A 288,358-nucleotide genomic window follows, 5' to 3' on the forward strand; every position below is an offset into this window, starting at 1 on the left:
TGTATCTCTAGAATAATATAAAGGAGAGAGGTATAACGCTGGTTTCAGTTTTTTTTTTTTCATTTATTATATAAAAGAAAAAAATTAATGCAGTTGGTTTGTACACATTTAAATTCCATAAAACAAATCCATAGAAATTAGGATACTATATGCATGCACTCTGCATTTTCTTTGTTAAATGTTTTGGTTCACAAAAATAACAACACATTTTTTTTTCTTTAAAGCCACTAAAGCAGAGGGAGAACAAAACATGCAGCACTGTACACATTTGCATAGTGTATTTTACCCAGCATGCCTTGTAGAATGCTACACATTTACCTAGATAAGAAAAATAAAAGGGGGTAAATTATCAAAATAAATAACTAAAATTTAAAGAAAGGAAAAAATACTGGACAAAGGCATTGTTTTGTTTTGTTTTTCCCACTTTGTAGCTGGAGATATAGCAATAGCTTGGAATATCAACAGCACTCAGAATAGTAGGGAAATCTTTTTACATCAATTTGCCATATTTATTTTTAGTATTAATAAGTTTATCTGTTTTTCCCTCCCACCACCCTTTCAAAAAAAAAAAAAAAGCTAATGGCTTTAACTTATGTTTCAAAATAGTATTCAGTACGAAACAAATTGAAGAATCCCTCAATACTTTTGTTGTTGTTGTTGGGACATCTTTATCATTCTGACTGTAGGCTGTGAAAAATATACAACATTTCAAACATGTCCAAAATTCAGAGAAGCCCTATGAGGTCACTGGCTGTTACTTTTTGTAGTTACTACTGAAGGAGAAGAAATAAGAACAGTAAATATAGTATGAGTCTTATCACAAAATAAAATTTAATAAGTTTTACGGAAGGGAATTAAATAAAATAAGTTACATCCACAGATTGCAAGGCTATGAAGCAAATTGCTGGAAAAATATCAAGCAGCAAGTTAAAAAGATGGTAGATGAAATAAATCTGATAAAACTTAGAACTAAGTCTATAGATTTTTAAAAAATACAACTGCCAAATTTAACAGTGGATTTTGTTGTAAGTTTGTGCTATAACAAATGTGCTTCTTTCTCCTCAATCTATTTTTTCTATTATTGGCAAAATATATATCTTTTATAATTTTTGTACTGTACAATATATGTTTCTGCTACATTATTTTTCTACTGCTAATGCAGATTAGAAATAACAACATAGATTTATTTTGGCAATAAAATGCTTTCATTTTAATAATGTCCCAGAAAATATTGTAAGGCATATGAAAAATAGTATGCAACAATATAGCGTTAATGATCCTGCATCTTTAAATACATCCCTTATGCACACAGAGTTCACACTGGGTTCAGTTAAAGATGTGTGAAGGTGGCAAGAAGAGCAAGAGTGGCCCGTACGTAAATACAGACATAGCCATTTGTTGAGAAATTTAAGTGTTCAAAACATAACCAAGAACACTTATACAAAGTATTGAAAAGCAAGAGGTCAGCCACTTTTAGTTCCTAGATAGTTCTCACTTTAACGCTGTATGATTTTCAAAGAGGAAGCATCAGTGTATTCTCCAAACACTCTAAATTCATCAGTAACATTTTCTGCCGTCTTTCCGCAAACATTTTATACACATCAAAAGAAACAAAGGAAAATTTCATGTGTAACTATTACTCCCCCAAACTCATTGCTATTCACTGTTATTTATACATGTTTCATGGCAACTGGTTACAGCCCTTAGTCAAGATTATCTGATGAAATATTTTCTAGTCCTCTCATAATGTCCCTTAATTGCATGAAGCATTAGGTATGAAATCATCCACAAGTAGAGAGAGAGAGTTGGTATATGAGGATGAAATTCATTTGAGAAAGTTCATTTTAACAAAAGAAGAAACCTTTGAAAAGCAAATTTTTTAATGCTGTAGCTCTGTCTGCCCATATAAAACGGTTTTACTATTTGACTAACTTGACTGCCTAAGTCAACAACTGAAAAGTTACCCTTGTTGTCTGACAACTATGGTATTGAGTGGTTTGATCATTATTATCATTTAAAAGAGGAGGACTGTCCTCTGCCATTACAGACACAGCTGGAGTAAGTAACTTAATAACAGTTACAGCATTAACAATATTTAAAAGTATGAGGAACTAATGAAAAAAATTTTATTCCATAATTTCCTATAACATTTTCATTCATAAAGTTATTCAAAGATGAGTTTTATATAATTAATAAAAGAACATGCAACACTGTCATAAAAGACAGAAATATAGGCAGAAATATAAAAGAAATAAGGGGTACATTCTCATTTATTTGAAACATTGATATGAAGTTTGTTCCAATGACATGGGTGTCCAAGATAATCTTACTTAGTAAATGGCTGTGTCTATAGGAGAAGTCAAGGATCAACAAAATTTGAATTTGCAAACCAGCTGCACTTAAACATCAAGTCTCTGAGTCTAGTCTCTATTAGACTTAGAGTTGGATGTTATAACAAGTTGCACACAAAAGCAATTTCCTGGCAGTCTGTTTGTTCCCTATGATTGCTAATTTATTAAATGTTTCCCTTGCCTCCTCATACATTGTGAACCAATTCAAAGAAAACCTCACTAACATGGAAGAAATGAAAGGGTGACGAGTGCATTTGGCAACAGTTTAAAATCTAAAGGGAAAGTGTATTTTAGTAATTTATGTATTTAGTTAGCTCTGCAGTAAGGTTAGCAGTAAGAGTAATAAATTTACTATTTATTGAAAAGTGTTTTTCTCTTTAAAGACATATTGTCTTCTCTAGAGAAGAGGTAGTATAAATATCAATATACTGGGCAATTTCTAGAGTGGGATTATGTTGTTTTTATTTTTTAGCAAATACCAAAATAAAATTGTATAACTAAGAAAACACACTAGCATGCAAATTAAGGTTGCCTAGAAACATTCTTAACTGACATCCTGGGTCTCAACATTTTATGATATGGTCATTCAAGGAGTGAACCTTGAATTTGCAAACCATCTTTTGGCATGATTTCCTTCTCTCCCTCCCTTTCACCGCACTAGCTTCCTATTATGAATTTTAAGGCCCCCACACAAAAGACAAGTTCAAGTATGCAGGTATGAAAAGAGGTTAACATTCCAAAAATACATTTTGCAAACGACAACAATAATAATTAAAGTAATTAACAAATTATTCAAAGGGAACATATAGTTTTCTCAGAATTTGTTTTATATTTAAAAAATTCATTTCGTTAAGAACTAAGTGCAATGACATATTGCCACATAATTAAGACTCTCTTATTAGGAAAAACTGTCAGTCTAAATTGTTAATTTCAATTTTCTTTCCAATAGAACCATATAAAGATAAGAGAGAATCATCAGTCATTTATAAACATTTCTAAGTGTTGCTTTAAATACTGGAGTAAACAAGATAACATTGTTGATTATAATACTGGAGTCACATTTTAGCCTTGAGAATTAACACCAGGATTGACAAATTGCATTCCTTTTTTTTCCAAGACTACATTTCCACAATGTCACATGAGTCTACACTGTTACATATTCACTGAATGAAATTACAGAATATGTAATTTATATATTCTGAAATTACATATTACTTAAATGACAGAATATGTGGTTTATACTACAAGTTAAAACAGCCTCAAAACAGTATTACTTGTTTCTCCTGCTTATCATTGCTATTTTTAAATGAAATCAGTTAAAAACAAAGTATTTGTGGAATCTGTATCTTCCAAAGGTGCTTGATGTGCTTGGCAAAAATAAAACTTTTCATTTAGTATATATCTGTATTTTAGTATCATTTACACAATAAACTCTAAGGCTTAAGAAAAAAAAGGAAAATGCATAAAATCCTTTATTCATTTGGAGAAGATAACTTAGTACAAAAGGAAGGGGAAAGAATATGCCCAATCAAAGTAAAAATTTAAATATATCCATCAAGAAAATATACATTATACCCTTTCCGAGATTGTTAGCTTTTGAATAAGAATGCAAAGCAAAACAAGTATGGACACTTGATGGTAAAGGAAAGACTGGTTTTTGTGCACAGATTGAATGGACCTCTCTTTTTATCAGCATGACATGGAAGACATAGAAACTAGGCTTTGAGAGGCCTTGAAAAACAAGATTTTTTTTAAAAGTTGGAAGAATATGGTAATCTAGGAAATATATGTAAATGCTGTTACAGTTACCTGCCATAAAATGTAAATATCTTAAAGTAGTTAAATGACCAGATTGCTAATGCTACTACAGAAAAAGCTGAACAGCTGTCTAGTCTAAGTTTATACACCTTGGTGCACTCTGCAATTAAATACTTTAATGCACACAAACAAGAAACCAGTAAAGCATATAGAAAAATGTTTTGGCTAATGTCTTCTTTCTCATGCAGATATGTGCTGTACATGTAATAAATATATCTGTTTGCTGGAAAATGCTCTTCTGTGCTCTAACAAAGTATTCAATAATGGCAGGTTATATGTGTATTAAAGTGCCTAATGGATAGAGCTCTTTTAAATGTCTTAACTGAAAGTTTTATAAGCTTCACTAGATGACAAAAGAACCTCACAAGCCAGTATCACATGTTAACTTTTAGAATTCACTGAGCCCACATTTTTTAATTGTATCAAATATTTGCGATAACTTACATAATTATAGGCATCCTCATTACTAGCTAAACATGTTCATAATGGGGTACACACAGTGAACAACAGGAGAGGGGGATGTGGGAGGTCATAATGAGGTTCAAGATGTATGTAACTAATCAGGAGTATGGAACTTATTTTCATGGTCAGGAAAATTGTTTAACTGATGCATGCTTTGAGAGTCTAAATATTGAAAGGCTTGGGTGGGGAGAAATAAGAAAACAGAAAACGAATTATTATTGTTTTCCAAAAAGTAGGCTTCATGACAATGTACTAGTAGAAAAGAATGTTTATGCCTGACCCTATGGAGGCTTTAGAAAAATGCACGCATTGTGGACTTTTAGAAACGAGAGTCTTTTCCCACAGACATTTGTGCATTGTATAAAAGGGTCAATTTCAATAATTTCTTGGATCATAGGGAATCTAAGGCTTCCTTGATCATATAAGACATAAGGTCACCGATTCTATAATTATAGCCTCTGGAGAGACTGTGAGACGTCTAGGGAAAGAGGAGTGTTCATTAGAAATAAGGCAGTTCAATCTTCAAATTCTTTATAATCCTCTGCAATAAAAATGTTAGAATTTTAGTGAACAAATCGATTCCGAATCTATGAGTTTACTTTTTTACTGCAAGCTTTTAAATTCATCATCTGTTGTCACAACTTTTCGATGAATCATTGTGTAGAAATACAGCTTTCAATATCAAAATTCAGTGTGTCTGTGTAAAACAAAAAATCCTTGATAATCATAGCATGATTACAGAGAATTTGGTGAAGGGCTAGAACATTCAGATATTCAAAGACAGAGACTGAGGGAAGCAATGGAAAGAGATTCAGTTGTGCTGGTGGGTAACACTGACCCCGTGTTTGTGGTAAGTGGGGTGGATGCAATCCCACCTGGAGATGTTCAGCCTCACACTCAGGAGGACCTGTGCCCATCCTCACCGCCTGACTGCAGATTCCTGGATGTATGTAGTTGTGCTCAGATTGATTAAAGGGGAAACAACACCCCATTTTCCATCTCACATAACCAGCTGTGATTGGGCTTCTCTTTAATATTCTCTCTCACTGCTAAAGAAATTGAGTTGTTTTTTGGTGTTTTTTTTTGCCAACTTCAAACAAGCTAACAGTTATGACTAAACAAAAAGCAAAACACTTTGAATACAACAGCTGTGCCAGGAAAGAAAGAAAAATATTAAAATCTGAGGAGACGGTATAATTTCTGCATTAATTTGAGATTTTTTGGCACTATCAATACATTTGGTAAGTTTGAAAAGCCATTGTGGCAACGTTAACATATATTAAAATGTTTATACATTCCAACTTTAAGTGTAAATTTAACTTCCAGCAAATAAATATCATAGCTGGTTTTGGCTTCTGTTGGTATTTTGATTTTTTTATTAATTGGTTTCTTTTTTTTTCTGATTTTTTAGTTGATTGCAACATGCTCAAGTAGACTTTCTAGTCGATTGCCCAAATTCCAACAGGAATTGGTTTATAAATTGGTTCCAACTGGAACTGGTCATTTGGAATTTCCAGCACGGGAAATTATTTTATATGTGCCTTGATAAGTACCCTAAATTACAAATTGATGTGTCTAAATCTAATGAAGAAAACAAAAGGTACTGTTATGTAAATGTTGCACTTAAAAATATCTATATGATTGGGCATCTAATATCCATCTAGACTTAAGGGCATAATGTACATTTTTTTTTTTGCCCCTTTTTGGCATCAATAACAGCAGCCCATAAACACAGTGAATACTGTGCTGTACTTGCCAAGTTAAGATGACTGGTTGTATCCTAGCAGTGCTATGGCAAATTATCAACAGATGAATTTTTTGTTTGTTTCTGTAGACTCAAAGCCTATGTCGAGAGTCATGGCTATATCCCCCAGGCGATCCTCGGTTCCTGTGAGGTTTGTAAGTGTCCTGGTAGGAGTCAGGATAATCTTCTTCCACAAGAGGGTAATGATCTCGGCTATGCTGGGAACTGGAAGACAAGCGGTTCCTACTCTTCCGAGCCCTTTCATTGTGGTAATTTTCATCAGAGGTCATTAGACTTCGTCTTTCAATTGGAGAGTTCTCTGTGGAGTGGTTGCTGTGCCTCATACGCTGACTCTAAAAATATCAGATGGTTCACTGGTTAAATCACATCAGCTTCCTTCAACTAGAACATGTACATGTATGCACAACATGTAGACTCTGTACCATAAGATGCTTTACATCCGACTTAATAAACAGTTTGATACACAAACAGTCTGCTCGAAATATCTGGTCTTATGTATTTGGGATACAACATGCAAAGATGCCAAAGTGCTGATAGTTTATGAATTTAATTACATAATGCTGCATAATTATGCTTCTTATTAAACATATAGAATTAAGAGTTAACTGCTGAATGGAACTTAGTGTATTTAGGAAGGCTTAATAATTCCACTTCTATTGCAAAAATGAGGATTATTTTACCACTGGGAAACAAGTTAAAGTTCAGAATAGCATCTGTTATTTTATTCCTCTCTTGAACTGATAAAATCTTTCTCCTCCTAAAGTCACACACTTCATCTTTATCTAGCTGAACGTTCCTTGTATCTTTTAAAAATATTATAATGAAATGATGATTTGTGCTGCCCATAAAATAATGTGTTTCTGCATCCTACATAAATGTAAGACTCAGCAAAGTTCTCTCCAAAGAAGTACACAGTAATTATGGAGCCAGCCAATTGATACATTTCCAATTCTTGCCTCCTCAACTGAAATGTGCTGCAAAAATAATCCTCAGATAGAAACTAAATTCCCCTATAACCATTAATTGAAATTAGTATCTTCAGACACTTAGCTGAGCACTCAGGAAACGCTATCAACATTTTTCTTCAAATGATGGGAAAACACGTGTCACAGCTGTGTCTGCTTAGGTAGGTCTCCGCAGTTCAGAAACAGGATCCTGATGACACCACAGACCCAGATACATTTCCTGTCAAGGACACTCCCCTTCACGCAGCAGGAAATTCAGTCAACAGCCATAGCTTGAGTCTTTAACTCCCACCAGGAGTCTAACAACTAAATGCCCATGGTTACCAAGAGAATTAGGCCGCAGGATAAAGGGTACCACATTAACTCAAGTGACACGGGGAGAACAACTCGAGGTGGATGTCTTAGAGGCGATAAGTCAAGAGTGTTATTTTCATAAACAGATTGGAACATTTCATTCCCACCTACATTACAGAAGCGTATTGCTAAATCCATTTCTCATTCCACAGTGTACAATTTGGAGCCAACCCGAACTAGTCAGTGGAAAAGCCACACTCAGATCAGCATGCAGCCAGTGAAGCCAGATGAGTCCTGGTGACCACACATGTATTGCGTATTACAATAGCAAGTTCAATTCCAGACTCAAAAGCCATTCACTTATATGGCAGTTTTTTACTCACCAAGATGCAATTTTGTAAAAGAGTAATATAATTGTAATCACATTTCACAGTGCTATTTATTGCAGAGCGAACGCGACATGATCTACAATCATGACTATCATTATCACTCATTAATACAAAACTAGGCGCGATGCAAGAGGGCTCGACTGACTACGCGTTACTCAGTCAGCTGGGGGTTTGGCCACATTCCAGCAGCTGCTTGGTAAATGGTAATTATAATTGATGGAGGAAGGCGAGATTCACGTGGTATCGTAGTGCCTCTGGCTCCCCACATCCAGCTCTGAGGGCAGCACTAGCACAGCAGGAGAGAGGGCCTCAGCCTCCTGCACTCACCTCAGCTTCCCTAGAGCACACCTGAAGTAGCCGCTGACCAAGGTGGGCCCCCACCCAGCCCTGAAAACTCAGGGATCTGAACACAGTTTCCAAACAGGGTGACTCAACTCGTGTGCACATTCTGTTTGGGAAAGCTAGGGGGCCGGCCCAGCGGCCTGTGGGGCAGGATGAGGTAAGGCAGCCAGTGGGTCATCTGTCCCACCTGTCTTACGTAGCTGGCCATGCGCCTGACAGTGCCACCGTTGTGTAATCCTTAAGAAGTGATGTGAGCGGTAACAGATAATTGCATAGTAGGTAGTAAATTTCTTAGCAGGGTTTAAACATAGGAGGGATTGATTTATCTAAGTAAAAGCCATTATAAATTAACAGAGAGCAAAGTTCTAAGGAAAAGGCCACTCTCTGGGTCACCTCGTCTAGGGTAGATCACAATTAGGTAATACTTCAGATTTTTAGTAATGCACATGTTTCTGTCTTCAGATTAAGGACAATCCCAGTCTCCATCTCAGTCAAGTCTCCTATACAATCATACATGTAACGTTGTAAAAGCATGAGTGAAAAGTGACGCTACCTGTAACCCAGAAATCGCTGTGGGGTACGGTGAGAGTGCTGTGGAGCCCAGGTTCCTTCCAAGCAGCGGGGTCATGGGGGTGCTGCTGGTCGTGTGGGTGGCACGCCAGTACGCCTCCAGGTACTCCCCCAGATGCTCACACGCATCCTCCAGCTGATTTTCATCCAAGATAACATCAAACATTTCCTGCAGATGACAAGAAAAACCCATGTCATTCATACATTACGTTTTAGGCAATGAAACCTAAAATTCCACTTCATGCAGATAATATCGTTTCTAATTTCTAGTAGCAAATATTAAATTTGAGGGGCTGTAATGGCAGTTCCTAAAGTTAAAGTCAAGTGAAGAGCTGCACAGTTAACCATGTACAAATCTGGACATTGACATAAAAATGGGAAAGCTCATTAAATATTTGGATTTTTAGAAAAGAAAGATGAGGTACATGTGAAAGTGTCCTAAGCAGAATATAGTGAAAATATACATGTATTCATATCTTTACCCATATATTCCTATGGAATAACACTTACTGAATACACCCTTTTATATATTATATAAAAGTTCTGAATTATACTTACTTCAGAATATGAGAGAAGCAAGTTAATGGCACTGAAAGAGGAGTTACAAAAATGTTTTGGGCAATGACTGTATCATTGGAATAAATATTTCATTTCCCAAAGTAACTGTGTTAGAAGAAATAACATTTACTTAGATAATTTTTAGAATGTTTGTGAAAATGATGTTATCTGTCTCATGATAAAACAATACAGAAAGTTTAGGATTAGTAGTAGAAAACCAAATTACAGAGATTTCTGCTACCAGAAGATCACCGTGTGAAATGGTTAAAAAAGAACAAGGACTAGGAGTATTTGATAGCACTTGTGGTGGGAGGTGGGGGTGGAGGGTTCACACAAGAAGTATCTGGTGTCCATGTTTCTGTCAGTAAGAACTTTCTCCAACACCTATCCTATAATCAGGAGTTGTTCTTTTGCCCCAAAGGAGCAGAGTGGCCCCTCTGTCAATGCAGTGTGGTCGGGAACACAGACAGAATAATATACCTGGGACACAGATTCCCTGGAGGGACAGTCAGAAGATTGTGGCACCTCATAAAGAGAAAAGCCATTTCACAGGTAAATGAAAGCACACCCCCGACTTCCAGCAGCTGAATCCACATCTTCCCTCTTGCACCACTTCTGCTGTCACCCACCTGCTCTTACAAGCTCACTTTACCAAAATAAGGAGCTTCCACTAATGAATCAAATACAGGGTTACCGCCATCAGCACTGATGCTGCAGGTGGATTGTAGGTTTATAGCAACTAGATGACTCCGAGTCGGTGGAGGGTCAGCTGACTCACTCTCATCAGTGTGAGGGCTCCCTGAAGCAGGAGTCACCATGGAAACCATCTCTCTCCCAGCGTTTAGTTTTTGAATGTTTTCATTACATTGATCTTTACTGAACATTTTGACCCTAATTTGCGAAGCAGTTTGCAAGTCCCTGAAGCAGTGAGAAATGTTTAGGAACTAGGAAAAGAATAAGGTGGTTTCAGTCTAAACCGACTGGTGCTTGAGAAGACTCAGCCAGTTCCACTCACGGGGAAACCTTTCCCCAACAGGAACATTTATTCATAGATTTCAGATGGGTTTTTGCATATTTTATTCATTCATAAAATATTTACTTGGTATCTATTCTGTGCTAGGCGTTGCAGGTATACTGTGGCAAAGAAAACGGACATGATCCCTATGCTCAAGAAGCATGCAGTCCGGTGGGAGAGACGAGTATTACAATCCATAACACTCTATGTCACACCGGCACTTGAATTCAGAACAACAGAGACTGAGCCAGTTAACATTCAGAGCTGCAGCTTAAAGTTCTGGATTTAGAAGGAGGCCCAGAGAGACATGTGAAAGTTGAACTTAGGAGTGAGGGGAAATTATGAGTAAGTCAAACAATTCTATCTGTAGAGGGAAGAGAATGAAACAGAAAAAGAGAAGCACAGAGACCACATGGCCCAGGAGAGAATGGGAAAACAGCTAGTTCCTACATATATCCTTACAATAAAATCCTCTTTTCCACTAACGCAAATCAAGGGAGTGTCTGTCTCTGGCAATCAAAAGCCCCTGCCCCCATCAATGTAAACCACTGATGGTTATAAATATAGAATCTGAGAAATGTCCCTAGTGCTCTGATATAAACATTGTATTCTCTGATTTCTCAAGTTAACATTGCAGTACTAACATGAGCAGAACAAGAACAGCCCCATCCCAAAGTGCGCACACAACTCAGACAGAGGACACTGAAAGAAGAAAGAGGAAACTGGGTAACAAAGGACCACTCTGTGTCACTCCAGGCTAAACTCGTTCATAAACCCTAGGCTCTATTTGATCTGGAGTCTGCTGTTTACATAATGCTATTTATGTTAACTATGTTATTCAGTCACATGGGTCTCATTCTATAATGTGGGATCTCAACAATGTATAGTCTCAACAAGTCATTTTCTTGCTTTCGTGAAGCCTCAAGTTAATGAACCCTCCGGGGGAACTTGCAGTGAGAGTTCTGGCTATCACAGCCAGGACTGTAAAGCCCAGAGAGGGCAAAACCAGGTAAGCAGCCCCCATTGCAAAATGTTATTTGAATGAGATTTCTATCTATGTGGCTGTTCCAAATGTCACATTGTCATGGCTGCAGGCACAAACATATACTTGATTACAAGTAAGGTTAATAAAGTACTTCTTTTTGTCAATGAATAGAATTTGTATATATCGGTACATGGCTGTTTGCTAAAGCCCCAATCATTTCTAGAAAACTATGCTTCTGTGTTGCAAAAAAGACAGCTATATGATGGAAGATGATTTGAAATTGCTTTTAGGCTTTCAAAAGCACAGAGCAAAGCAAATTTCAGCTTCTGAATGAATACTGACATATGCGGCTTATTTCCAAGTAAGAAGAATCTAACAGCCTAGATATCTGTGACAATTTTTCTTTTCAACTGTTCAGGAAATAACACCGCTGATTAGACCAGAGTGTTAGAAAGTGAGGATAGGGAGGAAAAATAATTTTTTTTAATTATACAAAAAGAAATTAAAAGAAAAGCAGGCCGATGAATTATGCAAGCCGGATTTGCCAATTTTTCATAAATTTAAAGGTTCAAGCACAGTTAGCTGCTTACTGTGCAATACATGAGGTCTACAGCGTGGGATATGAGATTCAAAGAGCTATCTAATCAGCAGAAGAGGGTGTGGGTAATGGGACAGTCACAGGCGGTGAGCAGTTACCCACTCAAAGATACCATGCCCTTGGGACAGCCGGAGGTAAGGGTAACACTGAGCTGTTTCCAAAGCACCAACACAGCACACGCCTCTGACATTCTGCAGTGCGATATTTTCTTCAGCCGAGGTGGGCAGAAATAATGTGGCTGCCAAAGTAAATAAGTAGTGAACAGAGGAGTCAAAACAAACCACCAGAAAGCCAGGCACTGTAGGTCCCCTTTCTGGATAAGCTCTTGCAGGAGAATGTAAAACTAAAGTGTTAGAAATAACAAGAGTGAAAAACATGCGTCTAGCTTATCCCGTGGTGCAGAGAATGAAAATGACAGAGAAGAAAGGAAAAGATTGAAGCTGAATAAAATGGTAATGAAGAAAATCTGCAATAGCTTTTTAAAAAATTTTAACTGTTTAAAGAACTCTCTGTTTCTTAATTTGTAGAATATCACAAACTTTCCAAAGGAAGGCACTTGAATCAGAGCAACCAACCATTCTGGTCCACCCGGGACTGAGTGGTTCTGGGTACTTGGGACTATGCGTGCCGAAATCTGGGTAACTGGGGAGAATGGGAGCGTTTGGTCACGCTGGTTTTTAGAAAGATGGAGCACTTTTCAGTTCCTACATTGACAATTGGAATGGGTCCCATTTACTTCTTTTACAGTCTTTTGGAAGGGAAGATAGAGAGAGGAAGTGGGTAAGTCTTTTTTCTTTATGACTGTGAAATACATACTTTCTAGCATAGAAGGAGAATCTCATTAAACAAACATGATTTCTAATATGTTTTATCTAGAATTGGCTATTGAACATTCAGAAAAAACTTTTTGATTAGTTTTTTTGGGGGGTAATTAAGTTTGTTTGTTTGGTTAAATGGAGGTACTGGGGACTGAACCCAGGACCTCATGCATGCTAAGCATGTACTCTGCCACTGAGCTTTACCCTCCCCTCCTTTTTTCAATTAGTTTTTTTTTTGCTATTGAAAATTTTTAACAAAAAGTTGATAAAACTTAGAAATTAATTTAGCAGTTTAATCTTAACTTTTTTTTTTAAGTTGGTGCATTACTGAGTATTAGCTAGCCAGGAGATTAAATATATACAAACTCTCCCATGGTATATGCATTATTTTACATTTATTCATTGTGCAGAGATAAAACCTTATGTAGTTCATCTTTCTTATTTCTAAGTGGAAAAAAGAGAATCGGGTTGGGCATACTTTTACTTCTTTGTTAACAGAATAAAGAGATCCTAAATCTGCCACCATCAAAAAAAATGACTGGCAAGTACCGTTCAGTAAAATAAAATGGCTGAATGGCAAATACACAATGCTAATTATACAATGACCAGCCAATGTTTCTTTCATATCAGAATTGCATTCTTTATATTATTAAAGCTTTTGAATTCCTGAGTACTCAACTTACTGGTCAACTAGTGATAGGAAAGTCTAAGTTAAAGGGATTCTGAAAGATGTATGAGGTCTTACGAGGCTAAAGGAAAGCCTACCAATAACACGGGGCTCTAGCAGTTAGTCTCAGGCACAGTTTCCACTTTAATGAGCCCAAAGGGGAAGACAATCAGAATTCCTGCCACTGATCGGTGGGGAAAACATGAAGGCAAAGAATACAGTGATTGTGATCCCTTCTAGTTCCTCTTCTTTAATGATCTGTGACTCTCATCATGAACCCAACCACATTTTCCTCCCCACACTCATCCAACAGGTCCATTCTTATTCTTCAAAGAGTATAAAAACATCTACCAGTGTTACTGTCTGTAGAAAAGGCATCCAGTGTTTTCGTTAAGTCCAAATTAATCCAATGCTTTACACCATAGTATTGGAGAGAGAACTATCCCTGACTCCGTATATCCAAGTTGGGTGGCTGAAATTCCTGCAACAAGAGTAGTCTCCTTGGGACTGAGAGAAACTAGATCCCATATGGCCTCGTTTCATGAAGGAATCATCTGAAATTGATCAGTATCTTTTTCAAAAGTAATGTTATGAATTAAACCACAAACATCCAGAGTCTCTGTAATAATGAATGCACCAGTAGGGATGGCACTTCAGAAAGGTGGGTGAATCCACATGATTCTAAATAATTTAAATAAAATTACTGGAAAGGGGCAGTGGAAAATTACTACTGTGACAGCAGTACTACTGTGATAGGACATTGGGCACGATCTTTCACTTCAGAGTTCCTGTGTTTAATAGAATAAATCTGAGCCCATTCAGCAACAGAAAATGAAGACAAATCATAGAAGAGATAGAAGAGAAGGATTACGGTTACTGTAATGTTAGAGGTTTGCAAGACTCTGGAGGAGATGTGTTCCCCTCTTGCCGAGAGAGTGATCAATGTCGTTTTACATGCACAGAAAAATTACAAAGAGCCAGGGTTAGCTTTTGGTAACACAAGTCAGCTTGTAACTAAGTAGGATTAAAGGATTACATTTCATTTATACATTCAATTGTCTGCCTATCTGCTCTTCTCGCCATGCATTATGTAGCTCTCATTGCTTTAGAACTGGGGCAATTTGAACTTTGTGCTTCTTAAAATGTACTATTTTCAACTTCTCTGAAAAGGAAAAGGGTACCAATACCTGGTAGAAGCAAAATGAAATCCAATTCTATAGTGTACAGATGTATATTCCAAATGCAAATTCAGGCAATTCATATAAAAATACATATATGAAATGAGCTTGTGGGTCCTAGTCTCACAGGCCCCTTTTCTGTCTGCATCCCACCTTTTCTTCTGTGAATCCAGAGCAGGCCCAATGCCCAATGAAGGAAAGCCCTCCCTCTTCCAGAGTAGAACTGTTCCATAGCCCATCCTCCCAGCTCATCCTTCTGTCTGTAGCTGATTAAAAATGGCCACAGGTTCTTTACCACTCCCTGCATCCATACAGATGGAGGGTTTATGTCCCCTCTCCTTGAATCTGAGGCTCTGTGACTCCTCTGACTAGCAGAATGCTATGGAAGTGCTGTTGTGCCAATATCTAAGCCCAGTTTAAGGGATTGAAATACTTGCTCTTGGAGCTCTGGGTGCTACCATGTAGGAAACCTGTATTCCTGTTGGAGAGATCATGTGGAAAGGCCCTGAGACCACGAGGAGAGGGAGAGAAATTGGCTGAGCCAAGGTTTCTGGCCATCCCTGCTAAGGAACCAGTTCAGCCACCAGCTGAATACCACCAAGTGCTGGTTGCTTAAAGTCACTAGTTTGGGGTAGTCTGTTGCGCAGGAATAGATAACCGGAAATTTGTCCTAGAACAAAGATGACAACTTCGGTGAGCTGGCTACATTGGGACTGCCCCCTGCTTCTATAAACAAAGTCTGGCTGGAACACTTGCATTCATTTACATACTGTGTACGGCTGCTTTCCTGCTACCAAGGCAGAGTTGAGTAGTTTTGTGAGTAAGAACACATGGCCCACAAAGCCTAAAATATTTACTGTCTCGCCCTTCACTGAAAAAGTTTGCCGACCCCATTCTTAGAAGAAGCCTTACCCATGAACCCATGATTCTCTCTACAGGAGGAAACAGAATAACCTGTCTGTTGCCATTCACTCTCTAAAGTCTTGCTAGACAAGAAGACAGAGATCTTTGTCTGACTCTGGCGAAGGCGTATGACTGTTGGAAAGCCAGTTCACCTCTCTTGGTCTCAGTTCCCTCATTTGTAAAATGATCAGTCTTTCCTTAGAATTGTTCCATGGAACACTAGATCCATAGGATGCTCTGTGGAAAATGGTTCTATAGTCAAAATACAGGGGAAGCACTGTACACTACCCATCCTAATGGAGATATAAAATGCTCATTAGCATACTAAGGCCTTTGTGGTCAAGAAACCAGTCTACATATGTTTACTTAGGTGTTTTCTCAAACATTTGTGGTATCAGAGTGCATTCCCCATAACACTTGCTGATGTCACATACTGGGAAGAATACATAGGGTGGTATCTGAGGTCCCTTTTTGCTTCAACAGTCCCTGAGTTCATTTTTTCGCCTACAGAGAGTTTACTTTTTTCAATACTCTTTTAGACTTCCCTTTCTAAAGACTGCTGCCTTTAATTTCTTAGCAACGTGAGACTCCGCCAGTGTAATTTGCTGACTTTTCAGATTGGAGATGCGGTGGCTAATTAAGCAGGTTGCCAACTCTCCTAGAGGAGCTAGGAGTGATCACCTATCTTTGGATGACAAAGATAATTATGGTCTTGAAGTAAAAGTAGGGACAAATGCAGATACATTTGGAGATTACTACTAGTTTGTATAATTCGAAGATTTTTTCATGTATGCCAAAATAGAGTGCACAATTCCTCCTTAGCATTACAAATGATATTCAAGTAATATCAGATGAACATGTTGAATAATGTAAAGACCGTCTACAAAATACTAAATACAAGGTAACCTTACTTATCCAGACAGCTTGTTTAGAATTCCAAGTTTTCGGACCAATTACACAAAACCAGGGAGTGTTTATCCTGCTGAAATAATGACAGGGCAAGGCTGCCTTCCCCGTATATGAGGCTGTTGGAGATTCCTGACCTGAGTACACATCCTAAGGCAGCTCATAGTATTATCTGTATTTAAGTAGGCACATATTTTTCTTGGCTCCAGCTATTTCAGATGTAACATGTTGTACTATACATATAACTACTCAATTATCAACCATCTCAGCAGCTAAAATATATCCATTTTAGTAAGACACAAGTCATTTTCTCTAGTAATTATTAGGAATAAATGTTAATAAACTCATTCTTATAAAAAGATCAAATTAAAAAGAAACAAATTCAACTCACCTGAAACACATCTCAAGGAATTACTTACTGAGACTCCTTATAACATTATTAACCAAAACTTGTGAAGATATTAATCTAAACCAGTGGTTCTCAACCGGGAGTAATGTCTTTCCCTAAGGGACATCTGGCAATGTCTGGAGACATTTTTGATTGCTACAACTTGGGGGTTGTTACTGGCAAGGGAAACTGCTAAACATCCCACAATGCACAGGGCTGGTGCCTAAAACAAAAAATTTACCAACCTGCAATGTCAATTGTGGAGAATCCCTGACCTAAAACACTCTTACCTAAACAAGATTTACCAAGTAGTATCTGTAAGGACATTTATAATCTAACAAATTGTTTGCCAAGAGTTGACTTAAGCAACTAGAATCTTATTAGACTAAGCACTCCTTGAAGACAGGACAGTGCCTTTGTCTCCCCAGCACCTAGCAAGATAACAGGCCTAATGTTTAAATATTTGCTGAATGTATTTTAGTTCTCACCAAGAGATCTGATTGCAAATGAGCTACACAGAATTGAGATAACTAAATATTTGAGTTTGTCTGATTTAACCATGCATATCACATCCTCAGACATGCCCACATGTCATTCTGTAGAAGTATTTGATTTTAATGATGTCTTGAAACCATAAGGCTATTAGGTGACTTGATATATCTTCTGCTAATTTGGGGGGAAGTAATTAGGTTTGTTTATTTATTTATTTATTTTTGGATAGACTATTTTTTAGAGCAGTTTCAGGTTTACAGCAGAATTAAGCAGAAAATACAGAGTTCCCACATAGCCCTCCCCACCCACACATATATACTCCCCTATCCTCAACATCCCTTATCAGTGTGGCATATTTGGTACAATCGATGAAACAATAGGGGCACATTATTATCAACCAAAGTCCATAGTTTACATTAGAGTTCACCCTTGATGTTGTACATTCTATGGGTTTTGACAAATACATAATGACATGTAGCCATCTCTATAGTATATAGTACAGAATAATTTCATTGCCCTAAAAATGCCTTGTGCTCCATCTGTTCATTCCTCCCTCCCACCCTCTCCCCAAACCCCTGGAAATCACAATATTTTTATTGTTTCTGTAGCTGTGCCTTTTCCAGAAAGTCATTTGGTTGGAATCGTACAGTTTGTAGCCTTTTCAGACTGGCTTCTTTCACTTAGTAATATGTCTTTTTAAGTTTCTTCTATGTCTTTCATGGCTTGATAGATCATTTTTTTTTTACTGCACATATATTTTTTAATTTACATATATGTACTGTTCATTGTTTCTAAGAATGTTTAGAGCTTTAGCTTTTTAAACTTACATAGTTATCAAAGAAATAAAGCCAAACACAAAATAAGAGCTCAAAAAGATACATACACTCTGCTATTTACAGCAGCATTATTTATAATTGCCAAGATATGGAAGCATCCTAAGTGCACATCAATAGTTGAATAGACAATGGAGATGCAGCATATATATATATACACACACACACATATATATATTAGACATAATATATATATGTAGTAGAATACAACTCACCCATTAAAAAGAAGGCTATTTTGCCCTTTGTGGCCCTTCATTCACTTTTTTTTTTCACTTCAAAAACCAGAATTTTATAACTGGCAGAGACATTTCCATTACATCAAAAACAACAAAATACCTAGAAATAAACTTAACCAAGGAGGTTACCTATACTCTGAAAACTGAAATGACACAAAGAAACGGAAAGATTTCTTCTGCTCTTGGATTGGAAGAATCAAAACTATCAAAATGGCCACACTACCCAAAGCAATCCACAGATCCAATGCAACCCCTGTCAAAATACTCGAGACATTCCTCACAGAACTAGAACAATTCCAAAATTTATAAGGAACCACAAAAGACCCCGAACAGCCAAAGCAATCTTTTGTAGGTCTCTTTTTTTTTCTCTCTCTCTCTCTTCTTTTTGTTCTCTTTTCTTTTGCTTTGATGACTAGAGACGGTCCTTTAACATTTGTTGTAAGCTGGTTTGGTGATGCTGAGATCTTTTAGCTTTTGTTTATCTGTGAAGCTTTTGATTTCTCCATCAAGTCTGAATGAGAGTCTTGCTGGATAGAGTATTCTTGGTTGTAAGTTTCCCCCTTGCATCACTTTAAATATATCGCGCCACTCCCTTCTGGCCTGTAGAGTTTCTGCTAAAAAATCAGCTGATAACCTGATGGGAGTTCCCTTGTATGTTATTTGTTGCTTTTCTCTTGCTAATTTTAATATTTTCTCCTTATCCTTAATTGTTGTTAATTTGATGACTGTGTGCCTTGGTGTGTTCCTCTTTGGGTTGATTCTGTGCGGAACTCTCTGCGCTTCGAGGACTTGGGTGACTGTTTCCTTTCCCAAGTTGGGGACGTTTTCAGTTATTATCTCTCCAAAAATTTTCTCAGGTCCTTTCTCTCTCTCTTCTCTTTCTGGGACCCCTATAATGTGAATATTAGAGTGCTTCATGTTGTCCCAGAGTTCTCTTAAACTATCCTCATTCCTTTTTATTCTTTTTTTTTTTTCTGTTCTGAAGTAGTGATTTCCACTAATTTGTCTTTTAGCTCACTGATCTGTTCTTCTGCCTCATTTAGTCTATTCTTGGTTCCTTCTAGTGTATTGTTCATTTCAGTGATTTTATTCTTCAACTCTGTTTGGGTATTCTTTATATTTTCCAACTCTTTGCTAAAAACTTCACTCTGTGCATCTGTACTCCTCTTGAGTTCTCTGAACATCTTGGCCATCATTACTTTAAACTCTTTTTCAGATAAATTACCTATCTCCTCATCACTTATTTCTTCTTCTGGGATTTTATCTTGTGCCTTGGCCTGGGAGATATTCCTTTGCCACCTCATATTGTCTATCTTTCTATGTGTTTGTGGATTCCTTCCACAGGCTTTGGGATCATTGTTCTCTTATTTCTAGTTATCTGCTCCTGGTGGATGAGACTGGACTAGAGGCTTATGCAGGTTTCCTGGCAGGAGGAGCCAATGCCTGCCCACTGCTGGGTGAAGCTAGGTCCTGGACCTCTGGTGGGTAGGGCTGTGTCTAGAGGCCTTTGTGGCTTAGGAAGTCTGCTAATGGGTGGGGCTGTGTTCCCACCCTGTACGATGTTAGGCCTGAGGCTTCCCTACAGGCTGCTGGGTGGGGCTAGGTCTTGGTGCTATGATCCAATCAAGTTGTCAGCCTCCAGGAAAGCTCATGTAGATGAACACTCCCAGAATGTCCTCCACCAGCTTTTATGTCCCCTGGGTGAGCCACAGCCACCCCCCACATCCCCAGGAGACCCTCGAAATCCAGCAGGCAGGTCTGGCCCAGGTTCCTATGAAATCACTGCCTCTGCCCTTGGACCTGGTGCACATGAATTTCTGTGTATGCTTCCCAAGCAAATGGAGTCTCCATTTCCCCCAGTCCCGTGGGGCTCCCAGACCCAAGCCCCCCTGCCCTTCAAAACCAGATGTTCTGGGGTCTCCTTCTCTTCCCAATACCAGGACCCGAGCTGGGGAGCCTGACATGGGGCTTAGAGCTCTCACTCCTGTGGGAGGGCCCCTGCAACTTAACAAGTCTTCAGCTTGTGGGTCGCCCACCTGGGGGGTATGGGTCCCAATTATATCATGAACACGCCCCTCCTACCATCCTGCTGTGGATCCCTCTTCATGTTTCCAGTTGCAGAAGATCTTTTTGCTAGGTTCCAGTCTTTTTTTGATGGTTATTTAGCATTCAGTTATGGTTTCGTTGTAGTCACAAGGAGAGGTAAGCTCCGCCATCTTGACCAGAACTCCTCTATTTTTATTTTTTAATGGAGGTACTGGGGATTGAACCCAAGACCTTGTGCATGCTGGGCATGCACTCTACCACTGAGTTACACCCTCCCTGTCTTCTGCTTATTTTTATACTCTCCTCTTCCCTGGGCTCTACCACACTCATGATTTCAATAACATCTCTAAGCTGATCACTTCCAAAATCTACATAGAATCAGAGTGTTGGAGCTGAGAAGGGATGTTAGATACCACATCCTTTAACCTTCACCAGAGGAGATTCCTTCCACAACACTGCGGACATTGGCTCATGGAGCCCACTCCACCCCCGCCGCTGCCTCCAGCTGAAGGCAGTCAGAGACAAGCTCTTTACTTGGAAAGCCCTCCCATTCTTGTCAACATGTGCCTTTGAGCAGACTTGTGAAACGCCTTAACCCTGGTGGGTGAGTCTGATCACTGTGTCAAATGAAATTAGATGGGCCTAACTGCTCTCAAATCCACCCAGATCTGCTCCCAGAACTCCCGCAGATCTTAGTGCCATGCCTGGGACCTCACAGTGCCGGTGCTGCCCTCCCAGTGCATGTCTCTACATTGAACTCAGACCTGGCCAGTGAAACCTGAGATAATAATCCGTGCCTTTTCTTTTTGTCTTTTCCCTCTTTATTTTTCCACCACTCAAGCAGGTGGCAGCGTCCGTGCTTCCTTGTCTGGTTGGGGAGGGAGGTGTCTGTGGCAGGAAATTGCCAGCTCTCCATTTCCCCTTCTGAATTTTGTGTTCCCAAAGCCTAAATTGGTTGGAAACATTTTGTGCTAATTGCTTCTGGAAACAAAAGAAGGTGGGGATGCTTTTAGGTACAACAAAAGCAGAGAGGAAGTCCCTTTAATAGCAACAAGAGGGGATAAAAGGGAGATACCTCCCTTCCCTCAGACAGAGAAGAGAAGGGAGCTCTCTTGCCAAAGCCCCAGAGAGCAGGGGCTATGTGTCTCCCTGCCTTGCCAAAGACCTCTGTTGCGGATGAGGTCTGACGCAGCCGAGCATCCATCCTTAGGGACTACGTGGATTTGGTCAATGGTTGTCTGAATTGGAACTCTTCCCCTCACTCCCTCAACTTCCTCGACAACACCACCCTTACCACTTGGAGTCTTTGTTCTGTCCTGGGTTAGAGTAAAGGCAGCTGCAAGCATGGCTAAACCTCCTGCCTGCCCCCTGGGCTAGGGGTCAAAGTAGAAAATGAGCTATTTCTTGTACAGCAAAGCTGGGGACCAGAGATCCATCTACACTACATGGCGACGTGGAGACGTGGAGACTGGGAGCGGTACAGTGGACAGAGCTTTGTTGGAGTCAAAGCTCTAGGGCTGACTCTTGGGGCTCACTTATTCAGTCACCTCCAACACATTTCTTAGCAGGGACTTAGATTTCTCCTGGAGAAAGTAAGGATAGGGTTATCTACTCTGGGGGTCACAGAGGTGCGTGCAGATTTCCCCTGGACTGAGAGCTGGCTGTGACCAGTGCAATCAGCAGCCTCGCGCCGCTGCGCCCTCAGGATCCACTGTGGCATTCAAGCAAAGCCATGCTCTCTCCGGGCTGCTCCCTGCCACCGCCTGAACACAGCACAGGACTAGAGCCCGAACATTTCTGCCTGACACGAGGCTCTCTATGGGGCAACCTTTGCTTTGGGGATCCCCAGCTCCATGTTGGAGATTTTCTCCAGGCTGCATCGCAGTCTGAAGCTCCTCCCACCCATTTCTCCTCCTGTCCCCCTTTCCTTTCACAGGGTCAGAAGTGCATCAGGTCTGAAGGCTCTCCCTGTGGTTCTGTCCCTTTTCCCTTTCCCTCTCATAGGCATTTCCTCTCATAAGTCTGCACCTCGAATTCCAGGTGTCTGCTTCCCAGAAGATCCAAACTGATATAACTACCCTTGTAAGACTGCTCTAAAAAATGGGAAACAATAGCATAGTTCCTGGCTTTTGGGAGCTACTCAATAAAGGTTAGCCTCCTTCAACTGGGACATGTTACAGAGTCAGGGAGTGGGAAATAAATTCTTCTACATTTGCTCAGTGCTTTAATCATACATTCCATCGTGTAAGTGGGCTTCATTAGTCGGCAATGTGCAGTTAGACTTCTTAACATAGCACTCCAGACTCTGAGCTATCCAAATCATCTGCAGGTAGGCAACCACTAGGGGTGTGTGTGTGAATAGGTGAGTTGGATTGTGAGGGGAGGAAATTGGCTTTGCAACCAGATAGATCTAAATCTAATCATAATTTGCTGTGTGACCTTACAAAAATCCTTTAACATCTTGGTCTTCAGTTACCTCAACTATATGATGGGGATAATACTACCCAGCTTACTAAATGACTGTGAGGATTAGAGAGAATCTATGTAAAGGATCTAGCACAGTGTCTGGCCCATTGTAAGCATCTAATGAGAGGATGCACTGCCTGTACATCCTTATTCTTACCTTGTCCTCTTCCTGCCTGTACATCCTTTCATTCATTCAATATTTCTCATGGACCTGATATGACAGGAACCTGAGATACAACAGTGAACCAGACCAGCTCAGATCTTTACAGAACCTGACAGATAGGCATGGCATAGTGCAAAGTACATCCAGTAATTACAACAGAAACACTTAGGTGCTTATTGTGTGCTGGGCACTGTTCCAAGAGCTTTACCACACAGTCACTCATCCAGTCTTTACACCAATCCAGTGAGGGAGGTATTTGCTCAAGACTACATAACTCGGGATGTAATCCCTAGTGTGGATGCGTGGAGGATGTGAACCCAGGCAGTCTGGCTCCAGAGTCTACACGTTTAACAGCTGTGCTATGTTGCCTCTCTAAATATCTGGATTGGATTTTATGCTTCCACAGAGCATTAATGATCCTTACACACACATATGATAAAACCTAGTGAATCGAATCAGTTGGAAAAGCAGTTATTTCCTTTAGAGAAACACAGGCACAGAAATAGTAAGTCAGCCGAGCAGGTGTAGACAGTGATCAGCCTCTGCGGACCCACATGACAGCAGTCACCTCCCTGCCCCCACCTCCTCGCCATTTCCTTGGCTTCCTGCTCAGCAGCTGTTTGCTGGCAACGGCACTAGAAGAAAAGTTGCTATAATATGGTTTGTCACCTGACTTAACCCTGACCTTTTTACCTGCTATAACCACAGTGCTCTTCTAGTGCTAAGAAGTTCTTAACTTTCAGTGTCATAATCTTCTACACCTAGCGGAACTTTCTGGCAGAAAAGTTAAAGGAAAATCAAATCAGTATGTTTTATTGGTTCTTTCCTTTTCATAAAAGTGTCCACAGGACTGGGTTAAGTAGTTTGCTGAGTGTTTGCAGGGCAATCAAGGTAGCAGTAAGGACATTGGACCCTGGACACTAAGTTCATGTCTTGTGACGTGGCAGACGCCACCCAGTCCTGGATGCCTGAGCAGCCAACACGAGAGCAGCAGTTTGCTCCAAGAAACCCTCTAGGTTTATGACAACATACCATCACCACGACATACCATCTATAATAAGAATGACAATGTTAATATATGTTCAGACAAAACAAAACCACCAACCTCTCCTAACCAGTCAAGAATGAGCATGACAAAAAAATGATTGTACTTACTGGGGGGCATTGTGCAAGTTTATCAGCTGCCACCAGTTGAACATTTAAGTGTTTACTTTGGGACTTTCCTCTAGATTTAATCAACCGCTGTAAAACCTGATAGAAGAAGACATGAATCTGTGATACTTTCAACGAGTTGAAAGAAAATCAAATAAACTAAGACCTTTTTTCATAGTCTGTGTAGCCCTGAGTATTAAAAGAAAGAAAACATAATGTGACAAGTCATATATATATTTATATATAAATATATATATATATATATAAATTCTGTAATGACATCATCCATTTATACTGGCTTTCAGTTATAGTGGATTTGATATGTTCATCCTATTCTCACTCCATGGGAGGTCTTGGGATCTTGTGTTCTCGCCCTACATTTTACCCAGAGATTTCAAAGAAAGCCAGCTCGTAAAAGTGGAGGAACTGATCTGTACCAGGTCGTTTATGTCCAAATTCAGTTGAGTTCTATTTTGGTTCACTATCTCAATGTCAGATAAATATCAGAGTCATTTATATATTTGACCCTTTTTGTCATTGATAATTATTAAGGCATTCCAGTCTAATCTTACATGAACAGAACAACATCATAATAGAAATCTAAGCAAAACATTTGCACTGGCGTACTGCTACATATAAACCAGTGATACACCTATGCCTTTTGGGCACTGCTGTAACTGCATTTTTCCATATACTCCCTTTGCTCTTTTTTTTTTTAGCTGAAATAGGACCCTTCCCCCAAAACAGTACTAATCTATGAGGCTTTATGCTACCTTAGCACATATGTCCCCAGGAGTCCCAATTCCTGTACTTATGGACCCCATGGTGACAGGGACAGGGGTGAGAGGGGTTGAAATCTATTCCACTGCAGGGAAGGGAGCCTGAATCCCCTTCAGTTCTGGGTGAAAGAGACTCCAAGTGATTAAGACAACTTCAATCCATTCTAATGATTCCCAAAAGCCCTGGTTTGGTCAGGATTCCCAAGCTCATCCTGCACAGAACCAGTGTGTGGAGAGATGGAAGGCTAAGGAGGTCAGAAGGGTTGGGAGGGGCACATTCTCCACCTGGGAGAGGAAACCACTGTTCTGGATGGAAGTCGAATTGGCATTGAAGCATGAAAATGCACTCTTGGAGGCATTGGAAAGAAACTGATTGTTAAGGTAGTACCTCCCAGGGGTATCCATTTCATATTAACTTTTTAGGACATCATCATATTTTAAAGTTAAATAACAACCAAGTCTAAAGAGACCAATATGAGGCTGTCCACTTTTATTTTTATCTCCCCTGTTAGCAGAAAGATACACGGCAGATATCCCATTGTGCTCAATCACAGAATACCTCTATTCCTTGAAGAACCCAACCTAAGCGCAAATGTAAGGATCTATAATGTTTCCATAAGAGATTTTATATGGTGATATTTGACTTTATATATGATAAATATAGCTCTTTCTTGAACTATGTACCCTCTCAACTGAGGAGAGAATATAGGTGATAAAAGAATCAATACTACCCAAGAAATTTACCAAGATAGACCCTAAAGTCTCTGAAAAGCCAGGCTTGACTTTTCCTCACCTTTCTTAGTTTTTTGTTTCTACTATACTCTTGCATAACCACCTGGTTTGGGAACTGCAATAGACAGTGAGCTTCTTGATGGAATAGGCTACTATTTATTTGCTGTCTCAAAATTTCTAGAACCTGTACAGAATAGGTGAATTAAAAACTGTGCTCATCAAAAAGGGTCTCAACATGACATCCTCCTTGCCCACTAACAAAAATGCACAGAGCAAAGAAAATTTCAAAAGAAGCAAGCTTCTCATTCTTAAGACAGAAATGAACTCATTACCTTTGGAGATGAGACTTTCACATGAACAATAATTGGTGCTAAAGAAGTCTTTATAAGTTGTGCTGGGTGATTGATGGTGTCTGCATCAAGAACAACCAGTTGCAAAGATCTTGCCAACTCAAAGATTCTTTCAATTTCACTTTGCACTTCCGCTAAAAGGAGAAACAATAAATAATAGGTCATGGTTATTTTTTTATTAAATAGTTCCTATATTTAAAAAGCAGTACCCCCTTTCAGATGTTTGTCTATGTTGCAAAACAAAACACATTGAATTTTCATAGTCCTATCTAACTTAAGGTCTTTTCTAAAGAGAGATGGGCTGAGCGTGGCATAAAACCAAACGGTGGGAAAAATTGAGATGGCTCTCTTGATTTGCATCTTACACTCATTCTAGTATTTAGCTATTTATATAGCTATGTTGTTTTGGACTCTGGTTTTGTTCTAAAGAACTTTTATTTTAGCTATAGAAGTTGAAACCACATTTTAGGAAACAACCGAAATACATGTGCAGAGCAACATCACATGAGAAGAAAGTTACACTGAAATATGTCTTCTGATCAACAACTTATATATTCATATTTCATGAATATGTTTTTAAAAGCCTCACAACTCATCGGTTTGGACCAATATGCACATTTCTGTATCCCTGTTAAATGTTCTGGATCTTCTCTTATAACTAGCATATTGCTAAGTCTTCATTCAGCTGTTAGAGCCAGTGGACTTGTTCTAAGGCATAATTATTTTCAATATTAAAAAAAAAAACTATAGGCAATTATATTAAAGTGCCACAGTGCACTTAGATGCAAATCTTTTTAGCCAGCTGTAATAGTCAACTGACCTGAATCTGTGTGTGAACCTGGTCAAACGAAAAATCTAGTTATATTCACCGTCCAAAGCAATTCAGATTTTTTAAAGCAAATATTTAAGCTAATTATCTACAAAAACATAATATGGCTTTCTGAAATATAAAAAGCTTTTAATATATACTTTATAAATCACCTGATTTATTGGTCAAGTCCAAAGACTGAGTTAGAATATTTAATTTTCAGAGGGATGATCTTGTTTTGTTTTTTCACTTATTTTTATTTTTATACAAAGCTACCTAATTTAAATGATTTCAAAGATGACCTAGGAAAAAAGCTGATGTTGCTCTAAATGTCCTCATTGAAAAGAGTTTGTACCAGAATCCCATGATTTGTTTTGCTTATCCAGGATAAATTCAAGTTAATGTCACCCACCAAAACGTTCTCCTTCCATAACCAAACAGATTGACAGGGTGTGTGGGATCACAAATACTCAAGACTATCCTGTAACTCCACTTTCTAGGGCTTTGCATAATAGCATAAAATTCTTCCCACAAAATCACTGATGTTTAATGCATGATCTATACTAGAAGTATGAATTTAAAGAGTCAACATATTGCTCAGCAGAACCCAGTAGAGGCTGCTCAATTCAACTTCTGACTCACAACATGTTCTATGATTTCCCTCCTGTTATAGGTTGAATTGTATTTCCCCAAATTCATATGTTGAAGTCTTAACCCCTAGTCCTCAGAATGTAACCTTATTTTTGAGATAGGGTCTTTACAGAGATAATCAGGTCAAAATGAGGTCATTAGGGTGGGTGTTAATCCAATACGACTGGTGTCTTTATAAAAAGGGGAAATGTGGAGACAGGCACGCACACAGGAGAATGCCATGTGAAGATGGAGGCAGAGCCTGGGGTGACACTTCTACAAGACAGGAAAGCCAAAGATGGCCAGCAAACCACCAGAAGCTAGGGGAGAGGTGTGAAACAGATTCTCCCTCACATCCTTTAGAAGGAAGCGACCCTGCAGATCCCTTGATCTTGGACTTTTAGCCTCCAGAAATGCAAGACAATAGATTTCTGTTGTTCAAGCCAACAACAACAACAACAAAAAGGCAACATATCTATCATTTTGCATCATATCCAATACCAATGGCTGAAAGATTTCCTGGTGCTCTGAAAGATGACTAGATTTCAGAATATCACTGTAAAGGATCTGGACAATTTGGCTTATTTGCAAAATTCTGAAATTATAGTCTACATTTGTTAGTAATAACAACATACTTGTCCCTTTTCTCTCGAATGTCAGAGCAGTTAAAAAAGAATTTTTTTATGAGAGAAGTTTGGAAAATAAAGTTTATTTTTATTCTAGCTTCAGTCTCAGGATGTTGGGGTACGTTTTTCTTTCTTTTTTTTTCCATTAAACTGCTGTGGTTTAATATAACTCCTGCCTAGGACTGCACTAGAATAAGTTTATATTGCTTTAAGCTTCAAATCTGAATATAGTATTTTCTGAAGTAGCAAAAAGGCAGTGAAGGAAAGAGACTGCCCTGGTACAAAGAACCCTTGAGGCACTTTGAGTCTCTGTGTCAGTAATACAGAAATACCTGGGCCTTATTTACTTTGCACCAGCAATGAGGTGAGTGTGGTGTTTGACCAGCACAGAGGGCAGGCACACCTACTGCTTAACCAACACAAAACTTAGGCAGTGGGCATAAGAAAAGAAGTGCTCAGGCAGAGCAGGCCAGGAGGCTGCAGAGGGCTACACTATATACTGGAGTCATACCAGTATTTGGACTATGTATATGGACTGCAATAAATAAATTACATGTGTGAGGAAGAGATAGACATATTTATCTACACAGCTCATTTTCTTAAACCCAGCAATCTTGATGATCCTGGCTGATTCATCATGATCTTATTCCAGGCAAACAGAGCTCTGAGAAATCATAGACTGTGGTCCTGCAGGGACCTCAATGACCACTGCTATAACCTGACCACAACTGGTCTGGACCAACCTCGCTCCGGTATCTCTGTCACCTGTGATCTTTCTTATATCCAAATGCTTAAACTATTTCAGTGGCTCTCTATAGCCCAAAGTAATATTTCCCAACATGAGTAGCCTGGAACACTAATCCCATAAGGTATCCTATGGGAAGAAGGGAGTTTTCTGCAAGAGAAATATCACATACCATAATGGTTTGTCTTAGAATTTCAAATGTGCATTACCCTTTGTATCTTAATGCCTCCAACATGTCTTGCAGTGAAGAAACCTGAAACTAATCCATAATTTCCAAATTTATTCAAAAATGGAAAACATACTATCAGTATTTTTTTAAATTAACATTTCATGAAATCTATTTTGGAGGTCTCTTTAGCAAGGCACACTAGAGCCCTAACATACTGGCCTCAGTCTACTTTTTCAGTCTTTCCCGTTGCTCTCAAATCATGCCCCCCACTTCCTTTTTTCTAAGCATGCTCTTCACAAAACTACTGGCTTCTCAACCACACAATGTTTCTCTCTCAATGCCTGTGTACATTCTTGACTTCCCTGAAGAATCAGCTCAGAGACAGCTTCTGTGACATCTTCTGAGATACCTCCTACTCCCTACCTTTCTTTACACCTTTAGTACTTTGCTCATAATTCCATTATCACAGAATATTTTAACCCACTCTCCCTTCTTTCTGTTTGCCGATGGGTAAGATACTTTGTCCTGGTTATGCTTATACTTCCTAAGTGACAAGTGTTTGACAAACATTTGACAAACATTTGATGAAAGAATCTACAAACGTGCACTAACAAACAGACAAATGGGTGTAAGGGGCTCACACAGTGGTGATCATAATAGGTTACCATTCAATTAACTCCAGTGATGGGTATATGACTTCACTGAGTAAAAAAGAAAACCTGTGAACGGATTATCTTGTTTCTTCCTCAATATTTAAACTAACCCTACCCCAACCACTCCACTGACTCTGGAAACATAGATTATATGGAATGACTTCAAAGGAAAATCCATGAAACCTTAGGCTGGTGCAAGATGTTGAAAAAGTTGGGCAACCTCGCTTATTCTTTGAAGTGTCCTCTAACCCCTCATTATACATCAGAGGAAGGACTGGTTAAAAGTCAAAGGCACCGAGAGGAATGGAAAGGAGGGTGGAAAACAGGAGAGCAGAGAACAGATGCTTATTTGAGAAGTCTTCGATCTGATTTGGCATCCTTGTCACCTGTGATATATTACTTTAGTCAGTTACCTAATTTGATTCATCATCATCAACTCTGCCATGATTACTCCTGAAATTCAAAATACTGTGCCTTTAAGATGGTTTCACTCTGTACATGGAAGGCTCTAAATACAGGACTAAAGAAGGAACCACCGGTGCCTGGGATCTTGCCCTCACAAACGCTAGCAACTGCCCCACTTGGTATGTTTAGCATTCTTTCACAAAGCAACCATCTAACGAACATTTATTGAGCAATAACCGTGTGCCAATCCCGGGCCAGGAATAGAGACAACACTAGTCTCTTTCCATCTGCACAATTCTTGGCTCAGGGTCAAGGCAGAACCTTCAGTGGACTCTTGATGTGGTATTTGGCGTGCAATCTATCTTGGAAATCCTAACTGAAAAAAAAAAAAAGTTTTCTATCATCTATAGAACTCCTTTCAGCAGTTTTAAAAAAATACAGTGGCATAGATGAACCCTGTCTTTCCTACTCTGCCCATGAGGAAAAGGGCAGTAAAACAAGTTGCTCTCAGAATGTGAATGCAAAAGAAAGTTATGAGTGGACTATACCACTCTGGGCAATCACAGAAGCCACCAACAGGCTTCTGAGATGAGTGTTGTGATTCTCTGCAGCATGGACTCACTTTTGTGGACGGTGAATCCATCTGCCACAGCCCTGCTCATACATGTTTGTTGGGGCTAATCAGAGTGTTCTTTTCTTCTCCATCATGGTGAATTTCAGGATGCCTTCTGACTGGGGTTCCAGGAAAGATACGCTTAAACTCCCTGAATGGCATGAATGGTGGCTGCTACTTCCACTTACAGATGTGACTACATACTGGGTACTACCAGCTAGCAGCAGAATCAACACTAAAAACACCATCATCCGACTTTCTTCTAAGAATCTGAGAAAGCCGAACATCTCATTTCCTTTCATGTCAGCTGTGACTCAGGTATGACAGATACGACAGAGAAGCTTGGGTGAGTGGAGATGAGTGGTTTCACGGGATTAGGCAGTAACAGACCAGGAGAGCCTATGAGGATTCTCCCTACCTGACTACTAATTAGCTAATTAATCAGAGCTGAGAGAAAGGAGGCCCAGGCTCCTGCAGGACTCTGCTCCCTAACTGTGGCTGGCCTTCTTGTCAGTTAACCAGTCCTTCCCCATTCAGAATGGGGAGCAAGCTGGAAAAGACATTCACAAGTGCAATGTGTGTCATCCCTGTCTGAAAGCACAGCTTGAAGAAGTACCACATTTGAGCATCTTACCTAAGCTGGACCGAGTGTTCGAACGTTCAATTATTGCTCTCTTGCTGGGATTATTTAGGACAGACCTCTTAGCAAGAGAAATGTCAGCCGTCACTCTTGTTATTGATATCCTATGATAGGAACACAGAACAGAACAAGCCAGTGAAAATGTTATGGGGTTCTCCAAGTGATTTATAACCGCAGTACTTAATAGCCCCTTTACACACTACGGTGCAACCACAGTATAATAAACATTGGCCACAAGTATTTTAAACAGGCTTTGGCTAGTATTAAATTACAAGCAAAGCAGAATGGAGGAAAGTTTTTGGCTGTTTAACAACAACAAAAAAAGACTCCAGGAAAAACGCATTCTTTCTCCAGCACTGTCTGCCTTGCCGTTCTCTTTATAATGAGCACCATGCCAGGAGGGAATCGAAACATACGAATAAACCACTCTCTTTCCAGGAAGCAGCAATACAATTTCCCCACAATTCACAGTTGATTTGCTCTTGAACAAGACCTTCAGGAACTACAAACGCTCTGCCCTGTTGTGTCCGTGCTGCTGGTCAAAGGGGGAAATACTCTTCATTTTGATCATCAAAGACAATCAACCAGTTGATAGCTATGTTGCATTCCTAGTGCTCAACAGTTAACTCACGACACATGAAAGTGTTCTGCCACAGGCCCAAAGGAATGTTTCATTTCTAATAATATGAAAAATATGACTTCTTTTCTGCAGGCACAAGTTTTTTCAGCATATTTGCATATTGCTTTGAATGCATATGGTGGGCAGTAATGACGCTAATTGCTGAGGGCAATGTAAGGATTGTGCCAGGATTTCCACGAGTTACAAAGTACCCTGCAGTCACGCAAGACAAGAATAAATCAGAGACAATGCAAATGAATGGAGAGAGGAGTCTATTTGTATATGATTTAGCAAACGAGAATCTCTGGGACTTAATAGCTTTTAAATTCTTTATCTTAAGCTGGGATTGCTCCACCTCAGATAATGATCTACCTGCAGAATGCAAAGAATGCCTTTTTAAGCCAACTATTACCATCGTGGGCCTTTCTCTGTTCCTCAGAGCTTGGCAGAGTTCCAGGAGTAGACAAGGAGGATACTGCCCCTTCCCTTTTACACTCCCGGCACTCAATCCCCACACTTTCAAACTCCTTTCGAGGCTGGAGCAGGGAAGAGGGCAGAGTCATTAACAATTACTGAGTCATATGTTGTCTCACACCTATTTGGGGACAACACTGTCAGCATGCTCTGGAGACTCTTCACTTGACTTCAGTGACCTGAATCCTTGGGGAGAATTTAAAATAGTCCTTTTCATAAGTGGTTGTAAATCATTTCTTTAAAGCAAAAGGCTGTGCAAAAGTTCTGGTGCCATTTTAAAGCAAAACACTCCTTTTTTGTGTCGTATTTATTACTAAGCTATAGATGGTCCAGAAGTTTAAAATTTTTTAATTCTTTAGAATTTTTTAGGCCCTAATCAATTATTTGAGGCATCTTCAAATTGTCTTCGGCAGAAACCAAGAATTTTGCAAAATACCCCTGGGGCCAGTGAGAACATCAAATGGAGGCTGAGCCAGCCGGCAGGGCTCCAGCTTTCCCACCCTCCATGCCAGGCAAAGCTCAGCATCTCTGTTTTCTACATTGGGGCCTTATCTGATTTCTTTGTAAGAACTTGTTCAACTGCTTATAGACATTGGGAAACACTGGTCTAGTACAACTTCTTCATTTTATCAGGAAGAAAAGTGAGATGCAGAGAGGAAGTTCCACATGGTTAGTTTGAGTCGTTAAAAGCACAGGCCCCCAAGCATCAGGCCAGTGCTTCATGAACTGACTCAAAATTCTCTTCAGTTTTCTTCTCCATCAGTCTTGAATCTCCAGATACAAGCCAAATCATCAAGCGCAGATCTTGACCACACACTGATTTGGTCAGGACTTAAATCAGGTTAAAGTCAGCGAGCCCCACATCTGAGTCTCCATCACTCAGATGGCTGCCGCACTTGAGGCATGAAATCTCATAGGTGGTCTGTGTGGTCATAGCTCCTATCACCTACAGAATAGGATGTGCTTGTTTATTTTTGTGTTTCTGGTTTTATTGTTTGTTGTTTAAAGAATGGAGTTGCTGGTTAGAAACAGTCAAGTGCCAGAGCAATTCAAATATATGACTGGAAACAAGTGACTTGGTTGACGGACAGAATTCCACCTTCTAGAACAATGATTTTGGGAGAGTTCAGAGATTCTATTCTGCTTACATGAAAATCAAATTTTCTAGTTCTATACTAGCCAAATAGTAACTCTTGGTTCTTAAAACTTGAAAGGATTATCAACAGATGTGTACTCTTATTTTTTCCGGGTTATAAACATGCTTTTATCAAGTCATTTTCAAACACATCCAAAGTTTTACCAGAAAACAAAACATACATACACAAAAAAAGAAAAAAAAACCTGCTTCATATATTCCAAAAATAGAAAAAGGTATGGACAATAAAGAGTTCTTTTTCTTCTATTTGTCAGTAAAATACCAGCTAATTTGGTAATACAAGTTGTTTCTTAATAAAAATACACATGTATGAAAGAGCTCAGGGGAAGACAGAAAGCTCCAGAAACACAGCTTCAGTAGACAAAACAGGAGTTTTTATCTTCTATGCAAAAATGCTTACTATCATCAAAATCAGACACCAATTCCAAACTTCTTTTTTTGGTTTAAAAGGCTCCCGAGCAATGTAATTACATTCATCATCGATGCTATCTAGTTTCTATACTTTTTTTTTTTACTTAAAGTGATATCCTTTCTATGTCTGTTCTTGCTATATTCAGATCTTCTACTGTCTTTCAGCACTTCTGTGTATCTTGTTTGATATTCGTCTCTGAGAAGTTCCCTTGGAAACTTTTATGTGACATAGTGTCAGTAATTACTAGCCAGGGGATAAAAGACTAACAGAAATTCAGTTTCCCTGCAGACTGAGTATGTATCTCTAGATCTAGTAAATCTGAACCCTCATTGTTGCTTATTTTTGGTTTGGAATGCATCATAATTTCTGCAATCCATCATGTGCTATGAGTATTAGTTTTCTGTGATTTTTCTAGTACTCTCAGTTGAGATGCATTCATTAAAAAATAATTAGTATTTCCATGATGGTAATGGAACAGCTAAAGATCCTTCTACACTCCATCCTTACTACATCTAATATGCAACCCTGGTAGTATATTGTTTGTTTGTTTGTTTGTTTGTTTCAACTCAGTATTCACAAAGGAAAAACATTCCAAAGAACAGAACAGCACACTGTCAGGAGAAAAGGAATGAAAGGTATATGTAGATCTGAGTACTCTTCCTGGATCTTCCTCTTGCTGTCTGAGTGACCATGGACAGGTCATGCCATCTTCTGAGCATCCGTATCATAATCAACTATCTCACAGGATTGTCATTAGGAGCAAACCAGGTAATATATAAAAGTGCTTTCTTAAATAATCATTCATAGAATCCTATGTTGATAGGCACATATATAATGTATACAAGGCAATTATTGGAGATTTGAGACTTGAAGGAGACAGCTTCTTTATACCCTATTCTCAAAAGTTAGCAGTCTACCATGAACTCTCCCATTCCCAGAGTCCATGAAATGTATATGTATTTCGGGGCTGGGAGAATAAGGTCAGATAAGTTGTAATCAAAACCTGTTAATATAAATATTCATGTTTGGCATTAACATGCTCAGTTAATCATCTCTAGTGTTTGAGTGTCCCCAGTGAGATTGCATTTAAATAGAGAGCAGCAGGAAGAGATGATAAGAGGATGATACTGGTTACGAAACAGAAGGCATGTCTTGTTCTTGTCCATTTGTTGACTGCAATTACAAGTTGTTTACATTCTTCCACTTCTTGGCTGCTTTGTGACAGCATCAACTGTTGCTATTTCCTTTTATAGATAAATACTACTTCTTTGAGTCTCCTGAAATTATATTCTTAGTCTTCTTTCTTCAAATTCTTTCTCAAACCCTTTTTCTTTTTCTTTTTCTTTTCTTTTTTAAAGTGTTCCTTGGCTAATAGCTCAGATCCCATTTGTATGTTCATTGAGGATCTGGGGCCATGATCACATCACTTACAAAGTGTCCTATAAGTGCCAGAGAGCTGATCTGATCCAGTTGTCAAAAAGCCTAAAATTACAACTTTATCAGGATTTGAAATGATTAGCATAGGTCAACAAACTGCAATTGGTTTGACTGCTTGCTGTTCAGCCTATGAATGGTAGATTCAACCAGCTGAACAAACCTCATCTGAAAGGATGATCCCCGATGAATGTTTGTGGCGTGAAATGAAGAGAGAAAAGCTCCACGTCATTGTGCATCCACTGTGTCTCCGCCCGGCTGGTACCACTGTGGCAGCTTGTGAGGCTCACTAAGCTTATGATCTGTGCACGGGACCTGTCACTACGTGTGGCTATCCACGTGTACAGGGGTTCCCTTGGGAAGCATTTGGTATTCTGCTTTTCATTTTTCTTACACAGATTCTTGTTAGGCCTTACAATTAATAATAATAAAATTGTAAAAGTAAGTAGCTTTAAACTGACTCAAATCATTTCTTTTTCTTTTTCTTTTTTTTAATGGAGGTACTGGGGATTGAACCCAGGACCTCGTGCATGCTAAGCATGTGCTCTACCACTGAGCTATATCCCTCCCCCCTGACTCAAATTATTTCCAAAGTATCATTAAAAGGTATGCATATGATTCTGTAATAGTCAATGCTGGAGTTTTAATCCAATTTGTTAAATTATTTTTTAATCAAGATCTGAAAAACAGTATTGAAGAAGAAAGCATTTTAGCCAATTTTTTTCTGGCATCTTTTGCTCTTTCTGAAAAAGAGGAGACTTTATCCTGACTATTTTGTCTAACCTACTGCATTCATAGCCAATGAAACATTGAGTAGGTTTCCTTTAGAACATATTGTTTATGCTGTTTTGCTGTGCAAAAGCCTGCTGTGTAATTGTTCTCTTGGCTGGTTTCAATTAAAGACTATGTGTTGTTTTCTCTCCTTTTATTAATTGTTAAAACACAGCACAGCAGACAGTCATGGCTCAAAATGTAAGAATATTCCCCACACCACAGACATGTCAGAGTCAATGTAAAGCTACAAGTAAATTTCTTCTTCCTTATCAAAGTCTCCATTTATGCTCAACCAATGAATTCATTATTGTTTTTCTGCTGCACTGGCCTCTTATAATTTGAAAGCAGGTCCACTCTCCTTCCACCTTTAATGTCTAGCTTTCTCCAACTCTGCCACACGTCAGATCTCTCTGGGGCTGAGTCTCTTTCTCCAGCTATTTCTTTGGCAGCTGCTGTATTCTTCCACACATCTCCAGCCCCTCTGCTGTGCCATCAGACCCCAAGGGACACTTGGCACTGAAATTTTAATTCTACTTCTATTAAAACCATCTTCTATAGTGTATATAAGTGCTTGGTGAATCACGTAATTGTACCTGATTCAAGAAAATCTCTGCTGTTACAATGAAAAGCATTTCCCCTTTCTGGGTCTAAGATTGAGGAAGAATCTCAGATTCCTCATACTTGAAGGCACTAATTAAGTTACTCACTTTCTCTTTGCTAAATTATAATAATTCCTTTCTTCTTTTCCATAGGTCCTACCTTCCAAACCTTAAATAACACTGTGGCTTTATAAGGAAGTTATGTTACAATCTAACACAAACTTAAGACGTGTATGGAGTGGCATCTGTTTGGCTCAAGGGCTGTTAAGGAGCCACAGAATAAGGCACTGCTCAGAACTTCCTCAAATAAAGGCACCACAGGTTAAAACCATGTGACTCCAAGCATAACTGAAGGAAGTGTGCGTGACTGAGCCAGGCACATTAGCTGCCGCCAACCCAGGGAGAGCGGCATGAGGGTAGGGGTTATAGCCCATGTCATCAGGAGGAAGGACCAAGACCAATATTATCAAGTTAGAGTCAGAGTTCAGCTGTTTCTTTGTAATGTTTTTTTTTAAGAACTGAATTCCCAAGAGCCAAAATTTTTCAAAGAGTAGTAGTAGTAGTAAGAGATTAGAATAAAAGGACTTTTATATTTCCTGCCAACTCCAACATTCTAGTCTTCAGTGCTTTTCACTTGTTTTCTTTGAAATCACTTCATTCTCTGACTAGCTTTTTTTTTTTTTAAAGAATAGGATACAGGTATGGCTTTCTTATTAAGCCCTTTGTGTCTACTAGATCAATGGAGTAGACTGTTATTTGTTCAACAAAAATCTGTTTCCTCTTTCTCCTGGGCACATAGCTAGACTGTGCTTCCCAGCCTCTTCTGCAATTAGGTATGGCCACGGGACCACGTTCTAACCAATGAAATGTGAGGATCACTGTGAGTCACTTCCTGGCTCCCCTACCTACCAGTTCATTGGAGAGACCACCCCCAGGCCAAGGGTCCCAAGTGATGGCAGAACAAACTCTGCCCAGTCCTTCCTTCCCCTGCACTACCCACTCCCAGCTGAGGAACGTCTGCCTTACACTGTCATGTGAGCAATAATAAGCATCCATCACATTTGATTCATTACACATTTTGGGCTCTATTTATGAAGGCAGCCTGGCCTGTATTAAGCTATGTAGCAATTCACATAATGGCAGGGAAGCATTCTGATTTCTTAAACTAACATCTCAATTACTGGAGCTAAAAAATCTCAGTTTATTTTCTTTGTATACAGTTCCAGAAACTAACAAATATTTTTAACATAATTATCCAGACAGTTTTCCTTTTTTTTTTTTTTTTTGGTGGGGGGAGGAGGTAGTTAGGTTTATTTATTTATTTTTAGAGGAGGTACTGGGGATTGAACCCAGGACCTTGTGCTTGCCAGGCATGCACTCTACCACTTGAGCTGTACCCTTCCCCCCAGACAGCTTTCCTTTTGACACGTATATACAACTTGTACTTAAAGCATTATCATGTTTGCTTTTTTCTTAAAATACCATATTTAAAAAAATCTATTTGTGGATGCTTTTAAAATATCTTCAAATACTTAAATATTTGGTAAGCTGGATGCATTTATCCATACTTCTCAGCACACACTATTTAAGTTTTCTTCATTTCTCATGCATCTTCAGGTATCTGCATGTGGCTATTTTTACATGGAGTGCTGAGCTTAGTACTTAGTATTGACTCAACATGGACTTTTTACCACTTCTCTGCAAAATACAGAAACTCTTTCTAGATATCTTTAAATGTCTTAAAACAATGTCTTAACAAAACTTAAATGACAAAATTATCTGATAGTTAAAGACTGAGCCATGTTGATAAAGACTGAACCATGTTGATAATGGTTAAAGATTGAGCCATAGTAGGATACATACAAAATAAACCAATAAAATAACAAGGTAATTTCTAATAAAACAAGCCCCAAACTAATCATCCAAAGAATTCTGAATTCCCTACAAAATAGCCATTTTGGGAGGTTTATGGTGAAAACAGTCCCTGCACTCCTCTTTCAAGGACATTCCGCACTTCACACCTTCACACGATACACATGCGCACGCACGCGCACGCACGAGTCCCAAGTGACACTCCCCAGCTTGACCAGCGAGCCACCATGTTTGTCAGAAATGCTCTATATGTTCATTTTTTTTCATAAAAATAAGTTTGATATGAATTCACTAAGAAGTGAGAAAATAAAGACTAGCACATATATGTAAATAAAACAAATGGATTAATTTCCTTCTCAAGGTCCTTTTTCTTTAAGGGGTTGAATGCTATTCATCATAACTTCACATTTTTCAGAATGCTTTCATTGAATTCTCCTCTGAATACTGACTTAACTTGTAATTAGAAAACATCTGCAATCACTGGAAACATAGATCCACAAACCATCACACATGTTTGGTTAAAGGCAAATAAAAAGTACAAAAACATCTGTATGTCTCACCTCCCATCAAACCTGTGCTTCAGGAAATCAAACAGGGCTTTCTGCATCATGTCTGTTACCTTTGCAGAGGTGAGGGAAAAAAAAGAATGAGGCAAACACAGAGAGAGAGAGAGATAAGCCAAAAGTGAGAGAGCCGGAAGGGAAGGACACCCTGACTGAGCAAAGACCTTATCACAGCCTGTCCTCTGGTGGGGGCAGGACATGGCAGGTGACCATGGGAGGGGTTTGTCAAATTTAACCATTTGCACTTCCTAAATTCCCCTCTCCTCGGTTCTTCTCCAGGGTGTTGAGGAATGAACCAGCAGTGTCCACTAGACCCAAGGCAACTAGACCCTCATCTCTTTTTATGGCATAGAGCTGCCATCAGGAGACCATGGTGGGCTGGTTTTGTGTGCAGGTGCAAGCTGTCCTTGGCCTGCCTGAGTGGTGCCTGCCTCCAGTGGGGAGTAGCTAGAGCTCCTCAGGCCAGCCCTGGGCTCTGCCTCCTGCTGGTCTGTGCACGCTGGTGGAAATTCTCCATGTTCAGGGCTGGATTTCTATGGCCCACTCTCCTGTTCTTCCTCTGACAGTCCCCACTGAGAGGGGGAGGGGAGGAGAGGTGGAGAAAGGAGGGGGGAGGAGATGGATTCTTAAATCAGCCCCGAAGACATTCATTAATTCACCCAACAAATGTGCACTGAATGCCTCCTATGTGCCAGCCATCTTGCTCACCCAGTGGGAATGGGGCCTTGGAGGCTGCCCACCTTCAGATTTTAATGTCCAACCCCACTCACTCTTATCCATGCTGGCATCAAGTCAAAATGGCAACATCTGAAATGCAGTACATCTAAGCCTTTACTCTTTTCCTTCTTACCTGGTATTGCTCTATTAATCTCTGAAGGAGTTCATTAATGTCTTTAGTGGAGTGTTTTTTTTCCTTTAAAATAAATAAGCAGAGAAATGTTTGGTGGAACACACCATCGTCCTGAGCACCTAGTAAGGTGAGATATGTTGCTGCTTTGAGGGTTTAGGTTTGCTGGCATGTTCCCTTGTACTGTTCATACTCTTGTTTTTAATAGCAATGGGAACATTAAGACAAAGTCTTTTTCTTTTAATTTAATGCAGAGCAAACCTTTGACCAGAGCCTCCCACTATAAATATTTTGAGGGAGCTTTTTTTTATTTTATTTATTTTTAGGGGGTTACTTATTTATTTTAATGGAGGTACTGGGGATTGAACCCAAGACCTCGTACATGCTAAGCACACACTCTGCCACTGAGCTATATCCTCCCCCTTGAGGGAGCTATTTTTAAACAATGTAATAAGTGAAAGAAGTGTGCAGAGAGGGAAGAAAGAGCAAAGGGCCACGTAAGCCCCGCACTGCACCCCCGTCCTCACATGCTGAGGGCTGCCTTCCATTGGGACCCATGTGTAAGCAGACCCCGGGGAAGCACATGCCAACCGGCTGTCCCCTACGTTCTTGATCAAGACCTGAAGTGGAACAGACTCGTCTTTGTACCTCATAACCCTTCAGTGACGGCCCCACTAACACCACCGGACGCATGGATGGCACCACGTCGTAGGGAGGAATATGCTCCGTCTGAAAAAAACGATCGGACGCGCGTGACACGGTGACGAGAAACACACCTCCTCCACAGCCACAACACTCACAATCCTCAGGTCAAACAAGACATGATGACCGTAGGTCCCGCTAGGGAGACTCCTCCCTTATTTTATAGCCATATGGGTCACTGAAATGGAGCATCGCAGGCATGTGTGGATAGAAACCTTAGCAGTAGACTTAGAAAGGAAACGCCACTTACCACTTTTTGCTTCTGTTTTGCTAAAAGACAACAACGAGAACCGCATCAACATATGCAATCTGTCAATGGTAGCACACGAATTTAAAAGATGGGAGAATGTACTGATTTGTCCCCAGAATTCTCGTCATCTCACTATCACCCACTCTGCAGAGCACTCCTTTCCTATTTCATTCTGGACAGGCCAATTTTGAAGACAAATGCAAAAACAGACAACTTCCTCCCCATACGAATGACCTTAGATCCTGATTTCATGTTGGGTGGGGAGGGTGGACTTCATAACAACACTGGCTGGGTCATTGGTTGTTCCCCTGCTGGACACAGCATGCAGTGTGGCTGAGAGCAACTTGGACAAATGAAGTCTGACAAAAAGAAACTTGGAATAACAATTTGGGTGATCATGATCATTGCCTCATTCACCAGTTATTTTTAGATTTGTAATTTTGGTGAGGCAAAAGGAAACTTTGCAGTTCTTTATGTGTTCTTAAGTATTTCTGCCCACTTTCCGGAATACTGACACATTTTTTTCCTACCATGTTGCTCTTAACTTTAAGTTTATAATCAGTTATTCCTTTTCTTTCTTGTTTGTAATAGTGAAAAGCAGCAATGATCTAGATGTCCAACAAATGGGGATGAGTCAAAATATACTCAATATCTGATTAAGGGTGGTTTGTGGTCATCCATGCAGGTCCAGTCCAGCTGGGGGCAACCCAGAGACCTAGTCTGGTTCAGAACCTTGGAAATCAGGATTCACATGAACAAAAACCTGGATACTCAGATCTGTTCTGGCACCAATCCAGTTTCTTGCAGTTACAGTAGGCCAGGATAGATCTCGGACTTATCATTCTGAATGGGTAATCCTAGATGCCCTAATGTGGCATCAACTCTGGCCAGAATAAAATTATCCTATAGGAGTCAGGGAATGTGGTGGAAGAAAAAAAATCCTGCTTGAATACTTCCACACTTTCTAAATGCACAACAACTCCTGACTGGGCCCCCACTGTCCCTTCATTACCATTAATTCCATGGCTCAGTTGTCTGCTGTCCAAACAGAAATGAGATCAACTGGCCCCACCCTCATTCTCTGCTTCAACCCTCCCAATCTCCACAGCCCAGGCTGTACCAATATATCATAAAGTTTCACATGGAGACTGGAACAGAGCACTTTCTTAAGCGTTTACAACTGTTTTTTTTTTTTTAACTTTTTAATTGGCCTTTGCCATCTTAAAGTCTGCTGGGTTCTTGGGTGGCATAATGAACCTGCTGCGGAATGATTTATACAATAGAGGGCAAGAAGATTTTACAGAATTATATTACAATGATCTGAATTTTTAGCATCACAAGTACCCTTAAAATCCAGTCAAATTACTATGGAAAGCAATTGTGCCGTGAAATGTTAAGTAGAAGAATCCTTAAATCAAGCCTTAGATTGTTCCCAAATTAGTAAAAATACCTGTATGTATGTTCAAATATTAAGAAAAGAATACATTCCATTAAAAAAAAAGTCCAACTAAAACCCTCACCTGTTGATGTGGGGGTTGCTCGAAATGTCCCTGATACCATTTCTCCAAGACTTGAGGAAGAATTTCCACTGGATTTCCTAAGATACAGAAAAGGAACTTAAGACTCATTCCCCAGATTCCTTGAAAATAGAACTTGTGAGTACAAAGCTTTCTTTGGCCTTAATCCTGCTAAATAATTCAAAACACACCAAGTCCTGCTATAGAGAAGAACTTCACGGATCTGTCCAAATGTTTTCTTTGACCTCATTTCTCAGAGAAAGTGGGAAACTAACTAGGACCTGGAAATATTTTGCAAAAGTATCTCTCCTAATTATTCAAGGCATAAATTCGGCAAAGGAATCACTAACAGGAATGTTCTTGTGAACTGCTTGCTTAACCAACACTGGTCACCAATGCACTAGCTGGATGTCGGACACAGCTCAGTATGAGCCACAAGAGCTGGAAGAAGCACTTCTTAAAAGTAATTATAAGGGCATCAGAATTAAGAAGTGGCAAAGATTTAGTCACAAAGAATATTACGGATCAGAAGGGAAATTCATTGGCAGCGGTTTCCTTACATGGCTTTGGAAGCTTCCCTGGAGCCCACCCCGGCCGTTGGGAGCCCCCCCTCTACTTCTCCAGTGTCCCTCCCTTTTGATGCTTAAGTAGGTCCCCAGAGTCAAGACCATCAGATTTCTCATCTGGGCTTTGCCAATTACTAGTTGTGGGACCTTGGGCTTTCTGTGGCCTCTGCCATCTCCTGGGTGGAGATGGTACTCCTAGTCCCGGGATGGTATCGCATGTACCATGCTGTTCCACGCCCACTTGAAAGAGAGTCTCTGAAAGTTAACCAAGAAGAGCCCTAATGCCGGGGCAGGCCAGGCTCCCACTAATGTACTGAGAAAGGATATCCTCCGTGACTCTCATGGAAGGAAACCTGGGTTCCCAGGAGGGTTTGTTGAGGCCACAGAACAGTCTCCACTGCGGAATTCGTGTTGATTCCCAGGGTGTCAGGCTTCTGTACACACTGGGGAGAGTGAACCATCTGAAACCCCTTTGTGTCAATTTCAGAAATACTCTGCACACAGAAAAGTATCTTCTACTTTAAAAGCATACATTTTTAACCTAATAGGCAAACTTGAAAAAAATCACCTAATTTTCTTACTCTTCATCCCCCAAAAAATTTAGATTAGGGAAGGAACCTTACCCTCCGTGAAAACGTCCTCTTTTTTGCTCTTGCTGAATCCGTATGTTCTCCAATCTAAGTGGACTTGGGATGAAGCCAATCTCACAGCCTTCCTTCACGAGCCTTCCTATCCACCAATCATTGTTATATTTCTGGAATGCAGAAATAAAACTGCTATCAACAGTGATTCACTTACCTTCACATTTATTAATTAATTTCAGGGGACCAGAAGAATGAAACCCTATTTATATTGTATAATATTACATTCTATTGTATACACAAGCACTGTTTATAGCCTATTAAACTATAGTAGATACATCTGGGGGGTCCACAGAACAAAATGTACTTTTTATCTAAAGTCCCAGGTAGCAAATAATTTAGGGTTTGCAGGTCATATGGCTTCTGTTGTAGCTATTACAATCTGCTATCGTAGCATGGAAGGCACCACTGACAATAAGTAAACAAGTAAGCATGGCTGTACTTCAATAAACCTTTTTTTTTTTTTTAAATGCAGCAGACTGGATTCGGCCTGTGGGCCACAGTTTGCCAATCCCTGGGCTAAAGTCAGGTCCTAACCTTTGGATTCCTTTGGTCCTTGTCAAGACACCCTAGTCAATTCTTATGAAATACATTTTACAAGGATAAATATGCATCCATGTACTTAGAACTCTGGAAGACAAGATAGACAAGTCTGAGATGAAATACACTGAATAGTCTGATATTTGTCAAAAGCTTTGAGGTAAAAATTCCACCAGACTATCTGTAGTCTACTGTCTCTGGGGAAGAATTATAATCTTCCAATTAAAAATTTGCAAATCAAGGTCCATCTTACTACCTGAGGAAACAAAGCCTACTCTTAAAAAGGCTATTATACATATCTGGAATTTTGGAAATAATCTCCAAATGGCCTGAAGTCCAACAGGAATGTGTGGATTTCCACTTAAATAAAATTCCATGACATGTAATCGTTGGAAACAAACCCACGCAAAGGCTTCAGCCAATATGGGGTGAACATGGTCCTATTTGATGGGCCAGCAAAACTGCATTTGCAATTTTGGATTTCCTGAATCCTAAGGCAAAAGGCATATTTAATCCAAGCTGCCTGCCTCAAGGGAAGTTTTCAGGTAGGTAATTGCTAGAAAGCAGATATTCATCCTACTGTTTACATCCTCCAGAGTTAATTCCAAAAATTTCCTTTATTGTCTTGATCAGTGTTGGGCAAGGTAACTCCCTCTCTTTGATCCAGAAAGTATCTATTGTTTTCAAAATGTAACTATACATGTATACTGTGCTTAGCTCAGAGAAAAGTAGAATTTATATGTATATGACATTGACACATTGTGAAGGAGGAATGGGTGATTTCGTTGAATCATTGCAGCATGAAATTCCACGTAACCTTGAGTAATTCTGAGTAACAGCCTCATACTCAAAAGCAAAAAGATGAGATTTAGGGATTTGGCCTTTGTTACGCACACAGCTCCTACACAAGGCACATACGGCAAGCAGTCTGAGCTTGCACTGAAGAAACATGAGTTGACTTAATATAAAATCATCACCTATCTAGGTCTTTGTTTCTCTCATCGTCCCACCTTTTATTTCAGGATACCAAATCTGTGTATTTTGGAATTAACAAAAGGCAACGGGACCCTTTTAGAATCTTTGGTGCATAGATCTGGAATTTAAATTTTACTGCAGTGGGGACAAAGCAGACAATGAGTCATAGTTTCCTATGGCTTAAGTTATTCCTGAAATCAAGTCAGCCCACTGGAACACTAATTTACTAAGTGGTACCCAGAAGACCTTAAAGGGGTTCCTGAAATAGTTAATGCAACTTCCCAAGATGTTTTACCTTACTTCTAGGAAACGGCCAAAGCACAGTGAGAATGTGACTCATCGCGAATGAAAGTTCTTTGAGCTACTTGAGGGAAAGCTGCGATGTCCCTCCAAGAGCTTAAACGGTCCGTCATTTAGTGTACGTTATAAGGAGAACTGCAGCTTTTCTCTGCGGTTAAGCTTTTCATTACTGAGAAAAAGGCTTAAAACAGAGCACACGAGATGGCCTTCTAGGTGATGGATGAGAGGAAAGACTGCAACTCGATTACAGAAATATGTTCATTTGTGTTGCTGTTCTGGGAGCATGTGCCAGCTTTCTGGCAAGGTCACCTTATGTTGTTTCAATCCTTCTCATTCTGAGTTCCCCCAAATGATTAGCATTTTCTCTTTCTAAGATGTTTCCTTATCTGATATTTCAAGATCTGACAACAAGTGACTCTAATCCACATGGGATTATCGGCTCAATACCATAACTCAAACTGCCAGACAGGAGAAAGTCACTGATCAAGGAGCACATAGATCAAAAAGCAACCAACAGGACAAATGGAGAACACTGATGGAATGGAGGAAAGCGATACAACACAGCAAGCTGGGGATGCTGGTGTGAGTAGTGCACACGGAATACATGAGAACTTCTTGTACCTTTTAAGTGCTGTTTCTCCTTGGAAACAATGGGTATGAACAACTAATGAATATGGTTTGGTCATTTTTTTTCTTTTTTCTTTTTTGTATTTAGGTACTGGGGATTGAACCCAGGACCTCATGCATGCTAAGCACATACTAAGTTATACTCTCACCCCCTGTTTGTTCATTTTTGATGGGAATGGTGAGACCAAGTCAACTTAACCAATCAGATGCCAGGGCACATGTCTGAGGTTGAGTCCTTGTCTTCTAGGCAAATATGGGTATCCCCACTTCACACAAAGTGGACAAAGCAGAAGCCATCAATTCGATGCTGCCTCAGCTTCTAGTAACCAAGGCTCTGAGCTGTCTGTGCCTGCACTCACCTTTTTCCTGCATAAATGAATAAATGTTCCGCTTCCTATCAAAGGTCTGTCCCCTCCACTTGGGGTCTAGATCCCACGCTTCCTAACTATCAAAAGCTTCACTCCTGTGCCTCTCTGTCCTTTCATATCAATCTCTCTCTCTCTCTCTCTCCCTGTCCCTGACTTCCAGAAAGAGAGATTCTGGGTTAATATCAGCATGAACAGATAGGTGCTCTGATAGCTCCCATCTTGAAAGAAAACCTCTTTTGACTTCATATCCTCCTTGGTCTACTGCCTGGTCAGTGTCAACTCCCTTGAAAGCATGGTCTATGCTTGCTAAATATACTTCCTAACGCCCCTTCTCTCCTCATCACACTTCATTTGGCTTCCACTGCCACAATTCCAGACAATGATCCCAGTGACTTCCATGCTGCTGACCACCATGTTTCCAACTCAACGTCCACTGCTTACTCCTCATCTTAGGTGACATGTCACAACATTGGCCACAGCTGGCTGCTTCCTCCTTTTGGGCACTCTTCCCTGTTGATGTCCATGCACTGCTCTGTCCTAGCTTTCTCCTATATCTTGGGCTTCTCCTTTTCCTTGTCTGTTGAATCTTTTCACGTACCCCACTTTAGCAGGATAGAATCCTTTGGGTTTAATCCAGAACTGTCTTCTCTCCTTCCTCTACTCTTTCTTTAGGTGACTTCATTCATTACCACAGCTTTAAATGCCACCTGGATAAACTAATGATCCAAATTTATGTCTTTGGCCCAACCCCTTCCTTTGAGCTCCAAATTCTTATATCTAACTTCCTACCTCCTATCTCCTTTGAGATGTCCACTTCCCAACCTCCTTTCCCACCTGTCCTCACCCAGTCCTAGTCATCTCTCTCCTAGTTGCTCAATTCATAAACCTTGATTTCCTTGATCATCTTTGATTTCTTCTTCAATCTTAGCTCCTACAAGTGGTCCATCTAGCACCCTTCACTGAATTTCCACAACATACCTCAAATCTGTCTGCTTCTCTCCATTTCACTGACACCAGGCTGGCTCAATTCCATTAGCTCACCTAGAATGGTTCTAATGGTCTCCTTGATTTCATACGTATCCCACTCCAATCCACTGTCTCTACAACAATCAGAGTAGCCTTAAAAAAAAATTCAGTCCACTCCTCTACTTTTAAAGCCTTTAGTGGCTTCTCATTACATTTATAATAAAGGCTGAAGTCTCACCATCATCTTAAGGTCCTGCTTGACCTGTGCCCTGCTTACTTCCACAACTCTGTTTCCTGTTACTAGATCCGTGGCTCACTGCATTCCAGCCATGACATTCTTTCAGTTAATTGATTGTGCCAAGCAATTCTCCTACCTCAAGGCCTTTGCACATGCTGTTTCCTCTCTCTAGAAGTCTTCTTGCTCATTTTAAAGTTAGCTCTTCTTCATCCTGCAGGTCTCTGCTTAAAGCTCACATTCTCAGAAGGGCCTTTTCTGATCACCCCTATATTTAAAAGTATATAGCCCCCGCCATCCCTATCTTTTAAGATTCCCAGCACCTGGTTCATTTTTTGCCCACAAAGCATTCACAATTTGAAATGATTTATTTATTCATTATCCCACTGGAATTTAAGCCCATGAGGGAAGGGATTCTGTCTGCTTTGTTTATAGCTGTCAGACAACATCAGTCAGCCAGTATCTGCCAACATTAGCACATACTAAACGCTCAAGAACTATATCTTGAATGAGTGACTAAATAAAGGAACAAATTGTAGGACTCATCTGGGTCACACAGGCACAGTGCAAAGACACTGAGATATCTGTAGGCATCCCAATATTTGACCTACTTGCTATCAAAGAGGTAAAATGTTAAAAATGTATATGTCTTGGTGTCACTAATGCAATTGTAGAATGCAGAGGTTTAAAAGTCAATGATTTTCAAATTGTTCTATATTTCTGTGCACATCTCGTTTGGGACCAGAGGGTACGTGCAGGTATCTTAGTGACATTAAGTGAGATGTTTCTATTGCTCACATTCCTCAGGCTCCTCCATTCTCTCTTTTCATTTTATTGTTCCACCTTTGCACTCTCCTTTTTCTAAGATCCAATTTCCAACAGCTCCTTCATAGCAGAGCTAATGGAGACTACCAAGTAGGAATGTTCTCCAATATATGCCTCCAATCCCCTTGGAAAATCCTGTGCAGAACAGGGAAGTTCAAGGAAGGCAAGACTTTCCTCCTGCCTCAGCTAAATTCTTGGGCACATCTTCCCGATGCCATCTCCTCCCCTCTACTCCAGACCCTCACTATCAGCTATGTCTTTTCCTTTCAATATATTTCACTAGCTCCAGCATCTCAGCATGAGGAACATGCTTAAATTTTTCCCATCCTAAGAAAACAAAAAAAGCAAAAACAAAGGTAAAAATGCTCCCACAATTCTATGCTACCTTCTCCTGGCTAAAACCTGTTCTCCTTTTCACCTCAAAGCATTTTGGAAGAGCAAATTGCAATTCCTCTCATCTGGCCTCCAGATTGTGTGGAGAAAGGCCTACTGAGTATCTTCATGGGAAGTTCACAGCGCCCCAGACACCATGTACCTAAAAGCAAATTTGTAACCACATCACCCCTGTCACAAATCTTCCCCACTCTCTGACTTTTTAATTTTGATAGCTAACACCACCCTCTGCCCTTTCAAGTAAGCTAGAAAAACTGTCCTCCAGCCTTCATTTCTCTTTCTCTCATTTTCTCCACTATCTCCCTCCCCCATGTGAAATTTCCCAATCTGGTCTATTTACCTCTTAACTCTCCCTCCAAGCTGCACCCCCTCTTTTTATCCTCTCTGCTTCAGCCACTGTCCAGCCTTATCATGTCTCCCAACCTCTGCAATACTGCCTCAACCATCAGATTTTTCATGCTAAGATATAAAGCTGGTCACAGCTGTCCTTTGTTTAAAATTCCTCTCCAGCCCACTCACTGGTGATAAAGTTCAGCCTCCTTGCCACACCCTGAGAGGTCCTTTCTCATGCGGCCCCTGCCTGTCTGACATGGTCCATCCCCGGTCCCACTCCCCACTTCCCGCCCTCCAGCCATGCTGCATTCCTTTCTCCTTGCTATCCTTCCACCTGATGCCACCGCCACCCCTCACCCCAGCCTGAACTCACTCGGGCTTCACCACTTTCGAAGAGCTTTCCAGCCCCAGGTCCTACTCCTCCCCAGCTGGATGGTCCCTCCTGCTCTTTCTCTGGGCTCCTACAACACCCATTCAATGAGACTGTAACAGAACTTCTCAACCTGTGCAGAAATTATGCATTTGTCTGTCTCCTCCACACTCAGAGCTCCCTGGATGCGTGGACAATGGGCCTTCATCTCTGGTCCCCGAATGTCCAGCACAATGTCTGACATGAAGCAGGGTTTCAATATACCTAGGCTGAGTAAGTGAAAGTTTTTGATGTCATGGCTCCAGATCTTTCAAGGTGCAAGGCCTCAAGTCCTTAATCCCTCATGCTTTCTGTTTCCCAAAGTCCCCCTCCCTTCTCTTAGCTTTAACACTAATTATCATACTCTCTAGTGTTGGTTCCAAGGTCAAGGTCCACAGGACTACAACCCAGATGTTTACAATCACAACATCCCTTGTAAATGGTCCCTCCTGGGTAGGAGTCAGACCACCAAACTCATGTTTCCCTAAGTTGGATCCACTGACCTCTGCTCTGCGGTCATGGGAGGTAGTTAAAAGGTGACTAGAGAGAGGACCACAGGTCTATCCTAAATCCATCCTATGATGACTGTGATTCAATGTTTTCAGTGTGTGAGAATGCAAGTGATGATCTCAGGCTTCAAAATCTTGGTGAGAAGGCATGGATTTGGGAGGCCCAGCAAATTAAATGAGGTAAGACATTGGCAGTTCCTCAGGGCTCCTCTCCATTAGTTTGGCTCAGAGCGGATTCCGGGCCTTGGCTTTGTAGCAAGTTAAGGGAGGCAGAATGTCCTACATTTACCTCTTTAATGTGTAGAAAGTCCTTGGCGTCGAAGGAGATGGCTGTGCTTGGAACTGGCACATCCTCATCCAAGGCACCACAGTAGCTCACATTTGTCTTCACAGCAAATGCTACAGGTTTGGACTGGGAACAGAACCATGGAGTAAGGATGGAGGAGGAAGACAGAGGAAGATTTTTCACATTGAAGTGAAGACTAAGATAATGGATAGGACCAGGCAGTAAGGGAAATCACTTTCCAAAGAGGGATCTCAACTGGGTTTCACATTCCTGGCAGCAATGAAAAATCAGCAGAAACAACTCTGAAAGCATCAGTCCTACCAGACCCACCATGCACACCCTCCTGCTGTACTTTTCAACATCCCAAATGAAGAATCGTGCCCTAATGTCTCGGAGAGGGATGGAAAAGCAGGCAACCTTCTTTGTCCTCTAGTCGTAACTCTGCTACTTTAAATGATAAGAGCCTCCCCCACCTTGGGATATAGGAAATGTATGCTTGGTCTTAAATAAAAAGGTGGTGGAGGGGTAAAATAAATATTATTGAAATAGCCTTGGATCTGAAAACCTGTGGGATCCCACTGGGTGGAATACCTTGTGCTGCCAGGGAAGAGAAAGGCTGGACAGGGAAGGGTGGAGCTGCTCAGACATCATCTCTCCCTCGCCAACAAAAGCTGGGTCCGAAACCCTCTTCAGACGAATTCCTCCACAGCAACGTGCTCCTGGGCTAGCACAGCCTGGCAGAGGCTAAGCACAGCGCCAGCCTAAGTCAGCAGTGCTGCTGCTGACTTCTGGGTGACCACGAAGGCCACAAAACAAACTGTGAGAAAAAAACTAAAACAAAAATTCGCCACAAATGAGAGCACGAGGCTCCGGTAGTCCCAGACTGCTCTGTTACTGGCTCGGTTATTTGTGCTGGGAACACAACTGGGGAGCAGGAGCTGAGTTAGAGTCTCCCCGTAGTCCTTGCCTAGTCACTGTCCCAAAACCCCTTCCACCAACTGAGCACAGACATCATAGGCATCGAAGCGAAGGAACCTGAATCATTCTCCTCTCCCACTCTTTAAAATATTTTAGTGTAAAAACAGAAAAGGAAAGCAGCTCACTTTATTTGAGCTTCCATTTTTTTTTCCTCCTAAAAATTAGAATATGCCTTAGGAGTCTGTTGTGAAAGTGAAGGAGGAGAGGCTGACCATGAACCTGTTGTACCCGCTACTGTGCATAAAACTTCATTTGACAAAAGGGATCTGTGCTAAAAAAAAAAAAAAAAAAAAAAAAGTTTGAAAGACACAGCATGGGAGATCTCTAGTAACTCATCCGGTTCTAACATTCAAAAATGCAATTTGTTCTTTTTTGCCTCCTGTCAGGGCAGGGATTCCTACGGGGGCCCTCCCTGGAGAATATCTGAAGGTCTTTTTCAGCCAAGCTTTTTATTGCTCATCTTTGCTGAAATGCTAATAGTTGTTCAAAGTTCTGAACTTCATGGTGAACTGGAGATGGGAGGCTGAAGCCAAGAGGGAGGAACAGAGACACCAACAGGGAGACCTAGACTAGTTGTGCACGTGTGGCCTGTGATGCAGGCTGGTGTCATGGAGAGCAGGTCGGCATGCTGGTTCCTTGGGTAAGGCTCTCTGCCAACACTGGGAGTGGCAAGCTGGATACTGGCTATAATCGCTAACTGGGGATTATAATTATAATCCAATTATAATCGCTAATTGGAAGATGACCAACAATTTTCACCACCAAATCAAACACAAAAAGAAGTTGAAAAGGTCTGTGTCTACGGATAGGTTACTATCAGAGGTGAACGAATCAGGGAGCCTTGCCATTTGGTGCCTGATCAGGACAATCACAAAATAATTATTGTGGAGAAATCTGAGGCAGGGGAAAAGCAGCTGATACCTGCTGAACAACATGCCACTTTGGAAACCAAGAGGGGCAAGAATGTCACCTTTGCTCTCTCAAGCTGGATGGCCGCCTGCTGCTCTCTCTCCTGCCGAATTGCTTCCCGATCCTCTTCCAAAGAGACATCGGAGTCAGACGGCCTGCTCGTGTAGGAATCCGCTGAACCCTGGAAAGGAAAACCCGGAGTAGCTTGAATGAGGTGATGTGGAGCTTCTTAAGAGAGTCACATCCACAACAACATCCTGGGGTGAGTTCTCCTCCTCTGCACAGAATCTGATGCATTACATTCTGTGCCTTATCGCGGGCATAAATTTAGACGGCATAATATAGTTAAGCATCTGAGTAATTTGGGAGTAGCAATGTTGCAGAGGGAAATATTTTGACTCGATTAAGTGCTGGAAGGTAAGCTGCAATGAAAGTCATGTGATATTCAGCCCCAGTTGTTCTTGTTTTGCGCTATCTTAAAATTAAGCCCATACTGACTAATGCAACTGAAGTTTCATTCCATTGTCTCTCTTAGATATACACTTAAAGGAGAAAGAGACTCAGCCAAATCCTTCCCATATCCTGGGTTATAGATTACAGATGATCAATTTGTCTAAGATTTCAAAACAACAAAGCAGGAACCTGCATTAGTAAAATGACTTTCCAGTTCCAAAGTCAACGCCATTGAACAAGAATGCCCTCAACTGAAGCCCATGCCCAGACAGGCTATTTGAACAGCACTGAGATCCAGCCTGACTGATGTGGCCAAGGAACTGGGGGGACCAGACATCACTTGGTGCTCGTGCCATAAGAAGAGACAAAAACCACAGCAGCTAAAACTTAGAAATAAACAAACAAAACACCCCAGAAGTTTGCCTTCTCTTTGCTAAAAGAACATCATTCTTACAATTTCCTTAGGCTGGCATTAGAAGCTGATACTTGCATAGATGACAACATTTACACAGCGGAGGTATTGATAGGACTGGCGTATTTGGCATGTTACATGATTTTGAAAAGTGTATGCTTATCCACCTAGCTGAGAATTTGCTACCCACTGCAAAAAAAAAAAAAAAGAACCCTAGGAATAGCTGAATGCTGAAATGGGCCATTTGAAAGTTTTTTCTAAACTTAGAAATGTTAAGGCTTGTTTGTTTATACATTGTGAATTTGCTGCTTTGTAAGGGCAGCTTTGTCTCAGTAGAGGGTGTCATTTTAGCTGGGGTTGTCTTTCCCACCACACAGAATCCCAGCACAGATTTTCCTGGCAGCCTAGAACAGTAACTCCTGGTTAGAGGTTTTCTCATAGTGCCCAGTAGAACCCTGGCTCTAAAATCTAACTCTGCAACCCACTTCCGAAAACTTTATGCAACTTACTAGACCACTCCAAGACTCAGTCTCCTCGTCTGTCAAATGCGGATGTTGCCTGCTTCGCAGGAAAAAATGGAATAAGATACAACAAACACCTGACCATTGAGCCCTAGCTCTCACACCAGTGTGAGCTGGTGGGGGGCTAGATGCTTTGCACACCTTATCTCCCTGAATCCCTACAGCAGTGGGGAAGCTGGGACTCAAACTTGGGTAGTCTCACCATAGAGCCAGAAGTTTCTAACCCTACACTGATCTGGAATTGATATTAAAATACTTACTCCAGGACCTGACACATAGTAGGCACACAATAAATAGACATTCTCATTCCTTTTTCCTAGTGCTGATATTTCTACTTGATTTAAAAAAAAATTATGAGATTCTAATTATTTTTCAACTGACTTATAATACATATACACAATAGACCATCTTGAAATGCATCCATTTTTAGTGTATTTACTGCATAGAAACACTGCAGGGTTTTTTTTTTTTTTTCCGGCTTTACTGAAATAAAATTGACATGTAACATTGTGTAAGTTTTGAGGTGTACAGTGTTGATTTGATACATTTATATATTGCAAAATGATTACACTGTAAGTTTGATAACTTCAGTGTGTCCAAATCCATGCACTTTATGCAGTGTTTTTGAAAGTGCCCTTTACAGAGGAAATGTATTTGCTAACCAATTCCAACCAAATTCCCCTGTGCAAATCTACTGGGGGAAAATTTGGATTTACAAAATAAATAAATACAGGGTGACTATTTCATAGATACATTCATTGCTTAAAAAAGAGCTACCTTGAAATCCTTTAAAACAAGAGAGTTCCCTCAGAACAAATCTTTCGTCCAAATTTAGGTACACCAGCATAAAATCCAGAGTAAGAGAGAAAGGAAACCATATTTCTAAAAAAACATATGAAAACAGTTTGTGTTAGTTCCAGGCAAGGCTTTGCTGAAGTGTGATGTGTGCAGTTGATCATTTTAACGTGCTAGGTGTCTGTGAAGGTGTCTGGCCTATAAAGTGATTACGACGCAGGAAGTCAGGAAGGAAGCACTTGCCTTGTTTTGAAAACATGTGCTGGGGAAGGCAAATGACGACAGTTCACAAGAAAGCAGGCTGCCCACTGAAGCAGGGAGTCAAACAGCTAAAATACACAGTCTACTGTCGACACTAGGAGATGGCTAATTTCCTGAAACCACTTCAACGACTTTTCAAATCCCGGCATTTAATCATCTCTGCACACACAAGAAGTGACTCAAGGACTCCTGCAAATGAACTCTATTTGGAAATGTGACCAAGAGTGTTAAGAACTTCAAAATTACTTAACAAGTTCTACCATTGCCAAATATGTAAAAGCACACAATACTCTAAGAATATTGGTAGAGGGAAAAATAAAGCACTATGGTATATATTTTCATAATTACAGTATTATATCATCACAGTATTTATTCTGCTTTTTTAAAAAATGACATCTGCATTTCTTTGAATATGAAAATCATTGCTGCTGTCTCTCAAGGTCCTAGGGATAGCAGAGGTCCAATATCAGGAGCCTGTATTTGGTCCATGGATATGTTCTGCTGGTGAGGCACAGAACTGGTTTCTTGTTTTTACCTACTTTTATTTTGTTTTGTTTCACCTGGTTGATAGAGAGTATAGACAGTAGGAAGAAAGGAAAAGAAAAAGGACCAAGGTTGTTTACAAAGGCACAGAGAGAAGAAGAGAGCCACCAAGAGGCAAGGGAGACGGCCTGGGACAGACTAGAGGAGGGATGGGGAGAGAAGGGGGCTCCGGCAGGCTCTCAGGACTGGTGGGTTAGAGGCAGACTGCCCAGGGGGCTGGTTAAACCTTTATGATTAGGAGCAGGGAAACTGCAAAAAGGAAATAATGCTACATGCTAAGTGGACAGAACTAAAGTTACAAAGGTTACTAGCTCTGGCCAAAGCTAGAAATCGCAGTCCCATCAGGTTTTCATTTTTCAGAACTCCACTTCACAAAATGGATGAAGAGCAAGCTACCCAACTTATCAAGTGACGCCATTGTAGGTCACATCTTGATCTCCAAGTCTCCAAAGAACCAATTAAATTGGTGGGGAAGAATGGAAACAACTGTTGCAAGTCTCTTCATGTATGTAACATTTCATATATATATGTATACATATATATATACACACACATATATATATAATAGTAATACATGTATACTTCGATATCGAAAACAGATCCCAGTCTCATATCTTTCATAAATCTTGAGTACAAAATACAAACATTCATAAAAACATTGAAAAATCAGTTTACTGTTGTCTTGGAAGAAAGAAAGTGATCTCAAGTCAAACAATGGAAGGGCTCCTTTTCCTGCCCGGAGACAATGGACTTTGGGTCCAGGCAGATATCGGGTTTGACACCATTGCCAGTTCTTATTGGCTGTGGGTCTCAGGCAACTTATTTTAACTTTCTGAATCTCAATTTCCTCTCCTGTGAAATGAGGATAATAACACATACCTTGTAGAGTTTCTGGTATTTGATTTGCACTGGAACATCATTTCTTTTACCATAATGAGGAAAATTCAGGAAATGCTAGCAAATAATATCTGACTCACTAATTAAAGTTTTTGGCAGCTTTTCAACATTCAATTTTTGGCTGCCCTAGAGTTTCAGCATTCATAGCTTGTTCTTTTTTTTTTTTTTTAAACAGCTTTACTGAAGTATAATTTACATATCATAAAACTGACATGGTTTAAATGTATGATTCAATACATTTTTAATAAATTCACAGGACACATTTCACATGACAATCTAATATTAGAATATTTCTGGGGGGAGGGAACTAGCTCAGTGGTAGAGTGCATGCTTACCATACTGGGCTGTGCACTCGTAGATACTCCAGATGTCAGTTTCCCTTCCAGATCAGACACGGGGATGTTAAACTTGATATAAATTTGACATTTTAATAGTTGCATTAAGTGGACTAAGTGACAGTGGAATATCCAGACAAACATATCACTTCCAGTGGATTTGAGCTTGTTTCTTTCCACTGAGTTTGCAATGACACAGTGATGCACTTTTCCACACTGCAGAAGGAACAAAGCTCTTCCTTGATTACTTTCTCAGATGTCCCACAGTGGATATGTAAGGAACCCCCTTACAAGGCTGCTGCCCTAAGCAAAAAGGTCATTTAGGCAATCTTTATCTTTACAGGCCAGTCTCTCACTTTCTTGCTTTCATACGGAAAGCTGGACAGCCGCATGTCAATCAATGAAGTTAAAACACAACCTCACACCATACAAAAAATAAATCCAAAATGGCTTGAAGACTTAAATAAAAGACATGAGACCATAAAACTCCTAGAAGAGAACAGAGGCAAAACATTCTCTGACATAAACAGTACCAATGTTTTCTTAGATGGGTCTCCCAAGGCAATAGAAATAAAAGCAACAATAAACAAATTAGACTTAATCAAACTTACATACTTTTGCACACCAAAGGAAACCATAAACAAAACAAAAAGACAACCTACTGAATGCGAGAAAATACTTAAAAACCATGCAGCTGACAAGGGCTTGATTCCCAAAATATATAAACAGGTGACACAACTCAGTAACAAAAGAACAAACAACCCCATCCAAAAAATGGACAGAAGACCTAAATAGTTATTTTTCCAAAGAAGATATACAGATAGCCAATAGGCACATGAAAAAATGCTCAATACCACTAATTATTAGAGGAACGCAAATCAAAATTACAATGAGGTATCATTTCACTCCAATCAGAATGGCCATCATTTAAAAAAAATCTACAAATAAAATGTTGGAGAGGGTTTGGAAAAAAGGGAATCTTCCTACACTGTTGGTGGGAATGTAAATTGATGCAGTCACTGTGGAAAACAGTATGGAGGTCCCTCAAAAAACTAAAAATAGAGTTATCATATGATTCAGCAATCCCACTCCAGGGCATATATCTGGAGGAAACTAATTCAAAAAGATACATGCAACCCAACATTCATAGCAGCACTATTTACAATAGCCAAGATAAGGAAGCAACCTAAATGTCCATCAACAGATGACTGGAGATACACACACACACACACACACACACACACACACACACACACACTGGAATACTACTCGGCCATAAAAAAGAATAAAATAATGAGGTTTGCCAGCAACATGGATGCAGATTATCATACTGAGTGAAGTAAAGTGAAAGACAAATATGATACCACTTATACATGGAATATAAAATATGACACAAATGAACTCATTTTCAAAACAGAAACAGACTCACAGACATAGAAAACAAACTATGGTTAGCAAAGGGGAAGGAGGAGAGGGATAAATTAGGAGTTTGGGATTAACAGATACAAACTAATATATATAGAATAGATAAACAACAAGGTCCTACTGTACAGCACAGGGAACTATATTTAATTTCTTGTAATAACATATAATGGACAGGAATCTGAAAATAAATGTATGTATGTATATGTATAACTGAATCACTTTGCTGTACTCCTGAAACTAACATTGTAAATCAACTATATCTCAATTTAAAAAAAATAAATAAATAAAAAAAAAACACTATTTACTGAATGAAAAAGTGAATGAGGAGGTTTCAGGGAGAGGGAGAGAAATGTAAATGGAGCACCCAGTAATGCCCAGACTTCACCCAAAGGGAGCACACACGTCCTGCCTCCAGATGTTGCTGGAAACCACGTTGGAAAGAAGAGTGGAAAACACTAACGTTAACTTGACAAAACAATATGAAAGTTGATTTGGAAAAACTGATATTCAAAAATCTCTCAGAAAAAAATGTTTAAAAAAATAAATGAGAATTAACCTTTTTGATAGATATTAAACATTATAAAGCTGCGGAAATTAAAAGTGTTTGGCACTGGCACAGATTAAATAAATAACAGAGTCCACAGATCAATCTCTATATATTGATAATTAATATATGATACAGAAAGCATTTCAAATCAGCGGGAAAAGTGATTATTCAAAAAACAATGTCGGAAATCTTAGCTGGCTAAGTGGGAAAAAAATGTAGATCTCTTTTGATTTCCTTTACAAAAATAAATTGCAGATGAAGAGATTTAAAGTCAAAATTATATATATAATTATATATTTGTTACATATATACATATATGTATACTAGCACTAGCAGAAACCATGGCTAAAGTTTTAACATAGCATGCCAAAAGGTTCAGAAGCCATTAGGAAAAAAGATTGATTAATTTGACAACATAAAAAGTTTAGATATTTATCTGGGAAAAAAATACATAAATCAGTCAAAACACAAACAACAAAAAAAGGAAAAACTGTCACATCAATGTCCTGGGCTTTTTTTGCTTGTTTGTTTTTTAACTTTTGTTGAGATATAAAGGATGGGTTGTGAAATATCTATGCAAGTTCTGCCCCACCATGGAAACGTCTGGGTGTAATGTCTTAATGTTCAAAGAGCTCTAACAAAGTAATAAGAAACAGATGAACATCCTACCTCTTCATCCACCAACATGGCAAAGTAATAAAAATAGTTAGGAAACAGAAAAAGGAACAAGAATGTACACTGAATATATGAAAAGGGGGTCAGCCTCTTTCCTATGTGAAGAAATAAAAACTAAAACATGATCCTACTTGTGATCCTAAACAGGATTAGATCAAAACATTTGATAATACCCAGCATTAGTGAGGGTGCAGTAAAACTAACACATATGTTGGTAAGAATGTAAATTGGTATAATACATTTGGAGGTAACTAGGCAAAACAATCAAAATTAAAATAGATACAAATTTTAGCTAAACCATTCTACCTGAATAAATATACCACATATCAGAGATGTATGTATAAAAGTATATACAAGAGTATTCACTGCAATATTGCATATGATGGCAAAAAAATTAGGAAGAACCTAAATGTTAGCCATAGAAGACATGTTTTTTTTTAAAGTATGGTGCAGTCACAAAATAGAATAGTATGTGGACATTTAAAAGCATGATACAGACCTCTAAGTAATTATACGTAAAATTGTTAAGTCACAAGATCAAATTGTAAAACAATATAGCACACTGTTTTAAAACTGTGTTAAAATAAATACACTGGGAGTCTATTATGTGTTCCTATATGCATATATACTGGAGGAGGAAAAGAAATTTACATTTATTTGACTTTATACCTTTCTGTATAGTTCGAACTTTTACCTTGAGAAATTTTTCTAAAAACTAGTATTTTCTATATAGATATTCCCATTTGTATATTTAATATAAATAAATACATACTTTTTTTTACGAAGAGTTCTGTAGCTTGAAATTATCCGATGATATTAACCTCAAATGATGATTTTGATAGGCAACATTAAATACTAATAATCATTATAATATCAAAACCAATAATAACCATTATTTATTGAGCACTTAGTATGTCCTATGGTTAGTGTTAAGTGCTTTTACTAATTGTGATCTTTAGAAAAGAATATCTCTGGTGAAAGGGCTGGGGGCCCCAACAAAGGCTAGGTTAGTGTGAGTTTCTCTTTGGTCACCAGTCTTCTAAACTTGTGAGCCTGTGGCTCTTAAGTTAAAAACAAGATGGTGTAACTTAGAGTGGTAGTTTAAATTTAGGTACAAATGCTATTTTTGAATTATGAGACATGACTGATTTGAGAGTATCTGAGGTGTGCTGGGTCCATTATGCACATGGAGAAGACTTGCTGCTCCACATAAGAGCCACGCCTACCCCTAGTGACCTCCACAGAAGAAGGTATCCTTGGCATCTTAACGTCACAGGACCTGTACGTACTCCAGGCTGCTGTATTCCCTTACACACTTGCTACCTACTCTTTGCTCTTTGGGGCCTTGACAGAGACTGCACAGTGTCCAGCCTTCCCCATCAGCATCCATCAACTTCATTTGGAGTCTGGAGTGGTGAGAGCCATAACCTTCCCTTGGGTCGTGCCCTTCCTCTCCAGTGGGTTCAGAAGTGGGGTGGTGAAAGCAAGGCTTGTTTTTTGACTCTCATCTGATAATTCTGTATTAGGGCTCATTAGGTTGGAGGAAATTCTTAGTTCAACCTTTGGAACTTGGAAATGAGGCTTTCATCAGAATAAAACAGCACTTTACAGACGTTATCTAATTAGTCACCATAAAAACTTTAAGATATGGAGCTCATTATCCACATTCAAGTAATCAAGATTTAGGAGAAACTAGTAATATAGCCAAGATCGTGCAGCTGGCGAGCTGTAGTGAACTCTGACCTGACTGACTCAAAAGCCCTTGCTAATATTTAAGCCCAGTAGCAGGCAGTGCTGGATGAGCAAATCACCAAGGCTGGAGGTTTAAAAAAAAAAAAAAGTAGAATCTCTCTCTCTCTCCCTCTCTGCTTATAGAATAACTAACAATTACTAAGTATGCTATGTTCTCTCCTGCACATGATTTTGATTTCTCTCCAAAGCTCTTTGAGCCCTCACACACAGACAGGTCAAGCTGCATGCCCTATTGTCACCCAACCATCAGCCTGTGAAGCCAAGAATTGCATTTCAGGTCAGAGCAGCTCTTGAGTGACCTCTGAGATTCCTCTGAGATCTGTTCTTAAAGATGTCTTCAGAGAGCCAGGAATTAGGTCTTCAAGTACTTGGTGCTAGAGCATTCACTTGAATTGATGTCAAATTACATGCAATCAACTATTTCTAAGGACGGGACTATCAAATTTTCAGGTTTTCTCTCCCCTTCCTTCAGGCTTTTCCATTAGCTCATTATTATATCCAAAGTAGTCTGAGAGGAAATCCAGACCTGCTCATTTGTTGTTGTTGTTAGAAACCTTTGGACCAAACCAAAAAAAAAAAAAAATTGAGATAAAATTATTGATTGCAATGAGTCTGGAAGAGATACTATGATTTAGTTTACTCAGATCACCTTTATTTTTCTTAGGAAATATAAGGAGAGGAGTGATTATTTGGAGGGGAGCGGGAATAGACTACACAGTTGAGAGCTGGGCTTTGAAAGAGGACTTAGGTTGGAATCCTAAGACTGCCATTTACTAGGTATTTGCTTTTGCACAAGATACTTAATCTTTCTATGCCCAGTCTCTTTTCTGAAGAGGAGCATATTAACATAACTCATGGAACTGCAGTGAAGATTATGCAGTCAGAACAGGGTGACAGGCACTCAGCAGAGGAATCCCTCGGTACTAGCTAGCAAGTACACTTCCGTTGATGGGTTTTTCCAGGCCCTTTGTTTCTTGGAGTTCAAATTTGCTATTTTTAACCCCCCTCTAAAAAAATGGTAAAGATGTAAAGTTCAAATTAATCAAGGTGAGGAAGAATTAAATGCTCTAATAAGAACTTTGGGACAATTAAAGGTATTGGCTAAAATGAAATTTAGGCCTCAGGTTGGCTTTATCCCTCCATATTTTTTCTGCCTGCAAAAACTGTGTTCACTCAGGAGGCATCCCCTCTTCAAGAATAACTGGAGGACGATCAGTTTTGGTTTTTGGTCAGAGAACAGCATGAGTAAGACTGCTGTCCTTTGCATGTGGGGATAATGGCCATGACCCACTCTCCACTCTGAACTTCCTGGCATGCCCATTAGCCAAGACTCATGTGGTACCCTCCTCTTTAAGATTCCAGCACCTCCAGCAAGACGACCAAGGCTAGGGACAGTCACAGAGCACAGGCACATCCTCTACTAAGCCACCCACACACCCAGGGTTTCACAGCCAGCCCTGTCAACAAAACGAGCCAACCCATCAGAAACTTTTAGAATCCTAAACAGGTTCCAAGAGACAAGACACTCTTTTCCCTTCCAAAAGCAGAATATGGGCTCTCTGGTCAGAGTGTGCCCTTCTGTCATTTCAGTGAGGAAAATAAGGCAGCAGTTGCTTTATTTAGCTATATTTGGGTTTTCCCCCCTATTTTCTCACTTTTTTTGCTTCTTCGAAATACATTGCTTAAAAATCAAAATATTCCCATTTTAAAGCTCAGGTGAATTTATTAAAAATAGGTCTTTTGTTTTCACTTTCACTCTGCATCTTGACAGAGGAATAAAAAAATTCATGAACCGTATACATATATAATTCAAATGGCTGGGTTTGAAATAAACAAATATTTGAGTACCATAAGTCCCAGAGTCTCTGTTGGAAGGTGTGATGATGGTGACAAAGCAAAACCCCAGTCCACGTGAAGGTGAGAGCCTGCAAAGCGGGGGGTTCACATCAGAACACAAGAGACACGATGTCCACGCAGAGGGAAAGCTTTTTCCTCATCGGGTGCATCCTGAAAGCTCTTTCTCCCCTAATATTTCAGGGCATATAGAACTCCTTCCATTCTGCCACAGCAAAGCTCAGAGAGACCCACAGCACAGAAGAGGCCCACCCTGAGAACCACAGGCACACCGGGCAGGCTGACGAGGAGGAGAGAGGAGCTCCCGTCTTCCCGGGGCTGTGTGACCCTGTGCACTAGGCAAGAAATTCAGTTCAGGGAGACTCGGTGCTTCAACAGAGAACCTAGGACAAGTGCAGGCACAACACTAAGAATGCGCTGCCTAAAAACAGGAAGGGAACAAAAAGGCTTTGGATGAGGAAGGAACATTCCAGTGGAGATGGCCTGAGAAACAGAACAGTACCAGGCCAATGAACAGAGCTGCACGAAGGCCCTGGAAAGAAGGGGGTCAGAGACATTTTACTGATGCTCCCCAGGGGGAGGGCACTACCAGCACCCGTGACAAGGGACCAGAGTCAGTACTCAACAGCCTTGCAGAGTCTGTGTGGCTTGCTGCATGCACAGTAGTGAAATTATGCCCAACCACTTGGTTCTAACCCCACAGTTTAGTTTTAGTCATTCACACTAAGCATTTTACTGTCTTTACTAAATTCCAAATAAAAGAATCCCTTCAAGTGTTCAAATATATATATATGTAATTTTATTTAAGTATATATTTATATATACTTTTAATTTAAATACATATTTATATATACTTTTTATTTAAATATATGTATATATAATTTTTATTTAAATATATACATTTGAACACTTGAAAAGATAGAGATGTATTTATTTGAACCAGGTGACTCTAACTGATAACTGTTCTCAGGGTCCAGGTATCCCAAGCAGACGGAGCAGGTCAGTGGCTCTCCACACGCAAACCACACTTGTCAGTGCCTAACAACAAACACTAGTTCATGTTTGGTTGTCTACCATTCAGTATGGGATTCAAACATTTGTTGAAAAATTAGCATGTATGAGACTGTGCTAAGTGCAATGGTAACACGAAGATGAATGAGAAGTGGTCCTTGCATAACAGGGGCTCACACTCTGATAGGGCAGACAGCCCTGCAAACAACCACATTACGACGGAGAGCATGAGAAGTGCCGTCACAGAAATACACGAACAGGACAGAACAGATGAATTCTGTCTGGGGCAACAGAAGACCTTTGGGAGGAGGTGAGGGGTGTTAGATTAGCAGGGCTGTCGGGAACAGGCTGTACGGCAAGTCATCAGGACAGGGCATTCCAGACAGGGAGGAGAGCAAAGCCAAAGGGCAGGAAAACAAAGGGAATGCTTGGAGAATGATAAATTTTGACAAGTCTGTGGTCAGTATGGGGGTGGGAGTTGTGGTGGATACTAAAGATGTAAAAGGCATGTTTCATGTTTTTAAACAGTTTACAATCAAGTTGAGGAGATGTGTCCGTGAAACAAAGCAATTCAGTGCTAGAACGACATCATTTTAAAAAAGCAGTGAAAAGGCTACTGGCTTTGGGGTTGCAAGGAGGCAGAGGTCAGTCTGAGGTGGCCCAGCCAGGTAAGCTGAGTGGAGAAAGCAGCGCTTCAGCTGCATCTTAAGGACCAGTGCAGCTTTGAAAAACGTAGCCGTGGCATTTCAAAGAAAGGCAAAGGCAGTGTAAATAAAGGCACAGAAGCAGTGCCTTGAGGAGGTCATGTTGAGGAGTGGCTGGAAATAAAACTGTAGAGTGGAGTAAATGCAGAGTGTGGCAAACCAGGAAGCCAGGAGGCGGGGCTGGCAGGGGGGTCAATGGCTGACGCTGCACCTGAGTAGGAGAGTTTCTGATGGAGAGGATGCCCAGGGAGGCTGGGTCTGGAAGAGGGAGAGTGTCTGAGAGAGATGGATAGGGAGAGTGATAGGAAAACAGCAGCAGGAAGGGGGAGGAGGCAAAGGTAAACCCCAAACACATTTCAAGGAACATATGCTAAAAATGGTTGACAGAATATAGGGGATATATACACTTCACCGACTGTTTAGTGTCTGCTCAGCACTGAATGGGATGTGTTGGCTAGAGGTGATCAGAGGTGGGGAAAAAAAACCCACATCTTTTAATTTAGTCATTTCAGTTTGAAGGCCAGTAGTTTTCATGGTTGGTTTGGTTTCTTAAAAAGCTGTGCTAAATCCATCAACAAACTATCAGCATTTACTCTGTCTTCTGTTTAGCAGAGACAAGGAGAAACAAAAATCAGAACTGATAAGAGAGAAAATGGTGGGAATGTTTTAAAATATGTCCTTTATCTCACAAATCCAATAAATCCTCATTATTTACTTTGTATTTTGTGAAAACACTCTTCACCCACTTAAGCTACAGGTTCAAGGCAATACTGTCTACAATACTACAAAATTAAAATTAGTATATAATCCTTCCTCCAAGAAAAGATCACAGAGGATTTAAAAAGGAATGTGGATTGAGTTTTGAACATTGTTATTGAAATGTAGTCTGGTACTTGTTCCAGAAGTTATTTATAACCAAAGAGAGCATAAAAACTGGCAACGAAGGACAAGCAAAATGGGTGGAGGCTGAGGTTTATACTGATTTTGAGAATAAGAATTTGAGAAACAAGCCTTTCTCATTTTAAGCTATCACTGCTTTACTGACCGAATTCCAGGGCAACTTGGGTTTACTGCAGATTCTATGACCCCCTTACACAACGGGAACTGCAACAGAACCTATCAGCATGTAGCATGAAACGCTGTAGACATGCTGAATATGAAGGAAAAGTGAAGCTCACACTGGCAGAGCACCCCAACTTTACCAGAAGATACATCACTATGCATATTGTCAAAGGCAGTCCTCGTGCAGCTGAAGTTGGCAACGTTCTTCTGAGTGGATAACACTACCCTCTGTCTGTTAACGAAATGCCATTTTACATTCACATGAAAACTCTGTTGGAAGCTGGCTGGCATTCTCTGGAGTCCTAAACCCCCCAGCCCTGGGTGTTCCATGTGCCTGGAGATTACTGACACCTTACTCCCACTCCTCACTGCAGGACCCTTCACATAACAGCATTTCTGTAGAATAAAAACATCTCCTGTTGTGTGTTTACCTTAACAAAGTTAAACCACCCTAAGAAATAGCCCATCTCAACAATACCCTAGGGGACCTTATCAAAGTCATGAAACCTACTGCTCAGAGAGTCCATGGCAGATCTTACAACCAATCAGGTACCTGTGCACAAACTGATTATGCAGCCCCTACTCCTTGTGTGCACAGCCCCCTCCCCACAATAAAAGACCCTGCATGCTGCTCGCGCAGGCACCTCTTGCCTGTATGGCCCACTGTTGCCCGTAGCAGTGTAGCTATTAAACCCTCCTAAACTATTTTCAGTTTCTGGTAATTCTTTACCAGGCTGCGCGTCACCGTGACCGTGCTGTGAGCCCACAAAACTGCAGCAAAAATGCCCCCTGAGTGCCCTGGCAGAGTCCCCCCATGAAAACACTCCTCAAAACAGGGAAGGCTGCCTACAGTCGCCTCCGACCTGAGATGACTAAATGAAGAAGGGCTCTTCACAAATATTAGAACCTTGTGCTCTAGATAATAAAAAAAGAAGTCCTCATCTGCCTCAAGATATGCTCTCCACAGGCAATGAGAAGCCAATAATTGAGTGTATTTTGGGTTTTGCTTCTGCCACCAGGAAGCTCAACACAAAAATTCTAACTTTCCTTTTGGGGTACGTCTCCTGTCTTAATTTATATTTTCCGTGACCCTAATCGTTTGCTTGTTAATAATTTGGGGGGCTTTATAAAGCCTTTTAAGTCACCTCAAAATCTCTGCTAGATGAGGTGCAACTAGAAATTTTTTAAAAACAACAACAATTTTTACTGAATTTTAAACTTCTGCGGTGACTGAAACTTTCTTCCCTTTATAGAAGTATACAGACGGTGCTTTTGAGCTCTTGTTACTGCTATCCACTGACGACGACTAAAGTTAAGTGTTAATAGTCTCTCTTTCCAGGCAGGGTTTTCAGTCCCTCTCTTGCAGTCTCTCCAGGTTCCTGCTCACCATTTAAAAGTTTCCAAATAAGAAATGTTTACTGTGCCATGGGGCTTGGCTCTGCTCTTGGATGCTGAGTTTGTGCTTCATTCATTATGTTTCTGTGTATATTTACTAAGATTGGATATACCCATGTACTGAGCGAACTCAAAATCTTTGTCCCACTATTATTTCATCATCAACAAGCTACAACAAAAATAAGAAAATGTCTGTCCATTTACTTTGAAGAGAAGAACAAAATTAGGAGCATCATTATTAAAATGACATATTAAATCAACCCTGCCAATATCCAGGCTCACCTCTCGTCTTTCTCCTCCGACACCCTGGCCATCATATGCTTCTTGTGTTTCTACCAAACCTGCTTCCTTCACAGCATGTGGCCCACAGAAGGCATTCAAAAAGTACTTGTTGAATAAGGAGGGGGCATGCTCTGATGCCTTCCCGTCCTTGTACAGGCTGTTAACTCTTATTTGAAAAGCTCCTTTTCCCCTTGTCCATCTGGCAAACTCCATTTCATCCATCCACTGAGTTATAACTGTTCGTATGTGTAGCTGTTTTTCTCTCTGACAGTAACTACTCAAGGCAGGTACTGCATTTTTCTCACGTCTGTGCCTCCACCATGGGCTTGGCACGTAGTAGGTACATAATATTTGTAGGAAGGAAGGGAGGGAGGGAGAAACATTTCTTTGCACTGCTCTTAAAAAAAACAGAATACATGGCATACTACTAGCCACTCAGAGTTGCACTGAATGGAAAAAAAACGCTTGCCTCCAATTTTTCAAAACCACCCCTGCAAAAGCAGATTGAATTTTGTGTTTCACTGAATCCATCCATTCATGATTAATTGGGTCATTAAGCACTTCCAGTTACATGTGCAGCTGGGAATTCCTACAGCTGTCATTAATTTTACTAAAGCTTCAAATCCTCAGTATTTATCTGCTGAAATGGAGCCACTGTTGCTTCTCAGCCAATCAAAATCGAGTAACAAACTATCTGTTATTGACAAACAACTGAGTCATTTACAAAAGCGGTTAAGTATGCAAACTCCCGTTGCTCCTTTGGTTATTGTCATAATAAATGTGATCCCATTCAATCTCCCATTTTCTTCTGCTAACCAGGTAAAAAAAAATCCAAATATAGCCCATCCATCAGTGAACCCTGAGACATTCCACATAAAGACAGTAACAATGAGCAACAGCTTAATGACTAAAATTGAAGTAAATATCTCTCTTTGGTTTCCAGGTTTACTAGCTGGGTGGAAGAGAGGAACTACACTTGAAATCTGTGCAGTATCTGGCCATGGAACATTCTGAAAGGTAGTGCAGACTTTTAGAAAAAGAAGAACTAGAATGCTCTCATTTCCCCTCAGAGCCTGCAATCAAATAATGAAGTACGAACATGATCTGGCTCATCTTGGCTGTCAGCCTCTCAGCCTCTCAGCATGGTTCGAGCGCGTGCAGGATACTATGCAATTAAATGTAACAGAGGCTTGCAGATGAACCTAAAATATCCGACCCATCCTCCAAAGGAAGACACGAAATGCTCAGCCTCCATGCCTCGTCTGTCCTTCTCCCAAACAGGAGTTCTTGCCAGCCAGTGGTTTGTCACCCATTGTCACTCCATTTGCTAAAATAGTGTGTTATCAATTTACAGTTTCTCACATGCTGCAGATAATTCAAAACGCATCTGACTCCCACCTAAAACACACCTTCCACATGTGCACTTGTCTTTCAACCTAATTGGGAGTTCAAGATTTGCAGATACTGACTGGTATATATAAAACAGATAAACAAGTTTATACCGTATAGGACAGGAAACTATAGTCAATATCTTGTAGTAGCTTACAGCAAAAAAGAATATGAAAACAAATATATGTATATTCATGTATGACTGAAGCATTGTGTCATACACCAGAAATTGCAAACTGACTATACTTCAATTAAAAAAAAAAGATTAAAAAAAAAAGTCCAACTTTAAGAAGTGAGTAATTTGATTGTGAAGGCCAAGTGTCTTGGGTAGATCTTGGGTAGATGACCTGCTCTCTTGAATTCAGGGCCCTAAAGAAAGTGATAATCTGACAGATCGGCCACAAATATGTATGCTATACCTTGTAATATAGAGTGGGGATCAGACTCAGCTCACTCCTTCAAGTATCAGTTGCCTTACATCAGGGCAGGATCTTTAGCTGAAGAATGATTGTTCTTCACATCTCAGGGGAACATCACTGACAGAAGTCTCGCCAAGGGAAAGAGGACCAGGGGGACTGGGATCTGAAGAAGCTAACCAGAAACGCCGGTGCAGCCGGGGCTAGGCATCAAGCATTCACTGATCAGAAATGGGAATAGATCACTTACTGTCTGAAGTAATTTCCTAATGAAACTGTTCACAAATGAAAGAATACTCAACTTCTTACACCAAGTTCATATTGAGCGCAATGGGAGTAAACCCTGATATCCCACATCCCCTTTAAGTGAAAAGGGTGTTTAGTCAAAACCCTACCTTGGTTTCTTTCTGGCTTTGCATAAGCACCTACCTCATTCTGTCATTCTGTCACACACCTACACCACACACCATGCTATCATCTACCTCCCTACTCAATAGCCTTCTAGGAATTGCAGCAGATCCAGAATATAAAAACTGGCTTTTTTTTCTTAGCAGATAGTTTAGGGACATTGTATTTAAAAAGAGGTACTCAGCTGCCTTAAGCAACTTATCTGCCTCTTTAAGAACTTCTATTTCATCACATGAGTTTTTTTTATATAAGTTTTTAAAACTTTTTTGGGGGGGAGGTAATTAGGTTTACTTATTTGTTTATTTTTAGAGGAGGTGCTGGGGATTGAACCCACGACCTTGTGTGTGCTAAGCATACACTCTACACTCGAACTATATCCTCTGCCACATGAGTTCTTTTAATTCACCCTTTTATTTTATCTTTTATAACCATTTTTTATTGAAGCATAGTTAATTTACAATGCTGTGTTAGTTTCAGGTGTACAGCAAAGTGATTTAGTATACATAAATATTCTCTTTCAAATTCTTTTCCATTATAGATTATTATAAGATATTAAATATAGTTCCCTGTGCTATACAGTAGGTTCTTGCTTTTTATCTATTTTATATATAGTAGTATGTATCTGTTAATTCCAAACTCCTAATTTATCCCTCCCTCTCCACTGCTTTCCCTTTGGCAACCGTTAAGTTTGTTTTCTATATCTGCATCACATGTGTTCTTAAAATGAGAAGTAACTGAAGACACTGAGTGAAATATGAATCAAACCATGAATAAAAGCAAAAGATTTACTTTCACTCTTTTGCAGGGGTAAAAATAATCGATACATTATTGTTTGTTTAAGTAGCAATCATTATTGAACATTAGTGTCTATATAAACATTACAAATAAACCACTGTTTCTAGCTACTAGGGCAGAGGGTAAGAGTCCAAGAGTAATCACTGCACCTATAAAACCACCAACTGCTTTCACAGAAAGAACTGCTCCTTCAGGTAAGCCTTACTTTCAGGAAATACCTGAGCCATTGTCATGGATGGGGAATAAAGAGAAGAAGAAATTCTCTGGTCTCTATCTTTTGCTGTCTTACGATTTTCATCTGATTATTATTTAAAGGGTCAAAACTGCAGTCTCGTCCAGCAACAGAAGGACCACTCAGTGCTGACAGCCCTAAGACAGGTTCCAGTGTACTTCCCCAGATTCATCTCTCACTATTCCCTGTGATCTTCCTCGTGCTATGCTGAAACCTTGAAGCTCCCTAGTTCCCTGAATGCATCATGTAGACTCCTACCTTGATGTGTCTCTTCAACACTTTCATCCTCATTGTGCTCATCCTGGAAGAAGAGGTGTGTGCCCTTCAGGATGCTTTTGGGGATAACCTTGTTTAGTTCCCATTAAAACTGCTGTATACGTTTGTTATTACTGCACTTACATTAATCCTTATCCCTCTGCATGTTTCTTTCCCACCAGCTTGTGCATTCCTTATAGGTGGGAACCATGCCTCATTCATCTCTCTTTTTCCCCCCCATCAGGGTTAAATTCAGTATCTGGTTTTACAAATGTTTATTGAATGAGGGAACATGGAAATAAGTAAATAATTTATAAATAAGCACAGAACAGAAGGTAGGAAAAACAGCACAAGCAAGGGCATTAATATGTGATCAGGTATTTTCATTACAAATACGGATGCACTATAGGTTTAACAATTCTTTACTGCATGCTAAATCTGCACTGTATGTTAATATTTTTTCCTTAAATCGGGTCCTTAATATACTGACCATCAAAGACACACAGGTAAGCAACCCAAATTATCCTAGAGAAAAATATGCTATCTTTTAAAGTAAACTTTTTATACTCATCCTCCATTTCTTTATTTTCAATTTATGGGGAGCCTCAAAAAATAGAAGTGGCCTTGGCAAGGAAGGACTGCCCAGAGGCCCAGGGAAACTTGAGATTCCAAGCACAGTGTGCAGATTCTCCTGCCTGGTTTACCCAACTCCATCCAGTGAGTATGAAACTGTGTATGTGGCTGTGAAGGGATCTTGGGTTGAGCTGTGGCCCTCTAAAATGAATTTTTTATTTTGGAATAATTCTAGGTTCACAGAAAAGTTACAAAGATGGTACAGAGAGTTCCCACAAAACCTTCAAGTTTCCCCTAATGTTAACATCTTACACAGCACTGGTCATTTGTCAAAACTAAGAAACTAGCATTGGTACATTACCATTTATGAAACTCCAGATATGATCAGATTTTACCAGTTTCCCATGAATGTCCTTTTTTTTTTTCCTGTTTCAGCATTCAAGTCAGGTTATCATATTGCATGCAGTATATGCTTTCCTAAGTCAAATATTGACTTGATTTCGAATAAGAAAAACTGAAACATGGATTAAATGTCTCAACCACTCTTGCCATCTCCTCTCTCTCATGTGTGATGGACAGGCCAGCAGCCTCCTTTCCTGGTCTCAGCCAGGATGGGCACAGCAGGTGCTGTCCTGCTTCAATTGCCAGGCCCAGCTGTTTGCTCATCTGGGCTAAGGATGTTTCAATTAGGTCAGCACACGGTTTCTATATAAAAGAAACTGAGGTAGAGTAGAGACGACAGCAAGGAAGACAGCCGGTAATACAGAGCATCCTGAGTTGGTTTTTCAAAGGGATCACATGTGGATCAAAAGTTCCCAAATATTCTTCAAGAGGCTTTTGTCCGGAAGCTTAGCTTGGCACGGTGGGTTAGAAAAAAGAGCTGTGGGAGGAGAATATGTGGATGGGATGGGCCTTTGCTGCTGCCAGAACCCAGGCAGGGAGGCTGGAGAGGAAGGGCACAGTGGGAGAAGGAACAAAGGCACGAGAGAGAGGCTGTTTCAGCAAAGGGGCCTTTCAAGATGCATAGAGCATTAACAGCAGACAATCAGGAGCTCATTTGCTGCTAATTTCCATGTTCCCAGGCCTTATAAGCTAGAGAGCAGTATATTTAGATAGAGGTGGTGAACCTGAGCACTTTGGAAAGTTTGAAAGCAGACACCATGCAGGGACTATTTTTAAGGTAAAAGGAAGCTGAACTTTTGCTTGATGACAAAGAATTGAGGATTCTATTCTAGTTAGAACAGTAGCATGAGGCCAGTCAGGATACCTGAACAGGCCCTCCATGGTACCCTCCTGACATTCTCAGTCCTGTCTGATTTCAGAGATCTGCAGGCAAAGGAAAGTGAAGATCCTGAAAAAAAGCAGGTAGAGGGTCGCAGGTGATGATGACAGATCATGGCAAAGAAATCTGGATCAACCAATCTGGAGTCGGAAAGCCAAGGGAAGATTTTAAGTTAACATGCTTTGAGAATCTGAATGGTTCAACTCAAGGGCTGCAGGAAGAAAGTGTTTTTTGCAGGGATGGCAGAGTAAAAGTAACATGCCTCCTTGCAGCATGAGAGATGTAAGTCAGGCATAATACACTTTTTTGACAAAGACAGGAAGAATTATTAGGTACAACAGGACTAGGTTTCTGATACAGATTATGAAATCTCATGCCCTATTTTCTCAAGTTCCCTTATAATTCTGAGAGATTACTTAAATAAGTTGGTGTTTTACCTAAAAGAGTACAAATTAGTTAGTAAACCTACAAGTTCATACTAAGTTGGTTAGTGTAAGTCAGTGTTAAGATATTTTCCCATTTTCAGTAAAAAGCAAAAATGCCACCATAAATAAATTATGAATTTTGTTAAGTATAATTTTTTAAGAAGGGAACACGTACCATCCCTGAAAAATGATAACTGGATAAATTTGTGAAGAAAGAAAACTTTAGGTAAGTTTCCACCCTTGACTTATTTATTCCTGGGTCCTTTTTTAAGGTTTTTCAGTCTCTTACTATGATTATGTTTTCTTATCTACTTTTTAAAGCAGAGAAAGCCCCCTTCTAAATGATTTCCTGATATAACCCCTATCTATTTGTTACAGAGAAAAACAAATAGTTAGAAAAACATAAGAGATCAAGATAGGTATAAATTGAACCATTTTATTCTATATTTATATGAACACTTGGAAGAACAAAAGCACTTTAAGCATAAAATTATTCACACCTATTTTAAAAGCTTTCCACTTATTAAAAAAAAAGACGTATTGTGGAATAAAACATTCAACATGAGAATCAATCATTGGTTTAAAATAGTCAATTAAGACATCTTAAATTTTACCTTGATTATACATTGTCAAAGGGAAGGAATTATTTAAGGACTATAAAGTACTTAATGGTTGTTCATACCTAAGAAAGCCAAAATATTGAAACTGCACACAACTTGCCTGCAGAGCCACAAGATGAAACAGCAGATTTCTATTCTGGTGCAAAGTCAAGCTTTTTAAACTATGGGCTTAGAATAATGGTTCCCAACTGGGTAATTTTGCCACCCCAGAGGACGAATAGCAATGTCCAGAGATAACCTTGATTGTCACATTGATGGGGGAAGGGAACGCTACTGACATCTAGTGGGTGGAGGCCAAGGATGCTGGAAAACATCTTAGGATGCATAGGACAAGCTCCCACAAAAAGAATTATCTGGCCCCAAATGTCGATAGTGCTGAGGTTCAGAAACTCTATGGAAACCAGTATGACTCTTCCTCAAAAAATTAAAACTAGAACTCCTATATCATTTAACAATCCCATGTATGAGTATACATCCAAAAGAATTAAAATTGGGATCTCAAACAGATAGCCCATGTTCATTAAAGCACTATTCATAATAGTCAAATATGGAAACAACTCCAAAAGCAGCAGAACACATTCTTTTCAAGTGCACATGGAACATTATCCTAGATCACACACTAGGCCACAAAACAAGCTTCAAATCATATCAAGCATCTTTTTCAGTCTCAATACTATGAGGCTAAAAATCAACTAGATGAAAAATAAAAATAAAACAAACTAACAAACATGCAGAGAATATACAATATATTACTGAACAACCAATCCTGAAGGAATCAAAGAGGAAATCAAAAATTACCTGGAGATAAAAATGAAAACACAATGATCCAAAATCTATGGGATGCAGCAAAAGCAGTATTAAGGAGGAAGTTTACAGCAATATAGCTTACTTCAGGAAACAAGAAAAATCTCAAACAAACAAGCTAAACTTACACCTAAAGGAGCTAGAAAAAGAAGAACAACAAAATCCAAAGTTGGTAGAAGGAAAGAAATCATAAAGATCAGAGCAGAAATAAATGAAATAGAGACTCAAAAAACAATGGAAAAGACCAATGAAACTAAGAGCTGGTTCTTTGAAAAGACGAACAAAATTTATAAACCTTTAGCCAAACTCATCAAGAAAAAAAAGAGAAAGGACCCAAATCAATAAAATTAGAAATGAAAAAAAAGGACTTATAATTGACACCACAGAAATACAAAGAATCATAAGAGACTAGTATGAATAACTATATGACAATAAAATGGACAACCTAGAAGAAAGGGACAAATTACTAGAAATGTACTATCTCTCAAGATTGAACCAGGAAGAAATAGAAAATATGAACACACCAATTATCAGTAATGAATTGAATCAGTAATTTAAAAAAGTTCCCAACAAATAAAAGTCCAGATGGCTTCATAGGTAATTTCTACCAAACATTTATAGAAGAGTTAACACCTATCCTTCTCAAACTTCTCCAAAAAACTGCAGAGGAGGGAATGCTTCCAAACTCATTACATAAGGCCAGCATCATCCTGATACCAAAACCACAAAAAGAAAATTATTGGCCAGTATCATTGATGAACATAGATACCAAAATCCTCAATGAAATACTAGCAAACCAAATCCAACAAAACATCAGAAAGATCATACACTGTGATCAAGTGGGATTTATCCTAAGGATGCAAGGATTTTTCAATATCCTCAAATCAATCAATGTGATACATCACATGAACAAAAGAAAGGACAAAAATCACATGATCATCTCAATAGATGCAGAAAAAGCATTTGATAAAATTCAACACCCATTTATGATAAAAACTCTTACCAAAATGGGTATAGAGGGAACATATCCTTACATAATAAAGTTATTTATGACAAATCCACAGCCAACATAATACTCAACAGTGGAAAGTTGAAAGCTTTCCCACTAAAATCTGGAACATGAAAAGGATGCTCACTCTTACCACTTCTATTCAACATAGTATTGGAAGTCCTAGCCATAGCAATCAGGCAAGAAAAAATAAGAGGAATCCAAAATGAAAGAGAAGAGGTAAAACAGTCATTATATGCAGGTGACATGATATGATATATAGAAAACTTTAAAGACTCCACATAAAAACTGCTAGAGCTAATAACAAATTCAGCAAGGTAGCAGGATACAAGATTAATATATAGAAATCAGTTGCATTTCTTTGCACTAACAATGAAATATCAGAAAAGGAAAGTAAAAAAAAAAAATTCCTTTTAAAATCACATCAAAAAAAAAAAAAACAAAACAAAAACTTAGGAATAAACTTGACCAAGGAGGTGAAAGATTTATATGTGGAGAATTATAAAACATTGATTAAGGAAATTAAAGATGATTTAAAGAAACAGAAAGATATCCCATGCTCTTGAATTGGAAGAATATTGTTAAAATGGCCATACTACTCAAAGCAATCTACAGATTTAATGTGATCTCTATCAAATTAACCAGAACACTTTTCACAGAACTAGAATAAATAATCCTAAAACTTATACGGAATCACAGAAGACCCAGAATTGCTAAAACAATACTGAATAAAAAGAACAAAGCTGGAGGAATAACCCTCCCAGACTTCAGACAATACTACAGACCTACAATAATCAAAACAGTGTGGTATTAGCATAAAAACAGACATGGATCAATGGAACAGAATAGAGGGCCCAGAAATAAACCCACAGACTTACAGTCAGTTAATCTTTGACAAAAGAGGCAAGAATATACAATGGAGAAAAGACAGTCTCTTCAGTAAATGGTGTTGGGAAAACTGGGCAGCCACATGTAAACCAGAGAAATTAGAACACTCTCTCACACTACACACAAAAATAAATTCAAATTTCAAAAATGGCTTAAAGACTTAAACATAAGACAAGACACTATAAACCTCCTAAGAGAAAACATAGGCAAAACATTCTCTAACATAGATCTCAGCAATGTTCTCCTAGGGTAGTCTATCAAGGCAATAGAAATAAAAGCAAAAAAACCCAAATGGGACCTAATTAAACTTACAAGCTTTTGCACAGCAAATGAAATCATCAAAAAAAAACAAAAACAAAAACAAAACACAAAAAGACAACCTACTGAACATAGGAGAAGATATCTGTGGATGATATGACTGATAAGGAGTTAATATCCAAAGTATATAAAAAGCTCATACAACTCAACATCAAAAAAGCAAACTCAATTGAAAAATGGGTAGAAGACCTGAACAGACATTTTTCCAAAGAAGACATATGGCAAACAGCATATGAAAAGATACTCAACATAGCTAATCACCAGATATATGCAAATTAAAACCACAATGAGATACCACCTCACACCTGTCAGAATGGATATCATCAAAAAGACCACAAATAACAAATGTTGGTGAGGAAGTGGAGAAAAGAGAACCTTCATACATTGTTGATGAGAATGTAAATTGGTGCAGCCACTGGGGAAAACATTATGAGCTTCTCAAAAAACTAAAAACAGAACTACCATATAACCTGGCAATGACACTCCTGAGTGTATAGCTGAAAGAAAATGCTAATTTGAAAAAATACATGTACCTCAATGTTCATAGAAGCATTCTTTATAATTTCTAAGATATGTAAGCAACCTAAGTGTCCATCAACAGATGATGAATAAAGAAGATACACACAATAGAATGAAATACTACTCAGCCATAAAACAGAAATTTTGGATTTCATTCTGGATGGACAACATGGATGGACTTGGAGGGTATTATGCTTAGTGAAATAGGTCAAACAGAAAGACAGATACCGTATGATATCACTTATATGTGGAATCCAAAAAAATAAAATGAACTAATGAATATAACAAAAAGAAACAGACTCACAGACATAGAAAACAAACTAGTGGTTACCAGTTGGGAGAGGGGAGAAGGGAGGGTCAAGGTAGGGGTAGGGGATTAATAGGTACAAATTACTATGTATAAAACAAATAAGCTACAAGGATATATTGTACAACACAGAAATTTAGCCAATATTTTATAATAAATATAAATGGAATATAACCTTTAAAAACTGAATTACTATGTTGGACACCTGAAACATATAATATTGTACATCAACTATACCTCAATTGAAAAAAAAAAGATATAAAACAACCCCAAGTGTCTACCAACAGATTAACGGATAAAGAAAATGTGGTGTATGCATATAGTGCAATATTATTCCTTTAAAAAGAAGGAAATTCTGCTATTTGCAACAACATGGATAAACCCAGAGGACATTTGCTAAGTGACATAAGCTAGTCACAGAAGGGCAAATGCTACATGATTCCACTTATATGTGGTATCTAAAATAAGCTCACAGAAGTAGGGTGTTGGGGCTCGTGAGGAGGGGTTAATGGGAGTTGTTCAGTTATGTGAGAAGAATAAGTTATAAAGATCTGCTGAATTACACAGTGCCTATAATTAAAAATAATACTTTACTGTGCACTTAAAAATTTGTTAGCAAGGTAGATCTTGTGTTGAGTGTTTTTACCACGGGGCGGGGAGGGGAACTACGAAGGGACACAGGAAACTTTTGGAGGTGATGGACATGTCTATTGCCTTGATTGTGGAAATTGTTTCATGGGTATATGCTGATGTCCAAACTCCACAAACTGCATACATTAGGGGAGAAAAAGAAAGAAAAAAGAAACTCTGACTTAGAATCATCAGCTTTTTTAAATGACCAGTATATATTTTTTAATTAAGTGATATATTTAGAAATATGTTTGGTTATTTTCCATGATTAACAGGAAAACTACCAGTCAAGCATAGCTTCACTTTAAATATTTCAGTAAGAAGATAGCTAGGATGTAGGGGCACTAATACAATGTCACCAATATTTATTAAGCTGGAGTTTTGATCACACATCCCTTAAATAACCAGAATAGGTTGTAGCTCTCTGCTGGAAAACCATCAGGGATGAAAAGACAACTGCCAACTTGGAAGGCTTTGGGAAGACCCAGCAAAACCTGCTTGCCTGGATCTCAGTGGGCTCCCCATCTATGACAGCTGCTGGTGTATGAGGAATGTAGCTGTAAAACAAACACCTGGAAGGACTCCCAGGTGAACTCAGGTCTGGGAACGGGCTGGTAACGTGTTTAATAAAGCGTGACTGCCACACAGGGTTGAGGACTATGTGGCTTAATGAGCTCAGTGCACTGCAGGGCACAGAGCAAATGTTCAAAATGACATAAGCTAGAAACAGGAGAATGAGGATGACTGTCATTCTTATTATGAACACCAAGTCTACACAAATAAGCACTATTGTTTACCCAAACTTCTCCCCTCCATATAATTTGTCTGTGCACGACTTGAAAGGCATTAAAGAGAAAGCTGGCTAGAAACCTCCGTGCACGGACAACTAAAGGACGTCTTTTGTCGTAACTCTTCCTCTCAATAGGACAGAGACAGATGTTTTGAAACAGAAGTGAAAAGCGCTGGGGGAGAAAGGGCACTACCAATTTCCACAGTGAGAACATACAACAGCCACCCTCAACCACATGCACCAGTCTGTTTCCTGCCAAAATGTGTGGTTTGCCATTACAGAGGCATAGCCCCTGTTTTCAAGTTGCCACAAAAAGTATATACTTATTTTGTTTAATACAGCATTCATTCAGCATCAATTGAAGGCTATGATTTCATTCATTCAATCAACAAGTCTGTATTAAGCACTCAACCACAGGCAGGGCACCACAGGAGGTGCAAAGATCCATGTGATTTTGTCTTTCTTCTCCCACAGCTCCCAATCAGACAAAAAGAACAGTAAACCGGTGGTTAGCAAGACACACTATGGGCGGCTCCGGATACTCATCTCCTTCCCTCTTTTGCCAGCTGAGTAGAAAGCTGGCTCAGCTCAACGGAAAATAAGCTCATACCAACCACTGGGCTCTGGAGGCTTTCCCTTTCTAATAAGGCCACTTCCCCGACCAGGGAGCTTCCACAATCACATAGACATGCCCTGGCCACTGACCCTACAAATGCATCAAGCATTCTCTACCGGAGCTGTGGCTATAGTGCACGCAGAACTCTAAGGCTGGCCTAAGTTGTGGGAGGAGAGTTCAAAGGATTGTTGCATGCTGCTACGTGCCTGCTTACTAATTGTTCTCCTAACAAAACCCATTTTATAACTGCACTGTGTAGCACTGGCATTCCATGCAAGTGATCCCTTGCATAAAAGGCAGATTTGGCAATGAGAGCATGTCCAGAGATGGAAATATTCTGTTAACTACATCCATTGTTTACCATTCCAACTTTGTACAGATGTTATAAAATTTTTAATGTTTCTATTTGTACAAAATAGATTCAAATAATCATTGACTAAAAGGAGTTTCATGAGATCAAAAGGCATATAGGAGTTGCATGAATCCGTTCCCTGAAGTTGGGTAACACATGGAAGGTGTGTTCTAGACCAGAGCCACCTGTGGGGTCAAGTTCTCTCGAGGGGTGAGTGTTGAACCTTGACAAGGGTAGCCTCAGGAGGTATGGTTCAAAGGAGGGATTGTGCTCAATTCTGGACTGATCTGGGCCCGTACTAAGATAGGTCTTCTGTGAATTCTCCTTATTGGTACAGGGTTTGCCAAAGAGGGTGGTCTGGAAAGCATGAGGATTCCCAGGACAAAATCTGACTTCTAAGCTAGAGACAGGCTTAATATCTATCATTACAGCCATCATCAACCATGCCCTCACCATTAGAGCAAGACTACTGAGCAAGTTAGGTGCCTTGGGTGCAAAATGCAAGAAGATACCAGTCAGGATGGTGGTAAGGATCTCCACACCTGCATGACCCTGAGAGTGAGTGCCTCCTTATGTCGGTACCCGGGCACCTCTCTCTTAAGGAGGCACCACCCTCAGGGTCATGCAAGTGCAGACTGGCATGTGCATATTCCAGAGACTGAGCGCCTCCTTAAATTTTGTGCTCTAGGCTCCTCACTCGCTCACCTGTCCCAATCTTCCTTCCTCTCATTTAGTGCCCGTTACTCTGTACGTCAGTCCTCTACACACACTTTGAAGAACCAGGATCTAGCAATGCCTAAAGAAAACATTAAGACCAGAGCCACCATCAAAGAGGCACACCTTAAGTGAAAGTTTAAAAAACAGAACAAACACCCAAGTTGAATTTTTTTCCTCATACAACTAAAAACCAGGATATACATTGGGAAGTTCAGACAAGACAGGACTGAATTACTAACTGACTCATTTTTCCTCCTGCCATGACAAACACCCAAAAAATCAAGCTAGAAAGCCATTTTGCAATGGTTGTGATTTCCAAATTAATTGCCTCAAAATTAGCCCCTCCCAAATGTTTGGTAATCCTATTATGCAACCCACTAAGCATCATACCAATTTAGAAATTATTAGGTGTCAGAATGTATCTTTCCTTTGAGAATATTAATTAATAGAAATAGAACAATTGTAAAGAGACTTTGTTTTATATTCCTTTTTGACTTTATCAGTCTAGAGTTTCCGTAGTAACCTCATTTATTGGTCTAATGTGATTTATAATTTGGTTCTCAACTTACCAAAAAAGAATTTCCATCTAAACATGCAACTATATTTTATGATCACAACTGAACAAGTGAAACAGCGCTAAGTGGCTAGTTATAATGGGTCTTCAAGATTTTTGAGAGCTGGGCTTAGAATCCTTAGCTTTTGCCATTTAAAACTCACTTGATTGGTTTAGGAAGTTCAAAGAGCTTCACAAATACCCTTTGGGAACAAGTCACAGTTTCATCATAAAAAAATGATTGTTGTTTCAAATGCCGAATTATAAATATCAGATGGTGAATCTTGGTTTAAAACAACATGAATGATAGTAGAGGAGCCACACTGATCTAGCCATGCCTCAGTCACACTTTCCTCATCTCGGAGTGTACTAGTTTCATAATCCTGCTGTAACAAATGACTACAGACGCAGTGGCTGAAGCCAACACAAACTGATTGTCTTACAGATGTAGAGGTCAGAATTACAAAATGGATCTTACTGGTCTAAAACCAAGGTACTGGCAGGGGTGCATTCTTTCTGGAGGCGCTAGGGGAGAATCTATTTCCTCCCCTTTTCCAGCTTCTATAGACCACCTGTATTCCTTGGCTCACAGACTCCCTCCATATTCAAAGCAAGCAATGTCTGGTTGAGTCCTTACACTGTCAACTCTGGTTTTCTTTCTTCTGCCTCCCTCTTCCACTTATAAGGACCTTAGTGATTACACTGAGCCTGCATGGATAATCCAGGATAATCTCATCTCCAAGTTAGCTGATAAGCACCCTTAATTCTTCTTTGCTATGTACCCTAACATATTCACGTTTTCTGGGGATTAGACTGTGGGCATCTTTGGGAGGCCATTATTCTGCCTACCATAAGGAGTTTATATAAAACTGTGTGAGGCAGGGGTTTATAAGATTCATGACATTTCAAGTGTTAGATCTTTGGCATGTACAATCTGGAGTTTCCTGATAACCAAAACTTTCAAAGAAAGATATTTTACAAGGAAGTTGTAAATCACAAATGCTATTTTCATGCCATTGTTGTAAAACTTTTAAACTTCATAAGTGAGTTTCACAAAATATTAAGTTGATTCTTAAGGACCAGGTCTAGTCAATACCTAAGATTTGTTGAGTTTGCCTACTGTGAAATAAGTCCCGGTGGGAATTCATCCACATTCATATTTGTGAGCCTCTGAGGGTTGTCAGATTGTTAAGGAATGGGGCTTGCCTCCCAATCAGCTGTGCAACACCTGGAACCCTAAAGGAACAGCTGGAGCTCATTAAGTACCTGTCTGAGTGGGTGTGAGACAACAGATGAGACTGGTGAAATGGAGAGCATGTGACCTGCCTAAAGTATTTAAAGTCAATTTAAAAATTGACAACTGTTCTCAATCAAACACAACTGCAGGTCAGTTTGGCCCTCAGGCTGTAAGTCGGCTACCCCTGCCAGATAGAGGCTGTTTCCATTCCGAACCTTGATCCAACTCTTCGAGCTCCGGAGGACCCGCTATTCCTACCCTGTCGTTAGAGCTTCACCTCACGTTGCCCTCTCCATTCCTTTCTGGCCTTACAGACTCTGACATCCGCATCTTGCTCTTCTGTTTAGATACCAGATCTCTCACCCACTATCCTGGTTTTCAACGCGTTGCTGCCCAGACCCTGAACCTCTCCTGTGCTTTGCTCCCACACTGGCATCAGGCCCATGAATCAGGGTAGCCCCTTGCTTGTGGGCGGCTACAGCTAGTCAGGCGGCTTTCTGTTGCAGCCACTAGGTGAGAGGGAGCCTGGTCAGAGGCCAATGGATGGCATCTAGCTAATATTCCATTCTTAGAGTAGAATTTATTTATTCTTGCCTAAATAAGCTCAGCTTGGCCTACAGAATCCTGATGGGGAAAGTTTCTGTGTGCCAGCCAGTGAAATCACAGAAAGAAAGTGGAAGGAGCAGCACAGGACAGAGGCAGGAAACTTGGGTTCTGTTCCCAATGCTCTTACAGATCAGAGGAAATTTTGTCATCCCCAAATCGGTTTCAGCTTTCTCTTAAATATTATGAAAAGAACTGGGAGATTACTTCCTGGCTCCATGCACCCTATTATGAGGAAAGTAAGATGGGAACATTGATACTTTAACATACTCAAGCAGTCTCTCATAATCCTGAAATTTCTAATAATTTTCCATGGGTTTCCATCTCATCTCCCCACAAGAGGGCTGGCTTTTAAATATGATTCTCTGATATACTTATATATATTTATATGAATATATTTAAAATATATTACATAGAGATCTCTTTATATACGTGTGTATATTTTATATGTATATATTTATATGAACATATATATATAAATATATATATATATAAAAATCTTTTCTAAAGCCTTCTAAAGTATGTGTATTCTGGAAAATGTTTTAGAAGGTTTCAGAACAGATCCCACTTTCTCAAACATTTCAGACTGGCATTTTTCCAACTTAAGAGTGTTTACAATACCTACAATATTTGTTTTCCATCCTTCAGAATTCCAAGCCCTGGAACAGAGTTGAGATATGGTAGGGACAGGGACGCTTTATACATGATGACCGAGACCATATCATTTTTCAAGGAATCCCAGACATTGCCTCAGGGTTGAAACGTCCAAATTAATTTAGACAGAGCTGAGAATTCCATCCTTTGTGCTACTGTTGTATTTCATACGTACCACCTCTAGTACATGCCAGACTGCACTGTATGTAACTGTTTACTCCTCTGCTTCCCCCATTTGTCTGTGATCTCTTTGAGGATATTCACTGGATTGTATTCATCTTTGTATCCCCAGCACCTAGTCGAGTGCCTGGCACATAAAAGCCTTTCAAAGTGTTTACTGAATGAATGACTTAATTAATTGCTAAGAAAGGTTAACAGCCCTCTAAGCTACTTGAGGTATTTCTGTTCTTTTCTGATTCCATAGCAGAGAATGAACAGTAGCAGAATGCGGCTATTAGCTTTTTTTTAAATTTGTCAGTCGCACAACAGTAATAACAATATTTTAGGTACCTAGGTCATAATTTCACTTGAACATTTGAAACAATTTCTGAGCATCCTTTAAAAATAAGCTCTTAAAGTCGAGGTACCAAGCTTTTCAAACTGTCTTAATATGGGTATCAAACCTGCAGAGCTACATTTAAAATCCTATCAGGTTAATGATGTTGCTGCTGAATGAATTCACTCGTGGGAAAATATCCATCGTTTTGGAACTGTGTAGAGTAGCAATAAATATCGGCACTTAGAAGAATTTGAATGTAGTTAGGCAACTGCTTATATTTCTTCTGAATTCAGAGGAGCAGAGTGGATGGGTTGCTTATAAGATTTATGAACTTCCAAATTTAAGGACAGAAAGAAGGAGTGGGGGAGTGAGGAGGAGGCTACAGTATTCCAAGGGAAAGACCTGGGAGGCTTGTGTCAGGGTGACAACAGTAAGGTGGTGGAAAATGGTAACACCAGGATACTTTGAAGCTAGACCTAACAGGATTGGCTGATGGACTGGATGCTGGATGTGGGAGAAAGAAGTTAAACCTGGCTGCAAGGTGTTTGACTGAAGCAACAGGAATATTTATACAATGTAATACTACTCAGCCATAAAAAAGAATAAAATAATGCCATTTGCAGCAACATGGATAGCCCTAGAGATCATCATTCTAAGTGAAGTAAGCCCGAAAGAGAAAGAAAAATACCATATGATACCACTCGTATGTGGAATTTAAATAAGAAAAAAGAAGACACTAATGAACTCGTCTACAAAACAGAAACAGACTCACAGACGTAGTAAACAATCTTATGGTTTACTGGGGAAAGGAGGTGGGAAAGGATAAATTTGGGAGTTCAAGATTTGTAAATATAAACTACTATATATAAAAATAGATAAAAACAAATGTCTTCCGTAGAGCACAGGAAACTATAGTCAATATCTTGTAATAACCTTTAATGAAAAAGAATATGAAAACGAATATATGTATGTATATGCATGACTGGTAAACTGTGCTGTACAACAGAAATTGACACATTGTAACCGACTGTACTTAAAAAAAAAAAGAATAGAACTGCCACTTGCTGAGATGAGAAAGACAGCAAGAAAAGCAGGTTTGGGGAGAACATCAGGACCTTGGATTTGGACACAATGAATTTGTTTGCCTATTAGGCAACCAGGTGGAGATACTAAGTTGGCAGCTGGATACAGTAGGGTGGAATTCAGCCAATACGTCACAACTGGAGTTCTAATTATCAGGTGGGAACATCAGACTACAATGAGCATTTAAGTCCTCAAGGCTGGACAAGATGAATAAGAGAATGCACAGACAGAAATAAAAGATGCCTAAGGATGAATGTCCTGGGTCACTGCAAGATTTAGCCCACAGGAGAAGAGGTTTAGGAACTAGTGGCCAGAAAGGCAGGAGGAAAACCAAGAGAGTATATTTACTTGAAGCCAAGGGAAGAAAAGTACATCAAGAAGAAAGAATAATCAAATATCAAATACTGCTGATAAGGCAAGCAAAGTCATCAGCTATAACAATATGGAAGTCATTGGTGACCTTAATCAAAACAATCTCAGTAGATTATGGGGGCAAAACCTTGACTGGAGTGGACTCTAACAGAGAAAGGGAAAGAGAAGTAGAAAGCAAAGGCTGTAACAACTCCCAAAAGGAATTTTGCTATCAAAACCACAGCCTCTTAAATTAGGGTCCCCAGAGAATCTGTGGATAGAATTCAGAGAGCTCATGAGTTTAGATGGGAAAAGGATTACAAAACTCTAACTTATCTAGCATTTTCTTCAATTATTAATGTAAAATCAGCAGTGTCTGTTTCTGTTGCCAAATTAAGAAATTGTGGATATTTTCACATCACATTATAGTTGTTAGAGGTATCTCATAACATCATGACCATCGCTATTCAAATGTAGAGTAACTACTGGATCCATCACTAGATCTCATGGGGCTGGGATCTGCTGTACAAGTCCTGGTACAAACATGGCGGCCAACTCTCGGCAAATGTGCCCAGAAGTCATTCAGCTCCTTGGCAGTGACAGTACATGTTCTCATGTTGGTAACCCAGACATCTTTGTTGCTCTTCAGTATTCCCTTTCAATCCACAATTGCTTGTTGGTCAATATGTGAAAGGAGATAAGTGATTTTCATTGCTTTCATTGCTTCACTGGTTAAATTTTACAAAACTTGACAGATCAAATGAGAATTCTTAACTCTCATAGGACAGCACAACCTTTTGTAACACAGGTACAAGACAAAAGAGCTATGACTGGAGGGAAACTTTGCAGGACTACATATTTAAACAATAAAATCTAACTTTAGCTTGCCTATATATAAATGAATTATCTAACATGTTAATGATGAATAACATGTTACCACATCACAGCAGTTGAAAGTGATTTTGATAACTATATTCCAATATAATTTGTTTCTTTTGCAATCCTTTATTTTATTTTCAGTACTTGAAAATATTCTGAGGAATCCATAGACTTCACCAGACCATTAAAGGTATCCATTATACAAAGAAGTTATTAAGAGTGCCTGCTGAAAATGGAATGCAGAAACGGATCCTAGGAGGAGGAGGAAGCATCAACAGAGGATGCTCTAATGTGGGAGAAATAAAAAGATATTTGTACTGCAGGTGAAAATGATTTACTACAGAGGGAGGAAATGATGATGTAGGAGTAGGGAGAATTGCTAAAGCAATGCTCTTGAGCAAGCGAGAGGTGAGGAAGCCTTAGATCCTTCTAATGGATGGACAAGTGGAGGGGTTGGCCTAAGATCAGAACATGGGTCATTTGTGCACTTACATAAGAAAAGGCAGAGAGTATGGACAGAGTAGCAGGTGGCGGGGAAGAGATGCTGATGAGACCCTATGGGAGGTCTCTTCTGATTGCTCCTATCTTCTCATAAAATTTAGAAGCAAAGTCATCAGTGGAGAGGGAGGATTAGGGGGCAGGTGCTAGAGGTCTAAGGAGAGAGCAGAAGGTATGAATGAAAAGGTTGTCCAGAAGAGCAGGAGAGTGAAGGGAATAGTGAAATGCAGAGTGACTGGAGAACAGTACTGGGGGACTCACTTGAGGTTCATAATCACAAATTTCAAGTGAGTCAGTATGACTGTGTATTTTACTCTAGTCTCATCCAGCTGCAGTTCTGAGTAGGTGGAGAGTTGGATGCAACCAGGGTTGTGCAAGTGAAAACAAAGCAAGAGAATGGCAAGATTGCTGAGAGTGGCCAGCAGCTGGAAAATAAAGAGCATAGAGACCGAAGAGGTGAGTGTGACCAATCAGATTCATTTTCTCTGTTTGTCTTTCCCTGTCTCTTGCTTTCCTGGGAGTCAAACACAAGAATATAGGAAAACCATTAGGCAGGTAGCAGCAGGAAAAGGCTGTAATGTGGAGAGGCACAGGCGGGCTGTGAGTAAGCATCAGTCCTAAGTAAGCAGAAACTGGAGCTGAGTATGAGGTAGCAGAAGACTTGGTCAGGTGAATGGTTGACCATCGAAGTAAAGATCTATCAGCTTCTGCTGCTCAAGGCATTACCTGCTCAGAACTGGTCTCTGGAGCTGCTCTGGACTTTGAGTACATACAGCTATCTGAATCAAAGGGTATAAAAGCAAATGAGAGCCATTTATTGCCTAATTAAAAAAAATCTTTCTATTATTGAATGACTTTCAATTTACAAATGACCAGCTTAATGCCCCCTTTTACAGTGCTTTCTACATTTTGTGTTGAATTGCAGGTATACAAATGTCAGTATTTGAGTAACTATATAATGTAACAGAACCACAAGCAGCCTTGTGAAGACTAGGACCACAAGTGGTCCATTCCTGTGTCTCTTAGGACATCCCGTTGCACTTGGGAGGCAGTCCACAAATATGTAGGCGTGATGACTCTTAAGGGATTATGCCCTGATTATATCTCTCCAATTTCTGCCTCCTTGAGAAATTGAGTTGCCTATTGAGAAAGGTAGCTGAAAAATCAAGTGTCTATTTGCAATCCCTATCTTTATTTGGCAAATAATTCAAAATTAAGCAAAAAAGATAACACAGATGGATTCACTATTCTACCTAAATTCAACAAATAGTGCCTTCACGTTTTGCCTTTTTAAAAGAAAAAAAAAAGCAACCTGGCACATCTCCATTTCCTGGATATTCTGCTGAAGGTATCACCTTCCAACCCAGAGCTTCTGAACCCACTATCATTCCACCGAGAGGCTGTCAAGTCACCCTAGTGCTCATGTAATTCCACTCAGTGCTCCTGATGGGTAGGCAAGGGGAGGTGGAGTCAAGGGAATCCTCTAAGTGCCAGAGGAAAAGGAATAGTATTTGTAAGTTCCAGAAATGAGATCACTTATGTGAGCATATGTAAAGATTTTCTTTACCACAGCCTACAGGAAGACACTAATTTTACCTTGTGACCCAGTAAACACTCACACACACACACACACAACTGAAACCTCAGATTCATACCTTTTACTATATGAAATGCTTTCTGATAGTTTTCTATTCTATTTATATTCTAATTTTTTTCAGGTTTTTAAATGCTGGTCATAATTTACTAAATGGATTTAATAACTCACAAATGGGTTGTGACCTACAGTTTGAAAATATTAACCTATGTGAATTAGAAAACAAAAGATACAACTTTTGATACAACTGAGAAGAATGGGGTGGATCTAGAATTCCTGACAAGGAAACACGTTGAAGGTATATTATTTAGTGAAAGGGAAAGTTCCAGAACATTCTATACATATATACATATACCATAAACACACATATACACACTTGTGTCTTTACATATAGTATATGTTATTATTTACATTACAGTTTACTGTGTAACATGTGTAGAAAAATATTATATACAATATTCTGTAATTTGCCTTTTTCACTTACTAATACATCTTATAAACATACATATTATATAAGAAAATATTAGCAGCTACTTCAAGAGATTAGAACTTTGGGACCCAAGATTTTTTTTTAATGGAGGTACTGGGGATTGAACCCAGGACCTCGTGCATGCTAAGCATGCATTCTACCACGGAGCTATTTCCCACCCCTCCAGGACCCCAGAATTTTTACTTGGCATTTTATACCCCTCTGTACTATTTGAAGTTTGTTTTATCATGAGCTTTTAAAAAGTAGAAAATGAAAACATGCCAGTACGACATCCAAATGTGCCACGCACCTCCCCACCCCACCCCCATTTTATCCATGCTCTGCTCCTCTTCTGTTGAAATATATAAACCTATAAACTCAGTTCCTGCAGTGAACTCTCAGGTTATCCCAGGTCACCGCAGTATGCTAGTTGGCTACTGACCAGAAATTGCTAAGGAACCTGTATACCGTGCTTGGTTTGAAAACAGAACCAGTTTATGACTGATGCTAGCTACTCACTATAACTTCATGCCTGGGAGCCTGTTACTGATATTTTTATGAACAAACTAAGCCTTGAAATGGCCCTAAAGTGAAGGATGATATCAGCTTAAGCTCACCTATAAAATCCTGGTTATGTTTAGTGTGTTCTCATTTTTTCCGCTGAAGAGCCTGCTGGTCCAGTCTAGCTGGCAATGACATACATAGTACATATGAAGGCTTATGATGGCTTATTTTCAGGCTCACAAAAGCAATATGGCAACAGCAAATTAGAGAAACAGGCATCATTAAATGATGAAGCTTAAAGATGCTTCCAAACCACACTTCACACTCCCCCTTGGCCCCAGGCACTCCCTTTGTCATTTTCCCAAATGAAGGCATAGGGTAACAAAGCGGCAAGGGCTTCATCCCTCTGTGAAACACTTCTGGACATTCCTACATTGATTAGATCTGAGATTTGGAGGGTTTTCTTTTAAAATAATCAATTCAAGTTGCACAGTAGGAAGACAAATGGATGATTTCCACCCCTCCTCAACACTTCCTACAGCTCAAATGGGAAAATGGAAATCTAAAGGTCCATCTGTTAAGTTTTAATAATGAATAGAAAAAAATTGTAGTACACCCACATATCATGCGACTATTAAAAAGTGATAGCTCTCTACCTATGGCATAGATGCAAGCAAAATAATGAGTATGGCACAATCCCATTTTCTGTAAAAATAAGTAAACCAGAAAAATGACAAGGTTCACTTGCACATGATTGAACATCAATAAATAATGGAAAGACAAACAATAGGCTTACTAATACTGACTTTCCTATTGGAGAATATGAAAATGAAAGACAGCTAGTGAGAGATGGCTAACTGTTGCTTTTATATGTCATTGAGTTGTTACAATAAGTGTATTTGCTTTCATTTATTTATTTTTAAACTTTAGATCTTTTTAAAATTGAAGTATAGTCAGTTTACAATGTTGTGTCAATTTCTTGAGTACAGCATAATATTTCAGTCATACAGATACAAACATATATTTGTTTTCATATTCTCTTTCATTATAGGTTGCTACCAGATATTGAATATAGTTCCCTGTGCTATACAGAAGAAACCTGTTCAGTAGTTGGCATTTGCAAATCTCGAATTCCCAATTTATCCCTTTCCACCCTTCTTTCCCCGTTAACTATAGTTTATTTTCTATGTCTGTGAGTCTGTTTCTGTTTTGTAAATAAGTTCATTTGTGTCTTTTTTAAGACACATATATTGCTTTTATAATTTTAAAATTATAAAGGGGAAAAACATTTTAAAACAAAGTACAATAGGTCACTGACCAAGTATACCTCCTGAAAAAATCTATGCAAGAATGACAGATTTCTACCATACCTAAGGCTGCAGATGAGATGAAACAGCCACTGCATGGCAGTCGATAAACACAAGTGAGGGACCGTTGCCAGTGGAGTTCAGGGTTATGGACAACACTAGAGAATACATATCTGATCTGGGTTGAATTGTGCCCTTCCAAAGAGAAATGTCAAGCTCCCTTACTCCCTGCAGATCAGAATGTGATCTTTTTCAGCAATATGGTCTTTACAGAGGTAATCAAGTTAAACTGAGGTCATTTTGTAAAAGAAAAAATATACACCTTGTCTTTTTCTGGTGGCTACTAGGACCTAGATATTACAAATCTCGCAAATGTTGGCACAAAAGTTCCACCGATTTCAGACTACAAATATAATAGAATTCTGTTGTTCTAAGCCATCCAGGTTGTGGTACTTTGCTATGGCGGCCCCAGGAAACTAATATCGTATCCAACAAGGTTAAGTGAAAGTGTCAGTATCTCAGTGCTAGCCCTGGCATGTAGTTCACACAATTCAGTAAGCTGTCAACAGGATTATGTTCTCTAGTGGCTCCGTGGACACATGCCGTCTCTTGAACAAGACAGGAAAGTACCTTGACCATATCTTACAGTGATCCTAGTACTCTTAGTTACTTTTTAAATATTAAGTGTCATGCTTTGCATACATTATTTTATATAAACCCCACCACAACCCTTGAGGTTGTTAGTTGTATTGTTACTACCATTCCCTTTTTTACAGATAAGGAAACCAGCCCAAAAAGGCTGTGTAAGCAAGATCACAAAGTCAGAAGCCGGGCCTCACATCTGGGTCTGAGCACCTCCAAATCCATTCTTTGAACTGCTAAACCTCTCTGCCTCCACTCAGACTCCCCAACAGTGCATGGTACTGTGCTGAGTAAAGGACAGGCTTGTAACATCTGGGCTCTTTAATTAAGTTGCAGTGACACCTAAAATCCAATTCTACGTATTTTGAATTTTTTTTTTAAAAAAACTATAGGGTTACCATTAAAATAACTATACTGAGGATTTTTTTTTTAATTTATGGAGAAGATCACTTAAGATAGTTAACCCTAATAGGAATATGTACCAAAATATGAAATTTCAGTTATTAGGCTTGATAAAGTAGGAACTGATTTGGAATATGAGACCCACAGGCTCAGGGCTACAGAATGCGATGCCAGGCCCTGTACCTGAGGAGGGCAATATTCTGTGCAGATTTTCCCAGCCCCACTCTAAATAGGGGTATAAGGTGACTGAGAAGGAAGGGACAGCTAAACTATGTGAATTCTGTAAGATGCAGAGAGAGAAAAAAGTGTTCTCCCCTTTAGGGAAAGAGAAAGAGCAGCTGTTCTGTGGGTTGAACAACTGGAACTTGTGGTCATTGTCCCCAGCCAGTGCATTCATAGGGACACAAGGACAAATAATGTTTTCCACGTGGAACCAGCATCCATCTGCTCTCTTCCTCTGTCATGTCAACTTTGTAAATTTGAGAAACGTAAAAGTGGCCAAGAAAGTGAGTGTGGCCACTTGGTTAGATTTGGAGGCCAGACAGAGTTCAGGAGAGGCCGTGTGTAAGCCCAGATACACACGCACTTGGATGCACAGGTTTTTGGAAGGGTGACGTGAGAAAAGTGTGGCAGAGTGCTTTATTTTTCAGTCAACCACGTACCAGATACTGTGCTAGGTGCTTAACAGCCATTGGCTCAATTCACATGATATGCAGGGATTACCACTCCCACTTTACAAAGGTTCAAAGACATAAGTAACTTAGAATGGTAGATCTCTCAATCGAAACCTATTTACTCTTTCTAAGATACTACATTACATATAGCTATTTGATAATATTCCCCGATTGAGTGTTGAATAAAATATGCTACAACTAAACATACACATCCACTATGAATATACCAAACATACCCATATTTGCTCCGTGTTTTCAAAGTAAAGATACTAGTGATCCTCTCCTTTGTGTAGTTAATAGCCATCTCTGTACCTTCCCAGAACTCACCTGGAACATCGTAGGTGGGTGAAAAATAAATATTTGTTGGTTGGCTGATTAATTAAGATAGAACTCTCAGAACCACTATTCGAACTTCAAAATATTGTCTTCATTTGCAGAGTATTGTACAGTTTGAAACAAGACTTTCTTGTGGAAGGAAAGCTCTTAAACCACAGGTTGAGAGTTTTTAGAATCAGAGATCCTGATTTAAATCTTGGGCTCTGCTACTTACGCTGTGCCTTTGGAGGGGTGACTAATTTTCTAAGCCTCCATTTCTTCATTTGCAATGGGGCAACTACTATTACATATACCACAAAGGGGTTCTGGAGTAAAAGTGAGACAAGGTACCAAAGCACTTAGCCTGGGGCTGAATCAGTGGAAACTATCACATGGTCGAAAGCAACAACTCTGAACATCTGAAACTTATGCTTTGGTTTTAGTTTGTGCAGACTTTCCTATTTTAACATCAGAATGCCTTAAGAAAGAGCTGGTTATCAGAACCTAGTGAAGCAAGCTGTGCTTGTATTAATAAACTTTTGGAAACAACCATGATAGTAGTTGTAGCACATCCCCACAGACGAATCCATCTGTGGATATACATCCACTTTAATTGAATGCCGATGCTGAACTCAAGAAAATTCAAATTATTTTGCATTCATTGCATTTCATTACAAATTACAAAAATATGTGATGTCAATATGGACATGAAAATTGTTACAAGAGTTGAAGTAGTATTAGGCTATTAGACAGGTTTTTATTCAACTAAAATAACAACTTTTCAGAAAGGTTTCCCTTAAAAGAATATGAAGTGTCTAGAAAAGGGAGATCTGGATTGCTTTCTGAAAGATGACTAGCCTTCATTATAGTTTTTTGTATAAGTGAATCTACTCATTTTTCAAATTCCCAAACTTTTATTGGGTCAACTTTACAGGTATAAATGCATGGAGGAACTCAAGCCAACTCTGAAAAGAAAAACAAACAAAACTATATTAATCTTATTTTAAGATTCCCAAGACTTGGTCAATTAAATAATCTGGTCCCTAACAAACTGAAGTTGTGGAGAAAAGTGCAGTTCATGAATCTGTGCTATTTGAAACAGAAACGTAAACAGCTTTTGCTGAGTGCCAGAAAGCCCACATGAATTTTCAAAGGAGTAGAAGTTCAGACAGCATGTGGTTAGTAATCCTTGACTAAAGCATTCTGGGGAGTAGCCAACTCTATTACACAGAGGACTGTGGCTTTCTTACAATGAAAAGCCACATTTTGGTTCTAATGGACAGTTATTGACCATAATGTGCTTTGGTCCTGCCCACTTCTTCCAGGAATCTTAGCCAAAGACCTCAGCCAAAGAAGCATGAAATGGTAGTCAGAACTCCAAAGAAATGCCGTGCAAATAACTTTGCCTAAGTGGTTCCCATTCTACAAAGAATAGTAAAAGGCTCTGGGTCCTGTTGTGAAAATGAATCACGTTGTTTCAGATCTGTGAATTCAAGTGTTTCATGCCTGCTGTGTCCTATGGTATTTGATCCCTTGGTCATTCGTGTATTGACTGCCTCCTTCAGGGATGAAGAGCAGCCTTCCTGGGAGCAGATCTGACACTTGAAAGTGGAAGCCTCCACCCCTTTTCATCTTTCTCTCCCAGTTATACATAGTTGGGAAAACCCTGGAGCCTGGACCACCTCTCATGAGGGAAACAAGGTGTCTATTACATCATTAGGTATAAACTCAATTCTCTTCCTGCAGACTAATATGCCTTCGTCTAATATGCACCAGAAGAACTCCCACTAAAAACCTCTAAAGCCTTTCTATGTTCAAGATTATAAATGTTCTCTGGCCTCTCAAAGCATAAATCACGGGAGATGCTTCAGTTGATTTATGGAGGTCATTTCATGAGAGTGCATTTGGTGTCTTTATATGTCTCATTGAATAAGGTTTTCTTTTGGGGGATCAGAGAAGGCCTTGTCAGAGGAGACATGTGGCAATCATGGAAAAGGCACAAATTACCTTTCAACCCAGTTTCAGCAAGGAATAAATTCTATTCTACTTCATAGAGTTTCCTATTTGGAAACCACGAAGACTAACACTTCACAGTGAGTTCCTATCAGAGCAGGCCTTGTAAGTGAGCAGGTTGGATAAGGATCCAAATGCCAGGAAGGCCCTTCTTCCTTCCAGTCCTCCAACCCAGAAATCTCTTTCTTCCAGTCCCAGAATCAATTTCTACCGTTAGTGAGTTATTCTTTTAAGGGCTAGAGTTTTGCTTCATTTTGCCTTTATCATCCAGAACTCCCTGTGAAAAGGAACAGACCTCTTGAGGGGGCTACATTAAGTCTTTTTCTGCTCTCAACTCACTTTCCAGCTACCCAAGAGTTAGTTAAGAGCCTAGAGGTGAAAGAGGAGAATAAAGAGAACCATCTGAGATGCCAGGGCCCCTCAAAAGGAAGGAAAACTTTCTTAGCTGATTTCTATTTGCGATGTGCTTTTGTATACTATGGAGAAGATAAACAGAATATTCTGGAATGGTACTAGCTTAGAAATCAGAGAAAAAGCTTGAAGGTCTTTGAAGGACCAAGGGAGCGTTATGCCTGGGGTCATTCATGGTCCCCTTTGCTGTAGACAATGGATATATGGTGACTCGCAGAATTTGCAATGAACAATGGAATCTTATGTCATGGTGCCCTATTTGATGGCTGCAAAATGGTCACTGATGCAATGGTCAAAGCCGGCGTCTAACTTCTGACTGACACACAGGATCACCTCATTTCAAAGCTGGAGGACATCTTTCAAGAGCATCTAGTTCATTTCCCCATTTAAGGGTCAAATTCCATCTAAACCACGACGAAAGGAAAATGGGTGGGCCCGGACAAGGGTAAAACTCACCCTGCTATGATGAGAAGTTTTTTTAGAAAAGCAAAAATATACTACACAAATGTAAGGACTTACGAAGCGAAGAAGGAAAAAAATCATTTCATTCATATCATTTCTTAAAGTAAAAAAGCCTAGCCTCTTAGATAAGATTGGCTGTGAATTTTATATCAAATAATCTGTCCTACTCCTAAATTATACTCTTGTTAGTTCGAAAATCAATCCAGAAAAAAATTGTTCCAGCCTAATAAAATTTGCCCAAATAACAATTCCTAGCTTATCTACATGATTAGCAGTGTTAACATGTATATATATGCCCAAGAAAAAGGCAAATCAGTAAGCAGTGGAATCCAGTTTTTTTTTCCCTAAGAGAATGTCTCTCTCTAGTTAACATGATATTTATAAACAGTGTTCTGAGTCCTTACTGTACACACTGGAGAAGCGATGCACACAGTGCTGACCTAGAACCACACAGCACAACACAAGGCCTTCTAGAACCTCAACAATGTTCCTACAGAGAACCCTCTGAATTTGAGGAGGATTTAGACAGAAAATGTATAAGTGGTACCAGAAGAGAGAAAAGGAAAGAACCATGGTAAAAAAGCAGGAAACGGATAAATGTTGAGGGAATGGAAATCTTCAGCTAAACTGCTTCTCCAAGACAGGATTCTAGAGTGGAAGGCCAGGTTTCCGACCACTGACTCCTTGTAACCTGGGGCAAATCCGAGTGCTGCATGTGTCCTGGGGGCCTCCAAAGGCTTGGGAGGTACAGGCTGGAATTTAAGTCTCAGGTTCAGCATTTACTAACTGTTGGGCTTTGGGCAAGATATTGGTCATATCTGAGCTTCAATTTCTTTTTTTTTTTTTCTCTTTTCTTTCAATTTCTTCATCTATAAATGGGCACAATCCTACCACCACCAGGCTCACTGGCTCCTGAAGACCGAAACCCTTTGCCAACTACCAAGCATCAAAGAAGACAAGGGAGAGTTACGTGGTATGAACTGTTTAAAGTGGGATAAAATGCCTTTGCCAGATGCTGTGTTTCTAACAGCGGTGTGATTCTAAAGGATCTTAGGAGATGTGTGGAGGTATGGTTTCATCGTGGTCCCCATAGCTGTGGCATTCTTCTTCTGGCCCAGAACCATACAGAAATCCTAAAATAGGCATTTGCTAACAATAACCTGGTGTAATAATCTATCGGTTTCCTCCATCAGCGTGCTGTGACTAATGACTAATTACCCAGATCCTTTGAAATGAATCTATAAGCATAGCCAGTGTTTTATTTTTGGAAACTCTAAGTTGTGGACTAAAGGAAGCCTTTTTCTGCAAGTATTAGACTCTCCCATGCTATTATTTCAGAGACAAAGAATTCTGGATAAGCAAGGAGCACTTAGACAGTAGATTTCCATTCACTACCTCCATAGAAAGAGATCAAATGAACCAAGCCAGACCAGGACTCATTAGGGAAGAAAGACTCCTTCAGCTGCCTCTCTACTGCATTTTGACTGCCCCAAAAAAACACTGAATTGTTTGCTTTAAAATGATTACTTTCATGTTACGTGAATTTCTCCAGAGTAATATAAAAATAGAAAAAAATTGTTAAGACTAGCACCTCCCATCAAGAGTTTATGGTTATGGTCTTAGCAAGATGACAAGACTAACTTTTGTTCATCCAACAAATATTTCCTGAATGTATGTTTCATTCTGGGCATAAATGTAATACCAAACAATGTACATACAATGCACAGCCCTTAAGAGCAAGGGCTAAACTGTAGCAAAATTGAATACCTGGAATTAATGGGGAGGAGATGAGTGCTGGCTTCTTGGCCATTAAAGAGAGTATTATGAATATAAATAAAAGGTGGGAAAGGGGAGCTTTTAAGCAGAAAGAGTTGGGGGGAAAAGGCCCCAAAGTGACAGTGAACATGGCGTGGATGTTGGATAACAAGGAAGTCATCCTGATTTCCATGCTCTTCTTTTCTGATATGGCTATAAGAAATGCTATTTGGAATTCATCAAGCCACAGAACGGAGTCAATCGGATGATGGAGAAATACAGATTGTGGGCTAGATGGATGTGCAGGTGCCTGAACACAGGATGCCCATCATGTGTCAAGCTGTGCTGCTGGTTCCAAACTGTGTCCTGCCCAAAATGTCATTATCAGAAACTTGGCTGAAGATACAAATAGCATTGATGATCAAATTCATGGTTGACCATAACATTGGGAGAGAACATTCATACACAGGGTGACAGATAGAAAATTCAAAAAGAATTCTTCTGGCTGAAGTGATGGCCAGACTGGACAAGATGAAATTTAATACAGATAAAGGTATTTATTTCTGGGAGGAAAAAAATCTACCCACGTACAGTTATGAGAGGCCTGACTTAAAAGTAGTACAAATAATAATTAGAAGGGTGTGTGGTTTTAGTTGACTATAAAGTTAATATTATCCATGTTAGCCTCTCCCTCCACCAAAGCTAATATAGGTTCAGTGTGAGGTGTCTCATGTTCGGATAAACAGTGTCAACCAGGAGAGCCTCCAGAAGAGGACCAGAAGGGTAAGGGATTTTTGAGGATCATCTGAAGACACTGGTTGCACATCCTTTGGGGAAGACAACACATGGTAACTGTGTATAAATACCAGCAGATGGGAAAAGGGCAGAACTAAGGCCAACAGACAATTATTAGAGAGACTTCGAATCTACCTGTATTGGAGAAAGACTTTTCTGACAATTACAGTGTGTGAGGGAATGTGCTTCCCTACGTCACCTGTGACTAGAGCTGTAGGAGCTGCTCGTGAGTCATAGTCTGTGAGGGTAATGGATCACCACACAGATACAGGATTAGACTGGTAAGGTCCCTTTCAGCACTGAGCTCCTATGATTCAAAGAGATGAGGAATGCAGTAGACATCAAAATTAGAGTTCCTCGGGTCTCATCTGGAGGATAAAAGAGAGTAAAGTATTAAGCAGGGGAGAAACATGATAAAAACTGTATCTGAAGACAGTTCTGCAGGAGCATATGGGATGGAAAGGAGAGAGACTGGGAGCCAGGAGGCCAGAAATGGAGCTGTGGCAGTGGTCCAGTTAGGAGGGAGCAGGGTCTGCACCCAGTCAATATTCAAAGGAGTGAGAAGGAAATGACATAAAAAAAGAAAAGCCATCAGGATTTAGTCATTAGCAACTTATGGGAGATGGGGTAAAGGCATCAGCTTATCTGAGGCACTGGATCTGAAGTGATGACAAGATACTCAAGTGGAAGTGGCTGGTAGGCAATCGGAGTTATGGTCTTAGACACAGGATGATACATCAGAGATGAAGACTCAAGATTTACTGCAATAAAGATGATGGCTAAAGCAGAGAAACAGAAGAGCTCTTCAAGGAAGAAACTAAGAAAAGAGAAAAAGATCAAGGTCTAAATTAAATCTTAGGAAAGAGCAAGTATAAGGGACTACAAGGTGGAAGAGATGACCGTAAAGGTGATACAGGAGGAGTCAGAGGAGTACAAGACCCTGAACAATATGTGTCTGAAAACCAGTAAAGGAAAGATACCATGAAGGGGGAGCCGCTGTGCCAAACACAGCTGTCCTCAGGTCCAAGGTCTGGTGCTCCAAGATCACCAAGAGTGGAAGAAACAGTTTATGGTGGAAGAGGCACCCATTCAGTCACTCTACATTAGCTCTGCTCCCCAGGGAATTTTCCTCTGCTATAATCACTTTATGTTACACAGCTATAAGTTCCAGTTAGATACACACACACACACACACAACAGCCCATAGTCTTGAGCTATGGACTTGGGAAACCCAAGCATAAGCAAGCTGTGCCCAAGTGAGACTATACCACATTTTCCATGGAATGGAACCACTGTCTCAGGCTCCTGTACAGAACTACTAATTTAAGAAGGTTTAGAAGCACTCATGAGGCAAACCAGCGAGCGACAGAACCAAGCCCTGAAGTCAGAAGCTCTGCCTTCCAGATTGTTACGGACTGAATTGTGTCCCTCAGAATTCATACATCGAAGCCCTAACCCCTAATGTAGTTGGTTAATAATGAGGCAATTAAGGTTAACCGAGGTCATAAGGAGTCCTAATGCCATAGGACTGGTGTCCTTAGAAGAAGAGAAAGAGACACCAGGGATGCACAGAGGAAGTCATGTGAAGACACAGTGAGACGGTGCCACATACAACCCAGGAGGAGAGGCCTACCCAGAAACCAGTCCTGCTGGCAGCGGGATCCTGGACTTTCCGCCTATGGAACTTTCTTTTATTTAAGTGGTATTTTGCTATTGCAGGCCAGGCAGACGAACACAGAGATCATAGGCCAGCTGTAGATCTTTTCCTGCTCCATGGTCAATAACCTGGGCAGTGTTTAATACCTTCACCTGGTGTCTCACTCACTCACTGGGACTAAGTTTAGTATTTACTGGGGGTTCTAGTAACAGAGAAGCCCAGACTGAGAGTACCAAGTAAGTTTCTGCAGGTGTCTCAATGAATATGTTGGTTAAAACAATTTCTCACCTTTTCCACGAAACTGAAAGTTCATCGAAAGGAAAGCCACATGGCATGAGGAAAAACATTCAGGTTTTTAAGACTATTTTATCCCAGGACTACCTCTTGCAGGGTGGCCTTACACAGAGAACAGGCATACATGTGGCTGATAACTTAAGAAATTTCAGGAAGCCTCTTTTCCCCATGAACTTGGGCACATGTGTCTGTACCTCAGTTTCCCCATTCACAAGATGGGGATAATGACAGTACAAAGCCATAGGGTTGCTGAGAGGAATAAATGAGTTAATATGTGTAAAGAAGTTGGAACAGTGCCTGGCACAAAGCACCATACAAATATTAGTTGTCAAGGCCATTGTTATTATTATCAAATAGCTCCTCAATGAGACATTAGAGACCAATCGTCCTCATTTGCCTGGGATGGAGGTGTTTCCCAAGTTGGCAAACGGGGATGGGGTTGCCCTAAGGAGCCTCAAATTCCTCTATTGCTCATTTCACTGAGGTTGTTACTGAGATGCAAATGTTGTCAGAGAGTAGTTGGGTTGTTTTGAACCACTAGCATTCCTTAATACTTTACAATTAGATCATCAACGTAGGTAGCAAACTTCAGATAACACGAGCCACATGACAAATCAGTTCTGATGGGTAATCAGCAGTCAGAGGAGATCAGAGCTTCAGGGTGTGTCCTGACCAGCCAAGTGCTCCTGCTGAGCATTTGGCATCCGGCAGAATGAGGTGGAAAGAGGGCAACTTGCCCAATAAGGAGGAGGGAAAAAGGAAGGAAACAACAGTCCCTGGGAGATGCTGCTTCTCCCTCTTCATGTTAGCGGAAACCATCCTCAGGTGGAGGGTTCTTTACTACAGTTGTGAAGGTCTCTTCTATAGATCCTTATAGAAGTAAGATGAGGACTCTGAAGGACTGTGGTGATTCTCAGTCCTTTAGAAAACAAAATCTGAGTAAATCCTGGTGCCCGGTGCCACCGATCCTGGTGTGACATGTGCTCACAGCCTGAGATTTGATTTCAGTCCAATCCCCCAAGGAGAGATACCGGATGAAAAACATTCTGTATGTGGCCAATGAGAAGAAAAGAGCAGTCATCAGAAAAAGCAACCCAGCTGAAAAGAATGGATTAAATCAGATTTCCAAAAGTGCCCTCTACAGCCAGCAGTAGGTGTACAGCCAGCAGCAGGTGCTGTGCGTTTGGTCACATCATTCTGAACCAGGGGGGTCATCCAGGCGAGATACAGGGAAGGAACTCCACAGGTGTGTAAACAGGCGACGCCTGGGGCTTGCCTTTCAAATTTGCTGCTCTGTAAACCTGTGGTTCTGGCATCCAGCATGCAAAGAATCACTTGCGGTGCTTTTATTTTTTGTTATTATTTTTTAATCATTTCACTTTTTGGGTTTTTGTGGGTTTTTGTTTTTTTTTTTTTTTTTGGTTCTTTTCTTTGGGAGGGAGGAGGTAATTAGGTTTATTAATTTAATGGAATTACTGGGGATTGAACCCAGGACCTCATGTACGCTAAGCCTTCTACCACTAGGCTATACCCTCCTTGCTACCACTAGGCTATACCCTCCTTGAGATGCTTTTAAAGGTGGTGCTCCTCCCTGTCCCTAGTGGATCCTGAAGGGGGTCCCAGAAACTGCCTTCCTAATCAGCTTCCCCGGGGATTCTACTGCAGTGCGGGTCTGTGGACCACGCTTTGAGAATCGCTGCTGCAAGGGCTCTGGATCACACAGAGACTAAACAACTTTAGAAACAGCTCCTGAGTGGCCTGAAAATGTCTACGCACTTCCCAGAGGTGCTTCAGGAAACACTGACTTCACGGCTCCCTTTGTAAGGAGAAGGTTCTTTGATCTACAGAAAGCCATGAGGTCTTTGGCTTCTGCCAGCAGAAGATTCTAATTGGGAGTGAGTGCTGCCAACTGCCCCCTCCATCCCTGAGCACACCCAGCCCTTTCTGCAGGCACCTGTCCCAACACAGAGCCCAGCAGAGAGACCCACGGGATCAGATTTTAATCACTGTGATGAGATTGTCAATTTGCTGGCTGACTAGTCCTTGGTTTACAGAAACAAGTAACAGTAGCCTTAAAACAGGGGAGTAAAAGGCCAGCGAAAGAGTGCAGAAGTGGTATACTGAGGAGTCTCCTGGGCCGGGGCTGCAGGAGGGAGGTGAGGGCATTTTCGTGCTCCATGTAGCTCGGGCCCCTAGGAGACCAGTGACTGGCTCAGGCCTTCTTGGGCCTCCCCTCTTTGGCATGCATAAAGCAATATGGATAGGGATGCGAGTGTCACCAGCACATTTATCGCATTTGGATTAGCTGCTTAAAAATCCCTTACGAGAAACTAAGAAGGAACCTGGTGTTATTTTCTCTGTAGAGACCAGAATTTAAAAAGCCATCCTAACCCCATGCCAGCATTTCCTAAGTGAGCTTCTCCTGTTTAGCTGCAGAGCCAGAAGGTAGCGGCATCACCTAGCAGCTGCTGGCAAAGTGCAGATTATATAACGTTTGCTGTGTAAGCAGTGCAGGAGACAGCCTCTCCTGCTTTGATCTCGAATGCCTCTTTATGTGCTCTAACCCAGAGGTCCCCAAAACAGACTAAAAAGATGATGAGACTAAAGGAAGCAGCTATTCCTGTCAAGTGTCTTAGACCCTCAGAGATTTGGAAAATACGAGTTCTCCCAGCCCTGGTCACGTGCAGAATGGACATGGAATGGGGTGAGATCAGAGTGGGGTGGGGGGGCATTCATTCCCAGACTTGAAGCACCCTATCCCTCTAATACGCAAGCATGTGCTTTAATGTAACAAGTTTGAAATTTGTAGAATAAACGGATACATTTTTTGGAAGCTTGGCATTGTTGGCCAATCTACTCCCTGCCTTCCCTAGTTTCATTCATTCCACAATTTTTATCCTCTCTCTTTTTTATCTTTTTGTCTTCTCTTTGCCTCTCCTGCCTTCTTCTTCCCTCTTTTCCTTCTCTCTCTTCCCTCTGTCTTCCTCCCTCCCTCCCTTGCTCACCCCTTCCTCTCCCCTCCACCCTGTCTTTCATTCAACTAACATTGATTTGATACCTACGACCTATCAGAGAGTGAGAAAACAAAATGAAAAATGCCATCTTGACCTCATTCAGTCAGTAGCTATTTTGAGAGCTCCTTTGTGCCAGGCACTGTTGCAGGTGTCTGAGATACACAACGAACCAGACAAAGTCACGGTCCCTACTCTCATGGATCCTAGTAAAAGATTTAAAGAAGCCATGGAAATACAGTGGGGAGTACCAAAGTTCAGACCAGGCAGCCATGAGAATCTTCTGGCAGGATGTGGTGTTTGAGTGGAGCCTGGAAGGAGATGAAAGCGTTAGCCCAATGGGCAGAGGAGGGAACATGTGCAGAGGCAAGAAGATGTAAGAGCATGAGCCGCTGGGGATCTACAGGTAGGTGGTGTGGTCCAGGTGTGATGATGCCTGTGGAAGAGGCAGACGCTGAAGCTAAAGACTCCAGCAAGGACCAAGGTGTAAAGGTCCCGATGTGCGGAGGAGAGGGATCTGCAATGTAGTCTGAAGGCCGTGGGGAACCAGTTAAGGATTTTATATAGGTGAGTAACAAGATGAGATTTGTGTTTCAAAAAGATAATTCTGAGTGCAAACCACTCCAAGGGAAGGATTGGAAAGGGACAATGGCAGAGAGAGAGAGTGACCAGCAAAGAGGTTATCTCAATAATCCCAGTGGATGATGGACTGGGGGAGACATAAGAAAATCTCTGCTCCCATGCATACATATATAGCTATATATATTTTATTGCTCAGTATTGGTCTCTAGAAGACATCCTACTGTACATTTTTGGTCTTATTCCAAGATGTGTAGACTTTCTGTAAAGACAGTCACATGTCCTTTCTTGTCCCCAAAGTTCTCTAACAAAACTAATGATCCACACATCAGCCCCTGTGGAAAACAGTTTGGCAGTTCCTCAAAAAGTTAAACACAGAATAACCATATTACCCAGCAATTCCACTCCTAGGTATATACCCACAAAGAACTGAAAACAGGTACTTAAACAAATACTTATATAAAAATGTTTTTAGCAGCAAAAGGCTGAAAACAGCCCAAATGTCCATCAATGGATGAAGATGGCATATTCATGTAATGGAATATTCTTCAGCCATAAAAACAAATGAAGTCCTCATATATACAATAGGGATGAAACATTCTGCTAAGTGAGAGAAGCCAGACACAAAAGGCCACATGTTGTATGACTCCATTTGTATGAAATATCCAAAAAAAGTAAATCCACAGAGACAGAAAGCAGGATTGGTGGATGCCCAGAGTGGGAAGAAGGTGGGGGGAGTGCTGAGTAACTGTTTCAGGGTACCGGGTTTTATTTTGGAGTGATGAAATGCTTTGAACTAGATGGAGGTGGGGGTCACACAACATTATGAATGTACTATGGTGAATTTTTATGGTACATAAATTTTGCCACAATAAAAAATTTTTTAAAAAAACTTAATGATGCAATTTTACTCTCCTCATTCTCCAAGTCTCTTCCAGGACGTAATGTCCTGATCACTGAAGTGTTACAAGGATAGAGCTGACCAGAGAGAGCCCTCCAGAGGTAGCACACAGCCATTGATGACCACACTCTCCAACTTCCCTTAAGGAAGCTGAGAGTTTGGAGGAGCCAGCAGAGCCAGGGAGGTTAGCGAGAACAGGCTTCAGTTTGCTCCTCTCAGTGGTGGAACCTGAGAGTTTAGGAGAATACGACAGAACAGCAATCAGGGCAACAAGATGAAGTCCATGCATAGGAAGAAAGCTCAGGGCCCATTGCAGAAACACGCACAGCAGGGAAAGTAGCTCGAGGGATGCTTGCAGACTGCAGTGTCTGGCTTCTGCTGTGGCTGCACCTCTGTTTCTTCCTAATAGAAAAGACTAATGAGGAGGCTGGAGTGCTGAGCACAAGGAAGCTAACTAAACCTCCCTCCTCCAGTCTCTGAAAAGGCGGCATTCTGAAAGCCTGCATCTAGTAAACAAAGCAGCAAGACCCTACTTAGGTGCACTAAGAACTGAAAAGGGGCTTTCTAGGGCTTGGAAAGTAGCATTGAACACCAGAAAGGCCTGGAGGCTCTGGATACCCCCTCGGGCTAACTGTGTGGCTACGAGAAATTACCTACCCTCTCTAGACTTCAGTTTTCTCATCTGTAAAATAGGGATAATTACACCTACCTTGTACCTCATCTGCTCACGTGAGAATTAAATGATACATGTCATGCAGAGTATCCAGAAAGTGCAGAGCAATATTCAGGTTGTTGGATAACTTGTGTGATACCCATACCCACTAATCACAATAAACACGAAAATAAGCAATGCAATCAAGATGGACACCAGCCATGTCCTGCCTGTGTGCTGCACCAGTAACATACAGATCAGCCCCCAAATAATCCATGGTTCATAGTAGGTCTTCAATGGAGAGTAACTATTATTTGAAAGAGGCAGCTAGAATTAGGACTCGGAGGGGTGGGAGTATTGTTTCTATAAAACATAGAAATTCTGGATAGCTCTGTGTGTAACACAGACCATCAAGCACAGGCTGGAAAAGCTCTCTGAGAGTCCCCCTTGCCCAGGAGCCTCCCTCTTTCTCCTGTCCCCTCACCACACCCCGCTTCTGTAGACAGATGATCTCCAGGGAGGGTGGCAAAGTGGATCCTGTACCCCAGACACTTAAAAAGAAAGCACACAGGAAGTGTAAATAGGCAGAGGGTACATTTAAAACTGGATAATAACTTGCCATAGGAGTCTAGAGGCCCCGAACAAAAGGACCGCAGAAGGAGCTGGTCCAGGACCTAAAGGGCCGCTCACCCCACCTCTCCCTCCAAAGAGAGGGGCATCACCAGAATGCAGATCAGTGCCCTGATTCCTTCAACAGAAAAGACTGCTTATAGGGGAGGTGGAGGGTTGGAGGGTAGGGACATCAGCAAAGCTAACAGCATGTCGATTCACATTCTGGCATTGTTCTCAAAAATATTTCAAACATTTATATTCCCAGGAATAGGGGTTACATTTCAGAGAACTGTGTGAGAAGGATGAAAAACAGTTCCTGGCTTTGCTCATCACTTTGCCAGCACAGTCTTCAAGTGTTCAGACCTGGCTGAATGAATAGATGGATGAGTGCACAAATGGCTGGTAGAGAAGAGAGAACAGGGTGTGTTCCGAGAAGAAACTGCATAGCAGATGGGGTACTGGAATGCAATTCCTGCCCTAAACTTAAGAAAATTAAGGAACAACTCAGAAGAGATGAAAGATTCTGTCCTGACACAGGAAATGTACAATGAAGTGGCTCAGTCATTATCAGTAGAACTCACAAATGGAGCAGATGTGGTCAGGTGAGACCACCACCTTCTCAGGATTCCTCCACATGCAAAGAAGTGGCTCCCTTGTGTCTACAAACCCATCCAAACACTTGGGTCCCACAGCCAGGCCTCATCACCAACCAGCATGTCTCCACCTTTATTGGTTGGCCAATACCTTGCCTTGCCTTTCTCCAGTTGTTCTGTTTCTTCATTTGATCTGCCATCTCCGCCTTTCTAGCCACCCTAACCCCTCGCTTCCCTGTTGTAGGAAGCGACTCTGAGTCAGACACTTGGATTCAAACTCTGGACCCATCATTTACCAGCTGTGTGACCTTGGACAAATCATTTAACCTTTTCTATGCCTAGGAAATTGATGATAAAAGTATCTCCATCATAAGATAACTGAAAATTAAGGGGAAGAAATTCACATAGAGAACTTAATAATTTTGGCCCATAACACAGAGTGACTACTACCATAGTTACAGTGGTCTGGCTTAGATATTATCACTTTTATGAAATTATAATGTTTATAAATATAATTTTTATATATAATTTATATTTTTATAAATTATATATAATAAATTTATATATAAATTTTTATAAATTTTATAAAATTTCAGACTAATTTCATGCCTCCAAAATCTTTTTATGATTCCCAATTTCTTTTGTGCCTATGTTTACACTCTATACCAAACCTCCAGAACCTGACTTCAGTCACCCTAAGCTGTCTTCCAATTCATCATAGTATCCAAATTTTATTAAACTACTATGTGCCAGGAACTTTATTTAGCTCTTTATGTGTGCTATCTAAATTGATTTCATCACCACAATAACACTTAAAGGCTATTATTATCCTCACTTTACTGATTAGAAAACAGAGTCAGGGAGGCAAATAACTTGTCCAAAATACAAACAGTTAGTAAATGGCAAGCACTATGGTGAATCCAATTCTTTTGGCAAAAATAAAGCCCATTCTGCTATTCTGTGGTCCCTCCTGGTTGTTTCATGTGCATGGTTCCGGTCTACTTGACTTTAAGCATTTTCATATTGGGAGCATCTACTTCTACTGCTCTTATAAGAACTACAACCCCTAGTACAGTGTTAGCCATGCCATTGGTAACTCACTAACTGTCCGTTTGGATGCTCAGGAAAAAAAAAAAAAAACACATCTGTCAACAATTCTTTGGTAACGTTCTGATTTAATAACTGGCCCTGTACAAAAGCCACCAATAAATAGGTCTAGGATTAATTTATAAAGCTCAAGCCTTCACAACAAATTCCATCTGTTTGTTGAACAAACATGTCAACGTATTTGTAAAGCGGGAACTCAAGGAAGTCACCCAAATGACCCCTGTCTTTACATGAATGACGCCAGGGATCCAAAGACACATTCCTTCTGAAGGGACCTACCATTGTTCTGCCTATCACAGCTGTGACCAAGCGAATTAGAGTGGCCCTGACCTAATAAGAAACAGCCACAGCATCACTATAATGTACAGTCTGCCTCCACAATTCTCAGCCAGCCCCTCGCTCTAAACCAGGGTGGCAGTGACCAACAGCTACTGTCCTAGACCATAGTTCTTCTCAATACCACACAAGAATTAAGGCTATGCAATAGTCATTTTATTTAGGCAGAATTACTTCCTCAAAACTTTTCATAACGAGCTCGTAAAGAAAGAACTGGGATGGCTTGTTTAATACTCTCATCCACAGAGAAATATCTGAAGAGAAGGTTTTATAGGAAAATGGCTGAAATTTTCATTGCCGTGTGCCACAAAAACTAAAATGTCTTTGTTTCATTTCAAATCACACTTTTCTAATTTTTTAACAATTTTTTTTTCCTTTTTGGTTTCCATTTGGCTCTGGAGATTAACATGAGAAAGTCCGTTTACGTGGGGCTCATTCAAAGAACTGACCTTGTTTGCGAAGTCACGGAAATGACGGTCTATGGCCATCGCAGACATAATGTCTCTGATAATGATAGAGCTGCTAAATTATGATCTGAGCCGGGAAATAAAACAGAGGAAGTTTCAAGAATCCTATTTTCAAGACAATGTCCCTGAACATGTCCTTGCAAATGAGAACAAGTAAGAAGAAATGAAGAGAATATACGATGTTCAGACAAGATTTTTTTCTAAACAGAACGCCTTTCAGCATTTTCTGTGACAAGTCAGCAACTCTTTAAATGAGCCTCTCGCAATTTCGAAGCTGCACCTGGTTTAATTGATGACTCTCATCTTTCCTCACTAGTTGGTGCAAACCAGTTTCATTTGACTATGCACAGAGAACACTGATATTATAGAAGCTGTGAGCTATAGCATCCATTCACTCTCTCATATTAATTTCTCTTTTATGCAGTTGAGGTTGGGGGAAGGGAGGCACGAAAGAGTGACAGAATTTGATCCTTGCCCTCCACATCTTGTATCTGCAGAGAGATGACACAGACACAAGAAACAGTGACAAAGCCATATGAGGCTGCAGGTGGTCAACCCCCAGGTGAATGGGGTAGAAGCTGCCACGGGAATTCAAAAGAGTTTGGAAATGCTGGCAATAGCCTCACAGAAGGAGTAGAGTAAGAGTTGAACCTTGTGCGACATGAAAGCTGTAAAAGTGGGTGGAACTTCTCCCATGAAATGAACAGTGTCCACAACTTTGTACTTAAGATTGAGCACCGTCTACACATGCAACTGTGAGGGGACCACACTGCCTAGAGCAGGGTTGCTTGGAAATAGCTGAGAAAGGGGCCACAGAGATCAGTGGAGCAGGAGTCAAAAATATCTTGAATCTTCAACATATCTTTAATATATCTCAAATTATTAAAAATGGCTTACATTTCATAATGACTGGTCAAGAAACTGTTAAGTTCCATATACACACACAAATGTGTTCAACAACATTATTCTTAACAGCCAAAAAGTGAAAGAACTCAAATGTCCACCCATGGATAAACAGATAAATAAAATGTTTATAGCCACACAAGGGAATATTATTTGGCAATAAAAAGAAATGAAATGCTGATATACACCATGGATAAAGCCTGAAAACATTATGTTCAGTGAAAGAAGCCAGTCACAAAAGGCTACATATTGCATGATTGATTCTATACACATGAATGTCCAGAAAAGGCAAATCCACAGAGACAGCCTAAAGCTGGGGAAGTTGTGGGGGAGTGGGGAGTGACTGCTAATGGGTATGAGTTTCTTTCTAGGGGGATGTGATGGTTTACACAAATCTGAGAATACTAAAACCACTGAACTATATACTTTAAATGGGTACATTGTATTGACATATCTCAATAAAGCTGCTATTAAAAAACAACCTGTTAGGAGAGTGGGGCTCCAGGGAGTAGGGTCTAGGAGTCTAGCCTGGGAGGGAAACTTAAATTGTCACCCATTGGTTTACAATCAATACAGCCCAGTTGGAAATACGAGGAAAGAAGATTGAGTTTCCCTTATCACACTCTAGCTCTTTTAATTTCCTAGACCTGCTAACCTCTATTTTAAAATTTACTTCGATTTTTTTCAAAGAAAAAAATAACTGCATGGCTGGTCAAGGATATATGTATACATGTCCCTTGGCAATCCCTGACACATACATCATGTTCAGTCATTTCCGACCATTCCCGAGGTCCCTCCTGATTTCTGGAGGAATTAGGGTTACTGAAATTCAATTCATTCCAGCAACCATTTATTGAGTGTCTGTCTTGGGACAAGCACACAGACAAGCAAGGCTAGGGGGAGGAATAAGAAAGACACTCCTACTTCAAAGGGCCTACCACCCAGAGGGAGATAGTACACATTTCTTTTAGGACAAAGACCTAAAAAAAGGGAAACTCGAAGTACTGTGCCCTGTCACAAACACTGGCTGATCAGGACAATGATTTAACCCAGTACTTCTCAAGTACCTACATCACAATCACCTTGTGTATGTTGCGGGTAGTCAACAATGCAAATCCTAAGTCCTGCCCCAAACTAGGGAACCAAAGTCTGAGGGGAAGGCCCAGGAATATATACATCTATCTAATGTTAGCTGCATCCCACCCTGCAAAATGCTGAGACTGTTCCCAGCAAATATGAGACGTGGTGTAAATGATTAGACAAGCCGTTCCCCAGCAGCATTCTGCAGAATACCAGTTCTTTAAGTAGTTAACAGGCATTTCTCGGGTGAAAAATGGGTTCTGAGGTCAAATAACAATAGGATATCTCTGAGTTAGATAAAATTTAACTGGTTTACTGATTACAGAATGCTAAGAGACTTTACTGGCCTACTGTGTGCTGCAAATCTTTAAGAAAGGGACACTGAATGTGGTCATTACCAAACTTACTTGACTGGGGACCCTTTTTTTTTTTTTTTTTTGACATTTGTCGATGGACATACTAAGTTGACAGCTAGAAACGCCTAACAAAATTAAGAGATAGGAGATACTCTGGGAAAATATTAAGATCTACTTCTTAATAGAAAAAGAAGCATATATAAGGGAATATTTTTTAAAATAGTTTTTCCTTCTGGTTACTCTCTAAGCAATATCTCAAATGTCCTTTTTTGGTAGTCTGGTTGTCACTTGGAATAATACTCATTTATGAAGGAGGGAGATATTTAAAAATTAATTTGAAGATTTCTTTGCTGAGAAGTTCCTCAAGTCGGAGGTTAGGGGGAACATAGCATGTTTCCTCTCTGGTTTCCAGATATAACATAAAAGGGTGTACCAGGAAGAGTACAGGGTCCAGAATGGAGAGAGCTAGAACATAATTATTCTGCAGCCAGCTCTGGGTCTCTGGGGGTCCTCACTCTCCAGAACAAAACTATTTCACAACCTTGGGATGAAGCCAGAAATTTTCTGAGCCAGGAACCAAGATCAACAGCTAGAAGACTGAAGCCTTCAAAACATGGACACAGCTTCTAACCAGAGCTCCCCTGGGTTAACTCAAAAGGCATCAGAAGCAATGGCCTAGTTTCCCAATCTCAGCAGCACACAACCAGTCAGTCACCCAAGCTGAGTGGAGGGGTTCATACCAGACTCCTCTCCCTTCCTAAGCTAATTAGGTATTAAACCTGCTGCATTTATGACTTAAATATTTCTCAGTTCGCCTCCTCCTCTATTCCCACTGCTACTGCCCTAGTTGGGGCCTCCATCATCTCACACCTGTACTATTTCGAGAGCTTTCTAATTGGACTCCCTGCCTGAATCCTCCCTCTCCTCAAATCCACCCTCCACCCTGACCAATGCACACCTGATCATACCACTTTCTGTTTTAAAAATCCTTCAATAGCTCCCAGTTACCTCCTGCAAATAAATTTCCCCAAAACATGTTCTGCAGAACAGTCAGACAATGCTTGATCCACAATAAGGGCTCCTTTGAAACCAGAGGCCGAGTGTTACTATGTCGGTACAATAAAGAGGACGACCCGTCAGTGTCTCATCTGTCCCCCAGTGTTGCAGAAAGATCCAGTAATTTTTTGGAGAGCCATGACTCAGAGGAAGCCCCGGTCAGTAAATTGGGAAACACTTGCAGAGTCTATCAATATCCTTGGCTGGGGGATCCTGGAAGTTATTTTAACATAAATGATTACGGGATAAAGAGTGCTTTTTACACTTCTAAAGAAAGGGTATAGTTTACAGCCAGAGCCTGATGAATATCCCCAAGTTTTCTCCAGGAAGTCAGTCTCAAACTTCAAAATTATCCATTTTCAATTAAGTATGTGGAGTTGAGGTTTTATGTCCACAACATCTTTGCAAGTCCTAAAATAAGACGTGAAAATCAAATACCCTAAGAATCAGATATATCACATCTGACACAATTCTGGCTGAGTTTCCAGAGTAAGGTATCTGATGTGTGCTCTCCCCACAAAGTCCTCAAGATATCTTTCTACTAAACTAGTCACTGAGTTAGACAAATCTTCAGTATCCAAGTTGGCTGCCGGCTAGCACTTTGAAAGCCAGCTTCTGTAAATGCAATGTAAATGCAATGTAAATGCAACACTCAAATGAAAAGTCTAACAGCTAGTTGCACATCTTACAGTCAGAACATATTTTACTTAAAAGGGATATGAATCAAAACATTCACAGAAACTAGGTTATGCATTTCCTTGTTATTTTTCTATCTTTTTTTGTATTCTCTCATTTCCTTTCTCTTGAAATTTTTTTTGGGAAATTCACCCCCACTAAGTTTGGAATGTGGCATGAAGAACTCTTTTTTTTTTAAGCTATCTTTATACCAGTGTATGTTTCAAAACCAGGGCAAAATTCATATTTATCAACATACCACTCAGTCCTAATAAAATCCTAATAGTTATAATATCTTGCATAGTTTGCATAGTTCTTTATATTATAGCTTTGCTCCAAGGAGTTTAATACACACACACACACAGACACACACACACACACACACACAGAGCATTCGAAATACCACAGCTGATGAAAACATCTAAATAACAAATGGTAACAGTGTACTTCAATTATAAAATCTACCTCACCCTTCCTACAAACTGCACTCTGCACTAGCAATAATTAAAGACTTAAAGCTATAAAAATAATATAAGGAAAAAATATCTAAAAATAATGTATGTTATTTTATAAGTACATAAATTTTGAAAATGAAAACACTCAAGCAGTGTTCCCATAATATGTATGCCAGCTTAGCTTTAAGGCAGCTCCTTACACAAATTAAAAGACTTAGGCAGCACCTTTCTGCTGAGTATGACCAGGTACCAAGCACACACCCTTCCAAGAGTAAACATCTGAACCTTAGAACTTAATTCAAGCAAACTTCAACATAAACTCATGGCAATCATCATTTTATTGTTTATCACCTGAACTGGCTCTCTGCTGATGCACTGGCACAATCCTGTAAGCATAAGGACCAGCTCTCACCACTGAAAACAGCCTGGCTCTGACCCTGCAGACAATACAGGAGGCAGAGAGAAAGTCTACTCCCCAGAGTCCTCCTTACCTTAAGAATCGTCATTTTCAGAGAGGCGAGGCATCTGCTGTAAATGGCACGTAACCACCACTATAATAATCTGTCCTAGGGAGGGCGATGAAGCAAAAGGCCAAGATGAGCGTCAACCAATGAGAGAACCTTCTGCTCCAGACCCTGTAAGGGCATGGTCTTCCCATCTCCCAGTGACGAATCATGTGTCCCATCCTTGGCCAAGGCATCAGTCGAGGCTTAGTGCTTTTCTGAACTCAGGACCTCCAGCACAGTCATGTGAGAATCTACCCCCTCCCCATTTCACAAGCTGTAACAGTGGGAAGCAAGGGTCTTCATTACGTCCATCCTAATCCAAAACCCTATTCCAGGTTCCAGATTCTTAATAGTTTTACTTATTTCCCCCCAAAAGACTTCCAAAACTTCTAACTGAAGTATAATGTACATAGAGAAACATGCCATATATACGTGCAACTCAATGTATTTTCACAAATTTTACACTGCATAACCAGCAAGCAGTCAAGTTGACTTTTCCATGGAGACACACAAGGTCTGTTAGTTTTACTAAAAGTGGCAAAGCCTGGCCTCCATGCTAGTCTTTTCTATATGCTTCCTATAACCTTGCAAAACAAGCTCTGCTTTAACACTGTAAAGGACATGCTCCTCTTAGCATTCCTGCCCCCACCCAGTCAATACATTTCTTAATAAGGAGTCTGTCATCAGAACTGTAAAAATCTCACAATGCTAATCCTTATTCCCACCAACCCTCTCACTGTTTTATGTGCTGGGAATCACAAAGTAATGACATTAAAAGGGTTCCTAAGAATTATTCAGGTCTGGCCATAACAGCGGAGCAGAGCTGAGCCACAAGTTGGTCTCATTCGTGCTTTTCTGTATCTGCTCATTATCTGCAGAGATCTTAGTGTATCATCGTGGAAGCATGCACAGCTTAGCTTCTCAAGCTTTCTCCACAAAAGTAGTACTTTTTTTGGTTTGCTTTCTCCCAATGACAGACCTTGTCGAAATACTCCAAATCTTAATAAAAAAACAAAAACAGTATTAAAATCCAGGTCACCATTTTCAGTAGAACTATTCTCATACACGAAAGCCAGCACACATCTCCAATGGAAAATGACTGACAGCAGCACCTTTAGAGTTTCACTAGCATCTTCAGAGTAGTGTTTTAGGAATATCTCAGATTGCATGCTTTATCTATTGACACGAATATACTCAGACAAGGCCTATGAGTACTGTGGATGAAACCAGCGTCAGGTGGTTCCAGGTCAGCCTCTGCTCCTCCCCACTCTGCTCTTGCACTGCAGGGCTGACCTGTAAGCTCTACTCTTCGGCTTCTGCTTGGGTTTGGCCAATCGGAGCACCGGGGAAGATCAGAATGAGGGAGGAGAATGAGACTAGGGTATTTATCCCCTAGCTTCCTCCCCACGAGATGCCCTCAGGCTGGCTATACCCCCAACAGGGAAAGCTGCATCCCTCTCGAGGTAGCCTTCTTGCCAGGACTCAGCCTTCCTAGGTTCCCATAACAATGCTCTTTTCTGGTCCCACTGGGCCTAAGGGTGGTAACAGCTCTGCAGTTAGTTACCAGCCCTGGGGGGATTATACTCTCCCCTGTGGTTTCCTTACATTCCACCAACACCTTTTTGGATTACTAAACCCTCTCAAATTGTCCTAGTTCGAGAACACTATGTTTTTTGTAGAGATTCTGAATGATACACAAAACATCCCCCCTACTCAGAACATGTCATCTCCTTTTTACCTTTTATAAATATTGCTGTCCTTTTTACCTTTTAAAAATATCACTACTGAACATCATCAAGCAAATGTTTTCCTGGGTTGGAAGCTCATAGAGTTGAACTGAACATGAGAAAGAATAAAAATGGAACTTTGGTTCTTGGCTAGGGCCAGATGTAGCATCAACAGGCCAGTGTCGTCAAGACCTGTATACAAATGCTGAGAACTCTGACGTTTTCCTAAAACACAAAATCTCTTCCTGACATTCTCTAGCACTGAGTTTTTAATGTTCGTCTATGTTTTATGGATGCATTATCATTTTAATCCATCAATGACTGGGGATTTCAAACCATAGTGGAAAGCAATAGCAAACAAAAAAGCGTGAAAGAAACTGAGACTTTACCCTGGACTCCAAATTAGACAAAGGTCTCACCATTTTGGTCAGTGAGTGATCTGTTCTGTTTTGGAGATTCTCCCAACTCCCAACTGCTCTGTTAACTGTCCAGAGAGCACCGTACAAAATGCTATGCTCATAGTAACTTCCGTGGTTTATTCCAGTTTTTTTTACATTATTAACCTCAGGATTTGGCATTGTAAAAAGAACACTGCTCCAGAAAGAGATCTGAGGAGGTTCTAGGGCCAATTCCACCACAAACTGTCTGGGTCATTATGCACAAGTTGCCTAACCGATTTGAACCTCAGTTTTTCATGTATGAAATGAAGCGGGGTGGGGGAGGGGTGGATGCAACTCCACAAGGTTTTGTGGGTTTTTAAAAACCAAATTATTACAACAGAGAGCAAATAATTTCTTCTTATGGAACTTGGAGGCCACAGCCTAAAGCTGCTTTCCTTGATCACGAAAGTTCTTTGAAAGTCTTACACTTCACATTAAAACTCTGAGCTAATTTGGTTTATTCTCAATTAAAGAAGAATGTTTATATTTATTTGAATATAAAAATGGTTTACAATACTCACCAAAATCTATAAATCTTGCAAAGTACTCATGTGAACTAGGAAGCTATTTTGGGGAAATGCTCCATGCAAACCCAAAGATTCATGTGTAAGAATATTAACTCTAACATTGATCTGCAGGATTAAAAGATGGGAAATATTCTAAATCTATCAGTGGGGTAAACTCAGTACAGTAATTCCACATTATCCAGTCATTATGTCATTCAGTCATTTAAAAGAATAAATTTATCAGGAAAAACATCCATGTATAGTTTTAGGTGAAGAAAGCAAGTCACAGAATAAGATTTATTATAACCTCATTTATGTTTTTTAAAATTACAAATAGGATATGTATGCTTATATGTTTTTCTAAATATTCATGTTTGTCAATATATAGGAAAAAGGTGTGAATGGATTCCCATTGAATTGTTCAGAACAGCTACCTTTGGGGAGGATACTAGGTCGGGGGATGGTCAAGGAAGACAAATTTTTCACACTCTATGGTTTTGTATTGTTTAAATATTTTTTTCTAAATGTTTCCTAAATCTTCATTTCACTGAATTTAGGACACCAATGAATTCAAGACTCAACATTAGATTATGTATCACTCAGGGAGAAAACTGCTGATAAAATTATGAGATACCATTAATTTTAAGATGTAGCCCCACTTCAGATGTATCAAAACGTGGGGGGTGGGGGAGTATGCCTTATAATCAATAAAATACAGTATATGACTTTAGAAATTTTTATAGTATAGAAGAAAACTAACATTGGTACTCTAGGAAGATACATCATGTTTCAAGTACCAAATTTTTGGCTTTCGGTTAACCAATAATTAAATGTGACCATTCAGTGATCTTTTCTTTTTAAAATCAAGTACCCCCTAGTCTTTTGTGACCCGTGTGGTTCTACTTCTTACTTTACTCCACAGGATTCTCATACTTCACAACGGGCCCTGCACATCATGATAATTAAGAAACGTTCTGTGCTTCCCTACTTTACCAATTTCACCCATAATAATATAAATATATAATCCCACCCCTATATTCTAAGCAACAACAATACAGTCAAATGTGAGATGATTTGAAAATCTAATAAATAAGTCCTTAATCCCACCCCTTTGATCAACAGAGCCATTGAATCAAATAAATCCAAGACATTCATCTCTGGGATAGCATTTGAAATTAGACTCTTTGGAAATGAACTAATTTATTTACTCATTAACTATTTGAGCATGATAGTCACCATATTTTTCTAGCCTGATGATGAACATTTGCCTCCAACTCTTACTTCATTCAAACCATATTTAAGGGGATATTTGATTTGGGGCTAAAGTAAATATTCTTGACTCTTTCATCTTTGTAGCCTTTTACTTTATCTTAGAGGAAAATTAAACAGATCAGGCATGGTCGCCTCTCTTAAAAGTAACGAATGACTTTTTAAAAAATCATGAATATCTCCTAGAATGTATTCTATTCCTGCAGTTTTCCTATTGACTAATCGTTGTTTTTAGCACACCCCCAAATAATGATGAGCCGGAGAAAAGTTTATAAAGCAAGAAAACATCTAACAATCAACATTAATGATGATTAAACATCACAACAATCACCAAACAATTACTTAAAGATTTTTTTGTCAACACTGTCCTAGTGTACAACTAAGGAAAGGTAGAGATAAATTAAAGAAAAATTCTCTCTCCTGGATCATCAGTCAGAGTTAGGAGAAGCTTACGTCTCAGAAAGCTTCTGCCTTTGATTTTTTTTTTTTTTTTTTTTTTGCTTAGAGATGAGACTCAAGTATTTCACTATGGGCTAGAAGTACACCATGGGTACTGGCAAGCAAATGAGCAATAGAAAAAGCACCCATTTTTGGCTTCTAGAGTTAGAAATCTAAAATTTTAAAAATCTCCCTTTTCAAACATCTAGTCCTTTCAAAGTCCACTCAAAGGTGCCACACACACCTTCCTCCTTCAAAGATTCTGAAAAGGCTAGACATCGAGACTCAAGGTCCAGATCCTGACCCATTCATGTCAAAAAGCAAATGGCATACAGTGGCATCTGTATCCCAAAGAAAGAAACTGCCTATCAGAAAATGCAACAGAATTTTGCATGTGAATAAACCTTTAGAAATTATCTAGTCAAACCTCTTTGCTTTGCAAGAAAGAAAATTGAGGATTAGGATGATTAAATGACTTGCCCAAGGTCACTGCTAAAAAGTAGCAAAGAATCTCCAACTTACAGCGTTTTTTCAGTTATACTCTACCATCCCCTCTTCTGAATCAAAATACAACAAACTAATCATAAGGCCCTAGGAGATGAGTGCATTCTTTTATTCGTCAACCACTATATTTTTGGAACTCACTATCAAAAACCATGAGAGTACTCCGAAAATAAACCACAGGATTTGGTGGGAATATCAAAACCTGCAGAGGAAGGGATACATTTAGCTCCCAAAAGTATAAGCATATTCATTATACGTATTATAACAATAATAACAGCAGAAAACATTACATGCTTTAAGAGCTTTACACCTGTTAACTAATTTAGTCTTCAAAACCACCCAGGACGCAGGTTCCATTATTATTGACGCTTCAGGGATGCGGAAACTGAGGCCCAGAAAATTTAAGAGATGTACCCAGGGCCACAAGATAGGAAGTGGGGAGCCAAGACTTAATCCTTGATGATCTTGACTGAGTGTTTGTTCTCAAATCACAACACTAGTACACCACAGATACATGTTTCAGAATACAAAGTACAAAAAATAAACTCAACATTTTCCTGGCTCAGAGACATGCTCAGTAGAAGATAAAGTTTTTTCCGTTTTATGGAGGCTAAAAAAGATTGAGATACACTTTTAACTATAACCTTATCACTCACTGACCTTTTCAACAAATCTGCTAATAGAGTCATAACATTGAAAGTCAGAATCTTTCCTATATGATGCTCAAGCTAAAAAGAAGAGAGGGATTCCAGAATAATAGGGGAAAAAAGGCAAAATAAGAGAACTAGTTATTCACAAACTACACAATCAAGCTCCTGAATAATTGACAGCTGCCAAATACTCATGTTAAGATGTCTTATCTTAGATCAATTTCCTTGAATGAAAAGGGAATGAAAGCAAATTCAAAACATCCTGTTTTAAATGTAAGACTTTTCAATATTTCTAAGAATAGATGCAAAAGGAAAAAACATAGGATAGGCTACTGTGGCATCATTTAAGAGAGAAAAATATTTATTACTAAAACCACACATTTGTGCTATAAAAGAATATACAAATGCAGAGCAAGAACAAGGATGGGTCTATTTAGATCTCAAAAATTGCCCTGTGAGCTATCTGGGCCACCTTCCTTCTGTCTGGGCCACACGGTTTTATCTTTGACTCTTCAAAGTCCTGAAAATTTCAAAGTCCAACGTATAAAACTCTACAGCTCCCAACCCCCTTGCCATTATTTTATATGAACTGTAAACTCCCTTGAGTTTACACACTCCAAGTGCCCCGTCCTCAGTAAGGGGGCTCCCATGCACCTGCTCCATGTGGCCTTGCCTTGTGCAGCTGCTTTTACAGTCCTCCTGGCCTGATGCAAACACATCACAGGCACCTAAGTCAGCCTGATATAGATCAGCATATAGAGTCCATATCTACACAGCTTTCTTGGTATAATTTTAAACTGAGCTTTATGGAAATTGGAGCTCATGACTTGATTATTGTAGTGGGAAAAGGAAAAACAAAAAAACAAAAAATGACAAGTTCAGTTCTGTTTTCTTGTCCTCCCTGGGTAGCTTAGTTTACCTGGGCAAGAGATGTGTAAGGGAGATGGTGAACTGAATGAGAACAGTCCACACAGAACGAAGACTCAGGCTGAACTCTGATGGAAAGGGAAGAGCTAAGGCAATGTGATGCCGCTCCACCTTCACCCTAAAAGCATGCTTTCTTCATCATTATTGCAGACCTCCCTACGGAGCACCTTGCACTGCAGAATAATGTCATGTTCACTATGCACACATGGAGTCACAAGACCATATTGTAAAGTCCTGACTGACTCATCACAATCTAACAGGAAGTAGAACACCAGCAGGAAAGCAGACACAGAAGCCCCTGAGGAGGGGAAGGGATAGATCCTAACGCTTCCCAATGTCACCAGAAAATGGAAACTACCAAGAAAGTGGCAAGACTGACCCTGGAGAGGTAAACTCACGGGTTCATATCAGGTTTAAGGAACTTCTCTCTTTAGCTCCATGACAATTACAACTAGAAATTGTTTCAATATATATTTTAGAAAGCCATCATTGCTAAGGATTGATTGATTGATTGAAGAGAAGGTTCTGGTCATCATTTACACCAAACACCAAAATCGCTCAGCTGAATAAAACAAGTTGATTTTCTTAGTCAAATTTATTACACAGACCCTAAGCAGCATTTGGTTTTCCTCTCTGGCCAGTGGTGGATTCTTTTATAGAACAGGCCTCATTCTCTACAAATAGGCCAGAAAAATTTTCTGACCCCAGAAAGGATCTCCTGATCTATCAAACCATAAAGACTTCTGGTTTAAACATTTCCAAAAGCAATCTAATCCTTAGTATCCCTGGAGTGTTTTTCCAAAGGTCCCTAAACACACGAAGCCTTCTGCGTGAAGTTCATCCTCCTCTCTAACAAGCGCAAGGACATATCTTCATATTTAATAACTTTATTATATCTTTGAAAGTGGCAATCCTTTATTCTCTCAGGGTTGTGTTGCCTTTCACCCTTCTTGGGTATCTTTATGTCAAAAGCAGTCAATTTGCCTTCTCCAAAAGCTCTATGGCAGAAATCTCCCACTTAGCATTAACCATCAATTGGCAAAGCATGGAGCATCTATATATGACTGTATGTGAATGGACAAGGGTGTACAGTGTGTGTACACCTGAGGGTATGCAGACATTTAGACAAACATACATAGGTATACAGCTTATAGAAAATGAATAGTTTAAATAATTAACATCTAGTTCTCCTTATAATATAGAGGTACATATAATTTACAAATGCACTTTAATATATACACACAGATATTACATACACACTAGATTTTGTGAAAATCTATCTACCTTCACTTTAAGATTTCTAATAGTATTAATGAGTATACTATGGCTTCTTTCTATGATTGCAAACACTTAAAAGAATGTATTTTCCTCCCTAGCAAATGCCCTGAATTATGATCTGATCATCTTTTTTATTGAAAAAGATCAGGTCTCTCCCTCTACATACTTTCAGATTTAAGCATTTGGAAATGGAACAAATTATGTCAGAGAATCAGCTATTAATTTTATGAGCAGTTAAGTCTTGCTTCACTTTACAAAATACTCTTAACAATCTGTATTTCATTTAAAATGCTCAAAATTCCAGAAGGTCCACGTAGGAGCTTTAAATTTCGCAAAGCATCTCCTGCACAGGCCAGTCTAGTCCTAGTGCACTCAATATTCTATTGAGTGAGAACACGATTTCACAGAATACAATACACAGTAGCAGGTTTAGAAGGACATACTTACATACATACACAACAACAGTCTGAAAGGAGACACAGTAGCATGTTAACAGCAATTACCTCTGGGTGGATTTTAGGCAACTTTTCCTACTTATCCACTCCTTCCATTTATCCCTACAAGAATATCCCTCCTATTGTTTGTCTCTGCTGAATGAAAAAAATCTTCTCTTTTAAAAAAAAAAATTGGGGGGAGGGAGGAGATAATTAGGTTTATTTATTTATTTATTTTTAGAGGAGGTACTGGGGATTGAACCCAGCACTTTGTGCATGCTAAGCATGCACCCTACCACTTGAGCTATATCCTCCCCCCTTAAAAAAAAATTGCTCTTATAATGATTTCACAAACATCAAAAGACACAATGAATCTATTTACAAAAACATGTATACCAAAGAGCAGATCTACCAAAATCAATTGTGCATCAGATAAAAAATACATAGTCTATACTGGGGGCCCAGCCAGTGAAAAGTATCTTAGCCACCAAGACCTGAATGAAGACCCAGTGGGAGCGGGAAGGGGGGGAGGGAGCACCCCTCCCATAGAAGACAGCTTTGTGAGAGTCTGTGCGTGATTGATGCAACTGATCTGGGCTGGGTATGGACCCGTTCAGGAGTCACACACTCCATCATCCATGTCAAGGCAACAAAAGGAGTGATGTGACATTCTGCGAGGAGCCTTGCTGTGGGGCACCGAAAGGTCTTTTGCACTTCCTTTAATCCTAAATGATGCTGACACTTAACTACCCTCCCAGAAACCAGAGCAGAAGTTAACAGATTTGTCCAAAAAGGCTCCAAAGGACTCAAGAATCTAAAATGCCCAGACTTAAGTGTGTTCCAGCGCGACCCCTGTTCCTCTCTCTTTATATACGCGGTACCTGAAATACACAGGTTAGGCAAAAATCTAGGGTACCAGCAGTATACTATCTACCGCTGGACCAGGTTCTTAAGAAAAATCTCACATCACAGTACCAGAATCTCTCCCACACTGCGGGGAGGTGAGGTGCTTCCAGTGTACAATAACGCTTTATTCTTATTCAGAATAAAATATCAGTCCCCAGGCAAGATGATTTTATGACAGGCTGACTGTGTGAACGCACTCAGGATAATCACTTATCAGGGGTTAAACCCCGCAGTCCCCACAAAGACATTTCCAACTGCACAGAGTGGTGGGACATATGTGGGTGGCTTCCCCAACCCCCGCCCCCGCCCCAGGGAAGTGCCGTACTCAGCTTTTAGTGCCTGTGTACTCTCGGACTACAGCTGGCCGTCTGGGTAAAGCCTCGCCACACCTATCCACCAGACCTGCTCCGAGAGCTCTGCTTCGATCTGGGCAGACCCCACACTTACAGCCATAAATGCATTGGCATTGGGAAAGACGGCTGAGGATGTGGCTCTCCAGGTGTGGCTTTATGTTTCACTTCACCAGGTCAGCTATTTAGGCCTAGTCTTCTCCACTGGCTTGAAGCTTTGTTCACACCATCTTGGGTAACACATCACATTATTCTTCCTTATAAAAACAAATAAACTTAAATGAGCATTCAGAGACAGTTCACCCCTCGGAACACCTCTGCCTTCCCCCTCTGATTTATGGGATACGTCTCCAAGCCCACCCATTAGAAAGCCTCCCCTACTTGCAACTGAGGGTGGGCCAGGTGCCTTTCCTCCTTCCTCGGGTTCCCCACCTTCCTTGCTTCTGCAGATGTGCTAAGTCTCTCAGCCTGCCGGCCACCACTGAGTCACCAAGAGCACAGCACTGCAGTACCTAGCACTACCCACCATCCACCACCACCACTGGCTCAAATCACTGCCCTCGGCACCTCCCCCCGAAAAGCTTGGCCGTCCTGTTAGGCTGGACTGAAAGGGGGAAAAAAAAACTGTTTTCATACTTATAATGGCTCCCCTCTGAACCAGTGCATCCAAAATTTACACAGTTCTGGAGAACCAGGTGCTGGCTACATCAGTTCCTAGCCGACTCTGGTCAGAGCAGCCGGTTTCTCACATACCCTGTTTATGCTGCAATTAGTCCAATCCACTTTAGTTGAAAACCAATGGTCGAAAATAAAAGTTACAATTCAATAAGGCATCACATGTTTCATAACTGAGTGTGGAGCAAAGGGGCCAGAGAAATCATCAGCTCCCCTGAAGGACCCAGCCAGGGAGGTCTCTAGTTTACTCAATTCCCATAGTTGCAGTCTCCATCCTCCCATCCCACCAGTCAATGTGGACCTCCTCTATTTCAGCCACCGACGTCTCAGACTACAGTCTCTTGCAGTGCACTGACAGTCTGATCATTTAGGAGCAGCACGTTGGGCAACACAGAGACTTTGCGGAAACAGAGTTGGAGTTAGAAGCTGACACACAGACAGGAAGGAAAAATGGAATGCCTTATCAGAACAGAGGTTTCTATCTTTCACAGACAGCACATCATTTGATACATACGTCTGCACTGACGTACAGCATAGGTTTTTTTCTTTCCTGTTATAATCTGTTTATTTGGTGGTTTAGCCAGAGAACCTTATATAACACATTCCCGTTTCAAGTGTAGCAACATGTATGGCAGTGCACCCATATAAAATTCAGGCTCCGCACAGCAGGTCCCATTAGGCACCCCAAATCATTCTTCCTTGCAAGGATTCTGTATAATTGATGAAAAATCAAGAACTACCACTAGCACTAATAAAAGAAAGATTCAGTAATCAGCTTTACCCTGTATTCAAAAGCTAGCAATCAGATGATTTTAGGGATTTCTGAAAACCGTTTTCATCCTGATTTTCATAGATTACACGAGCCTGACCTATGGAGGGAAAGGAGTCCAGTTTTGTAAGCCAAAACACACGTGAGCCTACTCTGGTGCTCCAGGGTAGAGTACAGGGACATACTCTCTGCCTCTGCACTGGGGTGTTATATGACCACAACCTTCACATCTGATTTCCTTAACAAAGAAGCAGGAGATCTGCACCACTTGTCTGGCCAGAAAGCACATAATACAGCTACAGCTGAGGAACTTCCATTCATGCTAGCTCAATAAACAATGTGTATTACATAATGAATGAGCCTCTTCTGTGAACCCTGCTACTGGAAAACATAGGCACTTTCTGCATAGTTTAAGCCAGTCTACAAGGAGCAGTTCACCCCGTGAGCTCAAACGTGAACCAAGTAATGTATAAATCCAGACAGCTTACACTCTCAGATGCCTCTGTTATCATCCTAATTTCTTCTTCCCTTGACGAGAAATTATATAATAAAGAATTATTTCAGTTAACTCTAAACTACACAGAGAACATTCATACAGCAGCCAGCAAGTACCCGAATGATGCTGGCTTTCAGCTCCATGTTCCCTGCGTTGCCTAAGAAATAAGGGTGGGGGGGGGGGGTAGTGGGAGGAGGAAGAGGAGGGGAGAGGGAATCAGCTATCTATGAAAATACTTACAGCCTCCGAGTCTTCAATTCCATGCAGGTACAAATTGTCATACATGGAGGTCTGATAATCCAGAGCACCTCTTTCAAGGCAAAAACAAAATTGCTACAGAAGCCACAGCTAGAGGTAAAGATAGAAAAGGCCTATTTGGGAGGACTGCACCTGCCTTATCAATTCCTGTGGATTTACCAGGCAAGATGCTATTCATTCACATCACACAGGGTGAGGTTATCCCCAGAGGCAGTCCAGACCTGGCATTTTATCTGCCTTCCCAATACAGAGCATAAAAAAAGCAAAACCCTTCCTCGACCACAGACTGGTGACTGAGCGAGGAAAGCGGCCTCTGATTGGCTCAGCTCCCCTGATTCAGTCAGCTGAAGATCGCTCCCTCGGAGAGCGGAGGGCCACTCGGAGCACCCTACCAGGCAAAGAGCTGCTTCCTATTTCGCCTGTATCGTAGAGTTCAGCAATAAACACTTATCAGTCTCTAAAAGGCTGCTTGGTATGTAGGGAAAGGCAGGCTAGTGAATACGCTAAACACAACTGCTCATCTCTTAATTAAACTCACAATTGGAGGGGGATGCAGGAGCAGCAGAGAGATTTTATTTTCAGAGAATATCATGTAAAGACAGGTGAACAGATACTAATCTCTAGCCAACATCTGTACTTAACAGATTGCAATTTAAGTCAAGCAGGCAATAAGTCATTTAAAAAAAATTTTTTAAACCAAGATAAAAGAAAAATAAAATAAACAGATGGTAGAACTTCTTGTGCGAATTTCTACTGTAAAAGTTTTCAGTATTCTCACTGAAATCTCTCTGCCTCACTGGCAAGAAAGAACCTCTGTGACCCAACTAGTGAAGTTTGAAAATGAAGCCAAAAGCTCTCAGAAGCCTTTATTTAGATGCAAAATGTTTAATGTCTTTTTGGTTTGATTTTTTTTAATCGCCTTTAAGCTACAGCCAGTGGTTTAGCTTAAATCCTTTCCCCTCCAATGCTTAGACCTTTAATATTCCTAAAACAGCACTGATCTTTCCCCAAAAACCCAAACAGAAATTTCGGACTCCCTCCTCTGTTCCCACCACACCACAACTCAATTTGACCTAGGACAGGTCCCACACTAGAGATTACCTAGGTACTTTCAGCTTTCTGGTCAACCAAGAAGGTACTGCAGCTTTGAAACATGAGAGCTCTATAGCTCACTGTAAAAGAAGCCAGCTAAATTTGGAAAAAAGAAGTTGGTGAGGGGGCAAAGAACATAATCCAGAGAAGCTGCATGACTCACGGGGGTGAAGCAATGACCCAGAAACTCACAGGCTGTGTCCCGCATCAGCTTCCCCACTAATTGGTTGGATGACTCTGGACCAGTCACCGCTTCTATGGGCTTTAGTTTCTTCACCTGCCAAACTGGGGTAAGAAAGAACTCAGAGAAAGAACTCTGCAAATCTAAAGTGCAACATAAACACTTACCAATGACAACCCTGCTTTGTCAGCTGGAAGGCATTGGCTACAGTTCATGGGAACTCAGCACAGGAGTAACTGGCTGGCCCTGGACCTAGGAAATGAGGCCTGTCCTTCCAGCCAGTATCTCTGAAAAGAGTAACTCTTAAAGGAACAAACCTGACTCACAAAAAGCAACACAAGAGCTGCAACTGCTGAACAAAGCACAGGTCTTCCAGGTCTGCACTGACCCACTAAGTTCTTTGAATCACAGCTGCATACCTGTGGAACAGCAGCAATCCTTTCAAAGATAAAAGATGCCAAGGGGGCTCACCTGTCCTTCAGAACCCGAAAATGGTAGGGTTCATACAGAATGTCATCTGGGCCTGCACCAGGGGAGAATGGCAGAAGAGGATGGGTACAATTGGCAGGATTCCATAGGAGACCCAGTGCCAACCCTACATGTTGACAACTGTGTGTCCTGGAGCAAGTCACCTCCGAGGTAAGACTCAGCTCTCCCTTCCATCAAGCAAGAGGACTGGGTCCAAGGATTTGTAAGCTCAAATTTACTTTAATTTATAATTATAGCCATGTGATACTTCAGCCAGAATCGAGGCAAGAGGGTCTTTTTTTCTCCTTAGATTTTCCAGATTATTTCCTTATTTTACCATTTCAATTGAGAGTATAGATATTTCCTGAATATCTTTAAAAAGGAAACTAAATTAGGGGGGCAGGGAGATGGGGGGAGAAGCAGTTCACTTCCATAATTCACCAAGATGTGAGAAACTGCTCCCTGCTGGCAAAACTGTGCATGGCTCAATTCCTCTCCTGCATTTCCCTACAGCCAATGGAAGGGTCTAAAGAAAGTCTTTAAAGAACAGGCTCATTTTGTGATATACCAACGTATGCAGTAAGGAAGTCTGACACAGGGTGAGAGGTCAGGAGGGAGCCCCAGACCAAGCAAAGCAGCCTGTGGTTACTCCCAGCAACCCTATACCCAAACCCTCAAGGACTAAGAACAGATGCCTGCTTACCAAGCGGTTAGAAAAATACTGAACAAACTATGAGAGGTGGGAGAACCCCAAAGGTCACCTAATCCAGCCCTCATTTTAATGCTCAGAAAGGTTAAATTGTTATATTCAAAGCCATCATTTTCTATACTTAAGTGTTCCTTTCCCACTCACATCTTGAGGGTGTTTGCAAGATAAGGAAGGAGGAGCAGTGGGTGTGTTCCTAGGAGGAATTTGGCAAAAATAAGAAGAGGCCACTTTGATAGGAGAACCCTATTTTTCCCACTCTTCTCATTCTAAAAATTCTCTAAACACAAGTCATTTGGTCATCCACAAGCTGACAACTGAAAAATCAATTAATAGAATGGGGAGTCTGCCCCTAGCATTTGGATCTACATAGAATAAGCAGTGCACCTACAAGTCACTAAAGGTTTCAACCCAATATGCAGGCTGATTCCAGAGGAAGCCGGCAGGAGACTCAGCCTGGACTTCCCCAAAGGAACTCTGAGAAGCTCCCAGAAAAGTGAACTTGGAACTCCAAGAGGATCTTGGAACTGACTATTTCTGTCCCAAGATTCTCTGAAGTGAGAGTGGGCTGAGAAGTAGCGAGAGGTCCCTGGGAGCTTCCTAGGCCTGTTTCAGACCATCTCAAGCCCCTAGCTTTGGGTGAAAGGGCCTGGGGATTCCATCAGGTCTCTGTTCTGAGGGCCAGATCTCAAGGGTGTCATATTTCACTGCAGCAAGAGGGATGGTCACCCTTTTGGTCTTGATATGAAGAGTCCTCCAGTCCAGTCATTGGTTGAGAGGATGAAAGAGAAACCATCCCTTCCCCGAGTCTACTTCTCTCCCACTCCAGGCTACAGTGAGGACCAGTCTGCAAAGCTAGAGACTTATCTTGTGTCAGTGTTTCCCAGTAACTCACCTACTTCTCATTCCTTTGGAGTAGCCTCCAAAACTATACAGCCCCCAAAAGGCTGCCTCCCATTTTGAGGTTGCTCTGCTGACTGTGTTTCTGACCCATTTCCTTTCAACTCATCTCTCATTACGATCAACAGTTCAAAGTTCAAAGACCTTATGAAAAGGCATTGCCTGTGTGATTCTATTTTCTAAATTCCACATGATTTATTCCACCCTCCAATTCCAACCTCTTGGTGCAGAGGTTGTTCTTGCAATTTGACAAATGTCTCAACTGAGCTCAGTTCAGTGGAGGAAATGGTATGGTCCTCAACAAATCAGGGAAGCTCTTTTGCATCTCAAGGCAACATTCAGTTAGTTTTTATTGGCTTCAGACTTAGGGACATGGAGTTGCTTTTCCTTACCTGGGCTGGGCTTTGTGGTACAGCAAACCTAACGAATTGACCATGGAACACAAAGTACAAGCATTTTGGAAAGGGAGGAGAAGAGGGAGGGAAAAGCCAAGAACCAGATGATTAGCTCTGAGTTTTAGATAGCCACGGTCAAGACAACTGGTACAGATTTGGAAACAAACGGAAATTTTGCCATCCAATTTTCCACCCAGATTTCTCCAGAATTTAACTTTCCTAAGCCAGTGTAGTTATGTGTTCTGCAGCAGGACTCTGTGAGGTCAGGGAAAAGACAAAGGACCAGTATTTGGACTCTCATTGGCTCCATGGGCTAGAACAGAAGCCCAAGGCCTTTGCCTGCCAGTTCAGCCTTGGGGATTATTTTGCTCTTCGTCTTTAAGTTTTGCTAAGTGGCCATAGCGACCTAGATGATTTTCTCCCTCTTCTTCTCTGCAAGTGCGTATCCACTCGTTTGCGTCTGGAAACCTGTATGGTATTGTGAGCGTTAATATTGTAACCCCCATTTCCTCCCTGATGTGCTTCAGACAGGTGGTTTCAGCAGGGCAGACAAAGGAGTGAAAGCAAAACCAAACCAAACAGTGTGATCAATTCCCTTTTCAGTAGTCCCCCGAGTTTCAAGTTAGACCTTACTACCTAGGCGCGCATGTTCTTAAGTCTCTCTGGGCCTCATTGGTAACATGGAGATAATAAGAGTTCTGAAATAATGCCACTTCCAGCAACATGGATGGACCTAGAGATTATCATACTGAGTGAAGTAAGTCCGACAGAGAAAGATAAATATCATAGGATATCACTTACAAGTGGAATCTTAAAAAAATGATACAAATTCTATTTACAAACCAAAATCAGACTCATGGACATAGAAAATAAACTATGGTTACCAAAGGAGAAATGGTGGGGAAGGATAAATTAGAGAGTAGGGGATTTCAAAAAAAAGTAATGTAAAACAGACATGGAACATTTGGACATTTTATTAAAGCATAAAAACATTTAAACTAGTGTACCAGAAACTGACTCAACATTGTAAACTGATTGTACTACCATTAAAAAAAACCAATTTAAACTACTGTAAAAAAAAAATCAGGGGGTGGGGATTCACAGACACACATTACTATATCTAAACATACATAGTATATATATAAAATAGATAAACAAGGACCTACTGTATCACACAAGGAACTATATTCAATTTCTTGTAATAACATATAATGGATCTGAAAAGAAAAAAACATGTATGTATGTATGTACATGTATAATTGAATCACTTTGCTGTACACCTGAAAGTAACATGGTAACTCAACTACACTTCAATGAAAAAAATTAAAAATTAATTGATTAATTAAATTTTTTAAAAAATAGAGTTTTGGACTGAAGGAGTTAATGTATGAAAGGAACAGAGAAAGTGCCTGGCACATGAGAAGGCAGAGGGAAGAATCAGTCCTTTTTGTAAGGAAGTAGTATGGAATCAGGGCCGCCTACGTCGCCCAGCTCCAAGCCGCTCCGCCCTGCCCTGCCACACACACACACACACACACACACACACACACACACAAAGGAAGCAGTATGGATTCAGGGCCGCCTACATCGCCCAGCTCCAAGCCCCACCCCTGCCCCACCACACACACACACACACACACACACACACACACACACACACACACACGCAAGGAAGCAGTATGGGATCAGGGCCGCCTACATCGCCCAACTCCCAGGGCACCCCTCTCCCAGCACTCCCCTCTCTGCCCCACACACACACTGCAATTTGTGAGAATGGTACTCCCAGGCATGGTGTGACAGGGATACCTTGGAGCGGAGCAGTTACCAGGAGGGGCTCTGGGGCCAGGCAGCCCACATATCCAGTGCCTCTTCCCAGCTAGATGACACACAGTGAGCTACTCTGACTTTCTGTGCCTCCACCTCCTCATTTGTAAAATGAGGATTACCCCAAGATTATTGTGCAGGTTAAAAGCCTTGATAGAACAAAGTGCTCAACCAATGTCTGTACAAACTCAATGCTGTACAAGCATCAGCTGCTTCTTCTCGTCTCTGGGTTCTGGCCTGAAGCCCTGGTGCCCTTTGCCTCTAGGGTGGGATTCCTCATCCCTGCCCCTTATGCTGGCCTGGTCCTCTCAGTCCCCACCTGGGTCCCTTGGCTCAGCCAGCAGAGCAGAGACCAGCATCCTGCCTCCTGTTGCCCTATTTAACTTCCTGCCAGCCTCCTCCCAGCTGCCTACCTGCTTCATCTGGCCGGGCTGACTGCTCCTTATGCTGAAGCTGGCATGTCCTCCCAGGTCTCCTCAGCCTGACAACACATCCACCCTTCAGCCCCCTCGCTGAGCTCTGCATCTTTCCTGTGTGTCCTGGGATACTCAGCACTTGCCCATCGACCTCCCCAGGGGCCTGGCCCCTCACCAAACTAGAGTTCTGACCTCCATCACCCCCACCAGCCACTCCTAGACTGCCCCAGCCCATCACAAACCATTGCAAAGAGAGCACCCTGGTGAAAATCCTATAGCACATGCTACAAAGGGTTCTTATCAAGCAGCTAGGAGGAGAGTGAGGAAGACAGAAACAGAGAGAGACAGGGATAAAAAGGCAGAGACCGAAAACCCTAGAGACACTCAAAGGAAGAATGAATATATGGACGAGTTTCCTCCTCCCTGCCATTCTTGATGGCTCCAGGAAAAAATAATACTTCATAATTCATAAAAGAGTGAGTGTAGGCAAGGTAAAAAATTCCCATGGCCTATTCACTTGCCAGAAAATGACAGATCCCTCCCTGTGATTGACATATTACTCAGAAATCTCTCGCTTTCTGAAATTTCTGTTAAAAAAACTGCCAATCTCTTGGCAAAAACATTCCCCATAGCCACAAGTTTCATCAACACTACACAACTTCAGTTTCCACTCTTCTTCTGCCAAAACGAGCTGAGGAGACTCGTCCAGCTGGTCTCCTCCCTGTTGCCGATACATAGTCTAGCTAATATTATCAGCGCTAATTTAATCATCGCACTTGCCATTGCTGACGGCTCTGCACTATTTTAAAGGCTGGGAACTCGAAGATCAGCAAGACCTGACTGCGTCCTCCTGGAATGGGCTGGAGATCCTTAAGACAGAAGCTGTACCAAGGAGATGGCTGCAATCGAAGCTCTCACACTTCGAGAAGCTCTAATGAGAGCTGAAGAGTAATTTGATTCCTTTATCTGCAAAGCTTCAGCAGGGGAAGCAGGAAAGGGGTAAGGAAGAAATCAATTTCACTCATGGAACGGGGCAGTAGTGAATCAGCCACCAAATTACTATATGGCCTCGGGCAAACCACTTCTCAATGACTCCTAATTTGCTATAAAGAGTAAACAGTTTTATTTTTTGAAATGTAAAATTTATGAAATGTTGTTTTCTACTTTCTGACTGCTTTTAGGTAGAAATTTATGTTCTTCCCTCCCAGGGGGAGTTTTTCTCTGATTTAATAACACGGTGTTTTTACAGATCCATTCGGTCATCCAACAAACATACATGAATTCTTATCAACTACCTAATATGTCCCCCAAACAAAAATCCCATCTTGTCAGCTCCTATTTGAAATCTTTTGAGGTTTCCTGTTGCCGTTCAGGTGAAGACTCAAGTCTTTAATATGGTCTAGCATGCCCCAAGCATTTCTCTCCTCACAGCCCTAACTTTGTACCTCTGACTCCAGTCTCTCTTCTACAGCCAGCCTTCTTGAACATATCACACCCACTCCCATGGCTGGGTTTTGTCTATTCTGAGCCCTTTGCCTAAACCCCACCCCTCCTCCACCCCACCCACATGAACACGCATTAGCAAAGTTGATGAGTTAATATCCGTCTCCAGAATGTGAGTTCTGTGGGAAAAAGAATGAGGCAGCTTCTCACCATCATATGCCCACTGCCTAGCACAGTGCCTTGCACACACGCAGCTTTAAATAAAGATGTGAATAATTCACAATGGCCCTGAACTCTTGACTACTTCTGCACTTTGGCCGCCAAAACAGTGCAGGGACTAACAACAAAAAAAAGTTCACAAAATGAAAGTGAATTTTTTTTAACATTTTTTGTTATTTATAATCATTTTACAATGTTGTATCAAATTCCAGAAAGTGGATATTTTTTACAGCTAAGAATACCCAGAACACAAACATCCCTAGAGGGTTCTCAAGAAATTGTCTTCATGCCCTGACTGGTCCTGTTCAGATTTTGATTCTTACAAAATGCTGACAAAACCAAGATGGTGGTGGGTTAGAGCAAAATCCCTCCTCACTCCCTCCACCCACATTAAAAACGGAACACTGTTATGTAAATGTTTAGCCACAATAAGTCTGTTAATTTTCTAAAACTAAAGATTAGGAACAGAAACAAAATGTTGGTAAGCTAAAAACACTTATAAATTGCCAACTTTATACTGCTTTTTCAGAGCCCAAATGAATTCAAAGAAAATCTTCAACGCTACTGGCTTTTTAAATTGAAGTAGACCACTACAAAGAGAAAAATATTCACCATCTTTTAGCGAAGCCCATAAGGATTTCCTCATGAAGATTTTCAATATAACTTCTCTTAGTTCCTAATCTGTTTGGTCATTTCCTTTGCAGTACTAGATGGAAAATTAGTTGGAGCACTAAGTCCAAAGCCTTTCCCCAAGAGGCACAAATGGAAACAAGCTGAGTTACTTGATCTAAATTCCAATTTTCAGAAGTGATTCCTGCATTAAATATTCAAGGAAAATAACAATCATCTCTACAGAAAATAGTGTAAATCTGGGGACAAATAATAAAAATAACATAATTTATATTGATAGAAAACAGACTGAAAAAATTATCAATCATCCTCTATATCTGTAGGCATGTTTCATAAACCCAAAAGGATTATTAACAAACTAAGCAAAAATAGACTGGTCACACACACACGTAGACACGAAAGAACACTGGGCTTTGCAAAGTTGTTTAGCAATGCATTTTTCTTAATAACAGGAAGTGATTTCTCAAATGTTCAAGAAAGATAGGTTGAAAATTAAAAATTGCAATATCCAAATAAATATTTAGGTGCCATGTATCTTACAGCAGCTCCAAACTCACTGCATTTCTGAATCTTGTGTGGTAAGTTAAGCCATAAAAACTACATGAGCTTCTGGTCTTGTATATCTTAGAAATCTATTTTCTTTTAAACTGGGAAAGGCAATAATATCACAATTTTCAAAAACAGTAGTCCAAAATAAATTATTTCTCATAGTCCATCTAAATTATTCTTTCAACCAGCAAGTTAAATAAATATAAAACACTACAAGATAGTAAACAACTAGTTAGTTTGGAAACAATATCAAATCACAATATTCCATAGGTTTCCTGGACTCTACTAACCACCCATTTAAACCTACAGATCACATGAGCATGGACCAGCTGTTTTAATACAATTTGAATATTCAGACATGCAGTGAAAGAGATCCTAACAGACACTAATATTTCACTCCAGAAGGCAAGGGGGGAATTCATAAACACGTTGTTATGGATCTCAGAATACTATCAGCCAGCATTAGGAAAAGAACATTATTAGTAGGTGTTCAGATTTACCTAGTTTAAGGAAGAAATTAAGAGCTTTTCCCTGCCAGGTAACTTGAAAGCTTTCCATTAAAGAACTGAACTAAAAGACAGGAAAATGACCTATGGGCCTCAACTAATGCAGGCTTACTTTTGATAAAGATATCTACTGAAATAGTAAGATGTTAACCAAAATGGCAACTTTGGAAATCATTATCCTACCTTCAACCCAGCAAAACTACTAAAACTTAGGGGAAAAGAATAAAAGGTCCAGGAAGAGGAGGGATGACCAAGCTAGATCATAGCGAGCCCAGTCCTTGTCATTTCCTTTCACATTTAGCTGTTGGTGGTTGTGTTTACTTCATTTAACCTTATACTTGATGAACATAAAACAGAGAGAGTTGAAGGCTTAAAAATCATGGGAAAGTTTCTTAACATCACACAACTCTGAAACCACAAAAGAAGAGAATAAAATATATTTTTCATTGTATTTGTCCTTCTGCCATCTCTGCTTTACAGCATCTTTCTCACTATATTCTTATTTCATCCACTCGTTACACTTTCCCCCAAACACGTGCTTATGATCCAGCTTCCTGCTGCTTCTGATGCTTGAAAACAACCTAAGCATTTTTATAGTCTACTGAAAGTTTCCACAAATCTTCCCTTCGAAAAATCAACTCTCTACGAGATCTTCCACTGCCAATTCTTCCACAAAATTTTTGTTTTTTAAAGCATTTCCTATACTTACTTTTCTGATGACAAAAGTAAAATAAGTTTTTTTTTTAAAAAAAATGGTATTGTAGAAAACTTGCAAAATTCAGAAAAGTATAAAGACTACAATAAAAATCTGGAGTCTTAGTACTGAAACATGATTACTATTAATACTTTGGTATCTTTCCCTGTATGCATTTTGTTTCACATTTAGAACATGCTATATGTCGACCTTTGTATTTCTTAACAGTAACAGTGCAGGCATTTTCTTACATTACTAAAAACTTCTCATAAACATAATTTATTACAATTGTATAATATTGTATCATATGAATATACTACATAGTTCCCACTATTTTGCTCTTATAAATGATGATCAAATTATATTAGTCTATAATTCAGATTATTTTCTTGGGCTAGAATGTAGATATTCTTAGGTCAAAGCGTAGGAATGTTGTAAGTCTCTTGATCACACTGCCAAATGCTGTAGAGAGAGATTGTACCAATATACATACTCACTAGTTCACTGTGAACTGCTAACTCTTAGCCCAATCATCAGCAATGGGGCAATGGGGCAATGGGAGACCTCAGGGTCCAATTTTTTTTTTTAATCTGTTAATTTGATATGCAAAAAGTGGCATTTCACTACTGCTTTAATTTGCACTTTTGGCCAATAGACATACATATGTGAATATATATAATACTGCACTTTTTCATAAGCATGTCAAATTTACTGTCTCTGAGTGAGGAACTTTCATATCTAAGTAACAGAGATTGTGATGCTCTTGTCTACAGTCTGTTTTTGGAAAGTCTTATGAAAATGGCATCTGAGGCAATGGCTCTCAACAATGGCAGAAACCAGAATCACTTGTGGAGTTTTTTACAATCCATCTACTCCCTAGAAATTTAGACTCAATAGAGGTTCTGTCATCTATCTTTTCTGAAACTTCCACTGCCATCTTAGTAGGCAACTGAATGAGAAGAGCACCGGGTGAGACTGAAACAGTCAGGTGAATGAGCTACTGAATGCGATTCCTTAGGCATATGATGAGGAACATTATGCCCTAGACTATCATTTTATTCCATGGTGCTGACCTTACATCCATAAAGCAACTTATGACCCTGGGAGATCTACTTTTACCAAGTGACATAACGTTGCCCATATCTCTTAGTCTCATTTCTAAGGATGACCTCATTTCACATGAAAAGGAAGTATTCTAAATACTGGTGTACCTTTTGTTGATACACCCAGTACTTGGCAGAGGTATTTACACAGTAGACAGGATAAGCATCTGGTGTGAATTTCCAAAATGGCACCTCTTCCAACTCAAGGAGAGCCTCTCCCTGTATTCTGTGGGCCAGGGATAGGGTAGATATTATTTACTGGTTATGCTGATGTTTAACAAAACATGAAATCCAGCTAACCCTTGGACACACCTACAGTCCCACTTCCATCTCTAAACAACTAACTACTCCCCTTCACACTAGGAAGCATCAGTCTATGGCTGTTGACACTGGTGTCACATGGCTTAGCATACTTGTTAACCTGACATAACCTGGGCTTAGGAAGTGCCTTCTTCTCATTCTCAGAGCTAGGTTAGCTAACATAATAATGGGGGGAAATACGAGGGGGGAAAAAAGAAGTTCTGATGTTAGAGAGAAAACTTTCCTCCATATCAACTCTGGTAAACCCTAGTTGGCTGAAATATACGAGCAGTAGAAGCTGGGGCCCAATCAGACTCTCCTCGCATTGCTTGGATCCTAGGGCCACTGAGAGCCTAGTCCCCTACTGGGGGTCACAAACTGAGCAGCACAAGAATCTCTGCAAGAGTTGTTCCAGAGATTTCCTTCCCTCTCAGGTGCTAAAGGTGGTCATCCCCCCTCCCCACCACCATAGAGAGACCATTCTGGAAAGGAGATGGCAGGACAGTACCAAGTTAAGTGCCGAGAACCAGTACTTACACTGTTGGGTCAGGATGGAGGAGTAAACTCGAGTCCTTGACAAATGCATGAGTGGAAAAGTCACTTCAATTTTCCAACAAGAAAAGTAAGGGACAGATTTTCAAAACTAGATAAAATATGAGTCCAAATGAATTATTTTATCTATTCTGCAGATAAAGTCCCCAAAGTATCGGTAATATCATGCCAACCACCTTGGGCTCTTGGTACAAATTAATTGACAATGATGAATAGGTTATTTGAACTTCAAAAATTAAGTCTTTATGCGGCCATGAATTTTCTTTATGGTTTACAACTGCAGCTCAAGGGGGTGCTTCAGTCTCTGGGCACGGCTAAGTTCAGAGAAGCAAAGTGAACACTCTGTTTCGTTCTGTTCATCTCTCTCCAGGGGCCACTTTGCCTGCCTTTGGATTGTTTCTGCCCTGGACATCATCCCCAAAAAAGCCTCAGGACAGAAAAGCTTGGAGGCCACCAGGGATAATAAACTGTGATGATGCATCCAAAAGAAAGGGACTTTACTGATGTTCTGAACTAAGTAAAGAAAAAAAGTATTAACAAGTGCACCAAACTGGAATTAGCAAACCAGGACCTGTTGATGTAAGTGTAACCACAAGGTCACACGCTCACACCTAGGCACTCAGCTGTGTGTCCCTGTAAATCACCCACCAGCACTTTCCCTTCCCTTCATTTTTTTTTCTAAATTTAGTGCCATTACAAATGCTGTTAACTCATATAACTTATAGTACCTATGCACAAGGAGAATGAATCACAGTTTCGATGAGATCCACCAATTTAAATGTCTTCCTTTTTGTACACTTCCATTTCCAATGACAATGTCTCAGTCCTACACATCATTTTCTGGTGTTCATTCTTGAGGATTTATACATCTGTGTAAATCTGCATGAAAAATGTCTTCACATACATTCATTAAAGATTGTACCCCTCCTTTTGAAAATCTGACTCCATGAACTAATTTCTACATTTTCTTTTAACTACCAAATGAAACACAGTTTTTTTTTTTTAAAGATCTTCAGTTTGAGATTAAGATCCCCTGTTCGAATAATCTAGAAATCAAACTAAAGTAAAATCTTACTGGGAAGTTGTTACAGTGATCAGCTGTAAATTAATGTTACTATTTTTTCCCAAAAAGTCAACGTGGACAACAATAGCAGAAGGATGGACAAACCAGTCTCCCTCCCTAACACAAGTTCCCCGATTTATTCCTCTAAACGTGTCTCTTAAATACTCACATTCACTTGTTCTCTGGCCCTGCTGAACTCTCCAGACCCTAAACACCTCTAATTTTATCTAATAAAATAAATGTTCCTTTCCTACACTCACTTCACGCACACCCTGGTGGAATCTAAAAACCCCTACACTATACCAGAGTAGGTTAACAGATTGATTTTTTTTAAAAAACCAAAATTATGCAGATGCAGCCTCATGACCTCCACTGGTCTCTCATTACTACTGTTTTAGTCAGCTCAGGCTGCTATAACGAAATACCACACACTGGGTAGCTTAAATAGCAAACATTCATTTCTCTTAGTTCTGGAGGTTGAGACGTCCAAGATCGGGGTGCCAGCAGATCTGGTGTCTGGTGGGAGCCCTCCTTCTGGTTCACATACAGCTGCCCTCCTGCCACGTCCTCATGTGGCGGGCTCCACCCTCATGGTCTCATCTAAATCTAATTACCTCCCAAAGGCCTTACCTCCAAATACTGTCACATTGGGAATTAGGGCTTCAACGTACGAACTTGGGGTGGGGGTGGGGTAGACACTGAATTCAGCCCATAACAACTGCCCAGCACCCTTTCTGTATCTATCATCAGTTTTCTCTTCATTCCACACAAATCTTCATCAGTCTGGAACTCCTACCTCATCCCTCTTCTCTTACCATGAGCAGATTCTCTCACGCCCCTGCTCCCCAGGAGGCAAACAAATCAACATCTCCTGAATTTCCTGTTCCATCCCACAAATTAGACCTCCTTCCATTCCATTTCAGTAGAAGAGGTATCCCTGCTCCTCCTAAGGTTGATTTCTTCACCTGAGCTCAAAAATCCCAGTTTCTGTGGCCTTTGTATGAACCTGATCCCATTTGCTCCCTTGACTATAACTTCAACCCGTACCTCTCTGCTGGTTGTTACCCTTAACACATACACATGCGAAGTCCCCCTCACTTTCAAGAACAACAGCCCTGGAGTTCCAGAACTACCTATTCAACTGCCTACCGGATATCTCAACTCAGACAAACCACAGGCCAAACATGTTTGACTCAACATATCCAACAATGAGCTCATCTTCCTCTCCTAGGAAGCCAAGTCTCTGTACCACACAACAGAATGGAACTTCCACCCAGCTGTCCGATTTGGAAATGCAGGGACCATCCTTGATGCTTCCCTCCCCTCTCTCCACTGAATCCCATGTTATGTTATTGTTCCCCCAACTGCTTTTGAACTTTTTCTCTTCTCTTAATCCCTAGGTATCTAGGCTCTCCTCACTTTTTCCCTGCATCATTGCAATGGCCTCCTTATTGTTCTTTCTGCCTCCACCTGTGCCTGTCTTTCAAGTCCCACAAATCTTTCCATCTTAATACCAAAATATTCTTCAAGTTTTATGACTCTCTGCTTAAACGACATCAGAGGCACCTTCCTTCCTTTGGGATAAAATTCAAATTCTTTTATGGATAAAGGACAACCACTTCCTGATGTGACCAGCCTCTCCCTCACACGACTTCCTCAGACCCTATGCTCCAGCCATACCACATTGTAGTTCCTCCAGTACTTGTACTCACTGGCCTGTGTTTCTGAACACTGGCCCCTCTTCCTCAAAAAAGGTTTTGCTATCACATTCCCTTTACCTTAGTTTCTCTATTAGTCATTCAAAAGTCATCCTTCGCATCTCTTCACTTGGAAGACTTGCGAAAAGCACACCCCTCTCTGGTCAAATGTTGCGTGTCCCTGTCACAGGGTCTCCCAGGCCCAGGTGCCACCACATCATAGCACTTAACGCAATGTGCCCTCCGCACTCAGGTGAGAATGGGAGCTCCAGGAGGGACAGGGTCTAGACCTTGCTACACAGTTGATTCCTTAACAACCACTGCAGTGCCTGTTACATAGAAGGTGCTCCTCAATATTTTTAATACATGAAAGAGTTCTACAAATTCTGGAACTAACCTCATCATTGGTAAAGGAGTTTCCACGAAACACGCTTTCACTCTCTGATTACACCTAACACATCAATGTCACGACATTGATGCCAATGAAGCTACAATTTCAACTGAGCAAGCAAAGAGAACAAGGAAGTGGTCAGTCATCTACATCAGAAAGAGATTACCATGTATAGAGACACGTTAACAAGATATGTGAGGAGAATGTTCAAAAATCAGTTTAATAAAAAAAATCTATTTACAATCTTGCTAATACTTGTTTAAAGTGTCATTTTAGAATATTATTTTCCAATTGGTGAACTGTGTAGCGATAGAGAATGGCATCGTGTGGGGCAGTACATTTGCAATGAATCGTATATGGAACGCAAATGATACTAAAGTTCTACCCAAAACTGCATATCTAAGTCCTATTTATCTTTAGATTTTTAGTTACATCAGAAAATATCTGAAAGAAGCCTGTTCATGATGAAACTCAAATTATCTCGAACATGCTCCCATCGAAGTAACATTTACTGCATCTCTTTAGAAAGAGGGCTTGGATGTTGTCCTGAGCAATGGAGTGAATTACCATTACCTTGCAACTAACTCAGGGTTCCGCTCCAGAGTAGCTCTAAGACTCTGAGCACAGAAGTTCCATTTTGGAGACCCAAGTTGACTTTTACTCAATAATGTTTAAGATCAAAATTCCAGACTGGATGGAGCCCAGCCTAGGGAACTATCTTCCCAGAAGGTGGTCTTCATAGTTGTCAAGCTCACCGTGGAACATCTTTTCATGTTGCTACAAGACAACTGGGTATAACTCCTGTCCTTGAAGGCTGGGAGGTAGACCAGATGACTTTTCCTTGTCTCACCTTATAATTCTACCTGTGTGGTTCTGAGTTGAAAGTAGCCATTAGGTGCCAAACTCTGAACATGTGCCAAGTGGCATGCCAATAATTGAAAATGGGGTGTGAAGAATGTACTTCCAACTTTCTGAAGCCATAACCATCTGAAACCAGGGCTTCAGACAATCCTTTTTGACTTGACCACAAGAAACAAATAACCCTTTTCTTCATCTTTCCATTTTTTTCTTTAATCTGGAAATACTATCTTTAGCTACAGGAAGCTAAAAGGAGATGCTGAAAGAGCTGCTTTGAATGATTTCTTTATCATTCCATGATGGCAGTTGTTTTAACTTGGATTCCCCCAAGGCAGAACCTAAGACAGAGGACATTAAAAGGTGACCTCAGGAAGTGGGAATGAGGGAGACAGAAGAGTGAATTAGGGAATAAGGAAAAGCCAGTGAAGACTGCATTACTGACTTGCCTTTTTGGGTAACTGGGGCTCAATTCCACTGAGGAATTCTGAGCAACAGAGTGAAATGTTCTTTGAATTGCCCCTTTGAAGGATGACAGGTTAGGGTATGTGATCATTAACTCTCCTGACCCACCGGCTGAGACGGCATTAACTCCCCTGCATTTGAGGAGAGGCTTCAGCAAGGACTGAGTAAACTCCAGAGGGTTGGGGGTTGGGGGGGAACGCAGGCAAAGAAAGCAAGCAAGCAAGTTTCAAGACCAGTAACTGTCCACCACGCTGCAACTGAAATCCAAGGCGGGCTGGCGAGATGTGGCCTGGGGCCCCAAAAGTGCCAGCGAGAGCACTTTGAGGGTATAAGATTCTCTATGCAGTGTGGCAAGCTACACTTAACTATTTTTAAAAAGCATTTTTCCATTTGTCCCCTTTCCTGGGGATCTTAATTAATAACAGTGTGCATTTACTTCCTGCATTATTAGTTTATCTTTCAAGTAATTAAGAATAAAATGTAAGGGCAACAATGGCTTAAACTACAAAGAGAAAGACATGTGATAATCACTGGCAGGAACCACTAAGTGGATCCCTACTCTGGAGGGTTTTCACTTACCAACACAAAGTTCTAGCTTTTTCTGTAAGCGGCATGGCTGTTTCATGTGTCAACATGACAGTTCCTGACAGATGTGAATGCAAGCCGGCACCTTGGGGAGTATATTTAAGTTTCCGGGAAAGCTGCAATCAGACCCTAGCTACTGTGTCAATCAAGGATGCAACTTTTGGGCGCATTTCTTCCCTTATTCCAAGTGGGTCTCATTCTGTCACCCCTAGAAAAAGGTGATTATGAGCACGAGGCAAGCTGAGCATTTTGCACCCTTTAACTGACTTTCACTCCTCCAAAATCAAGGTCAAGCCATGTCCCTTAAGAGGCTTTGGAAAGATTCCACTTTCTAAATTGCAAACAGTTTTGCAAGCAATGCAAACAGAAAACCTCAGTTCTCGGTACTGTCAAAATGACACCTCATAGGTTTCCAAATTCAGTAATTATTGTTTTCCTCACACCCACTGACAGGCCCGAAATTGAGGCCTGCTCTCACAAGGTTCTCAACTCTGGTACCTTTTCTTGGTAGGTGTGAGAAGAAAGGACAAGAAAACATCTTGGGTCAGCTCAGGGTCAGAGACGTTGAATCATGTTTTCTTAGCATTTTTTTTTTTAACTATTGAGGCTTTATCTGTAAGTTTTCCTCTTGTTAGGAAAGACAATTTTGATCACTCACTATATCTAGAAACACTCTTTGAGAAAAAGCAATTTACAGATATCATTTTTGTTTGACCCAGGAAGCCCAGACCTACTTTTAGAGACAGTAACTAGGAGCCTGGGGCCCAGGAGAGATGATGTTCACAGGAACCAATGAAAGTTGAGTCAGACCAGAAGGAGCATAGGGCAGAAGTGGGGAAGCAAGGGTGAAACAACACAGCAGCAAAACATCTGCAGGCCATGGGGGGCAAACAAACTGCATGGGCTGCCAGGTAAGTAATTAGAAAAGTAGGCTAGTTCCAGATGATACGTCTCTGAGCAAAGGGGCATGGGCCAGGGACCACTTGTAAAGTTGAAATGGATAAACCCGAAGAAACGTATTTAGAGAAAATGAGTCTCATGTGCCAAACATCCTCATCCTGAGGTTTAAATTTTACTGTCTACAACTGGAAGAGTCTCTTTGCTATAGGATGTCCCGTGGCCTCTTGAAGCAAGCGATACCGCATGCCCAGCCTTCATTAGTGGGTACATCATTTAAGCCAGGTCCCTTTTAAAGCCCTCTGACTTTTACTAGCCTTGCAAATTCTTGCAAAGACTTCTGTGCCCAAGCAAAGATAGAAAACACACTTAGCCTTGAGGTCCATGTGCTGATCAAAGCAGGAATGAGATAAATTTGCAAAAACCTTGACTTTCAGGTTTTCCAGAAGTTTATACTCAATAAGACATATTCCAAATTATTACTGGCCCGCTGAGTAACTCAAAAAGGTTGGCAAGCACAAATGCTAACAAAACTACCTACATGACTAGGCCCTCAAATACACACTGGGAGCATTCTTGTCCTTTAGATGACGTGAGACAAAAGGGACCTTGAAAACTACCGCAGGCATAACAGTAAAAGGTCAAATGAAGAAACCTCACATGTGAACTTTTTGAGTGTAAGATTTGTGGCTTGTGGTTGTTCAGTCACATGTTTACCACACACACAAAAAAAAGGTACTTTAGATTCGATAAGCATTAGCACACACACACAAACAAACAAGCACTAAATTTATAGTGATTCAAAGTATAATACCACTAACAGAGATGCTTCATTAAAGTCTGTTTGTCACTCAGAAGACTGCGGAGCCCAGCAATCCTGCCTGGCACTCAGGCCTCATGTTGGAACACGGCCCACCGGTACCTGTTAGAACTATCAGTTGCTCCCAAGATGAAGCAACGTTTTCCTTGGCCCTGTTTACTTAAACATTTACTCCAGCTCCCCAAATAGCTTTCGTTCTACTGGATCATTTGAACATGAAAACAAGTTCAAAGCACTTCAAAGCCTGCAAAGGAAAAATCTACTTTTAGATGAATGTTTGGAGCAATTCTGTGATGAGAAGAAAGGCTGTCTTCTGTTTCGTTGTTTTTCTCAGGTGACCATGCAAACAGTGACTCCAGCCGTAATCACCCTACAATTTATTCGGATTCAAGGAAGGCATTGCCAATGGTAGTTATTAGGATGGAATTTTTGAAAATCCATGTGCCTGCAGACGCCATACCACTAGCCAGTGTACAGAGAGCCTGAACAGTACAGAGCATTTGTTTTTTCACTTGTTTGTTGAATGGGGCTCAAACACAACAAATTCAAGGCTTAACTTCCCCTGTGTGTCGGTTTGACTGTGAGTGTCAAGACCCTCATCTACCGCCCAGACAACCCAAGGTTAATGGAGTAAGGACTCCTCGAGACATAATACTATTTGGGGGACTAGAGTAGAGGACTGCAAAGCTCCTAATGTTGACGCTAGGGCAGCCTACAACTTGCCAAGTGACCTTATATAATCCTTCTGGCTTTCAGTTTTTTCCATCTGCAAACTAAAGAATGTGAGCAACTCAGAAATAAAGAGCCCAGTAACCACACCCTTCCCAAGGATTTTACCTTTCTTTCCAACCAGAAGCTGAATAAACCTGCCATTCCTCTCCACTACTAAAGAATACAGAAACCACAGGACAGTTTCTTATTTTCTTTTGTTTGATTGCCTCTCTTCTGAATAGCAGTTTCCAAGACTGAAAATCCAAATATCTTGCCCAGGAAGCTAAAGAAAAGGAGGGAGTGATGAAGTGACAGGAAATGTCATCACACACAGGCATGGGAAAGGCTCAAGAAAAGCTCTGATTTCCAAACTGGCAGCTGTTACCTGTTGGTGTTTAAGGAAAAAGGACAAGGATCTAGTTCCTAGAGATGAGGTGTGCTGATGGCTGTATCAACATACATCACACGGTATAAGGGCCAAGGGATGTTTTAATTTCACTATGAAAAAAATAAAATATTTACACTCTGTAGTGGGTTGAATAGTGTCCCCCTCAAAGATATGTCCACATCCAAATTTCTATGCCTTCCAATTGAGACCTCACTTGGAACAAGGGTCTTGGCAAATGCAATTAAGTTAAGGATGTGGATGTGAGATCACCCTGGATTATCGAGGCAGGCCCTAAATCCAATGACCAGAGTCCTTATAAGAGACAGACCAGGGAAGACACAGAGACAGAGATGAGAAGGTGATGTGAAGATGGAGGCAGAGATGGGAGTGATTTGGTCACAAATCAAGAAGTCAAGGAATGCCAACAGCCACCAGAAGCTGGAAGAGGCAAGGAATGAAATCTCCCCTAGAGCTTTTAGAGGGAGGTGACCCTGCTGACAGCTGACGTGGGACTTCTGGCCTCCAGAACTGTGAGAAAATAAGTCTGCTGGTTTATGTCACCGAGTCTGTGGTAATTTGTTACAGTGGCTTCAAGAAACTAATACACATTCCATCCACCTACAATGAAGTCCATAAACTAATGCCTTATTAACATATTAAGCTGTCCTTTTCACTACTGCCAATTGGCTAACATAGGAGAACACTTCTCCATATTTTGCGACTATTACATTGGCACACATAACAAATGCTACCTGAAGATCCCCAAGTCCATTCCAGAAATGAATGTTAATCAAGTCACTGAAATTAAGTAAATTGGAACCTATGTGACAAGTGGAAGGAGAACATAACCCGATATCCCCAAACCTAGTTTTGTATCCTAACGCTGTCACTATTATCCATATGAATTTTAACAAGTCTCTTGTTTTCTCTAACCCTCAGCTGTCTTATTTGTAAAATGGGAATAAAAGTACCAATGCCTCACAGAGTTACTATAAGGCTCAGATGTGAAAATGACTGGGGGCTGTACAGAAATCAACAGTGCTTCTTATCCTTACTCTCACGGTTTCATCTCCCCTCTGCAAACAGGCCCATAGGCCCTGGGGAATCCGCCTAGGAGAACCAACCATGGCTATGGCTAAAAGCTGGCCACTCATGCCAAATCTGGACCAGAATGTTGTTTTATTCAGCATGCACCCCAGAAGGTCTATTTGTACAGCTGGCCTCTCCCCTGAATTCCAGCGCCATCTAGTCAAGTTGTGAGAATCGGCTTGTAAGTGGGCAGACAGGCCCTCAGCCAGGCTTCACACTGGTGCATGAGCAGGGCAGCAAGCAAGTGACCAGCCCCTCTACCAAGTGGGACAAGCATGGGAGGTCTCACGCCTCCCAGAGTCCAGTCACCTCTGCTTCTTTGTCGCCTCAATGCCAATGCTCTCACCCCAAGACAGAGCCCAAATTTTACTTAGAGAACTGTTGTCACAGCCCCAGCCTGGGGACACATGCTGCCACCAGCTGCTGAGCCTGAGGAAGCAGGTGGAAACAGGGTGTCTTTTAATTAATTACCCTGATAATCAATCACTCCGAGGTCTACTCCCAACCTCCACTAGATGGCGCCATGGCGTCCCTTCCCAGCTGCAGGGCCAAAAACAGCACTCATCTCAAGCAGCTGGTTATGTCAGATGCTTCTGAGTTTTCTACTCCGTTATCTTTTAAAATCCAATCTCATCTGCTGGTATCTTCTCGAAAAGCCTCAAATTTTCTAATCAGGTGATTGTACCCTTTCCTGTTTGCCAGCTCTGTTATGGTTTTTTTTTCTTTTAAATTTTAGGGGGAAATGATTTCAATGAGATTGTGGGTAAAAAGAAAACAAATTCTGTGTCATTCCATCATCTTGACAAAAGTACACCTATTTTAAAAATGCATTAGTCAAAAAAAAAAAAAAAAGCACTCGTCTGCCCGTCTACTCCCTCCCTAATTTACTGAACCAAAACTCGCAGGGGTGGAGCCTAAGTGTGCAGTTCCTTATAGCTCCTCTGGTGAATGTGATTCTGATGCACAGCCAGAGCTGTGAGCATTAACCTCTTGGTACAATTAAGGCAGTGTGCACAGTACAAAATAAATCATTAGCAACCACTTCTTTTTGTTTAGGTACCAGGCTACACCACCCTAAAAGTTAATTGAAAATTACTAACCCAACTCCAGGACACAACTAATACTTTGCAACCTAAACCCTCTTTGCGGTGGGTGCTTTGTTCAATAAAATGCTTGGCAGGACTGTCTAGCTAGAATTCTGTTCCCATATTCATTTCTTCCTAGGTGCCCTCAATAATAACACTTACCACCTACTTACCTCTAAAAAGCGTTAATTTATGGAATTTAAAAGTAATTTAAACAAACCTTGCTGACTGAAATGGGTGACTCGGTGTTGTATCAGATCACTGTGTCATCAAGCCTGTAACCTCTTCTTGGAGATTTAAGAAGAGTATTGTCTTAGTCTACTCAGGTTGCTGTAACAAAATAACAGACTGGTGGCTTAAACAGCAAACATTTATTTCTCAGAGTTCTGGCAGCGGGGAGTCCGAGATCAACAGTCCAGCACGGTCGGGTTCTGGTGATGCCCTCCTCCTGGCTTGCACACAGTCGCCACATGGTGGGGAGATGGGGGGAGCTTTCTCTCTCACATCTCTTCTCCTAAAGGCACTTATCCCATCATTAGGGCTCCATCCTCATGACCTAATTACCTGCCAAAGGTTCCACCTCCAATTGCCTTCACATTGGGGGTTAGGGCTTCAGTACAGATTTTCAGGGGACAAAAACACTCAGTTCACAGCAAATATTATCCTCTTCTTTGACCTTTCCTCCTGGTCATAAGTTATATTGAACCTGTATCTTTCACAATGATATTCATGATGCCAGCAAATGGGTTTCTTTCAGCCATTACCCACCCGACTCTGCAGTCTCCCCTTGAGCAGTATCATCACTACCATGGCTACATCATGTCCACATGCCTGGACCTGCTTCCCTCTGAAACCACAGATACAGATGCTGTGTAGAGTGGTGGCTAAACCTGGGAGCTCTCAATACATCTGCCATCCCTTATTAGCAGTGTGACTTAACTTCTCTGCACCTAGTTTTCTCATCTGTAAAATGGGAATAACAATGAGTATCTCCTTCACAGGGTGGCTGTGAGACTAAGTGGATTAGTACCAGTGAAGGACTTGGGACAGTGACTGAAACAAGACATTCTTCCATACACGTTATCTGTTGTTACTGCTGCTACTGGGTGGCCCCAAAAGGAAGCATCCCAGACATGGCAAACTCCACACGTCAATAGCTGAACTCATTACTCTCCCCAGAGCCTGTTCCACTCTTGGAGCCCTCTCTCAGTTAACAGCATCACTGGTGACCTCGTCGTCCAAGCTGGAAGATACCCTTAACTCCCTATGCACTTCCCCGCAGCCACTCCCGCAGGACCAGCTCCTGTCCACTCTACCTGAGCCTTCTCGCTCTGCGACAGCACCCTGCTCCGCTCTCCACTGCTGGCCACATGCACCTCCAGCAGATGCAGGGGCCTAAGTGGGCCTGGGGATTGGTGCCTGTGGCCTGGCAGGGAGTGGGGAAGGTGCACAGGGCCCTGATTCAGCTCTTCCACTCTCTCCTGTCTCTCATCTGCAGATTCTTACTGTAGCTAAGGCTTCTGGATTGACTGTGCACCAGGTACTGTTTTAAGTACTTTGCACACCATATCTCACTGAATCTTCATAACAACCCTATGAGGTAGGGACCATTATGATTTCCACTTGACAGATTAAGAGGCTGAGTTGCTCATGGAAGCAACCTAAATGTCTATCAACAGATGACTGGATAAAAATATATGTATATATACACAATGGAATACTACTCAGCCATAAAAAAGGATGAAATAATGCCATTTGCAGGAACATAGATGGACCTAGAGACTGTCATACTAAGTGAAGTAAGCCAGGAAGAGAAAGAAAAATACCAAATGATATCACTTATACCTGGAATCTTAAAAATGATACAAACTTATTTACAAAACCAAAAGAGATTCACAGACGTAAAAAAAAAATTATGGTTACCAAAGGGGAAAGTTGAGGGGAGGGATAAATTAGGAGTTTGAGATTTCCAGATACACACTACTGTACATAATACAGATAAATTATAAGGTCCTACTATATAACACAGGGAGCTACATTCAATATCTTGTAATAACCCGTAATGAAAAACAACCTGACAAAGAACATATGTATGTGTAACTGAATCACTATGCTGTACACCTGAAACTAACACAACATTGTAAATCAACTATACTTCAATTTAAAAAAAAAAAAAGAAGCTGAGTTGCCAAAGGTCACAGTCAGTAAATAGCAGTTAGGATTCAAATCCTGGAAATCAGGCCCAGAGTCCACAGCCTTGATCACCACAGCCTCTGCCTCTGAGCTCCCTGGGCCCGGCCCCTGGCTGAGTGCCGAGGGGAGATGGAAGGATGGGTAGCAAGAACGGGGCCTAGACCCACTTCCTGCCCTCCTGAAGTTTTTGTTTTTTTAAAAAAAAAAATTACTTTTATACAATTTGTAAAGGTTACTTTGCATTTACAGTTATTACAAAATACTGACTATATTCCCTGTGCTGTACAATACATCCTTGAGCCTATCTTACACCCAACAGTTTGAACCTCTGACTCCCCAGACCCGATTTTACCCATCCCCCTCCCCATTGGTCACCACTAGCTTCTCTATATCTGTGAGTCTGCTTCTTTTAGGTTATATTCACTAGTTTGCTGTATTTTTTGGATTCCACATATAAGCAATATGATACACTATTTATCTTTCTCTATCTGATTTATTTCACCAAGCACAATGCCCTCCAAGTCCATCCACGTTGCAGCAAGTCCTGCCCTCCGGAAGTTTACATAAGTCACGAAGATGCAAGATGTACGTTCCTGAATGAAACCACCATCAGGTAAGACAGTGTCTGCTCAGCAAAAAAAAGAAAAAAAGAAAGAGCCCTTCTGGTGTAAACGCGTTTGGAGGATGAAGTTTACATCAGGCCAAGATTTCAGAGGAGTGTGGAGAATGTGGTTCCACCGGGTTTTCGAGTAGAAGGTAAGTCGACATGAAGGGTCAGTGGCAGCTCTTCAAATCAGGCGGAAGACAATGCAAAAGATATCAGGGAGATGTGTGACAGGTGGTTTTTGAAAATCGGCTTCTGCCATCCTGCCTGGCAGAGACCTAAAGATGCAGACGATGACCAGATCTCCGGGGAGTGGTCCACGGCACAGCAAAGCCTTCACAGACCACGCACCACTGCAGGAGGGCTGCCACCACCTTCCTTTATGTGCTTCCGACATGGTTACAGATGTTCCTGCATCTTCACTACCTACAAGTACCAAGAATCTCTTTCAACAAAACTGTTTCAAAGTCTCACAAGTGGTTGACTTGCAATGCAGTAGTATTTTTAAAGTGAAGAGTTTTTTGGTTTCTCCCTCCCTGCCCCTCCTCTTTGCTTAAACAAAGAAACAAACATGATGGCACTTCTTAATTCAACAAATTAGGACTATGATTTTTTTTAGGAAGATAATTTTTTAAATACCAAATAAGGCGGAGCTAGTAGAAATCAAAGCTGCATTTGCTCGGCTTTTTCTCTGCACATTTATACAGCAAATACTACCAAGGTGACACAGTGACTATGGTCTAAATACACATCTGCAGTGGAAGATTTTGCAGATGCTTCCCCAAAGCAAAATGTTTATTAACGGGATCTATTCATTTTAATAAGAACTCTTCACGATCAACAGATACAGTAATTAGTTGTGGCCTTGGGCAAGTTAATTAACCTCTCTGAGCCTTGGTGTATCTGTCATCTATCAAATATAATTAACAATGTCCACCTTACACCACACTGGGCTGACAGAAGGATTAAATGTAATCACACAATAAAGGGGGCTTCCAGTGTGTGGTAGGGCCATTATTCTTCTTACCAAATAAATACAGCAGCCTCAGAACGAGGTTGCTGCCGTTCTATGTGGAGCTGGTGATGACTCAGGACTCAAATGGAGGAAACGTTTGCAGTTACACACAGTAAAAAGGGAAGGTTAATGACGACGACAGTATTCCTCTTTGAAATAAATCAGCATTTGTATTTTACGTGTTTAGCAGAAAAGTCTCCATTTGAATTCATAAAAGTGGGAAGTTTCTTGAGAGTGCCAGTTACTATGTTCCACGTTTTTAAAACACATCCTATCAATGAACATAACACAAAGCATGCTTTCCACTTCTGGCAAATGAATTTCCATCTCCAGGGCCCACATGAAATATGAAGTTCTGCCCGACACCGAGATTTTCCTCCTATAATTTAAAGACATTCAGCTGGACTAGTTTGCTTTATTACCTGGATTTTTTAAAAAGAGCTCTGCAGCTGTTCTCATAATTTAGCCCCATTTTTCAAAACAGTGCCTGATGTGTCTATTATATTTTGACCGAAAAGAAAGGAGACACGTTTCAGTAAAAAACTTTACATTTTTTTCCCAGTGGTTCTTCCCCCTTCTCTGCTCCACTTCTGTATGATCGCCATGTTTTAAGAGAAGCATCTCTTCATATTCCTGCCTCAAGTGAACTGGGATAAAAATGTCATTCACCAATCTATTGGCTGTATTTAGATATAAATACAGAAGTCTTGAGAAGGTTACAGTAGAGAAGGAAGGTTTCAAAGTTAGTTGGAGGATGATGCTGGGATCAAGGAAGGATTTTTTTTAAAAAAAGATACCTTTGATTTGCTCATTCTTGGCACATCTTTGTATGCACTTGTAGGAGAACATGTATGTTCGTTGCTATATCCTAAGTCAGTGGTGGTCGGTACCATGTGAGGAAGCACAGTGCCCTTGCTCCGTCCCTTTACTTCCCTCCCAATGAGCCCCTGGTACATTCCCGCATGTCCTCCATCACCCACTGCCCCTGAGAGGCCCCGGACCCTCCCCATGCCCCTTCCAGATCCTCCTCTCATTCACTGGTGCCCTGAGCATAAGCCCCACTCCTGCCCGTCTGGGCGATATCACAGTAGATGTTAGTCGCACGTCTACCCTGGGCAAGCACCATGCTGGAAGAGATTGTGGTTTAAGGCACCAGTGCAATTTGCAAGAACATATACCAGGTTATTCAAAACTGGAAAAAACAAAGTTCAGACTGCCACTGTCTCTCTGTCTGCCTGTTTCTCTCTCTCAAACACACACACACCAACAACAATCACCAACCCCCGACCCCAGCCAATCCTGCCCCTCTGCCATCGGTGGAGCCAGCAGTCAATGCAGGAGGAAACCCACTTACGAAATGACAGTAACCTGTTTCCTATCATTACAAAGCAGAGTGGGTGGGTCTGACACCACCCCACTAGCGGGCTGGACCAAGGGTGGGAAGGAGGGATACAGGGGTGCTGTGGCCACCAGGTCGTGTCATCACTCTCCAACAGGAAGACATAAATACCAGTGAGTGTGGTTTATTTTTTTCTTTGAGGTGGACTCACAGGGTTCCCAGCTCTTTTTTAGGGAGCACGGACGACCGACATCTAGTGGCCCCTATTTAAATTACTCTTGGGTTATGGTGCCATGAAAAAAGAAATGACATGTGGCTTTCAGGAAACTCAAGAGTTAATTATAAATGCAGCAGAGGCAACCATCACATCCTCCATTTCTGCCACAATCACCTGGGGTATGTGACTTCCCCTCTCCACACCTCCATCTCCTCATCTGTAAATAGGGGTAATATTGGTACTAAGCACTGGGCTGTGAGGAGGGCTGGAGGAGAGAATATATGCAATGTGCTCAGAATAACACCAAAAAGAAAAAAGAAAAGAAAAAGAATAATGCCTGACACATAGTGAGTGTTCAATTAGTATTAGCTTTGCATTACTTTAATTGATAGAACGTATTTTAAAATTTTGTAAGGTAATAATTGGTGCTCATAATTGGTTAGCTTCATTAGCATTCTACTCCATTTGTCTCTGTCATAACATAAAAATACTACTTTTAAGCACTTAGTGAAACTGCATTAACATTTACCCACAGTCTTCTAGTACTGTTGACACAGCCGAGAAGATCTGCCTCATGTATCATGTGGTCTGACACGCCTTCGACATCACTCTGTGTACCTTCAGGGATGCGGGGACCTCACCTTGAGAAGTCCAGTATTATCTAATGCCTGCCTGAAAACCCAAAAGCGGCCCACACTGCTCCGGGTTTATGTACGAGATTGGAATGTCTTAGGTAGGATGTGCTCTATTCACTTTGTCACAGTCCACACCACTCCCTGTCGCTCTGCACTAAGCCACATCTCCATTTCTCCCATTCGTGTTGCCTGCTGACTCTGAAAACACTTGAGTTTGATACTTCTTGTTTAGATGCTAAAATATAAAGTCCATCTCTCTTATTCTGGAACTGAAGGTTTTTCATGGTCTGCCCTTTTGGTCATGCTTTATTCACATTAACCCTGCATGCTGGGCACAATCATGCCAGCTGACCAGCTGTTCCCTTCCAGTCTCTGTATCTTTCCTTTGCCAGTTCCTGCTTTCTGTCTAGAACACCTCTCAATGTCTTTCCACTGAAATTCCATCCCTTCTCCACGACCACCCTTAAATTCCACTGACACCTTGGCTGCTTCCCCCTGACTGTTACAGCCTGCGTAATCTTTCCCCTTTCTTGGCTTTGTCATCAATTAACAGGGCTAGTAAGCTCCACAGGGCAGTGGTTGGAGGCTAAGTGAGTTCATAAGCACTTTGTGCCTGACATGTCACGCGTGGTCCATAAACGAGGCTTTACTATTACCATCTTATCCGTCTCACCTGACAACTCTAACACCTATTGTAATTTTTGAGCATGTGTATTTTTAACCAGTTTTAAATTATAGTAAAATAGTCAGAAGATTTATTATTTTAACCATTTTTAAGTGTATGGTTCAATGGCATTAATTACATTCACACCGTTGTGCAATCATGACCACCATCCATCTCCAGAACTTCACCTTCCAAAACGGAGACTCTATCCCCCCCCATTCAACACTAGCTCCCTATCCCCTCCTTCCCGCAGGCCTTGGCCACCACCCTCTTACTTTGTCTCTGAATTTGACTACTCCAGGTACCTCATGTGAATAGAATCATACAATATTCATCCATTTGTGATTGGCTTATTTCACTTAGCCTAATGTTCTCTAGGTTGTAGCATGTGTCAGAATGTATAAGGCTGAATAGTATTCCATTTTAGGTAAAGAGCACATTTTGTTTATCCATTCATCCATTGATGAACACTTGAGTTGCTTCCAACTTTTGCAAATAATGTGGATGTGAATTGTGAATAATGCTGCAATGAATTTGGGTGTGTAAATATCTGTTCAAGTCCTTGCTTTCAGTTCTTTTGGGAATATGCCCAGAAGTGGAGTTGCTGGATCATATGATAATTCTATGTTTAATTTCTGGAAGACCCACTCTATCATTTTCCACAGAAGATGCATCACTGTCCATTCCCCCCAGCAATGTGCAAACCTTCCAATTTCTCCACATCATCTCCAGTACTTGTTATTTTCTGCTTTAAAATAAAAAAAAAAAAAAAGCCATCTTAACAGTGTGAAGTGTCTGCCTTCTACTGTCTTCATCTCCATTTTGCACTTTACTTTTTACCCCTTTCTGTTCAGTATTTTTTCTTTCTAATAGACTCATAAATTCCTTGATGACAGAAATAATCATGGACAATTTATGTATCTTTCCCTCACCCTCCATCCTAGACCTCCAGCTCCCACTGGCACCTAATACAGAGCTCTTACAAGTTTGGGGTCTCAATCCCAAAGTGTGGGCACATCTGAGAGCTTGTTAAAAACGCAGACTCTCAGGCCCTGCCCTGGAACTAGTGAACCAGAATTTGCCTTTTAACAAGCTCTCCAGGGTGTCTGCAAGCACATTACGGGTTGAGTGACACCAGGATGTGGAAAGGCAACCTACCTGCCTTCTGTCAATAGGTCCCATTACCTCATGTTGTAGGTGCTCTATAGTGTTTGCTGAGTGAAGGCTTAATAAGGAAAATTAACAGCCCTGTTAACACCCACCATAACAGGCATTTATCAAAAATGTGAAAAAGCATCTCTTGAAAAGCAGCTCAAAGCAGGTTGAAAAAATAGGGCACAGAAAACTGCCACAGCCAAGAGGCGCCTAAGGAGATGTGACTAAATGGCATGTGGTGTCCTGGATGGGACCCAGGGACAGAGAAATGGCATTCGAAACACTAAAAAATCTGGACAAAGTATGGACTTTTGTTTATAACCATGTATGAACACTGGCTCATTAATTGTGACAAATGTACCCTACTAATGCAAGATGCTAATAACAGAGGAAGGTGGGAACTCTCTGCACTACCTTCACAATTTTTCTGTAAATCTAAAACTCCTCCAATACAAAAAGTTTATTTAAAAAGAGGAGGCAGAGAATAGGCAGAACGTCAAAATGACAATCAGCAGCAGATGTGTGGGAAGTCACATTTTTGTCTTCAACTTCCTGCTGCGGAATAGGCTGGTACCTCTGGGACCTTGCAAAATCACAAGGGCACCTCTGCAGCCCTGGGGAAAGATGGCCAGCAGCTGGTTGGCCCTGAACCTGACACCAGTTCAGCTTCCCTCTGCTGGGCCTGGGACAGGCCCCTGCTACCTATGTAGTCACTGGGTTCCACTATCAGAAATTAAAATGTTTAATTTAATTTAATTACCCAAAGTAACATTAATCAAAAGGACAAAAACAAATGGAAGAGAAAGCACTTTAACCCAAGGCTGGATGCTCTGCTATCCTGTACAAAGAGCTCATTTGTCAAAACCATAAGACCAAGTCTCCTAATTCTAGAGAGAATAGAAGGCTAGATGTGCCGATGGCTACAGGGATTTTAGTTAGTCATAAACCTTCATGGACCATTTCACCAAGCTCAAAAATTCTGTAACTTTACCATTACTCCCCACCACCAACATCCTCCCCCACCCCCAAAAATCTGTCATCTCCAAACTCTGCTGTCCTTGCTGTGGTAGACCTTATTACCACAAGGAGGATCCTGTTAAGTGCTTTGCAGAGGGATTATACCCACCAACCTGTGGATTCAAGCCCAGAAATGAGATTTGCTATGAACGATGCATTGGGAGCAGAAATGTGTGTCACTTCTGTATAGAAGTTTTAATGTCAGTAATCGCTTCACCACAATCTCTGCTGGCTCTACCACAGGACCAGGAATGTTCCAGATAAGACCCGTCCTGTCAACCCAGGTCCCCAGACGAAAGTGGTGGGAGAGGAGCTATAGCAAACCTGCAATGGGCAGGAAGCACAACTGAGGAATGGACTTTTGTTGTCATGAGACACTGAGACTTTGGGGTGTTTGTTACCATAGAAAGCCTAGCCTATCCTCACCACTAAACTTGCCATCACCAAATCAGTTAGTCAGTATCTGCAAAAGATTTGGTCTTCGTGACCACAAGCTCCAAATTTGGAATTTTTTCAGACAGATATGTGCTAAAATGAGTCTTTTCCAAAAATTAGGCACTTACTCAAATGCTTTTCCTTAAAGCTGCCACTAGAAATAGGTTGACTTGCTAACCTGGGAATTCTGCAGCAGTTTCTCTGCCTCTTTAACTAATTACTACAGTATTAGTCAGAAAAGTCAAAAATATATAGTGCATCTGTTATGAGCAACAAAGTGAAACATTAGCTATTCATAGCAAAATGAGCACTTTAGGAGGCTTGAGATTCTCATTCAGAGATACAGGAAAAAATGTAGGAATGTAGTACTACAACAACATTAAAATTATTAATGGCAAGATAAGTAAAAAGACAAAAGTTCCATTTAGAAAATGCTTTGCATAAACTATATATTCCATAATAGAGGCGGAATGAAACTTGCTTTTCCTACTCCAAAGAGGCTTCTAAGAGCTTATTTTGAATTCAGGTTGCCATAGAAACCAGTAGAGTTCTGGATGGGATTCCATCATAATTGCTGCATAAATCAAACACACGGAAGAACCCCAGCTCACTGTCTCAACTTGAAACAAAGCCACGACTCCAGTTTGAAACACTGATGAGTCTTCGAATTGAAGGCTTAAACATCTATATTAAAAAAAATTAAGGCTCTTGACAGTGATACTGCTTCAAACTTAGATCTTTTGCTTTCAAAGAGGTAGAAGTAACTGTAGGCATGACCAGGACCTACAGTGGTGCCATCTGAAGCCAGGTCATGCTCTGTCATTCATGGTACCAGGCATGCATGTCTGTGTAGGTGTGCTCAGGCACAAGGGTGGACGGGGAAGATATTTTTATCATAGTGCAGCAATCACAGTGCTTTGGGTAAAACACAAGAGCCACTACACAAAAATATGATTGCGTGGTAGGGGTGGGTTGCTCAATGGTAGAATGCATGCTTAGCATGCACAAGTTCCTGAGTTCAATCCCCAGTACCTCTGTTAAAAGTTTTTTTAAATGATTGCAATAATAGCCAGAATTTATTGCATGCTTACTGTTTTTAATTGTTTCTGTATTAATGTAACAACCTTATGAGGTAGGTACTATTATCATCTCCATTTTATAGACAGGGAGATGAGTTTACACAAGTTGCCCAATATCATACAGTAGTTAAAGGCAGAACTTGGATTTGAACCCAGTAAGTCTGACTCCAGAGTCTGCACTTTTAACCACTAGGCTTTTCTGCCTCCTTGAGCAGAAATTTGCAGCTACTAATATAAGACAAATTTAGATTAGATTAGACAAAGCTTAGATTAAGAACACAGGTGTAGCACCCACCCCAACAGTCCTCAAGCTCTAGGGCATACAAGCAGCTGGGGCTGCTTAGTGAAAAATGCATATTCTTAGGCCGTCCACCCAGAAATTCCAATTCAACATGTTGGGAGTGACATCCATGCACTTGCATCTTCCCAGCATCCCGAGGGATTCTGAAGCAGCTATTCTGCACGCCATACTTTGAAATATACTGACCTATCCAAATTCAGCTGATGAACAGTTGCAGACAGATGAAGCAACTTCCCCTATGCAGAGGAAAGCTGAGAAACAGAGAGTAGCCTTTACAAAAAGCTCTGAGGACAGAAAAGCAGAAAATAAAAGCCTAAAAACAATAAAACTCTTATAGTTTATTCTTTAGAACTCTCCTCAGATCTTTGATCAGAGTCTATTCTCCTAATTTTGCACACAACTCTAAGGAATACAGTTATCCAGTTTTCAAGATCACAGAAGAGTAGAAGCGAAAATAAAAGAGGAAAGAAGGCAGAAATATTGACAGCAACAGATGAAGGCTGATAGAAAGTGAGGAAGAAGGGAGGAGAAAGGAGAATTTAAAAATACAGACATTCAGCAAAGCACTGTGGCCTGGGAGCATCAGCGCTGAGACCCTGAGCTCCCCCATGCATCTGGAGGAAGGACAAGGTGAAAAATAAGATTCCTCTTTCTCTTCCAGTCCCGGGTGATTATGGATCTCCCAGCTCCAGTGCAGACACGGCCAAGTCGAAGAACCACACCATACACAACCAGTCCCGAAAATGGCACAGAAACGGCATCAAAAAACCCCGATCGCAACGATACAAATCTCTGAAGGGGGTGGACCCCAAGTTCCTGAGGAACATGCACTTTGCCAAGAAGCACAACAAGAAGGGCCTGAAGAAGATGCAGGCCAACAGCACCAAGGCCACGAGTGCACGTGCCGAGGCTGCCAGTGCTCTCGGAAAGCCCAAGGAGGTCAAGCCCAAGATCCCAGAGGGCAGCAGCCACGAGTTCAGTCGACTTGCCTACATCGCTCGCCCCAAGCTCAGGAAACGTGCTCATGTCCGCGTCGCCAAGGGTCTCAGGCTCTGCCAGCCAAAGGACAAGGACAAGGCTCAACCAAGGCCGCAGCTGCAGCTGCAGCTCTGGCTCCGGCTCCCAAAGGCGCCCAGGCCCCAACAAAGGCTCCAGAGTAGAGGCCTTCATCTATTGATGTGAGGATAGAAGGACTGGTGTGACCCCTGGGCTGCTGTCTGCATGGGGCTAATGTCCTCCTGTGCTGTTTGTACAAATAATCCTGAGGCACGAAAATACATAAATAAATAAGATTCCTGATGTTGGGCCACCAAAAACAAAAAGGAGGAGGAGTGAATGATTTATTATATTTTGTCCACTATTTTCAAATGACAATGATGTCAAATATTTGTGGAGACTTTCCATTTCAAACAGTTGAAACTATTAATACGTGGGTACTTAAAAGCCCGTGTGTGACCATTCTCTCTCAGGCTCAAGAGGTGAAGGCAATTTACTGGTGGAAGTGGGTGAAGTCAAGGGGGAAACGGGGAATTAGTGGTTAGGACCCAGGTTTTGGGGAGGAGAATACACACACCATAATGTGTTTTGTCTTCTGCTGCCAGAAAAATGTATGTTGCACTGACAACAACAAAATGACAGAATTTTATACTGAACAAAGTGCTTGCCCTCGGAGTATTTCTCACTAGAATGCAGGCTTTTCAGAACACTTACCCAGATGGTAATTTTTCAGCCAGACTCCTTTTCCTTCAGTAAAACTGGGTGATGAAGTTATTTCAGGTCATTTCTGGTTACCTCTTTGCCTTGGGAATACCTTTACATACAAGCTTCTTTTCAATCCCACTTTTACTCCTGATGGTCAATTAGAATTGATTCAAAAAGTTAGATGTATATGTGTATAAGACAAAAGAGATGGTAAAATGGAAAGAAATTCTTATTCTCAGATTTTGAGTTTCCTGTATTTAATGGTGATGGTGCAACACAGCCCCTCAGTCTGTGTTTAATGGGTGAATGGATGGATAGGTAAATGAGTAGGTGGGAAACTGGAGGGATAAATGGATGACTAGACAAATTAATTAAAAGTTCTTCTGATAACACAGAAGATGGTATCTCCCTAGCAAAAGAATATCAGGAATAACACTTAAAAGAAGTCAAAATGACAAGCAGACTGCATGTAGTCAGATGACCACCAAATACATATCTGTGTGCACCGGCATATGTACCTGTGCAAAGGACCAAGAATAGTGGTGATAGTGTTCAATAGTGTTAGTTTTCTCCTCTTTTCTCTCACGATTCCGGCATGCCACACAGCTCCCGCAGCTGCGGTTAGACAGGCAGGAGGACCCTGCCACAGAAATACAGGCCAAGGCAGCAGTACATGTGACTGGTCAACAGAGCAAGAGGGATCTCCAGACTGAGAGGCAGTCAGGATGGGAGCTGAGAGGGCAAAGAGGTGTATGAAGCCCTTAAAAACTCAGAAAAAAATTCACTATGCTTCTATTGTTTCCAACTCAAGGTTTTTAATCCTGGAGCCTATTGTGCTGACTCATGTCCAACCCCAGACAAAGTGTCTAGAGCTTAGAGGTCCTGGCCCTGTTTATCATGAGCCTTATAGGTCTGAGAAAAGAAGAGCCTCCTCCGACCGAGAGGTTCCCACGTGAGATGCCAGGGCCATGACACTTTACCTGACAGAGAAAGTCAGGAATTTCTATGTCCACTTGGGTTCTGGGGGGATGAAGATGGTAGGTGGCATTCTCCTCCTTACCGTCCTAGGGGATCTCCTATTTGGGGCTCCCAGGTAAGATTTGGTCAGGACACACTAGCTTCCTACTTCTTCAACAAGTTAATAGAAGTAGAAGCTACAAATGGCCCCAGAAACGGTCCTTGTGACTGCAACCTTCCAACATCACACGTATTCTGGTTGCCTCTGGTGGATGTTCCTCTCAGTTCCAACAGCAAGGAGAAAACAGAGCGCCTTCTTTTATATAGAACTGTGAAGAAAAGGTTAAGCTGCAATACTCACACTGTACTACAGAAAACAGAGGCTTGTACAACAGGTCTAACCAAGTAGCAATTATGAAACAGCTATTAAAGAAGTCATTATGCAAATGGGATTCCAATCTCCATCTAGAAATAAGTAAAGGAAAATAAGCATATCAGTTAAACTTTAAAAAAATATTTGGACGTGACACGAAAAAAGAAGCAAGGGAAAAAGGTGAACTCTGGTGAATGAAGCATCCTAGCTACACCCAGGGATGTCTACCATATACTGAGAAAATTTCAACATCATACATTGCCACCTATTGAACAAGAACCTTTTCTTTTCTTTTCTTTTTGAACAAGAATCTTTTCAAAGAGGGGAATGGTCTTGTTTAGAAGGCATTTTGAAGTGAGCACTGAACTATGCGTACTTGGGTGGTGGAATCAACAGACCATTTTGTCTTTGGCCTCTCAAAGACAGTCTGGGGAAAGTAAAATTATTTGGGAGTATTCAGCATATAAATGGATAAGTTCGTCCAAAGAAATGAAGGATGAAAATGTGATCAGGTCAGAACTCTGGAGAGCTCTAACCATTAACAGTCAAGTAGTTACAGAAGAGCCAGCTAAGGAAAGAGAACATGCAGATGCAATCCAGTCAAGACAGAGGAATGCCTCCCAAGTCAGGGGTGAGGACAGTGTCCAGGAAGACGAAATGCTCCAAAGGGAATAAGAAGCATTCTATGAAGGCTTAGAAATTGGCAGTGAATTCATGATGACTTTTCAGAGAGCATTTCAGTACAGGGTGATGGAGGCAAGAAGCCAAATGCTCCTGTCTGAGAAGTAAGTTGGACATGAGGAAATAAAGGCCACGAATAGAAGACTGCTCTTCCAAGACTGTGAAGAAAGGAGAGAGATTCAGTGGGGGCTTGGGGAAGCTGTAGGAAGGTGTACTTTTGACTCTTGCTTTTATTTCAGAATTGAGTCTGCTTAAGTACAACTGCAGCCAAAGGAGAAGTTCTCAGGGGGAAGGGGGAGACTGAAGTTCCAGAGCAAAACTGACAGTTATAATGAGCCGACGACACAGGCAATGGGGTTAGAGGGTCAAGAACGCACCTGGAGGAAGAAGCCCAGGAAAGGAAGTCACAAGGCATTTCCCCCACTGAAACAATGCTGGAAGGAGGCGAAACTGGGCACCTAAACTGGGCACCTAAAATGTGTTCTATATAAATGCATATATTTAATCTGCCACCTGCATCTGTGGCTTGCCCTCAAAATGCACAAAATAACTCTGAGACATTAAAACAATTTTTTTTCAAAGTATGTTCAGTACCTTCTATTGGAGTATGTGGAAAAAACATGTAATCCATTCTAGAATGATTTTATGTTAAATAAAAGTGTAGCGTGGCACTTAGAGGCTTAAAACTTCAAGTGAGGAAAAAAATATTACCCTTCAGACAACCAAAGCCTCACTTAATGAAAACAGGGGTATTCATTGCAGCAACCCATTCTCTCTTAAGATTTGATTCACCCAGAAATGTCAGCAGACTATCAGTAAAATCGAGGTGAAAAGTCTCTTAACTGGAAAATGTTTTCTTTTTGAAAATATTGTCAAAACCTAGGAGAATATCTGACATCCTTTCTAAATATTAAGACAGGGCCTGTGTTCCCTTCTTGTACGTTTATTTGTGAGCTGGTGATGTTTTATCAAGTGTAAAATATCAAGTGTAAAAAGGAGATGTTTTATCCTCTTACTACCTGAACTCTCCTTGATATTTGAAATGAGGAGTCCAATAAATCTTCATAGGAAGGAAATCCATGTAGGTGAATGTTACATTTTTCCCTCAGTCTTCAATCTCAATATTTTATTCTAAATGTTTTGTACTTCATTATTAATAAACTTCATAAAGTATTTTAAGTATATGTTTTATCAAGTATAACAATATCAATCAATTTGAAGCCTTCACAGAATTTGAGGCAATGCCCATGGATCCAGGCTCTGAGCCTTGAAAGGAAGAAAACTAAAAACCTGAAAGTAACCTGAGGTTTCTCTTTCACTTTTTCTCTTCAGTTCTCACTTCTTACTCTTAAGAAGGGATATGGCTTAGTCTCTTATCTGATGGAACACTGGCTTTTTACAACGTGTCCTCTTTCTAAAAAGATCTTCTGTAGTAGGATGTGTATGTAAAGGCAAGGCTATGGACATTCCAAAAGTGTCAGCCCCTCATCTTCACACATGTCCTCTCGACCCAGAGTCACAGACAAGTTCCCTCATAACCGTAGTGTCTGCAATGAGCCCATCACATGAACTCGAGGGAGACAAAAGGGCTCCTCTCTGCAGCAATCGGCTTATTACTCGCACCTCTCCCCTCCAACCACCTCTGCATCACCTCTATCCAGACAGATGCCACTCAAACCACTACTCTCATTTTAACTCCTACAAATAAGCCCAGTTTGTTTTGTTTTCACCATTTATTACACTGAGTGAAGGGCAGAGATGAATCACACGGTCTATAGCTGTTAAAGAAAAGCAGTGGAGGAAATGTGAAACTAGTAAGTATTCTACAAAGGACACAATCAACGGCTCAGGTCGTACAAAAGCACGGTGCTTCAGAGAGCTCTGCAAGAAGTAATTGATTCAGTCCAAGCACAATATAAAAACATGAAGAGCGATCCAGAATTATATCCATTGCTACAATTTTTCTGAAACCTCCCGGTTTTACTAAGTTGGACAAGAGTGCAATGTTTCTTTCTAAAGAAAGGCCAGCATGTCATAGATCTCCGTTTCTTTAATATGATTGATTTGTGTGTACGGAAGCATGGACTTTGATGATCTTCAATCTCTACATTTGTTTCAGCCCTTCTTGCAGAATCATATAATAAGATGTTTGGTATGATTCTTCCTTAATGAAATAATATGAAACCAAAGAATTATAGAAAGCTTACTATTCTTCTGGAATCCACAGCACCCCGTGACCCACAATATCTTTGCCACGACTCACCTGTTAGATCAGGTACAGGCCTCACAACTGTCATCATTTGGACCCAGGTGATGAGGGCAAAGGAATTTAGGGCTGTTTTGAGGTTGCCTGAATTTTTATTTCCTGATAATGTCTGCACTTGGAAAAGTTGAGGAGGTCCAAGAAAAGCGGAACTGAAATAATTTGGGACAAAAGAAAATGAAAAGAGAAGAAACTCTGGGTAAAGGTCACTATGGGGATGGGGTGGGTACTGACATTCAATATGAACTCCTGGGATTAGCTTTTAAACAGCTTTCCCCCACCAAAGTAACTGGCTGTCTGTTTTGGAAAACAACTTAAGTGTACAACTCAGAGAATTAAAAGCATCTCTGTGATCACAGAGCCAAAAAGACAACTTCTAAAGGCACAGGTAGGTTAGAACTGTGCCCGAGAGACACATACACCTGTTTACCATGGTGACAACTGATATTTAAGATGAGGAAGCACAATGAATGGGTCATGAAAGGAGGACATGAAACCTCAGGAACACCCTAACATGTCTGGGGACCAACTGTTTACCAGTTCAAGTTGAACTGATAAAAACTCAAAGCAGCTAAAAACGAGGATTTGTAGACACCGGTTTTGTAATTATTTAGTTATGATAGCTACTCTTCACCATTTTTGCTTGTCTCTTTTACATTTAAGCAGCTTCCATAAGGTCTTTACATATGGGACACTGTAATTTTCCTATTGGATAGTACTAAAAGTGGCATTAAAAGATTATACGGTATTTTAGCTTTGCACTGTGAAACAAAGAGGTGAGGAATACTTGCCTCAATCAGTGCTCATTAATTTAGCACCAAAACTTTTACTTTCTAGAAGATAAAGTAAAAGATAAGTCCAAACCCATGCTTCAAATATGCCAGTAAATGTTTTTACTTTCTATAGTATTTCATAATGATAGAAATATTCTTAGAATGCATTTTCTTTGCTCATATAATTGTACCTTCCTTGGTGTAAATGTCCCAGATGAATGTCTATTATTCTATAGAACCAGTTCAATCCTAAGAAATAAGGATGTTTATATGAAGAAAAGAATAATTTATTAAAGTTACATTAACTTCGTATCACAATACATATCTTCACCAGAAATTACTAACAGGTATATGAAGAAGCCAAAATTTTGCAAACACAACTCCTTAGTGGGAGTCATGCAGACAGTGTGAGTTTATATAAGTATATGTTTAGTGGCTACCATGTTTCAGCCCAGGTTTAGGGGATACAGCAGTGAACAAAGCAAATCTAACGTGACAGTTAAAAGGAGCTTTTGATGCTAATAGTAGAGCATAGACATAATAGTGGCTGCAACAGAGCAATCTTAGTTTCAAAATAAATTTGTGAAATATGAAAAAAATACTTTAGCATCAAAAACCTTTACTTTCACTTGTATAAATTAGGCAATGATGACTTTACTGAAGACAGGAAGTGGCTCAAAAGAATTTTCTTTTTCATATCATAAAAAGTGCAAGCTTTAGAGCTGAGAGCCTGGGGAACCCAGGTGGCAACCAAGAAAGACAAGGACATTTTCTCCAAAGTTTCCCAAATTGTCTCCTTCAGTCTGTCATATTCCAGATAGGAGTGCCAACTAGATTCATTGCTAGCCCTCAGCCTGTATCGTAAGCAAATAAAAAAAGTAGAAATGAGAAAAATATGCACTGGGCCTTAAGTACAAAGGAAGTGGCTGTAAAAGGATGATTGCTTGAGGGCTAGATGAAATAAAAATCCAGGTCTCTAGAACACTTCAAATGCTCTAGAAGGTGCAGAAGATATTTTGTTATTATGACAGAGGAGCTGCTCATGTCATAGGAAAATAAACTTCAGGAAATTGAACTTCAAAGAAGCTGTTGCTTCAGTCGTCACAATGGGATTCTGCAGATTTAAAGGAATGGTGCCCCCGTGTGGTTTTTTAAAATAAGGTTTCAGAAATTGTTCAGCGTTGTCTCACAAGTCACACTTGTTATTCCATGAAACCGTGCATTTTTCTGGTGTGCATCTTTTGTTTACATTTGTTTTCAAATGTGACTATAGTTGTGCCCAGGGCATTGTAAAAAAAAATGTAAGTACACGCAATGAGCTGTTTACAGCAGGAAGTGTTGCTCCATCCATCTCCATGGTCAGTGAAGCGGACAGCACAGGGGAACAGGCGCTGACACAGATGCAGTTGGCGCCCCGGGAGGGCGCAGGGCCAGGGCTGCCATGGTTCTCTGCTCTAGCGCCCAGAGAGACTCCCGGGAACTCTCAGAAGCCAACTTCCACATCTACCCTCCTCCCTGCAATGGATCCAAGAGCTCTGCCTTTTCTCCTGCTGTTGTGAGCAAACTGCCCAACCTCCCTGTGAGACCATCCGCTCAGTGATGCACTGGGTGTGACTCAAGGACTGGGTTCAGCAATTCTCTCTTATTTCGTACTTTTCCCCATTCCACTTTTTCCTTTCCTGTTTCCCCACCAGCATCAACATATAAATATGCTATCATTAAAAAAAAAACCCTTTCTTGGCCCCACTTCTTCCTCCAGTTAGCTCCCCATTTCTCCACTCCCTCCTTGAAAGGGTTGCCGGCATTAACTGACTCCAATTTCGATCTTCCCATTCACTCTTGAACCTATTCCAATAGAACTTCTTCTGCCCACTGCTCCGCCAGAACTGGTCATACTGAGGTCATCAGTGTCTCCATAGTTAAATCCATCGGTGAATCTCAGATACCTCTAACTTGATCGTTGACAGCATTAGACCGAATCATCATTTCTTTTTCCTTGGACCCCTTTCTTTCATTGGCTTTCAGGCATCTTCTTCTACTTTTCTGGCCACTCCTTAGTCTCTTCTGTTGATCCTCATCTCCCCAACCTCTAAACCAGTGGCCCTCAACCCTAGCTTCACCCTGGAAGTTTTTTTTTTAAAGGGACAGGTGCCAGAGCATATTTCAGTGACTGATTTAACTCAGTCAGGGAGGATCCCTGGCAAGGGTGGGCTATTAGATGGCCCCAAGTGAGTCTGATGTTTATCCAGGATTGAGAATCCCTGCTCTAAATGCTGGAACGCCCCATGGCTCAGTTCCCAGCCCTCTTCTCTTTCTGTCTAACTCTCTCAGAGATGTCATCATCCAGTCTTGTGGCTTTAAAAACCTCTTACAAGATGATGTCTTAGTTTGTGTTTATCTGACAGCAGAGCCTGAATCAAGGACTTGGGTGCAAGGAGTTATTTTGAAAGTGATTTCATTAAATAGAGGGAAGGGACTGGAGAGAACAAGAGAGAGGATGAAGAAAAACCAGTGAAATGTGTGTTTTCAGGGTCACCGTTATGGGCAACAGGGGCTTGATTCTGCTGGCTCTCCTGAGAAGGGTACAGAACCTTCCTCCCCAGGATACCAAAGCATTTACCTGCTTGCTTCACTTCCCATTGGTGGAGGACTTCCCCAGAGGCATTAACTCCCTTGCACTTCTGAGCTGCAGTGAGCTTCAGAGATGGCCAGGCACAGAAAGGGAAAGACACAGTTTGTACTTGAGGTGAGTCTGAGCTCACAGCCCCCTGCCTAGTGCAGCTGTGGTAGATATCAAAAGTGGACCAACTGATACCACCCAAGGCAGGTGTTACAGCTGATGCCTCCAAACTGTATATATCTGGCCCTAACCTTCCTGCTAAACTCCAGACTCACATACTGACTTGGATTTTTAATAGATATCTCAAAGTAACATGTCCAAAACAAAGTCCCTGATCTGCTCCCTTCCCACACCATTCTTCCAGCAGCTCAGGCCCAAGACCTTCAGTCATCCTTGGCAACGTTTTTACACTCCTTACATTCAATCCGTCAGCAAATTCTATTGACTCTACCTTCAAAACATAGTGGAAAGGAGAGTCACTACCTTGGTACAAGCCATCATCATCTCTTGCCCAAGTTTTTTGCTATAACCTCCTGACTGTGTCTCTGCTTCCAGCCTCTCTTTTCCTTTAAACCTACTCTCAGCTCAGCAGCCAAAATGTAAGAAAGACTATATAACTCCCCTGCTCCAAACCACCCAATGGCTTCCCTTCTCACTTGGAGTAAAAGTCAAGGCATGACATGACTTGGCCCCCTATGACCTCTTAGATCACATCTGCTGCTGATCCTTTTTGCTCCTCAAACATTCCAGGCATGATTCTGCCTCAGGAACTTTGCACTTGCTGTAGGAACACTCTTTTCCCACTTAGCCACTAGCCTCCCTCTCTCATCCCCTTCAGGTCTCTACTTAAATGTCATCTTCTTACTGAGGTCTTTTCCTGTCAACCCTATTTAAAATTGCAACTCTTTTCTGATCTTACTTCATTTTTTTCTTCTTGACACATATCATATTCTAACATAGTATGTGTTTTTCTTATTTATCTTGTTTGTTTTCAGTCTCTCCTATTAGAACTTAAACTCCATGAGGACAGGAATTTTGCTCCATTTTGCTCACTCACTGCTGGTCTCCAGTAGGTACTCAATAAACAGAAGTTCAATGCATGAATGAGAAGACTGATCATTATAATTATTAATGTTTATTGTGCATTTTCCATATGCCAGGCACTCTAATGCACTTTCATGCATTACCTCATTTAAGCCTCACACCCTAAGAGCTACGTTCTGTTATTACCTCCATGTATGCAGACTGTTGATTAAATTGCCAACGTTATACAATTACTAAACAGCTCAGATATAAACCCACATATATCTCTTCCCAAAATGTAGACTCTTAACCACTAGAAAATACTGAGGCTAACTGCTAATCTCCAAGATTAACCACTTCTCCAGATCTTTAGGGGGACAAATGCCACTCTGGCTATGATGCCAGGGTAGATGAACTCACAGCAGGAAAGGAGAGTCTAATCAGTGACTTGGGAGCCACAGAAGGAATAGAGTAGACTATCACAAGGGGGAGGGCAGAGATGAGGCCAGTCCTCAGGAGGGCGACTCCATCCATGCCCCAGCATTCTTTCGGCAAATATCCACTAAGAGCCTCCCGCTGCTCGGCACAGTTCCTGACCTGGAAATTGGGTGGTGAACAAATTAGACCTTATCATGTAGTCGGGGGAACTGCAATGTGATGAATACATTTTAATACAAAATCTGGTAACACCACGTGGTGGTCAGAGAGAAGGGCTGCAATAAAGGGCTGTCTCCATCTCTCTTTAATTTTTATTAATTCTGAGCTCAGATCAAGCATAGAAACCTTCATAGTATAAAGGTCAGTTCCATCATTGCTCAACACTGATTAGCCTTTCATACACACACACCCCAGCCCACTCTCATTCACCCACCAACAGGTCCTGTTATCCACTGTCACCTTTACACACACACGCACACAGGCACACACCTTTGCCCCAGACATAACCCCTTATTATTTTAAGTCAGTCTGCTTCTCAGACTACAGAGATCATGCATCAGGGAAACTAGAAGGTCATCTGATGTTCAGACCTGGCTATTTTCATCAATAATCCACTTCAGGAGGAGCAGATCTCAGAGAATGCCTCCTTTTTTGATGCTGGACCCCAGACAGGTCTCAAGCCCTACCCCTCCCTCCCCCACTCCTGACTCACGTCAGGTAAGGCTGGGAGGAAAGCTGTGTGCTACCTCCTTCGGCTCTGGTAGGTCCTTCTTCAACTCTGGTAGGAAGCTCAAATGATGCACAGCCTAGCCCAGCCCAAACCCCTCTCCACCATAGAACCAGCTGCCTCTCCTGCTCTTGAAGGCGCTTCAGCCCTGCTTGGGATCCTGCCCTAATCTTGCAGACAGCCTCAATTCATGGGTAATAAATCTCCTCACACTTTCTTCCTGCACATGTGGCTACATCCATCTCAACATCAGAACTAAATTTTAGATCCTCCCTGCCCAACAGGCGCAACCACAAGACCTGGGTCATCTGAGCCAGGACCTCAATGAGGTGACAGAATGAGGGAAGCACAGAGGAAGGTGTCACCTGTAACCCCCTCCAAATGGAAAAAACTCATTCAGGACCCGGAATTCCAGGGATTCCAAAGGTGGATGTTAAACCAGAGGGTTACTGATTTGTTGGCTATTATTGTAACCTCCAGACCAGCAAAGGGTACAATGGAGAAAAGCTGTGTTACAAAGGTAAAGCTACCCAAGACACAAATGCAACACGAACAAGCATTTCACTGTGGCCCAGACTCCCAGGGGCCCTGCACGAGTCAGTGCACATTCTCCTGACACCCAGTGACACCTCCTGCTTTACAACACAGACCAGCCCAGATCTCATCACTGCTCTCAGTCACCTAACTAGTTCTAGTGCAGCCCTCAGACAAACCACTCTTGAACCACACCTTTGAATAGTTAACTATGCAATTTCCAGATAATGATGCGATCTTTTCATCATCATTATGCAATATGTATAACCATATCATTTTTATCTGTCTTTCTGAGAAAGAAGCAGAAGAGAGTATTATTTGAATGTGTTCTCCTTGGCATCTGATCAAGCCTGAGACCAAATGAGCAATCTGTTGGTCAAAAATATTTCATGTGTAACCACGTGGTGAACAGCTTGCAGTGAGCATTGGGGGAGTCACAGGAAAAGCAGCAGTAGACATGTATTTGGTGCTTAAAATCTAATAAGCAACAGGAAACTCATACAAATGGATATCAGTAAGAAGAGGACAAATATATCAACAAACATCAAGTGCTAGGGATGGAAAACAAAGGAGAGGTTTGTTCCAGAAGACTTCGTAGAGGATGGCACAACGCAGCTTTGAGAAGAAGAACCCATGTCGTTTGGGACAGGGCATCCCATCCAGGAGAAACAGACCAGGGCTGAGAAGATGGACTGTACTGGTCACATGGACACCAAAGCAAGTATCGTGATGATGAGTAAAGAGGAAATCACAGAAAAGGGCTCACTAAGTAGAGAACCTTGAAGCCCAAGTTCAAGATGCCTCATTTTCATTAGTGTCCTCTTTTTTTCTTTTTTTTTAGACACAGTACACAATCTTACGGTTACTGGGGGAAAGGGGGTGGGAAGGGATAAATTTGGGAGTTTGAGATTCGCAAATGTTAGACATTATATATAAAAATAGATTTAAAAAATTTCTTCTGTATAGCACAGGGAACTATATTCAATATTTTGTAATAATGAAAAAGAATATGAAAACGAATATATGTATGTATATGCATGACTGAGACACTGTGCTGTACACCAGAAATTGACACATTGTAACTGACTGTACGTCAATTGAAAAAAAAAAAAACAAACCTCATTTTCTTTCAGCAGCGACTCTGAGAACTCTCACCTCCTGAGACTGAAGCTGCCTGCCATCAAATGAGGTCAAGAGGAAGGTTTACTCATGGTGCAGCCTCAGGTCTGGGAGGAAAACAAGGGAGCAACAAGGGCAGATAGAGTGACGCAGTCCCAGGGAAAGGGCGTAGAGGGGGATGAACAAAAGTTACCACCATGAACTAACGGGATATTTAAAGATGAAGAAGTAACAATTTATTGAGAAACTCCCCAGCAGACAGAGAGGACCATAATGAAGGGAGACTGTCTGGAACTGTCTTGGTTTTAGCACCTAATATGCTACCCTCGTCCTGGGACACCCCTCAGCCCCCAGGGTGACTGCTGGTCAGCCCACAAAGGACACTTCACTTTACTGGATCTGAGTGAGGATAAGGTATTACGATAATGAAGGGAGGACGGAGTAAGAGTATGAGAGTGAATCATGACTTAACTTGCAGTCAGTCATGTGTTACACAGGATGTGCAGCTTGAGTCCGGAGGAGGACATCCCAGAAACTGGAAACACAGGACGCTGAGGCTTCGAGACAGCATGCAGGAGACTGATTTCTTTTCCTCTGGAGCTCCTGCTGTTGACAGGTGCTGTCATCTGTACTGCAGACCCCACAGCGGCCTCCCAACCTGGGTTTGCCCATGGCCGTGGGACTGGCCAGGGGATGTTTCAGACGCCCAGGTCTGCTCATCTTTATCTTGCTTTCTTACCTCCCTGTCTGCCCCTCCCGGTGGCTCTTCATCCTCAGGTTTGAGTACTGAGAGCGTCCAGGATGTGGGAAGAGAGTCAGTGGAGACTCTGGGTAACCTTGAAGGGAGGCCTGGGGTTGATGACAGAGAACTAGGTCACAGGCAAAAAAAAAAAAAAAAAAAAGGAAAATGCTTTCATAACCATCCACCTTTGAAAATGGGTATTTCCCTTGATTACTAAAAGTCTGCCCTTCTCTGTCAGCATCCAGCTCCTTAAAATGTAAACATCATGAAGATGATCTTGCAAAACCCAGGGGGTTAAAGCTTTGCTTTAACTAAGGTTCAAAATTAGGGGAAAGTAAACTTTCATATTCAGGCAAGAACAGAGTGCACCCTAGCCTAGATGACTCAAGTGTCTGACATTCAAGGTGGGGGAAGTGTGGCACAGAAGGGAGAAGAAAAAAAGGAACGAAGGCACACAACCAAGTCTGATTTCTGACCTTCTGTTAAAACTGCCCAGAGATGGTTTCAAAATATAGATCCAAAGACTGATAAAGCCGGAAGGAATCCTCTTCTCACTGGTCCAGTACCTTTGTTCCACAGATAAAAATGGGCTGAGGGAGGGAGAGGACATCCCAGGCCCCACAGCCAGCAAGGGGCAGAAGTCAGATCTCACATCTTCAGTTTAACCTTCTTCCCCTTAAAGCACATTGGACCAAATATATTTTGCAGCCCACAAAAGTCAACAACTGACTTGATAACTTGCAACTAATTTAATCCATCAACTATTGAAGGTGGCACATCTAACTAGTGGGTATGATTTTTAAGGATGCTGCTATGAATTACAAATTCCTTAAGCACAGCAAATAAACACTATGGTTTAACCATATATTACTGAGATGCTTTAATAAAACTTAGTTATTACTAGGGAATTAAAAAATCTAAATGCTTTTTCACTTAATGCATTTCCTCTTGCCAAAGATCTCAGCTTACTTTTTATCTTGCTTTATATCTTTCTACCTTAAAAAAGTTTTTGGTATTTCTGCTGAGAGGTTAATAAGCAGGTAAAATAACAGTACTAGACACATTGGCTTACCTGTATTAACTTGTTTAATCCCCACAGCACTGTGAGCAGGGCCACTATTACCCCCCTTTACAGATGAAAAAACTGAAGCAACAAAATGTGGACAAGGCACACAGCTAGTTGGCAGCACCAAAATATGAACACCAGCAGTGTAATTCCAGAGTGTTACACTGGACAACTTCTCTAAGTCCCATTACAACAAGCTCTAAGGGCCTGGTCTACCCTTTTGGTCATACTGGAATCTTCCCAAATAAACCACTCTTTGGACAAAATAAGTTTAGACATCTTCTAGGTATCTGTCAATTTTTCTTCCCTGGAATCAGTCCTATAGTCTCATTTCTTACGTGAAGTGAGAGCACTGACTACTGTGAGTAAATACCAGTGTTGCTAAAACGAGTTGCATGACCTTTGTTAATATAATCTCCCTAGAAAAATAAATAAATATAATGTACTTTTTTAATAGTCCCTTTGCATACACAGACTTAATTTATATCCACATATATATTAATTTAATCTCTAAATGGCCTCAAGTCTTTCCCACATATTATCTAACACAGCTCTGGATTGCTTGAAGGAAGGGCTGTGTCTCCAGTTTATTTTATGTTTGACCTTCTTCATCCCTCCTTCTTCTCACTTACCCCTCTCTCCCCGCTCACCATAGCACAGTCTACAGTTCAATAAATGCTACAGACCAAAACTGTAGCCACATAAATCCCTATAACTCCTGCTAAATATCAAGAGGAGTTTTGAGCCAAAAAGCATTTTAAAATAAGGATTGATTCAATGCATTTAGTAAATAGTCCAATTGCCACTGCCATTAAGTAAATGATACCAAGAGACATTCAAAAGACTAAAAAACCAATGATCCTCCAAAAATATGTAATCTGGCTAATTTTAAAGGAAGAAAGGGCATGGAAGTCTACACTGCATGATACATTTATTAGGTTGTAAAATGTACTTTGAAACTGACTGATTTCAGTTTTAAAAGAGATATATTCAGTAAGTTTATTAACATTAGGAAATATTACATTCCCTCAGAAAGAATTATGCTCCTAGTGTTATAAGCAACCTTGTATTTCTTAACAGATGGATTTATGTTAAGACTCAAAGAGAAATGTCCAGCTAAAAGCATACCTTTAGCTTTATTTTATTTTTTTCCAGGTTCACAGGCAAAGTCTGCCTAAATAAAAAAGGTTGATTAATATCTTGAAAAACTTAGGTAATTTGGGAAACATTTTTTACTAAACCGAAAACTAGCAAACTTAAAACTCATCAGGCTGATAAAACTAGAGTTTATTTAAAGAGGTTTCAAATTATTCTCATGTTTTACATATGATTGAATCTATTAAAATTCATTCAATAATCAATCAATAACTGATTTTGAACTTTTGATAATATAAAACCTGACACATGCAATGAATGTTTGTTGATCTGAACTTTATTATGGAATAGTATTTTATGGTTGTCTGACAGCAAGTTTTAAAAATGAAGGATAGACACATAGATAGAGAAACAGAGAGAAGTAAATAAATAAGGTGCCTCTATGACGCAGGCATTGTTCTATAAGATGGAGTCCCTACCCCCAGGGAACATGCATTCTAATAGAGACAAAGTTAGCAAGACATGGGTCAAAACCACACAATAATAATTATATTTGTATGACTGTATAATCACAATTAAAACTGCAATAACAATAATAATTAAAAGAGCAAATGCTTACATAGTACTTACTGTGTGCCAGGCACCTTGCGAAGTAAGCATTTCTCATGTATTAACTCATTAATCCTATGTCAACTCTATGAAGCGTGTTCTAGTATAATGTGCACTTCACAGATGCGGCAACTGAGGCACAAAGAGGTTAATTAACTACCTCAGGTTCAAACAGCTAGTAAGTTACACGCCTCTGGGAAAATAAAGAGCAGTCTCAAACCGAGTGATCTGAGGAGAGTTTAATAAATGTTCTTTTTTTACAGTGTTCAGGGAAACCAACAAGGGGTAGGGCAGAGCGCCAGGCACGAACAGAGAGGGCCGTGTCCACTGCAGCGCGAAGAAGCGGGTGCAGAAACCGGAGAGGGTGGTTCAGCGGGCCCAGAGGTGTGGCCGCCCCTCGAGGGGTGCAGGTGCCTGGACGGGCAGAAGCCCGGGATCTGCACCGACCTCCGCGCTCCCCCCCGCCCCTCCCCGCGCGCCTCTCCCCACTGGCTGAGCCCAACCGGAAGCAGTAAGGAAAGCGAGAAGTAAGATGACCAAAGCTGTGGTCCCTCCAGCACAGAACAAGAGAGGACCCGGCTGTGGAGCAGCAAACAGAAGACATCCAGCACCTAGGCAGTGGAGCTGAGATACACGTAAGGGATCGCCCACCACAGCCTGTTCCTTTAACGGACATCTAAGGCCATTTCTGGAATTGAAAATGCTATGAAGATAGAAAACAGAAAAATGACTGACTAGATGGTGGGGAAGGCCCCCTCGCCCCCCCTGCAATGGTCATATTTCAGTTAAGGCCTGAATGAGGAGGCGGGAGCCGGACAAAGACCTAGAGATTCCCCAGCCTAGATGGGGATGAGCTCGGCATATCTGAGGGCCAGAAAGAAGGCTCTTGTGGCTGGTAAAATAACCACCCAGAATGGAGGGAAATGAGGATGAAGAGCCTTGCTGACAAGTGTTCTGGCAAGAGGGGAGATTTCTACTTGCCAATGCAAATTAAACTCTTTGGTTAAGTCCTCCCCTGAGTGTTGTGAATGGGCTGCCACCCCGTTAAAGTTACTATAGACAACACAGAGGAAACCGAGGGGTTAAGCTCAGCATCCTGGAAGAGCAGCGGTCTGTCTCTCTGCAGTTGCTTGGATACCCCTGTTCAGGTCACCTGAGGTCTCAGCACTGTCTCCAGCTGCCTTTCTAGCACGTGAAGATTTCACCCTATCAGCGTCTGCCATTTAGGAAGAGAGGCAGATTTCGTGTGGTCTGGGTAAATACCATTTCCAAAAGTAATAGGAACCCAAACCTCCCATCTCTTTATAAATTCTCCTTCACAGATGGTATCTTCTCAAAAGACAGTGGAGCCAAACTTGGAAGAGGTTTTTGTTTTGTTTTCTCCCCTATATAGAAAGTTCTAAATAATCCAACGTAACATTTAGCAGGGTGGGAGGAAGTGGGGAAGAGGGCAAAAGTCACATGAAATAGAGAAAAATGATAAATGTTAAGATTCTGCTCTTTTTCAGGAACTCCTCTAATTCCTCCTGTATTTCAGATTTCTCTGAATAGAATTACTTACTCCTTCGGTTTTTTGGGAACAGACCTTTCTCTTCCTTATTAACAAGATTCACATAATCGGCAACATGATAAAAGCAAGAACTTCTTATTGCAGTGTGTCTAGGTCACATACTATTTTTAATTCCTGCTTCCTAACACCTGGTGGAAAAAATAAAGTGCAACAGATCTTCAGGCAGGGGGAAAAAAGCATTTCTTCCTCACTAACAGGCAACTCTTCCAAGTAAAACCTGTCAGGCTTAAGAGCAAGCTGGACTCAGAGCAACTTTCTCCTCATTACTTGTCTTCCAACAGGGCTGTTAAATTATCAGAATGCATTTAAGTTTCATTTCAAATTAACATCCCAACAGAAGTCACGTCTTGCAAAGTATGTGTGAATACTTTGTGCCCAGCAGAGTTCTGCAGGGGAGGTGAAAGCAGAGATTGAGATGCAGACGGCAACCCTTTACGGACTGAATGCTCCTGAAGTCTCCATTAGGATGGTCACTCAGGGCTCCAGTGATGGGCAATGACAGTGAAGGGGCGAGGCCACACTGCAGGGGAATTAAGAGCGAGAACAGCGCGTACCATGCAAGGAGAGTAAGCTGACCTCGCTGCCTGCTCTGGCCTTCCCTCTTCTTTATTTTAAGTTCTGTTACCACAAAATGGAAATAAAAAGCATCGTGTAAATGTCAATTTTTATGTAATGCTTCGCATATGAATTAGGAGGATGTGGCTTTTTTGCTCTCTAGGTGTTTGCCATCTGGCTTTAAAAGACCAGAGGCTGGCATCATATACAGAATTGCTGCTTTCTGCAATGGCACCCCTCACAAAAATACCCTTCTAAACACAACTCACCTTTGTGATAAGACAAGGAAGTTGCCCTGGCCCTTTATCCTTTCCCAAGCACTGAGTGGTGCTGCTCAAATGGAACTACAGGTTTTTCTATTCTCACTGGGCTCAATGCAGGGTTGAGGCAAGGAAGTTAACAAAAGGAGCCACTCAGGCAGCTGGAAGTCCAGGGAATGCAGTGGCAAAAGCATGGTCAGTGGTTGATAAGTGGCACCTACTGTTAAATGAACACATTTCCAATGTCCTGTCTTGACCATCAGTTGGCTAGGCTACTTTATAAACCCATGCCCTTCAAAAGTCCCAGAGGTCTGGGAAGGAGAAGAAAAGTCTGACATTCCTACGAGAGAGAAACATCTGACATCGTCTCAACCACATTACAAGCAATGTCCAAACGCCTCACAGGAGGCAAGAACTTTCTTAAGTGGACTTTTTCATTTTGTATATTTATTCCCTTCCTTGCTCCAAAAATTATATAAGACAGTTTTCAAAAATATTAAAATGCACCCAATATGGATTAAGACTGTCTTTGCTGACAAACCACAAGATTACTTTAATCTCTACAAGCAAAGTTTCCAGTGCATGGGAAGTGATACTGTTCAGACTAGATTTAGAGTATTCTGTCTTACTATGCACCCAGGGGCCTATGGGCTACGGCTGAAAGACATAATATCAAAGTCTTGGCGATGCCTTCCAGTATAACATACAACAGGTGTCTTCTGCCACAACGTGACATCTGTTCATTTGACAAATATTAACAGAGTATGCCAGGAACTACACTAGACCCTAGAAAGCAGCTACCATGAACTCCAGCTTCAAAAAGGCAATGAACCTGGGCAAAGTCCTTGTTTGGGTGTTTCTATCGCAAAACATTCGAAGGCCTTGGCCACAAGATGGCGCTCGTGGACCAGGCTGCACACCTCTGACCCTGCCACAGTTTCTTTGGGGGGCAAGTAGGTTCCCAAGTGCTTACTTAAAGTCTTCTCCCCCAGGCTTCTGTTTTGTTACCTTTTGAATGAGTCATATCTGAGAATCTTGGTTTGGGAAGAAATAGTAATACTCCACTCATCCCCTTTGAAGAGTGTTCTAATAGGGTAGATACTATAAAAACCCACGATACCAATAATGTAACGAGGCTCTCTCCTTTGAGTATGAATCTGAGAAGGCACTTGTGTAGCATTCTGAATCCCACTGATTTACAACATGAGTCATTCCAAGAAAAATAAGTCCTGCTTGGACCCAAAGCTCAATCTTTGCCAAAGAAATATATCTACAGACATTACAGAGGAATCGCGCTGTTCTCCAGTCTACATAAACCCTACCACCACAGATGCTTACATATTTGACTTCTTGTTTTAGGCATTTCAAAGCAAAAAAAAAAAAAAGGAAGGAAGAAAAAGTAGAAGAAAGAAAACTGTGCTAAGGCAAGAAACACATGCTAACACATTTTGAAGTATTCTGTGACTCCTGGTGGATCTACATTTTTCTCACTCTCCTTGCTTTGACCAAAAGCACCTGAACCCTCTCAGGGCACAGCGTTTAGGATGACACTCTTCTGTTTCTAGGAGTGCGGGGGAGAGAAGGAATTGCTGTAGGGCAGCCAGAGCTTCCCTCTGAAACCTGAAGGGAGGAGGTGCTTTGCCAGAGAGATTTTACTTTTCCCAGTTGGTTGGAAGTGAGCCAGGGCGACCATCCTGCAGCCAAAGCCATCAGCAGGCCTGTGGTCCCGCTGCAGGCCCCTCAGCCTCGGCACCGCCTGCCAAATGCTACAGCTGGCGGCACCCCAGCCCACAGGACAGATGGAGCCTGGCTTCAGCAGCTGGATGCAACGGCCCCCAAAGAGGCGGTGACAAAATGCAGGGCCCAGGGAACTTGCTCAGTGTTCGGGCTGGTAGGGGAGATCGGGGAGGATCAGAGGAGTCCGCAAAGAAATGTGTGTCAAGAGCCTACTGTGATTTACCACGCTGTGTTTGGGGACGGGAGGTAGCGGTGTTGGTTGCTTTCATAAATCCTGCTGATGGCAAAGTTTCTGAATTCTTTAAAGCATCGAGGATGCTCGCCTGCAATGAAAACACATAGAACAAATAGCCCTGTGAGGCAAGAGGGTGGTGAGCTTGTAATTCTAGGGTTTGCTAATTCTCATGCCAGATCCTGTGCACGTTGCTGGGTGGGAACATCAGGACAGCCCTCTTGAAGCCCTTTTCAGTTCTGCTGTCTGCCTTTGGCCTAATGGGCCGAATTCAGACCATGTAGCCCTGTTCCAGCTTCTACTGAAGACAACAGGGGTTTGGCTGATGGCTGGGCAGAGCCGGAGGGTAGCCTGATTGCAGATAATAAGCGTGCTCAGCACAGGTGATGAGCACTTAGGACCGCCACCGCAGGCCCTACATCCGACACAGAGATGTACGCAGATGGTGTGAGGGACAGCTGGGGGCTCGGAAGAGGACAGGGTGTCCTTGCCTCAGACCAGCTCTTTGTTGTAGCCCGGCCTCTCCTCCAGCTCTTTAACAGCAGAGACTGAGGATTCCATTTCTTATTGAATCTCTCTCCACAAAAGATGCGGGGAATAAAAGGAAAGAGCAGCTGCAAACTCAGCCATTTTCAAAGACTCAGAGAATGTTCTGTTAGGGGGGAGGGAGAGGCTGCTGCCACACAGATGGGCACAGAGGCCCTGATAGGTGCTGTGACTTAGCTGAGGTCACACAGCATGTTAGCGGTGGGGAGGGAGCCCAGGCCTCCTGCTTCCCGGCCCAGGACTCTCTCTGGACAGAGAAAAAATTCCCACTCTCCTTCCAGGCCTGTACATGCCCACCACAAGATCCATGATCCAGGCTCGGCTGAATTCATGGATGCAGAACTGCAGATATGGAGGAACCGTGGGTACGGAGAGGGCGGACTATAAATTACACACAGATTTTCAACTGCAGGGAGGGTTGGCAGTGCCACTAACCCCAGCATCCTTCAAGAGTCAACTGTAATGTAGAACTCAGGTCCCTTGTTTAGTTTATATAGCAGAAATTAAATGGCAGATGTTAAAGATTTAGCTCTATAAGCTGTTTCCTTGTATTAAAAAACAAATCAAGACATATACCTTTCCCATCTCTACCTATCTAAAAGTCTTATTATCCCCTAATGTTGAACCCAGACCTTTCCTTGACCAGCTGTTTGCAGAAAGCCTACACTTGCCTACTCTATTCACATGCCAACAGCATGTGGAGCCCTGGAACATTCTTCACTATTTTCACATAGCCTCTGCCTTACCCTTCCAACTATGTTGTTTGCTCTTTGAGGATAGAGCCTTGTATGCTTCTTTCTAACTGAAAACATCTGATGGAGCCAGGGCAGGCACACAGGGCAAGGGAGCAGTGTGGGACCAGTGCTGCTCACAGAAATGCAGAACGAACGTCTCTCCTGACCCTGGACAAGCAGAGCAAAGCTCTGCAAAAACAAAATAAGTCCTCAGAAGCATAGTTGTGTACGTGAAGGAAGCACTGCACCTGAACACAGATAGGACAACGCCTGTTTTTCAACAGAATCTAAACTAAAGTCTAGGGAACAAAATTAAGATATTCATGACAACACGTATCTTGTGCACACTGGGCATAATTTGTTGGCAAAGATTAAAGCCCCTTTATTGTAAGAGGGAAATGAATGTACTTATATGTAGGCAGAATATGAATTCTAATTCCACATTCTATTTCTACAAAAATTACACTGGCTGATAAATGATGGCCCCTGTTTTCAGATAAATGGAAATGTCTCATTTATGGGTATGCTGAATAAATTAGCCAGGAGATTTTTTTAAGTATCAAAAATACCAAGAGGTCTAGCCCATATACTAGTTAAAAAGCAGAATTTTATGTATCTGGTATATCAGAAAGTTCATGATTCTCCTATTTCATGGTATTTAACTCTTGCACTTAAAGAAGAATTTTTTTAAAAAGAACTCAATAAATTTAGAACCTTCAAGTTTATAAATTCCTATTATCAAACCTGGCTCAGATCAGAAATGAACCATGTCTAGCCAAGGTTTCATTGTTCACTGATACTATATTTCCTTCAGTGAATTCATTTCAGTAATAATTTTTCAAGATTAGAGAAATATTTATTAGACCTTTCCGAAAAATCTGGCCCTTTGTTCACACCCAAATGTGCATGTTGCCAGTGCCAAATGATGGTAATTAACCCCCAGTTGATATTTTCTATGAAACAAAGTGGTATTTTCAGGACAATTTCCTAGTGAGAAAATGTCCAGACATGCAGAGCTGCATTATTATCAAATCTCCATGTTGGTCATCTCTGCAAAGCCCTAAACGCCCACGGCTGAGGGGCAACGGTTGTGACCACCCCCAGCTCAGCCTCTCAGGACAGCCACTCTCTGCACAGCCAGAGCAGAAACTGTGAACTCCAGGGAAGAAACATGACATGGATTTCGACCTCAGATAAAGCCCTTCTTTACCTCTCAACAAACTTGGCCTTTAATATAATGATTAATCATTAATATATAATATAATAATCACGACTATATAACGTTATGTATTATATATAATTATATATTAATATATTAATATAGTATAATGATATATTAATACATTGTATATAATATATATTATGTATAACATAATTATTATATATTATATTTACATATTTATATAATATAATGATTGATGATTACTCATTTAATATAAGGATTCTGAGACATGAAAGATAGGTGACTTTTCCCATTCCCATTAACTAGTCCCAAAGTACTATTTTTTCCCTCTGGAGTTTTTCACTGCAGAATCCTTTGTGCATGATAAGTCTGTGTTTTGAGGCTCAAGAATCTGTTTAATAAACCATGAATTTACAAGGCATCATCATTTTTTAGTTGCATAAACTGAGTACTCACGAGAAACATTTCTGGAATAAGGTAAAGGGCAGTCTGTAATGGGGACTATACATTTCTGTTTAAATTTGCCACCAAGTAACTAAATCCAGTAAAAAGAAAAATTAATATAATAGTGGGAAGAAACACAGGAAGCAGGCAATTGTTTGGAGAAACATGGTTGCCAGTTGTGAAAGAGTGTACTAAAATCACCACCATGAAAGGTCTGAGTTTTGACAGAAGGCCAGAGCATGGAGACTTTGCAGGAAGAAAGAATAATCTGGATAAATCAGCCCATGACCAAGAGACTTGGAGATTACATCGCTGGAAACACTTTCCTTCAATAATCCTCTGATTTTCTGAAAAAGACTAAATCTTTCCAGAAACAGCTGTGGTTATGACTTCTCTCTGTTCCTCCAAAACTATCAAAACGGGAGATATTTTCCAAGTAATTAAAAGATAGTGTTTTGCCCAGCACTACTAGAAGGATACTCACCTGGGAGTCAAGACCAAACTTTAGCACTAAATTCTATTAATTCCATCAGAAAGATGAGTAAGTTCTGGGGATCTAATATACAGCATGGTGACTATAATTAACAATACAATATTGTATGCTAAAAGTTACTAAAAGAATAAATCTAAAATGTTCTCACCACAAAAAAAAAAAGTTGTAAGTATGTGAAGTGATGGATGTGTTGACTAACCTTATTGTGGTAATCATTTCACAATAGGTATGTGTATCAAATTTTAAAAATCCATCAGAACATAAACTCCATGCAGGGCCTTTGTCTTGCTGACCCCACCAGTGCTGACACTTGGAAAAATGCCTGGCACATAGTAGGTGCTCAATAAATGTTAGCTGAATGTGTGAATAAACGAATAAATAAACTGTGTGATCTTCTAGCCTAACTGCACCCCATATGCAGGGCTGGAACAGACTAACTCATGCTTCAGATGCAACAGTCTGTCTCCCCACCATCCACAGCCAGGGCAGGTCAATCAATGATTCTGTGATGGACAAGCTCCCAGAAGCTACCAAACCACTTGCTACTAGGACGGTGAGAAGGCTAGGATGCTTTTTTGGGTCCCCTAGTACCTAATCTGGGATCACCGGCAGATCTCAAGCAGCATCCTGCTCCTGGTGCTTCCTTCTAACCCTGGGCATGCTGTCCAGTTCCACTCCCATCCCTCCATCTGTCCCCTCCCCGGGCCCGGTTCTCATATCCTTGTTTCTCAGGGCATTGGACTGCCTTTTTCAGGCTCCTGCTGAAGAAAAATCACGGCCCTCTCAGGCCTCTGAGATTTCCTGAGTGCTACAGACCAGGAGACTCAGTCTTTGAAGCCAGGCTGAGGTCCAAGGAGCTAGACTGGCAGTACTATTGACCAGAAACACCAGCTAAATTTACTACAGCATTTACTACTCATACTGTGTGGCCATCTGCTGAAAGCAGATAATTATTAGAAGATGATCAAGAGGAAGGAAAATGGTATTCTACATCTTAAGGCATTCCTTCTGGCTGAAAGTATTGCTGATTTTTTTACCTTCACACTTAGAATTAAAAGTGTGTGTATGTGTGCGTGTATGTGTGCATATATACATATATATACATACATTCATACAGATACATAGATATATAGATATACACACACATACTTGGGGGTTTTTTACGTATTTTTGAGGAAACATCTAGAATTCGGTTGTTTCTTTTTTAAGACAAATCAATAGAAATGTCTTCATTCTTCAAATATTAAACTGTTCAATTGAGAAGTCTTTTTTTAACCAGGCTTCGCTAACATTTTGATTCAATCAGATTTATTTAATTTTTTAAAAACTGATAGAATTATACGAAAAAATCAAAATAAATTACTGGTGTAAAATATATTAAGGAAGAAAAACCTAGCTCCTCTCTTTGAACCATGGAGAATGTCTGTTGAGATTACCTCAAACAAAAACGCACCTCTTTTAAAACAAATTCTTAAAGAGAAATGTCCTATGTAAAATCTGCGCTACAGGGCTTAGAAAGAAATCACTATTGCACATCATAATCATGGAAAACATTTAAAAGCCACCTTCAAATAAAATCAACTTGAAATGACACATCCCCAACATTTCCCATCCCACATTCTTTGCTCTGGCGGTTTTCTCTGGCTGAAACCCATTCACCCTCATCCCTACCATCCCTTGGAAAGCCTGGCTGCCACCGCAGATACTAGCCTGGCACACACAACTAGTGTCAGGTCTTGTGTCCAACAAGAGATCATGAACAGCCTAAGGACAGTGTCATTCTTCAAAATTCCCAGAGCACCTTGGACCCAAAAGTGTCTCTGTAAAGAGTTTGCTAAATTGAGCTAAACTAGGAGAAACAAGAGATGGGAAAGACATGACGGTGGAGGGAGAAAGATGGAGGGAGAGAGACTGATACAGTACAGAGAAGGTGGGATATGAAACAAGTGTATGAAAATAATATTGTTCTGGCTTAGGATTTCAGGCCAGAAAAATTATTTTCCACCATGTAACTATCCCCAGAGCAGATAACTAGGTAAGTACAGAAATATATGTACATAGGCATGGATATGGGAAAGTATCACTTGTAACTTCTTTTTGGTGCTTTAAAAAAGCAGGTGAGGTTTTTAATATGCTTTAAAAGAAAAAGATCAAGAGTACACCAATGTTCACAGCAGCATTATTCACAACAGCCAAAAGGTGGAAACAACCCAAATGTCCACCCACAGATGAATGGATAAACAGCATATGGTATATACATACAATGGAATATTACTCAGCCTTGAAAAGGAGTGAAATTTGATAGCTGCTACAACGTAGATGAAGCTTGAAAACATTATGCTAAGTAACAGAAGCCAGACACAAAAGGACAAATACTGTATGATTTCACTTATATCAAGTACCCAGTAGTTAAATTCACAGAAGTGGATAATAAATCTGTCTCAGTCTGGCACGGTTTCAGTTTGGGATGATGGAAGAGTTCTAGAGATGGACAGTCGTGACGGCTGTGCAACAGCTTGACTGTACTTAATGCCACTTTACTGTACACTTAAAAATGGTTAAGATGGTAAATTTTATCACAATAAAGAGATAAGGATTAGGAAAGAGGGTCCAGAGTACAGCTTCACAGACTTATGAGTAACCTCACGTCCCCGCTTCACACATCCCACTTCAAACACAGAGTACAGGGAACTCACAGTCCTGTGAATTCCCTCTCCTGGTTCCGAGAGAGTTAAGATGGTGCCTTATCCATGACTGTAGACCCCGCAGCTCTAAATACAGTGACTTGCCACTAGCAGGGATCATTAAACATTTGCAGATTCACTGAAAAGGTAAAAAGCACAGGTAATGAACAGTTAGAAGGATTTTTTTTTCTTTTTTAGAACAGAAAAAAGGGGGGTAAAACGTTCTGATGAATGAACTAGACGGTAGGTAGATGAGAAATCAACAAGTCTTGCTCTTCAGAGTAACTGAGAATCAATGAACGGATGGGAAACTTTTCTTTAATAACAACTTCTATGATAATAGGGGGGAAAGAATCAAGTCATTTAAATAAGATCAATTTGAGTTAGCACCTTTAATAAAGTAGAAAGGAAAATAAGTGACCAGGAGGGAAATGGCAACAGTTTACCTGGACACTCTGATTACATAAGGGTGTATTTTTATATCTCATGGACTTTGCATTCAGGGGAGACAAGAACTTCCAGAACACAAGCACCCATTTTCTCAGATGTGACCACAGGCAGAAACAACTGCACTCAATGGCTCAACAAAGTAAAAAGGGGTTAAATTATAAAAATGTTAAAGCAAACACCTCTGGCCTAGAGCAATTTTATAGCATAACTTCTAAGAAGATTATCTTCCGTCCATAATTTCCTCCCTACATCTGTGGCCGGTTTCAACTTGACTGCGGCAAACAGAACAATCTATTTTGCCCTTTAAAATATCTACCTGTCACCCCTCAGTCTCATACTCACTTCTTTCCTGTTTAATTCTCCATAACTGGCAATGAAATCTATTCAACACCACATGTTGACTGCTGGAAGCCTACATCATAGAGAGCCCTTATTTCTGCCTTTTAAAGATGTCACCCTGGGCAGAGGCCCCTGATGAGAAGGGTTAAGATACGCCTGCTGGGCTGCAGGCATCTCAAAAGGAGATGAGAATTCTGCCTGCTTTTCATCAAACTTCCACTTTTTTAATTAAGTTAATTAACCCAGAAATTCTAGTCAGCTCATCATCTCAGGCAGCGTGCCCCAGCCCCGGGTATCTGGACTAAAATGTCCCCAGGTGCTTCTACCCTGTTAGGAAAAAGGATCCCTGTCTGTCCTGGGCCTCGGGTACTGGTCAGTCGGGGTTTCTCAACCTCAGCACGAATGACACATTGTGGGCCAGATAACTCTTTGTTGTGGGGGCTGTCTGTGCCACGGAGAATATTTAGCAACACTCCTGGCCTCTCCCCACTAGATGCCAGTAGCACTGCTTAACATCCTCATGGGGGCAAAATCGCCCCGGCTGGGAGCCACTGGGCAAAAATGAGATTCCCACTCCGCTGCTCACCACCATCAGCAACTTCAGCCTGAATGCTCCTCCCCCACTCAGCCCCACCCCCATTTGCCACTCCTGAGAAGGTGTGTTAGATCCAGGAGGGCCCATCAGCAAGCAGCCAAGCAGAACCCAGGTGGGAGAGGGTGAGAATTTATCCAACTGGCCTCCACTTCAGTCTCTAAGCTAAATGAAGAAAAGGAGAGAATAAGAAGTACCTAAAACTCCCCCATCTCCCAGCTATGAAGGAAGTGGACAAAGCTAGCACTCCACAGGCCGACCTTCTCTTCCACCCTCCCTTTTGCCAATGAGGAGATCTATCCAAGGACCGGAGCAGCAGGGAGACAGCTCTTTACTGGCAGAGCCGGGCCCATCTGGATTCCATGTGCGCACTGGACAGGGGCTTTGCATTCTGGTCCAGCTGTGCAAACCGCTGGCCACAGGACCTTGGGCAAGTCATTTAATTTTGCCGGCTATCTTTTTCTTCAGTGTGAAGTGAAAGCAGAATCTCTTACCTCTTCTCTGAGGTTACTATTTTAGGAGCCAAGTGCTTGGGGGACCTTGCAGGAAAGGAGCAGGGAGAAGATGGAGGTAGAGGAACCAAGGAAACCACCGAATAGTCTCAGGTGACTTCATGGCACACACGGGACAGGGCATGAGCTAGGTTTTTAAGAAAAGTCAGGGACGCTTAAGGCCAACAACAATCAAGCACCATGTCTAGGACATAAAGAAGGAAGAATTAATAAGAAGTAGCTGTTCATATTGTTCAGCATTCCCTGCATCTCTGCCCATCCTAACTTGTCCTGTCCAGACCCAGACACTGACATTCCTCTCCAATTGCATTCTCTTTCCTTCTTATTTTACAAGCCTGTTTCCTCTTCTTTCTCCCTGTTCTGTACTCGGATCCCGTCACTGCTTCTCGTTCTCTATGAGGATTCCTTCTCTGTGGCTCTCTCTCTGGAGCATGCTCTCTCGTTCCCTCTTTCTCCCTCTCTCTCCCTGACCTTCTTCATCATCGGAGGAAGTAGGTTACCAGCCACAGCCCTAGATTCTATCTCCTCAAGAGTCAAATCTGTAGAAAGAAAGTCAGACTCTGTCCTGAAGGATGATGCTCCAACACACTAATTCCTGCTTTATCACATGAATGGATGATTCCTTTTATAGGACTCGAGTCATGACTACGTTTGCAAATGACCATCATTAACCTCAGGGGAACAGCTCCCCAAAGGCCAAACGTACTGACTGGTTTGCAAGGCAATGGTGTCTGAAGCAACCAGGCCACAGTACAGAGGTGGGGTGCCCAGGGGCCTTAATGTTGCCTGCAGAACCTCAGTGTCAGCCTGCCCATGCTGTGGGGATGTGTCTGGACCAAGGCGGTGCTGTTCTAGGACACAGCAGACTGGGTGAGGGCCATGGGTTCCTTGGTGAAATACAGCTGATCACCGCTGAGCCAAGAGAATGACTTCCCTGTGCTGAGCCTTCTGCCTGTCATTTAGAGCCCAGGAAAGAAAGCTGCAGGGCTCTCCCACACTCAGTTCCAACCCTCACCTTCTCCTTAGTTTTCATTGCACCCTGACTGATCAGAAGGACCACTTGCTATTTATGAAGAGAACACATTTCTAAAGGAGAGCTGTTCAGAATGCTGCCTGTTGGGAGGAGGGCAAATCACCAACTAGATTTACTCTAAGTGAGCCAAATCAGCACAAATGGAACATGAACAAAACCTCTAATCAGTCACAATCAAATAAAAAGAGACTTCCTGGAGAGTAACAGACAGATGGGAAGTTAATATAGTTCAGACCATTAACATTCCACCAATGCTCACAGTTTTTTTTAACAAGCAAACAGGGCCAGGTCTAGCAGAGCAAGAAAAGAAAAATGTAGGCATATCCATTTTTTCTAAAAACAACACAGGACGACATGATGTAAAGACAGGTGACCACTGAGGAAGTTTACCTAATAAAGTCCTTTTCCCTGACCATCCCCCATCTGGCTTCCTGCTAGCAACTTCTTTTTTTTTTTTTTAAAGAACAGCTTTATTGAGATATAATTCACATAACCATCCAAGTCACCCATTTCAAGTGTACAATTCAGTGGTTTTAATACAATCATGGAGTTGTGCTACCATCACCACAATTTTACAATACTTCCATCACCCCAAAAGGAAACCCTGTCCCTATAGCAGTCACTCCCCAAGTCCCCCACCCTTCCTACCCTTGGACAACCACTAATCTGCTTTCTGTCTCTGCAGATTTGCCTGTTGTGGACTTCTCATGTACATGGAATCATATCATATATGGGAAGTGTCTGGTTTCTTTCACTTACGATAATGTTTTCAAGGTTCACTTACATGGTTGCATGTATCAATACTTAATTCCTTCTTATTTCCAAATAATATTCCACTGTATATATAGAGATACCACCTTTTGTTTATCCATTCATCATGGATCATGTCATATCAGTTGGTGGACATTTCGGGTTGTTTCCCTTTTTTGGCTATTACAAATAATGCTGCAATAAACATCCCTGTATACATAGATTTTTAGGTGAATGTATGCTTTCATTTCTCTTGGGTATACACGTAGGAATGGAATTGCTAGGTTATGAGGTAACTATATTTAACCTTTTGAAGAATTACCAAACTATTTTCTGAGATGGCTGCGTCATTTAACATTCCTACCACAGTCTCCACATTACCTTATTCTCCGCATTACATTTTCCACATTCTTGCCAAATATTATCTTTTTATTATAGTCATCCTAGTGGGTACAAAGTGGTATCTCATTGTGGTTTTGATTTGTGTTTCCCTGATGACTAATAATGTTGAGCATCTTTTCATGTGATTATCGGCCAACGGTATATCTTCTTTACATAAATGTCTATTCAGATCCTTTGCCCATTTTTCACTTGGGTTATTTGTCTTTTTATTATTGAGTTGTAAGAGTTATTTACATATTCCAGATACAAGTCTCTTATCAGATGTATGATTTGCAAATGTTTCCCCCCATTTTGTGAGCTGTCTTCTCACCTTCTTGATAGTGTCCTTTGAAACACAAAAGGTTTTAACTTTGATGAAGTTCAAATTATCTGTTTTTCCTTTGGTTACTTGTGCTCTTTTGCCATATCTTAACAGCAACTTCTTCTTAAAACAAGATTTTTTTAGCTTGTGTTTCTCAGCATCAGGCATGGATTCTTTTCCATTTTAGCAGCAGGGCCTCTCCTTGGCCTGACTCACTCATACGTGCACAGCAGACCACACAGCCCAAAGGGAATGCGGGACATGAATGGATTTCCACCCCACACTGAGTCCCGCTCCTCTCTGATTATGACTGTGATGATTACTGGACACTCACACAGCTATATAAGGCTTTTAAGCTTCTGGAGGCTTTCAGAATTATTAATTAATGCTTAAAATAGCTGTGAAGGATAGGAAGGAAGGTGATTCCCCTACCACCACCCCATTCTGAGATAAGAAGACAATTAGGAAGTTGTTACAAAAACAAATAACTTTCATCAGAGGAACTCTAGCCTCTGAAATTCTCTAACTTTGACTAGGAAAAAGGAAAGAAATGGAAATTGGGCAAAGCAAGACACGGAGAAGGCAATACACTCAGGAAGTTAGGGGCAACTGAAGCTTAATATTCTCATTTCATTACTCACTCTAATCACCACCCCCTCTGACTGCCCACCACACCACAGCCAGAGGGGACCTAGTCAAAAATCTGGTTATATCAACTAGCTCATTAACACATGAAAGATGTTCCAGAAGTCAGAAATATTCAGAAATCAGAAATTTCAGGTCCCCAAATGCTTCTCCAATTCATTTGCTACAATTATCTCCCATGTTTCCTACACTCAGGCATTACCAAATCCCTCTCAGTTTACCAAAACCACTGAACCCCTAAAACTTCCTTTGCTCTCAAATGTAATTTGTTTCTTCTCCACAGAGCAGACTCCTACTCATGCGTGAAGACCCAGACAGTGCTGCCTCCCTGGTGAAGTCTTCCCAACTTTGCCAGGCAATTAATAGAGTCTACTTTGGTGATATCCTCAGCATTTTCTTCACAGTTCTATCATTATTATAACCCAGATGGCAACTGGAATCACCCTGCCCTCTATGCTACAGTCACTATTGGCTCACAACACAATTCCACCCTGTGGAAAATTCAATACTCATCAAAAATTTCTAAAATTCCTAGAGGATGAAGAGAGAGTAGTGTTCCATCCTTGTGGATACCATTATGTCTGACTTTCTACCTCTGCTGAGCTCCTATTCTCTGCTCTGTGTCTTTGCTTCCACAATTATAGACCTCAATTCATTATGCTGACTTCCACGGAAAACTGGAACAAGCAGCCCATAAGGTGGCCCTGAATGACCCCCACCTCCTGGTATTCCTGCCTGGTCTTGTACAATCCCCTCCCCATGAGTACCTTGCTTCTAACCAACAGAATCTGGCAACGTTGAGGGATGTTACTTTTGTGATCAGACAAAAGATAATGACTTTTGACTTGCTAACAGACTCTCTTTCACTGACTGGGGAGGTCTACGTGGCAAGGAACTGAGGGTAATCTCCAGTCAACAGCCAGCAAAGCACTGAAATCCTCAGCCCAATAAATCTTAAGGAACTGAATCCTGCCACCATCCATGTAAGTGAGCTTAGAAACAGATCCTTTCCCACACAAGTCCTCAGATGAGACCCCCACCTGGGCTGACACCTTGACTGCAGCCTTGTGATTGCAGGTGAAGCAAAAGCCCCAGCTAAGCTATGCTCAGATTCCACAGAAATCATGAGATAATAAATGTGTGCTGTTCATGCAGCAATAGATAACTAATACAAAACCTAACAAATAAACAAGCAGCCCCATTCACTTGGGATGATTGTGTATAGAGAAGGCTTTACTTATGGTTTAGGAGACAGGGAGGCTGCATCACAGAAACCCTAAAAGCGTAAAGCTGCACCTTGGACATTTAGTTTGTAAGAATCCTTTGTGTTATTTAGCCTCTCTCTCCCTTCTCTCTCCCTCTTCTTCTATGACATCTTCTATCTCAGGCTAAACAAAATTATTTTAATATATAGAGAGACACACACAAAGACAGAGACAGACAGAGAGATTGATTTTGAAATTATCAACCCTTGATAAGTTCTAACAAGGTACACTGACAAAGCACTATCTTTCTGCCTAATCTCTGCCTAGGGCAGGCAGTGGGGAGAGGGATTTTATTTTTCCAAGGACATAGTATAATATAATAAACGTAATACAATTTACCCTGATGTTTTATAATTATTTGCTCACATGTCTTTTTCCCCCAGTAGTCTGAGTTTTTCAAGAAAAGTGACAGATTTTATTCATCTTTATATCCCCAACGCATGGTACAAAGTTGATTAAACAGTCAGGACTCAGTAAATGTTTGCTGAATGTGTATTCATTAAATATCATTACATTTAAAGATCTACATTCAAAATTAATTATTAATGCTTATTAATGCACAGGAAAACCACTGTGCTGGGCTACTAGTAAAACTACATGATAATAAGGTCTTCAGATATTCCAAATAACTTTAACTCCCTTCAATTTCAAGAAAAGCTATTGCTCTGATAAACCCAGTAATATAGCATGCTGTGAGGTTCAAAATATATTAATTAAATACTCTTTTAAAAAGCATATGTTCTACATTACTAGATATTCTATAACACATGATGGGAATATGTTAGATTTTCCGCTTAGAAAACAATTGTTCAGGAATGCCAGTTCTAGGAATTTACCGTAAGAGAATAAAATATCAGCATTATTTTTAAAAGTAAAAAATTGAGGAAGCCAATACAAAGCAACAGGGGCAAGTAAATCATGGTATATCCACATATTGGGTTAAAAGTAAGGAATTAGATCTTACTTATTAACAGAGAAAGATGTCTGCAATAGAGTCTTACAAGAAAAAACCAAGTAATAAAATGATATACAAATGTTTGTAAAAATGTATTTGCCAATATCTCTATACATATGCATAGAAAAGAATGAAAGGATATGCACCAAAATATTAATAGATAGCAGTTATCACATTATAGGTGATCTTTATACTTTTCTATATTTCTCAGATGTTTTGCAATGAGTATGTACTTCTTTTTAATCAAAAACTTTTAATACTGTTTAAAAACAGAGAAAAGAATAAATGGCTTATCCTAATTAGGCAAACATGGACTACCAGTTGAATATTTACTAAATTAATATTCTAAAGTGTAAAAACAGTTAATATAACTGATCATATTTTCAATTTAAAAGGCAACTTTAAATAAGTATATTCGAGACTCCCAAAACTTTATGAAGTATGAAAAGCTTATTAAGTGCATTTTACAGATATTAAATGACTTGCTCAAGTCATACACCGAGCAAATAAAGCCAGATGTAGAAGCTATGGTATCTGAGTCCCCGAGCAGGGAAGAAAAATACTATGAACGATTCCAGATGCAGCTGGCCATCTCAAATAGCAAAATAAGGAACGATCGCAAAAATAACGATTAAGACTATTTCATGGGTATTCTGATATCCTGAGTAATTCTTTTTCAACAAATACCAAAGACTACTAGATAAATTCATTTTCCATGTCATCTTATTTGAAAATTTCAATTAACTATTCTTTTCATTGGTCCTACAAATTAAGCACAGGCCAATATGTGGAACTCATAATGTATCAAGACACGTAGAAAGAAAAAACTAGGCAGAGAGTTTAAGAGAAACAGGATTCAGGCAGCTGAGATGCTGTGAAGAGCATACAATGGCCCCATCCCCCGAGCCAGAGGTCCTAACAACAACGCAGAGTTGAGTCCCATCCTGACCAACATGTCACTGACCACTCTTCCAAGTCATCTTACTTTCACTTTGATCCAGTCCCTTTACGTCTGTGTCAATCATATAGGGGACCTTGCTTTAAACCACCACAACAAAGAAATACTCAGAAAGACAGCATTTCTGCTAGATGTATGCATCCTAAAGCAGGCAAAGGTGGTACCCACCCAGAATGGGCATGACATTTAAAGGGTAAGACCCGTTGTGGCCCAGCCAGTCTGGAAATGCTGTAGAATCAGTCATTTCCTCGTCTCTGAGCAGTAAAGGACGCTCTTCAGGAAGCCCTGAGGCTGAAGCAGTATGGGGAGGCAAACCGTGGGCCTGAGGCTGAGGACACAGGGGAGGGGAGGGAAATTCCTTAAAGTCTGGCTTTGCTCAGACCTGTGTAACGACAATTAGGAAGGGAACAGAGCAGAAGGCAGGAAGTGATGTGTGAACTGAGAGCAATTTTAGATAGAAAGGCTGGCACATTTCTGAAATTAGCATATCTGCTTTGGGACCAGGAAGCGCCCCTTTGGGCTCAGATCAGCATTAGCCTGCCATGCAGGGGAGGATCAGCAGGTGAGTTGAGAAGCGTCCAGATGGACCAGGACAGAGACAGTGCCCGAAGCTGCTCCACACTAAGGAATTCACTCATCTTTCCGTGATAAGGGATTGGATTTAACATCAGGTACACCAGAATGCTACTGGGAATTCATTGCACACATACTTATGATTAGTTAACTGTTCAGTAAACTGTGTATAGATCATTGCACACTGTGGGTCCAATTATTCTCAACCAGTTTAAATATAGTCAGTTACAAACCTCTTCATTGTCATTATCAAATACTTAATTAAAGGAATTCGTAAACTAAAGATAATACAACAGCCAACACATACTTACTACATGCTAAATTAAGCCATGTTATTAGCCAGGTACTTTAAATCCATTCATTGGTTATTATCTCCATTTTACAGATGAGGAAACTAAGGCAAGAAATGGTTAAGTAAAGTGCCTGAGGTCCCAGTTAGGAAACGGCAGAACCTGCACCCAAACCCAGGCAATCTCATTCCAGAGACGTGCTGTAATCACTAGACTATAAACTACACTGTGCCAAGCCAACTCTAACCAGTGCACCTAATCGAGATTATTCCTGGACTCTGAGTGAATAAGCCAGATAAACAGCACTCATTGCAGAATGAGCCTTGTATAGGTTTTCTGCACGTTATATAATTTCAAGAAATCTTCTTTGTTAACATTAACCATTCACAAAATCTAGATCAAAGGAAACAACTTAAATTCCACAGAAGACACACAGGTAGAATCCCTAGGTGAAGCATGCAGGGTGTGAGACAATGGGAGTGGGGGGATGGGAGTTGGTGAGCACCAAGAAAGCAAATGCCCACCTAAAGGAGTCTCTCCAGACAACTGCCCCGTAGAAGACAGCAGAACTAGTTTTGCCAGTTCTCACATTTTTTAAAAGGTTGAAAGTTCAGATTCTTGCACAAAATCCCCATGATTTGAAAATCTTGGCACTCATTCAAGATTATTCTCTGAATGATGAGCCAAACAAAACCTATCTGCAAACACAGGCTGCCCCTCTGTTCTAGATGCATCACAGTTCTCGGCAGGAAGTGCAATAATGGCCTTCTAAATGGCAGAGTACTGGAAAGTAGTGGAAATTCTTAAATGTTAAGACGACCGTCATCAATATACAACCACAGAGCGTCCCTGACTTAACGATGCTTACAATTTATGATGGTGAGAAAGCAATATACATCCAATAGAAACTGTACTTTGAATTTTGATCTTTTCCTCGGCTAACAACATGCAGTACAATATTCTACAGCAGCCGCGGCTCCCAGTTGGCCACGCAATCACTAGGGTAAACGTAGACTTACAATCACTCTGCAGCCACATGACCATTCTGTTCTCCACTTTTAGTACAGTATTCAATAATTACATGAGATAATCAACACTTCACTAGAAAGCAGGCTTTGTGTCAGATGATTTTGCCCAACTGTAGGCAACATCAAGAGTTCTGAGCTCGTTTCAGGTAGGCTGGGCTCAGCTATAAAGTTCAGTAGGTTAGGTGTATTTTCGGCTTACAATTATTTTCAACTTATGACAGGTTTATCCAGTCGTAACTGTAAGTCGAAGAACAGCTATATACAAAGAGGTTGGTTTTGGTCTGGTTATATCTGGCAAGTACACAAATCCACACTTCTCTCAAAGAAGAGAAGAATATGAATGCAGCCAGGGACGTCTGAGTCAAGGGTCTCCAAAGCAGACTTCAGGCACTCCAAGTGGTATGAAGAATTCCACTGGGGTGCAGAAAGAAAATATTCCAATTTCTATTTCTATTTTTTTATTCTTTTAAAATTTCATTTTTTACCTTTGCATAATGTTCATATTATATTTTAAAGTAGTACTTACATATATTTTTCAAATAATAGATACATATTAAAAATAGACTTCATGGGAGGAGGGTATAGTTCAAGTGGTAGAGTGCATGCTTTAGCATGCATGAGCTCCTGAGTTCAATCCCCAGTACCTCCTCCAAGAATAAATAAATAAACCTAATTACCTCCCCCGACAAAAAAGAGCTAAATTTAATTTAAAAAAAAAACAGACTTCATAATAATGGCTATGACAGTTACACCAACACCAATGTAATATACTCAGGCAAAGAAACCAGACCATAAAACCTAAAAAATTCTATCTATAGAGTCAGGAAATTGAAGAAATCCTCACAAGTGGGAATTCACCAACAAACTCAATATTAAATCAAAAAGCCTGACCCTTCAGTCCCCCATCAACTGCTACATGGCTGTTCTCCTATGAAATCAGGATCAGCAGAAGGAACTGCCCTTGAGGGCAAGGGCTGATCTTTATTTACCTTTCTCCTTTCTGTGCCAGATGTTTAGCACAGAGTAGGCACTTAATGTGTACTTTTGCTTGAGTAGTAAATTTCCTTTACTTGCATATCTGTCCTCCTACCCTGATCCACAAAACAGTGCCAATATACTTTCTTTCCATGGAATTTCACTTCTGACAAGTTCCACTTTGAAAGCTTGGTTAGATCAGAACACGGACAATACTTCTAAGCACGAAGGAAGGGAAGAGTATTAGAAAGAGGAGTTCTTAGCAATGAGCTGTTCTGACCAGGTCTTCAAGGACTTCACACAGTGCAAACTCAGACTCTTTGCTATAAGGTTGAGCTTCCCTACTTTCCACTTGGAAAGTGACAGCAAGCAACAATTTAATTACACAATTTATTCTCTTTTCTGTGCTCTCCACTTGTCCTTTACCTCCCAGGCAGTCCTACATATCTTCACTTTAAGACTACAGTATTTATTTTTTTAATAAAGGGAGTAGTATTTTTAATAACATTATTCTTGATTATAAAAGTTAAATATATTCATATTAGAAAAAATAGAAAATAAAGAGAAAATGGGTACTGCTAATGAGCATAAAAATTGAATCAATTTAATCAATGGATCAGTGGGCTGAAACCTGTATCAGAGATCCCTTGCTCACCAGTTCACAACCTCTCAGCCCCATATCTTACTCCAGCCCCTGCTGAGGTGACCGGGTCCACACAAGCTTCAACCAGATTCAAGCTCCAAAGCTTTCCAACGCCAACCAAGGCTTCAGGGGCCATGGATATCCACACCACACTCATTCATTTGCAACCCAGAAGACAGGGGAGTCATCACCTATGGGCTATTCTTGATCAATAGGGTCAAGAGTCAATGGATACATGCTTCTTCATTTCAACCCCCAGGCAGGCAGTTCTGAGATGCATTTTATAAGGCTCCTAAAAAGTGATGGGGAATCAAGATCCACTGCAGTGGTCAATTTGATAATAAAAACTTATTTTGGCTTTCCCTCCTTCCTTCTTCTCTTCCTAGGTCCTATACCCCAATGGAGGTCACATCCCAAATAAACTACCTGCATGCAAGCATCTACCTCAGGCTCTGCTTTCTTGGGGATCCACGCTAAGCATGGTGGCCAGACAGTGGACGTGGAAATCAGACCCTCTGGATTAGGGAGCTGGACTGCTCACTCCACGGCTGGTGGGAAGCAGGATATGACAATCCCTGGCACACGGTAGCATCCCATTTACTGATGTTCTTATCTGTGCTGGATTAGGATGAGATGAAGATGGAATGAATGGAATTAGCTGGCAGCTGTGGTACTTGAATGATACAGGGTCAATGGTAATGATAAGAATCAGAGAGTGGTCTGGTTCGTGTTAACTTCTCTGGAAGCCTTGAAGAGGTAAAATTAAAATTCCATATCCAGGTCAGTCAACCATTGACACCAGGCACACTGTGAAATGCTTCTTTGACAGCATTAGGTTGGCCCGCATTCATCTCCTGCAGTCACAAGGCAGACATGGCTGGAAATCTGGCTCGCAAAGGAGACCGAATGCAGTCTTGGTATATCTCCCATGTCAACCTCTGGGTCCTGATTGGAAAATTGGTGACCCGGTGACCAGGAATCTGGACCTTTGGGTGGATGAGCCTAAGAATCTTAAATCCCTGACACCTCTAGGCCATTAATAGTAGCTCACTCCTTCTTGCTAAAGGAGAGCAGCCTCCCCGTCCTAGAGACCTCACAGGCAGGTAGGTGCCTAACAAGGTAACTGTTGGCCTTTTTAAGATCTGCTCCCACCTCATCTCATTGCCTCTGAACCAATAACTAGTGTCAAATCTCAGCACGGCCCAAACAGGGAAATAGAGTTCCTGCTGAAGAAATCAACTGCTTATTCATCAAAAGAATATGTTTCAGCAGGAACCAGAGGAAGATTATTTAGAGTAGATCTGAAGGGCTTTAGACTAGGGGGTGCAAAATATAAAGCTGGACAAACAATAACTTATTAAGATGGGTGCACTCTTCTGTGACTCTGGTTTTGAAGTCCTGGCAGAGATGCCTGAAACTGGTCCTAACACCCAGCTGCAATGGTTCCCTGAAGTTTGGACTGGATGATGGAGTCACCTTCAATGAGGTGGAGAGTGCCAGACTGAAGACCAGAGGGTCAGGCAGGTGAGACTGTAAGTATGAATTTATCCTATGAGACTGATGAACCCACCACCACACCTAGGTTTCCTGGAAGGGTGCAGAGAAGAATCCTCCCTTCACCAAGGCGATAAGAAATGCACCAATAAGGGAGGCAGTGGGGTCTTTGCGATGCATGCTTGTAACCTTTAGGGACCACGTCACATCGTGAGGCCCCACCCCTCACTCCCCGTCACTGCTGCAGCTATCAGCTCCACAAGGCCTCGAGCAGCTTTGCACTAGTGTGATCTGACAGTGCCTGACCTCGCCCCTTCCATGGGCCTTTGGCTTCCTGGCCCTGGGCTTCCCTGACAGGGTGGTGCAGGACACCTGGCACTCATGCATGTGCAACCTGGTAGTGTGAGGAAACCAACCCCAAGGGGGCCACGCTTGGTCAGAGTGGGACAGAGCCCAATAGAAAAATGCTTGCTACTTTTGTTGTCCAGGGTGGACAGTTCTGCATGCCTCTCATGCGGCTCCTCAGGAAGGTCTGGTATCGTCAGCAGTCACTAGTCGCTCCCAGCACTGGCCGGCCTGGTAACACATGCTGGTATTGGCTTTCACTCTCCCCATTCCCTCTGCCTAAATAAACCATCTGCACAAAAGCTTTCAGAGGAACTTTTTAAAACAAAGCCCAACAGTTTAAGGGAAATAGGGGAGAAAGTGCTTTAATATGGATCAAGACCTCAGCCTCCTAGGAAATTGGTCCCACAGCAGATGTTACAGTGATGACTAGGGCCTCATCAGATACCCGCCCCTAACCACCCTCCCACGAAATCTCTATCCCAAGCATAGAAGCAACCATCTTCTTTTCTTTTCCAGTAAAATCAGATGCTGCTCTCCCATATACCCTCCACACTGGGTCTTTTACAGCTCAACCTGGTCAGCTAACAGCACTGAAAGTAAACACAGGAAACAACACTGGAAAGCAAGGAGGCAGAAGATTTAGTAGATATTTAAATGAAACTCTCAGACAATCTCGTAATAGGATTTTAGCACCAATGACACAAAGAGCCCGTCACAGGGCCAGGCACTCTAGTTATGCTTAATAAATGTCTGTGTTTTAGAGAAAAATTTATCCTTTATTCTAAATCTTTTAACCGAATAACAATCTGTCAATATTTACAGCTAAACAAGCAAGAATATGTCATGACTTCCCCAAAATGAACATTTATTAGTAGACCCAACAATAAGGATCAGTTTTTCTATGTGAGGCTCAACCATGCTGTATCAAAAATAAGGCAGTTCTTAGGGAAAAAGCCAGAATTTCAGCAAGCCAAATACACCCCTCTTTTAAAAATAGCTTTCCATGCTTTGCTAGTGTACTAGCTCTAGAGAAGAATTTATGCACGAGCTGGGTTTGGGGCTGAAGTACTTTATGTGTCAATCAAAGATTCCAGAACCCAATCAAGTTAACATGGGCCGCAAGAAATCATCCATGCTTTTTCTACATTTAGCACGAACACCACACTCATGTTTAATAAAAAAATCGGTGTCCACAGAAACTGCACAGCCATAAAAGAGCCTTGGTTTTGTCTTCCACAAAGATGTTAAAATAATGTAATGCAGTATTACTTTGCTGTTGAATCCTAAGTGGAGGACAGTACATAATCTGATTTGGCTAGCAAAAAGGAAGTTGGGAAGTAGGGGCTAATTTAAACTGGTTGTCCAACAGTTAATCATTTCAGCAAACCAACTGCCACAACCTAATCTGTATGAATATTAAAATTTATTCATATATGCTTAATCACAATTGCTATACATCATGAATGATTCTGAATCAAGAAACAAGTAATCAAAACCTGCATATTTAATAACTGTTGTTCACACTGAAATTTCTTATGCTATTAATATCTAACTTCCCTTCTGTGACTTTAGGCTATTTTAAAAAGGGGGGAAAAATACAGAAACCTTGTTACCATGGAGACTGTAAGCCGGTCAGCCCATCTGCTGAAGAGGATATAACATTTTGTAAGTAGAATTTTAAAAACCTTACTATGAGAAAGACTTCCTCAAACACAGTAGGGGGGAGAGAGCTACAGAAAGTCTGGCAAATGGCCATTTGCAAAAATGTGGGCTATCATTATTTCCATACTAACCATAAATTTGCAATAATTCTTACTAAGAGGAAACTATTAATATCTATACATTAGGATACTAAAGATGTAAAACATATTTTGGTATGTTCTATGCTAATGATGTTTATAACATCTTTTAGGGAAAAAATTAAGGGAGGTTTTATATTAAAAAACTGTCCAGAGAAACCTATGATTTGGTTTGTTCGGTTTAAAAACTGCTCCAGATGTTGATCATGGGTTTGTACTAAAATAGCAAGTGGGCCTATGGTAACCTAAAAACAAAATAAAAAGCATGCATTTTAAGTGATTACAGTGCAAAGTACAAAGACATTGTTAAGACCTTATAATATTTAGCCTTTCTTGTCTGTTTCTTTAGATCTGCAAGTCCTAAATCCAGAAATTTATTCATTCAACAAACATGTAAACCTAATAGGTGCCAAGCCCTGACCAAGATGAAGGCACAAGAAACATCAGTCAATAGAAACCAGTTCACACCCTTAAGAAATTGAAGGAGGTGACTTCTCTTCATTCACTGCCCATTCATTCATTCAGTAAAGGTTCACTGGGCACCCACTATGTGCCAGGCCCGTCCCTAGGCCCTGAGCACCCCTGCCCTCCTGGAGCTTACATTCACTGGTACTTACAATTAGATGATAAGAACCGAGAGGAGCAGTTTGGAGAGAGGAACAAGGAGCTGCACAAGGACAGAAATGACTCCTTCTGCCGGGAGGAATTAAACATTCCAGAAGAGGACTTTGGAGCTGGGGCCCCAGAGGTGAGCAGGAGCACACCAGGCAGGAGGGAGGACAGTCACTGCAGACCCAGAGTGTACAGTGTGCAGGCAGAGATCTGGAGAATGTCTGTCACTGAGCTGGCTTTTACTCCCCAGCTCCAAGACAACTTGAGAAACTCAACTAGAGTGGCTTCATGAATATTACATTTTAGGGAAATTTTTGCATGGAAAGTGACTTAGAAGTATAATTATTTTTGCAAATACCTGTGATATTTGTATTAGTCTTTCTAAACAGCAAAATTCCTAGTTAAACAGCATTCGTGCTCAGGGTATCATAAGTCCAATATAAAAATAGCAATAGAAATTTTTTTAATGTTCTAAACCTTTTTCACAGATAATCTCTCAGTCAAGGCTTACAAAAACCTTATGATGAGGCACAGCAGTTACCTCTGCTTTACAGAGGTGGAAACTAAAAGTCAAAGAAATTCAGTGACTTATGTACTCCAGGTCTACTAAATGGCTAAGCTAGACTCTGAGCTTGGGCTTTTGCTGTAAATACTGTCCTCTTTCTACTAGATCCGAATTTAGTGCCAATTTAAGGGTTGTTTTTTTTTAATAAAATAACAGGGCAGTGTTCTCACAGAACAATTTATCACAAATGCTATTGGTCTTTGGAAGAAATCTATACACATCTACTTTGTGCACTTGGCAGAGAAAGAGTAAGACCCAGGAGAACTGAGGATAGTCAGCTATCAGCAAACACAAATGTCACGTCAGCATCATGATTTCCTTAACAAAGTGACCTCCTTCTTTGTCATCAAAGGTCCAAAAAATTCATCCATCCCACCCACCACCCCTGCACCAAATTCAACATACCTGGAAGTGTCCTCCCCACTGAGGTGGCTGTGCGAGCTCAATGCTGTTTCCCCTGTGTAGTAAGCTGGCAATCCTGCTTTCACTATGTTTACCCAAAAATTTAGCCACCACCCCCAGATTCTAGTGCCATCATCATGTCTGGCATAAATTAGCAGAAGAATGGAATTATTATGAATTTTGAACAAGCGGAGACAGAAATGTAAACAAATGAATTGCTAAATATTACAGGCTAAATAATGTTAAGAGACTGGAACACAGGGCAGGATAATAAAAACTGTGAAAATAAAGATACATTTTGAGAACAGAATAAAAGAGAAAACTGAGGGCAGATTTGTCAATCTGCTGTCATTGCTTAAAAGAAAGTCCATTCTCCACTGTCAAGTGTGTTCTTCAGGAGGGGGGCTCTCAGAACTTGGGGCATTCCCTTTACTAAGAAATGTGTTCCTCCAGCATTAAAATCTCTCACTTAACGAGCAATTCGAAGGACTAGTGTTTTAGGGGCCATGTCCCTGGCTCCAGGATAAAGGGCAGGGATCTAAGACCAGAAGAGGCAAGACTATATAGGGCAGAGGATGGGGCAAGCAGGACAGGATGCTATGCTTGATCCAGGAATCAGCCACCAAAGCTAGTGTCCGAAAAGTCAAGGGCTGGAACCAGGTGAAGAGCCCCAGGTAAGCCCATGCTGAGGGGACTGAGTTCAGAATAAGGGAGGTGGGCAGGCAAAGGACAACAGAAAATAGAGCTGTGTGCTTATCACTCTAGGAGCTGGAGGCCACAAATCCCAACTAGCAGGCTGAGCAACAGAGGTGAGGAACCCAGAGTAAGTACCAGAAATTAGCTTGTTCCCAAAACCTTCAGAGTCACCAATACTACCTTCATCAGCTCCACCACAACTGTCATCACCAACCTCCATCCTTACCATCACCATCGCCATTACCAACACCGCTACCACCACCACCAATCCCTCCATCACTACCATCATCTCCAACCCCACCCAACCCTTACCTCCAACACCATCAATCATCACCATCACCACCCCAACCCTTACCCCCTACAATCATCACCATCACCACCCCAACCCTTACCCCCACCCCCACTGTCACCAACCCCACCATCATTACCACTAATACCCACCACCCCCACCATCACCACCACCACCATTACCATCAGCCATATCACCAGTATGACCATCATCCCATGGCCATCATCCCTTTAGGACATCCCCCTCGCAAGCCCAGAGGAACTGGCATAGGCTTTGAAACCTCAGGCTTCCACACCTGTCTCTAAAAATGGAAGGCACTCGTACTGAAAAAAAATGATGGCTAAAAAACAGAAGAGAGACAGTAGGTTGTGGTTTTAAATAAAATAATTTTCACCCAGGATACACATATTATCTCACTTCTCAAGATTCTCACAACACCCTATGAGGTAGGCATAGCTCTCCCCATTTTTGGAGTGAGGAAAATGAACTCAGGGACAGAATTACTCACCCAAGTTCACACAGGCAGAAAGTGATGGAGGTGGCCTCACGCTCCAGCCCATCTGACTCCACAGCTGATTTTATGAACAGCTCCGCTGTGTGGCCTCTCTATAGAAGACTAAGACACAGCCAAGTCCTTGAGGGGTTCACTGGCAGTGGGAGAGGCCTGTAAACGTATCATTTCAAAACAATCTGAGAAGTGCTCTGACTGTCCTAAGGGAGAGAAAAACTAATTCTGCCCAGAGAAGACTTTACAGTAGATGTGACATTCATGCCGTCAGGGGGAAAAGGAGTAGGAGTTCACCAGGAAAGCAGCAGAAGGGAGACTGTTAACCAGGGGGAGCCCCAGCAGACATGAAGGTCACATGCTGCTGCTGTTGTCCCTCTGGCTCTGCTGATTTCCCCACATTTGACCTCTGGCCTGACTGAGAGCCTCCTCTCAGGTCTGGTCAAACTGCCAGCTGGTCTCTCTACACCCACTGAGCCATACACACAGACATCTGTCTCAGCCCTTCCCAACTCTGGCTAAGAATCCAGCATCCAGTACATCCTGCTGCCCCCGAGGACGTCTGGGACGGAAGGATCAGGTCTGCAGGAACTCAGGCACCCAAAACAGGCACCAGACCAATTCATCAGCCACAAGGAGATTAAGGGCTGAGGCCCAGTGCTGGTCTGTCCGTACTGACCAAGAGGCTTCTTTAGATGCCCTCTATTCAGCAGAAACAGTCCTGAAGCAAATCCAGGATGCAGTGCCCAAATGAAACAAGTAAGACAGAAAAGCAACTGCTCACCTGCATGTCACCAAACTGCAGCTAACATCCCTGACACCAAGCCACACAATTCAGTGTTTACACACTCTGTCATGAGATCTTTTGGGAAAGCAGATTAGGAAGGGAATTGCTCAAAGCTAGGTGCGCCCTGGTAGGGGCCGAGGTAGCATGTGACCACAACTGCTTTAACTTTTCCTAGCCAAAAACACTGCGACTATGTCTTTGGGCTTGGAACTGTGCATCCATAAACATCCACTGGCGTGTGCTTGAGTAGATTCCAAACTACTCTCTAAGAAGACCCTCGGCCCGTGGACCACCTCTACGCCTTCTTTTCAGGAACATGTTCTTCTTAGAGACCTCAATTCTGAAAAAGAAAGCATCAAATCCATCCTCAGCACAATTTCTCTCTTAACTGACAATGAAGACTAGGTCCTACCCAGATCCTTACCCAATCTCAAAGTCACTGTCATTCTAATTCACTTACCAATCAATATGTGTTAACACTTATTATGTGCTTGATCCTGTCCTGTTCAGGGGAACAGGCGGGTGACAAGGACATGCCAGTTCCTGCATTTCTGAAGCTCACATTCCAGTGAGGAGTGATAGGAACAAAAAAGGATAAAGAAAACTGCATAAATAAGGTGATTTCTGAAAGTAAAGGGATAGGGCAGCAAGTCAGAGTGGAAGGAGGGGTGGGGGTCGGCCTCAGATGGGCATCTGGATGGGGTCTGTCTAAGAAGGTGCTGTTCGGGCTGAGCCGAGAAGAAGGGGAGGAAGCTAGTCATAGAAAGAGCTGGAGAAAGAGCTCGAGGACAAGACAGCAGAAGGGCAAAGGCCCAGAGACAGGATTCATCTTGGCTTTTTCCGAGTACACAAAGCAGGCCAGGGACGGGCAGAAGAGGCGGGAGGGACAGAGCAGCAAGCAGGAGTGGTGAAGATGAAATAATGATCTCAGGAGTGAGATCATTACAGAGCCTTGCATACCACAGTTAGAATTCAGATTATATTTTAACAATTGAAATCCACTGGAGGGTTCACAATGGGAATGGCATGATCTGATTTCCTTTTTTAAATGTTAACTCCAGAAGTTGTGTGGAGAATGGATCTGGCGATGAGTGGAAGCGGGGAGGTTCAATAAACCCGGGAAGAGGTGAAGGTGGAACTAGAGTGGTGGCAGGTGAGATGCAACAAAGTAGGTGGATTTGTGAGGGCTTCTGAGACAGAACTGACTGGAAGAATTATGCAGGTCTGTCATTTCTGAATCACTCCAGCATTCTTCTTTGAAGAATATTTGGGAAGGATGGTCTATAGCACATGCTTCGGTTCATCTACGTCAGTGATTTTTATGGATCCTCTTAGGTGCTTCTAGAATTGCTGCAGAGAACATGAGGAGTATAACGGGAAAGTAGTCCAGATATAGCAACCCTCCATCAATCAAAGCATCTCTAAATATGTTGACTGCCAAGAATGACATCTGCAGTTTCACTTGGAGAAAGGGTATTTATGGTAAAAACCAAATTTGAAAAACCACTACTGTGATAAGGCAGAGTCTCCCTAACTGGCCCCAATATCCTTCCTCTCTATCCTTCCAGATATAGAGCTGTTGCAATTTTTAGCCCTCACATGGCTACTCAGCTGGAGATCATATTTTTCAGCCTCCTTTGAAGCTAGATGTAGCCTCTAGGCAAGGTTCAGGCCAATGGGTTGTGAGCAGAAGAAATAAGTTTAACTTCTGGGTCATTCCCTTAAAAATGAAGCTACTCATCCCCTTCTTTCCTGTTTGAGCTGCCTAGGAAATGGTGACAAACTGTAGCAGCTACACTGGACCCAAAGACAGAATCTACATGTTGAGAATGGCAGAGCCGACCCACCAGCCTGGGTCCTCGGACCACCGATCTCTTAGAATAGAGCCAGCCACCCATTCTGAACTGCCCACTGACCTCTGGACTGTTAAGTGACAGAGAAATCTACATTACATCTTTTGTCTTCAGTGTTACAGCAGCTTAGCGTACACCCAGGCAAAGCTTCAACAGCCAATGTACAATCCACCATGTGTCTCATTTCCTCTTCTGCAGCAAAAAGAAATGTTCCAGATAGTGGCTGATCAACTGGAGTGAGAAAACAGTGAGCAAACCCTCAGCTAACCCAGAAGATACATGGAGTGTGAGTGCAGAGTAAGCCCTTGTTGCTATAGATGTTGTTGTTTGGGGGAAGTTTTATTACTGCAGCATTACCTAACCTATCCTGACTAATACACCTTGAAAACAGCTTCTTTAAAATCATATCCTGGATTACCTGAGACCAGAGAACCACATCCATCATCTGGGGAGACCTGAAAAATACTGATGCCTGAGTCCCACCCTCAAAAATTCTGATCTAATGAGGCTGGAGTGTGGGTTGGTGTGGGTATTTTTAGATACTTCCCTGGTGATTCTAATATGCAGCCAAGGTTGAGAATCACAGACATCCGTGGATGATACAGCAATGGCTCCTACATAATTGCTTTTATTGAACCGTACTCCAGCACAGTGAGGGACATTATCTATATACTGAAGAATGTTATTAAAAAAAAAATCCAGAATCATGATAAAGTGTCACATCAGTGTTTAATTTACTGTTTTACACAGTTTCAAAGAGAACACAAGAGAAATTTCTCTCTAGTCTCAGAGTGGGAAGTATTTGTGCTTCGTCTAAACAACAAGTTTCATTTACCCTTGGACATCATAAATCCTGTTAAGTAACCTTGCTGTCCTTTCTGGGTCAGTCCTAGGAAGTTCAGGGTCAAACTGGAGGCCCCCAACTAGCAAGTGACTCGGATTTCACCAGCACACATTGTGTGTACTCAGCACGCCGTCTTAGCCTTATGAACTCCTTAGTTCATTTCCTTCAACTTGCGATATTACACAAGCTAACTTAAGTCATTTTCAGAACAAGCCAGGATAGAAATATATTTTTTAAATAAGAAATAAGGAGCATGTGCTACTGACTGGAAGAGGGATGAAAAGGAAAGTAATCAAGTCCACCAGTGTAACCAGGCAACATGAACACATGAAGTTCTATAAAACTATCACCAGAGCCTACTTATTAAATAGTTAATGCCACTTAAAAACAGAAATTCCTGACTCGTTTATTGGAATACGGGGAGCCATGCTGGGCTGCAAATGCTAAGTATCATGCCCCTGAGAAACTAGGGTTAAATAGGAAAGTCAGCATTGAAAGCGCCTAATGCAGTGTTTTCAAATAAGAATCGATCTTGCGGTTCCACTCACCTTCAGCAAAGTTTCGATATGGTAACTTTTGTCATTCTTTATTATAGATTTAAAGCCCCATTAGCTACCTGCTCTTCCTGGTGACTGTAACGATAACGGCGGAGCTACACTACTCCTTGACCGACTTCCTCTTAATAGCCTCCAGGATGCACATCCGAGAACCATCTCGCATTTCACAAATACTTCATTCTTGACAACTCACTCTATTCTTTGTCTGTCCTTTCAGGCTGTATGCCTATGCCTGAAAGAGTTATAAATTCCAGCTCCGACCAAAATTATCTCTTCTCTTGTAAAGCTTTCTACATCATCTCTTTGCTATATTCTAAAAAGAATGTCTTCATCTAATCCTTCCAATAATATTTGATATTGAATGACCCTGTGTTTTATGAGTCCATCTCAGCAGTTAAGCATCATAGACTTGAGCAAAAACTATAGAATACAGTGTTTTCTACCAAGATGTATGAATTGACCACATACATCCATAACACAAGAGCATGAAGGAACCTCAGAGTGACCTAGTCCACCCTACTCAAACCCCCATTTTGCTGACAGGAGAACAGAGGCCTTGAGAAATACTAATTCAGGTAGATATTAGTATCTGGGTGGTGTACCATAAATCCATTGTTTAGTCAGTTATTTGAAATTCAGTACATATATTCTCATTAAGAAACAGTGTTACAACAGAACCTTCGACTTCCTACGAAATGATAATGATGGTGGTGATGATAGCAACACAATGTGAATGGATTTAACATCACTGAAATGTAAAATGCACTGTATGCTGAAAAGTGGTTACAAAGGTAAATTTTGTTATGTATATTTAGCACAATTTTTTAAAAATTCTTAATAACCCATGAAGTGGATGAAACATGTGGTAGAACAAGAAGGAAGACATTCCCACCATCTTTCCTGAGGCTCCTTCCTTGAGTAAACATCTGACTCATTGCTTCTGCCACATTCATTTTCCCCTCCATCTACCACTAGCTCTCAAATTCCCTTAGGTAACTGGTCTTCCCCATTCCTAGCCATAGTGGGGCTGACCCAAACCTCATCTTTAGGTGTGGCCAACCACTGGCTTCAGGCAGTCCCCTGGCCATAGTTCATGAACCATTTCAAGCCAATAAAATTCAAGAAATGTGTGTGTGTGTGTTGTGTTGTGTTGTTTCAGAGGGACGGTGGTACTTCTGAAAACAAACAAACAAAACCTCCTTTTCCTTTCTGCTGGAGCTACCATAAGAGAGGCCAGCTCTTCCTCTAAACAGGGCATGGGTGAATGGGAGACCCTGAACCACTGCCACCACCATGACAGATGTCAAACTGAGGCCACAGCCCGCACACAGAACTGAGCACAGAAGAACCTGCAGTGTTGACAGAACTACAGAGAAAGGAAGCAGAAGCCCTGATGAAGTCATTAACTTCTGGAACAAACCATACCTGAAGCCAGCCAGACCTACCCCTAGAGTTTTCACTGGCATAAGCCAATAATTCTGTATTTTGCCTTAGCCAATTTATGTTGAGTTTCTGTTTATTTACAACTCAAAGATTCCTAGCAGATGCAGTTCCAGAACAAAGTTTGAAACAGACCAAGTGTGATCCTTGTTCACTTCCCTTTCTGAAACCATCTTCCACCCCAGCCACTGTTTTTTCTCTCCAGGCACCCAGTGCCTTCCTTCTGTACCGAGATCTCTGTTCTGACACCCCACCAAGGCCTGCACTAACTTCCAAAGTGCTTCAGGCCCCAATATTACCTTTTTCATTCCTCTTATTTTTTCTATCCCATGCCCCTATTCAAATTAATAAAACAAAAATAGAGAAAAATACATAAATTATCATGAGTGTATTACAGATAAGACTAATAGGGGATTCAAAATTTGTCTGTGTCTACCTTGGTTTGTGCAGGTCAACATGCCTGCACGGATGGGAGAGTCGCTGCTAGAAGCAAGTTGTGTGCACAGTTCTGGGGCAGAGGCAGAATGATGTGTGTTTCCCAGTGCAACCTGACAGAGATGCAGGCCAAAAGCACAGAAGCTGGCTTTACAAGGGACTGTGAGATGCTGGGCACAGGAAGTGCCACTCAAGGGCCCAGGATTCAGAATGTGACCGAGAGTTGAGGAAGTCTGTAACACAGCCTGTCCAGAGAGGCTAAAGAGTATAGTGCTGTTTGCTATCTTCAAGATTTTGCCTGAGATGCAGCATCTTACTTAGAAGGAAGCAGTGTCCTCACAGATGAAGGCACTCCTTCAAAGGCTGGTGGCAGCAGATGTCAATAAGAGGGCAGTGAGAACCCCCTGGACTCAGAAATAATGAGCAAGCTATAAAGAAGCGAGGTGTTGTGGTCCTGTGTCTACAGGTAGGAAAGGTAAACAAGCAAAATGGAAATTATTAATGTCTCTACAACCTCCTATCCGAGCTGCTCCTCCTTCCTCTTGTCCCATGTGGTACGTCAGTGACAATGTCCAGATAGATCCACAGGCTGTGGGGCCCGGGAACCTCCAGGTTACACGAAGGAGAATTGAATAGGTTAACAGTCAAAACAGAATGTCAGGGAGTGCCGGACAAGGAGACATATCACAGAGCTTCATGGAGGAGAGGATTCTGGAGGTGTTTGACAGATGGAAGGATCATCATCAAGTGGAAAGGGTAAGACCTTCAAGGAGAAGGAACAGAAAAGGGGGTGGGGGAGAAAACAGGGGGTGAGTCCACGTCTGGGTATGGGCACCTGCAGCAGGGGAGAGGCGGGAAAATAAGGGGGGACACAGGTGTGAAAGGACAAACAGACACGGGGAGACTGGGGTCTCTCTTGGGAGCACATGTGCTCTGTCGAGGTGGGTGCGTGTGGGTAAGAGGTGATGAGTTTATCTGCAAGCAGTAAGTGAAACCACCATCACGTATGAATGACTAGGTCCCTTAAGACTCCTGGGAATGTTCATGGTTTTAAAATAGGCTGCTCATTAACCCAAATCACCTGGAAACTGTTGGGCTCTCAGACAGTGGAGGAAGAAAACAGGTCTTCTGGGGCAGGGCCCCATCCTCGTCCGGCCCCAACTTCCCACGCCCAGCCTGGGGGTCTGCTGAGTTTCGACAGCATGTCCTGGTTCACACGGCTGGTTACACAACCCAGGGTCTGTTTCCTGTTGCTGTTGTTGCTTTAAACAAGGCCACAGTTGTGTTTGGAGGCCTGGATAATGGTGGATGTTTTTAGCGCATTTCTAAGAAGGATATATTTAAGTTTTGCCTGGTCTGCATTTTTTAAATAACTTGCCACACTCATTTTAAAAATGACACAAGTGGATGACTGGATAAAGAAACTGTGGTATATTTATAGGATGGAGTACTACTCAGCCATTAAAAAGAATAAAACAGTGCCATTTGTAGCAACATGGATGGACCTGAATATGGTCATTCTAAGTAAAGCCAGAAAGAGAAAGAAAAATATGATATCACTTATACATGGAATCTTAAAAAAAGACAAATGAACTTATTTACGAAACAGAAACAGACTCACAGACATAGAAAACAAACTTATGGTTACCAAGGGGGAAGGGGGTGGGAAGGGATAAACTAGGGGTTTGAGATTTGCAGATACTAACCACTATATATAAAACAGATAAGCAAGTTTATACTGTACAGCACAGGGAACTATATTCAGTATCTTATAGTAACCTATAATCAAAAAGAATATGAAAATGAATATATGTATGTATATAAAAGACTGAACTATTATGCTGTATACCAGAAATTGACACAATCTTGTAAACTGACTATACTTCAATAAAAAAGACACCAGTGAATGTATTTAATGTCACTGAATTATGCATTTAAAAATGGTTAAAATAGTAAAGTTTATGTTATGTATACTTTTCTACAATAAAAAAAATTTTTTTTAAAAACACCAATGTCCTTTTTTGTTTTTAACAATGAACACTTTTTACTCTTCCTCTGTAGAAATATTAAACAAAATACTTGGAAATATGAAATGTGCAATTTACCAGGTAAATTTAAACCCTGAGCATCTTTACTAATGTAGCAGAAATAGTAACATTAATAGTAATAATACCCAGAGTACACATTACTCTTACAATGTAGACTTGACATAGTTTTTAAAAAGATATTATTTGGTTTAATTTTCATTTTACATGATCAAGAGAAATATTTTATAGTAAAGTAACTGAATAAGACAACCAAATGAGAAACTGAGCCCTCGCTATCAGAAGGTCTCCCTACAACACTGAGACCAAAAGAATAAAAGAAAAATCCCCCAAACTAAATCACCCCTCAAGCTTTCTGAAATTAGCAGAGAATGTTTGCAGCTGACCTATTTCTCTTCCACACGACTGTGTTGATAATTGACTTTTGTCCCCCAGGGAAGTGCACAAATATAATTGAGCAGCACCTGCCACACAGAAAGTACAGTTTTATAAACCCAATAATTCCCATAATATTGTACTTAGTTTGGGACTCGAGCACTCTGCCTTCTCCTTAACTGTATCTCCCAAGGAAGAAATATAATTATCAAAGCTGAGTTATTATGAACATCTAGATAAAATAAAAGAAGTATTTTGAATGGTAAGTATCCAAGACATTTCTATTACTAAAAACTATTACTAAAAATTATTGAAAATGATGGCAAGGACCACTTATATTGCTCACTTCTCCTTAATCCTGTCGCTCTCATCCTAGTACATACATCCCTTCTATAGATGAGAGTCACTCAGTTTTATTCAATCCTGATGACAAGGAGGCCAAGGTCAGGGATTTAATTTCCATGCAGGGCAAACAGTTATGCCCCTCCCCGCAAAATTCAGCTTTATGACCTGAGGGTGCAGCTCCAAAGTGAAGACAAATATGGTCCATCCCATTCAACCACAGCTTGCAATGCTGTCCAAGACTAGGCTTAAGAAAAGGCAAGTCCCTTTCCATGCCCAGGCCCAAGTTTACACATTTAGACCAGGAGCAACAATTGGAAACCTTCAGGCTGGTGCAGGGAATATGTTAAAGAAAAAATATGAAACCAGTCACAAAAGATCACATATTATTGTATGATTCCAGTTCCATGAATGTAATCTGGAATGAAATGTCCAGAATAGGCCAATCTATAGACAAAGACAGTAGGTTAGTGGTTGCCTAGGGCTGGGGGTGGGATGGAGGATGGGGAATGACAGTTAATGGGTACAAGGTCTCTTTCTGGGGTGATGAAAATGTTCTAAAATTAGATTATACTGATAACAGAATACAGCCTCTGAATTCCTGAAAGAATGACTCCCTCCTCCCTGCTCCACACACACACACACACACACAACGAGGCCAAATGAGAAAGCCATGACTATAAAACAGCCCAACCTTAACAAGTGAAGATTTTACCCACCTGTTTGATTTGGAAACATAACCTTTGAGTTGTTAACCCTAGTACTGGGCCTTTGAAGAAGGAAGTGGGAGAGTACGATAAATTGATCTACACGAGTTACTATGCATTTCCATTACTGCTGGTCTTCCTTCCCTTAAAAAAGAAATTGCAGAAAACAATTTTTTTCCTAAGGAGTTAAAAAATAATATAAATTCAGACACAGTGAACACTACAAAAGTTTACCGTTGTTTGTGATTCTGACAACCTGAGAAAAAATGCAGATCCTTTTCAAGTTTGTTTATAAAATATTTTCTCTCAAAACAAAGACTACTGCTCCAGCATTTTTTAAAAATTTGTTTATTTATTTTTAACAGAGGTACTAGGGATTGAACTCAGGACCTCATGCATGTTAAGCATGCACTGTACCACTGAGCTATACCCTCTTCCCTCCTTTTATTTTTTTTTAATTTTATGCTCCAGCATTTAAATTGCAACCCCGGAGAAAGATACCTCCACCAAAAGAAAAGAACATAAAATGAGAAATAAAATAGGCACAGTTTCTCATCCAAAGATTACAGTGAAATGATCAGAAAGATTCAGTAGACGTCTCTCATGTTTCACAGCCCCTAACTCACACTGTCAGTACATAAAATACAATGCTGAATGCCATCCCTTCAGAGTCAAGTAATTATCTCGGCTCTGTTTATGTGTATAATAAGAAAGGATATAGGAAAGTGTACAGAGGGGCATATTCTTCTAGTTAAAATAAGAACCATCGTCAAGGAATTTCAAAGCTCTGTCTAGATTTAAGCCAGGTGTGGGTAATTCATCAGCCGTCTTCATTTCTGAACGCAGGCTGCTGGAGCACACAGCTACTCATTACCATTACTTGAAAGCAATAAAACTATTCCCTTAAAATTGAATCTGTAATATAGCCTCTTCATTAATTCAGGCATCTAGTTCTAGTGCTACCGCATCTCCCTACCCCAGCTCACATGGTTAAATCGGTGTAAAACTTCTGACGTGTTGCTCTATAGTCAGGTTCATCACTTACACTGTTCTGGAAGGAAGGGTGCTATATTCTCTATCTCCACGTTTTCCTGGCTCAGGAAGGACGAGGGCATGTAACTGTGTGAAGGTGGGACCCAATCAGTTGCTTCAATCAGAATGTGGTTTTATGGGGGTTCTTTGGGGATAATAGCCTACCTCCTCTGAGAATTATCAATTTGATGGATTCTCATCTGGAGAGATAATATACCAAGAGGCTGCGTGACTGGGGGCAGTCAAGGAGGTGCTCTCCACCCCACATAGGGGAATACTGGTGCAACAGCCTGGGCTCAAAGGAAGTGAACAGCGTCTGGGGCTCTGTCTACACAGGGCACGGGCTCAGAAGATCGATGTGTCTCACATACACACTCCTGCTGGGAGCAAGCAGACGGAGTAGCCCTATTCTAGAAGGCACCCCTCTCCAAAGTGTTGCAGAGGCCAAATATGGCATGAGGCCTGCACGCCCCGCTCCCCACAATCTGTGGATATTTCCTGGGGTCTTCAGTGAATCCAAGCGAGAAGTAAGGACACTCAGCCTGCTTTAAGGCTACTGCTTTCTTCTGAGTCTGAGACTGAGAAAGAGTCAAACTCAGGGGACAATGATGAGCTTGGGCGATGCCACAACCTCAGCCAGAAGAGATGGGTCAGAACGAGATTTGCTGGGCCCAGCTGACCCCACTGAGTTAGCAGACTCTCCAGGAGTGAAGGGACTGGTTTCTGCAACTAGCTATGCCACACAGTTTGATGACACCCCATTCTCTTTAGCTCGGCCCTTGCTTTTTCCCGTGATGGAGAAACAGTCTCTACTCAGGGACGACACTGTCTGGAGCAGCATGTGGAGTAATTAAAGGGAGAGGGCCACAGCATCATCAAGGTCATTTGCAGCTTAAGTTTCCATGCAGTGTCCTATAAGTTTCTAAGAGGATTAAAATTGGAATCAGAATCTATGTAAGCTTCAATAAAATCTTATCAACCTAAACTGAAGGATAAATAGTGCTTTATCCTATACCAATGAGATTTAGGGAACTCTGTGGGCCAAGAACAGAAACTCAACGAAAAGCAAAACTGACTGGTTAACTGGTTAGCTGCCCAGTAATTAGACTCTCAGTCGGAAGCTTCATAAATTCAATTCCATTTATTCAAGCCCGAGAGCAAGAAACACAGTTTGCCACAAGAGGCAGAGTTCTTTTCTGCTCTAGCAGATCTCGATTTGGGAAGATGCATTCCGGATAAAATTCACAAGGGAAATAGGTGTAAACTTTTCCTTAAAGTTCACTGTAACTGGATTTTACCAGTTAGCAAGGACGTTCTACTTAGCAGGTAAAAACTTCCAGTTTTGCTGATGAAAAGGATCCATTATTATCTTCAATGCAGCTAAAATATAAAAATGGTTGTGCCAGTCCTGGCCTGTTTTCCTCAGATCCATCTTCTCCTTTCTCTGCTCTACTTTCTGTCTCAGGGGCCAAGGCCTGCAGGCCATTTCCCAGGCTCCCGTGTCAGCAGGCGTCCAGCTCAGCCAGCAGAGACTGGGTAGGGGTGGGGGTGGGGAGCCGGAGGAAGGAAGAAGCCAGAGTTTTTCTCCTCATTCTCTCCACCCCAATTGGCTTCTTGAGCAGAGGCTGCATCTCCTCCATGTCCCTTGCTTCTACAAACAGTTTCCCAGTGGTTCCAGCATCTTCCTGGTGATTCTGGTCGCTGGACTCCAGCAGCACTGTCCTCCCCTTGTCCTTCTAGCCTAGGGCGATGGCGGCTTCCTGCTGTTGCTGACCTCTAGGTTGAGCTTCTAAGCTCTCCCATCACCTGTGTAATCGAGGCTCTCCATTCAAGTCCCTCAACTATAAAAATTCAAGCAGTTCTGTTTACCAGTTAGACTGTTCAACACAATCACTAGTACATTAGTAAGTAAACAAACAAACCTCCATGAATCATGAAACATGCAAACAAAAATTCCATCCCAAGATAAAACTGGGAAACAAATAGTCTCCAGATTCTCCAGCGGTGGCTTTGCTCTTCACAGTAACCATATAAATAAGGAATATTTCTAGCATTTAAGAGGAATAAATTCCACATGTCCTTTTGTGTCCATATCTCTGTATGTCTGTGTGCCCATCGGGATTATTCAGGGATGAAGTGTGTGGTGGTGGAAAAACTGTAGAATCTGAGTTGGGGTCTCCTGTTCCAGTTCTACACTCTGTATTGGTGTGACGTTGGTAAGGCCTCTCTGTCCTTGGGTCTGTGTTTCATTCATCTGAAAATAGGGAATTAAAGTACTTTCCCTCCACAAACTCTTCCTGTTCTAAAATTCTGTGATTCTAAGCTTATGGGTAAATTTTGCATATATGCATGACTCTAAGTGAATGATTATTCTTAGAGCTATGCACAAGGCATATACCTTCTGTTGATGAATCTGCATTTCATCAGAGAAATGTGTCTATAACCAGTGCTCAAATTAGAACCTGAAGAATATTTTTACCAACTTGTTTTATTATAGTATCAACTTAGTATCTGAATGTGTTTTAGATCTCTAAATATAGTGTGGGTTCACTGAATTATTGTAATGATCTTGTGATTAGCATACCTTAAAAAAATGAGGAACCTTGCTCTAAGGGAGCTGGTTCCAAAGATGGCTGCAACAACATCTTCCATTCTACATGCTCTTTTGTAAGGTGACCTTGTTGCATCCATCAAAAGAGTCTATTTCCCCACCCTTTGAAACTGGGCTGTCCCTTTGATTCTGTTTTAAATGAGAAACTGCAACAGAAGTGACGTCATGTAGTTTTTGACACCAGGTCTTATTAAATCAGTAGCTTTAGCCTTTACCTCCTGGGATGCTCCTGCTTGGAACCTAGCCACCATGTTGTGAGGAAGCTCAAGCAACCATGCCGAGAGGCCCAGGTGGAGGAAACGTAAGCCCCCTGCCAAAAACCCTACTGGAGTTCTCACCCACCAGCCAGCACCAACTGCCAACCACATGTGTGAGGCTATTTTAGACCTTTAAGCCATCCCAGTACCCAGATAACATCACACAAAGAACTGTGTCTGGTCAGTACACAGAAAAAAAAAAAAAAAACTGTTGTTACTTTAATTCACTAAATTTTGGGGAGGTTTGTTAGGAGGCACTTTCTTCCCATTAAACAAAGAGCATAATATTGGAGCAAAACCTCATGCCTAAAATGTATCAAGCTGGTCCTCCACCCATCTGCTCCTCATTCATTCAAACGAATATTTATAGAACATCTACCATGCTAAATGCTGAGGACAAAAGGGAGACCAAATGCAGACATATCCTTTCCCTAGTGGAACTTATTATTTGGATGGAGAGACAGACATTAACAAAAAAATATAATTACATGTTAAATAGTTAATACTTAAATGTCAGTGTTAAATAAATTGTAATGATGCGATTGAGAACTAGCACAATGTGCTCTGGGATGAGGTGCATGGTTAAGGAACTGACCTTATCAGGGAAGTTAGAAAAAGGAGTGAAGACTAAATTTAGGTCTCAAGAAAGATTAAAAAGTCTGCAAGGCAGAGAAGAGAGCAAGAGCCCTCCACACAGAGAACTCAGCATGTGCAAAGGGCCAGTGGCAGGAGGCACAGTGGCATGTTCAGATCTGTGTCCAAGGCCAAGAAACCATGGCTTAAGATGAGGCTGGAAGCTGGCAGGAGCCAGGCCTTGTAAGATTCTGCAGCCCTCCCAAGGGCCGACTTAACAAGGAAAGGTCAACAAACTTATACTACTCTGATCAGATTTTCTTTTGAACCTCAGTGGTGAGAAAACTGGGAGTAACCCCAGTAAGAGTAACCAAGAGCATTCCACCACACAAGCTGTATGTGCAGTGACATCCATGGTATTTCAAATACTCGGCACACGTGGGCATTCTGCAATGCACATACCCTCCATCTTTGCTCTGTTTCACTGTATGATTTATGCACATCTATATCTCCATAACTAGATCATAAAATCCTTTGGGTACAGGAGCTATGTCTCATTTATCTTTTCATTCCTCTTCCATGGTACCTAGTGCAGTGGTTGGCACATAGCAAATGTTCAATAAGTGTTTCCTAAAAATTTTAAATATGAATATATAATCCAGTCATAAATAGCCTGTCAAAAGTGACCTCCTGGGAGAAAATTCTACAGCCTTACTTGGAAAGCCATTTGAAGGGTATCAACACCCTTATAAAAATGTCTTGCTGTAAAGCATCATTCCTTTCTGATTGTAACCAGTTCCTGAGTTCTATCCTCAATGAAGACTGAGAACAGTCCACCATGTTTCCAAAGAACACCTTCTTTGTGTACATGTTGAAGATCATTACTGTGTACTGTGTCACTCCGAGCTCTCTCTCCTTTCAGGGCAAAATACTTGATCTTTTCACCTTTCCTCAAAGAAATCATTTAGTTGCTCCCTGGATTAATTCCAAAACCTCCATAACTCCTAAATGGTGGAGGGCAGCAATCTAGCAGACCAGGAAACAAGGTCAAAGATGCCTCAGGGATTTTACAAGCAGTTCTCAGGGGAGAGGCAGGCTCTCTGTATCAGTCTGTTCGTTTTCAGGCCAACTCACACATGTGCATGGGTATGTGTGTGCACACACTTACATGCGTGCATGTACACACATAGACACTAAAATTTTTACCAGCTCAAAGAATAAACACTGTTTTATTAGATGAGTTTGCCAACTGTCCTCTGTTTTTCACCACTAGCCCTGAACTACCCCACCCATCTGATTCAACATTCAACATATCTTTTTTTTTGGTGAAACTTTTCCTTCAGTATTTTTGTAAATGATATGGCAAAGAAATGAGCAGTACTATTTTTATTGGTATCCCCACTATTTTCTTCATGAGCAAAGGCATCACAAGATTGTGAAATGTATCAAGAATTCAAAAACAGTAAATCACAGGTCATTCTACAAAAAATGAGTCTCTAGTAACATAAACAGCTGTTGTGCTTTTTAAAAAATATTTTGTTAGCATTTGGATGAAAACTGTTCAATTTAATTTCAAAACATATCTGTTAAAATTCCATTTGGAATAATTTTTCATCTCTTGTCAAAGAAATAAAAATTCCTGTTATTTTACTGTAGCCATTATAGAAGTCTGTATTATGCCATTTAAACAAGATCATATATATAGTACACTTACTGAACTGTAACTGCTCACAAAAAATTATGTATTATTTTTGTGCAGAAAAATTAGGAAGATTGTGCATATAATATAATTAAAACTCACTTCTTAATTTAAATTAGACCATCTTATTAAACCAACAAATCCTAGTTCCAAAAAGACTTACGAAATACATGTTCTAAAAATCTGCATCAGTTTAAATTATTTCCCAAATTATTCAGTGTGCAGTCCTTTTTACATTTTTAAGCCAACACATAGCACCACACTTAACAAGAACTTACACATGCATCATCTCACTTAATCATTTAAACTGAGAAAAGAATAGAAATATTAGACTATTGATTGCTTTGTTTGTGCTTGGAAGAACAAAACATTAATGAAGTGATGGTGTAGATGAACTCAAAAGTTTTCGTCAAACAGCTCATGAAATACACTGCTATATAGCTAGTATTTGTAAGAATTTGCAATAATAAAATACTACCAAAAATAGGCACCTACAGAATAAACATAAACAAGATCTCAGTCAAATAACTCAATTTTTTGAAGATGAAGAATATGTTTACTTCATCAAATACATAAATAACCTTAGCACTTCAAAAAGGATAGAATACATTTTTAGAATGAACTCAGAATCCAAAATGTATTTAGTTTAATAATGTACATGCTTAGTATTCACCAAATTGAACAGTAGCACTAATTTCTGTTTCTGCAGAAAATATCTGCATAATAAATATTATGTAAATACGCTTTATAGACTTTTGGGGAGAGGTCTGAGTCCAATTTTGAGTCTAATGTCCATTTGTCATGGATAATCTGTTTAGATTGAGGATAATCACTGAAGAAACACTGTAGCTGCCATCATAGGTTAAAACACATTACACAATGCTCTGAGTGACCTAAAGGGAAAAGAACTTCCCAAGGTCACTCCAGGAGCCTTCAGCAGAGACCTGCGATAAAAGCGTCTTGGTGCGATGACCAAAGTCATCCCAGGTCACCCCAAATTCACAAACCTCGACAGTTTCTGTTCCAAAGAGAGATCAAGGTGATTCCCTTTTGCATGATCTCTCTAGTACCCAGCAGCTACGTAGGAGTGGTTTCTTTGCAGTACATGGACGGTAAGAAAATAATGGACCAATTTCCTGTGTCAAGGTGAAAGGCACCTCAGCATTCAGCAAAACCGGCGATCTTTAGCGCATTAACGGCGTACTAGAACCACGCAGATGAAAACCACCACTAAGAAAACAAACACTTAAGTTTAGTACCACCCGGACCCCAGAAAGGGAGTACCGGCCTTAGCTTATTTCGATTTAAACCAGATCCAGCTGTCTCTCCCTAAGAGAACCAAAGAATAGGTCCCAAAGTGAGACCAAACTTTCTGTTCAAAGTGTCTTTCTTTTGACCACAACTTGGAGATTTCTCTCAAAATCTAGACAAGTAAGAGTATTCAAACAGGGCAAAACATAAGAGACCCCTAACTCTCAGCCGAATCCAATACAGGTGTCCGGCCCCATTGGCTCTGGTCACTCAAGTTACACGACTTAAAGGCGTTTTCCCCACGCATCGAAGGTGCAGAGAGAAATACTTCCAGTCTTAAATTCAACGTCCCCGACCTAAACCAGGACCTCACCTACTTGTGTCCACTGCACAAACCAACTTTCCAGGACCCGAAGACTTGGGAGCGGGGGGCGGAGGAAGAAAGACCGCCTGCGCGGTCTGGAAAGAGGTGCGCGGAGACGCGACCGGCCGCTGCCGCACGTGGGGACGACGCTCGGCTCCCCGACCCTGCGCCGCGCGCTCGGCCTTCGGCCCAACCTGCTCCGCGCCCGCCTCCTACCTGTCTAAGGATGAAGCTGGTCGAAGTAGTGCTGCCATCGGATCTTTTCAACCTGCTCCTCCGGGTCGTGGTGCCTCGGGCCACCTGGACTCGACACACGGGGCCAGAGAGAAGCCGGTAAGGACGGTAGCGTGGAGTCGGACGACCACCCCTGACTAGAGTCCGCTTCCGGACCAGCTCCCCGAGGTTCCCCAGAGCCCGCACCCAAGTCTCCTCAGCGCTCCCCAGATACAGCCCCTACACCCACCCACCCACTCCAAGCCTCGACGGCTGAAAAGATGCCTGAGGAGAGCAGCCCACGAGCACCCACCACATCCATTAACAAAGACTCTCAGGGTGCGGGGTCCGAGTCCCCGGCATGGGCTGGGGAAGGCTGCGGGCTCTGGAGCGGGAGCTCAGACTGGACGAGGTGAGGAGGAGGAGGAAGAGGAGGAGCGGGAGGAGAAACGAACGCGGAGGAGGGTGGGGGAGCCGGGCCGCGGACTCCCAGGACTGGGGGCCCGGCGCGCCGGGCCCGAAGGCGGGGCGCGCTCGGGCAGCGGGGGGGGGGGGGGGGCGGGGGCGGTACCTGCGAGGTGGGAGAGTGCGGCCCGTCAGCCGTCCCGTTCTTGGCGTAGGAGGACATGGTTCACCGCCGCATGGCTCGCCCGTGCGCGGTGGGCGGAGGGCGGCCGGGCCCCCGGAGGGTCGGAAGCGGGAAGAAGGGCGGGCGGCAGGACTTCCCCACCCGCTCCGGGACCCGCGCCGGCACCCGGGCTCCCTGCCCGCACTTCTGAGTGCGCGACACCTTAAAGGGACCGAGGCGCTCCCCCCGCGGCCGCAGAGGGGTCCCGGGCAGCGGCCCCGGAGGGCGGAGGTCTGGCGAAGGGGGCTTTTTGGGATCTCGCCTACCCGAGCGGATCGAGCGAAGCGCTCTTCCACCCAGCAAGCGCCTTACATCAGAGCTTTCCAGAGGAGGACGGGAGGGGGAAAATCTGGGATGGGGGTGGGAGGATTAAAATAGTCTGCACAGTTTAAAATGAGACAAAGGTGGCACGGTTCACGAATCAGGACTTGGGAAGGGACGCTGGTGCAGTGTGGCAGGGAGTGGGAAGAGCCGACCCGGGTGTGTGTGAGTGTGTGTGTGTGCGCGCGTGTGTGCGTTTGCTGCACTGGAATTTTAAAAGGGCAAGAGCCAAGTCTTCCTTCCGCGACTTAACTCATCAGACCACTGTGGTAAGCCATGGGGTTTTGTGGTTTGCTCTTCGTCGATGTTTTTGTATTGTTTTGTCAACTCGAGCTTCAGAACCCCGAGCCATATACATCCAGGCAGCCATATACATCCAGGCAGCCGCGGGAGACTGCCAGCCTGAGTCTGACGGAAGATGCAGCCCCGTAGGAGACCAGCATGTCCTAAGGAGTTTTGAAGGTCATGTTAGATCTGCTAAAAAGCAAGAATTGGCCACGTGCCTCCTATTTCTGCGCGGATAGCTGTTTTCAAGGGAGGAAACTCATCTTTGAAATCATACAGAATCTTGGCTGTTGCAACCCTTGGTTTCCTCCTGCAAATACATACTGGAGATTGAGATCAAATTAAAAGTGAACTGTGGAGAGGAGGAATTTGAAGTAATAAAAAGAAGGAAGAGAAATATATGCAAATTCAAAAATAAAGAGACCCCATTTAATTATAGTTACTGCAGGAGAAATCCATCAAAATTGCTAAGTCAGCCCATGTCACCTTACATTCTAGTATTTTTTTGACGGAAATTGTTGTAACAATTGGTTGGCCTTATTGAGGGCTTGGTTATGTTTTACCATCCACCAGAGATTTCCGTTCCATTCCTATCCCCTTCACTTAATACAGAGCTTCATTTGTTTGTAACACTCTAATAACTAGCCTTGCCTCCAGGCTGCTGACTCTGCGTGCATGCACAAACACACACAAACACACACACACACACACACACACACACACACACACACACACACACACACTCCATTCTGTCTACATACTACAGACAAACTATTTTTCTCAAATGTCTTTGCCCAAGTCACTCTATGCTAAAAAGCAATCATTGCTCTCAGCAGCCCACAACACAGAGTCCAAATTCCATGGCCCAACAACTAAGCCCCTCTTCTCTCCCCTGCTTTTCTGGTCACCACCTCATTTCTCCAACTTGATCTCTCTAACCAGATCTTCCAGCAAGCAGGCAGGTCTACTCATTATTGCATAAACATACCAAATGCAGTCCCACTTCAGACTTCTGCCTTGGAATGTGCCCAGTCCACACACCCTGCTGAATCTTAACCTTCCTCCAAGCCTGGCTCAGTGTACTCTCCCTCCATGGAAATCCTCCCTGACCACTCCAAGTCTGGGGAGTTTCTTGTGCCCCTGAAAAACTGGAACATTGATTCTCTGGGCACTTAGTACAGGCTGACTTGGCTTCTTTGTTCTCTGTGAAAATCTCCTAATTTCTAAAATAGGTTTTTTGCTTTCTATCATCTATTCTTATACCTCACCTACAGTAGATATTCCATAAAGGGTGTGGGTGATGGTATGTCTGCCACTGCAGTAAAGGTAACTGTTTTAGTTACCTTTACAGTCAACTCAACCTGTTTTTAGCTCTCAGCCATTTTCCTAGCTGATATTTAATCAATACTGATAGAATGAATTATTATATGGGCCCTGGGATTTGAGTTTTCTGGCTTTCCACTGCCCACAGTCTTACTAACTTTGAATCATCAAAAAAGAATTTACAGCAGCATGACAATGAGGAGTTCTCTGCACCTACCTCACAGCAAAACTGGTGAAAATTGTTTTTAAAAAATTCTTTAATCTATGGAAATGGTTCTAAGGGTACTCAGCAAATGGAGAAACGTTTATTCACGAAAATTTTTCAAAACTCAGTAAGAAAAGTTAGAGTCTGTGGTATTTGAACCAAGACCTGCTCATCCCCTCCCTCCTTCTATCCAGTTCATCACTGGTGCAGCTGAGAACACAGGGCTACCTCTCTCCTCAGCTCCCAGCTAGAGGGTCATCTTCCTGTGAGGGACAGGACACAAGCATTTATCATCCTGCGGCAGCTATCTGTTGCTGAGGCTAAGTTCCTATCAAATACAGCAGAGAGGTGGGGGCTCCCTTCTTTAGCCCAGCCCCCATTTGTGGGATGGGGGCATTGATCATAGTGCTACTGAGAATACTGGGACCCTGACTGCACATGGAGAGACAAGCCAGGGAACCTGGGATGGCTGCCTCTACCTATGAAGCACTCAGCTCCTACAGTGGTGATGTCACTCAGAGATACACCATTGTCCCTCCTCCCAGAACCAAAGCTGAAAGAATGAAGTTGGACCCCTGCCTCACACCACATACAAAAATTAACTCAAAATGGACCAAAGATCTAAATGAATGAGTTTTATATAAAAATGTAAAACTATTAGAAGAAAACGTAAATTTTCATAACCTTGGATTTGGCAATGGATCCTTAGCTATGACACCAAAAGCACAAGCAACAAAAGAAAAAAATTAATTGGACTTCACTTAATCCTTATCCAAAAGAAATGAAAATGCAGACTTATACATGAATGGTCATAGCAGGTTCTCTCATAATAGTCCCAAATCAGAAATAATCCAATGTTCAGCAACACTTGAATGAATAAACAAATAGTAGACTATTAATCAGTAATAAAAAGGAATGAACTACTAATACACACAACAATATGAATAAATCTCAAAAGCTATTATGCTGAGTGAAGCCAGACACACCCGAGTACGTACAGTATACTTCCATTTATATGAAATTCTAGGAAATACAGACTCACCTACAGTGATAGAAAACCTATCAGTGGTTGCTTGGGAGCCAAAGTAGGGGAAGAGATTGACTGCAAGTCAGAGGGAGGAAACTGTTGGAGGGTTTTGAAATGTTCTCTGTCATTAACTGTGGTGGTGGTTTCACAGGTGTGCACATCTGTCAAAACACATCAAATTTTAACTATAAATGGGTGCAAATTATTGTACGTAAGTTACACTTCAATAAAGTTGATTAAAAAAGAGAAGGAAAAAAACCTGATCTAAGCAAGTAAAAATTGATATGTTTGGCTTTATTATGTGGGCACTGTTTGGCTTTATTAAAATTAAAAATATCTGCTCTGTGAAAGACAAGAGAATAAATGACAAGCACAGACTAGGAGAATATATTTGCAATACAGAAAGCTGATAAAGAACTTGTCAATAAAATGTACAAACAACTCTCAAAACTCAACTCTAAGAAAACAACCCAATTAATAAATGGACAAAAGATTTGAACACCTTGCCAAAGACGTATGAATTGCAAATAAGCATATGAAAAGACGTCCAACATCATTTGTCGTTAGGGAAATGTAGATTGAAATGGCTATACAATACCAGTACATATCTATCAGATTGGCTAAAAATTTTTTTAAACTGACAATACCAATTGTTAGTGAAGATTAGGAGCAAAAGGAATTCTCACTGATTGACAATGGGTATGCTAAATGGCACAGCCACTTTGGAAGACAGTTTGTCCTTTTCTTAATAAGCTAAACATAATCTTAGCATACAATCCAGCAGTTGTGCTCCTGTGTATTTACACAATTGATTTGAAAACTTAAATCCACACAAAAACCAGCATGCAAATGTCTATGGCAGTTTTACTCATGATTGCCACAAACGGGAAGCAACCAAAATGTCCTTCAATAGGTGAATGGATTAAAAAAAGGAAAAAAAAAACATGGTAAATCATACGATGGACTACTACTCAGTTTTTAAAAAAAGAAGAATGAACTAACAAGCCATAAAAAGACATGGATAAACCCTAAATGCATATTGCTAAATAAAAGAAGCCAGCCTGAGGCCACATTGGTAGCCTCATAAATGATTACATTTATATGAAATTCTAGAAAAAGTCAAGCTGTAAACGTCAGTGGTTCAAGAGGGGGAAGGTTGACGAGATGAAGGAGGAGGTTTCCTAGGGTTATGAATATACTCTGTATGATAATGTAATGGTGGATATTTGACACTATTCATCTGTCAAAACCTATAGAACTTTATAGCACAAAGAGTGAAACTTATTGTGTCCAAATTTTAAAAAATCACTTAGGAAGTTGGAAGATTCCAAGATGGAATGCACAATGTGACAAAAGGATATTATTATTAATTATTATTATTATTATTATTATTACAAATATGTGAAACAACCTGACTGAAGGGCATGAGGGAAAAGGCTGCTGGCCCAAGTACCTCCAGAAATGAGTAGAGTCCATAAGACTGAAGGGAAAGGAACTGTGCGTAAGCAAGATGAAGTTGTTTCCAGAGCGGGGTAGGTTAACAACTCTGAAATCACTCCATCACATACATACTGGAATTAAACAATTAGGTAAATGGATGGCAGATGTCAGGAGGCAGGTTTTCTATGGTTGGAATGGAAGGTTACATATGAGCAGGGGAAGGTTTGGATGATCTGTGTGGTAATGGATTAGAGTCAGAGACATTGGTATAAACTCAAGTGTAGTTTGATACAGATTCAGATGGCTATATATAGAAATATTTATAGACAGGTATATATACTCAGGTTAGTATACACACACGTATTTTCTTGCCCTCAACCGAGAGCCTAGAAATAACTACATCTCAGTAGCAACAAATGCATCTAGGATCCAGGTCTCGTTTCTAATACTGTCCTCTGATAAAAGGGCACCTTGAAGAAACGGCTGGTTCTAGGAGTGGGGCAGGAAATACATAAGCCTTGAGCATCTTAAAGTGCCAGGAAGTAAAGCAGCGCTTTAAAAAAAAAGATTGAAGGTATGTCAAAGGGATGCAGGAGCAAACAAAGAGCTCCCAATGGGCAAACTTGGAAAAATTTGAGCAATAAAATTAATTAGTATTAGAGTATATCCTAGAGTATAAAATAAATATCCATTAGCTCATAGTGATGAAAATAAATGATTGAATAAATAAGCAAAAGAGAAGAGAAAAACCTCCCATGCAGAAGAACTCCAAATATTCTATTAGATACTTCAGCCTTCAAGGAGGGAAGCACAGTTCCCTCTCCTTAAGTGTAGGCTTCACATAGTGACTTCCTTCCAAAGAGTGTAGCTTGGGAAGGGGAAGTGGAGAAACCTGACAACACCGCAGACGAAAAGTGTTCCAGACCAACACTGACAGCGATCAGGCTGATAGGTTATACCCTAGATACGACATGAGGAGGCAGGCACTTCACCTTGGGGGCCTTTTTTCCCCAGACCCATAACCCTTTTCTAATCATGAGGAAAACGTCATTCAAATCCCGACTGAAGGACAGTCTACCTAATATATAGACTGGCACGCCTTAAAACTCTCAAGGTCATCAGAAACAAGGAAAGTCCAAGAGCCTGTCACAGCCAAAAAAAAGCGTACAGGGTCATGATGACTAAACAGCCTGTGGGATCCTGGAACAGAAAAAGAACATTAGGTAAAAGCTAAGGAAATCTGAATCAAGCACGGACTTTGGTTAATAATAAGGTGTCAATTTGGGTTCATTAGTTCTAACAAATGGACCACAGTAATGTATGGTATTAATAACAGGGGAAACTAGGTGTAGAACTCTCTCTGTACTATCTTCACAATATTTCTGCACATCTAAAATGATCCCCAAATAACATTTTTTTTAATTCTAAAATTTTATAGCTGGAGGGGTACTTAATAACCATCTAGAACAAACTCCACATTTAGCAAATTAGGACTCTGATCTCAAGAGAATGACTTGCTTAAGATCAGGTGCCATGATTAAACTCTGCTTTCCTTCCTAAAACACTGAACGCTGCCGAATCACTTTGTCAGCTGCAAATACTCTTAATAAACCTTATTCTGTCCCTTAATAAATACATCTTGCAAAGTGCTCCTATAGTCAAAATCTTGTCTGAGATGTTAAAAAAAATAACATGATTTGCAGAACTCACAGAGCTCAGAATCATGACAGTGGTTTCATATTTAAAAATCAAATCACAATACACTTTGTGTAGGGTCCACACATCCAGGAGAACATTTTGTATTTTTAAGCTAGGAGCATGCAAAATCACCATAGTGGCACATGGGCTCAATTGCATTTATATATAGGTTTGTATAATTAACCTTTTACATTTATTTCATAACAACCCCAGTGGAAATTTTCTGAGTTTTTATCTCAGAAATATCTACTTTGCCTTGTTGTAAAGAATTTCTCCAGAATTACCTCTTCTCTTTCCCCTCTGCCTCAATGCTCTGCTTCAGACATTGAAAATCTGTTCAAAAGACACATAAGCCATGGACCTTCAGTATATTAAAGATTATTATATTCTCAGAATTTGGAAAAAAAAGTCCATTTTCTTAACCCTAATAAAACGTATATACTACAAAACCCAGTGAAAATGCTTTTCTCTGGGTACAAATGATTCAGATGGTAATGGAAGTAAATTTTTAAAATTTAAGTTTGAAATCTAATTACTGTGAAGATGACTCACACATATCTTGCAAGTGGGGAATTATATTGAGATGCTACCAATTAGCTAATTTAAATTTTTTACTCTGTATTTCTTTTACCAGGTGTATTTGTCATCTTTGCTTTGATAACAAACAACCCTAAAATCTTAGTGGATTATAACCCCATGGAGCCTGTGGTTCTGGTCCAGGCAGGGGTTCTCTTGCTCTTATCTTCCTATTCCCAGGCCCAGGCTGAAGAAGCAACCCCAGTCTGAGACATACTAGCTCTGAAGAGGGTAGAAACCAGGGAGCTACAGGAATTTCATGATGCCTCTTTAAGCTTCTGCTTAGATGTGGGCATTTTTTGCATCTGCTCAAATCCATCTGGCCAATGTATGACATGCAACCAATACCAGAATCACTGAATGGAGACACACTACTCCAGAAGTCAAGTGCTTCGCAGATATGTACAATCCTCTCCCAGGAAAGGGGGAGAGTGTAAAACTACAAACAATACAACCCCCCATCTGAAGGATAACTTACTGAACTGGAGAGTCATAAAATCTGGTCACCTCTATCCTTCATCATCCTCATCCTGCCATTTTTGAGTGGTTGCCATAAATTACACTAATTTGTTCTGTAACATTAAAGGAAGTAGTCTTCTGAAAGTTCAAATTAAGGTACTGAATGATTTAATTAACTTCCAAATAATATTCAAATACTAGTTTCCCTACTTTTCTGTCTCCAGTGAAGAACATAGGCTTAGAGATTCAAAGTTGGAAGAGAACTTGAATGAATCTATACCAGTGCTTCACATCCAGTATAAACATGTAAGTGTGGGACATGGAAGTGGAGATATCTAGTAATGTCAGGACCATTTCGTAGAATTTGCTTTTTCCTTAATCCTCATATCCTCTTGCACTGTCTCTTGGTAATGTCACCTGCCAAAATTATCTCACTGTGACCTTTCAACCTTCTAGTTGACTCCTTTACTGAGTGGTTTTCATAACCACTCACTCCTCCTCCAGCCCATAGCAAGGGTCTGTGATGTGCCATTTCCTGCCATGAGTCAGAAAGAAATGTTCACTGTGCTTCTGCCTCTGCTGCAATCCCTAGGCTTGGCGTGGAGAAATGAGCATACTGGTCTGGAAAGCATCCTTGACTATTATTTGATAAGCACTGGAGACATTTAAGATTTTTTTTTTTAAGAGCTATTGGCCTTCTTGCCAATTAGACAGGAACCCAGCCCTCTTTGTCTCTTGATAGTTAAAATAACGCGATATTCCCTGGATCCTAAACGACTTGGAGTTTAAGATGCATCACTGATTAAACAGCTTTAAGAGAATAAAATGAAATTCTGAAATACTGGCTCAGTCACTGTAAAATATATCCTGATTTCAAATGTGCTCTAATGGAATGATGATGATAAACAACAAGCACAAGGGTAAGAAAAGCTCAAAGAAAACTCAAAGTGATTGGATGCCAGGCACTCTGAGGGGCTGTGCAGCTCTCTGCTAAATCGATTTGTATTCTTCATTCCACAAATATTTCATGTGCCTATGCTAGGCCCTGGGAATACACCAATGCTCTAAGTTCATAGCTCCAAGTTCTGAAGGATTTTACAGACCTAGTGTGGGTAGGAATGCTTTCAGAGACAAACAGCAGAAACCCTATCAGTGGGAGTCTAGACAAATAGGGGTAACAACAGATAAAGTTTTTTTTTTTCCCTTCACATACAAAGAAGTCCAGAGGAAGACAATTTAGAACTGGTACAGTTCTCAAAAGTGTCATCAAAGAGCCAGTTACCTTTAATCTTCCAGAGCCATCGTAACTTTCTTCTTCATGGTCACAATATGATTGCTTTATTTCCTGACATTACACTTGTCTTCTAAGCCAGAAAGGGAAAGAGCCAAAAGCCTATTCTTTCAAAGTTGTTTCTTTCATGGTAGAAAGCCCTCCCCAGGAACTCTGACCTATGTCTCATTGACTAAAACCGTGCCATTGGGTCACCTGTGGCTGCCATGGAGTCTGCGAAGGCAAGCACAATTATCTTGTTCACTGATTTCCATATAGAAGAGTATTATTAATAAGACGGTTGGAAGTGCATGTTGAATGAGTCAAACTATAGTATATGACAGAGACAGATCCAGATAACCTACAGATCATTCCAGTGCAACATGGCAACTACTATAGCAGTTCAAGATGCTACTTACAGAGTGCAGCAAGGTCTGCGAGCCAGATCAGTGAAATCTGGGCTGACACTTAAAAAAAGACAATTTATTAGATGATTGAAAACATTTCAGGCAGAGAAAAACAACAGGGCCAAACATAGGCACAAGAAAAGCAAAATTAGCACGTGAGGAATTTAGGGCTTGGGAGTTGGAACCCAGCATGTGAGAAAAGTGGGAGAGGTCAGAAAGGCTACCAAGGGTGAGATTATGAAGATCCTACCTAATATGTGACTCAGAAGACACAATTCTGAACAAGAACATGTAGATGAAAACCTCTGGCGGGGGGAGGGTGGTTTCCCAGGAAAGAAATAACAATAAAGATTATTTCTGTATGGGGTTCTGTGTCCCATTTTTTAAATTTAGACAATGCACTTTCCACAACACCTGTAATGAAGTTACTTGGAGGGAAAAAAATCTATGTGACAGCTAAAAGCCATCTGTACACGGACACCCAACATATCTATTCATGGGCTACCTATTCACCACTGGGACCTATATCCTGACAAGATAGCACTGACTCCCCTTTAGGTATGTGACAGAGGTGATCAGATGAGGACAAGGCTGTCGCCTCTTAGAATGGCATTCGGCTATGGGGTTGATGCATCACAGCTGGAGGACTTAAGAATATGTTCTAGCAGTGTCAACAAATAGCTGGTGAAAGAACAGTCTCTTCAACAAATGGTGCTGGGACAACTGAATATCCATACACAAAAGAATGAGGTTGGAATCCTACCTCACACCACGTACAAAAATTAAATGAGAATGGATCAATGACTTAATTATAAGCACTAAAGCCATAAAACTCTCAGAAGAAAACAGGAGAAAATCTTCCTGACCTTGGATTTGGCAATGGACTCTTAGATATGACACCAAAAGTACAAGCAACGAAAGAAATAACATAAAATGAACTTCATCAAAATTAAAAACTTCTGTGCATCAAAGAACATCCCCAAGAAAGTGAAGATACTGTACAGCACAGGGAACTATATTCAATAGCTTGTAATAACCTATAATGAAAAAGAATATGAAAAACTTTATATATAAATAACTGAATTACTATGCACACCAGAAACACAACATTGTAAATCAACTATACTTCAATTTAAAAAAAAGGGAAAAGACAACCTACAAAATGGAAGAAAATATATGTGTCATGTATCTAGTAAGAGTCTAGTTTCCAGAATATATACAGAACTCTTGCAATTCAGTAACAAACAAAAAAGACAAACAACCCAACTTAAAAATGGGCATAGGGCTTACATAGACATTTTTTCCAAACAAGATATACATGAAAAGATGCTCAACATCATTAGTCATGAGGGAAACACAAACAGAAACTACAATGAAGTATGACTTCACATCCACCAGGATAGCTGTAATTTTTGAAAATAGGAGATAACTGTTGGTGAGAACTTGGAACCCTCATGCATTGTTAGTGGGGATCTGGAAGTTTGGCAGTTCCTCGAAAAATTAAACATAGAATTACCACATGACCCAATAGTTCCACTCTTAGGTACAGGTCCAAAAGAATTGAAAATTGGTACTCAAATAACATGTGCATAAATGTCCATAGCAACACTATTCACAATGGCAAAAAGGTGGAGCCCAAGTATCCATCAACAGATGAATGGATAAACAAACTGGTATATGAACCTCATATACTGTATGAGGAGATGCACCTCAAAAATTGTATGCTAAGTGGAAGTAGACAGACGCAAAAGGTCTAATTTTGGGAGATGGTTGCACAACATTGTGAACATACTACATGCCACTGTTCATTTTAAAACAGCAAATTTTATGTTACATGATTTCACCTCAATTTTTTAAAAAAGGTAGTGAGCTCCCTAGACCAAATGTAATCAGTAGAGGTGAACTGACTTGCTATAAAGATATTGGAAAGTCTTTATTTTCCTCATTAGTGTATTAAATGGTGTAAAATAAGAACAAAATAAAACTATTCTTCAGGAGCCTCTGTGGGGACCATCCATCCAGTTTTGTAGCTGCTTCTTCTGTTCCTCTGCTTGCCTTCGAACATTTCTCCTTTCTTTCAGTACCCACTACTCAAGATGGGGAGAAGAGTGAATAGTAAGTGCACACACTATAATCCTGTTAACACCTCTGGCATAAAGAAATCAATCATTGAAACGTAGATGTAATGTTTTTAAAAATTGCTAAAAAGATTTTGTGAATGTGATAATGATATATATGTTCATGTATAACTGAAAAATTGTGCTGTACACTGGAATTTGACACAACATTGTAAAATTATTATAAATCAATAAAAAATGTTTAAAAAAAATAAAGAACCCCCCCAAAAAAAGAAGATTTTGTGTGGGATTATCAGGGGTCATAGCTTCATTTATCCAAGCAATTCCATCATAGTTTAAAAAAAATAATAGAAGACTGCTACTGGACTACAAACATTTGTCTCAGAACTCTCGTGACAATTTTAACCAATCCTGTAAAAGTTCAGAGTGCTTGGTACTTAGACTTCACTGCACATCACAAAGTACCTCAGACAGAGTGGCTTAAAGCATTAATTCCTTCTGCATTTCAGAGGCTAGAAACTTGAAATCAAGGTGTTTGCAGGGCCATGTTCCCTCTGAAGTCTCTAGAGAAGAATCCTTCCTTGTTTCCTCCAGTTTCTGGTGGCCCCAGACAGTCCTTGACTTATGACAGAATAATTCCAATTGATTTCTGCCTCCATCTTCACATGCCTCGTGCGCTTGTCTGTCTGTGTGTCTTCTCTTCTTATAAGGACACTAGTCACTGGATTTAGAGCCCATCCTAAATTTAGAGCCCATCCAGATCACCTCTGGATCCTTAACTAACTACACCTGTGAAGACTCTTTTCCAAATAAGGTCACATTCTGACATTCTGGGTAAACATGAATTTTGGGAGTATACTATTTATCACACTACACTGTATAAATAGCAACATAACTTCTGTTTTTGACACAGTAAGTTTTTTAAAAACACATTCAAATTTGGTATGGTAAAAGTAGAATAATTCCTCTAGGGAAAACTTTATTAAAAAATAAATCTTTAATCTTCAAAAGAAACTAAATCAAATTAACAACAAAAAATCAAATCCCTAGAATTGAGTCCTCCCTTTACTTACTGACTAAAACTGATTTAAGTAAATAAAAATGCCTTTTGATGGAAACAAAGCATGATAGATTGGTGCCATATTATTTATAATTTATTACTTACAAAATAACTTCAGCTTTCTCATCATAATGACAATTCAATAAATCCTCTCCTAGAAGTCAGGGGCCTTGACACATACTTTTTACTAAGAAAAACTTTCTTTTTAAACCCCTAAGCCATAATTTTTTTTAACATCTAAAATCAATTTTTTAAAAATCTGGATGGTGAAACTTTATAACTATCTTCAAAATACACAGTGAAATTTTTTAGGTCATCAAGTATCAACTCCTAATTGATAAATATTATAATTACTTAATATTCAGGTAATTTTATAAACAAATTACCGAATTATGAGACAATGTTGGTAAACCATACATTTTCCAAATTGTAAGAACATATCCCACTTCGTATATTTTAACACCGAGGGGAAATTTGTCCCACATTAATGAAAATTAATTTTATTATAAATTTTTAGAAATTCTTTCTAATGTACCAAGATTTCATATGAAAAAGCAGAAGTTATTTTATTTTTTATATAAAACAGTATGTATGAACCTAATGTAGAAATCTGATGTTAGACCATTCCTTTGGCAGAAAACATTTAATTATAAACAGGTCTTAAAATAAATAAATCCATTAAGATCATGAAAAAGAAAGAAAAATAACAACCCTGTGTTTCTTATTAACAGCAAAAATATCTCAGTACACAGATTTAATAACACTTTTATACTATCAACCTGCAACACAAAATTCCTTACAGTATGGCAAAAATAAAATTACTTTTAATTTAAAAGGGAGAAGAAACTTCTGGATGTATAAAATTTCACAGATAAATGCCAATATACACTATATACATGTTGCATGTTATATCATTCCAAAACTATATTAGGTGAACTTAATTGGCTGATCCCAATTCAGTGGGTGTGCAGTATTTATTCTAGTTCAAAGACTTATGCAGAATGAAGTTTTTACAACTCAGATCACAATTATACATTAACTACTTACACAAACATTAAAATAATTGTTTAGTAAATATTATTTGGGGAAAATATAAGATTTTCCATATGTATGCAAACTTAACTATTATTAAGAGCAGCTTTGTGAATTTTTTTATGTTTTGTTTTCTTTAGAGAATGGAAGCTTCATTTCCAAAAAAGCAAGGTGCCAGTTTAGAATTTTTTTAAGTATATAATTGAATTCACGTGGAAGGAAAATACTGGATGAAAAACAGAACAGAGGCATGAAAGGTTAAAACTTTCCTGTTACTTGTATCTGAAATAAGACAATGACAGAAATTGGGCTTTCAAATACTGCTTGTTTTTCCCTTTGAATGTAGACCAAGTAGCATATATAAGACTATTTTGTTCTAGAATACAGTTTCTTTGAAAAAGGTACATACTTATAATCAAATTTCTGTAAATAGATAAGTGACAAAAATTTCCAGAGCATTCTCTTCAAATATATTTGTAGTAGAAAGATGAAGGGCTTTCTTTAAAAAACAATAAAGAAATCTTGCTTCCATGCAAGTTAACTTTTAAAAAACTAAACTTATATCCATTGTCTTTCCCAATCTAAATATCATGTTATCTGTAAGCAATGTATTTGCATTCTGTGTTAACCTAAAAGTCGGTAGATGATGCAGTAGTGTGCAAATTTTGAGGAGACAAAACAATCCCTATTGGTTTACTAACTCCTACAGTATATGGACTCTATTAGCATTATAAACTAATTTAAAATATAGGCTTCAGGAAAACTGTCTCCATGGCTTCCCTATAAATCCATTGCCTGCTATTATTCCTCAGGCTTAGGATTTCTTCTTAAAGGAATGGCCAGAATTTTCAACAACCTGGCTTAGCAATGGTACTCAAATCACCTCTTTAAAAGAACACTTCAATAAAAACGCACACCACCCATGCTTGATATACATCACATCAAATTACTGGGAATGTCTCATAGCTCAAATTCACATATAAGCTCAAATTCACATATAATCCTTAAAAAAGAAACACAGCATCTCTGCACACCACACTATAGGAGAAAAGTAAAAAGGATCATATCTTCATTAGAGAATGGCCAAAATCACTTGAAAAGGTCATTAGTGGCAATTCTAAATGTGAGGGGCCCTTGTAGGAAAAGAAATGTGTTTTTCCAGGAAATGGTAATGTTTTGTGGGGAATTCCTCAGCCCACCGTTGGCATGACTGGGGGACTAGCTAAACACTTGATCACACACCTGCATTTACATAGTCTTCACTGATAATAACAGAAAACATTTCTGTTCCTTCCAAAGTGCTCTTGCTTCTGTAGACAATTAATTATATGCTAATTATTACTCAACACATCACCAAGAACAAAACTGACCAGTACTGCAAACACAATTGCAATTTAAGGAGCCAAAGGAAATGCACTAGGAAGCTAAATGCTTGCACAAAACCATGTTCGCCTTTTAAAAGAGTGGTGTGTGGGAAACTCTGAAAAAATGCAGATAAAAATGTATAAAAGTTTCAACACGCTCCCAATTATCACAACATTTTAGGGATAAACAGTGGTTTCTTTATAATGCTCCTATCTCATGTTGTTTAGTGTCATAAGGCTATTTATTGGGTGCCCAGATTCATGAAGAGATTTGAAAGTAAGATAAAACTAACTGGAAGCAACTTGTAGCTGCCTGTGATCAAAAGTTTGACTTCAGACAAGTTGGACTGAAAAAACCCTTTATGGCCTATTAGGGCAAGATAAGTTTTTGTGCTTTATTTATTCATGGGCCTTTTGAGTTGAGAAAAAACATTTTTCTTCTTTTAATATTTTCAGATTAGAACCACAACAGTCGAGTCATACACTTACGAAGGCTTTCAAGAAAATGCCTGGTTTGTTCTTAAAGGAGAGGCTGCTGCTGATGGTAATTTGTTTGCTGCTGTGCAACGGAATGAGCAGGAGCTGCCACTGGAAAGCCTGCCAGTTGTGGCAAACTGGAAGTAGTGTTCTGGTAAGATGACACATCCACCGACAGCCCCATCTGCTGTGTGTACGCAGTGGGACCAGGAGCTGACTGAAGGCTAGAGTTCTGGTTCATATAAGCAGGGTTGGAAACAGTGTCTTGTCCAGTGCTGCAAACAAAATTTTAAAGAGAAAACCATACTTACATTGCATTATCAAGGTTGTGGTCAGAGATCAAGCATCATTAGAAAATAAAAACGCATTTTCCAGAAATTTTCTCAGTTTATACAGCTCTACTATTCCAATTATGATTTAACCACTCCAGCTATCCAAAACTGCTAATGAGATTTTTATACTTGGGGAGAAGAAAGTACTCAAAAAGAAAATATAAGATTATAAGGCCTATCTCATTTTGTTTTCTCCAAAATATCTCACAGAAAACATTTTAAAATCTTTTGAGGAGATGCAGATTGTTTCTGGCAGTGGGGTCCCTGGCCAGCTGCAGTGCAAACAGAATCCAAGCTCCAGTGCACCCTCGGCCCATTTCCTTCCCTCCCCCTTCTCTCACTCAGCACAGAGGAGACCACTCTTCCTCACACACTCTGTACACTTTCCTTTGGCAGGGCACTTTCAAAGCTGCCCTGATAGCTTAACGAATCCCTACATAAAAATAATAAAGGCAGGGAGAACTGTGTAATCTGAATAGGGCCCTAAATCTACCCTCAAGATAGCCCTGACCTATAGTTTACTATTAACACTACACACACACACACACACACACACAACGTTGAAAAATCACACCAAATTGCAGGACTTCTGTTTGTTTCTGTAATTAGTATAGCATATCTTTTAAAATACATATAACTTAAAAAAATTTTTTTAATATATTTACTATTATATTATTTAATTATTTTATTTTGGCAGGGGGGAGGTAATTAGGTTTATTTATTTTCAGAGGAGGTACTGGGGATGAAACCCAGGACTTCATGCATGCTAAGCACGCACTCTACCACTTGCACTATACTCTCCCCCTAAAAGATACATAATTTCTAATTGCACCAATTACACTACTTCAACATAGGAGGATTATTGTCCTCCAGTTTTTTCTCTGTAATTCCTAGTGTCACCCAGGATAACAACATTTTTACATTTCAGTTGAACTAAACATCAATACAAACAGATTTATTTAATTTCCAGATAATATCTAAAATTTACACTCATGGAATTTAAGAGTGGGAAGAGACCGTACAGATCGTTACACATGACAATAGTGAATAAACATTTTGTGTGGTTAAGCAAAGTTAATTGGCAAGATTTAAACATGTTTTTCAGAATCAAAGTGTTAGTATAAAAAAATTAGACTACAGATTCCACAGCTCAAACACCCTTCTTTTTAAGAGTCAAAGTAACAAAAGTTTTCTGATTTTCAGGAGTGCATGCTCTTAAAAATATGTCTGGGACTGCTTTACTAGGCTGATTACAGCTCTGTGCTAACTATATCACTGGCTTGGTTCCTAGGGGACAGTTAGCTTTACTTTGTCCCAGGGACCCAGACTGTACGTAAGCCAGGTCTGAGCACCATCTCAGTATACACAGCAAAGCTAAGAGCAGCACCATTCCAATTTCATGGGATCATGAATGGGCAGTTCTTTAAGTTCACCTCAATAGCAAAAGAGGACACTACTTTATAAAGAGGAGGATCTAATTATTCTCATTTGGAAAGTCTGTGAAAATTTAATGTATATAATTACAAAATTAAGACAGCTTCCAAAAACGTACCTTAAATACGGAGTCTGAGCAGGCTGTGTTGTCACTGAGGAATTCACGTTTGGTGGCAGAGATCTCAGTGGACCGATTTGATCTAGTCCTAGGCTGTAGCTTGGGGCAACAGTGACTTGGTGAATACTTTGACCCATATAGTTTCCACCATGTGGTTGAACTGGATATGTCTATTAACCAAAGAGAAAAAATTCACTCACTGATCTCCCAAACAGCTGCCTAGCAATACATTTAAAACTTTAAAAGAATTAGATGAAATGAAATGTTATAGTTCTTTGGGGGAGCAATCTGATCCCACCAATCTATCCACCCTAGTATAAAAAGTGGAGAGCTTCCAAATCACAATGCCAAATCTACAGAAATGTATGATTCACTTGCTTGTTCTTTTATTTTGCAAGGGATTAAAAGGAAGGGAGGTGGTGGGTTTTTAAGTAGAGGGTTGGAATCTAAGTAACACATCTTGCTGTAGAAAATTATATTATATTCCCTTGAAGGGCAGCCCAATATCACTTCAAATCACCATCAGAGAGATGACCTTCTTCACCCCCATCCCAGGATGACATTCTTTTAAGTTTCTTTCTTAAGAAGGAATTGAATAAGTTGAAGAATAAATGGGAGCAAGGCAAGGTGAAGCCCTCTCTGGCAATGCCTCCTTTATCCTGCCTGCAGGACAGACAGGACAAAAATAAAGAACTGTGGGTAAAGGAGATGTATCCTCAGGAAATAGCAAAATGGTCTAAGTCTCTTCAGATATTTATACGTGCCCTACTTAATTTTCAGAGTAACATCTCCTTAAGGACAAGATGGACCATCTGACTACCAAATATAGCATTCAAAACAATGCACATTTAATGCACATATGGTAACTATCATCACTCCAGTTTTAAACCGTTTTTATAGGAAACACCAATGTCATGAAAATTTAGAATGCCAGAAATGCCAAATCAACTACTACATTAATAAGCACAATCATATCACCTCCTTAGCAGGCATGTAACAGCCCACTGACAACAGGCTGAGACCATGGGCGTAGACCTCTTCTGCAGTTTAGGGTTCCTGAGTGGCCTTCACAGATACAACTAATGGTGTATTACTCCAACTTTTTCTCGTACAAGCTTTTTTTTTTTCAGATTAGAATAGAAACTTTGACTATTTCAAATACTATTATGCATGAACAGTGTAGACAGAGGTTGTATAAAGAATCAAACTAGACAGAAAGCTAATTTTTAAAAAAATGAGTTGTGCTTAGCGAAATACAGATTGTAACTCGTATGCAACTAAACACAAAAATCTGACATAGGAATGACAACCTTTTACAGACACACAAGGAAGTAAATACAACATACAGTCCTGTATGTAGCACAATGGCACAGACATTTCTATTTTGTTCATTTTCACAGCAACAGCAAATAACTCTTCTGAAAACAGTAACTGAATAAACTCCAGCTGTCTTATGCACCCAGAAATCCTTTCTACCCTCCTATGTAATGACTCTTTCATCATTTTCAAAAGTTCAGAGCATGGCATATTTGATAAATGCATCTTGTCTGATGTGACAGTTACCATAGTAACCATTCTTTTTTAACTTAACAATTATGTTGTGTGAAGTCATCTAGATTGTGCACCCACATTCTATCTTTTCTCATTGGTGTCTCCTTCACACACTCTTACATACCAGTTTTCATATAATTAACATGGAATTTGTTCATCTAAGCTCATTCTGAACTCAACTGCTAACTGGCTGAAATATAAAAAAGGCTTCAGAATACTAGATTCTGATAAAATGTAAATATTCACTTCAGCTGGGAAGCAGATAAAAAGTGAAAGTCCTGGAAAAGATGCTGTTCATGAATGCTCATGGGGCCTGCACCATATCCTCATCACGCATGGATTTTTAACAAGTCACACATCTAAGAAAACATAAAGCAGGATCTGAGAGCAAAATAAGTCCATTAACTAAGCCTTTTAATAATCACGTTAAGTTAAAGAAATTGTTTTTAAGTGTTAAATTTTGTTGGCTGAGCAACAGGAACAGCATCAGTTCCTCATCTGGAGGACTTCCGACACACCAGGCACTGTCCTAAATCACAGGATTCATACTTTATACTTACAAAAGGATTTATACTTACATAAAGGATTTATGCTTTGTATTTACAAAAATTTATGAAGAACAGAACTCTTCTCATATATTTAATGGTCTCTTCATTATGTTAAAAATGAACTAAAATATATTTGTGAAACATCAGTATCTAATTGTCCCAGTGAACACTAATTGTTGAGCCAACTTTTTTTCTTAACAAAAATGAATTGTATGATTTTGTTCATGGACCACAGAAATTTTAATACTATGCTTTAAAGCATTTTTTAAAATTTACAACTTTTTTTAAATTTTGAAAAATTTTCTCAAAAAACATGCTCACCTGCATTGGAACCCCAGCTGAGGAAGGTGGGTAATGTGCTGGATGATGGAGCTTTGAGTAGACTGAATATACTGGTGCTTCATTCACCAACTTGTTGTATAGTTCCAGAGCTTCTAGGACTTTTACATTCAATTCAGACAATTCAGAATGCTTCCTGATATAGAAGAAAAGCACTTTAATACTCTTGAAAGTTTTTAAGCATGTATTTAGCAACATAAATTATTATTTTTTTAATTTGGCACATTTTCTATTCATATTTTAAAAGGTTCTTTATATACTATGAAAGAACATTCAAAAAGGGAAAATGGGAGGAGGAATTATTGAATTCATGTAATGGCTAGGCTGATACAACATCATAATATTAGGGAAAGTCCTTTCCACACCTCATAAAAAATGCAATCAAATCATAATTTTGGTGCTAGGAGAATTTTGTTTCTTATGTCATAGGTTTCTGTTGAAAATTCAGTTACAAAGATAAGTAATTTCTAAATTAGGAAGAGTTCAAGCCTTAATTAAAATCTTAGTAGAAGAAAGTACTCAGGCAAGGCCCAGAGCCTGCTATGACGTACATTATTGAAATAAAAGTACATTCACAAGTACATCACACATATTTTCATTTGCTTATATTCATGAAAGGATCAACTAAAAAAAATACATAATTATTCCTTGAAAATGCAAAGGAAAACAATGTATGTATTAATAAGTCTCTACTGCTTGTTCATTGGTTTCTTTTGAAAAAGTGAGTGAAGCCAGGTCCAAATAAGAACATTTTCAAATCTGCATCTTCAAATCTGCCCAAGGAACTTCAACGCAAATCCTTTTGACTTGGTACAGTTTTGCCTGTTCCCTTAGGAGTAATAAAGAACTCCCTTTGTAACTGACAAGTTCATAAAAGTTAAATGGCCACTTTATCTGGCCTAAGCACTCATAAGTTATTTACTGAATGTAGTTCTTTTTATATAAACACAGAGAGACTCAAGAGGTAAGAGACAACAGCAGGCATCCAGACACAGGGTTACCAAATGTATGACCTGGACTGAGTCCTATCAGGACTTGTCACCTTTCCTCTATCAGTCTTTTAGGTCTGAGACAAACAAAAAGTGCTGTTGCCGCTTTCCCATGTGTGACTGTATAAAGGAGGTCAAACTGTTTTCAGACATATCAGCTGTAAATCACATAGGAAGCTTCAGAAATGAGTGTGCATGCTAACAAATGTGTGACTAAGAATTAACTGGCCCACATAACCCAGTATACTGAGGAAACGCCAGGATAACACAAAAGGGCAGGACCACTGCACACATTTGAGATCACTTTCAAGAATTTGACACATAATCCCAAAGCAATAACAAATTTTTACTGAACTATGCCCAACACTATCCTGGGACAGAGTAATTAGGCAGAAGGTATGGTTCACTCCTTCAGAAAGACTGAAATCTATTAAGAAGACAAAGCTAAGAACTTGAAAAGTAACAAATGATAACTGAATGCAAAATGAAATAGGCAAGAATAGAAGACTTTAGAAGAGATTAATTTGACCAAGAGGTTTTATAGAGAAGCTGGGACTTAAACTGGCAGCTGAGGAAGGATGGATAGGCCAAGTGTAAAATTAAGCCTATGTCAGGTTAGTGGGACAGTGTGAATTAAGGCAGGCAAAAAGGAACAAGAAGGGTATATGAGGGAAGAACGAAAAGGGCAATCTGATCAAGGCAGCAGAAAATGATGTTAAGAAGGTGGTAGGAAAGAAGGTTGGAACAGCCTGGAACATAGTTAACTTCAGACTATGAGTCTCTCTTCAATAACTCTATCTACACTTTTTGGGAGTCAACACACATGTTTACCAATTATAATTTCCTGGTGTGATAAATGCTACCAAATTTCATTGTATACAATGACAGACAGAAATGAAATGTAAAATTTAATACTCTGGCAGTAAAGTTGTTTTTCTTATTAGATAGAAAAACAAACTGATGATGAACCATTCAAGGGAAGAAATACTATTTTATTCATCTCTGAATGGTTGATAAGGGTAAATAGTCAATAAACACTTTATGAAGAACAGCAAGCATTTTCTGGAACAGGAGCTGCATCTGCAGTCAGTGACCATGGAACAGAAAATGCCGGATGCCCTATTCAGAAACTGAAATTGAAGAGAGAACTGGTTACTCACTCAAAAAATTAACTCAAGCAGAAATAATCCCTCTGATTTTTAATTGTTCTAGACCTTTTCCTCTGAAGATACTCATTTTTATCAACAAACATAAAATTAATTGTCATATCTTCTGCTTTTTTACCATATAGCATAACATCTTTCAGGTCAATAGAGATTTATCAATGACAATACTTTTTATTGTAGAATGTCAGAATGTTTGGATGTGTAATTTTTTAAAAACCAATCCCACGCTGAAAGACATTTTACTCTCGTTTGTTTTTATAAGTAACACTGTGAAGAATAATCTAAGAGCTAAATCTTTGCATGTATCCCTGTGTATTTAGTATGGGTCTGAAATCGCTGGGTTAAATGATATGGAATATTTTTAGGTTCATGCACCCCTAGCCACACTTAAGATAATATTGACCATTTTTCTTTTTAATCTTTTTCCATTTGATTGTACACTAGCCATTAACATGCCTGCACTGAAACCAAAGTAATAGATGTACAAAAGGATAGTCAATGCTCTCCAAAATAAGACCCAAAAAACAGGATGAAACTACCACCATCATTTCATTTGTTGTGACAGGGATTTATTTTCATCTCTGTAGAAAATGTCCTATGAAACAAAGATTATAATCTTCAATGCCCAGAAAAAAATCTTACAGCTACTACTCCTGTATGCTAAAAGCAGATAAGTAAAGTAGTTTCTGTTCTTCTTGTGCTCTTCTGTACAGAAGCTCAATGAACAGAATCTAGAAGGGGATGATGATGGAACACTAAAGCCGTATCCCTTGACGGCTATTCACTATGGCTGCTCCCTCTGACCTCATACAGAAAGCTCTAAGGAATAAGAAAAGGGGGCAAAACTAAGTTAAAAGCTCAAAACCCTAGACAATCTATTCCTCAGTGCTGCTATTTCTAAGGAAGAGTAGGATAGATGAGATAATAAAATTAAAAGGACAACAGAAATACAAGGAAGAAAAATGAGAAGAGAAGGTGTGTACACTGGATTTAGCTCCATTTGAAAGTTTTACAAATACTAAGGGGTAGAGTATAGTTCAGAGGCAGAGCACATGCTTAGCATGCACGAGGTCCTGGGTTCAGTCCCCACCCAGTACATTTATCAATCAATAAACCTAATTATCCCCCCCCAAAAATCCAAAATACCGTTAAGAAAAAAAAGTTTTACAAATACTACTTCTTATTATGTAACAAGACAATGCTTGCCTAAGATCCCTAATCTCATTTTGTGCTCTATTCAACTTTATTCTTCATTACTCATTATTCCTCAGCTCTAGGCCAAGTAAGAAAATGAAGACTGGCACCATAAGCACATGGGTCCAGCATTCTACTGTACTGCCATAAAAAAAAATTGCCACCGAAACTGAAAGTACCATTCTGCTATTAGTTTGTAAGATTTTTAGAAAGTGGGAAACAATTTCAAAAGAGTGAACAGTTCCACAAAAACTCCCTAGCTTAAAGTTCTGACAAAAACAAGTAAACAAAAGAAAACTATACTTGTTATTTCCTGCACAAAGAATCTCACCTATCAATCTCTTCAAGTTTTTCATCTATCATTGGACCCATCTGTTGGCAGATATCTGTAAACACAAAAATATTTTAAAATCTTGAAACAAAAAATCATTTGAAGTCAGTTTCAAACATTTTTAACAACAGAGCACCAATATGTAACACCATGCAAAATACAAAGAAAATTAAGCTAATGCTAAAGAAAGGACTATAAAAGACCTAACTTTAATACTATTCAGCACCAATATTAATACCATGTGACCAAGGCAAAGTCAAAATCAGAACAGAAATCTCACCATGTTCTCTGGGAGTACTAAGCTAACAGACTGTGAAATTTGGAGTTATCTCAAAAATCTTAAAAATACCTAGAAAACTATTATTAGCTAAAGTAAAATGAACTTGAGTCACAGTATATAAAATATGTAATTATGTATAGATTGAATATGAACACTTTTCATTTATTTAAGCCATTTCAAAATTAAACATTTTGTATTTCTCCAAATGTAAACAATGATACAATGAATAGCACAATATTCTGTATCCTTTCTTCTATAAAAAAAAATTTAACAGCATTTATTCATTTATCACAGAGATTTTTCTTCCAATGGATTTTTTAAAAATCATAAAAACATTTGCCTTAATTCCTTCAAATTTCTTGAAGACTAAAAAGACACATCAGCTTGCATCAAATGCCTACATTACAAAGTTAACAAAGATCATGTATAATTCTGACCTTTAAAATTATGATACAAGAGAATTAATAGAGGAATAAGAATTCCTAACATTTTGACTCAATTAATTTAATATGCTGTTATTTCTTATTTTGTCCTTTTGGGGACTGCAAATTTCTCTAGTGTGCTTACACTAAAAAGCAAAGACTTCCTCGGTGAACAGGATAGGCAGATTTAATAGCAACACCTTCCAAGTAATATGTTTACTATTTTACTATACTAGTCTATTCCCACCAGAGATTCTAATCTCTGTAAGCAACCCAAGGTGGAAGAAATTTAAGACATTATAAAATAGCTAAAACATTGAATGACATTAAAGTAATCCCTGATATTCACTTAGTACCTTCTAAGTCCAAGAGGTCTTGGGAGTCTGGTTTTGAATCTGTTGGATCTATACTCTGCAGTACCTGCAGAGCTCTATCCATCTTATCCTAAAAAAGTAACAGGACACTTTACAAAGAGTTTTCATTTCAGTGAATATAAAAATTACTCTTTCCAAACATTCTCAAGAATAATACATTTTAAAAGTCTTGACAGTGTAACTATTAAACAAAAGAAGGACTCTACCTCATCTATATAAACAGCCTCAGGCTCTGATTTCTTAATTTCCTCCTCCTCCTCCTCCTCGTCAATTATATTCAATTTGTCCACAGCTGCTATGGAAACAAAGTAAACTTTTAAGTTCCTCAGCATTTACTTTGGTATTTTAGTCATTAATTTATAAGTAGTCTGTGATTATACATAAGAAAAAAATGGAAATCCTTTAAATAATTATCACATTTCATAAGCAGTATATATTATTACATGTGTTCATTTATTCACGCCACAACTATCTATTTAGCCCTTACTTGCGCCAGGCATTGTTTCAGGCATTGGAAATACACCAGTGAATAAAACGAACAAGAATCTTCACCCTGATGGAACTTACATTCTAGTGGAACAAGTAAGCAATATTAATGGGAACTGTCATTACAGGCACTTTCCTGAAAACCGAGTGTTATCCACTAGGATGAATAAATATATAAGAGAGTAGACAGCGTATTATCTAGTTAGCTAATTTCAGAGTTTAATCTATGAACTCCTTCTACACTCTTTCCTTACAATATAAAAATTATTTTCTATATGTACAAAAAAAGAAAAAAAAACCACTTGATTTCAACCCAACTTTGGTAACAGTTAACCAAACACAAAATAAAAAAGCTTTTCATAAAGAGAAGGCTGAAAAATAACTTACAAACATACGTATCCAGAAAACTATTTAAATGCTCACTGGAGCACTACTATAATGTACTATATTTTAATAAAGTAAGTTTTAATACAAATCAAATTATAATAAAAATCTATACAACCAAATAATTTTTAAGTCCCAACAGTGAGCCACTTATTTCAAATATTTGGCTAACTCTCAAATATGCCCTAAAGAACAGAGCTCAGCATAACATGTGGATTTACTGAAAACCCAGAATATTTTTCACTTTTAAAACTGCAGTTCAGTCTTTCCAGCCTATGCCAAGGGGAAACTGCTATAGAATAGGATTCCCTGAGCATGGTCTATCATGTTACTAAAACTAGTGTCTCCAATTTTCATACCTACTTAAAGAGTCAGACTAGAGGAATAAAAAGTATACACAGTGGCAGAGTACTCAGTATTCATCTCTCTCAACTTCATTTTAACTGAATGCATCACTCTACCCAAATGAAGATGATGTTACACACAATGCATAGAGCTATCAGTTGAAGTTCTTTCTCTAGAACAGTAAGGGTTATTAGCAGCAATGTCCAGCAGTGAGTCAGTACAAGTACATTCTAATGGCAGACTGGCTAACTTTAGAATCCTGGCTCTGTCACCTACTAGCCACATAACCTCAGCCTCAATTTCCTTATCTGTAAAATGGGGTAACTAAAGTACCTATTTCATACACTTGTGAGGCTTAAATGACATAGTGCAAGCAAAGGATTTTGCACAACATCTGATAAATGAGTGCTTAAACACCACTGAGTTTTTTTATCCTCACCATAATTAGTATTATTATCAGTTGTTCTTTACACTCAGCTTGCCTCACCTCCCCACCTGCCTAGCAAATGGAAGCTTTCTCTGCATGGCTGGCAGCTGCTGAGGGGAACTGTCTATGGCTGCAAAACTGAGTGAAGTTCAGAAGATCTGAACTAGGAACCTAGTGTCTTGATTACATTATTTTGTTATTGTCCCAAGTTCCATAGAATCGAATCAAGGTGAGGAAAAGTCTAAAATTTAGGAGTACTCTTAATCTCTGTAATCACACTCAGCACTTGTCAACAGGCCCCCCCAACCCTCATTCTGCCATCTATCCACTTTAATACTATGCTTCAGTGACAAATAAAACAAATATTATTTGTACTGAACAGACATAAACTGCCCCTTAAACCATAATTAAGTTGATTTAAATATTTACATGGTCATCACAGCTTATTTTATACTGTATATGTATGTATGTGCATTAACTCAAAGAATTTAAAATATAATGATGAGAAAATAACTCTTCGAATTGACCTGGCATAAATTAATCCCTTAATTTGGTAAGAGGTAGGCTAAATTGTATTTACCTACAAATAAATGATTTAAAACAAGACTTAAATGCCAATCTACTTTATACTCCAAACTGAACCATAATATTCAAGTTTAACATATTTTAATAGATTTAACCTTCCCTAAGATTTAACTTACCTGCCTCAGATTCCATGTTTAAATTAGTTGTTACAAAATTAGATGGGAAGAGTCCTACTCCTCTGTGATTTTCTCCTTTCCACCAATTGGCATCACTGAAAATACAGTACAAAAATGTCATTCGTTACTCTACATTTCAGTACATTAGTGTCAAGAGTAATTAAGATAAAAATTTAATTTAGCTTACTTTGAAAATACTAGTTCAAATCCCACGGTATTTAAAAGAAGCTCTTCTTAAACTTAGTAAGAGATATAAAAAAGCACAAATAAAACAAACATCCATACTTAAATTTCAAACCAATCAGCAACTGGTCAATTTGATTCTGGGATTTAAAAAATAGTTATAGATAACACTGAAGTTTCCTTTACCAACATCCCCAAGTCCCAGACTCACATCCATCCTTCATACCACCACAACCGAGTACGTATGTTGCTGTCCTTCAAGTGTATTTTTTATTTGTTTACATACATCTACAGCCAACTCTATAGATATGAATGTTAATCATTATAGATCTTTAAATTTCGTGTGTTAATACTTTCAGATCATTTACTCCTTTTAATTAAAGACCCATCACACTAACATGGCGTATTTGATTTATCCATCCCCATACAGGTAGACATTTAGGTTATTTCCAGTCCTACAAAGATTGGGGTAATAATCATTCTAAATTTTAGGGCATACATGACAACAATTCTTCTAGGCTTAGTCACAGATATGGACTTCCTGGGCTACAGAACAAGCATTTTCCATTTTATTAGTATTGCCAAATATTCCCTAAAGTGGTTGTGGCAATTTACCATCCTCCTTTCCCTCACCAGCATGTCAGAATGTCATCTTTGCTCACACATGTGAACTGTCCAAGCAACACCTGGTATCACACAGGAGAAATCATCTCTCACTGCTGTGCTTATTTGCAATTCCGAGCACCCACATTGTTTGCTGGCCACCCAGATTGCCTCTTCTGTAAACTTCTTCATCTAGTCTGTCCATTTTTCTTTTTCCACTGGGCCATTTGTCTCTTTTCATGGAAAAGTAGGAGTTCTTTACATATTCTGAACAGCATTTGTCTACATTATGCAAATACCTTCTCTAGAACTGTCACTGTCTTTTAACATGTGTTTATGATTTCTTTTACTGTATGTTGTTTTCTGTTCCTGTAATTAAATTTAGCAACCTTTTATGGTTTACACTTAAAAAAAAATTCTCTATCCTTTAACTCCTAAATCTATTCTCCAATATATCTGTTTAATAGTTTCAAGTTTTCTTTTTTATCCCTCTCCCATGTTTAGCTCCTTAATTTATTTGGAATGAAATTTCATGTACTGTGTGAAACCGAATCAAATTTTACTTATACTGCTAAAAAAGTCACTTATCCCAGAAAATTTATTTAACAGAACAACATTTTTCTACTGATTCCTGATAGCCTGTCTTTCTAACAGCAAGCTGCTATCTGTTCATGAGCTTATTTCTGGATTCCATCCTGCTGCAATAGTCTATATATTTATTTACTACAGCTTGTTAATATGCCTTGATAATCTGGCAGGGAAAGTACCCTCTCTATGTTATCGTATACCTTCACATTTCCATATTAATATTAAAATTAAAATATTTTCAAGTTCTCTGAAAAAAAAGTCCTATTGGGCTTTTAATTGGAAATACACTGAATTTATGCATTATTAATGGAAAAATTAAATCTTTACAATGTAAAGTTCCTTCACCATAAACCTGGTATCTCTCTCCACTTATATTTGTATAAATATGTATTATAACCCTTTATATCTTTCAAAGAATTTATTATTTTTTCCATACTCCTTACATATCTTTGTTAGGTTTATTTATTCCTAGATTATTTTTAATTTTTGTAACTATTAAAAATGACTTTTCTATTACACTTTCTAAATAGTTGTGATTAAAGCATACCACTTATTTTTGTATACTGAGCTTGTATCCAACAACCTTGATCGACTCTTACCATTTTTAATAGTTTGATCATTGATTTTCTTGGACTTTGTAAATGGACAATCATAGAATCTGGAAATAATTTTGCCCATTCCTTTCTAAGAATATGACTTATTGAGCAGACATTCTTTTTTTAACTTTATTTTTTATACAATTTTAAAAGGTTACACTCTATTTACAGTTATCACAAAATATTGGCTCTGTTCTCTGTGTGGTACATCCCTGCAGCCTATCTTATACCCAATAGTTAGTACTTTCCACTCCCCCATCCCGATGTTGCCCCTGTCTCCTTCCCTGACGGTAACCACTAGTCTGTTCTCTTTATCTGTGAGTCTGAGTAGGCATTCTTTTTTTTGTTTAACTGAAGTATAGTTGATTCACAATGTTGTGTTAATTTCTGGTGTACGACAAAGTGATTCAGTTATACACACGTATACATATTCTTTTTCAGATTTTTTTCCATTATAGTTTATTACAAGATATTGAATATAGTTCCCTGTGCTATATAGTATGACCTAATTGTTTATCTGTTTTATATAAAGTAGTGTGTATGTGTCAATCCCAAACTCCTAATTTATCCCTCTCCCACCCCTTTGGTAATCATAAATTTGTTTTCTATGTCTATGAGTCGTTTCTATTTTGTAAATGAGTTTATTCCTATCGTTCAAAAAAATTTTACATATAAGTGATATATATTTGCCTTTCTCTTTCTGACCTGTTTCACTTAGTATGATAATCTCTAGGTCCATCCATGTTGTTGTAAATGACATTATTTCATTCTTTCTTATGGCTGAGTAGTATTCCAGTGTGTGTGTGTGTGTATACACACACATACATACCACACTTTCTTTATTCAATCATCTGTCAACGGGGAACCCTCCTACACTGCTGGTGGGAATGCAGTTTGGTGCAGCCACTATGGAAAACAGTGTGGAGATTCCTCAAAAGACTAGGAATAGACTTACCGTATGACCCAGGAATCCCACTCCTGGGCTTGTATCCAGAAGGAACCCTACTTCAGGATGACACCTGCACCCCAATGTTCATAGCAGCACTATTTACAATAGCCAAAACACGGAAACAGCCTAAATGTCCGTCAACAGGTGACTGGATAAAGAAGATGTGGTATATTTATACAATGGAATACTACTCAGCCATAAAAACCGACAACATAATGCCATTTGCAGCAACATGGATGCTCCTGGAGAATGTCATTCTAAGTGAAGTAAGCCAGAAAGAGAAAGAAAAATACCATATGAGATCGCTCATATGTGGAATCTAAACAAACAAAAACAAAAACAAACAAACAAAAACAAAGCATAAATACAGGACAGAAATAGACTCACAGACAGAGAATACAGACTTGTGGTTGCCGGGGGGCAGAGGGTGGGAAGGGACAGACTGGGATTTCAAAATTGTAGAATAGATAAACAAGATTATACTGTATAGCACAGGGAAATATACACAAAATGTTATGGTAGCTCACAGAGAAAAAAATGTGACAATGAGTGTGTATATGTCCATGTATGACTGAAAAATTGTGCTGAACACTGGAATTTGACACAACATTGTAAAATGACTGTAAATCAATTAAAAAATGTTAAAAAAAAAAAAAGAATCATCTGTCAATGAAAATTTCGGTTGCTTTCATGCCTTGGCTACTGTAAATAGTGCTGCTATGAACACTGGAGTGTATGTATCTTTTTGAATTAGAGTCTTCTCTTGATATAGGCCCAGGAGTAGAACTGCTGGATCATATGGTAAGTCTATTTTTAGTTTTTTAAGGAACGTCTATACTGTTCTCCATAGTGGCTGCACCAATTCACATTTCCATCAACAGTGTAGGAGGGTTCCTTTTTCCCCATGCTCTCTCTAGCATTTATTATTTGTAGACTTGTTGATGATGGCCAGTCTGACCAGTGTGAGGTGATACCTCACTGTATTTTTAATTTGCATGTCTCTAATGATTAGGGATGTTGAGCATCTTTTCATGTGCCTGTTGGCCATCTGTGTATCTTCTTTGGAGAAATGTCTGTTTAGGTTTTCTGCCCATTTTTTGATTGGGCTGTTTGCTGTTTTGATATTGAGGTGTATGAGGTGCCTGTGTATTTTGGAAATTAAGCCCTTGTCAGTTGCATCATGTACAAATATTTTCTCCCATTCCGTAAGTTGTCTTTTCATTTTGTTTATGGTTTCCTTCGCTGTGCAAAGCTCTTAAGTCTAATTAGGTCCCATTTGTTTATTTTTTGCTTTTATTTCCATTATTCTAGGAGACAGATCTAAAAAAAATCACTGTGATTCATTTCAAAGACTGTTCTGTCTATGCTTTCCTCTAGGAATTTTATAGTATTTGATTTCACATTTAGGTCTTTAATCTGTTTGGAGTTTATTCTTCTGCATGGTGTTAGAGAATGTTTTAATTTCATTCTTTTATATGTAGCTGTCAGGTTCTCCCATGAGCAGGCATTCTTTAAAGATGAAACTTCAGGATGATTTAACTTCTATGAATCCGAACCATCATTTCATTTAAAAAGTACTAAAAAGAAATAAAAGAGCTAAATAGCACCCAAATTCTTAAAATGAGAAAATAACTGATGTATTGACATGGCATGTTTTAAGTTGAACTTTCTATTTTAAAAAGGAAAATTGAACTTTAAGGAATTTTTTTAGGGTAACATTTAATTAATGTATTTTTTTTATTTATTTATTTTCTTTTGTTGATGTAAAATATTATACAAGTTTTTGGTGTTCAATAGTGATTCATAGTTTTAAAGGTTATATTCCATTTATAGTTATAAAATATTGGCTATATTCCATGTTGTACTATATATCCTTTATTTTATACATAGTAGCTTGTACCTATTAATCCTCTGCCCCTATTTTGCCCCTCCCCCACTCCCTCTCCTCACTGGTAACCACTAGTTTGTTCGGAGGTTAGAGGAATTTTTATATAAAGGCAGAGAACCCAAGTCTGTGAAATGGTGAAACGGATACATAGATTTTATTTGAATCTATCAATAATTTTATGCATAGCTTTCCTTAGTGGTCCCACTAATTAATGTAGGATAATCTCTCTCCCAACCACTACTGCAAACTCTTTGATGAAGCATAAAAGTAGGCAAAACCACCAAATGCCATGTTGAAGCACGATGACTCCTTCTCAGCCCTAACCCAGCTTTAACATTCTCCACTGACAACCAGTTGATTCCACGGAATGTTAATGGCACAAAATATTGTTCAATTTAAAATTCCTAAATTAAGGTAATTCAGCATTGTAATTTTACATAAACTGATAATTAAGGAAAAAATTAAATGCTACCTTTATATGTAGAGCTTTTTCTATTAAAAGAATAAATAACGGCTGAATGAAAAATGATGTAAGTGCAAGAGACATAAACTTTACCTTCAACAAATTGATTATTTAGCTAACATTTATGAAAGCCAACCAAAGAGAGGACAGGGACAACAGGCTAAGCACTGAAGTTACAATTAAGATAATTAAGACACAGATTCTTCCTTCAAGAAATTTAAAATCTAGTGCACTATTTTTCAATCCTCCCCTAGCACCTAAGAACACGCTACGTTGCATTACCTTCTAAGATTTGTTTTCTCCTACCACCCAGGGAGGTGCTGACCCCCTTCAGAATCAACTCATCTAACAGGAGAGTTATGTAAAGAAGTACTTAGGATCCAGTATAAGAACCACTATCCCTTATGTTCAGGGAGAGATAGCAACATAGAGAAGGAAACTCTTTACTCTATGGGGAACTAAAGGCAGAGGAGGGTTGAAAGGCTTCTCAGAGGATAGAAAATCTGCCATGGGTTTTCATGGTTAAGTAGACACTTGCCAGGAGGGAAAGGAAATTTGAGCTGTGGAAATAAAGATTACATTTGCCCTGCTGCCATTACGGACAAGCAAGAAAATGAAAGTACCAAGAAACAAAAAACTTTACACATTCAGATAACAAAAACACAAAGCTATCCTGTCTCATTTTAAGTCTCAAAATAAATGAAAACCAGAACCTCTTCTTTAAGCTACTGACTTAACTAAAACAACTTATTTGCTGACTTTTGCAATGACAATGGCTAAGGATAACTGATGCCCTTTATAGACATGATAATGTGAGCAAAGTACTATTTCTACCACACACATATAGATAGTAAACCTGAAAACCTTGGTAATCTTGTGGGGATCTTTTCCTCAAAATACCTGTTTTATTTTTAAATTTAGGAAGCTAATCCTCTTAAAGCCTGGACTCCCTTGCAAACTTTCCTGCAAGTCAAGTTCCTTTTCTTTTCTAAATGTGTTTGCCTCTTTTGACAGGGCTTTCTGGGCAGAAAGAACCAAATGTACAATGCCACAGAGGAATGGCATTCTGGAACTTCAAGAATTTCACTTGATTATTCTAAATAGTACATACAGGAACAAACAAGAAGTGGTGAAATAAAGCTAAAAACGTAGAAAGTGAAAAAAATTTTTGGTATACTCTGTTAATAAGAAATATGTGCCTTTTCTATCAGCTCTGTGTTTCTTAAATTGAAGAACTTCAAGTTCCATATGTCAAATTTTAAATTTTGTACTTTCATTGCCACAACAATATAAAAACAATGGATACAGTCATGTTCTGGATCATTTAGATGACTTTCTTTTAACCTAAGACTGCCATTTAAATTTAGTACGCACGTTTGCATTTGTGTTTAAAATCTTGCCAGTGATAACCAATCACCTGCAATGACAACCTTTAACCTATATGTGTTGATGAGCACATTTATGGCAATTTTAAGACCAGGGTCTCCTAACATCAAAATGACAGCAATCAACCTACATATTCCATCATATTCATGTTAGATTCTCTTAGCAGTTACACAGAAAAAAAGTTCTCTTTTGCAGTGGTAAATCTCAGCTGAAAATAAGTTTTGTATGAGTAAGTTATTTAATGAATTTGTGCTTTAAATAGACATCAGTGAAAAAGACACGTGCACCCTTTACTCACTACAAGCCTACAGACCATAACAGACATATAATAACACATGAACACCAAATGACATCAAGGTATATGGTTATGTATGAAGAATTTACAACAATCACAAAAGAAAAAAATCAGAGAACTGAGTTACCACAGCACCAAGTAGTACAGACCTGCTGAAGATAAACGATGAAGTACCTGCACCATTGGTCAGGGCAGTATTGACCCTGAGAGCAGCAATTTACTTTGGAAAATTTTCTTATTATATAAAAGTAACACTCAAAATTTGACTCTTAGAACAAAAACTACTCATTTTGTAGTTTGTTTCTATTTATTTTATAAAAATCCTTAATTTTATAGTTATACAAGAGTTATCAGAAGTGTAAACCTAAGTTCTTTTATAAATATTCTAACTAAAACTGCACTCAGAAGCCTGACATTTCAGACAGTCAGTGTTCAGACCTCACACTACCTCTTCATCTTCCTATCTATTTACTCTCCTTCAGGAATTATGTATCCCACACCAAATGATTATTTAAAGAAAAAAATCTCTTAAAGAAAAAAATGATCATTTTCTAAGTGAACATAGTGTTACTGTGTTATCTTGACTGTGTTAGAGACCTTCAATTTCTTGCTCTCAATTTCTTGCAAAAATGTTCCTGGTTCTGTCAAAATCAATCAAAGTTCACCTGAAATGGACCCCCTGGATAAGTCTTCTTTCCTAGATGCCTGTACCAGGTGTCACTGCTCTCTTCTGGACCCCCAACATTGCCTCTTTCATGGCATTCACAATCTGCATCCCACATAATTACCTGTAAAGTAATTTTAACTTCCTTACTTTATTCTAAGTTTTATGAAGAAAACTGTATCCTCATTCATTTTTTTATTATAAACATAGCATATTACATAACATTTTCTCAATAAATACTTACTGTAGCGAAGTAAAATCATTTTGTGTATCTACCCATTTAAAAATATGCTAGGCTAATGTATCCTTACTAAGTTATTTATCATGGATACCAAATACACTTGCAATCTCTGTCCATAGCAACAAGCTGTTAGGTCTCACTCTTTCTAAATTTCATCGATTTCTTTTAAAAGCAAAGTAAAATAGAATTAGGCCCAATATAGACAGATCTATTCTTTATTACAACTTTAAATGATAGAGAATTTGTGAGGGAGAGGAGTTAGCAGATTAAGGATTGGGGAGGAGCCGAGCATAGTTTCTGGTTGCTTTGATCAAAGGTAATACAGTTATATCTCTTCCTAAAGTTTTTTTTTGCCAGTAATTTTGGTAAATACAACTCCCAATGTAAATGCATTCAGAAGACTGAATATTTCTGTATTTCCCAATTGTGATAATAAATCATATTATTTAGTACATTTTTAATCCAAGGTATAGAGAATATTTTACTACCAAATTTAACAAAAGAATAAGAAACTCACATTACCCAGTCTAACAAATTTTAGAAAAAAATAACTAAGGCAGAAAAAGTTCTATTATGATGTAAATACACCAAAGTCAAAAACTGAATATCCAGCATTCTAAATTAAGGATATTATACTTAATAAATTAAAAATATTCCAGAAATAAAGATTTAAAACATACCTGTCATCCAAAACAATAATAATTTCACCATGTTTAAAGGTGAGTTCATTGTCCTCCACGGCTTCAAAATCATATAAAGCTCTCACTTTCCTTGCAACTTTATTATTTAACTGAATTTCTGAAGATGGATATAAGGATTTTGTTTCTGTGTGCTGCTGCTTCTGCTCTTGTAATGATAATTCAATAGCTAGTTTGAAAAATTAAAATGCAAAAAACAAGACAGCCAGAATTAATGCTGATTTTTTAAAAAGTTAAAAAGAAATGTTATATAATGTAATATTTAATAAGAATAAATCAAGTGAATATTTTATTTTTCCAGGTAAATTCTAAACAGCTTTCTTGGGGGGGAAGAAGGGGCAGGGCAGAGAATCATTTCATTTTTTAAAATAAAGTTTTTGCTCATTCCCTATTATCACAGTCTGTCATATACAGCAGCTATTATTTTTATAGCAAACAGATTGTGACATTATAATATGGGTAGCTTTCCATATAGGACAAGCCATGAACATATTTCTGTGCTTGACTCATAACTCTGGCATTAAAGAAAAGTGAAATGTAATCTCTCTAAAGGTAGGGCATTAAATACATATTACTGACAAGGATTATGCACTCAATTAATCTTATGTCAACTGTTTCCCTTACTTTTCAGACCCTACTAGTTTTTAGATTTATGGTAAAATACTATAAGTAAACCCAGTTTTATTATAATTTTTATTTCAATAAATTGTTCTGGCAAGGATGTTTTAAGCAACACTAAATTACCCATGCTTGATCCTTTCTTTACCTTTAGCTATGTCCTCATCTTCTTTGTTTTTGTTTGATGATGTACCATTCTTGGCAGCAGCTGAGACAGTCTGTAAATGTATGAATAAAGTGAACACAACTACCCTTTCAAAGCAAACACAAGCTTTGTAATTAATTGCACATGCTAATTAAAAAGAAATTGATATAACTAATGAGTTTCACTTAAAAGTAAAGGTCTTTATGATAATTTTAAGTAACTGTTTTCAAATACTAAAATAAAACATCAGAATTTTCAAGAAAACATTATAAACTCACAAAGGGCACAAACTGGCTTACATTTTGCATAAATCTTAGTATCTGACATAGAACTTAGCATACAGAAAGTACTTAAATATGAATCTTTCCTGACTGCACTTCCTGATCTCAGTGGTCCAAGGTTTCTTATTCAGTGAGAGGTGCTATACTGCTTCGGGTGGACACTCCCCAAGAAATAGCAGCAAGAAGCCATGATAATTACTGAAGAGAAGAGGAGGGAGGACGCAGACAACGGGTGCAGCTCTAGGAATACACATTAAGCCCCCTTCTGCTACTCTTTGTGTCTGAATGGTGGTGGCTCTTCAGGCACAGCAGAGGACTAAGGAAGGTCATGTTTAAATTTAAAGGCATGGAAGACAGAGGTGTCCAGGATTCTGAACCATCAACCATTTCTTTAACACAGATTTTTGAGAATGACCTGCAGAAAGGACAGAGCAGGAAAATGCTAGCTTTTTATTACTTATAAGATTTTCATCTCAAAATTCTACTTTGAACCCTGAGGCCTAGTAAGCTATAAAGGTTCTTTTTGTTTCTTCAGTCTATAGTCTAAATAAATATATATATATATATATATATATATATATATATATATATATACACACACACATATATACACATGTAGTATTCCTCTTAGTCTCTTCCCTTAGTCCATATCCTAACGTTAATTGGAAAACATGAGGCACTGAGAGCAAAACCCAAGATACAGTGTTTTTCTCCCACAGACTTAAACAACTTACTCTGTGACTCATTATCCCTGCCTCCACACTGTCCTACTAAAGCAATCCCCTCTGTCCCCAAAGAAATTTTATGTCTTATAGTTTCACTGTAAGTGGAATTGGTTCATGTCATTCTTCCCTTGATGACCTCTTACTCCTCTCTACGTACTGAAACACATTCCAGTCTAAAACTTCTACTCTTCATCATCCTGGTCTGTAGTTACCTCTCCCTCCTGGTTTCTAGGCTTTGTACCCCTCATCCATATTTGTCACTTATAATTTAGTTATTTTCACACATATTTAGCTACCTTTCAAATTGACTATAAATTTCTTGAACATAAGGGCTCTCTCACACATCTATGCCTTTTGCATGACTCTAGACTTACAGTAACATTAAACAGAGTATTTATGGCTGATTCACTTTTCAAAGTTCTCATTTGTAGAAGTAATTCACTCAACAATTACAATGTCTCCTAAATATAAGGCACTATGCTAGACAGACACTTGTAGAGTAGAGGTAGGTAATGATTATTAAGATAGACCATGCCCAACTTTTGCATAAGGTATATACCTTCAAAATACTATAAGGTCAACCATGAGTCTGAATGAATCTCTCACCTGAGAACTTGATGAAGGAAAAGTAATTCCTTCTTCTTTCATAGATTTAATAGTTGCAGATATTAGACTAAACTGAGGGTCCTTCTGAAATTCTTCTGACCACTCCACCATTAAAGATTTCAGTTTTTCACATACTTTAGGATGAGCCTTTTAAAGAAAAGGCAAAGAAAAAAAAATGGTCAAAATAAGTACCTGAATTATTTAACAAAGAGAATTATCACCAAAATTCTCTTTAATTATATGAACATCAACAAAAGTCCACCAATCCTTAGCCTAGATGAGCAGTTGATAAATGCCTATTTACATTTTAAAATATAGTTGTTTCTTGGAAAATTATCTCTTTTAAACATCAATTTTTACATCTTATGTAATGATAAATCTTTTACATTCAGAGGTTATTTCTTTTATGTTTTCTTAATATTCTCAATATTAGATTAAGCTTGTTATATCAACCAAACTAAAATTCCGAGATTTTGCCACTAATAGCATAAGAATAGTGCTTCAGAGCTTCTATCACAAACAAATCAATAACCACAACCCTATCATGAAGACCCTCCCCACCCTGCTCTAAAATAAAGGCCCTCTTTGCTCATCATCTCTAATGGGAGTCAGGACAGAATGGTGGTCAGTTTGGACTCTGGAGTCACAGAAATCTGGATCTGAACCTCAGCTATGCCACTTGTAGTAGCTGTGTAACCTTGGACAAGTTATGTAACTTCTCTCTAAGCCTCAGTTTCTGCATCTATAAAATAGGAATGACAAGTCGATCTACTTCTAAGGGTTGTTAAGAGCATTAGACAAGATAGCATATATAAAATGCTTAAAGCAGTGACTGCTTATTAACCCTCAGTAAAGATTAGCTATTATCACTTATATATGCTATGTATAATTAAAATAACACAGTATATGTATTTTTTAATGACTTAAATTTCTTCTCTTTTAAAAATTTACCTTATTTTTTATCACAGCACGTACTTCTGTTGCAAAATCACGGGAACATACTTCTAAATGAAATACCTTTCCACAGTTTGCCACACAAGCTCCAAGAAGCTATTAATTAAAATAAAAATCAATATACAAATGTTGAGATATTATCTTACTTTACTGAAACAAATACACATTTAAAATTTGAACCAAATAATAATGGGACTTTCACTTACAGTTAACGCCTGTAGAGCAACATGAGGAACCTTATGATTTACCCTTTTCATTATGGCTTTAAGGCAATCTTTTGCTCTAAAGAAAAAAATGAAGAAGGTTAAATATTTATTCAGAATTTCAAGTCAAGCCTTAAAAAGATAAGGTATTCTACTACTGAATACTTTAAATTTAAGAGTAAAATCCTGCAAACTTCACTTCATTAGGGGAATAAATCTATAAAATGATCTTACACAGTCTTTTGCTCACAGACATGTAGAACTTTAAAAAAGCAAACAAAATAACAACAACAGCAACAAAAAAAAACTTGTTGTAAAGGTTGTAAATTCCCAAATCAAGAGCCAAACAATTTCAAAAAAGATCAGTCAACCCAAGAGAACAGTATCATATAAATTACCTTTTCATTTCTTCAAGCTAGACTTAGCTTTCAGACAGCAAATTCTTATCTTGGGGAAAAAGAAACTAGCAAGATATATACTCTTAAAACATTTAAGTATAAAAATGCATGAATGCACTTTGAAAGGCTGTTATGTTAAAACAAATGCTTTCATCAGCCTTCTAAACTTCTGGAGTATAATTAATTTAGCTTGATTGTCCCATTCTATCCCCAAAGCACCCTATTTATATTCACTTTCTTCGTTATGATGTTATTACATTTACCTATTCATTATTGAAAGGTCTTTTCAGTATATTATGTATTATATTATTATATTTATCTACTTCATTATTAAACATGTCTAAGTCATAAGGGAATTCCCTAAATAATTAAGTCTATTCATTGTTAACACATGTCCCTATTATAGCAAAGCTTTAAGTATGCATGTTAACATTTCAAGTTTTCAGTTAATTTTTTTCCATTTGTTTTTTAGGATAGGGTTATTTACATAAATCTAGCCACCAGCATATCTTCACTCCAAAAGGAAATAGTAAAAATCCCATTTTTCTTTCAAAGTTACATCAGGAAAAGAGCCACAGATTATCAGGCTCCTAGACATTCACTAGGCATGACTGGGCATCTTACCCATTAGGAGTGCTTCCAACTTTGTCACATATGTCCATAATGAGACTCCAGTCTTCTGTAGTGTTGTACTCATTTGTGGCCTTTTCTGTAAGAGACAATCATACACAAAAATTAGCATGTCTTACATAAGAATAAATACCAAGAAAGACATAAAACCAGCAAAAGAAATGCAACCAGTTACACACAGGAGAACTCCTATAAGACTTAGCTGACTTCTTGGCAGAAACTCTGCAGGCCAGAAGAATGTGGTACAATATTTTCAAAGTGATGAAAGGAAAAAAACCTGCAAACAAGAATAATCTACCCAGCAAAGGTATCACTCAGATTTGAAGGAAAAAATACTTTCACAAACAAGCAAAAATAAAAGAGCTCTGCACCACTAAAGTAGCTTTATAAGAAATGTTAAAGGGACTTCTCTAAGCAGAAAAGGCCACAACTAGAAATATGAAAATTATGAAAGGAGAAACCTTACTGGTAAAGGCAGACATACAAAATAGATAGAAGATTAACTACTTATAAAGGCAGTAGGAAGGTTAAAAGACAAAAGTAGTAAATTCATCTATACCTACAAGAGTAACTAAGGGATACAAAAAAAAAACATTGTAAAATATGACATAAAAAATTAAACGTGTGTAGGGAAGTGCAGAGTGGTTAGAATGTTTTCGAACTTGAGAAATCATCAGCTTAAAATAACCATGTGTGTGTGTGTGTGTGTGTGTGTGTGTGTGTGTGTGTATATATATGTGCTGTTTTTTATAAACCTCATTCTAACCACAAACCAGAAACCTACAATAGATACACATACCAAAAAGAGAAAGGAATCCAAATATAACACTAAAGATGGTCATCAAATCATAAAGGAAGAGAGCAAGAGAAAAAGGAACAAAAAACTACAGTAACAACCAGAAACAATTCACAAAATAGCAGTAAGTACATACCTATCAATAATTAAACATAAAGGGACTAAATGCCCCAATCAAAAGACATAGGGTGGCAGAATAAAAAAATAAGACTCATTTATATGCTGCATACAAGCAACTCACTTCAGGTCCAAAGAGACACACAGACTGAAAGTGAGGGGTGGAAAAAGGTATTCCGTGCAAATAGAGACAAAAAGAAAACTAGGATAGTGATACTCAGACAAAATAGACTTTAAAACAAAGACTGTAACGAGACAAAAAAGGACATTGCTTAATGATAGAGGGATCAATCCAACAAGAAGATACAACAATTGTTAAAGTATACACACAACATACAAGCACTTAAATACATAAAGCAAATATTAACAAACACAAAGGGAGAAACTGACAGTAATATAATAATAGTAAAGAACTTTATCACCCCACTTACATCAATGGACAGATCATCCAGACAGAAAATCAATAAAGGAACTGGCCTAAATGACATAGTAGAGCAGATGGAATAGATATATAGAGAACATTTCATCCAAAAACAGCAGAATACACATTCTTTTCAAGTGCACATGGAACATTCTCCAGGAGAGATCACATGCTAGGGCATCGAACAACTCTCAGTCAGTTTAAGAAGAATGAAATCATACAAGTATCTTCTGTGACCACAATGGCATGAGACTAAAAATTAAGTACAAGACAAAAAAAAAAAAAAAGCAAAGAACACAAATTCAAAATCCATTTGCAATAAAAAGGCTCAATAAAGTGGGTATAGAGGAGACATACCTCAATGTAATAAAGGCCATATGTGACAAACCCAGAGCAAACATTATACTCAAAGATGCCCACTCTTGTCACTTTCATTGAACACAGTACTGGAAGTCCTACCCACAGCAATCAGACAAGAAAAAGAAATAAAAGGAATCCAAACTGGAAAGGAAGAAGTAAGACTGTCACTTTTTGCACACAGCATATTATTTGTTATATTTCTATACACTAACAGCAAACTATCAGGAAGAGAAATTAAGAAAAGAATGCCATTTACAACTGCATCAAAAGGAATAAAAATCCTAGGAATAAATTAGGCCAAGGAGGTAGAAGATTTGTATTGAGAAAATTGTAAGACACTGATGAGAGAAACTGAAGATAACACAAATAGAAAGATATCCCATGCTCTTGGGTTAGAAAAATTAATATTGTTAATTTAAAAATTTAAAAGGTAAATTTTTAAAAAGCATGATCAAACTATAATGACTTAATTATGTAACATTCTTACTCTAACTTTTACAATTTCAGTATCAAGAGAGAAAATACAATTTTTCTTTACTAGTATAGATGGGTAACGATATAAAAATGATTACTTTAAAAACATTTTATGTCTTTTCCCCTTTTAATAAATATATCCTATAATTTCAAATACAGCCGAACCTAAGTACTAAATACATATAAGCTTATCACTGTGATACACAGGAAGAATGGTAGGAATCTAAAGTAGTGTTTGTTTGTTTTTTTAAGGCAAGGAATAATAAAAAGCCAAAAAATAAACAGGCTTTTGCAAACATACTTTGCAAGTAGGAAAAGAAAAATACCAAATCTAGTTGACCTCAATTAAACGCTGTAATACACCTTCAAAAACCATGCAAATTGCCTAACACAATTTAAAGATAAAAGGCAATTATTATGAAATGTGTGATGAAATGACAAGTCAGAGTTTTTAGAAAAGTAATGTATTTTTGCCTATCATAAGTTCTAAACTCAAGCACTAAGCTATGTAGGTGGAAACATATCCACTCAGTCCAGCTTCTTCCCTTGTACAAAAATGACTAATTCTTCTATAGGGAAACTCAGACTAGGCTGTATTTTTCAGAGATTTAAAATGTATAACTATTTCTCAATTACATAGCTAATAATTCCAGTGAATTCAAAAGTACAGAAATAAAAAAAAAAGAGAAAAAAATCTTCTAATTCTACAAACCTCTTGGAAAACTATGATGCATATTTTTCCAGACTTTCTTCTATACATGTATATGAAAAAAAATCTTGTTTTATTTAGTTTTAAACGTATTTTTATTAAGATTATAAGTATGAGGTGTCCAAAGAAAGCACCGCAAAAATGATAACCACTTCCCTGCCAAGTTATGAACAAGTTGAGAATACAAAGAGTAAAATATACTGTCTTTACTAATAGAAGCTCTAGATGTGCTGGACAAATGGGCTTGCAAATAGTTAACCCCAGAGGTGGACCTGCATTAGCATTAAGACCTCTCCCTGCAGGGGCTCACCCCTGCACAACTTATTCCATGGAGAAGTAGATAAGAAATCACTCAATGGTGTGGAAAGACTAGCTAGCTCCTACATTGACAAAAGGCATCAGTAGGGCCAATTACTTCCAAATTTATCAATCAGATAAGTCCTTACACCAGGGATAGAATGAATAAAGATGCAGGCACAGACTTGGGTGACACTAATAGAACTCCCTGCTCAGGAAAGAAATCTCAGAGGTAGAGAAAAAGTACTTTCCAATAATACTATGATCATACTAAGTGTATTCTTTCCTAACCTGTATTTCCATTTATCCTAATGTGGAAATAAATATATGCTCCAGGTTCATAAATATGTATCTATACCAACTTTTTAAGTAGTTGCATGATATACCACTATATACAGAGTGGCCACAAAGTGCGTATATGAGCTCGTGAGATGTTATCAGCAAATTGTAGTTTTACATCCATCAAGTACTCAGCCTCTCTTCTTTGTTACACTTACTGGTATCATTCATATTGACGTCCCACAAAGAATAAATACAAAATAATTAGAAGAGGTCAGGATTTCATGCATAGGCCTTTCTGTTAGATGTGTCACAGTATAAGCACTTAATTTTGTCTATTCTCTGTCTCTGCCAATGCTACCCTCCTTTCCCCCAACCCTCAGAAGGAACTTAGGCTCCTTATGGCAGAAATTGGGGGGGGGGGGGTTATTTTGTTCACTATTATTTCCAGTATAGAAGTCAGTTTTAGGTATACATAACAGATGCTGAGTAAATATTTGTTCAATGAATGAATGAATGATGTTGGTTGCTACTTCATACCCTGTTACCCTAGTACAATGGCTGTAAGATGGGAAACAATAGCAGAGCTTCTGAGTATTAGAACTCTAACAGCTTTTATGATGCTTAATATGGCCCTAAGAAGTCTGTGCAAACTTTTGGAGCAGCCAAAAACTTCACCGCTGAGCGGATGAATATCCAAGGGGCTGCAGAGGATCAAACTTCAATAGCAACACCATGTGGCAACAAAAGGCAATAGCACTCAGGAGCTTAAGAGGGAGGTTCTAGTTCTCTGCTTGTTTACTAAAGAGGAATGACAATACCTCTGGGAGTCTCAACAGTGAGGCAGGGTAAGTGGGGAAGGGACTGCCTCAAGAGGGAAGCAAAGGTCTTCCTGTACAGTGATACATAGATGACTAACTTTATACCTTGAGTCTGAAGAGCAAATCACACATATTACATATGACTTGCCAGTTTCATGCTCAACTTTTCTCTCTGCTTATGATGGGGTTTTGTTTTTGTTGTATAGGCTGATCACTCTTTTTTTAATATCATTTTGTACTGTTTTAACTACCTGAGATTAAATATTCACCCATATATTTTTCTACATATAGTTTTTATTTTATAGGTATATCTTTAGTGTTTTTGGAATTTCATTTGGCACATGGTGTGAGTGAGGGATAGAAAAGTATTTTTACAGATTATCTGCAGTAGTTCCAATATCTAAGAATCTATCCTTTCCTCTTTGATCTGAGAAGCCAGTATCATCAATTACCAAATTTTGTCAGTACACATGTGTATGAGTACGAACACATACACCCAAAATCACTCACCTCTGCCCCTGTAAGGTGCAACTGAGTCTGATTTTGGACCATCTGATAACCTACCTATTCCTACTAGAACTCAACTTTTAACGGTTATTTTTTCAATTTTGGCCATGTGTTACATAATTAAATGTGAAGCCTATTCAATATTCCTGAAAACCCTTCCAACCATTTCAAAAGTATCTAGACAGAATTTTTTTACCTGATCTAATTTTCACAGAAAATGGAAAAGTCCTGATTTAAGTACTCTATCCAGCATAGTTTACTTTCTACAAATAAAGGACTCACAATTACTCTTTTTAAAAAGTGTAAAATCTAAAGACTTTATAATGGCCTGCCAAAAAGGATTTCATTTTTCAGGAGAACTATATAACAGTTAAATTATGTACTTGAGTGTTTTAAACTCCTGGAAAATTTTTAAATATTATAATTAAGGAACTACTCTTTTATAGCATGTCACTTTGCCCAGTGTTGGGGCCATATCTCACATTATCCTGTGTCAAATGCATAGAGGGGGAGAGAGTTAAAAGAGCCACCTGGGGCCTAAGTGCTAAATTTCCAGGGTTTTGGTGGGTGTAAGTCATAACATTTCATCACCAGGTTTTGATTACTGTATATAAAGACCCTCAAATATACAATGAAATACTTCAGAAAGATTCTAACAATATCATAAAGAATCAGTCCATAAATACCTATAAGGAACAAAAAGACTCACCCTCTACATAGTCCATTATGTTCAACACATAGCACTAAAAAGAATTCAAGTCTACTCATAAAACTTTTAATAAAATAGGCTCCATCAGTAATTTTTAAAAATTATATAAAACAAGAATGCCAAAAAGAGATCTTTAAAGTTCCTCCTACTCCATTTGGAAATAAAAACTCATGACTGGTCAGTTTTCAACCATGACAGAGTATCTGGTACCAAATTTGCTAACCTATCAAAAACAAGTATAAAACAAGCCAAAATATACAAGGCAACTGTGATCAGGAAATAACAAGCAGTGCACACTTCATGATGCCCCAGTATTCTGCCTGGAAAATTTCCTGTCCCAACACAAGGGGGACTAGCCCAAATAAAGAAGCTGGGCAACAGAGATCAGATTTCTGAGCACAAGGATTTACCGTGGGTCCTTGCTGGTCAAGGGCTGTGCTATACACACCCCTCACCTCCACCTACAAACATACATACACAGAGGGTGAAGCTCTATGAGGTCTAACAGATCACCTAGGATGATAAGGACAGAGCCCTGATCCAATAGGATTAGCTTCCTTATAAGAAGAGACATCTGAGAGCTTGCTATCTTTCCTCACACGCACAAAAATGAAGTCATGTGAGGACACAGTAAGAAGGCAGCCATCCGCAACCCAAGGGGAGAGCCCTCACCAGACACCAACACTGCTAGGACCTTTATCTTGGACTTCCAGTCGCCAGATCTGTGCAAAAACAAATTTCTGCTGCTTAGCTACCTAATCTATGGTATTGTTCTACAGCAGACCAGGCAGACTAATACTCCACCCAACTAGAGTGAAGAGAACATTTAGACATTCAGTTGAAACCCCACAAAAGGCTACTACACATAGGAGTAAAGGCACTGTACAACTTAGTACAATATTAAAATAGGCCTACCTCACAAAGAAAATCAACACTGACAAAAAACTAAAAGATCCTCCAATAATAAAATTACCTCACAGGACAAAACCAAACACTCTTTAAAGGAAGACAACATAATCTAGCCTCTTTAAAAATAATAACTACAATGACCAGTATTATATAAAAAAATCACTAACTATGCAAAAAAGTGTCCCACATTCAAGATAAAAGTAATCAATAAAAGACAGCATAATCCAAATATGAGAATTAGCCAAAAAAAAAAGTACTTGAACGCTGGTATCAGATATTTTTCAAGAACTTAAAGCAAAAGATGGTCATAATAAGTAAGTAGATGGTGAGTCCTCAGCAGAGAAATGGAAACCATAAAAATGGAATATCCAGAACTGAAACATACAACATCTCAACTAAAGCACTTCACTAGATGGGATTAAAGGAGATTGAAGATTACAGTAAAAGAATTAGTGAACATAACAAAAAGTCAATAAAAGTTATCAACTTTGAAGAAAGGAGGAAAAAAGATTTAAGAAAACTGAACAGAGTCTCAATATATTAGTTTTTTAAAACTTGCTATGTAACAAATTACTGCAAACTGGTGGTTCAAAACACCATCCATTATTAGCTTACAGTTCTACAGTTCAAAATCTAAGCATGCTTAAAAAAAAATTTAAGCATGCTTGGCTGGGTTCTATGCTCAGGGTATCACAGGCTTGTTCGGGGGGAACTGGTGTTATTTAACACATGGTAACTAAATTCATGCATACTGGAATTATGTAAAGTGAATACTGTACGTTAAAGTAGAGTTTAAATATTTCCTCAGATGTGTACAAAACTACCAAAAACTAGAAATAATTTAGGACAATATACTCAGAGTGCTCTCTGAATACAATGTATTTGTATTAGACCAAATGTAATGCCTAATCACATGGAAATAACAATCACAATACATATATAATTAGGACTATAACAGAAGGCAATATAAAATATTATTATATTTAGGATACTATATAATCTCTTGGGACATGACTAAAGTAATGCTTAGATCTTAAAATAAAAACTGCTTTCTATGTATTAATTTTAAAAAAACAATTACTTATATACCTTAAAATTATAGAGGAAAACTGGCAAAAAAAATTTTTAAAGCAGAAATAAACTAGAAAATGGAAAGCAAATAAGTAAGAAGAATTCATTTTGATATCTAACAGAAAATCACAGGTGACAGCTTTTACTGAAGTTATAAAAATGTTGTTTCTTTGTACCGGTTCATTATAAACTAAATAATTATTTGAAAACACAGAACAACAATTTTTCTAGTTTATAAATCATACATGTTTACACTATTAAAATAATAGATATTTGCTATTAAATTCTAGACCACAGAATTCTTGTGTAATTAAATTTAGATTAAAATATTTAAATGCCCAATACCTCAAATTGCTTCTCTGACTCCAATGACAACAACCATACTTAACATTTTAGAGTACTTGGGTTTAACATACATTTTCTTTTAATCCTCCTCCTCATTTAATTTTTCAATTTGTTTGGGTAAAATTCTTATTGATGTAAATCTTCAGTTTACTCTGGGGAAAGCAGTAATATGAATTCTACTTTAATATACTGCTTGTTATCTCCTAAAATGAAAAGCTACTTAGAGCTCTCAGTAATGAATGATGGATAATAATTCAATTAAAAAAGACAATAATAAGAGTCTCAAAGCATTTTATATATGCTAAACTACCTCCACTGAATCCAATGAAGATTCCTTATTTTATAGATGAAGTAACTGAGACACAGAAAAGTGAAGAGCACAAGATCATATAGCTAGGAAGTAGTAAAATCCTAGGGATTTCAATTTAGGCAGTCTGGCTCAGGGTGTATTTTCTATTAAATTGTCTCTTGATGCAATTTTTGTTCAAAACTGCTAAGTTAACTCTTCCCAACAAATGAGTTTTCAGTTTCTCTATGTATGAACATTTTTAAACATACTGAATAGGACAAATGCAAGATCAACTCTTGTTTGTTTATAAGGTAAGAATCAGAAAGAAAGCGATGTTTAACTCCATTTACTACATCATCTAATAATGCAATACACATATTTAAGAGTTTTTTGCTCTGGTGGAATACAGAAGAGTGACTGCCACTTTTTTTTCATTTCACATGTCTCCACTAACATTTGTGGGGGGACTAGGAAGAGCTGAGAGTTGGGCAGATAGGAAGAAGGAAAAACAAACAAATCAAAGAATCAAAGTCATCTTTTGCTGCCTTTTAGTATTGTAAATCATCCATTAAAAAGGTAAAAGGTCTAAGGCCAGCCTTCAAACTCCCAGAAGTTCATTTTCTTCTTGGCTTAAGATGCCCTCTATATTCCTGTTAGTTGAGAGCCACATCCGCTCCCAACTTCAAAAAAAAGGGCATGCTCATTTCTACAAACATCCTTACATTAATGAACAGGGCAGAAGTATAAACATAGTAAGTAGTTTCTATTTTAATATCCCTACCTGGAAGCTTCACGGGCAAGACACTTACTAATACTGGGGAAAAGGAAAAGGAAAAATGAGTCTCCAAAGTAGCCACTAACATGCCAAAATATCACAGATGAAGAATCAAAATCAGTCAGGTTGGGCAGGTGATCACACGACCCCTGCAGACTGAGGAAATCATTATGCACATGTGGAGTACACCCATCACCCATTAAACACTGAAGAACCACCTTCTCTACTCTCAACTCTGAAATGTACATACTAGCTTAAGGTCGCTAGGTAGCCCACTTCAGCTCTGACTCAAATCTGAATCCATGTTCTTTTTCTCATCTGTAAAATGGAGATTAAAATGGCTGTCATACTTGAGTGAGGAGTTGTGAAAATTAATATGAAAGAAAAGAAATCAAGCTAATACAAAAGAAAATTATCAAACCACAAAAAAGGAAAAATGAAAAAGGAACAAAGGAGAAATACAAGATCAACTGGAAAACAAAGTTTAAGATGGCAATAAATCCACATCTCTCAATAATTACAATAAATGTCAATGGACTGAATGCTCCAATCAAAAGACACAGAGTGGCAGACTGGACAGTAAAACAAGAGCCTACAATGTGATGCCTACAAGAGACCTACTTTAGGGTGAAGGCCATACATAGACTGAAAGTAAGAGAATGGAAAAACTGCCATCTATCAGTAAAGTTTTGGGCAAGTCAAAAGTTATATGTGGATTTTCAACCGCGCAGGGGGTGGGCACTTCAACCCCCAAGTTGTTCAAGAATCAACTATATAACCTAAGTAAGCTTAGAGCTAAATGTTATTATGAGGAAATAAAAAAGTCTATTATTATCTATCAACATCATGTTTATATGAAGAAAAAATATAAACTATGTCTTTTCTCAAATCCTAAAAGAAATTCCCTTTTATGATTTTACTAATCTGATAATAAACCTACATGAAAGAACAAAGACCCAAAACAGCTAAAACTATCAAAATGGAGAAAAACAAGACAGGGGAGCTCGCCCTACCGCCTATAAGATAGGCCACTGACGTCAAGAGTGTGGTGTGCAGGACAGATGAAGAGAACAGGGCAGAAGAACAGAAAACACAGACACAGGCCTTGTACAAGGAAAGGTATTTACCACATGAAGGAGAAAGTGCTGCAAACTAGTGGCGGAAGGATAGACAATTCAATAAATGGTGATTAGACAATTGACTATCCAATCAAATCCCTCCTTAGACCCACACAAAGACCAGAGCCAGGTGGATTAAAGACCTAACTGTGAAAATCAACACTTTAATAAAACTTTCAGAAGACATGACAAGATCCTTATCGACTCAGAGTAGAGAGAAGGCTTTTCTTGAACAAGAAAAATAAAATCAAGGGAGAAAGACAATATTACTAAATCAAACTTCAATTTTCTTAACAATAAAAGGCATCAGAAACAAAAAGAAGCAATGAACTGGCATATATTTTGCAATTCACATAAGCCATGAAAGATTAGTAGAGAATGTATATGGAACTCTAAAAGTCAATAAGAAAATAAAATCCAACAGAACAGCAGTAAGTACATAAGCGTAATGAGCAGGCAATTTATAGAAACAGAAGCCAAACTGATCAAAAGAACATGAAAAAATGCTCAACTGCAATGAAGCTGAAATGAAATGAAAACAATGTTCTATTTTACACCCATCAAATTGGCATACATTTTAAAATCTAACAATACCCAGTGTTAGAATGTGGAATAATAGGGATTTCACTTCCACTGCTGGTAGGAGTAAAATCTCCCACAAACACGTGGAAGGACAATTATGTATTATCTAGTATTCTGCAACGCTGTACTGCTATACACTTTTAATAAAGAATTCCTCTTCAAGATAAAATCCCTGGAAAATCTCCTGCTCTTGTGAACAAGAAAATATAGATAAGAATTTTCGCTGCAATGTTGTCTGTAACAGCAAAAAAACTGGAAAAAACTTAATGTCCATTAATAGGAGAATGGATTTTTTTTAAGTGGGGTATATTCATACAGTGGAATACCACATAGCTCTTAAAATTAATAAACTAGAGCTACAAACATCAATATGAATAACTCTCACAGAAAATGCTGAGTACAAGTTGCAAATGACTGCAAAGAATGATATTATTTTTATGAAGTTAAAAAACATTCAAGACAAGGTGGGAGGGTATAGCTCAGTGGTAGAGCACATGGTTAGCATGCATCAGGTCCTGGAGTCAATCCCCAGTACCTCCATTTAAAAATAAATAAATAAATATAAATAAATAAACCTAACTCCCCTCCCCAATTTTTTTAAAACATGCAAGACAATACATATATTTGTATGTACAGTATATATTACAAGATTTTATATCTTTTTAGATATAAAATAGATATACTTAAGAGTTTATATTTTTTTAGAGAGTATTTAACTCTTGAGAAGAGGGGGAAAAGAACAATATGAGGTAGCCACCAAATACAGGTAATAATTTCAACTGTATCTTGAATGTTTTCTTAAAAAAAAGAAAGTGTGGCAAAATGTTAGGACTTGACAGAGCTGACAGGAAATGAGTATGTCATATTCTGTACTTTATGCTAAAAATATTTCATAGTTTAAAAAATTATGAAGTAATTAAAATTTGTAACTATTTTAATTAGGACTAGGTATTAGTATTCTGTAAACAAAAGAAAAGTATAGGAAAAAACTGACAGTCATTTTCATCTATAACCAAATTTTTTTTCATTTTAATTTTTTTGAAAAGATTATAACAACCTCATATGTTCAGGAATTGCCTTAATAAGTACGTACATGTTATAAATTTAAGTGCATAAAGTAAATTTTTATTATCAAAGTGCTATCAATATCTATTTTTATATTAGGGTTTCTTGTAAAATTTCACTGGAGAAAAGATTCCATGACCAAAACCCCCGCACATGACAAGGCAAAGACTCAGCAATACATGTATTCAAATTTCACTTGGAAAAGACTCCTTCTAAGATAAAAGTTCATACTTCAATCCACTTTGTCAGAAAAGTTTTGTAGAGGTAGAACCTGAGCTCAGCTTTGTAGGACACAAGCATGTTTATTTTTAGAGAAGCAGATACCAAGGGTTGTTGAAAAAAGCAAAAATCTATCAGTGAATAGTAAATGGCACAGAGGCAGAAACTGGAAGAAAGACTGCCTAGCTTGAGTAAGGAGGAAAAAGATATGCAAGTAAGAACTGGAGTTAGAGAGCAGAACAAACATGTCATGACTTGGGAACCAATGTCATGAGACTGGAAAAACTGATACAGAATATAAGGAAATGACTTGCCCTTTTAATACTATCACTAAATCTTCCTATTGGGTTCTGCCCCCATGTTTCACTTTCTCCTTGGAATCTCCTTTAAAAAGGTTGCCCCAACCAGGCTCCACCTCATGAAACTCACACTTAAAAGATAAGACTCAGGACTGGGGTGAGGAGGGGTGTGTGTGGATTTTTTTTTTTTTCTCAGCACAGCTTCAAAGGAATTTTATTCAACAAAGCAAACAATGAACCCAGATTAGAAGAAATCCACTAAATATTTAAAGAGCTCTAAGGCTCCCATACCTAGCATACACTTCAGGATTTGTAGGTTCTGACTCCGAGAAAAAAAAGGAACTTGCCAGAGTTCCTTACCTCCTAGCCTTTGGCCCGCTTCCATCTAACAAGTCATACACCATTATCAAATCACGAGGGCCTTCCCAGACATCCTGACTCACTACAGCCTTTTCTCAAGGTCTCAGGGTCCAAGACAAGGATTTCTTCCCCACATGAATGATGTCAGGAAGACTGTTCACCCTCTGGTGAGACCCTGTACTGACCAATGAATGTAGTTTCAACTTTAAAGTTAATTATGAAATGACCATACCATACATACAGTAAGAGGTGATTACTTCCTGCAGGTAAAAATGCCCTCAAGAAAGTGGAGAGGGAGGGAGAGAGGGAGAGAGGGGGAGAGAGAGAGAGGAAGAGAGGGAGAGAGAGAGGATCATGTCAACACCTTTACAGATAAAGTGTCTACCTGAAGGTCCTTGTCTTCTCATTATGGAAGATATTTTAAATAAAGGAGAATAAAAAGTATCTCATGTATTTCTAGTCTTGTATTAATCACCCTATATTACAGTTATCTTTTTATGCGTTATGTGTCCTTCAGGGAACTCGGTCTACTTACTAAATTTGGGTCCCCAGAATTTAACACGATGTCTGATGCACAGTAATCACTCAATGCCTGTTTGCTGAGTGAAAGGTAAACAAAGCTATGACCAAAAAAAAAAAAACAAGGTAATAAAAATCTGACTGAATCAAAGAGTAGGTGAAAGGGGCAGTGACATCGCACAGGAACATTCCTGCAGACATCTCAAGTTAAATAATGACTTGCTTGTCATATTACTTAACTACTGTATTTCAAATTAAAAGAGGCTTTAGGTTTTGAAAAATGCAATATATAATTTTTCTTCTATGATAGAAGTTTAAGGCCAATCTGAACTCCTTAGGATTTCACACGACTTTTTCTATTAATTCTAACCACTTGTCTAAAAGAAGTTATAATCAAACTCTGTTTCACCTTTAAACTGCCTTTTGGATACTGATTTGTGATACCTGAATTAACAAATAAGCACTTGAAGTTTTGGTTGGTGGCACTGCCCATGAAATAACCTATACACAGTTGGTTTTTTGTTTTGCTTTGCTTTTTGTCTGAACAGCAGTGCCTCTTTTCCTACAGTGGTATCAGACTGTGCTCCACTAAACCATGCAGGGACCTCAGGATCCACTGAGGGTGAGGTTTAGAAAAGCAAAACAGGCAGAGCAACTTGGCTTTTCTACCGGGAAAGTTTTCAATAAGAAAACAATGGGCTTGCAGGCAAGATCTCCCTTGAAGAGTCCCACAGTTTTTAAGTTTGAAAATCATTTGTCTTACTCTATTTTCTCTTTTGCTTTTTTCCCCCCACTATGACAAACTGAAAGTCTTCACAACAGCAAAGAAAGGTGCAAGTCTCACTGCAACAAAAGAAGACATCATTATGTGTTCCAAAAGCGGAGGCTGTGAGCCTCATCGTGATGCTTCCCAGATTTACACTAGTCACCTATGTTAAATTACCAAGAGAAAAGTTGAATGAAATTACAGACACACATATTTGAAGGCTATCTTTAAGATATAAAACTTTCTACATTTTGGGGGTGGAAGGGACTTATACATCATATTAGACTTTTGAACACACTCTTGGGATCACATAATATACCAAAACAGGGCGCTTCCAGACTTTCCTCATAATTAGAAAACTGTAACTATGAAACAGGTGGCTCACCGCTATGATGTGCAGTATTCTGTATGACTCTGGCAATTTTCAGCCATGTGTTTTTTCATTCTACTAAAATCCTAAAACTCTAACTACCTAGTAAGGTACTTACCGCTATAAAAATGTTTATTAAACCAGCTCGTTTTCACTGTTTTTCTAATGCCCCAAACCATAGTCACTGAGGCATCAGCAGTCTTAAACGACTCCCAGCAAATAAAATATCAGTTGTTCTGTACTGTTTTGAGACTCTAGGGTTTTCCTTTCATTGCCTAAGATCACCTCGTAGCATCTGCGCCATCCTTGGATAGACCAACACTTCCAACTACCGTAAATAAATCTTGAAGCCGTGCTATCGGGGCTTGGATGCATTTGTATTTAAGCGAGGTGAAATGGGTTCTTCCTATTGAATTGGGGGAGGGGGAGTCAAGGTGAAGTCTTGAGTTGCCTTAGACAGCAGGGTCTCCACTGCTGCATCATCTCCTAAGCGCCGGTGGGGAAGGACGATGGAAGGGGAGGGGACACAAGAATAGCCCAGCTCTAGAGGAAGGTAGAAGTTTGTGTCATCTACTCCGCAATTGCTTAATTAGTGCAGTCTCCAGTGAGCCCCAGGCTCCTCCCTATTCCTGAGCCTGGCGAGGGTAACGGCCCTCTTTCGGGGTCCCCAACCTCAGGTGGGCTGGAGCCACCCCCTTCGCTGCTAGCGACGCGCAGAGATTGCCCCCTAAAAACTCCCGGCTGCCAGGCAGCGGCGCCGCCCCCTTCTCTATCTTTGCTAGTCTTTCCAGTCCCCGGAATCGCCACCGCCCACTTTCTAGCACGACAAACAGCAGTCTGTGGCCTGGGCCCAGGACCCAGCACTTACCCACGTCTTGCTCGAAGGGGTTGGCAGTGAACAGAGGCATCTCGCCGGCGCCCGAGCCCTAGTCGCCGCGGTCAGGCTGAGGCTCGGCAGTTGCTCGGGGATGGTGAACCCGCGACAGAGGCTTCCTAGACGGCTCAGCTCCGATCGCGTCCCCGCACTTCCGCCACCGCACCTGCCCCACTCCCGCCTGACGGACCAGCTCCGGGTCCGCGCTCCGCCCCCAATTCCTGTCCCCGGGCGAGATCCCGCCAGCCGCGGGCATCTTCTCAGCGTCCCTGTCGCCTCCGCCTGCCTGAAGGAGGCGGTAGCCCTGGTCTGAAAACTTCTGTAGAGGTCAGGCGGCCGCCGCGGCCACCTTCCCATCGCTAGGACCCCGGCAAGCCTTGGAGCGGGGGACCTTCAGGGCCGGAAGTCGTCGCGCCTAGAACCAGGCGACGGAAGGCCCGGAAGCTGCTGTACAGGCGGCCGCTCGGCAGAGGGAGCGGTTGTCTGGGATTCTCTCCTTAGGGCTGCGGGTTCCGACTACCAAATTATCGCTCATTTAGTTCGTTCCTAAACTGTGGGCTAGTCCCTGGCAGCCGTGGGGTCGCGGCTGCGTTCGCGTCACAGTCCCATTGCCCTGGAAACGGATGGAGCCTCAGTGGCTTTGAGAGGCCGAGAAGGCTTTGGCTCGACTCTTGGAGTTTAGGGGGTTGCACTCTCTTCGGAGCCTATACCCGACGGAAATAACCGCCCGGAAAACGGTGGTCGAAGTAACTGAGGACTCCTCACTTTTCGCTTTTCGTCGTGCTCTCGCCCTGAAAACACTGCTCCACCCTGGGAATCCAAAGATGAACCGGGCACACTCCTTGCCTTCAAGTTGCTGACAGTTTTATGGGGACAGTGTATGGCATATAAGTGACAGTACGTGACGATCCGCTATACAATTTGGGTCACAAATTCAAATTCCCATAGGATGGCTCCAGGTATTTAAATGAATGTGAAAGTGCAAGCACCCTTCCCACCTACACACTCCCAAACCCTCTTAACTGATTTTTCTATAGCATTTATCACTTCCTAGTATATAATTTACTTATGTTTTCTGTCTCCTCTCTTTAGAATATAAACTCCATGATCATTTTTGTTCCCTGCCGTATCCCCAGCATCTAAAACTGGCCAGCAAGTAATAGGTACTCCACAGATACCTTTCAAATCCAACCGAACAGCGCGTATCTAATGATGGCACCTACCAGTCAACTTAAACCATTTGTCGAAGTGTGGGCCCTCCTAGAGCTTCCAGTGTTTCAATAATTTACTAGTAAAAATTACTTAACAATGGGCCAAACAAAACCATTTTACAATCTCTGGTATAAAGACTTGACCTATAAAAGAGAGAACCCTTACACGCGGAATAGTTCAGAAAGGTGGTTTACCGTAAAGATAGGTACACAAGACGGAAACACTTGTAAGGGGAGGGAGCTGATTTTTTTTTTTTTTTTTTTTGAACCTAGGATGTTCAATAAGTGTTTGGAGACTTTCTGGATGGATTTGTCTAGGATTAAGGTTTAGCGTTGGAATGGAAAACAAGGCTAGACAGAGAAAAGAGAAAACAGATTGGGAAGAACGTTAAAGAGCAAGGTAAGAAATTTTAATTTTAGCATATAAGGCATTAGACAATCATTCAAAGATTTTGACCAGCAGAGTAGTACATGAAAAAGAGTGTCCCAGATACTAATCCGACATCAGTGTGCATGATATAAAGAAGCAGACCAGGCAGCAGAATACTTTAGGAGGCTATTGCAGTACTTGAAAGCTATAAGAAGAGATTTTGCAGAGAAGATTGTATTGAGATATGAGTAAAGGGCTGAGGATTCACCTTTGGATTTATTCACATTTTAAACAGACTTCCTTTAGCTCCTCCCCATCTTTGATAGCAAGCATACTCTAGAATCTATAGGTATTTCCTTTTCTGTGTGTGTCCTCAGTTTCTTGGTGAGTTCCTCCAATTAACAAAAAATTTAATAGTCACTAAGAGCCAGACCCTGTGTTAGAAACAAGAGGATACAAAGATTGTTCATTGCTACTTCACCTAATGAAGTTATTGAAGAATTAAAATATATGTCAGTGGCAGCACACAAATTCTGGTGTGCAAAAAATGCAACTTTTTCTTTTTAAACATTTCTTTTTCTTTTTAAACACCATTCAACTCCATCTCAAAAGAAATTTTTTTTTAATTTACTTATTTTTTAATTGAAGTGTAGTTGCTTTACAATGTTAGTTTCAGGTGTACAGCAAAGCAATTCAGATATACATATACATACATACATATATATATATAAATTTTCAGATTATTTTCCAGTACAACTCATTACAAGAAATTGAATATAGATCCCTGTGCTATACAGTAAGTCCTTGTTGTTTATCTGTTTTATATGTAGTAATGTCTATCTGTTAACGAGTTTGGGGTTTGGGGGAACAAGCCACCTGTTCTCTTTGGTTGGCCCTGCAGTAAACCTTTCTCTGCTCCAGACTCCGATATTTCAGTTTGTTTGGCTTCACTGTGTGACGGGCATATGAACTTGTGTTCAGTAGCAATGACCCCGTAAGTCTTTATTTCTCCCAGTAAGGGAGCCTTTTTTCTCTAAAGACATCATATGGGCTACCCTAGCCCTGCACACAAAAGCAACCTAGTTATCCTGAAATACCACCTTTTTGGGTTTTTTTCCCTCACTTGAGAACCTACTGGATTTTGCCTGCCACAAAAAGTTCAATCTGGGCTGTCATTGTCTCTGGTAAATAACTTATTTTTGCCTACCCAGTAACCTTATTTTCCATGGCTTAAAGCATCAGTTTTTGAAGTCAGATGAAATTTCAGATCATGGGCCTGCCACTGACTATGTGACTTTGGGAAAATACTTAAGTTCTAGGAACTTCAGTTTTCTTATAAGTATATACTTCATAAGTTTGCTATGAAGATTAAATGGGATCATGAGAGAGTTTATATAGTAAGTGCTCAGTCGCACTTATTATAGCTTTTACAAAAGAACTTTTTGCAATTATAGATGTGTTTTATATTTGCACGGTTCAGTATGGTAGCCACGGGCCATCTTTGGATGTCAATCACGGGAAAAGTAGCTAGTGCAACTGAAGAACTGAATTTTAAATTTCATTTCATTTTAATTCATTTAAACTTTAATAGCCACACATAGCTAGTGACTGGCAGTTAAGAAAAAGTAGCACTAGTCAATATTGTGAAAATCAGTTGAAGGAAATAGAAGTCTCTTTTGTCTGTATTACTTGTGCCTCATGAAAGTTCACTTTCCAAAAATGCATGCTTTCTTCTTTCACCTATCTTCGTCTTTTGCCTCTTTTCATTTTTCATATCAGGAAATTTAAGATCCAATTCAAGACCCATCTTCTACAGAAGGATTCCTCAGTTGGTCCCAATTCACATCTTCCTCTTCTCTAAGACTTTTATTGAACAGATGGGTCACCATTGCACTACTCAGCACTTAATACTCATCTAACCTATCTTGTATGACAGTTTTAACTCCCCAGGAGCACAATATCTATGTGGTTTTTAATTCTGTGCCCCTCCAAAGCAATTAGCCCATTATTTGTAAACACTGCATTATGGACCAAATGTTTGTGGCCTCCCCCTAAATTCATACGTTGAACTCTAGCCCCTAATGTGATGAGATTTGGAGGTGGGGACATTGGGAAATAATTAGGTCATGAGAGTGCAGCCCTCACTAATGAGATTAGTGCCCTTATAAGAAGAGGCTAGAGAGTCTAAACCACTCTCTTTCTGCCACTTGAGGATATAGTGAAAAGTTAGCAATCTGTAATCCAGAAGACCCTCTTCAGAACCTGACCATGCTATACTGGCTCTCTGATTCCAGACTTCCAGCCTCCAGAACTGTGAGAGATATGCTTCTGTGATTTGTAAGCCTGGACCCAGTCTCTGGTACTTTGTAATAGCAACCTGAACTAAGACGCACTATGTTTGATGATCTTTTGTCCTTTATCTCTGTGATTCACTCCTCTCACTTTCCAATCCTCACCACCAAGTTGGCTGAAAGAACAAAGAAGTACCCAAATATCCAATAAAACACCCTTTTTTCCACCTTTGTGTTACTTTATCTTCCCCACTTCTACACAATTAAAGCATTTTTCAGGTACATTACACTTTTCCCATTTCGTTTAGTAAACATTGGGTGCCTACTAGTTGCAAAATACTAGTGGTAGGGGCAAGAGTTGATGATGGGGACCATAAAAATTATATAACTGCCCTCAAATGAGTTATATTTGGAAGAGGAGAGTAATTTTTGAAAATGATTGATTAATGGAAGAGAATACATTAAAAAAAAAAGGGAAATACCAAGTATTGTCAGAATATAGACCCATGATATTTTGGTATGTAGCTATTTAAAATGTTTTAGTTGACTAATTGATGGTAATTAGCCCAACAAATTTGGTGTTTGGAGTGCTTCTGAGTATAACTGAGAAATTTTATCTTGAACTAAGCTCCACAAATTGGATAGATTGAATCCTTAGCAAAATAAAAAGAGAACCTATGTCTGGACAATATAGAAAAAAATCATTTTGGAAATCAGCTTATTAAAAAATAACATGGATCAACTGTACTTCAATATAAATAAGTAAATAATAAGCAAACAAATAAATTTTAAAAATGAAAATGTGTCACTAGAAAAAAAATTTAAGCCAAGAAAAGAAAAAGATAATATGGAAAAGTAAAGGATAAACAAATGATAATGACATTAGAAGATAATTTTAAAAGGATTGGAGAAGAAAAAGTTGTACAAATTCAGGAAATTATATGCACACGTGTGTATGTTTTTTAAAGAAAAATACTGAGAGCAGGTTTATCCTAAAAGCCCATGGTTACAAAGGCTTAGCTTCAAGGACTCCTAGCAGAATTGGTTGATTCTATTCAGCAACACTGTTTACTCAAAATACAACTGAAGAGTGTTACAATGTTGCTACACCGAAAATTAGTTTAATTTTTACTTCATAATTCACTTAAAACTGGAAAATTATATATTTTTCCCTTTATCAGCTTCATTACTACGCTCTGCACAGTAGGTGGCGGCATTGCTTCATGCCCTTAACTACAAAATATATAGGCAAACGAAACAAACTTCAGGGACCCAATTTGGCCAAATTTAAAGAATCACCCTTTCTATCTACCTTAAAAAGTCATATGAATAATACTTCATTATAATATACCAAATTTTTATATGTTATACATTAATAATATAAAAAATTTATTTGTTGGCTAATTCATTCTGCCAGTAAATGTCAATAAACCAGAATGTGCTGTTTTAATAATTAATACTTACTCCTCATCTAAAGAATGTAATTAATTATCTCCTTTTTTAGTTTTAATGTAAAAATAATATTTATTTATACTTAATTTCACGTGTGCTGGTCATTTGACAACGTTCAGCATGCCTACAATGACAGAACTCCATGAATCTCTGCAGAGGTACAGTCAGAAGGCAGTTATCTGGGCTGGGCACTAAAGACAGGTAAAACCTCAACACACATTTGAGATTTAAAACACCACTTTTAGCAAAAATAAACAAGTGGGTCCTAATCAAACTTATAAGCTTTTGCAGAGCAAAGGAAACCATAAACAAAATGAAAAGACAACCTACAGACTGGGAGAAAATATTTGCAAATAATGTGACAGACAAGGGCTTAATTTCCAAAACTTACAAACAGCTCACACTGTTCAATATCAAAAACAACAACAACAACAACAACAACAACCTCAATCAAAAAATGGGCAGAAGATTTAAATAGACATTTCTCCAAAGAAGACATACAGATGACCAACAGGCACATGAAAATATGCTCAACTTCACTAATTATTAGAGACATGCAGATCAAAACTACAATGTGGTATCACCTCTCAGCAGTCAAACTAGCCATCAAGAAGTCTACAAATAATAAATGCTGGAGAGGATGTGGAGAAAAGAGAACCCTCCTACACTGTTGGTGGGAATGTAATTTGGTGCAGCCACTATGGAAAACAGTATAGAAGTTCCTTAAAACACTAAAAATAGACTTACCATATGATCTAGCAATTCTGCTCCTGAGCATATGTCCAGAGAAACATCTAATTCAAAAAGATACATGCACCCCAATATTCATAGTAGCACTTTTTACAATAGCCAAGACATGGAAGCAACCTAAATGTTCATCAACAGATGAATGGATAAAGAAGATGTGGTATATATATAGAAATACTACTCAGCCATAAGAAAGAATGAAATAATGTCATATGCAGCAACATGGATGGACCTAGAGATTATCATATTAAGTAAGTCATTAAGAGAAAGACAAATATATGACATCATTTATATATGAATTCTAAAATATGATACAAATGAACTTATTTAGAAAATAGAAACAGACTCACAGACAGAAAACAAATTTAAAGTTACCAATGGGGAGGGATAAATTAGTTTAGGATTAGCAGATGAAAGCTATTTTATAGAAAATATCTATAAAACAACAAAGTCTTACTTTATAGCACAGGGAACTATATTCAATATCGTGTAATAAACCATAATGGAAAAGAGTATGAGAAAGTATATATATATATATGTGCACACATACATATATGTATATATGTGTGTATATATATATCTGAATCACTGTGCTGTACACCAGAAACTAACACAACATTGTAAATCAGCTGTACTTCAATTTTTAAAAATTTAGAAAATAAATAAATAAAATATCACTTTCAGGCAATATACAACCACAATTTACATATATGGAGTACTTGTTTTTATTCTAAAATTTACCTTTTTTAGCTTTAAAGGGTGCAGCCTAATTTTAGTATTCAAAATTTATTCAGTATTTGTACTCAGCTTTATCTTACTGAGATCCTATATTTTAAAATTTTTATTTTTCTAAAATATATATATTTTTTAAAAAAACTGTCTTTGTCTCCTGTCCAGTTTGGGTTCCCTTTTTTGATCCTTTCCATAATCACTCTAGTCTTACTTGAAGTGAAACATTCCAAGAAGAGATGTACCAGGTAGGATTATATTTTCATTTTTGGTTTCCAATAATTTCTTGAGGATATTGAGCATGAACCAATAGCTTTAGGAAACCAACTTCAAAATTCTAAGATCCCTTGCTTGGGCATAATTAATACTTGCCTTCTAACCTAGCATGTTTGTAGCTTAGGTTACTTTTCCAAATGTCTTATCTTGTTCTCACCTGAGTTGAAGTTTGTTCTTTCTAGTCAAGGGCAATTGTCAATTCAAGGACATTTCAAAGATTTATATAAAGAACAAGAAACCACATTTATTGCAAGGACTTACTGTATTTTCCAAAAGTATATTCACATTTTTAATAAGATATTTTATAGATTTCAGATTAAGCGTAGAGACAAGATGTCCAAAAACTTTTGTTTTGTTTGCACAAAAAAGTTATATGTAGTATCATATAATACCTCTCTAATGTGCCAAGAGCTACAACTTAGTATTCATTGTATTACCTGCACCTGGCTCAGCAGAGGTGCAAGCCACTGTTAGCTGAACAAATGCATCTGAACAGTCTCAGTGTCCTGAACCATTCCACATGCAGGCAGGGCCTCCGATGCCCTACTGGCAGCCCCGTGGTTATCCTCAAGCCCTGTGAGGAGTCTTTCTTGGTGTCTCCCTTTTGTTTCCTCTGTGAACCTGCTTGTTGCTCTCAGTGTCTTTTTCTTTAGCTAGTCTCTAAATGTCTTCCAAATTTTTTTGGTTTTTTGACTACATACAGTTTATTAGTAAGTGTAAATCAGGTTGTGATATTGAGTCAGAGCTAAAGAAAGGAAAATATAGTTCCTAAATACTCCACCATAACTTTGTAGTTGACATTGTTTATAGTTATCTGACACCCATGAGGTGTTAATATTTGTTTCATAATACTCATTCTAATTAGAGTCATTTAGCCAAATAAAAGGTTGAAATGGCTTTCCAGCTGCATATACAAGATCATGAAAACAAAGTGTTTAGATATTTTTCATGAATTATCTTTAAGTTCTTAAGACACAAGAAGGGGAACACAGAAGAGGCTCTTTAAATTGTTGTTTTGATGACACAAATCATGTATAAAAGATTTCAAATCACTGAAAACAGTATGAATCTAAAGGCTTCAAAGTCATAATCCCACGCACATCTGTACAAGGTCTACAGTAAGCCAAGCCTTGTGTTTCTTTCACCCTTTCTACAATTCAAAGAAAAGTTGAAGGAAAATCCCAGGAGATGTAGAGAACCAGTATGACTACAAGCAAATGTGATCTGAGAAACAAGTGCAGACTAGCTGAGAGGTAGAGGCAAGGGCAGTACCAAAGGAGCAATACAGACATCCAACCAGTCCAAAGGGAAGGACCGTGGAAAGGAGACTGGCCAAGAAGTCAGGGGCAGAGAAGCTGAGGAGACGCTGGCAAGCCAGTATGAGATGGGACAGAGCAAGGATGCTAGAGGCTCATTTCTGGATGGTGGCTGCAGAAAGTAAAGGTAGACACTCTGTAAGATATGAACAATATTAAAGAGTATAAAAAGAGATAGCTAATCTCAGGAAATTGACAATCTAGGTGGAGATATTGAGTTTATAGGTATGGAAAGTTAAATAACAAAATAGGACAATTTTTCAAGTGGTGCAGCAAAGGAATGTACGATTGAGTAAATACTGAATTATGAGTCAGGGAAGCCTTCAAAGTGGGGAGGAGCTTTGAGCTCAGTCTTAATGGATGAGAAGAGTATAAACAGGTTAAAAAAATGGGGATTAACAGAATAAAAAAGATGCGATCAGAAATATATCTAGTGTATTATGGGAAAGTAAGTAAACCAAACTGAGGGGTGTATTAATCTTTTTTATTTTATTTTTTATATTTCATGATGCTTTGACATCTTGGGACCTTACCGATCCAAGGAGGGACTGCCCCTCTAAGGGGTAGCAAATTCCTAGAGTTAGCAAACAACTTGCCTGCGAGCACAAGCACAACCTCGATATTCAAACCAATCCATCCCTATCCCATACCCCCTTAAGCCTCCTTTTATCAGATTCCTGCAGGACAGGACACCATCCCCCAACCCTAAATCATCCGAGGGCCGGGTACTGGGTACCAGACAACAAGAGACTACACCTGCAGAGCAGAGCCCACAGACATTATTCAAAATATCCAATCGTAAATTTGCTCAGCTCCTTACTCTGTCTTATCCATTCGTCCCCATGAAAACCACAATGAAGACTTTTGCCCATGCTTTCCCATCACTGACTGACCCTGGTGCTTCCTGAGGCCCTGCATGGCACAGCGGCTTGTCCCCTCCTCTTGGGAACTGTAAGTAACAAACCATCTTTTCAATGGCAGTTGTCTCCTGACCTGTTGGCTTCATTATACCAGAATAAATACAAAATCTTAGGTACATTTTAAAAACAAGAGATGCAGATGCAAAGAGTTTTATTTAGATGTTGGTTTTGGAGTGCAGTCAGGAATTCTGGGGTGTCTGAGACCCTTCAGGGAGTCTTAGAGATCAAAATCATATGCAAGTAAAAGATTTCTCCCAGTGCACGAGCCCAGTGGATTGTAATGTAAGGGAGTATGAAAAGACCATTGGTCTGGTTTCAGGTTCCTCATTGTAGCTAATCTTTGAGAAGCTACGACTGGTTGAGTATTAGTATTGTGTCACAGAAGAATATCTACGGTTATCTGTAAAGCTTCTAAAATACTTCTCCCTTAACTGTATATCTGCATGAGGCCAAATTTTGTTCATATACTTGAACCAAAGCAACATATTGAATGCAGAAACATACCAGAATACAGCTGTCTTCTGTTAAATCAGATTTTAGAGATTTGCAGCAATGAAAAAGTGATATTCTTTTCACTAAATCTGTTTAATTTGTAAAATACGTTTATTTTTCATAAAACTGTTATTAGTAACATGTAATGTGCTTATTATTGTTATTTTTTAATGAATCATTCAATAAATCTTTTCAACATTCCTCAGTTTTAATATCAAATGTGATAAATATAGATAGATGTAACCTACTGTTAAGAAGGAAAAGGGGTCATGAGATCAAAATTTTGAGAACTGCGGTGTAATACTGGATAACACTGGAAAAGCAATGAGAAGCCAAGCTGTGAAACAGTTTGAATTGCAGGCTAACATGGGGATTTTTACCATGGAGGGAATGGAGTTTTGAGCAGAGAGATAATATGATGAAAGGAACTTTTCAAGAAGAGAACATATGTGCTTATGTGTGTGTGTAGGACAGTTCGGAAAAGGTATATGTCTGTTTCATGTTTTTTGGTGGAGGGGGAGGCAGTATCTGAGGCAGAGATATCCAGCAGGAAGCTGAAGGAAAATCCTAGACACAAGGTAATCAAGTTCTTAAGGAGGCATATAAGGAGGGAATGAAAATAATAGCTAGTATTGCTAATAGGTATCGAGAGTTTACCATATGCCAGAAACTGTGCGAAATACTTGGTGCAGGTTACCTCGTTATCTCCTCACAGGCTTCTAACAGTTAACTATAAACTACATTGTAAAGAAGAGAACACTGAGGTACAAAGAGGCTAATGTAAGATGGCAAGTAAGAGATGAAGCTGAGGTCTGAACCCAGGCAGTCTGATGGCAGAACCTGAATAGTCAATGCAGCATAAAGGAAGAGTCATTTCAGGCATTGGGTGAGTGTGACAGACGTCTTCAGTGTCCTCCCTGACCCCTTACTGGGCAGCATCCCCATCCCCAGCCATTGCGATTAGTGGCCGCTCCTGGCTCACATTTGCACCCTTTAGGGGTGGGTGATTGCTCTTGGCTGACAGGAGGTGATTAGGAGGCCTGCGAGGCTATGGGCAGTGCTCATGGCCAATCAGTCGCTGTGCAGGTATGCAGGAAGGCTTCTGGCACATGCTCCACTCTCACACAAGTGCTTTGTGTTGGGTCTGGCAAGACTGAGACTAGACCATTCCTGAAAGTACGGATTTGTCTGACTTCTTCCCCTGCCCTCTCTTGCTACCATCACTCCCTTCTAGTGTCTCAGGAAAGCATTCTTTCAATAAACCAACTGAGTAAATCTGTCTCAGCCTCTGCTTCTAGGAACCTGGCTGAGACACTGGAGAAATTTGTTTCGAAACTATAATGGAAAATAAGATGAAAAAAAATGTCTAAACCTTTAAAAAATAAATAGCCTACGTTTTTAAATTTTTATTTTTATTTATTTATTTTTGGGGGTGGTACTTAGGTTTATTTATTTAACGAAGGGACTGGGGATTGAACCGAGGACCTTGTGCATGCTAAGTTGCACTCTACCCACTGAACTATACCCTTCCCCATAAACTAGCTTTTGAATTTAAAAAAATACCTTTTGGAATTCCATTCTTTTTGTGGGCCTCAGACTTTATAGCAGTCTCTGTGATGGATCTATAATGTGGTCCCTCATTAACTTGACTTTTTAAAAATATATATCTGGACAACTTGAGAAACTCATTAAAACCTGAGACACATGCATTCCAAATCACAACTCCAATGAGAATGTTCAGTGCTTTTTTCTAATCAAGCTATTCTGGGTGCCCTGCTCTTCCCTCAGCAGAACAGGAACCTCCATGCTCTATTCATCTTTATATCCCACCAACACCTAGCATAGTGTTTTATGCTTAGGAGATACACAGTAAATGTATTAAATGAAAAGGAAAAATCTCAGAGTTTATTTAATCATCTTACTGGCATCTTTATGCTGAAGGATATCCTTCTGAGAACCTAATGTATTTGTTCTCTCACATGCGTGAGACTCACCTAGGGGCACTTGACAAAAATGCCATTTGAAGGGTCTCATCTCTCCTACACTCTCTACTTGTGATTTTGATTCTCTATGGCTAAAATAAAGTTAGGAATTTGCATTTTTAGCAATGCCACATTATTGGATCACATTTGGAGAAACACTGCTTTAAAATACTTCAACATGACATGAAGCTACCTATTAAAAAAAACAAGAAGATTTGAGATCTAAAGGGCATGAACTTCTCTTACAATCATGAACATTATCTCTCAC

General features: G+C 39.9%; 2 protein-coding genes, 1 long non-coding RNA gene and 1 other non-coding gene across 9 annotated transcripts; 1 reads left to right on the forward strand and 3 right to left on the reverse strand.

Moving 5' to 3' along the window:
• Nucleotides 1-552: 552 nt before the first annotated feature.
• CACNB4 (calcium voltage-gated channel auxiliary subunit beta 4) lies at nt 553-222,065 on the reverse strand. Of its 5 annotated transcripts, none has more exons than XM_031451398.2 (14): nt 221,640-222,065; nt 221,072-221,155; nt 52,651-52,770; nt 50,706-50,828; nt 43,919-44,049; nt 42,733-42,809; nt 41,213-41,232; nt 40,909-40,989; nt 39,411-39,469; nt 31,505-31,614; nt 26,204-26,355; nt 24,364-24,459; nt 8,940-9,125; nt 553-6,728 (listed from the first exon to the last, which is right to left on the reverse strand). In XM_031451398.2, the coding sequence occupies exons 1-14, from the start codon at nt 221,694-221,696 to the stop codon at nt 6,468-6,470; spliced, it is 1,557 nt and encodes a 518-aa protein (XP_031307258.1). In that variant the 5' UTR covers nt 221,697-222,065; the 3' UTR covers nt 553-6,467. The 5 variants fall into 5 exon arrangements, with proteins under 5 accessions (XP_031307258.1, XP_010983927.1, XP_031307262.1 ...); XM_010985625.3 differs by lacking the exon at nt 221,640-222,065 and adding an exon at nt 221,382-221,534; XM_031451402.2 differs by lacking the exons at nt 221,072-221,155; nt 221,640-222,065 and adding exons at nt 123,325-123,484; nt 125,408-125,699.
• LOC116153171 (small nucleolar RNA U2-19) lies at nt 169,466-169,544 on the reverse strand. The gene has a single exon (XR_004136965.1). It is a non-coding gene; the product is annotated as a small nucleolar RNA U2-19 (small nucleolar RNA).
• Nucleotides 222,066-233,739: 11,674 nt separating the features above from the next.
• STAM2 (signal transducing adaptor molecule 2) lies at nt 233,740-276,561 on the reverse strand. 2 transcript variants are annotated; one of them, XM_010985624.3, is made up of 14 exons: nt 276,299-276,561; nt 261,248-261,332; nt 260,229-260,304; nt 260,020-260,118; nt 259,069-259,215; nt 257,460-257,529; nt 256,676-256,862; nt 248,140-248,234; nt 246,003-246,088; nt 245,779-245,866; nt 244,721-244,775; nt 241,023-241,176; nt 238,603-238,772; nt 233,740-236,993 (listed from the first exon to the last, which is right to left on the reverse strand). In XM_010985624.3, exons 1-14 carry the CDS (start codon nt 276,336-276,338, stop codon nt 236,762-236,764), a joined length of 1,584 nt encoding a protein of 527 aa, XP_010983926.1. In that variant the 5' UTR covers nt 276,339-276,561; the 3' UTR covers nt 233,740-236,761. The 2 variants fall into 2 exon arrangements, with proteins under 2 accessions (XP_010983926.1, XP_010983925.1); XM_010985623.3 differs by having other exon boundaries at nt 246,003-246,091; nt 276,299-276,560.
• Nucleotides 276,562-276,739: 178 nt separating this feature from the next.
• LOC116153013 (uncharacterized) lies at nt 276,740-285,711 on the forward strand. The gene is made up of 3 exons (XR_004136671.2): nt 276,740-277,263; nt 277,789-277,915; nt 285,557-285,711. It is a non-coding gene; the product is annotated as an uncharacterized LOC116153013 (long non-coding RNA).
• The last annotated feature ends 2,647 nt before the right edge of the window (nt 285,712-288,358 follow it).

Source organism: Camelus dromedarius, chromosome 4 (genome assembly GCF_036321535.1).
Source record: "Camelus dromedarius isolate mCamDro1 chromosome 4, mCamDro1.pat, whole genome shotgun sequence".
NCBI classification, from domain to species: Eukaryota; Metazoa; Chordata; class Mammalia; order Artiodactyla; family Camelidae; genus Camelus; species Camelus dromedarius.

What these genes read in the sequence shown, in the direction of transcription:
- STAM2 (XM_010985623.3), bottom strand. Translation starts at nt 276,338, where the DNA reads ATGCCTCTGTTCACTGCCAACCCCTTCGAGCAAGACGTGG. An exon ending in AGGCTGTTTATATAGATGAG is followed by an intron (nt 245,867 to 246,002) that starts GTAGAGTCCTTC and finishes TTACTTTTTTAG; the next exon opens with GATAAGATGGATAGAGCTCT. An exon ending in AAACTTGAAGAGATTGATAG is followed by an intron (nt 241,177 to 244,720) that starts GTGAGATTCTTT and finishes CTTCTATATCAG; the next exon opens with GAAGCATTCTGAATTGTCTG.
- CACNB4 (XM_031451398.2), bottom strand. Translation starts at nt 221,696, where the DNA reads ATGTCCTCCTACGCCAAGAACGGGACGGCTGACGGGCCGCACTCTCCC. An exon ending in AGAGGACGTTTTCACGGAGG is followed by an intron (nt 42,810 to 43,918) that starts GTAAGGTTCCTT and finishes TCTGTATCTTAG; the next exon opens with GAAATCCAGTGGAAATTCTT. An exon ending in CAGCGATTTCTGGGTTACAG is followed by an intron (nt 6,729 to 8,939) that starts GTAGCGTCACTT and finishes TGATATTTTTAG; the next exon opens with AGTCAGCGTATGAGGCACAG.